Source organism: Kogia breviceps, chromosome 14, assembly GCF_026419965.1.
Source record: "Kogia breviceps isolate mKogBre1 chromosome 14, mKogBre1 haplotype 1, whole genome shotgun sequence".
In the NCBI taxonomy this organism is placed as follows: Eukaryota; Metazoa; Chordata; class Mammalia; order Artiodactyla; family Physeteridae; genus Kogia; species Kogia breviceps.
In genome coordinates, this window is record NC_081323.1 from 83537907 (window position 1) to 83777814 (window position 239908).

Consider the following 239908-nt stretch of genomic DNA (forward strand, 5'->3'; position numbering starts at 1 on the left):
GGCCTTCCGGGGACGGCCTCCTGCGGCACCGGTGGGTCACCGCGGCCGGGCTCGGCAGCAGCTCTCAGCAGCCGTCACTAGGTGTTCTTGTTGGGTAATGGAGTGGGTGTCCGCATCTGGGGGAAGGCATCCCTTTATTAACAAACTGATGTCTCATCTGGGCCAGGCCCTCGGCGGGGGCGGGGGGTAGACAGGTGGGCTGGGAAGACAGAAAAGTCGGCCAGACCCAGCACTGCCGTGAGGGAGCTTGCAGAGTGCCAGCTCGGGACGAGGATATTCTAGCGAGATAGCGTGGGGCCGGGGGCAGGGGGCCCCAAGCTCAAAGCTTCCGCCTGGGAACACAGGGTCAGGGTCATGCAACGGGAAGGGGGCTGCCATCAGAGCAGAGCCCCCCTGGGTCCCCTCACGTGCGGTGGGGCGGCCCCAGCAAGGGTGGGCTCTGGCTGGACACGGCCTGCAGGAAGCCCTGGGTGACATTCAGCCAGTTCCCCGCCTCGGCTGAGGGCTCAGGGGAAGGTTCGAGACGCTGGGCCCCCAAGTGGACGAAAATGTCCAGGACCCCAGGCCCGGGGCAGAAGCATGGTAGGTAGGGGTCCCCCCGCCCAGAGCCCTGAGCCCTCCCCACTTCACTCTCCGTCGAGCAAAGCTGGACCCAGGCCCAGCCCAGATGCAGCACTGCTGGGTAGAGGGTAGGGAGCCTCTGAGGGGCTCCCCTCGCTCTCCCGGCCCCCCATGGGGCTCCCGGGGGGCAGAGCCAGGCCTCCCTGCCTCGGGGCCTTGTGGTCGCCTTGGCTCCCGGGGGATCCCGTCGGACACCCCTGGGGCTGGGCCTGGCCGAAGCTGACCCGGCGCGGCCAGCCGCCGCCACCACAGGACACCAGAGCACAGCGGAGAGAGCATCTTTATTGTCAGGGGGTTACAGGCTTCCCGCCCCCCCCGACCGCCCCTCCGTGAAGACAGGCCTGCAGGAAGCCGCGTCCTGGCTCCCACACGGCCAGCCCTGCCTCAAGGGGGGCAGTCGAGGCCTCAAGGGCAGGGAGAGGTTACCAGGGCCCAGAGCGACCAGGCCACAGCCTCCCAGGTGCACCAAGGGCGGTGGGGACGAGTCGCTCCTGCCACGAGGGGAGACGCACCTGGGGCGGTGCCAGCACCTGCGAATGTCTGAGTTTGCGGCCGTCACTGAGACAGGGAGAGGGGAGCACCGGGGCCAGGCCAGGGCACGGGGGACCCGACACCGGAGAGGCCCCGAGCGCTGTGGCCTCGAGAGCTGCTCTGGGGCACCGGGGACCCGGGTGTCTGCTGCGGAGCCTGGCTGGGACCACAGCGCCGAGGGCGGGAGCATCTCTCCTCGGCAGGGCCTGGGAACCAGGCAGCAATCCCTCCTCCTCCCGGGGACATAGGACTTGCTGCGCCACGCAGCAGCGGCCAACTCTGCAGCTTCCCAGAGAGCCCGGGAGAGGGCAGGGCTGCAGGGCTGCAGGGCTGCAGGGCTGGCCCCTGGAGGGCGCCCATTTGCATTAAATCCTCCCTCCCCGCGCGGCTCCGCAGTGGGAGGCCCTGGCAGGGTGGGTGGGGTCAGAGAGGTTGGATGCAGCCGAGGGCACTGCCAATTCAGTTTCAGGGTCCTTGCACCCCAACGCTCCTCTCCCACGGTCTCCAAGTCCACGTGACTATTATGGGTTTATTCAAGGTCTCCCTGGCCTCCAGGAGCAGCTACAGGCCAAGCTGCTCCCAAACCCCGAGCCCAGGGAGGGGAGTCGAGGAAGGAGGCCCAGGGCCCCCGCTGTCTTGTGCTGGGCAGGGCCCTGCCCTCCTTCCCAGCTGGAGCCTCAGGAGCCACCCGGCCCGACACCCGCCCTGAGTTTCCCCGTGCAGAGGGGAAGCTGGCAGGGTAGAGAGAACGTGGGTTCGAACCCTGCCCCAGCCATCCATGGTCCGGGGGCCTTGGGCACGTGAGTTATCCTCTCCAAGCCTCTGTCCCCCCTGTAAAGTCGGGGTAACAAGCCTACCTCCTAAGGGTTAAATGAGACAATGTAGGGAAGCTCCTCGGACAGGCCCAAACGATGCAGGGACCCAGTAAATGATGAGTATTATGACTATTCTCACAGCCCACCTGGCCCACCGGACCCCGTCTCCAGCAGGAAGCGCGGATGAGGAGGGAAGGGGCCAGGGCAGGGCTCTGGCCTCTGGCCCCTGCCCCTGGAGCTGTCATCTGTCCCCAAGGCCCCCAGCCCCCAGGAGCCAGTCAGTGTCCCTGACGATAGTCCAGGCCTGGAGCCCGGTCCCACTCGGGTGTCCTCAGGTGCCAGTGGCAGCACAGGCCCCGGGGCTGGGTCTCTGGTGGAGTCGGGGCTTGTCCTGGAGCGCTGGCCTCTTACTTCCCGCCGCTGGCCCGGCCAGCGCTCCTCTGCCCAGGGTCGGGGCCAAGCAGGGCAGCCAGGGAGCCATCGGGTGGGGGGCCACCGCGCTTCATCTTGAGGTTGGCTCTCAGAGCGGCGTCCTGGCCGGAGCCCCCATCAGGGGAGGCCAGGGGATCTGGAAGGAGAGCAGGAGGGTGGGCTTGAGCAGGGCCTTGGGTGCAAGCAAAGCACCTTCACTTCCAGCCCCACCAGCTAACGGAAGCTCTGTGCCCAGTGAGGACACGACGAAGCAGCCGCCGGCTTCGACTCCTCCCGCATCCGTTCACTCGCTCATTCATCCGTTCATTCAGCCACGGTGCCCATTTCATTCATTCTCCTGCTTGCTCATCTATTCATTCACCAATTCACTCACTCATCCGTTCTTCAACAAAGGCTCACCAGGGCCAGGCTCCAGGCCGTGCAGAAGTGCCAGGGAGAGACATGGAAAGCCCACCCCATAAGGGAACAGAAGGCCCAGCAGAGCATAGTGGGGAGATAGGAAGGCGGCTTCAGGGAGGAAGTGGTCCTGGAGCAGCTCCTGAAGCAGGAACTGGCGCTCAGGAGGCCGAGGGCCCAGCCTGAGCAAAGGGCCTGGGGTGACCGGATGATGGCTCTGTGTCACCGGACACCAGGCCATGCTGGGGAGGGACTTGGGACCTGGATGTCGGTCACGGGCCAGCAGGGAGCCCCGGAGGCAGCACATGAGGGCAGAGCAGAGGGAGATTCGGACTCGGCGGCCACCTGTGGGCCTGCCTGTCCCCGGATCCTGGTCACTACGCACCGTGGATCCCGATCATGTGCTCCAGGATGAGGACCCTCTCAGCCAGGATCTTCAGCGCCTCCCGCAGCTGCTGCACCCCCTCGCCCTGGGCGGGGAGGAAGCAGCCGAGGTCAGGGCCGTCCCGCTTCAGTGTGCTGTCCCAGCCCTCCCCGCGCCCGCCACTTCCCTCCTATCACCAGCATCAGTACAACAGCCGTCACAGGGTGGACATCCTGGCGCCAGGGCTGGGGTTCGAGTTACTATTCACAGACACGGACCTTGACGCACAGAGAGGGTAACCAGAGTCCTGTGGCCACACAGCCCGGAAATGGCCGACCGGGGCTTCACACCCAGACCTGTCTGCCTCCAGCCTGGGCTCGTCCTGCCCCCATGGCTGCCCTGCTGCTTCCTCTGTGTGACCTTCTTTCCAGAAAATACTCTGCTGTGGGAAGAACACCTCGTACGGGCCCACGGGTTGGGGGTGCTTTGCCTGTTTCCTTCCTGGCTCTGCCCACCCGAGAGACTTCCAGGGTGGTCACCCGGGCGAGAAAAAGAGAAGGCAGAGCCGCGGCTTCTGGAATGCCAGCAGGAGGACGCGATGATGGCAAGTCTGCATTTCTGGGACCCAGCCTACACACGGGTGAAGGACCTCGTGTGTCGAGACACGTGAATGACCTGATTAATTGAGAAGACAGGTGACAAGGCCACTTGGAAATAAAAAGTGATGGTGGAGAGTCAAGGCCCCGCCCTGGAGTCAGCAGCCAATAGGCATCTTTGGCTGGTAGAACATGACAGCTCTGCCATGACATTCAGATTAGTTTAGCTTAAAACAAAAGAAAACCAAAAGCATGCTATTGAGTTACAAGAGAGAGGTCTTCCCACCATAGGCCGTGAAAAGCCGGGCTGTGGGTGGTGTCTGGGATGGGGGTGTCCCAGCGAGGAGCAGGTGGTCCAGGCCCCCTCTGTCAGGACCCGGCTAAGCCTCAGTCCCTGGGCCACAGGACGCACGCCGATGAGATGGGGCGGGGGAAGTCGTGGGTATCCTGTCTCCCATCACGAGTGACCCCCCCGCACCCACATCTTCCTTCCACTGCCTCCTGTGCCCAACACGGCTGCCCTGGTTCCAGCCTCTTCCCCCTTCTCCAGTCCCGCAAGGACCTCTGGAATGTCCCCTGGCCCCAGCTTGACCCCTCCAGCCCAGCCCGCCTCCCGCAGCTGTCCGCCTCCAACCTCTGCAGATACCCCCACCCCCGGCTTAGAACCTCCCTCAGCTCACTCAGTTAAGGGGCACTGTGTGCCCACTGAGCCGGCCAGCCCTCTGAGCCCTGACACTCCCACGGGACTCGTTCTCAGCTTGCAAGACCTCCCCTGCTGGCCCTACTGCCTCCGCCCCCTTTATCCATCACCCTGGCCCCCAGCCTCCTCTCGTGGTCCCAGAAGGCATGGCTGCCCACAGCCATGAACGCACTGCCATCTGTGCCCCCTCCCCGTCCCATCTTGCCCTGGCCCCTGTGCGCTCCCAAACTCACTCTTCCGTCGTCCTCTCCCACATCCGCACGCCCATGTACCCTTCAGTCCACCACAGTGACCTTGTGCACACCCGTGTGCCAGGCGCTGTCATGGGAGAGCCCCGCCCCTGGAGAGGGACCCCACGGCTTGAAGCCTCCTCAAAAGAAAGGTCTTTTCTGCAGGTCCGTGGTTCCTCCGGCCCTCTCCGGCAGGGTCTCCCCCGCCACTCAGGCCCCAGGCCGGTCACCCCATCTGTGCTACCCCATTGCAGCCAACTTCACCCAGTGCTGCGGTCGCTATTCACTCAGCTGTCTCCCCCGCTGGGCTGGGACCCCATTCACCCCGTGACTGATGCCCGGCTCAGGGCTGAGGGTGTCAATCCAGCTCGGTTGGGTACCCGCTCTCCTGCTGAGACACAGCCAAGGGGCAGGAGGGAAGCACGGGCCCAGGGGCACAGTTACCTCGGCGGTAGCTTTCTCCTCCTCTTCCCCCTTCCCGCCAGGCTCGCCCTGGGAAGAAAGTCATGCAGTCAGTGATGGGTGCGGGGTGGGGCGCTTCTCCACCCTCTCCAGCTTCTCCTCCTGGGCACCCCTGCACAGCCTGGCACAGGGTTGATTTTAGGGGCTTAATTGTTTCTGGGGAGGGAGGAGTCAGGTTTGGAACCCCACGAGCTCACGTGTTGGCCCTTCCAGGGATCAAGTCCCCTGCCTCTCAGGTCTCTGCTTCCCTGACTCTAAAATGGGGCCAGTAACATCAGCCTCACAATAACACCTAGGTGGCCACGTAACTCCTGTGTGACCTTGAGCAAGTTACTTTACCTCTCTGTGCCTCGATTTTCCCATCTCCAAAATGGAGGTAATAATAGCCTCATAGAGCTATTAGGAGAATTAAATAAATCAATCTCAATAATAAGCTTGGAGAAGGCATGGCTTTGGAGGCTAACACTCCTGCGTGTAAATCTTGGCTCTACCGTTGCCTAGCTGTGTGACCTTGGGCAAGTTGCTTAACCTCTCCGAGCCTTAGCTGCCAGTTCTGGCAAATAGGGAAAATAAAGCACTGTCTCATGGGGTCACTGTGAAGCTTAAACACGCTATGGATGAAGAGGGTTTCCACATAGAAGATGCTCAGCAAAGATCCACCCCTTTCCCCCCAGCCCCATGCCTCTGACATAAGACTTGGGCACGAAGGAGGTACCCACTTCCTCGGCCCTGGAGATAGGGGCTGAGACTCATGAATTCTTATTTCCAAGAGGGGAATTAGAGATCAGCTATCTATGTCTCTATTCCTAGAAGGTTCAGAGAAGGCAAGGGACTCAGCACAAGGCAAGGGTCACACAGCACATTAACCCAGGAGGCTGGGCTCCCTGGAAGGGACCTCCGGACTCTCATCCAAGCCTCGCAACGGGAGGCTATTTCAGTCCTCACTTCATACGCTCAGTGAGGGGGCTCCCACCTCCCAAAGTCACCCCTTCTCAACTTGGGCAGCTGGCACTGCACCCAGGTTGCCCGCTTCTCTCCCCCCGCCCCATCCTGGCAGGGCTGGATCCGGCCATGCCTGAGGAGGCTGGGGGGCTGAACTCAGCCAGGCCACCTGGGGCAGTCGCCCGCCCACCTGGCACCCTGGGCCTGCACCAGAGCCCATCGTCCTGGGGCTGGCCCGTCCACACACTCCCACACTTACGGGCGGCCCTGTCACGCCCCGCTCTCCAGCCAGGCCCTGCAGAAAATCAAACAAAGCAGATTAGGCTTTGCCTGCCCTTGACAACCTCTCAGTCCTCCGCTCGCCCTCCCCCTGCACTGGGCTCTGGAAATCTGAAAAATGGATGGGGGCAGGAGGATGGCGTAGAGGAAACAAGAAGGCCACAGCCGGGGGCCCCCCCGGTTCCTGGCGCCCCCGCTACTGGCCTGTGTATGACCCTGGGCCTCAGCTGTGCCCTCCGTCTCCTCCCCTGTGAAACGGGGCAATGCCAAGTATGGTTAACACTCGGAGAAGGGGACCGGATGGCAAAGCACACGTCCCCCCAGCACGCGAGAGAGGGGCCCTCAGAGAACGAGTGACAGCAGTGGTGTTGGTGAGGGTGCCCGCGTGGACCCCCCATCAGCGCTGATGCCCAGCCGGAAGGCTCCCCAGGGCCCCGGACCCGTGCATCCAGCCGTCCCCCAGCACCCTCCCCCGGCCAGCCGGGAGGTGCCCCCCCCCCCGACTTCTCCAAAGTGGAACTCCTGGTTCCCCCCCAGACCCGCCCCCACCCTGCAGTCTCCCCTCTCGGAAGCGGAAACGGCTCCACGGTCCCGCGGCTGCTCCCCCACACACCTTGGAGTTAACCTTCCCTTTCCCTCCCTCACCAAATTTATTCCATCAGCCAGACCTGTCAGGTTCACTTTCTAAGTATGTCTGTTCACTTTGCCATCTCCTCTGTGCTGCTGTGGCCTCCTCCCTGGTCTCCCTGCTCCACTGCCGCCTCCCCCGCCATCCATCCCTCCCGCAATAGCCAGAGGGACCTTGCAAAGCTGTAAATCAGGTCACGGACTCTCCCTCCCTGAACCTCGATGAGTCCCCTCTCCACTGTGACCCAAATCCGCACATCAGCCCTGCAGGTGAGGCCCTGCCCACTTCCCCACCTCAGCTCAGCCCACACTCTCCTCCGCTCGGTGTGCGCCAGGCGTTTCCCTGCTTCAACACCTCTGCACCGGCTCTTCCCTCTACCTGGACCGCTCTTGGCATCTCTGTAGGACTGTTCCTTCGGGGTTCCTTCGGGGTTCCTCGGGTCTCAGTCAGAATGTCACCCCCTCCGGTCGCCATAGGTCCTCTCCCAGTTATTCTCTATCACGTCTGCCTCCCGCACTAGACTAGCAGCTACCGGAGGGCAGGGAACCCCACGTCCTTGTTCTTGCGCCTCGTACGGTGTCTCAAGCAGTTGAGGCCCCAGGACATACATAGTTAATGAATAGCATTCATTAAGGGTCTCCGAAGAGCCTGGCATTCTCCACCTGTTTTCCCCATTATTTCTCACAACGAGCCTACCCAGAAGGGGGTTTTATCCCCATTTCACAGATGGGGAAACTGAGGCCCAGGGGCTCAGGGGCTTGTTCAGGGTCACCCAGCGGGAAGCGGGCAGAACCAGCCTTCAAACCCAGGGCTGTCCGTCCCACTCAGGAGAAAGTCGGGACCACGTGGTCCCCTGTTATTGTCCCTTCTCGCTCTTCTTTGACCCCTGTCTAGGGGACATCCCTCCCCACAGACCGCCGCTTCTCAGAGGCCTCGACTCCTTGGCAAGGATGGCGATGGAGACTGGGTCATCGGACTGGCCCCACCATCCACAAGGAAGCCACAGTCCAGCCCATCGGGTGGCCATTCTGACATTGTCAATACCGGGACGATAGAGCCTTGGAACCCAGCTCCATCCCTGCAGTGTAGGGGCCTGGCTGGGTCCTGGCAGTGGGTCCTAGAAGGGGGCTCTTCGACACCTGCTCAGTGGGGCCCTGGGGAGCCAGGGACAGGCTGGGCACTGCCTGGTGCCCCCGGCATCCCAGCCCTGGCTACAGACCCTCAGGTTTAAGGAAGGACCACTGTAAGGAAGAAGGGGCCAAGATGTCACCAACCTGACCACCCAACCTGACTCAGCGCCAGATCAGGTCTGAGGGCCTCCTGCCCCCGCCGCAGCCACCCCCACCCCCAGGCCCCACCTGCCAGCCTGGTCTGTACCACACCCACCCTGGCTCTGCCCTAGCCGTGCACCCCACTGGCCCTTCTCCTCCACGCCACAGCCTCCTGGTGTGAAAACACACGGGGGACAACAGAGAGAGACCAGGAGCCGTGGGACACTGGCTCTTTGACGTCTAGAACGTGTGCTCTACATGGCTGGCCTGTGGCCCCGGGCTCCGGCTGTGTCCTCGGCTGGCGTGGCTGGTGCCCTCCCTGTGTCTGGGGAATATGTGTCAAATGACTAAAGGGATGAATGAATGTGTGGGACTCCTGAGGTCCCAGCACCCACAGGGCCAAGGCCCGGATCCACCTCCCTTGCAGTGGGAGGTGGGGCACCTCTCAGCCACTCTACCCAACCCAGCCCTGAGTTCCAGGGACCTCAGAGCCCTTGGTCTGGACGAGGCCCAGGGAAGGGGCCGCAGGAAGCTTCATGCAGACATACCCAGCGGCCACCCTTGCTGCCTCCACGTCCAGGAACCTCCCCCACTCCTCCATGTGACCTCCCCCACAGGCCCCTGGGCCCCTGCAGCACAAGGCACACCCCCCTGGCAATTTATTTCTCTTTCACTCCCTGTGACAATCCACTAGGGAGGCCCTGCACACCCCGTCTTAGAAGCTGAGGAAGCCAGAGCCCAGAGAGGCTGCCTTTCTGCCCAAGGTCACACAGCTGGGAGGCAGAGCAAGCTGGGGTTCCGGGCTGCACAGTCAGGCGTCACAGTGCCTCACTCACAGGCAGTTCTCCTTGAGGGGGGGCCATGGGCTGGGGTGGTCGTTCTGTGATGCTGGTCCAGCTCCACCACACCCCCTGGACGACCTCTGGTGGCACCTGGGTCTCAGCTCATTTATGAACTAGGAGCCATGTTAGCACCTCCCTGGCATAGACAGAGTGGGCAGCAAAGGGTTGCTGCTGCTAACGAAGCCAGGACCCCACGCCTGCCTTCCCCTAGGGCCCGCCTGGACCCAGGTGGTACCGGCCAGGTGGGCTGGCTCCTTCCTGAGCAGCTGTGCTGGTAAGAAGCCTGGCTCCTCCTTTCCTGGAGAGACAATGCCCCCTCCCTTGCCAGAAATGGGAAAGACCTTACCTGGGATCCTGGAGCACCTGGAGGTCCAGGGGGACCGTGTGGTCCAGGGGGACCTGCCGGCAGAGTCACAGATGGTCACCTGGGGCCAGAGAAGCCCGCTGCCCCCATCAGCTCCAGAGAGGACCTTCCCACCCTCCCACCCCAGCCCCTGCCCTGGGTCTGTCTCCATGGGGGCAGCAAAGGAAGATGCGGTGAACGCATGGTGGGGGAGGGGGGCACCCGCTCCCTTGGCCTCCCCTGCCCACCGCTAGAGTGGAGAGCCCACCTCCAACCACTCTCCCTGCAGCCCTGACACCACAACCAGAGCCTCATCCACGGGGCCACCCCACAGCCCCTCCCCAGCCAGCTAGTTCCCCGGCAAATCTCGAGTCTCTCCCTCCTCGGGACCTCAGACCTGATGCCTCTGAGGCCATCCTTCTTGCCTGGGTTACTACAACTGCTGCCTGACCATCTGCCCTCCACGCACCTCCCCCCCAGAGTGACCTTTCAAATAGGTCCCTCTCAGCCCACCCTCCTCCACCTTCATCAGTCAGATACCCCCTTCTGGAAAGTTCCTCTGCATCCGTGCCTTTGCCAATGCTGTTGCTTCCTCCTGGAGCTTCTCCAACCCCTCCACACCCCAGCAAACTCTTTGCTACTAGTCTCAGGCTAAGCATCACCTCCTCCAGGAAGTCTTCCAGGAACCTACCCCGCCTCTTCTCTAGGCAAAGCCCTGACACAGACCAGCCGCTACCTCTGACCACTGTTGGTTTGCATGCCTGCCTGCCCCCCCCAACACGGGCCAGGGAGTGCCCAGGGGGTCAGGCCAGGCCTGACGGGTGCAGCGCAGGGAGTGGTGTTCCTGACTGAACTTCCCGAAAGCTTGGAAGAGTGAGGCCTCAGTCCCCAGTGGCCAGCATAGGTCTGTGCCTCTTGGGCTGCTAGGCTGTACCAATGTGCCCCCGGCATGCTCAGGGAGGACCCGCAGGAAAGTGTACCCCTGGTGGGGTGACGGTCTGGACTCATTCTAGCTAAAAGACAAACACCCTCCCAGCTCACTCCCAAATACCACCTTTTAAATGGGGCCACCCTGGCCCAGCTGCTCGCCCAGCCCTGCTTTCTCAGACCCCATGGGATTCACTGATAGTATGTGGGTACTGTTCGCCTTCTCCACTAGAATGTAAGTACCATGAGGGCGGGAACCTTTGTTTTGTTTATTTAAGTATCCCAGGAACTTAGAACTGAGCAGCTGAACAGTGCTCGGTGAATATTTCCTGAATTATGAGAGAGTGAATGAATGACAGAGAGTGAGTGCCCGGGTCTGGAGCCCTAATCAAGAGGCGCCCCACCCGCCGGCCCCCAGGGACTCTGTTGCTCCTTCTTTCATAGGTAGAACCTGTCAGAGGAGACGTCCACACACCTGGGTGCCAGCCCCGCCCCCCACTCCCCTCCTCCCCCAGCGAGGGCCCCATCCCGTCCCCTCCTCCAGGGCCCTGCTCTCTGCCTGCAGGCCCAGGGCCTCCTGTATCTTATGGGCACCTGCCCCACCAGCTCCCTGGGTCTCCTGCATGGCCCCCACACCGCCCATGCAGACCCATGCCTGCCCACACCCACAGCATCCCTGCTCTGGCTCACACGAGGGCAGCCTGGGGCTGCATCATGTGGGTGTCAGGGCTTGCTCTGGCAGAAACACTGTGGCCAGTCCCAGGGGAGCTGCCGCCCAGGAGCAAGAGGCCCCACCTCAAGCCACTGCTGGCTGGGGCAGACCCAGTGCCCTGCCAAGGCCATGACCCCCAAGTGGCCCCCTCAAGGCCCCTTGGTCCAGGCCAAGCCCAGGAGGGGTTACCAGTGGAGATCAGCCTATGTTGTTGCCCTCTGTGCTCACCTGGAGGGCCGGGGGGGCCCCGGGGCCCTGGGACGCCCGCCAGCACGGTGTCCACGGCGGCAGAGGCCAGCTGCGCGTCTGCATCTGCGGGAAGGGCGGAGCGGCCCGTGACCTGGGGTGCAGGGCCGGCGGGGCTGGTGGGCTAGAGCTGAGATCCCCCGGAGCCAGGATGGGCCTGCCCGGCCCCGCTGCGCTCACTGCGGCCCTGGTGAGCAGATGCCACTGCTCCCACGACTCAAGAGCAGCGCAGAGAGGCCAAACCGAGGGCAGGGGAAGCCCTGCGGGCTCCATTTAAAGCACAAACTCCTTCCTGAACACTCCAGGCCCTTGACTCTGGCCCCACCTTGCTTACCACCCAGGCTGGACGCTCTTCCAGGGTCCACCCCACATGCCCATCCTGACGTGCCTGACTAGCTTCACTCCTGTGGGGCCTCCTCCAGGAAGCCCTCCCTGCTCACCCCTCTGAGCTGCAGGGCCCTGGGCTGCCTCCACCAGGGCCCCAGAGCCGGGTGCAGTCTGTCTAATGGCCTGGGTCTCTCCAGGGTGAGCCCCGTGTGACTTCACCCTGCCCTATTCTCAGAGCCAGGACCAGACAGCCAGGCTTGGAAACGTCTGGATGGGGGTGGCTGCCTCTGCCTCTCCCTCCACTCATGAAAGCCTGGAGAGCCCTTCCATAGGCCTCACAGCGGGTGCCCTCCTACGGGTGCTCAGTCCTGGCCAGCCAGGTGCCCCCACTGGGGACCCCCCACTGTCCCCAAACGTCCACACCTGGGTCTTCCAGGAAAGCTGCCCTCTCTCAGGGACCCCAGGGGTGGGGAAGGAGGGTCCTGTCTGAGGAGGGCTCCCAGCACTAGACGTGGCAGGCGGGCAGTGCCAGGTGCAGGGCTTCGCGCCCAGGCCAGGGCAGGCTGCGGCTCTCCCGGCCCAGGGATGCCGGCTGCTGAGCCCTTAGACTCCCAAGGCACCTTACACGTCTCATCCATTCTTCCCACTAGGGGGCGCCACTGAGCCCACCGTGAGGGTGAGGCGGTTGCGTCGTCAGGGAGTTCACACTTTCTCCTGCCCCTGTACCCACTGAGGGCAGCCCAGGCCCCTCAGTCCCCTTGGGGGTGAGCCCCTCCCTCATGGCTGGGGGCTGTGTTTTTTCAGCCCCAGAGCAACTCCATCAGGATGTATTACCACCCCTCCTCCACGGATGGGGAAACTGAGGCTCAAGAGGGACACTGCGACTCGGGCGCAGGTCTTAACGCTCAGGGGCGGGCTACGCTGCCCGGGGCGTAGGGGCAGGAACACCAGCGCGGGGGGGCTTGGGTTTCTCCAACGGCTGACAAAGCGGCCCCTGGGATGTCACCCATTCCGAACTGGCAGTCGATCCTGCTTCTTAAAACCCTTCCCACTCCCCAGGGCCCTTAACCAAAACGCAGCCCGCCGTGGGCTGCCGGCCCCGCCCCCAGCCCCGTCCGCGGGCCTCCCTGGAACCGCCCTCCCCGCGCGCCGGGGCGGCCGTGTGTGTGCTCAGAGGCGCCCTCTGGCGCTAGACTGTGGCCTCTGCAGGCAGGAGGCTGTTTTGCTCGCGGCTGTACGAGGCGGGCGGGCAAAAACAAGAGTCCCACACGTCGTAGGTGATCCATCAACACCTGTCCAGTGGCCTACAGTGAGGGGATTTGTGGAGAGGACATGGGGTAACGGATAACCCGAGGCCAGGCCAGAGAGCGCAGTGACCCGTGGGGGTCAGACCCCGGGGCAGGAGCTGAGCGCGGGTTGCCGCCCCACCCCGCACCAGTCCACCCCAGGCGACCCCGCCCCCCACTTGGCAGAGCCAAGGCTCCCCTCACTGACAGTCCGCTTGCTTCACGGGGTCCTCCGGGGAGGGCTGGTCCCCCTGAAGACAGGCTCAGGCCCGCCCTCCCGCCCCGCCCCTCAGGCATGACACTCACTGTCCGTGTCTGTCGGCGGCTGCAGGGAGTAGAGGACGCCTTGGGGGCCGTTTGGAGGGAGGCCTGGGCTGCCTGCTGGGCCGGGGGGGCCGGGGGGGCCGGGGCGCCCCATCTCTCCAGGAAGCCCACGGGGCCCTGGAGGCCCCAAGAGGCCTGCAGTGGGGAGGAGAGGAGTCACAGGAGGGCCGGGCCTCGTGTCTGACGTAACAGAGACAAGAAGCAGACCCTGAAGGGGACGGGGCTGGCGAGGGCCGGTGGTGGCCTCCAGGCCCAGGGACACCCTGGAGGGCTCTTCCGGGAGCTAATAACATGACTTCCCCTTCCTAGCCCAGTGCACAGGGGCAGCTGGATGGGAGGTGAGGGGGCGAGACAGAGGCCTAAGGTGCTTGGGGTGAGGCTGCCGTAGGGGTGGCAGTGGGAAGAAGTGAGCCTGGAGCCCCCCAAGATGGCGGTCATTAGCCCCAGCAAGAAAGGGGGTGCCTGGGATGCGTCACCTGCTCAGACAGGGGAGGAACCCCAACCCCCTTCCCCCAGTGGACAGAGTCGGATTGGGGCGTGGGGGGGGTGTCCTTACCAGGAGGACCCGCTGGACCCTTCTCTCCTGCCTGGCCCCGGTCACCTTTGGAGCCTGGGGGACCTGCAGGCCCTGGTGGTCCCGTCTGTCCCGGGGGCCCTAGGGATAGAATGAAATGAGGCCTGAGGACACTGTGGGCTGAGCTGCACCCCGTGGTTCCAGGCTTGGCCGCCTGGGCTGTCCGGTCAGACCTGCCTCCAGGAATCCGGCCCAGCTGGCCTCCCACAACGGGACCATCATTAGTTCACATCAGTCATTACAGCTTGCAAACCATTTTTGTTCCCAGTCACTTCTATGATCTCAAGAGCTACTTGTGTCCCCACTTGACAGATGGGGAAACTGAGGCTCAGAAAGTTGTGGCCCTTTGCTCAAGGGAGCAGAGCCAGGCTGTAAATGAGTCAGAATCCTCTCTCCGTGTCCTGCTGTCTCCTTGCTCAGGCTCAGGAACCGGGCTTCTGGCAAAGAGCTTCCCAATGAGGCCTCCTTAGAGACCCCAGAAAGCCCTGAAGGACATGCCTGCCCAGCTTCAGGGTCTCCAGGCCCCAAGGGTGGGCAAGAGTAGATGGAGAGGCCAGAGTCCCCCTGTGTGGCCTGGGGACAGCCCCTTCTCTCCCTCTGGAAGCCCTGGGCCTGGGGAGGATGCTCAAAAATGCCTGCTGAACTGATGGAGGCCCTGGAGCTGCCGGTTTCCTGAGAGATTCCCACCTGCTCGCCAGGATTCCAGGGCTCACCCAGGTGTCAGCATTTGTAGGGTTTGTGCTCCACCTGGTGGCCATTCTTGGGAACTGCACGTCCCGGTAAGAAGAAAGGTGCCCCAGGAGACCCGGAGCCCCTCCCAGCTTCCTCCCTCCCCTCCAAGGGGTGTTGGGGCCTGGGTCCTCCAGGGGATGAGAAACGCCCCCTTCCCCCCAGCCCCCGCTCCCTCCTCAGTCCCAGAAGAAGTATCTGAAGATGAGCATGGGGCAGCCCTCTGGAAATGAGACTTCGGGGAGAGTGGCTAGAGAGGTGCGGGGGGCGGGGAGCGCCCCAAAGTGAGATGCCCCCTCATCGCTTCTCGGCCTTTTGACTAAGATCAAGTGAGATGCCTCCTCCTCTCATAGCAGGCCTAAGCTCACCCCTACACCCTCCCAGCCTCCAGAGACTGCAGAATATCTGATGCTTCCCTGGCCCCAGGGCTGGCCACTGGAGACAACTTTCCCACGGCTGTGGGTCTACAGGCAGGGAAGGGGATGGACCGTGTGCTCAGAGCTGAGTCTGGGCAGGGGTGCTAAGAAGATGGGGGCTCAACCTGGGGACAGGAGGAGGGAAGGCGTCACCTGCAAAGGGCTCCAGTGGGTCCGAGAATCACTGAGTCAAAATGGCTCTGGATCGCTGGGTGACCCCAGGGGTCACTTTCCTGAGCCTCAGTTCTCTCCTCTGTAACCTGAGCTTTACGAGCTTACTGGAATGATTAGCAATGATATCTGTACAGACTAGGGTGATATAAAAATATTTAATAACTGGCACAGCACAGATACTGACCAGTCAGACGAGATCTCAGCCTTAAACCCTTGAGTTCAGCCACACAGACAGTGCCAGCTCACCGCGCCCAGAGTAAAGCCCCAGAACTTCTCCTGGCACGTGGCAGGCATTCAACAATGCTGACTACCAGTATTACAGTTATTATTACTTTCTGCCGTCCCAGGGAGCAGAGCCCAAACCAATGTATAGAAACTGCAGAGAGAAAACATTTACCTCTGACTTCAAAGTGTGGTGGGAAGGGTGAAAACAACAGGTGAGTGGATGTCTTCCAACTCGGGTCAGAGGGTTCAGAGAGGATCCCCCAGAAGGGGTGCAGTCAGTAAGCTGCCCGCCCCTGGTGGTATGCAGGCAGGGGCTGCTGTAAAATTGAGCCAATCAAGGATCGAGCTGGGCTGGGGGCCTAAGTGCAGATGCTAAGGGGCAGCAGGGCAGTCAGTGAGGACAGTAGCTGGACAGTGAGGCAATAAGGAATGGTGAGGACTGCGGCAAACTGCAGAGCTTGAACGGGATCTGCAGGGGCAGCTGTGACTTAGCTGCAGCCAATTGTTTCTCTTTTTTTAATTTTTTTAAATATAATTTTTTGGCCACACCACACGGCACGTGGGATCTTGGTTCCCTCACCAGGGATCAAATCCATGCCCCTTGCATTGGAAGTGCAGAGTCTTAACCACTGGACCACCAGGGAAGTCCCAGCCAATTGTTTCTATTAAGAGACAGCCAACCCCAATGGCTAGATCTTCCATTTTTCTAAGAGAAGAGAGAAATCCTGGTTTTTATGTGAAATCCCCCCAGGTTGTAGACATTAGCTCAGTTTTTCAAAATGCCATGTGGGCATATGTGACCTCTTTGTGCAGGCCCTGAGAGGCCATGCCTCCCCTGTAGGCCTCACTCACCGGCCGGGCCCGTGGGCCTTCTCCTTTGGGGCCCGGGGTGGGCGAGAGGGAGGGCGTCAGGGAGGAAATCCTCGTTCCAGGGCGGTGGGGTGCTCTGGGGGGTCGGCAGGTCATTGTCCGGGCCCAAGGGCCTCTCTGCTGCTTCCAGAAGGAGAACCTGGGCCGGAGAAGGGCAGAAGGTCAGGCCCAGGCCAGGCGGGGGACACATGTGAATGGGAACGTGTGCCCCAGGAGACCAGCAGCTGCCCGCTGCTCTTGGGACCACCAGTCCCCTCGCTGGAATGTTCTCGCACCCCTGCCCCCCTCCCCTTCCCATTTCAGGAAGCCCTCCTGACCCTCGGGCTCAGGCAGGTCCCCTTTGGACACGTTCAGAGTCACCGTACTTTTCTCCTAGAGTGGCTGTCACCAGGATTAGACAGTGGCTGTTGGAATAATAACCACGGTCACCTCCACTTCACCGGCTCCTCTCAAGGGAGGGACTGGGCCCGCCTGTCCCCAACACTGCCTGGCTCAGGGCACAAACAACGCAGTCAGGGAATGTTTGAATGCTTGTGGATGAACGGATGGAAGGAAGGCGGGAGGGAGGACGGGGCAGAGGAAAAGAAAGGGAAGGGGAAGGAAAGGAAAGGAGAAAGAATAAATAAATGGTCCCAGCTGGATGCATGATATTTAGCAGGAGCTCCAGAGAAACAAAGGTGGCCATGGTCACTCAGGGCCAGCCTGGAAAGCAGCCTGTCCTCTCCCCTGGAGGAAAGCAGGGGTCAAAAACCGAAAGGACCCCGGGCCTCCGTGGGAGACTCTCCCTAATTCACGTGAACTGGGAGCCAGGAGGCCTCAGAGAGGCCCTGCTGTCCCCAAAGAGGCTAGCAGGGGGTGCTGCGTGCCCGGGGTCTGCACAGGGCAGGCAGGTAGATGCTAGCACACAGTAGACCCAGCCGCCCCAGCAGAGGGGGCCCTGGGGTTCCCGGGCCATATCAGATGGAGCCCGGCTTCCTGTCCCGACCTGCCAGACGGGAAGGAAGAAGTCCAGTGTCTCACGTCCCCTCCAGCTCTTAGAAACCCGAATCCGGCGTCCTGCTAGAGTCTCTGACTCAGTGTGTGAGATGAAAGTGTTCTGAGGACCGGGCTGAGGGTGGGCCTGGCTGGGCACACCCCCGCCGCCCCCCAGGACCCCCCTGGCCCCGACATCAGAATCACTGGCGTCTAATTTCGCAGGTGCTGCTGCCTGAAGGCATCCAAACTCCAGCCCCTTGGCCTATACCCCACCCGACACCCACCCCAACACGGGAGTCCATACTTCCCAGAGGGCCTAATGGGCCCCCAGGCCCCTTCCAGGGCCCCTCCGCCTGCCTGTGGCCATCGCTCGGCCGTCATGGCCTCAGGCTCTGCCACAGCCCTCTGCCTCCCCCGCCTCCGCCTGCCCCCTCCCTCTCCTGCAGCCCCCCCGTCCCCACAATCAACAGCCGTGCCGAGGAACTCCTGCAAAGCAACCCCCTAAAACCCGCCAGTATCTCCACACACTTAGTACACAGGCGCCCGCCTTGGCCTCCCCTGCGTCTCTTCCAGCCTCGCTCTGCTCCAGCTGCGCTGAACTCGCCCAGTGCCCCTCAAGCCCAAGACTGCCCACCTCCAAGCCCGAGCTCCTTCAGGGCCCTGCACCAGCCCTGCCCCCAACCCCGACCCCCGGAAGATTCTGAGATCCTCCTCCCTTTGTCTGTCGGACCCTCTGGGCAGAAGGGGGCCCTCCCCTCCCGTGTGTCCCCTCAGCTCCTGTACAATCACTTTGTGCCCACAGCCAGGGCAGCGGTGGGAGCAACGCCACCAGCCCCGCCCTCAGGAGTCGGGACCACCTGGGGAGGGGGCGCCCTCCTTGCTCTCGGTCCCCAGAGCCCAGCACAGGTTAAGTGCCATGTGATGGGGGAAGCTGAGACCCTGCTGCCAGCCAGGCTGGTGTGAATCCCTGCTCTCCGACTAGGTGACCACCGTGTGACCTTGTGCAGGCATCGTGACCTCTGTGGGCCTCAGTTTTCCCATCAGCAAAATGGGGGTGATAGCACTGACCCTGAAGGGCCACAGGAGATCGGGAGCGCTCAATACATGGGCACCCCGGTTGGTCCTGCTGATGCTGGGACGGTGGGGGTGTCACGGGAACAAACGGCTGCCTTCCCAGCGCCCAGGCCTGGCTGGGCTGAGGTTCTGTGGCTGTGCAGAAAGGGTCCCTCTGAGCGCCCCCTCCCACCAATTCTGCAGTGTCCCGGGGCCTGGGTGACAGAGTCTCTGAGGACTCTTGGGAACAAGATGGCACCCCTGCATCAGATCTCAGGTCCCCATCTGTGTTGGGTGGGTGGGTTCCTGACCCTTGAGGCTCCGGTGACCCCCAGGGCCCCTGTCTCTCAGCCCCTCTCCTTTCTGGTCCTCACAAGGGCTCACGAGGCAGGAAGGGCCACTGCAGCCCCATCACAGGTGAGGTGGAAATAGAGGCTCAGAGACTGCAAGTGACTTGCCCAAGGTCACCCAGCAAGTAGGCGGTGGGGCCAGGGCCCCATGTGGCGCCTCACCCACCTCCCCACAGCCGGGCCACAACCTTGGCCTCAGTGGAGCTTCCCGGAGGCACAGAGAAGGGGAGCAGCTGGCTCAGATCACACAGCAGCTCAGGGGCCCATCTCCTGAGCCCTGGAACCCCCTCTAGGAAAGGAGGGTTACAATTCCTGCCCCAACTACTCACTGTGCACTGGGAAGCTGACCAGCCACGGCCAAGTGGAGGAGCTGGGAGGTAGGGAAAGGAGACTTGTCTGTCGGTGCCTGTGATGTGGGACCCAGAGCCGTGGGTGTGAGGATGGAGGTGAGGAGAGCTGTCAGCACCTGGCGCCCCAGGGCTTGGGGTCGGGAGGGTGGGCGACGGCAGGAGCAGCTCCCTTGTTTCTGGCCTGGCTCCGGGGATGGTGGAATTGCCACCAGTCAAACAGGGGCACAGGAGAGGGCAGGTTTGGGGGTGAAGGTGATCAGTCCGGGGGGTGAGTTGAGATGCAGCGTCTCGGGGAACCCTTCAGATGGACATATTTAACAGGGAGTAGCCAGGAGCAGTAGGGGGTTTGGAGCAGCTTGGAAAGATCAAGGAGGGGCCACCCGGCCTGGGCTCCTGGGGTCAGGCCCAGCTCTCCTTTTGTGGCAGAGCTCCCAGGACTCCCAAGGAGACCCGCCACCTGCAGCCTTGCCCCTGCACCAGACACCAGGCTCACTTCTTCCTGGGGCACTTCCCAAGCAGACACCAAGGCCCACAGAGCCCACGGACCCGGGCAGAGCAGCCCTGGCCACTGTCAAGTTAGAATCAGCCCCCACCAGAGTCCAAGTCCTCCTGGCCTGGCCATGGCCAACCTCCCAGAGAAACTGACCCCATTCCTGCCGGGCAGGAGCACACCAAGGTGGGCAGCAGTGGGCGTGGGGACTTAGCCCAAGAAAACCAGACCTCGGCCAGCCTCGGAGGGCAGTGGCTCTGATGATGTCATGGCGGCCTGGCTGATTGGCCACGACGCCGCCCTCCTGCACTGGAGAGCAGTTGAGTTCCGAGGCTCCTGTGACCCTCACTCAGGGAAGTGCCCTCGGGCTGCCTCCCACTCAGTCTGGTCCTTGGAGTCAGAGTATAAACTGAGGGGCAGGAGAGGAAGGAAGGCAGGAAACTTTTTCTGCTGGCCTTCCACCCCACCATCGCCCAACAGCCATTCCAGCCTGTCCCAGGAAAAGAGGGTGGCAGGAATCTAGATGAGCTCCTAGGTCTGGGTCCTTTGGCAACTCGGGCACCGTGTGGAGTGTAAATGGAACAGTCCCTTGTGGCCGCCTGGCCTCCAACCTCCTTCTCTTCCCTGGCTCGAGAACCCCCTACTGTATGCCTGCGGGTGTGCCCCAGAGGAGGAATCATGACTGGCCAATTATTCATTTTCCCAGCTCCTTTGCAAATAGGAGGTGGGCATATAGCCCAGTGCTGGCCAATGACACATAATGAATCTGTTGGGGTGCTTTACTTCCCCCCGTACTTCCTGCCTTTGAACAAGGTATAAGGATGTGAGGCCTTGAGCTGCAGCAGCCACTTTGTAACCATGAGGCACTGACCATGAGACCAAAAGCCAATTCACTAAGGAGGTGGAGAGGAAGGCTGTGAAGAGTCTGGGTTCTTGAGCCACCAAACCAATCCTGAGACCACTAACTTCTGGACTTCCTATTGAACTGACAATAAATGGTAAGGAATAAGCTGCCAGTGGCTGGGTTTCTGTTACTTGCCACTGAACGCATGCCTTCTGATATGCCAAAACAGGCTTCTTGTCTGAAGAAGCAGAAGTTGCAGTTTCCAGGCCTCAGAGTTACTGCTCTCTTATGCCAGCTGCCTGGGTTCTGACTCCCCATCTGGGGTCTGCCTGCCTGGTTCTGCCTTCACCCACCTGACCCCAGCCCCTGACCCCAGCTCCATGTTCTCTCTGACCCCTGCGGGCTCACCTGACCTCAGCACAGCCCCTGAGGCTGCGGGGCTGTCCTGGCTGCTAGCCTGGCTTGTGTCCCCCTCCCTCTGCAGGCTGCCGCCTCTCAGGGCCCTCTGACCGGGCTGACGAAGCTCTCAGGGGCCCAGTTTCTCCAGGGGACACTTGGGCATAAAGCAGGCAGGTGGGCAGCTGGAAGGTGATCCAGATAAGACACAGGAGTTGAGACAGGAGTCTCCCACCCCCTACCTGGGGATCCAGAAGAAACGCAGTGGCAGCCACCTCTCTGCACACCCATCTCGAGCTACCTCTCCTGTTCCCCACCCAGGAGCCACCTGAGCTCACCCCTGTCCACCAGCCTCAGAATGACCCAGTGAGGGGCCGGGAAATGTCTCCTTCAATTTCCATTTTACAGGGCAGCAGACGGAGGCCCAGAGCTAGGAAGGGACCTGCCAAGGCAGAGCCATTACTGGGACAGCCCGACCCCCCCCAACCCCACCCCACCCCCGCCCCGTAATCCCCTGAGGTCTACAGAGGGGTCATGACCCTCACCCTCAGGGCCAGAGAGTAAGCCCCACCCCCAGCCCGCTGCCGTGGCCTTGGCCATGGTCGTGGTGCAGCCTCTCTAGGCAGACGGAGGTGTCAGGGTGGGAGGACCAGGGGAGGAATTGCTCATGGCAGGAGGGCATGAGAGAGGGCGGGGGACAGCTGGCACGGTGCCAGTCCTCCCCCAGAGCTGTGACTTTTAACACCCCGGTGTACTGGGCCTGGGCCAGACAGGTTGTCAGCCAATGCTTTGCCAAACCATGCGGAGGTTTCAGGTGCCTGGAAAATGTCCATCAGGCCAGCCAGCCTGGGGACCCCACCTTTTCTAAAGTCTCAGCTACCAGAAGTTCATCCCAGCATCTTCCCCAGCATCCCTCACACCTGGGACCCTCAGGTCCCAGGTCCCAGGCACCCCACTCCCTTCCCCAACCCTAGGAGACTGGCCTGACCCAGAGAAGGTTACCCCGGGCCACTGAAGCCCCAAACAGCACCCATCCCCCGGGACCAGCCTGCTCAGTGCTGCTGGGCTCCCTGGGGCTGATGCAAGCCCCTCCCCAACCAGCTCCCTAGGCCCATTATCCCCAGACCATCTGACCTTGGCCTCCAGCGTGGTCAGCCGGTCACTCATGTCACTGAGCCGGGTACAGTTCATGCATTCTGAAAGAGAAGAGGTGAGAGTGGAGTAGATCCTGGGGAGAGAGCAGTCCAGCCACAAGGATCGCCTCTGGTCAGGCAGGCAGGGAAATCTCTGAGCTGTTGCCAGCAAAACTCCTACCCATCCTTCAGAGCCTTATCCATAGCGCCCCCTCCTCCATGCAGTCTGCCTGACCTCTGACCCTCCTTGCTGGGCATCCACAGCACAGAGTACTGTCTGTTTACTCAGTGAATTGTCTGAATCAGCACCTGGGATGCCTTGTCAGTCTGTGGGTGCCATACGGGCAGGGTCTTTGTCTATTTTGTTTGTTCATGAATTTCAGTGCCTGGCACAAAATAGAGGCTCAAAAAATATCTGATAGTTGATGAATGGATAGTAAATGAGACACGCTCCCTGACTTTGAGAGCTGCAGTCTGGGGAAGGATACAGGCAAATAGACACAGGCTGGTAAGGGCTATAAGAACAGAACGCGCAAAAGAGCATCATGAGGGATGTCAAAGACCATCTGGGGTGGGCAGTGGTCCAGGAGGGTTTCCTGGAGGCAGTGGCATCTAAGGTGAGGCCTGAGGGACGCACGATGACTGGTCAGGTTCAGCAGAAGGAAGAATAAGGGCTGAGGCCCCAAGAACAGAACAGGGGAGCGTCTGCCAGCAGCCTGGCCTATCCGAGCACACCTGCGGGCCACCAAGGCTGGAGCAGTGGGCTGGGCCCTGACACAGGAGGCCTGGGGGGAAGATCTTGGCAGTATCCTGAGGCCAATGGGCTGCTGTTAGACGGGGTGAAAGCCAAGGTCAGATTTGCATTTTTAAAAGCTCACTCTGGCAGCGGAAGTGTCCCATGGGTGGGAGTGGGAGGGCCTGGGAGCGGGAAGGCCAATTAGGAGACCAGTCACTGTTAACCTCCCAGGCATACATCTCCCTGGGCTGTAATCATCTATTTATGTCTGTCTCCCCCAGAGACCCAGAGCTCTTTAATGAGGAAATAGATTGTTCAAAGCTGTTCTAAAGAGCTTTTATTGCTCTAGAAGTCAAGAGATGCTTAATTTCCTCCCTCAGTTCAAAGCCTGACCCTACAGGAACCCCATTCTGGTTAAACAGACACACGAGAGGTATTCGGGTAACTCGGCAGGTCCCCACTTGGTGTTCAGAAGCCCCTTGGCCACAGTGAGGCTCCCATCGCACCAGGGGGGTACCCGGCCCCCCATCATCGGCCTTGTATGTCCCCCAGCTTTGTCGCTGAATGCAAACCACCTTGTAAATGTCCCTATTTTAAAAGAATGACTGCTCTGTGAGAGATGTGAGGAGACCACCAGGATCTCAGGACCATGGGAATAGGTGATTCAGGCTGTGTCCTCCCCGGGGGCGCCCAGCCTTGAGGCCAGGGGTGCTGAGGGTCCCCACTCTCTGCTCAGCAGCCCTACCCGGCCTCACAAGGCACCAGCCCTACCTGGGTTTAGGTGGGCTGGCAGGGGTCCCCTCATCCTCGTCTCCCTCCCCATCTACCCTGGGCTGGGCCCAGTGAGTGGTTTATAAGCCTTTTTTAGGAACAGAACTCTTTCTCCCCCAATAAAACCTTGTCAGTAACCCTGATACATATTAAAGACTGAGGCGTAAACACTGAAACTTGAAAACAACCAGAAGAATGTATACAGTTGTCTGACTCGGGGACGGGGCAGGACTTCACAAAGGATCAGCGAGAAAGGAGGCGGTTTTCTGGTTAAACGTGGGGGATTGAACACACGTGTTTCCCTCTAGTTCCTCCCAGGAAAGGGATGGTAAAGGAAGAAAAAGGTACAAAGCAGAGAGATGGGCAGAGGAGACTTCGCAGGGAACGGCGGCCAGGGCCCGAGTCCCAGGCTCGCAGACACAGGAGGGCTTGGAGATCAGGGAAAGGCGAGGGTCGTCTCTGGGCTCAGCGACCCACCCAAGGGGAAAGGCCCACAGGCGCTGCTGATACCTGGGGAGGGGGAGCCCCCCCCACCCCCCCAACCGCCTGTACAACAGCCTCCAGTCAACATGGGCAAAACACACGAAAAGAGCCCCAGGGGGCTTTTAGCGCCTCCCTCCTAAATACAGATGGTCCAGGGTTCCTTTGCCTCTGAAAGAGGCCCTTCGTGGGAAAGACAGACATCAAAACAAACAGGGTCCCACGTGTCATTCCACCCACCCTACCCTCCACCTTCCACCTTACTTTCCACCCACCCACCTTCCCATTCATCCATCCCCCGCCCCTCCCTTCACACACCCACCCCCCACGCTACCCATCCCCGACCATCCCTTCAACCACCTGGAGGCACCATGGCTGCCCGTGAGCCCCTTGGTGACCCCGCGCGGATCCTGATGGGCGGGTGGCAGGGCAGCGTGAATGGGGTGCCTGCCCTCGCAGCAGAGGCCCAAGAGCATCTCGTGGGGGAACAGGCGCTGACTCTGGAGGAGGCCTGGCCTGGAGAACTTTCCTGTTTGAGCCTCAGCTGTCCCCTCCACACACAGGAGGGCACACCCCACCCCGGGGCCCAGCAGGAAGCGGGGGGGGGGGCGGGGGGGCAGGGTGGCCACGGGTGAGGTGTCACTCAGAGCCCCAGCCCCGCCCAGTGAACATTCCTGAGGCATTTCGGGGCTGTGAACACATTTCCAGGGTGTGAGGCAACAGACAGGACTCGCTGCAGGGGGGAAGGCCAGCAGAGGAAGGGCTGAGCCTTGGGCGCTCCCAGAAACCTGTTTCTGGAAAGTGCGCTAGGCCCGGACCTAGCTTGCTCTGGCACCGGGCGCCCTGCTTGGCCTGTGCGGAGCGGCTTGGCTGTCAGCGGGCACAGGGGGGTCCGGCTCCCCAGCCGCGGAGAGGCCCAGCCAGCGGGCAAGGGCAGGGCCGCCAGCTCAGCCCCCCTGTGCCACCTGCCCGGGCAGGCACTCTGGGACTGGGCGGGCTTTATGGTTTCCCCCCCTGGCATTCTGTCATCGACAGCAATTAAGTTATGCGTTTGACTTTCTCTAACCATTCCTCGGAGCGGTGGAAATACGGAGATGGGCCTGGTGGGGACAATCCTGGCTGTGTGGCTGGCCGAGGCCCTGCCGCCTGGCTCTGGACCGCTTCCCCCTCCCTGAGACGCAGACTCTAACCCTCTGGGATTCCGAGGATTCCCACGTTCCCAGCACGCAGAGGCCCGCGAGTGTTTCCTAGTTTTGGGGACACAGCGGCAGAACCTGTGTTGGTAAGTCTCTGCCCGTATATCAGAAGGGTGGGTGTGCCAGGCGAACTGGTGTGTGTGTGTGTGTGTGTGTGTGTGTGTAAGAGAGAGAGAAACTGACTGCTTGGCGTGCTCAGTAGAGAGAGCGCTATAGAGGCCACTAACTCACTGTGTGGCTCGCGAGGCCCTCTTTCTCTCTGCACCTCAGTTTCCCCATCTGTAAAAGGGGTTTGCGTGGCTCAGCTCCAGGGGCCTCGGGCTCCTGGGCTCTGCTCTTGCCCTCGCCGGTCGGCCGCCCTCTCTTTCTGTTCCTCCTCCCAGGGCACCCCACCTTGGTGCCTCCAGCTTCTCCCTACCTCACCCATCCCTTTCTTGCTTGGGCCACGGGAGCCTGACAGGCGCAGCCAGGGCACTTGGATGGTCCTGTCCCCAGAGGCCCAGCTCCCTCTGAGAGGTCTCTGAAATGGTCTGCAGGTACAGGGCACACGCAGGGTGGATGTCATGTGCAGTCAACCCGACGGCGCCCAGCTGGAAGAGACCCCTAAAATCCCCCGGGAGACCTTTGACCCTAGTCAAGACTCCTATAGGGGAAGAAAGTTCCAAGGAGGTCAATAGGGTAGGATACTGCGGGGACAGGGCTAGGGCAGGCCAGCTCGACTGGCCAGGGGTGCACACAGGGCACCACAGGCACAAGGGGGTCCTGAGTGATCTGTTTCCCTAATGTGACAAGAGCTATGGAGGGAAGCCCCCCACGCCCGCCAAAAGCCTGACTCTAGGGAATGAAAACTGGGGGTAAAGAGGGGGGTACAGGGGACTCTCCTTTCTCATGGTAAGCCTTGAAGAGCTACTGGCCTTTTTAAAACAATGTATATATTTAATATATGTAATATAATTTAAACTTTTAACTGGGTGAAAACTTGAAACGTGCTTATGATGCTGTGTGGAAAATATACAAAATTGTATCTGTTCATGAGCTGGCAGGAAACAAGCCAGCTGCAGGCTGGAGTTCCAGAGGTGGTGCCACCAAGACACGATCATTCCGATTTTTCCAGTCCTGGTGTTTCCAGTTCAGCCTGCAGCTCTTAAGTGCCCTCTGGTGCTCTGAGCCTAGCTCCGTGGGTAGCAGCGAGGACCTGGTAGGAATTTTGTAAAATACCTTCCCTGGGGGGCTTCCCTGGTGGTGCAGTGGCTAAGAATCCGCCTACCAATGCAGGGGACACGGGTTCAAGTCCTGGTCCGGGAAGATCCCACATGCCATGGAGCAACTAAGCCCATGAGCCACAACTACGGAGCCTGCGCTCTAGAGCCCGTGAGCCACAACTACTGAAGCCTGCGCACCTTGAGCCTGTGCTCCGCAACAAGAGAAGCCACCGCAATTAGAAGCCCGCGCACCGCGACGAAGAGTTGCCCGCGCTCGCCGCAACTAGAGAAAGCCTGCGCACAGCAACAAAGACCCAACGCGGCCAAAAATAATTCATTAATTAATTTTTTAAAAAACCCTTCCCTGGGCCTGGGAAGCCACCTTTCCAGGTGACTTGTAGAGAGCCGCTTGTCCAGGTACTTGCAGACAGATCGGATTTTTCTAAGACATATATCCCAGAAGGAAGAATGGAAAGGACAAGACCAGCCCAAAGATGGGGGCCCTACCTTGGGCCCCCCTGTGCCCCTCCACACATGCCAGAGCAACAGAGCCCATCGGGGGCCGGGAGCCTGCTGGTTGGATGGAGCTGTGGCTGCTTGCCAGGCCCAGCCGTGGGGCTAATGGACAGGACAGAATTATTAAATTCCATCTTTTTCTATATCACGGATCACAGAGAAAGCCAGATATTTCTTCAAGAACTTCTGCCAAGAGTTTTTATTGAAAAGTAATCTGAGTTTCCTCTTGGAGAGGGCAGCCTTGCATGGGTGTCATGGCTGTAGAAACACAAATGCCCAAAGGACCGGCAGTGCTGAAGCTGCTCATAGCACAGTGGTGGCTGGCCACCTCCACCCCCGACACCAGCAGTCCCTGGACTGCAGAGCTTTCCGGCAATGTTCAGAAACGCCCCGTGGGGAAAAGGGACAACACTGGTGAGTGAAAGCAATTCACTAATGTTCATCAGTCACCCACAGGGTGAGAGGCAGAAATACCCTGGCATGTGTCCCTCCCTTTATGAGTGAGGATGATGAGATTCAGAGAGGTTCAGCAATGCACTCTAGGTCACACAGCTTGTCGATCAAAGGCCAGGATCAGCACCCAGGCCTTCCATTCCCATAAGGCCATGGTGGGCTGGGCTAGGTGCCCTGGCTGGGGCAGCAACTCTCAACGTGATGTGAAAACAGTGCCTGGACCATGGCTGGACATGGGTGAAGTTTGTGATTTCTCCACCCCAGCATGGCCCTAAAGACTCTACTGACCTAACTAGCCAAGTCTGTCTTCCTCCCTCTCTTACCTCCACATCCAGCCCAGACAGAGTTCAAGATTGTTGGATCTTGTACCATGGCTGGATCGCACCCCAAAGCATCTTTGCCCCAATGAAATCTAAAGAGGAATTATTGGAATTATTAAGTTAATTTAGCAAGGTTGATGGAATACAAAGACAGTTTATAAAAATCAACCATATTCCGGGACTTCCCTGGTGGTCCAGCAGTTAAGACTCTGAGCTCCCAATGCAGGAGGCCTGGTTTCGATTCCTGGTCAGGGAACTCGGTCATGCACGATGCAGCTAAAGATCCCGCATGCCACAACTAAAAAGATCCTGCCTACAGCCACTAAGACCCAGCACAGCCAAACACATAAATAAATAAAATAAAAAGCTTGCCTTCAATTAAAAAGAAAATCAACCATATTTCTATATATTGACAATAACATCATTCACAAAAGCATCAAATTATCTGGGAATAAATCTACTGAAAACTATAAAACGTCATTGAGAGAAATTAAAGAAGATCTAAATAAATGGAAAGATATGTTCATGGATTGGAAGGCCTTATATTATAGATGTTAACTCTCTCCCACTTGATCTATAAATTCAATGCAGTCCCATTTAAATCTCAGAAGGCTTTGTGAATGTTGTGTGTGTGTGCGTGTAAATTTGCAAGTTGATTCTAAAATATATATGAAAATGCAAAGGTCCAAGAACAGCCAAGGCGATCTAGAACAAGTAGAACAAAAGTGAAAGACTTTTAGGACCAGAAATGAGACCTATTATAAAACTACAGTAATTAAGACACTGTATTATTGGTGCAAAGATAGACAGACAGACTCACACTTACACATTCACCTGGTTTATTAAAAAGGCACACATGAGTACAGGAGAGAAAGGATGGACTTATCAACAAATGGTGCTGGGTCAATTGGACATCCAAATTGAAAAGTAAAATAAAAGAATCTGACCCCTAACCCACACTACACATGAAAGTCGATTCCAGATGGATTGTAGATCTAAATGTTAAAAGAAAAACAATACAGCTTTTATTTTTGCAGCGCAGTATGGCTTTCAGGATCTTAGTTCCCCAGACCAGGGATCAAACCCACGCCCCGGCAGTGAAAGCTCCAAGTCCTAATCACTGGTTCACCAGGGAATTTCCAACAATAACGGTTTTAGAAAAAATAGGTAACTTACCTTCATGACCTCAGAACAGACAAAGGTTTCTTAGGACACAAAAAGCACTAACATTAAAGAAAACTTTGATAAAATGGATCACATTACATTTAAGAATTTCTTTTCATCAGAATACATCATTAAGAGAATGAAGAGGCCTAGAACCAAGTAGAAGAGGTCCTTGGAATACATAAAACCACAAAATAAGATGCCAAATGATCCACCTGTCAATGCAGGGGACATGGGTTCGAGCCCTGGTCCGGGAAGATCCCACATGCCGTGGAGCAACTAAGCCCGTGCACCACAACTACTGAGCTTGTGCTCTAGAGCCCACGAGCCACAACTACTGAAGCTCGTGCGCCTAGAGCCCGTGCTCCACAGCAAGAGAAGCCACTGCAATGAGAAGCCCGCGCACCATAATGAAGAGTAGCACCCGCTTGCAGCATCTAGAGAAAGCCCATGTGCAGCAACAAAGACCCAAGGCAGCCAAAAATAAATAAATAAATAAATTTATTTATTTATTTAAAAAATAAATTAAAAAAAATAAATACATCTTAGTGATGGTGAAGAAATTTTTTTTTAAAAGGGCTTCCCTGGTGGCGCAGTGGTTAAGAACCCGCTTGCCAACGCAGGGAACACGGGTTCGAGCCCTGGTCTGGGAAGATCCGACATGCTGCGGAGCAACTAAGCCCACGCGCCACAACTAGTGAGCCTGTGCTCTAGAGCCCTCGAGCCACAACTACTGAAGCCCGCGCGCCCTAGACCCCGAGCTCCGCAACAAGAGAAGCCACCGCGATGAGAAGCCCGCGCACCGCAAAGGGGAGTAGCCCCCGCTCACCACAACTAGAGAAAGCCCGCGTGCAGCAACGAAGACCCAACGCAGCCAAAAATAAATAAAAATATAATAAATTTTTTTTTAAAAAGATGCCAAATGGCCCACAGTCATAGGCGAACTTATTAGCCGTATCAGGAAATGCAAATTAAACCACACTCACAAGAATGGCTAAAATTAAAGACTAACAATGCAAGTATCAGAGAGAGTATGAGCCACTGGAACTCTACGAGAGCATCAGTGGAACATCCATGGAATAACCACATTTTTAAAATGTGGCAGTTTCTAATAGGGCTGAGTAGCAGCAATTCCATCTCTAGATACAAAAATGAATAAATCCTTTCACCAAAGATACGTGCAAGAATGAGCAGCGTCGCTCATAATAACCAAAAATTATAAATAATCCAAATTCCTATCGGTGGCCAACTGGGTAAATTGCATATTCACAAAATGGACTATTGACACAGTAAGAAGCACACGCAAACCACGTGCAGCCGCGTGGATGAACTTCACAAAGATGACAGACCCCCCCCCCCCACAAAAGAGCACACACTGTGTGAGTCCATTTATCGAAAGTTCCAGCACAGGCAGGACAGGTCAAAGGCAGTGGCCTGCGGGTTAGCGGTTACCTTGGGGAGGGCAGCTACCAGAAGAGGCAGGAGAAGGGCTTCTAAGATGATGAAAATATTCTCTTTCTTGAGCTGGACACGCGTACATAGGTGTGGTCAGTATATGTAAAACATGTCAGGCTGCTGTCCTGCTCATCCTAAACCACCTATCTGACACGTCACCCTCCAACGCTCCCCGATGCCCTGAGGACAACCCCCACCCCTGGGATGGGCTACTTGCCGTGCTCTGAGCACCTCCAACTCTTCTAGGCCTTTAGCATTTGTCTGTCTTGTCATCGCATCTAGAAATGGCTTGCAACCACCCCATTGATCAGCGAATTCCTAGTGAAGCACCACCTCCTCCAGGAAGCCTTCCTTGACCACTCTAGGCAGATTCAGGCACCCACCTTCCCACCAATTGCCATGCATCCTGTGTACACCTTGCTGACAGCACTCGGCGGCGTGGACGGGGAAACTCTTGTGTACCCCTCTTCCCTGTGGGGCCATGTCTCACCCATTCTCGTATTCTGAAAAATGGGGGCAGAATATTCCTCCATCATATGGGGCTGCAAAGATGCTCGTGTGTCCTCTTGAGAAGCAGCAGTGCCACCCTTGGGGAGGGGGGTGAGCAGATCTGGAAGGGGACCCCCAGCTCACTGTCCAGGTAGCCTGCCTTGGAGGACCTCAGGGGGTCCCGGGGGAGGGAAGGGACTGCTCTCCTCCCGCAGGGGGCCGTCTGTCCCAGGTGCACCCTGGCAGCTCTGTGCCGGGAGCTTCCTCACTGTACACGGCAAGCGCTGCAGCCCCCGAGCAGCTGTTTTCCATTTCCACCAAAGTCAGGAAAAGTGGAAGGGGTTTAAAGTAGAGATAAGCAAGATGTTTTGATGCTGAAGTTCATTATATTCTGGCTTGTGTCATGGTGGGAGGGGAGGAAGGGAGGAAACGTTCTCTTCCGATTTCACAAGAGCAGAGGGTCTGGCCCGTGTGTAGCCATGCAGGTCATAATAATGATCAAAAGAAGAAAAAGCAACTGGAGTTCACGGAGCACTCAATCTGCCAGACGCTAATGGAAGGGCGAGACCTTGACGCACCGCTTTTCGTGTAAATTTGTCTAATTCCTGCAACAACCCAACGAGGGAAGAACCATTATTATCTCTGTTTTACAGATGAGGCAACCCAGGCACAGAGAGGTTAGGTAACTTGCCCAGAGTCACACAGCTAGTAGGTGCCAGAGGCTGGATTCCAACCCAGGGAGCCAGGGGCTGCCATTGGCTCTTAGCCATCATCCTGGCCACCTCAGGAACTGGCCTGCTGAAAATGCCTGAAGTCCCCGGGGGCTCCTTGGAGCCCTGCCCTCAGTCGCCCCCACCCTGCTGTCCTCTGGAAGTCCTACCCCCAGGGTTGTGGGGTGGGGCTCCACAGCCTTTCCCCAGATGCCATCCTGGCCCCTCACCCCAGCTGAGGGCACCACGGCATTTCCTTTCTAAAACATTAGGGCCCTCGATTTCTGCGGGGAAAAGGCAGGAATTGAATACACGCAATTCTTTAAGAAATGAGACCCTTCTCCAAAGTGAGCAGAGTCCCGCTGCTATGTCGGGATGACATGGTTGGTCCCTTTGACCCCTTCCCCAGAAGGCAGCTGGGCCCTGTGGAGAAGACACCCAATCTGGCGGTGGCATGGGGTGGGGGCTGCGGGGCCAGAGGGGCTGGCATGCAGGGAGGGCCATCAGAGCAGCATCTGTGGCTCCAAGAGGGTCAGGGCCCTGCTGCTGGGGAGGGGGTGTGGGAAGGGGCATAGAGAGAGAGCAACCCACGGGCCACGCCCCTGTACCAGAGTGCAGACTTTAAAGGGCGCGTGGGAGTGAGCACGTGTGTATACACTCAGGTCTAAGGCAGGGCGTCTTCGTGGGAGTGTCTCTGCGCGTGGACATTCGTGTGTACATTGTGTGTGTGTCTCTGTCTGGTGCCATTTCTTTCTTTCTTCTTTTTGGCCGCACCACGTGGCATGCGGATCTTAGTTCCCAGACCAGGGATCGAACCCATGCCTCCTGCAGTGGAAGCGCAGAGTCTTAACCATTGGACCACCAGGGAAGTCCGTGTCTGGTCCTATTTCTGACACGTGGGCGGAAGCTCAGAAACATTCTCCATCTCCACGGGCCCCAGGGTTTACAAAGCCCTTTCGCATCTTTGACATCTCTTGGTACCTTTGTGGCCAGTGAGGCCCCACAACCCATGGTCCCAATTTATAGCTGTGTTAAGGGCAGCTCAGAGTGGGAGAGGACCTCCCCCGGTCACACAGAACTGCAGTAAAAACCCCAATGTGTTCTGGGGAAGGCCAGGAACCCTCCCACCCCACCTACACCCTGCATGGGGACCCAAATGAGCCAGAAGAGGCTGCAGGAGGAGGAGCTGTTAAATCCAGGGGGCTGGTCCCCTGCTCTGGCAGCATACGCCTTCTGACGGACCAGGAATGGGGTCAGCATTAGGAACCGTGCTGTGTGTCCTCAGGCAGAGTGCAGCCCTCTCTGGGCCTCAGCTTCCCATCAGTCAGATGCAGGGATGGACCGGATGCTCCCTTTCAGCCTTTTGTTCTCTGAGTCAGTAACCGTAACTGGAGCCAGAAAGCACATCAGCTGTGCACCCACCTTTCCCCTTCTCTCTCCTGTGGGAAAAGAAGCCAGGCTTTGCTTCCTGCAAGCAAATGGATCATATCACGGTGGCCCATTCCCTGGCTTCTGTGGTGAAATGTGATCCCCTGGGAAGCATCCTATTGGGCTGGAGAGGTCACTTGGTAGCTTCAGGTAATCCACAGCCCAGGTGAGGAGCAGAGGCCCTGGTTCCACCTTGGCTCACCTGCTCCCCGTCACTGGGCACTCAACTTTCCTCCACAATAAAATGGGACAACAGTCCCTGCCCTGCGTATTCATGAGGCCCAATCCAGACCTTTGCCATGGGCTTTGGTACTCGCGCACTCGCGCTTGCGCAGGAAGGATATGCAGGAAGGGACAAACTCTCCTGGGTCCGTGCTGGGCGGGGCAGTTAATTGGAAATCCAGAAGCCGTCAAGGAGGACAGCACAGCCGGAGAGAGCACAGCGTCCTCGGGACCCTCCAGGCAGCAAAGATCCAGCCTTCTGGCCAGCAAAGCCTTTGGTATTTGGACCATTTTGGAGAGAAACTCATCTAAGAAGTACCTGACTGCCCAGCTCCCAGAGTGGAGGGATACAGCACACCTGTGCTGACCACTCCCAGGGCACCCAAGTGTGGAGGGCGCTCTCCCCTGAAACGAATGTCTCCACTGCACCCCTCCTTCCGCCCTCACTAACCACCGGGATTCCTGAACCCGGGATTCTGGGTCCGGATTCATGCTCTCCCTGAGTCCTTTCTGTGTTGGTGATGACGCAGTAGCCAAAGCCGTACTTCCTGGGCATCTCTAACGCTCTCCGGGCGTCACCGTGTGCATTACGCATCCTCCTCATAGGTGTTTTGGTTCCTCTGTTACAGATGATGAAAAGGGAGACTCTGCGAGGTTATGAAGCTGCCCCAGGCCCCACAGGCAGGGGCAGGAACCAGATCAGAGATGCTCCAAAGCCAGTGCTCTTTCCTTAACCATTCCTGGCTTTTGATTGCTCTGGCCACATTGGAAACCTCCTAAGCAAGGGAGTTAGAGCTGTAGCGTCGGTGAGTGCACCCAAGAAAAGTGTGTGCGCTTTGGTGCCTGGACCTGGGGCCCCCTGAGGCTGCTCTATCCTTGTCATGGCTGTCTCTGGACAGGTGAGTTATAGCAGGTGATGGCAGGTTTGTTTGATAAAATGAATGACTTTCTCATCAGCACGGCTCCCAATGGGCTGTGGAGCGGCTTTTCTTCAGGCTGGTATGGCTGGGAGAAGTCTGTCCCCAGAAATCCACGGTGTGAGAATGGAACAGCCAGAACCCCGCAGGATAAAGGACTTCTTGGTCCTTGGTGCGGGCTGGAGTAGGGTCCCCACAGCTGGGGGGTGCTTGGATGAAGGTGGCTGTGGGACCATTTGCTCAGCGGAGCGATTTCCAGCCTTCCAGGAACATCCCTGAGGACTTAAAGGGAGTTTTATCACAACAGAAATAAGAGATCCAGTCTCTTCAGCCATTTGGGGGATCGAGAAACTGGGGGGAGGGTCAGCCCTGCATATGTTTTATCTTTCAGGGTTCAGTGATCCAGCTGCTTCTTTTGGTTGGATTTCTGAGGTTCGTGTTCTTAATCTGAAGTTATTGTTTGAAGTGCTCTTCCTCTTTTTTCCTCATCCAGAAAGAAATCATAAATATCTCCAGGGTCCCACAAAGCTGGCAGGCCGCCTTGCCTGGATCTGAAAGCTGACACCAGTCACAGCCCAGGGAGCTCTGGTTCCCGGTCCTCCTGGACATGTGGCGTCAGCACTGCCACCATCACTGTGTCAGTGGGAAAGAATCCCTTTTAACAAGGCTCCAAGCCCAAGGTCAAGGTTCAGGGGCCATAAAGCAAAGCTGGCTGACCGAGAGCCTCCAGAATACGGGAGGGGCTGCCTGACTCCGCTGGGTAGAGCGCCCACAGCCTTGGCCCCAGGCTGGGGCCTTGCCCTCCTGCAGCGCTGGTCCAGGCGCAGGAGAGGTGATGAGCTTTCTTGGGGAAACAGATGAGGTGCCCCAAAGACAGCAAGAAGGGGCCAGAGTCACTTTGGTCTTGGGGCTTTCAGAGGAAAATGGTGGCGGAATTCAAAGTCCCCAGGCAGGAGGTCTGGATGGGGCAGTGCATCAGAGGAAGCCCAGGCAAAGAGGCCTGAGCATCAGCTCTGACCGTTCCCTGCATGTACCTGTGCAGGCCCCTTCCCCTCTTGGGGTCTCTATCCCTCCAAAGGCAGGGGGAAGGCCCAAGGTAGCTTCAGCTTTTATTCAGGGGTCATCTGGGCCCCAGGAAAGGCCTTGGTCTCTTCATGGCACCATCTGCCTCTTGATGGTTGTTTAGGGGAGCTGGGACATGAGCGTGGGATGCCTCCTCTGACACCAGGTCTCCTGAGTTCTCTATAAGAGCTTGAATCTCAGTCTGCAGGACCATGGGCCTGACCTCATGTTGGAGAGGGCCCAGAGTGCGGTTATCAAATGCCCTTTTTTTTTTTTTTTTTTTTTTGGCTGTGCCCCACGGCATGCAGGATCTCAGTTCCCCAACCAGGGATCAAACCCGTGCCCTCTGCAATGGAAGCACAGAGTCTTAACCACCGGACCGCCACGGTAGTCCCATCAAATGCCTTTTTAAAAGGAAGAAGTCTTTTCCCTATACACAGTGGCTTCTGGGACCCCAAAGGGAACAAATCAAAGAGAGGCTGCTCCGAGTGCAGGGGGTGGGAGCCCGGCACGCCCAAATCAGCCACCATCTGTGCCCTGGGTTCAAGGTGGGCAAGAGGTAGACGGGTCTCGGTGTCCCCACCCCCGGTTCTCAGACACCCAAGGGAACAGCATGTGATGAGGCCCGTCCCACGTCCAGTGGGGGACGTCGCGCCCACACAGACAGGGAGCTGTCTGGACTCAGCTCCCCCGGGCAATGTCTGGGGCTTAGATTCTTCCGGGCCTGGCCTGCCCCCTCCCTCAGGGGCCACCATGCACTGGTCAGCTGCCCCTCCACCCTCCTAGCCAGGAGTGGGTCTGGCTGGAGCCCAGGGCCACGTGGCCTCCTGTCGAGACACGGAGGGAGGAGGAGTGGGCAGGTGACAAGACTCGTGACTCCCAGGGTCAAACCTGGACTGCATCCTTGCCAACAGGAGGAGGTTGTCATGGCAACTAAAGGACCACTTGAGATGGGGCCAGTCTCCTCATCAGGCACAGACCTTCACCGAGGATGGATTTTTCTGCTAATTGCCTGTAGTTTCCAGCCCCTGATCTGACTTTCTAGATCACAAGTCAGACACCATCTTACTCTTTCTTAGAGACACTTTCCCTCCGCCTACTGTCCCCATAGCTTAAAACACATTCGAACGACGGAAAGGCATTTGTGCAGGATTTACAGTGTTTGCCTAATAGCTCGAGGCTTAGTCATCTCTCTGGGCCCTGCCCCTCGACAACCTGTGTTACCTTGGGGAAGTTACTTAATTCTGAACTTCAGCTGCTTTGGCCCCAAAGATGAGGATAATCAAGACCACCTCCTAGGGCCCTGAACTGGTTAGAGAGAATGCGGGATCAGCACAGAGTGCGTGCAGAGAAAAGGCAGCTATTCTCTGTACTCATATTAGAAAGCAAATCTCCCATACAATTGTAAAGACCAGAAGGCTCTTAGGGTTATCTCACCGGGCCCTTTCTTTTAACAGATGAGAAAACAGATCTGGGGTGGTAAGTGGTTCATGGCCACAGTCACACATCTGAGGTGGTGGCCCACCCAGGGCTAAAACCCAGCTCTGGGTTTGTACCTTTTCACCTTCCCAGGGCAGGCACCTCATTACTCCCCCTTAGTCATTTACACCATAGTAAGAATGAGTCCAAAGCACTCTGCCATCCCTCTCTCCTGCCAGAAGAGCCTAAGAGCAAGATAATACAATCCCCATAATTAAGGAGGAGCAAGATGGTCCAGCCCGGAAAGGTACAATGTGGCCCAGGATCTGGAAATGCCAATCCTCCTTGCTCAGCGGTTCCAACTGCGTGCAGATTAGAGGTGGGGGACGAGAAACCTTCTGCTCAGGCATGGAGTGCGGTTACTGGGTCGGGGTTCTTATTGGCCACGTTTTCCCGCCTCCAGATCCCGGTCTGGAGCAGCGGGAGAAGTTTCTTTTCCATGAACAGGGCTCATGTCCACACTGGCCCTACCCCAGGCTCCTGGGAGCCCCGCTGGACTCACCAAGGGGCAGATAGGAGAAGGCTTGGGCCAGAAGCAGAGCCGTTGCAGGGGAGGTGAGGGGACACCCAGAGGCTGGCCTCGGTGTCTGATGCCTGCTCCCTGCTCACAGCTGGGCTGCAGTATGCGGGGAGGGAGAGCTCCACACTCCTCCCTTTAGCCTCTCTGAGCTTTAGGGATATGGGGGCGGGGTGGGGGGCAGGCGGGCCAGGGATTCCGGCCAATTCTAAGGAAGCGGTCTCGCAGAGCCCAAGGGCCTGGGCTGGAGGGGCAAAGAGTGGAGCGAGGAGGGGCTGGGATAGGACCCAAACAGCACCGCTTTGGGACCACTCACTGTCCCAGCCAGAGCCAAGTCCAAGGACGAAAGGAGTCTGGAATGAGCCTCCCTACTGGGAGTGCAGGGCACTTGGTGTCCTTTTCTTCCAACACCGCCCCCTCAGCCCAGTATCCAGGAGCCCCAGGAGGCAGCCGTCCAAGACTACAAAAGTCTGCCCATCTGGTGGGTGTGAAATGCTATCTCATTGTGGTCTGAATTTGCATTTTCCACACTGCTAATGAGGCTGAACATCTTTTCACAGGTTTTGGAGCCATTTCTCCCCAGCGCCTCCCCTCCAGCCGTGAAAGGCCTGTCCGTGTTCTTGACCCATTTATCTATTGGATTTTTCTGTCTTTTCCATATTGATTCACGTGAGTTCTTTCTGTATTTCTGATACCAACCCGTTGTCAATTTTACGCATTGCAAGTATCTCCTCCCGGCCTGTGGCTTGTGTTTTTGCCTTTGGTAAGGCTGCCTTTTGTCAGAGAGAAGTTTCCCAAACTACTTTTTTTTTTGCCACGCCGTGAGGCATGCGGGATGGTAGTTCCCCTGAACAGGGATTGAACCCGTGCCCCCTGCATTGGGATCTCGGAGCCTTAACCACTGGACCACCAGGGAAGTCCCCCCAAACTATTTGCTTTTCATTCCTTTAAAGGTATCAGCTGGAGTTGTGATAGTTACCTCCCTATCCCGTTCACAACTTTAAAGGGGCAATTCTAATGACTCACTCATACTAGCGTGATATTGACTGACTCGGTAGCTGAGTTCGACACGGACAGAAGTTCCTTCCTCTACCTTGTTTGCCAGGAGTTTCCATCATGAATAGGGGTTGAATTGTATCTCTTAAAACTGTTCGTGAGCTGAATCACATGAAACGATTTTCTAAATTCTCCTTGGTCACAATCTATTACTTTTTGTGCATGGCCAGATTTAAATAGCTAATATTTTCTTTCGGATTTTTCACTTGACTCATCTATAGCTCCAACCCAGAACCAACTTGGTGGTCCCAGAACTAGGGTAACTTTCAGTCCTGAACCTGTGGGAGGTTGAAGCCCAAGGCTTTGGTTTCTCAGGCTTAATTTGTCCCCTTCCGAAGTCCAGACAGACAAGCTTCCTCGTTACCGCAAGCCAGGGGTGAACTTTTCCTGTCTCCTCTTTCACTGCGTCTCAGCTATTGCACCCCGTAACACAGGAGCCCACCCTTTCCCCCTGTTTTGGCTCAGGTATAAAACTTGGTCCCAGATTCCCAGGACCCACTTCCCTGCCTACCACGGGCCATCGCAGCAACAGCGTCAGACCCTCTGCTTCCTTAGCTTACTGGGCACCGGAGCTGGAGGGGGCCACAGAGGCTGGATGGATCCTGCGGGCCCCCGCTTGGTCTCTGCCCTGGAGGGGAGACACAGAAGCACCGGCAACCTCTTCCCTGCTTTTTTTCAAGCTGAAGTTCTATGTAAAATGTAAAAGAAATGGTTCTTGAAAATGCTGATGAATGAGGCAAAAGGATACAATCTTTCTCCTAGTCAAGCAGCCGATCCAAGCACAGGGTAATAATACACAGTACTTAAGCGCTGGTAGAATCCACAGTCGTCTAACGTTAAGAGGTCACCTGGGCCTGGATTATGGAGAGATTCTCAGTGTGTGAGCTCTGCCCTGGGTTCACACCTTTATGAACAAGGGCTCCTGCTACTGGCCAGAGCCAATTCCCTTGGGCTCAAACTTCCTTATGTAGCATACACATATATTATAAATATATATATATATATGTGCATATATTCACACACACATATACACACATATATATATCTCTCCAAGGACTGATGTCCAAGCTCTGAATGAGCATGAGGCATCTGATGCTGGGATCACACACGCACGAACATGCACGCACATACACACACAGGCACACACGTGCACATATACTCACAACACGTGTGCAGATGCCCACACACATACACTATACAGCATGACACTCTCTGAAGTCTTCCTTTTTCTTTTTTTTTTTTTGGCTGAGACTTGTGGCTCGTGGAATCTTAGTTCCCAGGCCAGGGATTGAACCCAGGTCCCCGGCAGTGAAAGCACTGAGTCCTAACCACTGGACCTCCAGGGAAGTCCCCGAAGCCTTCCATATAGGACATTCCAGGTTGAGACTTGACTCAAAAGCCAAGAGTTGGGACACCCCTCCATCCAGCCCTGAGGCCTGTGGCATGTGAGGGTCTGGGGGAGCCAGGCAGAAACAGCAGCCAGCTCTGGGAGGCAGGCCTGAGGCTGTATGTGAAGGGGGAGGCCAGGTTTCAGCACCGATCAGCTCCCAGAGCATTCCCCACATGGCAATGACCCTGGAAAATTCCGGAACACAGAACTGGGCGCTCACAACTGCCCAACATTGGCAGAAATAGATAGTAAATGACCTCACAGATAGTCATTTGGCAAACACTGCCCAGGACCCTGGCACTGGCCCTGGCATTCAAGATTCAGGGAATGAGAACACAGACCCAGCCGTTGAAAGTTCCATGGCCCTGGGAGAGGCAACCTACGTACAGGACCATTATAACAGTGAGCCAAGGAAGCCAAGGGGGTGGAGCAGGGTAGTCAAGGAGGGCTTCCTGAGGGTGGCAGCCAGAATATAAAGAGTAAGTCGGAATTACTGGGAAGGGAAAGTGGTACTTAGGTAGTTTCCAAATCTAACTGGGTTCATAATTCCCCAGACTGATGCTGGGAATCCAAGGCTCCAGCTCAGGCGTGCCCAGGGCTCCACCAGCTGCCTATTGGTCCAAAGCAGCAGGATCTCTCACCGACAGTAGAACCTCTTTCCCAACAAGTGGGGCTGGTCTGCATCCCCAGGAGTCCATGATGGCTGTAACCAGAGTTGGTCCCTCAACGAACATTGAGGCTAAACTCCATCTTATCTAGATGGGAACAACGGCCCAGAGAGGGTAGGAATCTACCCAAGGAAGCCCAGCCAGTCAAGAGCATCGCTGGACCAGAGCCTGGGGCCCACACGCCAGCTCCAGAAGGGCTCAGGCCTCTGCAAGTTCTCCATCCTGCAGCTGTCCTCAGCCCCGTCGGGGTTCCCCAGGCTGTTACCAGCTCCCTTAAGGAAAGTCTCCAATTCTCTGGACCACGGGCTCCCCATCCCCTGTGGTGTCAAGTGCAAAGCCCTCAGCTTGCCCTTCAACACCCTCACAGAGTGGCTCTGGACACGCCCAGCCCGAATCCCCCACCTGTCACCTTCCCCACATCCTCCCTGGGCATCACGTTGCAGGGCCTGCAGTTCCCAGAACAGACCTTGCCCGTCTCTGGCTCCTGAACTTTGCTCATCACCTCTGTGACAGGGCCCTCCTTGACCCCACTGACAGATGCCTCGGTCAGGGCCGAGCAATGCACCTGGAAGGACTGGGGCCCTATGTTCGGAGGTTGGTGGTCTCGGGGGACTTTGAGGAAACCATTGCTCCTCGATGCTTCGGGCAGGGTTGGGCTGTGGCCATATTTAGCACCACTGTTTATGAGCCGACTGCAGCCCCACCCTAGGACAAGACATGGAGACTACGGTTTTGATCACAGGCTACAGAACCCAGACCAAGTGCAAATACAAGGAGGCACCAAAGCATCCTTCACTTTTTGAAAAAGGAGGAGGAAGAATTGTACCTTGAATAAAGATAAAAAATAGACTCAGCAGATGCAAACTATTATAGATATAGGATGGATAAACAACAAGGTCCTACTGTATAGCACAGGGAACTATAATGTCCTCTGATAAACCGTAACGGAAAAGAATATGAAAAAGAATGTGTGTGTGAATATATATATATATAATATATATATGACTGAATCACTTTGCTGTACAGCAGAAATTAACACAACATTATAAATCAACTATATTTCAATAAAATAAATTTTTTAAAATGAAATAGACTCAGAGACTCAAAGAAGAAATGGGAGTTAGACAAGATCACCCAAAAGAAGCCCGGGCTTGAACCCCACCTGCCCACCTCCCAGGACAATGCCCTTTCCTCCACCCACACTGCCCACCCCGCCCCAGGCCAGGGGGGCTGGAGCTGGGATCCTCAGATGGACAGTCAGCACTGCTGGACCAGCCGTCTGCAGGCCGCAGAGCCCCCGCAAGCCTGCAAGGGGACAGCACCTCCAAGCTTCGTGACCCGATGATAAGAAGACGTCTCGAGAAGCATCTCCATGGGAGAGGCTTCTGTCTCCACATCTGGCCAGGAAGGGCTGCCTCCAGCTCTGTGAGTTCTTGGGGGCCCAGCAGCAGAGCCCAGCTGGGGCTCTGGGCAGCTGCAAAAGCTCAGTAGCTGGAGCCCCTGTGGGTCCGCGAAGTGAGGGGGCACCAGTCTGCCCCATTCTGGGAAGTGCAGGAGACCGCGCAGCAGGCCGGCATCACATCGCCAAGGCCGTGAACCCGGAGGGTCTGGGGCTGGTGGGGGAGGAGGGAACGGCTGGTCAGGGGGGTCCACATCCCACACCCCATCCTCCAGCAGGCGGCCGAGGGCTCTGGGTCACTAAAGCTATTGGGGTTTAGGGAGAGGAAAAGGACCGCACACTGAGGCTGGAAACAGAGGAGCCCTCGGGAGAATACGTCTATTGGAAAGGCAGGGGGCTATTCCCCTAAACGTGTCACCCAGTCACACTCGGCAGGGTGCAGGATGCTCACTCAGCCTAGCAGGGCTCAGCAGCTGTGTCAAGGCCAGTGGGGGGCTCCAGGCAGGATGGGAACCCAGGATGCTTCTCCCTCCACCGTTCACACGTTCAACCTTCCATCGTCCGTTTATGCAACAGATGCTCTACTGTGTCCTGCCGCGGGTCAGGGGCTACGGCACATAGTAGCCAGTGGGTCCAGCCAGCTCCTTGACCTTGAGTCTGATGGAGGAGACATGGGGTCCGCCAGGCAGCTCCTGTGATGTCCCAGGTGCTGTCATAGTAGTAGTGATGGGTCATTGGAGAACACGGGGACATGATTTGTCAGCAGGGGCCCCCAGAGCGGGAGCAAGCAAGTGAAGATGGCAGGGACACTGGTTAGGGGAAAGGCCGGCCCGGGCAGGGGCCCAAGAGCACAGAGAGCCCAGCAGGTGCCGGGTCAGGGCAGCTAGAACACGGGCCCCGGTCTCATCGTGCTGGGCCTTGCACACCTGCTAAGGTGCCTGGCATTTATGCTCAGAGTGGCAGAAGCAGATGAACAATTTAAAAGAGAGAATAAAAGCAGCAGAGGCTTCACCATGAAGCTTAGGCTTCTGGAACCTTCCCTAGCAAGGGGTCCTTCAAGAGAGAAACTCTAGGCAATGTGTTCACACGTTCACAGGTTTTTGTAAAGTTCACCAAAGTAACAGTTTTCTATGTACTCATTTTTTTTTTTTTTTGCGGTACGTGGGCCTCTCACTGCTGTGGCCTCTCCCGTTGCGGAGCACAGGCTCCGGACGCGCAGGCTCAGCGGCCATGGCTCACGGGCCCAGCCGCTCCGCGGCATGTGGGATCGTCCCGGACCGGGGCACCAACCCGTGTCCCCTGCATCGGCAGGCGGACTCTCAACCACGGCGCCACCAGGGAAGCCCTCTATGTACTCTTTAATTTAAAAGCCCCTCAAATTGGAAAAGCTTCAGGGCCTGTGAACCTGGATCTGCCCCTGGATGATGAGATCAGATCTGGTTGTTAGAAGGTGCTCCCAGCATAAGATGTACGACACCAGGGGTGAGCCCCAGCGTGAGCGATGGGCCTTGGGTGATTAGGGATTGTCCGTGTAGGTTCATCCATTGTGACAAATCCACCTGTCTAGTGGGGGAGGCTGTGAATGGGTGGTGGCAGGGGATACAAGGGAACTCTGTGCTTCAGCCCAATTTTGCTGTGACCCTAAAACTGCTCTGAAAAAAATCAAGTCTTAAAAAAAACCAATGGCTGGGGAATTCCCTGGCGGTCCAGTGGGTAGGACGCTTCCACTGCGGGGGGCATGGGTTCCATCCCTGATCGGGGAACTCAGATCCAGCAAGCCGCACAATGTGGCCAAAAATAAATAAATTAATTAATTTTTAAAAATTGCTGTTGGAAGGTGCTGCCAGGCTGAGTGTGGGAGGTGGACGGGGTCCACTTTCTTAGAATAGGGTCTTGCCCACTTTTTCTGGACACACAGTAGGGTATTCTGGGAACACTTGCTGATGGAGTGAGACCTGCCCCCTTCCCTTTGGGAAAACTTTTCTCAGCCCTGCACTTAGGTGGGTTCCAAATGCTGAGGGCATTTCCTATAGACAAGCAAGATTCCCATCACTCGCTCAGCCCCATGTGGCCGGTGACCGTGACACCTCCCAGGCCCACATGGGACGGGGCAGCTGCAGGGAGCTGGTGACAGAGCCTGGCCTGGGAAGACCAATGACATCTAATATTCAGTCTGACATCATCTGGCTACAGTTCCCAGAGACTAAAATTAGGCCAAGGAAATTTAGGATGCTGCTTCAGATTTCCAAAAAAAACAGGGGTGGGGGCCAGAAAATGGATCATAAAAGAATTTTTGTGACTCAGTCCCAGCTAGGGAAAACAGACATGAGCTCCACTTATGGGAAGAGGTAGAGGAATCTTTTATCCATTCACTATAAAGGGAGACCCAAGCTCCCTGAGCTAGCCCACTCCCACTAGGGGTTTCCTGGTTTAGCCCCACTTCACCAGTGGACCCGAGAGATGCCAGGCCCTGTCCAGGGTCAGCTGGAAGCTGGCTGGGCTCCATCTTGAGCCCAACTCCTCCATACAGTGCTCTGCCCCCAAGGACAGAGTTCCTTTGGGTTCCTTCCCCAGTTATGAGGGATGGGGGTGGGGTCCCAAAAGTCCTGCGACTCCATCAGAACTTAGTGTGTTTACCCCCAAGGATCAGCTGAGAAAGGTCTGGGCCACTCTAGTGGGTGGGCAAGTGCCTGAGAATCTGTGGGGTTTTTGTGGCTCTTTTTGTTTGTTTTTCTATAAATCTATTTATTTTATTTATTTATCTTTGGCTGCGTTGAGTCTTCGTTGCTGCGCGCGGGCTTCCTCTAGTTGTGGCGAGCAGGGGCGCTCTTCGTTGCAGAGCACGGGCTCTAGGTGCGCGGGCTTCAGTAGTTGTGGCGCGCGGGTTTAGTCGCTCCACGGCACGTGGGATCTTCCTGGACCAGGGCTCAAACCCGCGTCCTCTGCCTTGGCAGGCGGATTCTTAACCACTGAGCCACCAGGGAAGTCCCAAGTGCCTGAGAATTTGAAAAGTGACCCTTATCCCATGTGAAATGAGACCCGGCAAGGATTAGGGGGGTCTCTCCTTGTTTTCCCACTGAAGCTGAAGGACTTTGGATGCAGGCTTCTTAATGAGAGATCAGGGAACCCTCAAAGGTTTTCAGTCTCTGAACCCTTGGAAACTGTAGGCAAGATAATCTGTCCTGGGCACGTTTTAGAAGAAACTGTCTGAAGTTTTGTCTAATTCTCAGAGTTGGGGATCCATGACCCCACTAAATGTTAAGACCATTGCCTTGATTGTCCAGTTCAATCTCTCCTCTTATAGATGAGGAAGGAGGGAAGATTGGTTGGAGATGCTGAAACACACACATGCAGGTCAAAAACAGGTAGAAAGATGGAGCGGAGGAAATATCAGGGCAGAAAATGGAGCCAGGGGTAAGTGAGGGGATGAAAAATGGAACTGGGAAAACCACCACAAGTGTCAACCGCTCGGTAGTATGGGCCTCTAGGCTTTCTAAAAGGTAAGACAGAGAATCACATCCCTAGAACAGAAACCACCAGCTGCTGGAGAAAACGGAACTTGCACTTCTGGCAAAGGTCTGAGGAGCTCCTTCAGGGGCCTCCCAAAAAGGAGGGTAAGTGGAAAGGTGACATCCCCAGTGCCTCCACAGCAGAAAGCCATATCGGCACATAAGGAGCCTCTCCCAGGACCTCCCAAGGCCTCTAAAAGCAAACCTGGGCAAGGCAGCCCCCTTACCTGTCCTGCGGGCCGTTCTACCGCCCTCACATGGCTATGGTGAGAATTACAGGCGCCAGCTGGCATGAATCCCCACCCCGCACCGAGCCAGGCCCAGAGCAGGCAGGAGCTGTATACAGACGTGAGTTTTCTTCCTCCAAATGAAAAGAACAGGGACTTCCCTGGTGGCACAGTGGTTAGGAATCCGCCTGCCAATGCAGGGAACATGGGTTCGAGCCCTGGTGTGGGAGGATCCCACATGCCGCAGAGCCACTAAGCCTGTGCGCCACAATTACTGAGCCTGCGCTCTAGAGCCCATGAGCCACAACTACTGAGTCTGCGTGCCACAACTACGAAGCCTGCGCCTAGAGCCTGTGTTCCGCAACAAGAGAAGCCGCCGCAGTGAGAAGCCCACGCACCACCACGAAGAGCAGCCCCCCGCTCGCCGCAACTGGAGAAAAGCCCGCGCGCAGCAACGAAAGACCCAACACGGCCATAAGTAAATAAATAAATACATTTCAAAAATGAAAAGAACAGGACAAGTGACCATCGAGAACGGTTGAAAGGTAGGGAAAAGCCAGGTGGGCAACTGTGAAGAATTTTCTGGCATCTTCAGGACTGCAGTGTTTCGAGAGCGCCCCCCAACAGAACCTGCTCACCCTGGCAGCGCAGCAGAAACTTGGTTCTGTTTGGGGGACTTCATTTCCAACTTACTGGGCAAATGCTTCCAGAGTTGCAGAATAAATAAACAGGGAGGCGGACGGGGAAACTAACATCCTCCACCCACACCCCCAAACAGCAGATTGAAAGTCTGACTCCAACACGGGGGCTATGGAAGACCGCAGAACCAGAAGATTTTCAGTAGCTCCACCAGCGGGAAAGAGAAATGTGCTCTCTGAAAACGCCAGAGAGGGGTCAGCAGTAAGTGGGGGTCAGGAAAGGGCTATACCCCTCCACACTGGCAGAGCCAACTCAGAGCTGGCCTGCCCACAGCAATTACAACTCAGAGCGTGGAGCCCTTGAGGCAGCCCCACAGCCTCAGTGCTGAGCAAGCCCAAGGATTCATTTCATTTCATAAACAAGGAAATGGAGGCTCAGAGAGCCTAAGGCCTTCCCCCCAGCACACACTGGGAAGTGGCAGAGCCAGGGAAAGAACCCAGGCCTTTAAAAAAGCCAGAGCCATAAGTCTTGGACAACTGATTTTCATCAAGGGTTCCAAGATCATTCAACGGGGAAAGAATAGTCTCTTCCACAAACGGTGCTAGAAACACTGGGTATCCACATGCAAAGAATGAAGTTAGACCCCCACCTCACACTATACACAAAAATTAACTTGCAATGGATCAATGACCTAAAAATAAAGCTGAAGCCATACAACTTTTAGAAGAAAACACAGGGTAAACCTTCATGACCTTGGATTTGGCAATCAATTCTTAGATATGACACCAAAAGCACAAGCAACAAACGAGAAAATAGATAAACTGGGCTTCATCAAAATTAACAATGTTTGTGCATCAAAGGCCATTATCAAGAAAGTGAAAAGACTACCTACAGAATGGGAAAAATATTTGCAAATCCTATATCTGAAAAGGGTCTAGTGTCCAAAATATCTTGCAACTCCACAACAAAAAGACAAACAACCCAATTTAAAAAAGAGCAAAGCACCTGAATAGATAGTTCTCCTAAGAAGATACACAAATGGGCAACAAGCACACAAAAAGATGCTCATCATTAGTTATTAGCAAAATACAAACCAAAACCACAATGAGCTACCACTTCACACCCTCTCTGATAGTTAATAATAAAAAAGTTTTGGAGGAATTCCCCAACCTCCAGTGGTTCAGACCCTCCGCTTTCATTGCCGAGGGCGTGGGTTCAATCCCTGGTCGGGGAACTAAGATCCCACAAGCCTAATGGTGTGGCAAAAAAGGGGGAAAAACAAAACAAAACAGAAAATAGCAAGTGAGTACGAGGATGCGGAGAAATTCGGAACCCATGTACATTGCTGCTGGGAATGAAAAATGGTCCAGTTGCTATGGAAAACAGTTTGCACGTTATTCATTAAGGTAAACAAAGAACTACCTTATGACTTAGTGCAACAGGGAAGAGCTAAATCAGACTCCATGTTCGATCTATTTCTCTGGCTTTAACTTTTGCTTTTCGTTGCTTTTGTTTTTGTAATCGTACAGAATGGCCTGCCTCAAGGAACCCTGCCCGCCTGTGAATGGCTGCAAGAAAAAAGAAACTAACACATCCCTTCACCAAGGCTGGTCATTCCAGGACATGTTTTGCAAGACTGATGGCTCTTTTACTTCCTCATCACCTCTCCCTCTCTGATCTGTAAAACAACCTGGCAACCAGACCCAGATAAGACGGTTTTTCAGAGACACTAGTTTGGTTTGCCGTCTTCTCGGTCTGCCAGATTTCCGAATAAAGTCGTATTCCTTGCCTCGGCACCTCGTCTCCGATTCACTGGCCTGTCGTCCGGCAAGCAGAGCGAGCTTAGACTCGGTAACAAATTTGGCTTGGCCCGCCAGGAGCCTTGCCGCCTAGCTGGTCCCGCTCAGGGAATGTTGGGGTGAGGCCCTAGCAGCTGCCAGGACCATTTGACCTGAGGATCTTCCCTTCCAGGTTCTCTTTTTCTCTCTACCTGATCCTGCCAGAATTTGTTGTCTCCAACCGGCTCTCCTGTGGACTTAACATTATGCTAATCATTGCTTTAATTTGTTCTTTGTTTCCAAATTGTTTGTGCTTTGCCTCCCCGCTGCACTATGCCTTTGTCAATGTTACTAGCTGCATTACTTATATCCTGTCTATTTTATAAGATTGTTGTCCCTTGCAGTGTAGGGCCTTAACTATACTTACACCCCTACTTCCCTATCGATACTTTTGAGCTTTGAGCTTTTTCGGCTGGCAATAAGATACTGGAATGTCCCCCCTGGGCAGAAACCGTTCAGAGCAAACAAGTATGGCGGGTGATAAGAATGATTAAGCCAGAGTTTAAAGGTCGCCCTAGCCAACCATAACTCATGTGACTCAACCCCCCACCACAAAAACACGAAAATGTAAAGTAGGCATCCGACAGCCAACCAATCAAGGAACTAGAGCCAAGTCCCCACTCCGGTCCGGAACAAACAAACCAATGAGAAAAAAACCCTTGATATATCCACACTTTGCATAATGAAAAATGAAAGCTATAAAATGTATGTGATTCCACTTGGGAGGGGTTTCTCTTCGGCCTCCTGCGTGAGGACCAAGGAACCCCGGTGCACCAGCTCCTAATAAACCTCTTGCGTGTTGCAGCGACTCTCGACTCTTGGCGGTTCTTGGGCGAGCTGGGATCCCTCGGAGACCGTTCAGGTCTAACAGCAGGACCCAGTGTGTAACCGGGCCTCCAACAAAACTTCTATGGCTAAACATCTTAAGGAAATATATCACTTTTATAGCATAAAATAATTGTAATAATGTGATTCTAGGTATGGGAAGAAGCCACGAGGGGAAATGTCTCCTGGATCATAATCAGACAGAGGATCCAGAGAATCTTTAATTATCAAAAGGGCCTAATCCGAAAATGAGCACCTGGAGGGGTATATCAAGGATTTTCACCTGACCTGGGCTGAGCCTCCCAGCACCGTGGGACAACATTTGATCGGGAAATGTCTCCCAAATATTGGTCAAACTCCTGACCAAGAGGAGAGGACCAGTCCTTGGCGATTGCAGCCCTCCAGTGTGAGCCGGTGAACCCCCGAGGAAACTCAGGAAGGAGAAGAATACCTGCCATCCACTCCCTATGGCGAGCCCTGAGGAAACTCAGGATGTGAAAATACAGGACACGGGCCCCAGAGAGCAGAGGTGCCTATCAAAGAAATGATTTCAGTGAGCCCAGACTCTGGCATCTTCCCATACATAGGAAAACACTTAATTCCTTAACTTGAGATGCGGCCTCCTGGGCTTGAAGTCCTCAAAATTCCTGATAACTCTCAACTTTTAGGTTGCGAATATTTTTAAGTCTACAGGTACAAAGGAGACACTTCCAAAGTGGAACGAAAGACAAATCTCAATATTTGGGACGCTGACACCCACCGATGGCAGACACTCCCAGAAAGATCCGTCTGACGGAGCTGTTAGAACGTTGTCACCCCTTTTCCCACAAGACTGTGGAATGGACATTGACAGGGGGGAATTGTCACAGGCAAGAGCTAAATCGGACTCCACTTTGGATCTTGTTTCTTTGACTTTAGCCTTTGCTTTTCGTTGCTTTTGTTATTATAATCATACATAATGGCCTGCCCTGTGAATGGCCGCAAGAAAAAAAGAAACTAACACATCCCCTCTGTGAGGCTGGTCATTCCAGGAGATGTTTTTGTTTGTTTGTTTGTGGTACGCGGGCCTCTCACCGTTGTGGCCTCTCCCGTTGCGGGGCACAGGCTCCAGACGCGCAGGCTCAGCGGCCACGGCTCACGGGCCCAGCCGCTCCGCGGCACGTGGGATCTTCCCGGACCGGGGCACGAACCCGTGTCCCCTGCATCGGCAGGCGGACTCTCAACCACTGCGCCACCAGGGAAGCCCCCAGGAGATGTTTTGCAAGACTGATGGCCCTTTTACTTATTACTTCCTCACCGCGTCTCCCTCTCTGACTCTATAAAGGAAGCTGGCATCCAGACCCAGATAAGATGGTTTATCTGAGGCACTAGCCTGCCGTCTTCTCGGTCTACCGGCTTTCTGAATAAAGTATTCCTTGCCTCAGCACCTTGTTTCCGACTCCCTGGCCTGTCGGTAACATTAGCAATTCTACCCTTAGACCTTAGGTACGTGCCAAGAACTGAAAACGGGTCCTCAAACAACCATGCGTACATAGAGGCTAACTGTTCATAACCGCGCTATTTCCAAAAGGTGGACATAGCCCAAATGCCCATCAATAGATGAATGGATAAACAAATTATGGAATAATATTCAGCCATGAAAAAGAATGAAGTACTGATACATGCTTACAATGTAGATGAACCTCCAAGACATGATGCCAAGTGAAAGAAGCCAGATACAAAAGGTCACACATTGTGTGATTCTATTTATATGAAATGTCAGAATAGAGAAATCCACAGAGACAGAATGTAGATGGGTGGTTGACAGAGGCAGGTGCGGGGTGGCGGGGGGAGGGGGCGGTGTGAGGTGGGGAATAACTGGTTAAGGGGTTTTACTTTGGAGTTATGGAAACATTTTGGAACCAGAGAGAGATGGTAGTTACACAGTATTGTGAATGTGCTAAATGCCAGTGAACTGTTCATTATAAAATGGTTAGTTTTATGTTATGTGAAATTTACCTCAATAAATTATTTTTAAAATAAATAAACCGAAAAATCTAGTAGAAACTATAGGATATGCTTCTCTAGGCTGGACAAGACCCCCCCCCCATCCCATCTCAGGCGCCTGATCCAGTAAGTTGTCTCCAACTGCCCCAAGGTGATTGAGCCAGAGTCCCCGGGGCTAAGCCACTCAAGGACACATCAGCCTGACCTCTTAAGCTTTGCCCTGGTGTACGGGCCCCACCCCAAGAATGACAGGCAAAGTCACGCCCCAGCGGGAAAGGATGTTGGTCTGAAAAAGCACTGCTGATGTAAATCCCTCAGTCCCAGACTCCCGTCTCCTTTCAGATAATTGCCAACCTCACTAGAGAGTTCCTGGCCCCCAGGCACTGCTTCTCTTTGGGACCCATTTACACAGCCTCTCTTATCAGCTGCCTGCACGCAAGCCCCAGGCAGATGGGATATTTGCAAGGTGAAGCTGTGGCTCAGACGGTGAGCGAGCCTCCAGGGCCACAGCCGGTGACAGATCTGGGATGTGAGCCCAAGCTTCTGAGCCCCAGGCTGCTGTGATGCCCAAAGTCTATTTCACTTCCTGTCTCCCAGCATGCAACCCCATGGCTCCCACAGAATGGTCATGATGCCAAGACAGACCCAGAGGGCAAAGCCCTGGGTCTACCGCCCTTCCCTCTGCACCTCCTTAGCATGTCCCTTTCTCAGTCCCTGGGGCTCCAGGCCCTGCCCCCCACTCCCTCCTCAGGGCAGAAGTCAGCAGCCTGCAGAACATCAGGCTTCCCCACCTCTCCCTCCACCCCTGGAATCAGTCAGACCTAGGCTCCAATCCTGGATCCACCCCTTACTAGTCGACAGGTCTTGAGCAAGTTACTTAACCTCCAGGGCCTCAGTGTTCTCTTCTGTAAAATGGGACTGAGATGGGAAAGGGGCAGGGCACAACCTTTAAAAGAATGACATAGCCCAAGGACACAGCATAAACTGATTAAAACCTACAAGGTCCAAGATGGCGGACAAGTTGACTTCCACTAGAACTTGAGCCTCATTATACGCTTGTTGCAACACATTCAGCATATGCTAAATGACACACCTGCAGGTGCCATGACAGTTCCAAGGCCGACCACAAAGGTCAAAGAGTGGGAAGTGGCCCAATTCCTGGAAATCCCCACCCCTTCCCCAAAATAGCTGGAATACTCCTACCACTCATTAGCCTATGAAATTACCCACCCCTATAAAAACTGACAACCCCATACCTTGGTGCTTCTCTTGCCTTCTGAGATGGCCCACACTCTGTCTATGGAGTGTGTATCTCCCAGAATAAAACTCCTTTCTCTTTATTACGGCTCGCTCCTGAATTCTTTCCTGTGCAAAGCCAAGAAGCCACACTCGGCGGCCGTCCCAGGGACTTGCCTTGCCTGAGACCTGGGACATGACCATCCTCTCTGGCCCCGCTTTTCTTTCCTACAACAGCACTATGGGTAGGGTTGTTTTTGTTCTTGTAAAAACTCATGAGGAAGGACACACGAGGTGCCCACCATAGTGGGCAGTTAACGTGCATTGTTACTATTCATTTTCCCCTTCAGCTTCCTTTTGTAAAAGGGCTTAGTTACTCCATAGACAATATCAACGAAGGAATATTTATTTTACCATTTTGAACTGAGATCCTACGTGATGGCTACTTCACTTACAACCAGTATGACACAGCAAAATGCTCGAAATGAGTTGAGGGGATTTTCAGGACAAGCTTTGGGAAGTTCCTATTCTGAGGCCAGCATTGGGCTGGGGCCTAAACATTCACACCCTAATAAAACCTCTTTCCTGCTGGCAAGGAGCTCACAGCCCAGGTACATCTAAGGGACAAGGGCTATGCCTGAGGGTCACCCAGGGGCTGGGGGGAGCCTGGAGGAGGAAGGGAGGGGACCTGCCTGGCCTTGGTCAGGAAAGGCTTTCTAAGTCCCGAAGTATGAGTAGCTGACTGAACAAAGGAGGCCAGAGTGGGGTGGGAGAGAGGCCGTTCTCAGCAGAAGGAATATATGCAAAGGACCGAGATGTGAGATGATGATGATGATAATAATAATATAATAAAAGATACTAATATAGCATTTCAATGCGCCAAGCCCTATTTTATTTTATTTATTATTTTTGGGGGCTGCACCACACAGCATGCAGGATCTTAGCTCGCAGACCAGGGACTGAACCTGTGCCCCATGCAGTGGAAGCACAGAGCCCTAACCACTGGACCACCTGGGAATTCCCCACTAAACCCTATTTTAAACATTTTACAAATATTAACTCATTTAATCCTCACAAAAACCCAGTGAGGAGGGTTTTATTCTCATCCCTATTCTACAGATGAGGAAACTTATTGGACCCAGAAGGTAAGGAACTTGACAGCCGGCAACAGCTGGGTGGTAGAGCTGGGATTCTGTCTCCCAAATCATCCTTAACCACCATGCGTTTGGAGCATAGACAGCTCAATATCCTTGGAGGGTAAGATGGGAGCGGTAAAAGGAGCTGGAGATATGAGGGCCCTCAGATGTCTGGATTCAGGCCACTGAGCATTCACAACCCTAGGGGGCGCCATCACTGCCCGGCCATCAGAGATCCATATATTTATTACAACCATTTTCCAGCAGATGGCAGTCAAGTGCCTTGAGGAAGAAGCACCTTTTCCTAATCTGCACAAAGACACTGTATGCACTAGTTGTAATGTTGTTGGGCTTATATCCAGAAGGGTCTCAAAGAGGGAAAGGGAACGTTTAATTTGCCTCTTGGACTGAAGGCTGCTGGGGCGGTCCAGGTGATAGGTGGGAGGGGTCTAACCAGGGGTCAGAGAAGAGAGGATGGGTTCAAAGGCTGTGAATCCACAGGACTTAGGGATCCCTGGAACTGGGGTTGCAAAGGAAAGGAAAGCATTGGGGCTTTGAGGTTTCTGGACTCAACAGGCGCTAGAGTAACACGCATCCCTAAGCAAGGAGAACCCGAAGTGGTTCTAGAGAGTGATGATGAGTTGGCTTTTGGACGTGTAGCGGGTGAGGGGACCTTTGGAATCTAAGAAGGACATCCAGAGGGTGGTTGGACGTAAAGGAATGGATCTCAGCGCACGACCCATCAATTCGAGATGCTAGCACTCTGGCTGGGAATCCCATCTGACCCAAACCATCCTGCAGAGCTATCACGGGAAACCTGGGAAGGAGTGGGATCTTTCTGTGGTCTCGGAGTAAGTCAAGGTGAAGCCAGGATATACTTCTATCCCACCCGAGTGGGACCCCAAGTCACTGTCCCCATCCCGTGCCAAGAAGATCCTTAAACATACTCTCTCCGTGGGGGCTGCAGAGCCCACTTACTAATAAGAAGGAGTCCGTGTTGCTGGGAACAAACGAAGCCCTGACACCCCAGAACACTGCAGCTGAACCAAAAAGAACAAAGAGATCCAGCGTCCCACAGCCTGGATGCAGCAGACACAGGCTGGCACCGAGGACCCACCTCCAACGTCTGGACCAGCCGCATGGCCCACCCAAGGTCTGGGGTCCTCTTCCCAGCTCCCTTGAGCTGGAGCCGCTGTCACTGTCCATGGGGGCTGGGTGGGCAGGTCTGGCCTGGGATGGGTTTGGTTTCTGCTAAGAGGCCCCCACCAGCTCTTTGATTAGCAGCCAAGACATGCTTCTTTCCAAGTCAAAAATAAAATAAAATAAAGCATGTTACAAAGTGACTCCCTCTCCTCGGCTCATTTTAATGTGGTTTTCGGCATCAGCTTATTAGAGAACATGTGTGTGCAATATGGCTGTCACAGCCGGGATCCCGGGAGGCCGCCGGGCCGCGTAATCAAGACGAGCAGGAAGCCAGACAAAGGCATGTCTTTGAGGATCAGGTAATTGGTGACTCTCAAGTACTTGTCCTCAAGGCTCTGAACGGGTTGGCTTTTACTGTGTCCTTTCCCTTTATAAAACCAAGGCTTTCTCGAGCCTGGTGGAGGGGGAGGGGGGAAGACAGAGTGGAAGAAATCAAGGGTTGTGGCTTGGGGGGCTGGGAGGACAGTCCCAGGTCTGGCTTCTCCTGTCTTAGGGTCCTCAGAAGTGGAACAAGGTGGGGAGGACAGAGCGCTCCAGCAGGCGATCAGAAGACCGAAGGTCTAGCCTGTAACGACGCTGTGTTATCCTGGGCAAACGTCTGTTCGGCTCTGGGCTGCTAGGCCTCGGTTTCCCCATCTATAAGAGAAGGTGTTTGACCTAGATGTCAAAAGGTGACTTCCATCTCTCACATTCTCTGGTTTCTCTCGGCTGGGGGAGGCGGGACGGTGGAGCGGGGCGGGTGGAGTGGCCCCAGTCCCAACTGGATCTTGTGGGGTCCTTGCAGTTAAGTAGAATCAGAAGGTGACTTAAGCGCGATCAAGCCCACCCCCGTGTGCCATGTGACCCTTCGCCTCAATGTCCCCCTGCCAACAAGAAGTCCACTGCCTCTCCGGGAACCTGCCAGGGGGTCATCTCTTCCCTCCCTGTCCCTTGGTCCCAGGTGTGCTTGCTGGCCCTTCTCCCCCACCCATGACCGCACTTTAGATGTCTGGGGAGCGGGGACAAGTCTCCTCTGAACCCTAGGCCCAACGTCCCACTCTGCAGCCTCCACCTGCAGGTCTGGTGTCCACCTGGGGCAGGCTCAGGCGGACAAGAGCCCCTTCTGCTAACAGCTCACTCCACCCCCCCCTCCACGGGAGCGTCCAGAGGGAGCAGGCAGAGGAGGGCAGGGCATCTCTTGAGCACCTGTGATGTGCCAGGCATGCTTCCCTCACGTTCTGTCATTCCCTCCTCGTGGGGACCCCCGTTTTACAGCCTTGCTCCTTGCACAAAGTCGCCTGCTTCGTGTGTAGCACTCAGAAGTATCAGGAGGCAGTGGAGCCCAGTGGTTAGGACCTGAGTCTAAAGATTGGCCTCACCTCTATTTAGCTGTGTGACTCCCGGCAGGTTGCTTAACCTCTCTGAGCCTCAGTTTCCTCATGAGCAAAATAGAGATAACAATAGGACCCGCTTCCTTGGGCTGTAGTGGGATCTAGTTTACGTAAAGCGCCTGGTACAGTGTCACACAGGGAGTGTCACGGTGCAGTGCTGAGGCACCACGTGTGGGGGACCAGCAGCCACCTCACAAAAGACTCCTTTCAGGGGCGGGGGGGGGCGGGGGCACAAAGGTTGCACTTGCTTCTTTGTGAAATGACAACTCTCTACGGATTCTAGAGCACTTCCAAGGATCGGAGGCACAGAGCCCTTGCTCCTTGGGCTGTCACACACCACCGGGGAGGCTCAGACCGTGAGCGTGAGCCCCAGTCACAGATCCTGCCCTTCCTATCTGTGCATCTTCCTTTTGTTCTACGGATGCCCGGTCCCAACTTACCAGAACCTCCGGGGGCCTGGTTCCAAGGGAGTTGCACTCGCCATGGATGTCAAAATGCAAAGCAAAGATTGCAGTTTGTGGTTTCCCGTGGTCACCCCAGTCCCCAGGCCATTTCAGAACGGCAGGGGAGGGACAATGCCACACAGGTGCTGTGTACAAACACGCACATGCGTGCACACCCGCGTGCACTCATGCACACACACGGGACTCACACGCACGGCCACATCCAGGCCCATCCACGCACGTGACTAGATACACAAGCACACGCACGCGCGTGCGCGCGCACACACTGTGGGCGGGGCTGACAGCGGCCCGAGTCCTCGCTGGAGTCAGAGAATCTGAACAATAATCTAGAGCCTAGGCTGTGACACTTGGTGGCAAGGGACTCTGGACAAGTCACTGAGTTCCTCTGAGCTTGGGGGCCTCGTGTGTGTAATAAAAAAGAACATCATAAAAACTCTCTCCACCCCGATGGCCTCCCGGGGCCTGGGAAAGAGGACCTATGAGGCAGCAGAGGGAGATGTTTTATGAATCACAGGCTCCAGCACACATATCAATGCTCAGCTTTGGTGTCGCCCGGGCAGACAGAAATGCTGGAGCCTTGGACATGAAGAGGAGCGTGGCGGAAACCCCCTGCATTGGGAATTGCATATGGGGGGACACAGCCTGGATCCCTAAATCCCGAAGCGTGAGGAGGGGTCTACCTTGAGGCAAAGAGGGGCACCGGCTCACGCGGGGCAGTAAACCCAGGGGGGCTGAGAAGTTGGGGTCCATAGGAGCCAGATGGACATGAGGGTTCAGGTCAAGGCCACCTCCCTTGTCCTGAGCCCGCTGCTGAGAGAAAGGGTCAGCTGGTGCCTTACACACACCCTCTTCCCAGAAGTCACTGTAAAGGCTGAACAACTGTAAAACAGGAAGGGGCAGACCCACAGTAGCCCAAACATGTTTCTATGACAGCTCCGGAGCTGTATTCAATAACCCAAAATAAGGCTGAAGCAAAGGACTGTCTACAGACGAGAACAACACCTGCCACACACACCCCTTTGCTCTCCAACCTGCCCAGTGCCCACGATTTCAGGCTGAAAGATGAAGGTCCCCACGTCTGGCCTCGAGGCTCCTTCTCTGGGCTCTGTGTTTCATCAGCACCTTTGCTGCTCCAAGTGGGGTCCACAGACCAGCAGCATCGCATCTCCCGGGAGCTTGTTAGAAATGCAGGCTCTCAGGCGAGGCCCCAGACCTGCCCAGCCCAAATCTGCATTTTACCGAGACCCCAGGTGATTCGTGAGCCATGAGATCGTTTGAGAAGCGCTGGCTCATGACTTATTTTCCAGCCACGGTCTCTGAGACACAAAGAACCAGGAACAGGGAGACAGGGAGGTGACAGCTGTGCCACCACCAGTGCCCTGCATCCTCAGGGCCACAGGGAGGAAAGCGTTGCAGGAACAAAGGAGAAGGGGAGCCCTGCAGAGTCTCTGCACCTAGGACCCTAGACCTGGGTCCTGCCATGAAGTCCCATCGCTGATGAGAGAAGAAATCATGAAAAAGGTGTGTGACAGGAGGGACCCGGTACATGTGGCCCAGGCTCGAGTCTTTGGGGGTGATGGGCAAACTGGGGCGGTTCTGAGGGAGCAGGCAGGCGGGGTCCTGGGGAGCCACAGAAGGTACTGGGCCAGTTCACCCTGGGGGGGAGGAGGTGGCCCGGGCCAGCAGATGAGCACTGGGAGCAACCAGAGGGAGTGTGCAGACACCACGCAGGGTCCCAGTCCCCCCCAGAGGAGATGCTCCCTGCAGAGAGCAGGGGCTTCCCCAGGAGGGAGGGAGGGAGGGAGGGGGGAGTGCCCACCCCTAGAAGTAGCCAGGAAGAGGGTGGACAGCCACTTGGTGGGCATGCCGAGGGGAGGATTGATCCCCCAAGGACGCGTGGGCTGAGGCGCCCATGGGCTGAGCCGCCCGCTGACGTGGGACCAGGGAAGGGGGTTCCTGGCCAAGCCACCCTCCCAGGTTGCAGCTGCCAGGCCCTGTTCACGGGTCCCTGAGGATGGTGGGGCTCCAGCCCAACTCCCACCCCAGCGCCGTCTCCTTCCCGGCAGCCACCAGTCCTTTAGAAGTCTCCACCTCCAGGTTTGAAGGAGTTTCAGAGTCGGGGCCAGTAGGTAATAGAATGCCCAATACCCCTTCCGAACCTCGGTTCCTCCATTTGAACAAAAAGGGGGTTGGACCAAATGACCTCTAAGGCTTTTCAGGGATAATCCATCCCACGTGTATTTTTCTGGAGAGCTGTTTGAACCAAGATTGCAGAGCCACAGCTCACACACAAGCATTTACGCACACACAGAGTCCTATACACACACATCTTACGTCCACACGCGTCCCAAGCACACACACACTATGCACACAGCCCAGGCTTGCATACGAGGTGCACGTACACACCAGGCTTAGGCACACACACCTAGAATCGGAGCACCAGTATAGACCAGGGTGTGTGCTGGGCACCGTGCGGACAAACCCAACGACCACCTTGCCAAAATGGAGCCTGTGGCTGAGCAGGGGATCGAGTCCTGAGCCAGAAACAACAGGCAGAGAGTGACAAGAGCTGAAAAGAGGGCAACTCCTAGAGACAGCCTGGCTTCCACCTGGAGAGACCCAGGTAGGCATCCTGGAGGAGGTGCCCAGGTGAATCTGGAAGAAAGAGTAGAAGGTTTCGGGGTGTGAAGAGATAGGCCGTCTCCAAGGGGTGTCACCTCTGAGCTCACAGCCCCTCCTGGCCTCACTCCACCACCGCCACCACCTCCAGACCCAACGGGGTGGTAGTGGAAGCTGGAGCAGGGCCAGCAGTGAGGACGTGTGCAGGTCTGCCGGCCAACAGCTCTCACGGCCACCGTCCCACTTCCTCCCTAACCCTGCAGGCTTATTTCAGTTGGCAGGTCCCTACATATTTAACGGCCTTGTTTAAATGATCAGGGCAATTTTCTTTTTAATAAGAATAAAAATAAAACACCTCCGGATATGAGGCCCAACTCCTGAGCCCTGCAGTGAGAATCTGGTTCTAATGAAGCGGACGGCCCCGCCCCAGAGGCCTGGCTTCATCCTGGAGCCGATGCTGCTGGACCAATGTGAGGAGATGGTTGGCTTTACACAAAGGACGTGAAAGATGAGTGCGACTTACGGAGGGTCGCCCTGGAAGTCTGTGAAATAGGATTTGCTGTCAAAAGACCCCCTTCCGGGCTTCCCTGGTGGCGCAGTGGTTGAGAGTCCGCCCGCCGATGCAGGGGACGCGGGTTCGTGCCCCGGTCCGGGAAGATCCCACATTCCGCGAAGCGGCTGGGCCCGTGAGCCATGGCCGCTGAGCCTGCGCGTCCGGAGCCTGTGCTCCGCAACGGGAGAGGCCACGACAGTGAGAGGCCCACATACCGCAAAAACAACAACAAAAAGACCCCCTTCCTCCCCAGATCAGGGGTCTCTGCATAAGGCCAGGTGCAGCATGCTCCTTGGGCCTCACCACGATCTGGAAGAGATGCCACCAGCCCACCAGGCCCGGTTCCATGCCCACTGGGCTACCTTTCTATGTGATTCCTGGGGCCTCCGGTACCCAAGCCCTGGGCATGTCAGCCAGTGGAAAGAGAGCCCCCAGCTGGGTATTTTTACACACCCTCCTAAACACACCTACTCCCAGCAGAGGCCTGAGATCCTCGGAGATTCAGGAGGAAAGGGAGTGGTTTGCAAGAACAGCCCTGCTCCTTCCAGCAAGGAGCAGATCAGCAGTTCAGCCTGTGTTAGCGTGTCGAGGTTGCCTTTGCCGCCATGGGCAGGGACATTTCCTGCACGTGAACTTTGGAAAAAGGCAGATCTCGTTCTGGCCCTTATGCCTGGATCAAGGCAGAAAAGCCCAGTGGGTAAACAAAGGCCTGGCAGTGACTAGCCACTTGCTGGCTGTGTAGCCTTTGCCAGGTCACCCAATCTCTCTGAGCCTCAGTTTTGTCATCTGTAAATGGGGATAACAATCGTAATAATATATGATAATTATATAATAAAATAATATATGATAATATAATATGATCATATATATTGTTATGTTATATAATTACACATATATTAATGTGATGATATGAAATAAAATAAAATAATATAATATAATATAGCCTGCTTCATGGCGTTGTTGGGAGGATTCAGTGAGAGAACATAACTGTGGTATTGTTAGTGGTATTGTTTCCACAATGAATCAGGAAGTTTCCAATAAAGCACTAAGCTGTCAAATACCAAAGTGAATTTAGAAACAAACCATCATGTAGGAAGTTCAAAGCAGGTGACAGAGAACCTCTTAGCTCGCTCCCATCAGAGCTATCCAAGAGTTGAGAGGATTTTTGAAGTTTTATTCGGACAGGATGGGGCGTGCTGAGGAACCCGAAAGTGCTGGCCTCTCACCTCAAGTCCGGTGAGCAGGCTTCAATGGGACAGCTGGTCCGGCCACTTGGAGAGCTTGAGGGGAGTTCCTTGTAATTACAGGACACTGAGGCTGTCAGGTGGCCCTGGCCCTGGAAATCTAGAGGGTGAGAGGCTGGCAGGCTGGCTGCTTTGGCGGCACCAACAGGAATGGTAGGATCAGCCTGCCTGGGCGTCATCTTAACTCCTGTCCATCGCGGGTGAACAGACCTCAACAGAAGTCAGAGGTGGCCTCTGGATTCCCGGCCGTTGAAAAGGGCAGAAGCCACTGCCAGAAGAGAGTGCATTTGCCCAGGTAATTGGGATGGGGGAGTGAGGGGGGCCCCTCCAAAAAGAAGGCAGCTCTAAGCATGGAAGCCCCACGCAGAGAAGCCATTTATGAGCATTACACAAGTAGCCACTCTCCTGCCCTTCTGGCCTCACCTCCACCCCACACCCCTGCTTCAACCCTGGAGAGGCCAGAAACAGTGCTGGGAGAGATGGGGGCGTAGCGGTGAGGCAGAGAAGGTAAGAATGCCCACTCTACTCTGAGTAGCTCAAGAGCCGGGGCAGAACTCCCACCTTGAATACATTTTAAAGGGAGTGTGGGAGACGATGATAAAGGTGCTTCCTGACCACGTCCACAAGTCCTGCTTCTCACACACCTTCTGGGATAAAGGCATCTGCCCCATGGAAGGGCATGTCCTTTGCTTGTTTTCCAGCATCCTTAGAGGGATGACCAACATTCCAGTGGAGAAAGATAATTAGCATGATAATTAATTAATTAATTAATTAATTAATAATAGTCAATTATGTGGCACTCATAGGTTGTGGGTGATACATGTCATGGGGAGAAATAAAGCAGAGAAAAGGAATGGGTAAAGTGGGGCTGGGGCCACCCTGCTTAGATAGCTTGATAGGAGAGTGTCCCAGCTGGAAGAAACCATAAGTGCAAAGGCCCTGGGGTGGCCGTGGGCTTCTGGTGTTGAGGTACAACCAGGGGGTCAGTGGGGCTGAGATGGAGGGGGCAAGGGGTGCTGAGAGGTGGGTGGGGGAGGCAGATGCCAGAAGTTGCCCTGTTCCGTGGCTGCCCCCCAGGGTGGGCAGAAGCCAAATTGGAGAAGGGATCTAAACAACTGAGAACAGATCACACAAGGGTGGGACTCTGGGAGGCGGACGTTTCCCGAAGCATTTCTGGGGCAAGAAGCAAGGGGCCTGGGGGGAGGCAGGAGACCCCAGTCTGTCCCCACCCAGTCTATGACTGAGACCCCAGCAAGCTCCATCACCACCATTGCTCAGCTGTAAACTGAGTCCTAACACCCACCTTGCAGGCTGGGAGGACGTGGAGACCACAGCTGGAGATGCAAGGTCTTAGGGTCAGCCAGTGGCCCTGCACCCATGCAGAGAGAGGGGCTGAGGGCCTCCCCTTCCCCAGCCCGACCTTGCCAGAGAGAAGCATACCTCTGCTCCCCCAATCTGGAAAGCATTGAGAGCCATGGCTCCATTTCAAGTGCAATTATTACAAACCCTTCAGGGAATGTGCGTTCCAAAATGAAATCTCTCTGTCAAAACTTTCATTAATGCGCTGTTGCTGTGCGCGGATCAGCTTACACCCATGCCTGCGAGCGTTCAATGGAGACCAGATTCTCGGGGGTGCCGCGTGCGGGGAGCCACTGCACGGCCTCTCTGTCTCCCCCGAGTTTGCAAACCCCAAAGGATCTGTCTCCAGTCTGTGTCTCCAAAAGACAATAAATAGCCTTCTCCTTGGGAACATGTCCACTGGGATTTCGCGAAAGCTGGTGACAAACATCTCAAGGAAAACACACTACTGTTCGCTAGTTTCCAAGAGCCCTTCCTGACCTCAAACCAGCGTCATGAAGGAACTCATGGGTGGGTAGCGTCTTGAGGACACCATGCACGTTGCAGATAGAGAAACGAGGCTTAGCGGCGTGGGACGCTGCCCGAGGCCCACCAGGGCGCTCAGAGCCAGCACGAGAACCCGGAGCTCCCAACCCCGTGCCGGGTTCTCACACCCGGATTTCCTCTCTCAGTCACTCTGATGTGACTTCATGGCCCCCGGGGCAGGATGCCCAGGGAAGCACCAAGCAACCTAGCACAGGAGGCAGCCTTGGGCTTCGTTTTCCTATAAGGCGAACTAAGGGCTTTAGTTTTGGGAAATTCCTGGACCAGAAGCCTCCTTCCACCAGTCCGCGTAGCTCTTCTCAAATGGACGTGCTGAGTGAGGGAAACAACAGAGCAGTGACCACCACTGTCCGTGAATTCCCTCCCTGATCTGGAATCCTCCTCCTGGAACTCCACAGACTTCTTTCTGAAATGTGGGTCTGAGTTCTCCTCCTTCCCCGCTCACCAGCCTTGAATGGCTCCCCGTTGCCGACAGGACCAAGTTCAAGTCCACCTGGCCAGGCGGCATCACCGTCTGCAGCCATGCACCCCACACACCCGTGCTCCAGAGCTTACAAAGAACCACTCATTTCTCGCTGAATCTGCCTCCATGTTTTTGCATCTGCTGTCCCCCCGCCAAGAGGGCTTTCCCGACCCATCTCACCTGGCCAATTCCTCCTCATCTTTCCAGGTCTGCCTCCTCGAGGAAGCCCTGCCCCGGGGGGAGCTGGCCACCCCGCCCCTGAGTGCCCACAGCCTGTGTCCTCCTCTGTTACGGTACATATGAGGTTGAGTCCAGTTTATCTGTCTCTACGTCTGTCCCCTTGCTGACTGGCACGAGCTCCTCTGGGACAAAGACTGGGTCTTATTTCCCTAATTTTCCACTTATTGCCTTACTTCTTGGGGCCATAGATCATTATAGGTTATAAGTTCAAGTCCCGCCCCTGGCACTTACGTGCTGGGTGAGTTCAGGCAAACTATTCAACTTCTCTCAGCCTTGAGAGATGAGTTTGCTCGGCTACAAAATGATGCCAGCCTCTCACGGTAGCTGCAGAGATGCAGTGAAGATTAAATGTCTTTAAAGGGCTGAGCCCAGTTCCTGGCGCACAAGGCGCTCAGCACAGGACAGACAAGATGAGGTGAACACAAAGTAGGATGAATTTCCTGCCGCCCTAGCCACAGGTCTCCGCTCCAAAGACCGGCAGTGCAGAGTGACAGCTCATCTCGCCCACCGGCAGCCATACGGGCAAGGTCCTACTTTGCTTCCTAAATGCTGCAGACCCATTTTGGTAACAAACTAGATCCAGAGGAAGTAAAAAAAATAAAAGAAATAAAGGCTAAGGATGATGCAAGTTTTCCAGGCTGCCAGACAGAGCATGCTGTGAGCCACAAGCATCCACCCCTTGGGGACATCTTGCTCTGATGAGGCCGTGCTACCTTTGGCGCCCGGCAGGTGCACGTTCCTCCCCCCGATGGAGGCCAATGGCTGAAGCCACTCTTTGCTCCGAAGACCTGATGGCTTCTGCTGGACGTGGCCCTAGCCACAGCCCCCTGGTCTAGGAGTCAGCTGCATTGAGACCCTGCTCCACTCCAGACGGTAGCAAATGATCTTGGCAAGTGTAATGTCAATTTTGCCCGCAGACATGGGGCTGCTACAGGCCAGGTCACATGGAGGAACGCTGAGCCACTTTCTGGTTTCTGCAGGGGGTCTTTGAAGGCTCCGGGCCCAGAGCGTCTGGATGGGGTGCACAGCACCCCGGGCCGTCCACAGTGCCTGGCTGTGCCCTTGCTCCAAATCCCATCGCCAGAAGTCCCCTGGAAACTTGGAGAGCTGGACAGCTTCTCTTGGGAAGAAAGGGAAATTGAGGCCACGTGCTTTGCAAAGCCCCGAACTGCCAGAGCTCGGATAACATTACAACACTGCGCTGTGTGCCAGTGACAGCTGGGGGTGATGGCTCCTCTTCCCAGGCAGCTCCCTGATAGCCTGACATTCTCAGCGGATAGTGTAATGCCTCTTTAAGATAACCCTCGAAGTCTTTTTTCTCTGGGCCAGAATAGTATCAGGTCAATTAATTTCTCCAACCGTGGCAGCTCCTTCAGGCTGCGCTCGCCAGGAGGAAGGTTTAGAAGCTGCGGGGAAGCTGGGGGGTGATGATTACAGCTCCCCTCCCCCAGAGATAAGATGAATCACAGCCAGTTTGGGGAAGCAAGTGACAAGCACTGATTCAGAGAGGGGGGTCTCACTTGCAACCTGTGGTGCTCCAGACAGCCGGTGTACGCTCCTCATCACAGAGCCGGGCTGAGCCAAGTCACGTTCACACCATTAAACCGGTACAGGTGGAGGGCCAGAGCCTGGGGAAGAGTGACGCCTGGCCCCCTGCCGTGCCTTCCTTCACTTAATTCACTCACTCACTCATTCAACAAACCTGCTGTTTGCTAGATTCAGCTTGTGTGCACGGTCCAAACCAGGCACGACTCCATGTCCTGGAAATGCAGACACTTCCGGACCTCAAAGAACCCTGACTCTGAGGCACAGTTTCTTACCCAGGGTCCAGGGCTAGAAATCAGGAGTGTATGAACTGTGATGAGAAATAGAATTATGTATATTTTTTTAAAAAATAAAATGTATTTATTTATTTATTTTTGGCTGCGTTGGGTCTTCGTTGCTGCGCGTGGGCTTTCTCTAGCTGCAACGAGCGGGGGCTAGCCTTTGTTGCGGTGCGCGGGCTTCTCATTGCAGTGGCTTCCCTTGTTGTGGAGCACGGGCTCTAGGCATGTGGGCTTCACTAGTTGCGGCACATGGGCTCAGTAGTTGTGGCTCAGGGCTCTAGAGCGCAGGCTCAGTAGTTGTGGTGCATGGGCTTAGTTGCTACACGGTATGTGGGATCTTCCCGGACCAGGGCTCGAACCCGTGTCCCCTGCATTGGCAGGTGGATTCTTAACCCCTGCACCACCAGGGAAGTTCCCTAGAATTACATCTTTATTTTCACCAACTTCTAACTGAAATTTGGCATTTCTTTCCATGGTGACCGTACTAACGACAACGTGAACGATGCGGAAGCAGAAGTACCTGTATCTTTGTTCCCTCCGGAACTCACAGAGTTCATGCTACAGTTCTTACAGCTATCTAGAAATATTACTTACGCTCAGCACTACTTTGATGTTCTGGGAGCCATTAGGCTCGCTATTAGATCTTCCTATTTGTGTGTTAGTATAGAAACGCATGGGTTATTCTACCTATAATTTGTATTTTTTAAAAGTTGGGTTTTTTTTCATTTTTTTTTTTTGCCAGGCAGCTTGTGGGATCTTAGTTCTCTGACTAGGGATCGAACCCGGGCCCTTGGCAGTGAAAGCGCAGGGTCCTAACCACTGGTCCGCCAGGGAATTCCCTAAAAAGATTTTTTGATAACTGTAGCTTGCAGTAATTTGTAATCCTGATCATTTCTTTTATGCATTTAAAAACATTATTCTGAGAAAAGACCTGCAGGCTTCTGCAGACAGCCAAAGGGGTTTGTGGCACCAAAAGTGAAAAGGGGCTTGCCGAGATGCCCAGCAGTGTTCACATAGTGTGGCCAGGACTCTGATGATGGAGCAGAGCTGCCATTGCAGGACCCCCAGGGAATCTGGGGCGCTTCACAGAGGAGGTGATTTCTGAGCTGGGTCTTTGCGGAAGAGCAGAGCCTGCTGGGCAAACAGGGAGGGGCTGGGGTGGGAGTCCTTGCCTAAGCTTGGATGGAGGAAGGCAGAAGCGTGGCCAGTTTGGAGGGGAGGGTTGAGGAGGGGTGGGGAGGGGTGGGGAGGGAGCGCAGGCACTGCGGGGGCAACCAGGGTGTGGCGAGGGCCAGGCTGGTCTGTCGCAGCTTCTTTCTCCCTAGTGCAGTGAGTGGGGCTCAGACAGCTCCGGGTTGGACCCCAGCTCTGGCCATTTACCCACTGGATGCCCCTCAAAGTGACTGTGCCTCTCCGAATTTGACTTTGCTCCCCCGTGGAAGGGGTAGGACAACGCCTGGCTTGTTTGGGCGTTAAATGCAACAGGGGCCATAGTTTGCCGACCATACCTGGCACCTGGCAGCGGTCCAAGAAATGGTGACAAATCGTTGTCATCATTATCCGTATTATTTGAACCACTACTTTGATCTACTGTTTTTGTTCTTAAGAAAAAGCAAAGAGGCTTTTCCCAGAAGGTCCCACTGTCTGGGCAAGAAGAGAGAGTAGGAAATGTCACTTCCAGCAAAGTTCAATTCTTACCCTCTTCTCTTAAATTCAGCACCTGTGCCGACCTGGATTCTGAGCCACTGGACTCTCCCTCAGGCATCCAGAGTCTCAGCCTCCAGGCCAGGACTGCCCCCTTAGCAGCCCCTCCAAACCCAGTGATCTTGCATCCTTTTACATCAAAGTGCTCTCACCCCAGAGGGGACAAGTGTCCCAAGTACAGGGCACCAAACACCTGCCATGCATTCGCACAACCTCCAGCGCCGTGCTGGCAAGTGGTTAACAACTGGTTCTCCGCAGGGTCGATCCTTTATTTGTAGTGTTTGCTGGTTTCCGTGGTGGAAATACAACCCCCCCTCCCCGTGGCTGATTTCAAGCTACCAAAATGACATCACTGAACACAAAGGTGGATGGTGATATGCAACGTCGGCTCTTGTGAGCAAGTAGGAGGCAGCTCCAGTGCACAGCTGACCAGACCTTGCAGGGAAAATCACGATCGTCCCCATTTTACAGATGAGGAAACTGAGGCTCAAAGAGCTTCCTTGGAAACTCTGAATTTATGTCTCTCTGCTTTACCATGAGGCCTCCCATAAAAGTGCATTATTTTCAGAACAACCCTGGAGAGCTGGCAGAAGGACAGATGGACAAAGAGAGGCTGTGGGGGATGCTGTGATTGCCGGCAGCCAGTTGCAAGGGAGCTCCACTATCCACAGACCCCTGGGAGGGGCCCAGCCTCGCACCCACACCGCACCCGCCCCACACCGCCATCGGTGCAGCCCTGGACTCAAGGTGACCTGCCGGCTCAGACAGCTGCGGAAGGGACCAAGCCTGCAATTTCCCCAGCGACAGATGCATTTTTTAAACTAAATGAACAGCCACCCAGCAGGCGGTATTTACATTTCCCCTGCAAACGCTGTTTTTTTTTTTTTTTTTTGCGGTACCCGGGCCTCTCACTGTTGTGGCCTCTCCCGTCGCAGAGCACAGGCTCCGGACGCGCAGGCTCAGCGGCCATGGCCCACGGGCGCAGCCGCTCCGCGGCATATGGGATCCTCCCGGACCGGGGCACGAACCCGTATCCCCTGCATCGGCAGGCGGACTGCCAACCACTGCGCCACCAGGGAAGCCCCTCCTGCAAACGCTTTTTATTGTTTTGGTTTTTTCTTTAACGACTCCCTTTCTTCTGAAGCAAACAAAAGCCCATTGTCTGAGCAGTTCCAGGCACCCTGGAATGTGGTTTGCTCCCCTGGGGCCCACTTGGGTCCCGCTGCCTCTGGACCCTCCGATGTCAGTGGGTGGACAGGGCTGGAGGCCCGGGACCCTTAGCCACTGTCCATCTGGCCACAGTGGGACCTTGGGCTAGTCACCTGACCCTCCCCTCCTGAGGCTCCGGAAGTTCATCTCCACACCTCACGGGGATGTCCCAAGGGTCAACAAGAGCAGACGTGATGGGCCCAGAGTAGGCGCTGGCACACAGGAAGCACTCAGAACCTGACCGGACCCAAGCTGGCCCCGGGGCCTCAGCAGTCACACAAGCAAGTTGGTGGGCGCCGTGGGTGCAGGAACCCGTCCAGCTCTGGCTGGCTGACTGTGTCATTGCTGTCATTTTCTCCCAGGGTGACAGGATGGAATATATCTGACGTTTCTTTCTCCAGCTCTGACAGCTGAGAAGACCCCAGGCCTTGCCCTTCCTACAGCTGGGTAAAGGCCCACACCCAGCCCTTCTCCCCACCCCCCTCCTCTCCCTTGTGACTTTCTCACCGGTCAGATCTGAGCTCCTCACAGGTTCCCAGTGAGGCTAAGGTACAAGGAATCCCCAGCCCTGCTGAGTGCCCACATATTCCAACCCCATGTGGGAATGTGACTTTGGCTGAGGAATTTCAGGGGTAAACCACTTCGCCCGCAGCTCCACAGACTATAATCTTGTTAAAGGACCAGTTCTAGGGCTTCCCTGGTGGCGCAGTGGTTAGAAATCCGCCTGCCAATGCAGGGGACACGGGTTCAAGCCCTGGTCCGGGAAGATCCCACATGCCGCGGAGCAACTAAGCCCACGTGCCACAACTACTGAGCCTGCGCTCTAGCGCCCACGAGCACAGCTACTGAGCCCGCGCACCACAACTACCGAAGCCCATGTGCCTAGAGCCCGTTGCCTCCGGGCAACAAGAGGAGACACCGCAGTGAGAAGCCCGCGGACCGCAACGAAGAGTAGCCCCCGCTCACCGCAACTAGAGAAAACCCGCGCGCTGCAACAAAGACCCAACACAGCCATAAATAAATAAATAAATTTTTAAAAATTTATTTATTTATTTATTTATTTTGCGGTACGCGGGTCTCTCACCGCTGCAGCCTCTCCCATTGCGGAGCACAGGCTCCGGACGTGCGGGCCCAGCGGCCATGGCTCACGGGCCCAGCCGCTCCGCGGCACGTTGGATCCTCCCGGACCGGGGCACGAACCCGCGTTTGTGGGAAGCCCAATTAATTAATTTTTTTTTTTTAAAAAAAGGACCAATTCTAACAAAAGGGGGAAAAAAAGCCATAGTTCTCTAACAAACATAAAATGAACATATGTCAAAGATTTTATTTAACGCATTAATTAAAGAGGGAACAAACCAGTAAGATGCTACAAGCAGTTCAAAGGAAAACTCTGAGAACCACAAGACCGTGTAGGCAAATAAGGAATGCTGGGATGAATTTACAAATAAATGCAAACCCGACCCATCCCTAGGGCAATAACCAACTGCATTTCACTGGACTCAATTAATTTATTGTAATATGGACAAGCGCTGTTCGCGTTACTCCTAGTTTGGTACAGCTTTACGGAGCTGTAAAATACCTCAAAGACAACGAGAGGTGGAGATAACCCAGAAGAATACATAGGTCAGGAGACACAGTCAACTTTTTTTCCCCTTTAAAAGTCTGCAATTTAATTGGGATGATGAAAAAGTTCTGGAGATGGATGCCGGGTGAACGAACACATACAACAATGTGAATGTACTTAATACCACTGCACTGTGCACTTAACACTAGTTAAAACGGTCATATTCGATCTTATGTATATTTTACCACCATTTTTTTTAAAGGCTTCCACCTGAAAGATACAGCAGTAGCCCCACCAGTGACATGGAGGGTTTGCTTCGTGGCCTCAGAGACCAGTGTTGCGAAGGGCTTTGACCTGCCCCCAGGGGCTCTTTTCAGAACCTCTCCATACCCAGCTTCAGGGGGGGAGGCATCCCTCACAGGGGGTGGAAAACTAAAGGGCTAGCACGTGGACGGGAGGCCTCAGGGCTGCAGGTGAACACGACCGACCCAGAGGAGGGAGGGGAGCCTTGGACTCCATCTCAAAGCGCCCAGGACACACCCCCAGGCCGGGCGGCTGGTCCCGAGCCCCTCCCCTTCTCGAGAAGGTGTCCCGGACGGCGGGGACAGAACACTGCACACCTGGTCGTAAGGGGAGAGGTTGAGGTCACATGGAGGGGACCCCCCCCCACCCTACCCCCCAGGGCCTGGCAGCAAGCAGAGGGGTGGGCGTGACTGGAGAGAGCTCCACGGGGTGGCGGCACTCAGGCTACAGCCCAGGCTGCCTGGTGAGGAAGGAGCTGCCCACCAGGGTGGAGGGAGCTGCTTCCTCCTCAGCCTCCCTCATATCAACTGCCCTGGGGGCAGGAAGGCTCCAGAGATCTGCCTGGGCTGTGCACCCCTGGAGTGTGTGTGGTCCCGAGGCACAGGGCACAGAAGAGACCCCTGTGTCTCCCCCACCCTCGGGGCCTGAAGGGAGAGAGTTCCCCGGAACCCATGCTCCTAGAGACTCTTCCTCTAATTCAAACGAAGGTACCCTGCGCGGGGAAGGGACCTGGCGGAGCTGGGGGCAGGCTGGGCATGGCATTGGACACACTCTGCACTCAGGACCCAAATCCGCGGGCTTCTCCGGAGCTCGCACATGTCCACAGCACTTCTGATGTGTCTCTCGGGCTCAGTGATGGCTCTGGGCAAAGAATGCCAGCCTCAGCAGGGGGCAGTGACCGTGCTAGGGTCAACCGTGAGCCAGAGGGCTCAGGTCACCAAGCTCAGCCTCGGGTCCAGGGCTGGTGGCTCCCAGGGCAGTGTTCGTGCTCACATGGCCTTGCCCTCCTCTGGGAGACACCTCCCTGGGGCTTCGTCCCTCCTGGACGCCCAGGGTCCAAGTTCTCTTCCCCAAGGGCTCACAAACCGTGGTCCAGTGTCTGTGACCAGCCCCCCAGGGGCTCTGCTGGTCTCTTGGTTTTTCCAACATCTTGCGCCTCCCCCTCCTGGCTCTGCATCCTCTCAGCTTCCTTTGTCTCCACCAGCGCCCTCTGGCCTCCTCTCCCACGCCTGCCTGGAATTCCCTTAATTGGGAGCTGTCGGCCTGGGCTCCCTCCCTTTCCAGCCCCTGGACTGTGCTTGGGTTCCTGGTGCCTGTCTGATGACCAGGGGGGCAAACAGAGAACTCCGGCCTCCCTGGAGATTGCCCAAAGGCTTTAGAATTAATAGTACAGAGTCTGATTCCAAAATAGCATAAATTACATCCTGGAATCCATTACGTTCTGATCTGTTAGGCAGGAGGAAACGTGGTCTGTAGCAAAATAAAAGACATCCTGGAACCCATTATGGAGGCCGATAGAAGACAAAGGCAGCAAAAAAAAGGACATTATGGGATCGAGGTGCCTAATAAACGACGTGTTGGCATCCCCCTTCCCCGGGATGTGGATTAACAACAGATGTACTACACTAATGTCGATTTGTATGCTAATCTAAAACAACTGCGTGGCCTTTGCAGACAGGGTCCTCTTCCCCGCAGCTGCTGGGGACAGAGGCTGCGGCTAGCTGGAGGAGCACGGGTCTGGCTCCAGCCCTTGCCCGCAGAGCCGTCTTGGAGACCCCCATCTCAGGCTCAGAGCCCCAGCCCGCTCTCTTCTCAAGGTCTCTGCTGAGCCTGGTGTGTGAACCCCAAGACCCAGGGTGAACCCCAAGACTGGTATAAGGTAGACACAGGCAGACTTGGGCTCTGGAGGAGCCTCGGAATCAAGAATTCAGCTGGGTCCTCTGTGGGGTTTGATTCCTGACCAAACCTTTCCCAAGGTTCAGGCATGCCGGAAGGGGAAGACAGATCCCAGAATCCCAGAGAATCTCAGACGCGCTGGGATCGCTTTGCCCCCCAACACCACCATCCAGGATGGGAGTCGGAGGCTAAGAGAGAGAAGCAGCCATCCCAGAGTCACACGAATGTGGCGGCCAGGCCTGGACCCACCCCAAGCCTCCCCGTCCACTCCCCGACAGCCCAGGCAATACAGGTTTGTAACAACCTGCTCTCAAGGATGTCAGAACAGTCAGTTCTGTCCCACCAAAGAGCCTTTCCTGAGGCCTCTTCAGGGTCAGGCCCTGTCCTGGACACTGAGATAAATTCGATGAAGACCCCAGCTTCCTGACCAAAGCAGACATGCAAACGAAGGCAGCCACAGGTCAGGGGACAGAGGCTGAGAGCATGAGGACCTTTCTGGTCCAGGAGCTCCCAAGTGTATGTCCCAGGGGATCCTGGGGGGGCCCCTGCAAGCACAGCAGCCTATGGCACAAAGGATCCAAACTCACACTTACCACACAGCATTCACGCCTGACTTTGGAATGTGTCTACAACGACGCATGTGTCTGGCACGGCATGACCAGCCCCTGAAGCCAAGGGGTGAACCCCTCACACAGGCAAATTGGAAGGCTGGTCAGGCTCCCCTGCTGCTGGGGCTTCAGGGAGAGGCAGCATCACCTCTCAATGCCAACATGTCCAGTGCTGACCTCTGGGCTCCTCTCACCTCCCTGCGTGTCTCCGGCCCTTTTTGTCCCCTGGCAGAAGTAGATAACATGGAGTCAGGAGGTAGAATCCAAATTTTGGCTCTACCACTAATTAGAAGTGGCATCTCACATGAGTACCTTAACCTCTCCAGCTCCTGTTTCCTCATATGCAAAGCTACCTTGAAGCACTGTTGAGAGTTGAGAAAGTAGGACACATGCCTAGCACAGTGCTGGACACTTAGAAGGCGTCTGAGAAAAGTTCCTATCTTTCCATCCTGCCTGTGGCAGAGACAGATGTAATCACCCCAAACCCCATTATCTTCATTATATTTCCTCGACTCCTTAGAGTTGAGCAGGGCCACAGGACTAGTTTGGGATAATAAGTTATGAGAGATTGAGACAGTGAAAAGTCCATGCACAGCTTTCCAGTTCCCCACCTATATTGTACAGGGTGCAGGTGCAAGATGGTGGAACTTCTGTCAACCTAGAGCCCTAAGGAGCTCTGACATGCTGGGTCCTCTGCTGCCCTGCACTGACATGCAGCTTGAGCAAGAAAGTAATTTTTTGTTGGATCAACTTCCCTTAAAATCATGGGGCTGTTTGTTACCATCCTGACTGTTACAACATCCTATGTCATGGGGTTATTATATGGATGATATGAAATAATATATATTATTGTAATTAGCATACCATGTGAACCCTAACTTTTAGTTTTATTGCTTTTCCCCCATCTCCCTCTGAGAATAAATATGGTACAATTAAAGATCACAATCTGCATTGGGAGAAAATTAGCTATTTTATTTTCAAAGGTCTCCAGCTAGTCTACCCACAAATACCAATAAAAAGAAAAAACACATATGATATCAATGTAACAGTAATCATTATTGCTAGCATTTATTGAGTACTTACCCTGTGGCTAGATTGATTATGTAAATCCTTACTTGATCCTGATAACTCTTTGTAGAAGGCAACATTATTCCTACCTTCTAAGTGGAGAAACTGAGATGGAAGGAGATTAGAGACCTCGGATTCTAACAAGATGGTGTATGGGAAAATCAGAAAAACGCCTTTCTACAAACACTTAGAAATGTTGGATTAAAATAAAAAGAAATGCTGGACAAAATACAGCAAAGATTATTTTAAATGCATAGCTGACTTCCCAAGAAAGAAAGGAGGTATTTACAAGGATAAAGAGGAAACTGAAAACAGAGTAGCTACTATATGAACAGATTGTCTAACTGACCTTGGGGAAGGAGTGAGAAGGTTATCACCAGGGTAACCTGGCTGCTTCAGTGTGGGGTTTCCACACCCATGTGCTCTGAGTGTCCATGAAGGGAGGAAGGGGAGCACCCCCCCCCCATAGAAGATGTTCTAGAAGACTATTTGCCAGTCAGCACAGGGAGGGAATAATGAAGCTCCTCTCTTTTGCCTAGATTTAAACAGAAAATCTCCCCTGATGCAGCCAACCTCAGGCCTGTGCCTTGTGTGGATCTCGGGTTTGAATTAATATTATAAACCCAGAAGAATTTACCCAGAAACCCACAAACCAAGAAATTAACATAAAAATCTATTCCTAGTCAGTGATACTCTGAAGTACCTTATAAAACTTTGTGGGAGAATGGTGCCACAATCCTGGCTACAAGGGATCCTTACAAAGAAAATAAGCAGTGACAAAGAAGAGCTCACCATAAAATAAAATTACAGAAGAAACAAGGAAAACAGCTACCATAAGTGAGAGAGCAAAGAAGACACCCAGGAAGAGTAAACCCCAACAACAGGAGAAAATAAAATTCCAATAAGAAAGAAAATATGAAATATATATAAAGTAAGGATGTAGAGTGCTAAAAGAAAGAAGTTGGAAATTGGATAGCAATAAAAAAGAACTAAATATAATCTATAAAAATTAAAAATATAATCATTAAAAATGAAAATGAAATGGACAGGTTAAAAGGCACATTGGACACTGCTGAGGAGAAGACTGATAAAATAAAAGTTATATCTGAGGAAATTTTGCCCAAAGTGCAAAAGTGAAACATAAAGAAACAGAAAGAATGAGTGGTTAAGGGACATGGAAGACGAAATGGGGATCCTATCTGCCTAAAAGGAATTTCAGAAGCAACGAATAGAGAAAATGGTAAAGAGGCAAAAATCTGGAGAGATAATGGCGTGGACTTTTCTGGAATTTATTTTAAAATATATGGATTGTCATATATCAAGGATTCAAAGACTGCAGTGAGTCCCAAATAGGTAAGTAAACCGATCCAAACGTAGACAAGTCACAGTGAACCTGCAGAACACCAAAGGCAGACAAAAACTTACAATCAACCAAAAAAAAAAAAAGATGAACTATCTCCAAAGACATCTTCAGTAGACCACTCAACAGCAACAACAGAGGCCAGAAGATAATGGTACAGTATCTCCAAAGTGCAGGGGGGAAAGTAACTGTCAACATAGAATTTTATACCCAACTAAACTATCATTCAAGAGTCAGGGCTACATACAAACATTTTTGAACAAACAAAAACAGAAAGAAGCTGAAACTCAGAGGTACTAGGGGAATGCAGATCTTTAAATTGATATACATTTTTTCATCTAACAGAGTACAAAAATTTCACATCTGACAACACCAAATATTGGCAAGGATATAGAGTAATGGGGAACTTTTGTACACTGCTGGTGGACTGGAAATTGGAACGACGAGATTGGAGAGCAATTTGACACTATCTAAAAGAGTTAAAGATCAGCATTCTCAGTCTGGGCAAGCCTTTGCTTATGTGCAGAAGGACCTGAGGGCATTCTCTGTAGTCTTGCTTGTATTTGTGAAAAAATGGAAGCAATACGTCTTTTAGTGGGAGAATGATAAATAAATTCATGCAGTGGAGTAGTATAGTATATTCATGCAGTGGAATACTAGAAATCAAAATTGATGAAGTAGGGGTAACAAAGTCATTATGAATAAAGCTCACAAATATCTTAAGTGAAAAAGCGAACTGCAAAAGAATGCATTCAGCAGAACATCACGTATGCAAATTTTAAAACACATAGTCATATATATTTTTATAGCTATAAATATACATAATAATAGTATAGAAATTTGCCTGAGAAGGGCACACACCAACTTGAGGTTAGTGTTTTGTCTGGAAAGGAAAAATAGAAAAGGCATGGAGGGTGGGGTTTCAGCTGTACTTGGCTTTAGCCATACCTGTTAACATTTTATGTCTTTAAGACACTGTTCTGAATTATTTCAAAGTTTAAAAAGAAAAAGAAAAAACTGCTCTGAAGCAAATATGAGATGATGCTGAAGACCGCTGTTTAATCTCAGTGGTGGGTACCTAACTATCTTATGGGGTGTTTTATATACTTTTTAATTAGTTTGTAATAGTTCTTATGTACATTTTTTAAATTAAGAGTTTAACTTGGGCTTCCCTGGTGGCACAGTGGTTGAGAATCTGCCTGCCAATGCAGGGGACACAGGTTTGAGCCCTGGTCTGGGAAGGTCCCACATGCCGCGGAGCATCTAGGCCCGTGAGCCACACTATTGAGCCTGTGCGTCTGGAGCATGTGCTCCGCAACAAGAGAGGCCGCGACAGTGAGAGGCCCGCGCACCGCGATGAAGAATGGCCCCCACTCACCGCAACTAGAGAAAGCCCTCGCACAGAAACAAAGACCCAACACAGCCAAAAATAAATAAATTTTTAAAAAATACAATTTGCTTAAAAAAAGAGTTTAACTTGACCATTTGTATGGTAAGAGGTACTAAGGGTTACTGAGCTAAGTTGCCCTGTGTGGTGACATGTCTCCACAAAGGGACGTGCCATTTTCCTTGGCTCACCTGTTTTCAGCAGAGATGTCAGATACGCATTTATCAACACTCTCCTGAAACCCCACTAAAGTGACAGGAAGAGTTTTGGGGGTTTGGGTTTTTTAAAGATATAAATTGACAAGGATAAAGAAAATAGGAGGGGCTTCCCTGGTGGCACAGTAATTAAAAGAGTCCGCCTGCCAATGCATGGGATACGGGTTCAAGCCCCAGTCCGGGAAGATTCCACATGCCGGGGAGCAACTAAGCCCGTGCGCCACAACTACTCAGCCTGCGCTCTGGAACCCGCGAGCCACAACTACTGAGCCCGTGTGCTGCAACTACCAAAGCCCGTGTGCCTAGAGCCCATGCTCCGCAACAAGAGAGGCCACGGCAGTGGGAGGCCTGCGTACCACGGTGAAGAGTAGCCCCCACTCGCCGCAACTAGAGAAAGCCTGCACCCAGCAATGAAGACCCAACACAGCCAAAAATAAAAATAAATAAATGAAATTTATTTTTTTTAAAAAAGAAAAGAAAATAGGACAGGAGTCAACTGCAGCAAATGTGAAAAGTGCAAAACAAATGGACAGATGGGAGCTGCCCTTGCTGACTCAAGGGTGTTGAGTCCTGAGTCAGCAGTTGGACAGGCTGAGAAAAGCTCATTTCCCTCCCCGAGAGGGCAGCGGATCAGGTACTCAGAAAAGTGAAGCTATATGGAGGTGCTAAAAATAGGACAGGTGCAAAGTCTCAAGGAGGAAGAAGTTTCTAGGTCCTCATGCCCACTCAGGCATAAAACTGGAGACTTACTCTCTGGAGAGAAAAAAACAGAATCTCGTGATGGAAGGATACCAGGTGTGATGGAGGGTGAGGGAGCCATACAGAAAGCCTGAGGGTTAAGTGCAAGTTTACAGGCTGAGGGTCAGAACCTCCCCTTCAGCCCTCCTCCCCATCTCAGCTCCCAGTATGCAAGTGGCCAGACGGACACCCTCCAAGTTCAAGATTAGACATATTATCTCAGGGGAATCTAACCAGCCCACGAGAACATCACTGAGGGTTTACTACACACTCACCACACATCTGCACACACCACACACATATAAACCTCACACACTAATGCACACATGTGCACAGACATTACACACACTATAATTCACTACACATATATACCACATAGACACAAATATCTTACAATCCCCTCGCCAAAATACACACCCCTCACCTGCTCACACGTATCACAAGCACCCACCATGCATAGATAGCACACCCACCCCTCACACACGCATGCACTTGCACCAGTGTTATGCATACACGGACAATATGTATAGACACCATACACATCTAGGCACACGCACACATTATAAATAGGACACAGGACACAGATGCACAGGATATATGCAAACAGCCCTGGTCCATGAGTCCACCTTGTGATCCAGTGGCCTGGACATCCAACCTGGCCCTCGGTCTCTGAATGAGGCCTCTGGAGACCTATCCTGATGCCAGAACAACCAGCCAGCCACCTGCTTCTCTTCATGCTTCCCAGGCCTTCTCCCCGAGCCCGGGAAAGCAGAGCCAGCTGCAGCCACAGCGTGACCCTGTATGTAATTATTCATTCATCCATTCATTTCCTCCTTAGTGAGTGTGGAGCAGTTCAAAGGCAAGACCAGGCTTCTGGTCCAGGATCAATCACTTACTAACCATGTGGCCTTCATCTACCCACTTAACCACTTGGCCTTATCTTTCTCATCTGTAAAATAGGAACACGGCAACGCCTGCCTGTTCCATGGGGTTACTGGGAAGGTAAAAGGAAATTGTGTCCTAGGGCCAGGTGCAAGGCAGCGCCTGCTTCTTTGGGGCCAGGCGCTGGACCAGTTGAGTGCTCCCAGGAGCTGGGCAGTGAGCTGGGCACTTCCAGAAGCCTCTAGAACCTCCTAAGACCCCTGCAGGGTAAGCCTTATCTTTCCCATTTCATTGCTGGGGAAAGTGAGGCTCTAGGCAATCATTTGCTTGTCCAAAACTTCATACCTAAGAAATACTGGGGTCAGATTTGACTGTAGACCGAGAGGCTCCAAACCCCATTTTTCCTCCTTTGGGGGGCGTCCTTGCAGAACAAAAAGCAGCAGAGAAAGACCCAAGCCCCAGGCAGCTCATAGAGTAGTTGGGAAGATGGACATGTAGGCAATTGAGAGAAACAGGAGGAGGAGGGGGGGGGGAAGAAAGAGGGGGGAAGGGGCAGGAGGAGAAAACCCCAAGACTGGGAGAGAAGCGCTGAATGAGAGGCCCAGGCAATAAATAACTGTTCAAAGCCGAGTGAGGCACAGGGATTCTGGAACATTCCAACCCCAAGTCAGGAAATGCAGCCTCTCCTGAGGGGCAGTCCAGGCAATGCTTGGCCACAAAGAACATTGAGGAGGTTCTTATGGGAACAGGGGACCCAGGGCCAAATGCACCCCCTCCGCAGAGTCTGAGGGTCCCAGGGAGGCCCCTCCGCCCCCTGAAACACTTCAGCTGGAAGGAGTGAGGGTTTGCGCCACAGATTCCAGTGTTTATGGGCTCCTCAGATATGTGGGCACTTCCGAAATGTGATTTGATGGTGAAACAGTTGGCTGAGGGACAGGCTGTCCTCATCCCAGATGCTCTGTGGTCCCCTGGGGGTCATTTTCCATGTTCAGTCACATTTTCATGTGGTGAACATGACCCTGGTCCACATGTACAGGGATCGCAGAGTCCGTAACCTTAGCGCGTGCAGTGTACCACTGTCTGGCATCGATGCCTTCCATGACTGAATGGGTCCACCTCCACTGCAAAGGCACAAGTGCCCCGCAAAGCTAGCCACCCCGTTCAAAAGCTTGGCCATTCCTCTGCCACATGCATGACTGCAGCGGAGCCCTCATGCTGTCAGGTACACAACGTCTGGGAACAGGCCCCTCCCTGTATTGTGCCCCATGGCTTCTGGCACCATGGAATGTCATTGCCAGACACCAGGGCCTCCCCTGTCTCAAACCTAGGGCCCGAGGTGGGCCTCCTCAGCATCCTCAGTATCGTCAATCCCAGCTACAAAGGCCTTCGTGTCTGCGGTATTATAAAATGTATATATTCGATCTCTGTCCCCAGTTCCTGGCACCAAGCTCCTAAAACCCTTGGAATTTCCAGAGTGAAGGGAGCATCTTTTGATACCCATAAGGAGCCCCTTTCAACCACACCTGAGTTCATACTAATGAGGTGACTCCTGTTGGATCCCTAGATAACTTTAGGCTGGGGGCTGGTAGCCACCGACCACGTGATTAGGGGGTTGGAAATTTCGGCCCCAGCCCCGACCTCTGGGGAGGGGAGAGGGGCTGGAGGTTGAATTCAATCACCAATTGCCAATGATTAAATCAATCGTGCCTATGTAATGGAACTTCCATAAAGATCCTAGATGGTGGGGTTTGGAGAGCTGGGTGGATGAACACACAGAGGTGCTGGGAGGGTGGTAGACACAGAGAGGGCCCGGAAGCTCAGCACCCTTCCCCCCACCCCTCACCCTGTGCATCTGTTCCATTTGGCTGTTCCAGAGTTGTATCCTTTATGATAAAACTGCAATGGTAAGTCTAGTGCTTTCCTGAGTTCTCTGAGTCATTCCAGTGAATTATCACACTTGAGGGGGTGTCGTGGGAACCTACAGCTTTCTAGTCAGCAGGGTGGCACAAGTGCAGATAGTCTGGGGACCTCATCTGGGGGCATCTGAAGTGGGGGGCAGTCTTGTGAGACTGAGCCCTTAACTTGTGGGCTATCCACCAACTCCAGGTAGCCGGTATCAGAACTGAACTGGAGTGTTGAACCCCCAGTTGTGGTCAGGGAGTTGGAGGATTGGTGTTGGAACAATGTATTTGGTGTCAGAAAGAAAAACAAAAACACAACAGCGTCCATCTGTGCCACAAAGATATACCCTAAATTGCTACCAGCATAACTTGCAGTCTTTTTCACAGAAGGAGACCCCAGGACTTCCGGGCCAGGCCCCCTCACGTCAGCACTTTACAGCCTCCCAAGCTGTTCCTCTGTCTTGCTACATTTCTCATCACCAAAGCCACAGGAGGTAAGTCTTACATGCAAAGAGGCATTCTTTCTGCTCCACAAGCGTGTCCACTGCTTTTCTCTACCAGGCCCTCGAGGACTGGTAGGGGGAAACATTCTTGCAGGAAGCTTCTCTCTTCCGCCCCCATTTTACAGATAAGGAAACTGAGGCCCTGAGAGGCTGGGACTTGCCCAAGGTCCACCCAGCTCAGCAGGGCAGAGCTCCAGCTACCAGGTCTCCGGAAACCAGTGCCGGTCACTTCCTGCTCTGGAGGAAGCCGCCACCTGGGACCAGAGTTTCCATGAGTCCCAAGGGCCTTGCTCCAAAGGCAGTGCCTGCCACCCACAGATGCCAGAGAGGAAGTGAAAAGGGAAGAAAGCGCCTTTCCTCCTCCTCCTCCTCCAAGAACAGTCTTTCCCAGCATATGTTGGAGTCACAGAAATCTCTCGTTAAAGTTTTACAGTCTAACCACTGAACATGCGACTTTGTCTCCATAATTTATACCTGACCTGGGTGTCTAGACATGACATCATGGTAAGGTATGCCTCGTTCTGTGGGAAGTTTACAATAACCAGAGCTCAGCATCATTGTTACAACAGCCTTGCTCCTGCTGAGGGGAGCCCAGAACTGCAGGCTTGCAGACCTCAAAGCTACACCCCTCCCCAGCAGAACGACCGTTTCCAGGGGAGAAACGGATGCGCAGGTGACTTACAAAGGTCACCTGGCCAGGAATAGTCACAACTTCTGGCCTCGCACCCCAAGCTCTGTCCACACCACCTGCCACCTCCCAGGTTCCATTCCCAGGATCCTTGGTGTTGATCAGCTGCCTTGAAGGGGAATTTGGTTGGACCCCAGCCCCTGGCTGTAAATTTCCACTCCCCAAAGGAGAACAGCACCTCGGCAGGTGAGATCACTCACCTGGCCTTCAGCCTAGGACACCCAGCACCTCCAGCAGGACCAGGGACCCCTGATGCCCTCTCCCTGTTGGGGCTGCTCAGAGTCACTGGCAGCTGAATGAACCCCACTTCTGTGGCCCCTAGTGCCTGGGAAACTGTGGGCCTAATTCTCATGCTGCACTCAGCCCCCAGTCCTGTTCAAAAACAGCAGAGACTGAATCAATCTTTCTCTCTCTCTCTCTCTCTCTCCCTCTCTCTCTCACACACACACAAGCACGCGCGCACACACGTGCACGTACAAGAACAGAGATTTTAAGGTCCATTTCAGCCCTAAGCACCCGTATTTGGAAGGGAAAGACCCCGTAATCTGACAATGTATATTTCTGGTACCTAGCACTGGGCATCGTGTCTAGCACTGGGCAAGTTGGGAGAACAATAATAGTAACAAGAATCACTTATTAAGGGCCTCCTGTGCCCATCAGGTACTTTTTATTCATCTCATTTGATGTGCAAGAGAATTAATAATTCTGCAAGACACGTATCACTGTGCCCACTTTACAGATGAGGAAACTGAGGTTCAGAGAGAGGAAGTGACTTGCCTACAGAGTGATTGTGTGGAGCCAGGATTTCAGCCCTTGGTCTGGGTTGAAGCCTGTGGCCTTTCCACTGTCCAAGCGCATGAGGGATACAGAATATTTCTGCAGGGATAGACTGATTGCTCCACGGTGCTGGGCACGTGAATTGTGCTGGGAGCCACGCCTAGATCCGCTGTCTGGGAGCTCTAACTGGGAAATAGCCACCACGGGCAAAGCAGGACCATAGGAAGGGGGAGGGTGGCCAACCCTTCCTTTCCTCCCAGACGGGTGGAAAGCCATTGCCCGGTGGTGCCCAGGGTGCCCTCACTCTGGGCCAGCTGGCCTGGCCCACTCCACACGCCAGGGGATCGTGCATGGGTCCTCAGGGAGGGGAGACTTTGTTCGCCACTCTGCTTGTCCTGTTTGTAAAATGACCACACTCTGTCCGTGGGTTTCCGGTTACATGGGAAGGGGCCTGATGCCTCCTGTCACCGCAAGGCGCTTCCTGATGTCTGCGTGGGCTGGAGTTCTCCCCTCCCCTCCCCCAGCCCAGGACCCAGGGGCTGCAATTCTGTTAAAATGGTGCAGAGAGAACCTTCCTGGTCTCCCAGTGGACCCCAGGCAGGCCTCGGTCGGTCACGTGGCATTGGAAGAAAAATAGTTAAAGGGAGCCCATAAAGCAAATCAGACTGAAGCTCCGCCCACTGGTCCTGGTATAGTTCACCCACCACGGTCCCCAGGGGCAGGAGAACCAGACAGGGCAGCAAGGATGGAGGCCACGGTAGCCTGTGTGATCTGGAAAAGGATTGGGGAAACTGAGTCTGCTCAGCAAGAGAGAGGGAGAGACACTGCATGATGGGAAACCGTAAATATGAAGTAGGGCTTACACGTAGACACAGGCTCGGGGTGGGATTCAGATGAGATGTTAAAGAAGCTGCCTCTCTGAGCCCATCCACCTAGGACGTGAGGACCCAGGTACCAAAGAGTAAGATGGAGGGAGGGATAGAGGGATGGATAGGTATGTCACCAAGCAAATATCGGGGGTGGGCCCCCATGATGGGATTAGTGCCTTTACAAGAAGAGACACCAGAGAGCTCTCTCCCTCTCCCTGCGTCCCCACCATGTGGGGACAGAGCGAGAAGGTGGCCAGGAAGAGAGCTTTCACTGAGAACCGAATCTGCCAGTATCTTGATCTTGGACTGCATAGCTTCCAGAACTATGCAAAACAAATGTCTGTGGTTTAAGCACCCCAGTCTATGGTATTCTGTTACAACAGCCCGAGCTAAGACAAGCAGATCCAAAGAGCCTGTCCTTGAGTTCATGAGAATACTGACTGTACTGTCACCTCATACAGGTAAAGTGGGTCAAGCTTCCCCGAGGGGCACTTGGGCAGCCCAGAGGGTGGCTCTCTATCCTTCCTTGGGGGAGGACAGCCCAGCCACCCTCACAGAACAGTGCGTGATGGGGCTGCGCTGTGCTCCCTCCGGGGACCCTGGACGCAGCCTGCGGAGGTTGGAAGAGTGAGCTCGGCGACATCAGGCAGGACTCCAGCATCCCCACCACCTCCTGCCATGACTCCAACGTGGCTGGTGAGGATTATGGTCAGGCGCCAAGAGCGCAGGCTTGCGTAGCTCTGGCACGTGCTCTGCACACACAGCTGATTCTGTGGTTCCAGGAGACCCAGCTCCCACCAGCCCCTCCTCACCAGGAAGGCCCTGCCGTGCTCTCAACTTCCCATCCTGAGAGCTGGACCCGCTCTGCCCAAGACTAGGATCAACTGTAAGAAAACGTCCTGTCCAAGCCTTCAGAAGGGCTGGACTGCCACCCACCTCCATCCTCTTTGTAGAAAAGACGGAGCTGAGGGTCAGGATAGCAGCAGGCTTTAGCAGAGGAAGCCTAGTCCAATGAGCCCACATGTGCTTTGTCAATCATGGCCTGTCCTCGCCATCGAAGAGGTTAGGGCCACTCTTCTGGGGAAGGAGAGAGTGGTTCACAGCCGTGCCACTCTTTAAGATCAGGGGTCACGGCGCGACACCCTCCCTGTAAGCCCCTCCACAGCTCAGGCATGGGGCTCACGGTTTGCTTTGCTCATCCTGTGGACGCCGCTGTTCTCCAGTCTTCAGCATACCCCGGTTCTAGGACTGTCGTGGTGGGTCCAGACCTCCCCTCACCCTCCCGTGTGCAACCTGGGCTGGAGACTTGGAGGTCCCCAGTTAGAGTATGGGGACCTGCTGATGGCACTGCAGTCCTGGAGGTCCCAGGAGGAGACGCAGAAATACTCAGAAGATGGAGCTGTCGGGTCGAAGGTGTTCCCTGGGTGGCGCCCAGACAGCGCCATCCACCGTAACAGGCCAAGGCTTCTGCCAAAGCACAGGCGGGCCCCAAACAGTCACCCCTAGACCCTGAGGGTGGGGCTGGGGTGGACCAACAGCCTCTGCCAGACACTGGCTCTGCCCAGCCTGGACAGCATCGCACGTATAAGCTTATGGCTGATGACCATTGGCCAAGGCCCTTCCCCTCTCCCGGCCACAGGCGTGGGTGTGATGTGCTCACTGCCTGGGACCCCAGCCTCATTTGGAAGGTTCTGGAAATGCTTCCCTGCAGCAGGCCAACCCAGTCCTCTCCAGTGCATTGGCCCTGGCAACTACTGCAGCCACCCAAAGCCAAAGTGTATGACCTTGAGCCCCGGCATGTGGACTTGGCCCCAGAAAGCACCCTAACGAGAAGCAGGAGGAGGAGGAAGAAAACCAACCCCTTGATCTGCTGAATTAGTGTAACTACTCCTCTCTTTATGTTTCTCCTTCTTTTCCTAATGCCACGCCACCCCAGCCCAACTTCTCCCTGCCAACATGCAGGCTGTGTTCCAGAGTCCTCCACTCCCTTCCTGAGCGTTCTGGAAAGAAGCCCGCTGGCATCTAGCAGGTCACTTAGGGGACGAACGTGTTCTCCCTGGAGCCTCAGATGTTAATGGAGGGACCCAGTTTCCCCCACAAAGGCTGCCTCGGCCCAGCCACTCAGCGGGCAGAACACACATCTGCTGCCCTTTGCCTAGCCCCCACTTCTCGCCCATGCACAGCTCCCCGGCATCTCACCCCATACCAGGTCTATGTGGTCCAGCCCCCAGTCTCTGGACTGGCCGATACTCGCCTCTCAAAGAGGAGGTTGACTAGAGCAAGAGAGCCTGACTGTCCCAGGCTCTGCCCACCTCAGCAGAGGCCCCCATCTCCCTCCCTGTGTTCAGCACATCAGAGGGAGTGACAGGAGAGCCTTGTCTCATGCCTGGAGCCTCTGCCCCGGAGAGATGCCAGATTCCTGTGGCCAACGGGAAATGTCTAGGTTTCCCCGGAGGACGTGTAACCCTGGCCAGGAGAGTCTCAGAAAATTCACGAGCTTAGCAATCATCTCCCTTGGCATCACTGCGGCCCCTGCCATGCCCTGAGAGATGCCCGTGGATGCAGAAGCAGCAGCCTTGGGGAGGGCTCAGAGCCCTCTGGACGTGCAGACAGCCCAGCAGTTGAGCAATGCGCCAACGACCTGGGCCAGCCCCCGTGCAAGCGCTTTCCAGAAAAAGAAAAGGCAGGTGACATCTGTGGATATTTACAGCCCCACACAGCATGACGGGAGGTGCCGAAAGATGCTTGCCTGACGACAAAACCCATTTCGATGGCTGGAACCACTCCAGGCTGGGATGGAGTATCAAAGGGCCCGGAATCTCATCAGTGAGGCCACACTGTCTGTTGAAGTGGAGAAGAAGAGCAGATGCTGAATGGAGCAGACTCTCAGCTCCTCCACCTCAGGTCAGGGCTGGAAGTCTACCAAAGATGCCGGGAAAGAGGCAGGTGTTATAAGCGGTTGAATGGTCAGCGCCCTAGTGGTCCTCCCAGCTCAGCCAGCCAGAGAGCGGGCGGTGGTGATGGTACTTTCTTCTTCCCATCACTCAGTCTCCAGCTCCCCTATGGGCTCCAGCAGGGTCTCACATAAATAATATCAACAGTTCTCTAAGCCTCAGTTACTCGTCTCTACGATGGGGAGAATCATCCAACCCCCATCTGAACCTCATATCTCACACCCATGAAAACGGCCTTTGTAATCATTCATTCATTCAAGAAAGGTATCGCATTCCAGCTCCTGGCCAGTGACTGGTCACTCAGCGAAAAGACTCTCTGAGTGATAAGTGGAGCAGAGGTTTTACCTTGCAGGTTGCAGAAGACCCTGGAAGCAAGGAAGCCAAGTCGGGGAAGGCAGGGAAGGCAATTCTTCCAAGAAGCTTGGCCAAGAAAGGAAGCCCGAGATGGGATGGTGGGTAAAGGGTGATGCAGATTCAATAAGATCGTTTTCGTAAAGATGGGAGATGCTTTATGTGCTGACGGCAAGAAACCAGTGAGTGAGAAAGACGGAACCTACAGGAGCTAAGGGACGCCCAGAGGAGTGCAGACCTGAGAAAGGGAGCTGAGTTGGACCCAGAGGGTAAGGTCTTGAGCTGGAGGAAGATGGCCCCCGCCCCAATCCCAACCTCAGGTGTTCCCACAACACCTCTAACAAGTCTTTAGCAAAGCCTTTTTTTGACCAGATTATCTGCTCACCCTCCATCCCTGGCACCCAGCAACACATTCACAACCCCCATCTGGGAGCTCCTGAGGTCTCCTTTTCATCAATGTGACCCAAGCATCTTGCACAATGCGTGGAACCTCCAGGCTAATTTGAATACATGGTTCTACTGGCTTGTCCCACCCTTTAATGGCAGCTATGGCAGCAAGTCTTGGAAACATCACCAGATTCACTGAACATAATTTCCCTAAAATGCTGAGCTCTGCAGATTGGCCAGGAGGCTACAACCTCCTCCCAAGAGAACTCCTTCTGGCTTTGAACCCTCAGCCATTCAAAACACAAACACACTCATATACAGAGCTCAAGCCAGGGGTGAAATGTCAGCATCATCTTGGACTCAAATCAATCAGTTCAGTGCTTGGATGCACTGGCTGAGCCACCTCGCCCCAGGCCTGCCCTTGTCCATATGGAGGCCCAGAGGATTCATTTCCTGTCCTGGCCAGGACTCCAGCTCACACACACACACAGACTCACACAGACACACGCACACACACACACACCACACACACAGAGGAAACATCCCCTAGTTGAATGAAACTTTATCATCTCCTGATGAGTTTGAGGCAAAGCTCCTCCACGACACCAAAGCAACATGAGATCTGGCTTTTTAAACACCAGGGACCAGGCCACAGCAGGTACTGCATAAAGGAGCCAGCTGAGAGTCCAGCTGACCTGTCCTTTGTGCTGGAGCAAATTTGAGTGGGATTTCCCAAGACCTTAAAGGTCGCAGGTAACTAAGAGTAAGGATCATTTAATCAGGAGCAAGAGAATCAGGTTCCAATTCTGCATCAGCCACTTCTCATGAACTTGGCCAAGTTTCTGGTTCACAGGTGTCTGTCTTCTTCATGTGTCCTCACATGGCAGAAGGGGTGAGGGAGCCCTCTTGGGTCTCTTTTACAAGGTCACTAATCCCATTCATAAGGGCTCCACCCTCATGACCTAATTACCTCCCAAAGACCCCTAATATACCTATATTTTGAGGAATAGGTTACAACATATGAATTTGGGGGGGGTAGGGGGGACACAGACAGTATATAGCAGCATCTATACTGTGGAAATACAGAATAACATGACTGAAAGCCCTTTTGAAAGTATAAAATACCATTTCAGAGGTGAGGAATACTGACGTGATTATATGATGTTGGTAAAGGTGTTGGTGTCACTTCTGCTGCCAGCCAGTTGAACTCACTGGAGGGACACCTACTGGTGGAATGTGACTTAAGGAACACTTTTAAAATTAGTTCTAGTGATGAAGTAACGGTACTGTATCCCATGCTTAATGCTGACTCCTTTGATCAGCACTGGCAAAAATCATGTTCCAGATTCAGAGTCAGTCAACAGCCTTTACAGACCCTAAGTGCCAGGCACTGTGTCAGGTACCACAATGGGAAATTATCCCTAGAATTTCTCAATCTGTCCACAGCAGTGTAATCAGCAACCTTTCTAGGGGCTAATTTGGCAGTAGGATTCAAAAACCTTGATGTGGTGTGTATGCTCCTTGACCCAATAATTCTGCTTAGGAATTTATCCTAAGGAAATCATTTAAGGTGTGGACAAAGATGTAACTAAAAAGATGGTTGCAAAGTTCCAGTGTCAGTAAGGATAGAGTAGCTCGTGTCAGACTAATTCCACTTTAGATAAAAATAACAAACTCTAGATAAAAAAATTTTAAAAACTATTTGAAGGCACCAGAGAGCAACAAAAAGCCAGCAGAAACTGGTGGGAATTCAACCCCTGCAAAAAGGGAATAGCACCGAGTGAATTCTACATTACATAGCTTTTCCCCCAAGGGCACACCCCAATTCAAGCAGTGCAGGGTGGCCAAAACTCAAATCAAAAACTGCAGTTGTTTAGTCTTAAGGCTGCCAGAGGACCTGGAAACTGGGGGAATAAATCTCATTAGGGAGGAACAACATAGAGCAGAGAGCCTCAAACTCTGTGTACAAACTACCCGGAAATCCTTGGCTGATCCCTGAACTGTGCATGTGTAGTGGAGATTCCAATGAGCTCAGCAGAAAACAACAGTGGGAAGGCTACAAAAGCTGAGCTGATGTATCAGCTGCTACCCAATAAAAGGAAGGTGATTTAGAGCTCGAGTCTCTCCAAGTTAAGGGGTTTAGTTAACACCTAACTAAGCGTGCCTTTGAAACCAGAGAAAGGCTACACGTTAGGTGAAAAAGCTATATCACACGTCTAAGAGATTTACATATCCACCCCAATAAAGTATAAAAACCAAGACTTCACAAATGTATAGTGATTTAACTGGTTGCTACAACAAAAATGAACACTCTCCCAAGAAACCAGAATCTCTACAAAATATCATTCAAAGGGTCCAGTATACAAGCAAAAGTTGTTAACATGGAAGGTAGGTGGGAAGGAAGAAAGGAAGAAAGAGGGAAAGAGAGAAAGAGGAAGGAAGGGAGGAAGGGAGGAAGAAAGGGGGAAATGCTACCCAAGTCGAGAGAAAAGTGTCAATACAAACAAACCATAAGATGACCCAGATGTTGGAAATAGAAGACAAGGACCTAAAAGCAGCTATTACATATACATTCTTGGATAAAAAATAAATTATATGCAGAAATCTTAGCAGGGAAATATAAACAAAACAAAAAACCACACATATACACATACACAGAAATTCTAGAATTTAAAAGAATAATATCTGAAATGAAAATTTCACTGGATGGTTTAACAGAAGATTGTAAAAGTCAGAAGAAATAGTCAATGAATTTGAAGACAGATCAACAGAAATTATCTGATCTGAAGAACAGAGGGGAAAAATGATCCTCAATGACAGTATCAAGCAATCTAACATGTATGCAAATGGAATCTCAAGAGAAGCGGAGAGAATGGGGCAGAAAAATATAATTGAAGAAATAATGGACAAAATTTTCCGAATCTGGTCAAAAATTTTGACTTATAGATCCAAGATGCTCAAACAACCCCAAGCAGGATTTCTAAAATCCCGCTTGGTAACATCATAGTCAAACTGCTGAAAGGCAAGGATAAAAAAAAAAAATCTTAAAACAACCAGAGGAGAAAAGGAAACAATCTTAGTGTGGAAACAATATGATGACAGCAGATTCTCACCTGAAATAATGGATGCAAAAAGACAATAGAATGACCAAACTTTAAAATAACTGAAAGAAAAAAAAAAAAAATCAATCCACAATTATAAACTCAATAAAAAAATTTTTAAATTAATGGAAAATGAAGTACTGTAGATAATGTGTAGAAACTGGAGCCCTTGTACATTGCTGACGGAAATGTGAAATGGTGCAGCCACTATGAAAACAGTTTTGCAGTCTCTCAGCCAGTTAAACAGAAAATTACCACATGATTCAGAAATCCCAATCCTAAGTATATACCAAAAAGAATCGAAAACAGTTGTTCAAACAAAAACCTGTACATGAATGTGCATAGCGGCACTAATCACAATAGCCAAAAGGTGGAAACAACCTAAATGTCCATCAACTGATGAATGAATAAACAAAAGTAGTGCATCCATATAGTGGAATACTATTCATTATTCAGATATATGCCACTACTTGAATGAAGCTTCAAAACATTATGTCAAGGGCTTCCCTGGTGGCACAGTGGTTAAGGATCTGCCTGCCAATGCAGGGGACATGGGTTTGATCCCTGGCCCAGGAAGATCCCACATGCCACAGATCAACTAAGCCCATGCACCACAACTACTGAGCCTGTGCTCTAGAGCCCACGAGCAACAACTACTGAGCCCGCGTGCCACAACTACTGACCCTGCGTGCCACAACTACTGAAGCCCATGTGCCTAGAGCCCATGCTCTGCAACAAGAGAAGCCATGACTATGAGAAGCCTGCACACCACAACAAAGACCCAACACAGCCAAAAGTAAAAACAAAAAAACCCCATATTATGTTAAGTAAAAGAAGCCAGACACAAAGGCCACATATTGTATGATTCCATTTACATGAAATATCAAGAATAGGCAAATCAATAGAGACAGAAAGCAGATTTGTGGTTGCCAAGGGCTAAGGGAAGGAGAGAATGAGAAATAATTGCTTAATGGGTGTAGGGTTTCCCTTTGGGGTGATAAAAAATTCTGGAACTAGATAGCGTGATGGTTGCAAAACATTGTGAATGTATTTAATGACACTGAATTATACACTTTAAAATGGCTGAAATGGTAAATTTTATGTTATGTGTATTTTATGATATATATATATAATATAGATAGATGATAGATAGATAGATAGATAGATAGATAGATAGATAGATAGATAGATAGATAGATAGATAGTAAGGCAAAATAGTTACTAAAAATTTTTTTTAAGTTGAGAGAATTCACTACAAGCAGATCTGTACTGCAAGCAATGCTGAAAGTACTTCTTGGGGTTGAGGAAAAAGGATTCTGGATGAAGACTGAGAGTTCCAGGAAGAAATAAAGATCACTGGAAATGATAACTATGGAGTACAGAGAAGACTACTTTTCCTTCCTTTTCCTTCTCTTCACTTCTTAAATAGTAATCTGACTGTTTAATGCAAAAAAGTATAATATTGAATTGTAAAGTTTATAACATATTCATATTTAAAGCATATGAGGGACTTCTCAGGTGGCACAGTGGTTAAGAATCTGCCTGCCAATGCAGGGCACACGGGTTCAAGCCCTGGTCTGGGAAGATCCCACATGCCACGGAGCAACTAAACCCATGAGCCACAACTACTGAAGCCCACGTGCCCTAGAGCCTGCATGCTACATCTACTGAGCCCACATGCTGCAACTACTAAAGCCCGTGTGCTTAGAGCCCATGCTCTGCAACAAGAGAAACCACCCAACAAGAAGCCTGGGCACTGCAACGAAGAGTAGCCTCCAATCGCTGCAACTGAGAAAGCCCATGCACAGCAATGAAGACCCAATGTACCCCTAAATAAATAAATAAATAAATAAATCTTTAAAACAAACAAATAAATAAATAATAAAGCATATGACAACAATAGCACAAAGGACGGTGGGGTAGATAAATGAACTGTTAAAATTGTACTGTTAAAATTTTCTTTCATTTTACATGGAATAATCCCATATTTACTCTAAGTTTACTATGATAAGTTAAGGATACAGATTTTAATCCTTAGAAGGAGTACTAATACATGATACAGAGAAGTATAACTAAAAACCCAATAAAGGAAAATATGTAACTTCTGCTTCTGGTCATGATAGACTAAGTCATACTGAACTTGCCCTCCCACCATAAACAACTAGAAAATGGGATGAAATTTATGAAACAAATGTTCACAGACATTGAACAATATGAGCACTGATTCCTGAGAGAAGGAAAACAAACAGGTAATTCCTGAAAGCACTTTCTGTACTGGAGCACATGAGGGTGACACTACGTAGAACATGGCAATCTCTCTGAATTGAAGAGTAAGAAATCAGAGTACAGGGAGGCTGAGGCAAATTTGGTGAGAGGAATACCAGAGAAAAGAGAATTATGTAGAAAATTATTCATTCATAGGGTCAAAACTTATTGAACTGTATACTTCTGGTGTGTGTAAATTAAATACATGTAATGAGTTGTATGCAAATTACACTTCAATAAAGTTAATTTAAAATGTGTAAATAATTATTAAAATAAGAAATAGAAAACATGTGTGGCCCCATATAGAAGAAAGAGAATGAATTTGTTATCAAAAACTTCCCCACAAAGAAAACTACAGGTCCAGATGGTTTCACTGTGAACTCAAAGTTCAATTAAACTCTTAAGGCAGAAGCAATATGATCTTTAAAAAAAGTTTTCAGAAAATAGAGGAGGAAAAATGCCCAAGTCTTTTTATGAGAACAGCTAAGTCCTCATAACTAAAAACTGATAGACATTAGAAGGAAAGAAAATTACAGATAAATAACAAATATGGAAATATAAAATAGAATAATGTATCCAAAAGAAGTTTATCCCAGTAATAATAAGGTTATTCCCAGGAACAAAAAGTTAGTTTAGTTTTCCAAATCAATGCAATGTGCCACATTAACCTAATAAAGGATAAAAATATAATCATCTCAATATAGATGCAGAAAAAGCATTTGATAAGATTCAGCACCTATTCCTGATAAATACTCTCAACAAACTTAGAAGTGACTGTCCTCATCTGATAAATGGCATATATAAAAATCTGCTGCTAATCACATACTTAATAACTAATTGTGAAATATTGAGAACTTCTCCCCTATGATAAGGAACAAAGCAAGTATATCTGTTCTCACCACTTCTATTAAACATTTTACTAGAAGTTCTAGCCAGTCCAATAAGGCAAGAAAAAGAAATAAAAGGCAAAATATTTGAAAGGAAAAAGCAAAAATGTTTTTTGTTTTGTTTTGTTTTTTGCGGTACGCGGGCCTCTTACTGTTGTGGCCTCTCCCATTGCAGAGCCCAGGCTCCAGATGTGCAGGCTCAGCGACCATGGCTCACGGGCCCAGCCGCTCCACGGCATGTGGGATCTTCCCGGGCCGGGGCACAAACCCGCGTCCCCTGCATCAGCAGGCGGACTCACAACCACTGCGCCACCAGGGAAGCCCAGCAAAAATGTTTTTATTCACAGAGGACATGATAGTTTATTGAGAAAATCCAAACAAATCAATAAATAAGCTGCTAGAACTAATAAATGGATTTGGCATGGTTTTCAGACCAAGGTCAATATTCAAAAATCAAATATATTGGGCTTTCCTGGTGGCGCAGTGGTTGAGAGTCCACCTGCCGATACAGGGGACACAGGTTTGTGCCCCAGTCCGGGAGGATCCCGCATGCCACGGAGTGGCTGGGCCCGTGGGCTGTGGCCGCTGGGCCTGTGCGTCTGGAGCCTGTGCTCCACAATGGGAGAGGCCACAATGGTGAGAGGCCTGCGTACAGCAAAAAAAAAAAAATCAAATATATTTCTATATAGTAACAGCAAAATGATTATAATATGAAAAATTTTAAAGTAATCCCATTTTTTAGAAGCACTAAAAATATGAAATACTTAGAAATACATTTAATAAAAGACAAGCAAGCCCTCCACTGTGAAAACTACAAAATATTGCTGAGAAAAATTAAAGACTTATATGAATGGAGAGCTATACCATGATCATGAATCAGAAGATTCACTATTAAGACCTCCATTCTCCCCAAACTGGTCTGCAAATTCATCACAAACCTAATCCCAATTCCAATAGACTTTTTTTTTGGTAGACATTGATAAAAGGATTGTAAAATTTTTATGGAAATGCAAAAGAACTAGAGTGGTCAAAACAGTCTTAAAAAAGAAGAAATTACAGTTACATACCATTCCCTTCTTACTGGAACAGCTAAATTTAAAAAGACTAATAACATCAAATCTTAGCAAGAATGTGGAACAATTGGGACACTTTGCTTGTGAGAGTATAGAATGTTAACATCTCTTTGGAAAACAATTTGGCTGTTTCTTATTAAAATTAAACAACTCAGTTAAAAACAGGCAAAAGTCTTGAAAAGACACTTCACAAAAGTATATATACAAATGGCTAGTAAGCAAATCAGTTAGGCATACGAAAAGATGCTCGGGCTTCCCTGGTGGCACAGTGGTTGAGAGTATGCCTGCCAATGCAGGGGACACGGGTTCATGCCCCGGTTCAGGAAGATCCCACATGCCGTGGAGCCACGGCCACTGAGCCTGTGTGTCTGGAGCCTGTGCTCCGCAATGGGAGAGGCCACAGCAGTGAGAGGCCCGTGTACCGCAAAAAAAAAAAAAAAAAAAAAAAAAAAAAATCACAATGAGAAAGCATTTAATACCCACTAGAATGGCTAAAATTAAAGGCTGACAACGCCAAATGTTGACAAGGACATGGAGCAATTAGAACATACTTTGCTAATAGGAGTGTAACATGGTAAAACCACTTTAGAAAACAGTCTGGCTCTTTCTTATAAAGTTAAACATACACCACAACCGAGCAATTCCACTCCTAGGGATTTACCCAAGGGAAGTAAAAACATACATATTGATAGAAAGACATATACAAGAATGTTCACAGAAGCTTTATTCTTAAAGGCTAAAACTAGAAATATCTCAAACATCTATTCACAGGAGAATGGGTGAATCAAATTGTGGTTATTTATACAATGGAACAATACTTAGTAACAAAAATAAACTACTGATACACATGTAACAACATGAATAAATCTCAAAAACATGCTAAGTGAAAGAAACTATACACAAAAGAGTATATACTGTATGGTTCCATTTACATGAGGTTCAAGAACAGGTAAAACTGATCTGTGATGATAGAAATCAGAACAGAGGTTGCTAAGTGGGGGAACTTTCTGGGAGGTGATGGAAACATGTATGCATTTATCAAAACACATCAAATTGTACACTTAGAATTGGTGTACTCTGTATATGTAAATTTTACCTCAGTTAAAAAAAAAGATGTTTACAGCAATTTTTAAAATGGAAACAACTTAAATTATCTTCTAGTGGGGGATAGTTAGTAAAGTGTATACCCAAACTCCACACCACTGAAAATGATATGAGAGAAAGCAACCTATGGACAAGGAGAGATGTTCATGACAAGTTATGTGAAAAAGAAAGTTATCAAACAGCATGTAGAGTACAACAGACATGTAGGCACAGAAAAAGGTCTGGAGGCTTTTCACCAAAGTGAGACTGGAGGTTACCTTAAGAGGTATAATTCTGGATGTTTTCACTTTTTCTACACGGAACACGTACTTGCTTTTGTAATAAGAAAAAAAATATTTCTAGATAGATGTTATAGATCCATAGATACAGTTAATTTTCCTTATTCATGGTAGTTACATTGCATAAAGTCCCCAGAACTCTGAATTAGTGAATACTGAACCATCACTCATGGAGGAAATACAGGATTTGGTTCCTGTGAGCGTCTGGTCACAACATTTTCGTCAGCTAATCAATACATAACTTTGTTTTATGTGGGCTTTTATCTAAAGACATCTGATTGAATAAATATTGTAGATTCACTAACATTGAACTCACAGCCAACAGCACTATAACTCATGCCGAACAAAGCTTACTTAATGCATGTACTTTCTCAGGAAGGCACATCATAGTCTTTTTGCACTTAAGAACACTGGACAGCACTATGCTTGGGGACATTTTAGACAAGGGAATTGTCACCAGAAAAAGGGGGCGGCACAAAAATGCGAAAAACACGGCACTAAACAGACCATGAAAAGGACACTTGTTTGCATGAGAACTGGAACAAGGAAGCAACCTCAGCTGTTGTTCAACCTCAGCTGGTAACACACACGTTAGGTGACTCAAACTTTCTGTCACTCTGCACATAGCTGTGAATGACCACAAAAGTGGCCATTGATTTGGGGGAGGTAACAGATAAATTTTAGCAAGTAGGCCAAATTCACAAACATAGAATCCTCAAATAATTAGGATCAACTGTATATAGACTTATCTACGGAGGAAAGTATCCCCAAGCCCCGGGCCAGCACTCCTGGGGTGTCCAGGGAGGAAAGGGAGGGGGAGACCCAGCAGCGGGGAAGCAGGCCCAGAGACAGGTCACCTGGGAGGCAGGAGCCACCTACCCCCAGGCAGTCCCAGCCCCAAGTCGTAAGACCAGAGACCTGACAACTTGGAAGGAAAGCCAGACACAGCAGAGAAAGTTGCTTCTCCTGGGGAATCTCATCTGAACCAAAGCAAAACCACAGAGGAGGGCACCTCTGACCCGCTGGCTTTCCAGAGAGGCCAGACTGGGAACCGAGTGGGAGTTCATGGTCCAGACCCCTCCACAACCATCTCAGGAATGTGTCTGAAGTCACGGACACCGCCTTGATTTTGTCTTCTGTCATTACTGTTTCATGTTTGGGAATGCAAAGTCTTTACCGGGGCTTCCAGGAGCCGGTCCCGACCTCAGCCCAGGGCCTCACGCTCCCAGGAATTCCCCAGTCCCGCAGGGTTCCCAGGAGCCTCGTGCTCAGAGCTGGGAAGGGCCTGCTCAGCCCTGACACTGCCTGAAAGAGACAAGCCTCATCCCATGCCCTAAGATGAACACGCATCCCTCATCGAAGTGGGCGAATCTGGAAGGTTCCTCCGCCAGGGAGGGGCTGGCAGGGACTCTGAGGCTGACAGTGTCTGGAGTGGTGCTGACACCTCTTAATAATTAGCTCAGGACGCCCAGACGTTTCTGGGGAGTGCACTGATAATTCATATCCCTGTGGTCTACCAGATCAGAGCTTTCTTCTGGAGGTGAGGTGCCAAGCGCTCAAGGGTGGGAGCCTTTGGGGGCATGTGACCAGCTCACAGTTACATCTCCTCTCCCCGGAAGGGTGGGCCCCCAGCCCTGCTTGAATCTACTCCTGTCCCCATGGGCAGAACCTCCCTGAGGACAAGGATTGCCCCCCACACAGGCCAGGTCTGCTGCTCGCCAAATGCCACGCACTGTCGATTCGGTCTGCAAGAATTACCCACAACATGGACGCGGGCAAAAAGGTGATGGCCTAACCTTTTGATGTCACGCTACAGCATTCTCTAAGGAGCCCACCCAAGGGCCATGGGACATCCTGGGGGAAGCTCACCTTGTTTACTCGCCATTCACTGTGGATTACAGCCCAGGTTCTGCAAAGCTGGATGTTAACTTGTACAAAACTGGGGATGTGTAAACGATTTCTGCTCAGTAGAGAGGATAGCCGCAAAGGTTTTGCTTTTATTGTCCTGTAGGATCTAACTAATAAAATCCTGTAGTGATTTTATTTCAGGTTCTTATTTCATATATATTTAAAATATATCATAGTTCCTATATTTTCATATGTATGAAATATATGCATTATGTATGTGTATATTCATATATATATATGTGTACACACACACACACACACACACACACACACACACACACCATTAAAGGATTAACCTAACCCAAAGAGAGGTCTGGCCTTTGCACTTGGCTCCTGGGAGGTATCTCTAAGCTCTTGAAATGTCCTATCTGATAAGAGGGTCTGGGAGCCTTGGGCCAGATATTCTATGCCAACACTGTGATTTCTGGGGGCATCCCTTGTGCCAGCTCAACCACCAGAGGGGCTAGAAACAGCTCAGCCATGCAGGAAGCCACCATGTATACACAACCGAGTCCCACTAAGAGCTCTGGGTCAGGGCAGCAACCTAAGCGTGGTCTTGGGGCCCCCCATCTGCATATTTATCCGTTTCCCTAATCTCTTTCGAATCAGCTTTGCCATGTTGCTGGTTCCACAACCCATGAGTTCAATACAACGCACGCTCACAAGCCACTTGTGTGAGAATTATGACTTACACATTTTGAGACTTACACTTCATCTCGTGGTTCATTCATTCCTCTAATGAAGAGAATATGAAGAGAGATGAAAAACATATACGCTCCAGCACTGCAGTGTTTCCAAGAGAGGAAGGAAGAGGCCCCATTTGGGTGGGGCTCAGTTACCCCTAGAGGAACTGGACCGCCCTGCAGGGTGGCGAGGGGCGGGGGGGAGGGGCCGACGTGAAGACACATGATTATAGTTGGCCAAGGCGATGACGAGGTGGGAGTGGGGGCCTCGGAGGCTCCGGAGCTGAAAGAAGGAGCCAGGAGCCTTCCTAAGGCTTAGGGAGGGCTTCTAAAGTTGAGGTCTTGATGGCAAGCCAATACTTCATCGGGTGCAGCCAACAGTATTTATTTTATTGGTCACTGAAAAGCGCTGAGTCAGTTACTTAAGGGTAAATCAGTCACTGCCCTCGAAAGGCCCGTCTCCCCAGCCCCTCGCAGAATCCAGAGGACAGGTCTGCTCTACTCTGTTGGAGGGACCAGAGGTCTCTCCCACAGCCATGGTCCAAATCCTGGTTCTGAGGGCCTCCGACCTCAACAAGGGACCCAGTGTGAGCCATGGTCATTCAACGCATAAAGCACAAAGTCCTGCCACGCACGCCTTCACCTGGGGGAGCCAGGCCTCCCCTCAGCCCCTCACACCTGGGGTCCCTTCTGTTTCTCCCCAAAGAAAGGCCCAGGCAGTCCTGTGCCCCCCAAGTATGGGCCAGCCCCTGAAGCTGTCCACCTCCCTTCCCAGAATCAGGCTCACAAACCAGCAAAGGAGGAACCACTGGACTCTTCCACATCCCAACCCCTTCCTGCAGCTCAGCTTTGGGCCACAGGCTCACTGAAGCATCTGCACCATGATTATTACTGCTCTTCCTGTTCTTAGGCTATTGCTGGTAATGCAAAGACTTGTAGGCAGTTTACAATAAAAGCATACACATATAGAGTACTTATATTTTAAATATACATATAACTAACATCAGTAAGTTAGGTAATAAAAAAAGATGAGAGAGGATCATTTTGTCAGAAAGTCGAGGTTGAGGAGAACTACGTTTCCAAATTCAAAACTGACCCCTGAGCCTTGGGACTGCCCAGCTCTTCTGGAAAACCAGGTGGGCTGCAAACCTGTTTGTCAGGCAGGACCCACTGTCCCTGGATGCGAGGCCGGCAGGGATGGGCTCTGTCGCTCTCTCTGAATCCCACCTGAGCGCTGCTCTCTGGGCCCATCAAGCTCCAGAGCCAGACTGAGCCTGGCTCCGGAGCTCAGAAGGAAGCCTCCGCCTCTGGGTCCTGACCTCCCTCCTCCCTCTGGGCACCTGCCCAGCAACAGGGCCAGGGCAGCAGGGTGAGGCCTTCCTGCTGCTGCCGCCCACCAGGTCCATCTGCCTTATCCTACAACCCGCGTGGCTTCAAGGCTCCTGGCTCCTCATCTGCATTTGCTCAGAGCCCAGATATTCAGCTCTGCCTGCCCCGGCTCTGGGGTAAGTCAGAGCCAGCGCAGAAGAAACAGGCTGTACACTGAATCTCCTCCTCAGGCCAGGGCTTACGATTCTCCTTCATGCCTGGCCCAAGCAGTGCACACGGGACCCCACCTCTGTGCCCACAGGCAGGGTGCCGGGCTCTCCCCAGTTTGGCCAGTCCCGAGCATTTGGTTCAGAGATGCTTAGGCAAAAGAAGGAAGGAATGTGGAAGAAAGGAGAGCTGCTCGCAGAAGGAGGGCAGGGGAGGGAGGAGTATCCGTAGACTCTGAAGCTCAGCCCGGCCAGCAACCCCTCCTCTTGCCCCCTGCCCCCCGCAGACTCACCCTCGTCACAGTTGCTCCCGGTAAAGCCAGGGCAGCACCTCCACTCCAGCGCCGTCACTGTGCGGTAGGACACTCTATACGTGGGTCTGATCAGAGTCCTGTAACTAACACAAGGGCAGAGTCAGGAGAGTGTGAGCACCTACCCGCCCACACCAGATCCCACTCCTGCTGGGATCTCCCACCCAGCCTAGGGCTCTAGGAGCCCCCGAGGCAGTAGAGCCCATCATCCTAGCTCTGTGCCCACAGGCTATGCGGCCCTGGGCCAGTGACCACCCCTCTCTGTGTTGGGTGCATTGTAAAGTTCCTTCCAGCTCTGCCTTCCCACAAATCTCCAAGGGTGGCCCCCTAAGGTGGGGAAATGACTGCTACGGACTGAATTGTGTCTCCCAGAAATCATATGTTGAAGCCCTAACCCCCACAATGTGACTGTACTTAAGCATAGGCTCTGAAGAGGTAATTAGGTTAAATGAGGTCAGAGGGGTGGGGCCCTAATCCAATAAGATTGGTGGCCTTTTAAGAAGAGGAGGACAGACAGAGATCTCTCTCTGTGTACATGCACACACTGAACAAAGGCCATGTGAGGACACAGAGAGTGGCTGGCTGAGAAAATAAATTTCTGTGTTGCAGCCATCTGGTCCATGATATTTTGTTAAGGCAGCCCAAGATAATGAATAAGGAAAAGAAAAATATCATTAGAACCTGTACAGCTTCCAACCACCCACAAGTCACTTAACTCCAACCTTTTTCCCAATCATTATTTCTTTTGGTTGATTCATCCAATGAATATATATATGTATTTTTTTTGGCCGCGCCCGTGGCATGTTGGATTTTAGTTCCCTAACCAGGGACTGAACCCCTGCCCCCTGCGGTAGAAGCATGGAGTCTTAACCACTGGACTGCCAGGGAAGTCCCCAATGAATATTTATTGAGTATCAACTACAGGCAATACTGTGGTCACAGATTATTAAAACAGAGTCCCATCCTTGAGAAAATCCCAGCCTGATAGATGAGAGAGAGAGAGACACTCCAGTGAAAACTTGCAATTCAGTAGTGGGGTCCTTGCAGCAACGAAATGCTCCTGCAAACTGCTGTGGGATTCCACGGTAAATTTTCACACAATTTTGAAATTTTTCTTGAAAATAAGTGTGATACTATTTTGTGAAACTCCAAGAATAGTGAATATAAAATATATAACCAAACCACACTGAGGTATCACCTCACACCTGTTAGAATGGCTGTTATCAAAAAGACAAGAAATAAGTGTTGTTGAGGATATGGAGAAGAGGGAAGCTTCACGCACTGTTGATGGGAATGTAAATTAGAAACCATGGAAAACAGTACAGTAGTTGCTAAAAAGAGTTAGAACTAGAACTACCATAACATCCACTTCTGGGTGTTTATCCAAAGGAAATGAAAACACTAACTCAAAAAGATATCTGAACCCCCATGTGCACTGCAGCATTATTTGCAATAGCCAAGATATGGAAGCAACCAAAGTAGCCATCAATGGGTGAGTGGATAAAGAAAATGTGGCACACGGACACACACACACACACACACACACACACACACACACTAATATTATTCAGCATAAAAAAGAATGAAATCTTGCCATTTTTGACGACATGGAAAGACCTTGGACAAATACTGTATGACCTCCCTTATAGGTGGAATCTACAAACAAAAAAATAAAAACAAACCAAGCTCATAGATACAGAGAACACACTGGTGGTTGCCAGAAGCTGGGAGACGGTGGATAGGGAGCAGTGCAAAATGGGTGAAGGCGGTCAAAAGGCACAAACTTCCAGTTATAATAAGTCATGGGATGTAATGTACAGCATGGCAACTCTAGTTAATAATACTGTATTGCATATTTGAAAATCGCTGAGAGTAGATCTTAAAAGTTCTCATTACAAGAAAAAAAAAATTTGTAACTACTTGTGGTGACAGATGTTAACTGGACTTATTTGTGGTGATCATTTAACAACATAAACAAATATCCAATCACTATGTTGCACACCTGAAACTAATTCAATGTTATCTATCACCTACACCTCAATGAACACACACACACAAACACAAAAACATATGACTGATGTTCACAAGGGGCAAAAACTCGGCTTTATTATTCAATTTACATGCATCATTATAACTTGGCTGCTTGATAAAGTCTGCGCAACTTCCTCTTGAAAGCAAAACTGCATGACTTCACAGAATTTGCATCTGCTGACACCAAGCAACTTAATCGTGAATGGGAAAATTATGAATTAATTGGTGGCAGCAGGCGTGACGTTTTGAGATGCACTGTTGACAGGAAAATACATAAGTCAGGTTTTGAATTTCAGAAATACTGCACTAAATCTGAAGAATCCTGCTACACTAATTTTTCTTTCAAAAAAAAAAAAAAAAATCCTCTCAGTCATGTTTCGTAAACATTCCGGCAAACCAGCTTCCCTCTGGAGCTCTAAGTGGGAAGGGGGGCGGCAGGGGCTGGAACTTTCGAGTGAGGAGCCAGAAGTCTGCATGGAGAAGTGCCCAAGAGCAAATGCAGGCCTTTGGACTCTCAGATCCACGGCAGGAAGCAGCTGGCATAGGCCACCGGGGAGGGGGAGGGGGGGGGTGGAGGACCAATCATTGTCACCACTCCTTATAGCAGGAGCCTGGCGGGACATAAGTGGGTAGGCAAGCCTGGGTCCAAGGAGTCCACATCGACTGTCTGTATGATAAACACACACTCACACGGTTTCTCACTCACATGTACACTCACATGCTCACACAGACACACACACAGACACACACACAGACACACACACGCACACACGCTCACACCCTCTTCCTGCTGCAAATTTCCCAGCCAGGAACTGCCCCAGCTGGGAAAGGGAAGACGCTTTAATTTCAATTAAAAAAGTCAGTTTTAAAATTAACTCTTGAAAGAAGATTGTTGCTCTGGCTGAGAGGGACCAGAAAAGCTATGGAATTCTCCCCATAACCACTGCCCCAGGGAGGAGATGGAGCCCCGGGCTGTGGGGTCATAAGCTGAGAGTTTAGGGCCCTGCCCCCGACTCACGATGTGAATTGCACACGTTCCTTAACTTCCCTGAGCCCACTTCCAGGTCTGCATGCTGAGGACTGGGATGCTGGGTATGAGGCCCCCTGGGAGAGCACGTGTGAGAGAAGAAAGGGGTGTGTAGCTGCTGGGCTTGTGAAACACAGACCCGACCCCTTTCTTCCTGGTCAGCACCTTTCGCCTGTCCCCACTGTGGTCAGGAGACAGTCTGAGCTGTTTAGCCGCGGGGCCCAGCCCTTCTCAGCTGCCACAGCTGCCCTCAGGGCCCCTGTGCCATAGGCTGCCCCTCGGCCTGCAGCCCATGAGCCCTCCAAAGGCACCAGGCACTCCTCACTTCGTGCCCTGAGTGATGATGGTGCTAAAATAATAAGAGCTCTAGTAAGAGCTTTGCGCACTTACCATGTATCAGGCACCGTTCTGAGGGCTTTACATTGGCTGACTCATCACAACCCTGACAGGTGGATGCTATTCCTAGTTTACAGATGAGGAAACCGAGGCACTGAGAGCTTCAGCAACTTTATCAAGGCCACACTGCTAGAAGGTGGTGGAACTTGGTTCTAAACCCAGGCAGAATTAGCAGAACCTAGTAACACTAATTTGTGTTCGTTCAGTACAGGGGAACATTGTTCCTCCCTGCATCTGCACAAGGTACTGATCTCAGGCCCCTGAACCAGAGGGAGAGCTCATCGCCCAGAGAAGGTCTCTTTCTGCCCCCACCTTCTGAGGGCCACGGGCTGGCCTGTCCCACTGCGGAACCAGAAGCATCCTGGTGGCCTGCGAAGTCCAGGAGCAGGGCGAGCCAGTAGGTGGCGCTGCTTCCACAGCCCAGCAGGCCAGGGCTCAGACCCTCAGATCTCCCCTGAATACCCAGCCAGGGCAGGTGCAAGTGTTCATGGGCTGTCCGCATCGTCTCACCTTCCATGAACTCCCAGCCCTTCCCCTGGGCTCCAGTCTGCAAACCCACTGATCTTTCTAAAATGCAGATCCGCTTTTGTGACTGCCCTCTCTCAAAACCTTCCATGGCTCCCATAGACTTAAGACCACACTCTTTAGGTCAGCAAATAAGGCCCTGCCTACCTTTCTCCCCTCCACTCCTCCCACCACAGCACAAACAAGCAGCTCTTCCTGCCTCTGGGCCTTTGCACATACATGCAGCCTCCTCTGCCTACTCAACCCTCCTTCTTTACTCTGCTGAGAAAAATCCCCAAGAGCCTTCAGGGTGCGACTCCACATCGCCTTCTCTGTGAAGCACCCTCAGCCGCGGCCAGATCTGACAGGCTCCCTCCTCAGTACCCCCAACACCCTGTACACAGCTTGGTTTTGCGTGTGGGGTGCCTGCCATGTGCCAGGCACCGGGGATACAAGAATGAAGGAGGCAGCGTGAGATCCACTCTGCCAGAGCTGGTGGCACTAATCCTGTATCACACACAGGAATATGTGGCCATGCGCCGAGGTCAGTGCCGGTGTGGGGGGGAAGCGCTGAGTTCACTCCTCACATTGTAATGGATTTGTTTCCTCTTTTTAAGTTAAAATGTAATTTACATGCAGTAAAACACAGATGGTCCCCCACTTATGATGGCTTGACTTACAATTTTTTGGATTTCACGATGGTGCCAAAGTGATAGGCATTCAGTAGAGGCCATACTTGGAATTTTGAATTGTGATCTTTTCCCCAGGCTAGCCATATGGGGTACGGTACTCTCTGGTGATGATGGGAAGCTCCCAGTCAGCCCTGCGATCACAAGGGTAAACAACCAATACTCAACAGGGTACTGTGTTGCCAGCACTTTTTTCGATACCACGTTTCGCGTTTTCCCGTCCCATCGTGTCTACAAAATGCCCATCTGTGTCTCCTGCTTCTGGTGAGAAGACGAAGAGGAGGGCAATTACTCTTGAGATGAAACTCAAGGTAACTGCCCAGCATGAAGGAGGTAAGCCAGTAACAGCCGTCGCAGTTGACTTAGGACTTTGGCAATCGATGATCTTGACCATCTTAAAGGATAAGAAGCAAATGAGTGATGCAGTGAAATCATCAGCATTGGTTAAATTCACTGTCATCATGAAGAAAAGGGCTGGGCTGACGGATGACATGGAAAAAAAAAAAAAAAACTTGTCTGGGAATTTCCTGGTGGTCCAGTGATTAGGACTCCGTGCTTTCACTGCTGAGGGTGCGGGTTCAGTCCCTTGTGGGGGGACTAAGATCCCGCAAGCCGCACGGTGCAGCCAAATCAATAAATAAATAAGAAAAAAAGAAAAAAAACCTTGTTACGTGGATGGAAGACCAGGTACAAAAGTTCACACCACTTAGCCTACTGACCATCCGGGCTAAGGCAAGAAGTCTTCCCATACACTAAAAAAGTGTGTCGATGATTCTACAAATAATGCAAAGGTTTATACCAAGTTATGGCCGGTTCCAATGCTTCAAAAGGCAGCATAATTCTCATAATGTGAAAGTCAGTGGTGAGGCAGCAAGTGCCAATACTGAAGGTGCCAAAGTTTTTAAGGAAGAGCTGCAGAGGATAATTGTGGATGAGAAATATTTGCCAGAACAAATATTGAATGTCGATGAAATGAGCTTGTTCTGGAAGTGCATGCCAGAGCATACATACATTCATCAAGAGTCCAAGACAATGCCAGGATTCAAGGCATTCGAACACCGTGTAAGGCTGCTTTGGGGTAGAGATGTTGCAGGGTTCGAATGAAAGTTTTTCCTAATCTACCACTCGGAGAGCCCTAGAGCATTCAAATAATGCAATTCTCGTTTGTTATCACCATCACAAGAAAGCCTGGATGACATAAGCATTGTTTGAAGGCTGGCTTTTGAAGTGTTTCATCCCTCAGACAAGAGAATACTGAAGGCAAAAGAACATCCCATTCAAGAGTTTACTGATCTTAGACAACACTCCAGGGCATCCACAGCATACCAGCGACATGCATCTTGATGTCAAGGTTGTGTAGTTGGCACTGAACACAACTGCACTCATTCGACCCATGGACCAAGGCGCCACAGCTACGTTCAAAGCACACTCTTTACACCAACTGTCTGTGCAGGCTGTTGAAGAGATGGGATCTGGCCGAATACTCTGAGAGTTCTGGAAAGCTTTTAACGTTCTAAATGCTACCCAGACATCGCTGCCTCGTGGGAAGGAGTCACATGGCAGTGCATGAACGGCATTTAGAAGAAAGTTTTAAAGACATGCGTGAACACGTTCAAAGGCTTTAACTAAGATTCTGCTGTGGATGAAATAGTCCCAAGATATTAGTGCTTGGGAAACAGCTAGAATTGGACATTGACGAAGAGGATGTTCGTGAGATTGTTGGTACTGAAGCTGAAGAACTTTCCACTGAGGAGCTGATCGAACTGGAGGAAGAAAGAAGGAAGGAAAGAGGAAGAAGTTATGCCTGAGGCACCAGGAAAGTTCACAGCAAAGAAACTGGCAGAGACGTTTGCTGCTATCAGCAGTGGTGTAAGGATGTTAGAAGAAATGGACGTCAGTTATGAGACATTAGCAAGAGCTGACAGGCAGATACAGGACGTTCTTGCTTGCTCTAGAGAAATATAAAATGGAAAGAAGAAACAAACCGGACAGTCCGAACTTGATATCTCCCCGAAGAACACTATGCCTGCTAGACCATCAACAAGTGCCAACGCCCCAGTGCCTTCTCCCAGCCATTCTCCAGCCTTATCAGAAGAGAGAGAAAGTGACGACCTTGTCGCTGTAGCATTCCCATCATCCAGCAATTAATCTTAGTTCAATGCTTCAAACATTCTTCAGGCCCAACGTGCCTTCAGCTGTGTACGATAACGGTGGGTACCCTTCCATGCTGTCCTTCACTTTTAGGACAGTATTCAATAAATTATATGAGATAGCCAACACTTTATTATTAAGCAGGGTTTGTATTAGATGAGTTTGCCCAACCGTAGGCTAATGGAAGTGTTCTCAGCATGTTTAAGGCAGGCTAGGCTAAGCTACAATGTTCAGCAGGTGTATTTAATGCATTTTCGACTTGCAATGGATTTATGGCGAATGTAACCCCATCATTAAGTCGAGGAAGATCTGTAGATAAATCTAGTGTTTAGCTCAATGAACCCTTACCTAGTCAATATGTTTACACCAACATTCCCATTGCTCCAAAGTCCTTTTGTGCGCCTTCCAAATTGATTACCCAGCCCCCAGACATAACCATTCTTCTAACTTCTCTTGCCAGATACTAGTTTTGCCTGTTCTAGAATTCTGTATAAATGGAATCTTACAGCATGCACTCATTTGTGTCTGCCTTCTTTCACTCACCCATCATGTCTGTGAGGTTCATCTATGCTGTTAAGTGTAGCACTCCTTTCTATCTTTTTATTGCTAAATAATATTCCATTATGTAAATATACCACAATGTGTCTATTCTCCAGTTCACGGACATTTGGGTTATTTCCAGTTTTGAGCTTTGATGAATAAAGACGCTATGAGTGTTTTCGTACAAGTCTTCGTGGACAGTTTTTCACTTCTAGGGTATATTTTCACTCTTTATTTCTAGGGTCTATACCTAGAAATAAAATTGATGGGCTGAGCTTCCCTGGTGGCACAGTGGTTGAGAGTCCGCCTGCCGATGCAGGGGACACGGGTTCGTGCCCCGGTCCGGGAAGATCCCACGTGCCGCGGAGCGGCTGGGCCCGTGAGCCATGGCCGCTGAGCCTGCGCGTCCAGAGCCTGTGCTCCGCAACGGGAGAGGCCACAACAGTGAGAGGCCCGCATACCACAAAAAAAAAAAAAAAAAAAAAATTGATGGGCCATAGGATGGTTATATGTTTAACTTTAGTAGATGCTACAAACACTTGTCCCAAACCTATCTGGATGAACCAAGTTCACATGCCCAGCAGCAGTGTATGAGTTCCAGTTGCTCTATAACCTCGCCAACATTTGATATTGTCAATCATCTTCATTTTAGTCTTTCTAGGGTGTATGCAGTACTCTTTCATTATAGTTTTAACTTGCAATTCCTATTGACTAAAGTTGAACCCCTTTTCATGTTTGCCAATTAGATATCCCCTTTTGTGAAGTGCCTGTTCAAGTCTTTTGCCCACTTTTAAATTGGGTTTTGGTTCTTCCTTATTGATTTGTAAGATATATGAGAGACCTTTGTCAGATATATGTATTGTGAATGTTTTCTCCCAATATGTGGCTTGCCTTTTCATTTTCTTAAAGGTGTATTTTTTTTAATTAACTTGGAAGTATTTTTGATACCAGTTTTTTTAAAAAAATATTTATGTATGTATGTATATATTTCTTTATTTTCACCAGGTCTTAGTTGCAGCAGGCAGGTTTCTTAGTTGTGGCATACAAACTCTAGGTTGCAGCATACATGTGGGATCTAGTTTCCTGACCAGGGATTGAACCCGGGCCCCCTGCATTGGGAGTGTGGAGTCTTATCCACTGTGCCACCAGGGAAGTCCTTTAAAGGTGGATTTTTAATGATCAGGTTGTAAATTTTGATCAAGTTCAATTTATCATTTTTAAAATTTTACTATCTGCTGGGTAGAAGTCAAGGTTCATTGTTCTCCATTTGGATATCCACTTGCTACAGCACAATTGAAAAGACCTTCTTTGGGCCTAAATATTTCCACTAAAATTAAATTATTTACTGCCTTGTTGAAAATCAAATGATTGTTCAAATATGAGTCTATTTCTTCACTCTCTGTTCTATTCCATTGATCTGTTGGTCCATCCTTGCACCAAAACCACACTGTCTTAATTAATATAGCCTAATAGTAAGTCTTGAAATACAGTAATGTAAGTCCTCCAATCTTGTTCTCCTTTAAGGTTGTCTTGGACACCTAGGTCCTTTGCATTCCCATTGACTTTTTTAATTGGCTTATCAATTTCTGCAAAAAAAAAAAGCCCACTATAACTTTGATAAGGTTATATGGAATCTATAGATCAATTTGTAGAGAACTGACATCTTAATAATTTGAGTCTTCTTATCCATACACATGGCATAACTTTCCATTTATTTCAGTCTTCTTTAATTTTTCTCAGCAGTGGGCCATCTTTTGTTAAATTTACCCCTAGGTATTTGTATTAGTCTGCTCAGGCTGCCATATCAAAATATCGTAGACTGGATGGTTTAAAACACCCCCACCAACACTTGATCCCAATACATCTCTGTCCACCTGTGAGCCATTGAACAAGTCCTGCCTCTCTGAACCCCCTGTGAAGTCTGGGCTGAGATGCAAAAACATACAGATCCCTTGCTACCCTGAAATTCTCCAGATACAATGTGGAGTCTCCCATCTGGTGTCTCACTAGCCCTGGTTGTTGTTTTTTTCCGAGACAGACCAATTCTAGGGACTTCTGTGTATTTATTCCCTCTGAGGGCAGATCCTGGGACTTCCCTCACGGTCACTCGGCAAATTTAGGGACATATATTCTCCAGGGGGTTGTTATTCACTCAACAAATATCCATGGAAACCTTGACCCTACCCCTCTCTGCTGCCTCACATCGACGAGTCCAGGGAGATCACTCACCAAGTAGATCCTACCTGCCCACTGCTCTCCCCAACCCCGCACTAGTCCAGCCCCCCTCATCACCCTCCCAGACAGCAGCAATGGCCCCTGACTGGTGCCCAAGCTTCCAGCCTATACACAGCAGCTGACTCCAGTGATGTTTGCAAAGCACACATCTCCTCCATGCACCCTTCCTGGCTTCTCTTCAATCTGAGGACAGAAACCAAATCCTTAGTATGACCACGTAGACTTCTAACTACCGTTCACCTCGCTTGCCCCGCTGCTTGCCGCCCCCCTCCAGGCTACTCAGAACTCCAGCAGCAATCGGCTTTTGAGTTTCTGAACCCCCAGAGCTCCTTCCTATATCAGGGCTTGTCATCCACTGTTCCTCTGCCCACGACGTCCACTAACTCCAATGCAGCCTCCAGTGTCGCCTCCTCTGAGAAGCCCTCCTTGATCAGCCCACCCATCGCTTCCACCCACCCCACTGCAGGCTGAGTCCCTTCCATTTACACTGTCATAGTACCCTGACTTCTGAACACTTATCACCCTTACAAGTGTATAAGGGTGATTGCACCTGTGTGATCATTTGTCTGATGTCTGTCTCCTCCACTAACCCAGGCCTAGTTCAGGGTTTGGCACACCGTACATGCTCAATAAAGACTGGTGGAATGAATAAACAAATGGCTGAATAATTTGTACCAGATGGAGTCCCAGGCCAGGAACTGTAACGCTAACCAAGACGGGGTGGCTCCCTGGAGGAGCTCAGGATGACATCCATGGAAACTGATGGATGCAGGGAGAGGGAGCAGGGCATGGCCACTTCCATCCACCAGGAGGGGCCGGCAAAGACTTTGAGGGAGCTCCGCTGAGCTAAAAAGGTGAGGAGGCAACCAGCACCAGGAGAGCCAGGAAATTTGGGTGAAGTTTGGTGCATTTGGGGGGCAGAGTGCTTGGACAGGCAGACAGGGCATTCAGGGCGGCCGTGAAAGCCTGTAGTGCAGGCAAGGAGTCTGGACTGCGTCCGTGGAGACTGGCCACGCTCTCCAGCATCCAGGGATGCTCCCGATTGGTACCATATTTCTGAGCCTGCACGAGATTCTATTAATTTATACATGTATATATACGTGTATTATTTACCATCTTTGCATGTATAAAAAAATCAGTAGAGCTTAATTTCTCTCTTATTTTGTAGATTAAAAAATAAACAGAAGACTTGATACAGTTTTTCCACCCCTCGACAGACAGCCTTGTGTACCCACGGGGAGACCACCATTTTCCTGGCCATGGGGAAGCCACCCAGGCACTGTGGCTCAGAGGAACATCATGCTCAGATCTGCTTTTCAAGAAAGACCCCACCTGTGTTGGCATGGCAGCCAGATTGGACAGGAGAGATGGGAGGTGAGGAAGTGAGTCAGGAGGCTGCTGGCCGAGACAGAGGGGCCAGCAGGGATGAACGGCCGCACTTGGTGGAGGGGAAACGGAGGCCAAAGAGGGGGTCAGATTCCAGGTGATAAAGCAGCAGAGGTTTGATTGAACCAGACCTCCTGATGGGAGCCCCATGTTCTCTCCCGCTCAACAACACATCGAAGCTGCCCCCCAACCCCTCCCAGGAGTCAGAGGAGGTCCTTGCCCTCTGCAGCGCCGCCGGGACCCTCCCAGTAAGCACAGCGGTCATGAGGTGCTCTGAGAGTCCTGGCCGCAGTCCTGCAGCCACTCAGTGACTGTCCTAGATAGGGTGCAGATGAGTCCTGTGTGTCCCCAAAGGTGGCCCTGGGTGCACAAGGTCATGTGAGAGGGAATATGAAGAAAGAGCTCCAGGAGGGGTGAGGTGCCCGTCACTGGAGGCGTGTAAGCCCAGGCCATGGCTCTCTGGCCTCCAAAGGCCATGTCCCCACAGCATCATGAGGTCCTTCAGTGGGTGCCAGGACAGGGCCATCGTCCGGGCATTGCCCGCTGGGAACGACTCTGCCAGGGCAGAGACCTCATCGGGTGGAGGAGGCGGGGGGCTCCCCCTCCCTCACTGGGCAAGGCAGCTTGCAGGCCCCGTCTCCTGCCCCAGCCCCACTTCCTCAGCAGGGACCACCACGAGGAGGACCAGACTGGGAGGTACCGAGACAGACTGGAGACTCAACAGGAAACGGGAGTGGGGGTTTCAGAAAGGGAGGCAGGAGATTATTAATCTCTTGATTAATAGCAGCGGGCCGGCGGGGAGGGGGATGGGCGGTCCCACCGCAGTCCTGCGGCAGCCGGCAGGGTCCGCCAGGCTCTGGTCTCCCCACAGTCCCAGCTAGTCGTTCCCAAGTGCGGACGGAAGGGACAGCAGGCCCAGAGGGCAGTGTCCCCCGCCCAGGCCGGCGCTCCCACTCAAGCCCAAGACCACGGTCCGGTCGGGGGGGAGGTGGACACATCGTGGGCTTCTCGAACCACACAGGCTGACCGAGGAGGGGCAGGAAAGCAGGCCACGTTTTAAGAAAGCACTAAGTCCAGGACATCATGTGGCTTTGAGGGCCGCAGGCAACCCAACCAGAGCGGGGAGGCGGCCTGGCAGGGGGCCGTCTGGCGGAGGCAGATGAAGTTCCGGCAAACCCCTCGGCTCAGCACATCTGGAAAAGGTTGGCTCTAATGCCATCAAAGAGCTCGGAGAGGCCAGGGAGAGAGCCGAGGGCAGGAGAGCCAGGCCGAGGAAAACTTAACCCCCGAGGCCCTGGGGCTCCTCCTTCCAAATCTGTCTGGCCCTGGGGCCCACCCCCTGCAGCAGCTGACCGGGGGGCTCGGGAGGGCAGGAGGGCAGCGACGAAAACGTGCGACATCCCGCTGCAGTGAACCAGGCACAGCCAGGGCTGTGATTTCCACCCCAGAGCAAGACGGGGGCGTTGATCCCCATTTCCCATAAAGGGAAACTGAGGCACGGGGGGGCAGCACCCCTAATCCTCTCCACTGGTTCTGAAGGCCCCTCACAGGGAAGTGTCCCGGTCCAGCCCCTCACTACAAGCCAAGAGGAGAAGCCAGCAGGGAAGGGACGCCCACCCCCCCTCCCCCACCCCGGCCAGGGCCCCCTGCCTGGCTGTTCCCTCTCCCCGACCTGCACCCCCTCCCCTGGCGAAATCCCCTCATCCCCCAGATCTCAGCTCAAATGCTCCCCAGGGAAACTCCAGAACCAGGTATTATAGCAGGGACACCCTCCTCCCCGGCATAGCTGTGAGTCTTTGATTGACATGTCCCTCCCTCCACACGCCCCACACGCCCCCCCCCCCGAACTCTGAGAGGGAGGGGCCATGATCTTTTTGCACACTAGTGCCTGGCGCTTAAGTGCTCATTCAGTACCAAACAAACAGCTAAACAGACCAAACGCATGATCTGAGAAACCCGAGTCAGGGCTGCAGGTCCTGAGACCAGACCCAGCCCGGCAGGACCCCGCTCCACACCAGCTTGGACTGACTGGGCACCGGGCACCATCCTCCGGGGCTCATGTTTGTATGTGAACATTAGTTTTGGGTGTCACCCTCACCTACATACACACAGACACACACACACACTACAAAAACCCAATATAAAAAAAGCATGGAATGGGAAAATCCAAATGGGACACAGTTGTATTACAATTTTTTTTTCATTTAACAAGAGGATGGATACGTTTCTTTAATGAACATTTGTTAAGCAGCTTAATGTGCCCAGGCTCTGGGATAAGGACACTGTGGTCCTGCCTTTGAGGTGTTCACGGGTGGGTGGAAAGAGTCAGCCCTGAAATCAGACCGTCTGGGTGTCACATGGTTGGACCCACATGGGTGATGGGTGCCCCCCACCCCGGTGTTCTCTCCTAGTGCTGTCCTGACAAGGCCCTCCCCCTCCCTTCCGGGTCCACCCCCCACTCCTCTCACACCCCCTAACTCCCCCCAACCCCTCACCCCCCCACCTCCCCCCACCGGCACCCACCCCCACCCCCGGGCAGCTTTGCTCCTACAGCCATCCTCTGCCTGCCTTCACCAGCCGCCTCCCCTCTCTCCCAGGTCATTGCTGGCAGTTTACAAACATGCAACTGTGTCTCCTATCTTAAAAACAAACAAAAAAAACCCCACCTCCCTGGACTTCTTACTCCCCTCCAGCTACCAAGCCCCATTTAAAAAAACTTTTTTATTGGAGTATAGTCGCTTTACAATATTGTGTTAGTTTCTACTCTACAGCAAAGTGAATCAGCAATACGTATACATATATCCCCTCTTTCCCATTTCTTCTTTTTTTAATATTTATTTATTTGGCTGTGCTGCATCTTAGTTGTGGCAGGCAGGATCTTCATTGCTGCATGTGGGCTCTTCCTTGCGGCATGCAGGATCTTTTTTTTTTTTTTTTTAGTTGCAGCATGAGGAATCTTTTAGTTGTGGCATGTGGGGTCTTCAGTTGCGGCATATGGGTTCCAGTTCCCTGACCAGGGATCGAAGCCAGGGCCCCTGCGTTGGGAGTGCGGAGCCCTAGCCACTGGACCACCAGGGTAGCCCCCCATACCCCATTTCTTGCTTCCTTCACAGCAAAACTTCTTGAAAGAGTTTTCTATCCTTTGGATCTTCATTTCCTCACCTCTCATTTTTCTCCTCCACCCGTGCCACCTCAGCCTCCATCCTCACCACTCCCCCAAACTGCAGTTGCCAGGTCCCCAGTGATTCCACATTGCCAAATCCAATGGTCACGCCTCAGCCCTCATCCCGTTGGCCACCCAGAAGCATTGAAAGACTCACACTCTCCCTCCCCAAAGTCTCATCCCAGAACACTGGGTTTTCTTGATGCTCCTTCTGACCTGGCTGCTTCTTCTCATCTCCTCAGCCCTAATCTCAGAGGCTGGGGTACCCAGACTGTTCCAGGATCAGCACCTCTTCTCCATCTAGTCATCCCCAAGTTCACCTCCAGTCCCATAGCTTTAAATACCATCAAAATGCTTATGATTCTCAATCATCAAGTTTCCCCAATTCTAACATGCACATACTGTTAACACTTAAACATCTCTGACATTGGGATTCATGTAACAGTTGATGGTGCACTATAGCTTAATTAGCAACATTCTTAGTGATCATAAGACAATGCACTTCTTCCAAACCAATGGCATCTGAGAATCCATGAAATTCAATATGGCCCCAGGGGCTTCCTGGAACTCCAAACTTTTGAAATCAACCTCTTGCTTGATACCCCTCTCCACGTGGATGCCCCACAGGCATCTCCCATTTCACTTGGCCAGAGCAGAGCTGCTGTTTTCCACCTCCTAGGGGTGACCTCCTGTCAGTGTCCCCAACTCAATGAATGGCATGCCCAGCCAACCAGCCACTCACGCCAGAAGTTTAGGGTTATTCCAAATTGCTCCCGCCCATAAGTAATCAGACACTCCTGTCATCTCAGTTTCCAGAACACCTCCTGAATCTACTCACTTCTCTCCACTTCCCCAGCTATCACCCGCCATCATCTTGAGCCTGTGTCCATTTTTTCCCTCGGCAGCCAGTGATCGTTTCGAAAGCTAAATCAGCCCATCTCAGGAACCTCCAAAAAGCAGAGAAAAAATAAACCCAAAGCAAGCACAAGGAAAGACATAGTATACATAAGAGCAGGAATCAATGAAATTGAAAAGATAAAAACAATAGAGAAAAATCAATGAAACCAAAAGCTGGTTCTCTGAAAAGATTTTTTTTTTAAATGATAAACCTCGGGCTTCCCTGGTGGCGCAGTGGTTGAGAGTCCGCCTGCCGATGCAGGGGACATGGGTTCGTGCCCCGGTCTGGGAGGGTCCCGCATGCCGCGGAGCGGCTGGGCCCGTGAGCCGTGGCCGCTGAGCCTGCGCATCCGGAGCCTGTGCTCCGCAATGGGGGAGGCCACAGCAGTGAGAGGTCCGCGTACCGGGAAAAAAAAAAAGAAAGAAAGATAAACCTCTAGCAAGACTGACAAAGAAAAAAGGAGAGAAGACACAGATTATCAATATCAGGAATGACATTGGGAAGATCATGATACACATAAATTTAAGAACTCAGAGGAAAGGGACCAATTCATCAAAAAACACAAATTATCCCAACTCACTCAATATGAAATAGATCATTTGAATAGCCCTATAACTATTAAGGAAATTGAATTTGTAGCTGAAAAACTCTCCCTAAAGAAATCTCCAGCCCCAGATGTTCACTGGAGAATTCTACCAAATGTTTAAGATGAATTAATACCAATTCTATATAATCTCTTCCAGAATATAAAAGAGGAGGGAGCACTTCCTAACTTATTTTATGAAACCTTGATACCAACGTCAGACAAAGACAGTACAAAACCAGAAAACTACAGACCAATATCCATCATGAATATAGACACAAAAATCCTTAACAAAATATTAGCAAACAGAATTCAGTATTACATTAAAAGAATTATATACTATGGCCAAGTGGAGTTTATTCCAGGGATGCAATGTTGGTTCAATATTGCAAAGTTAGTCAATGTAATCACCATATTCACAAGCTAAAGAAATCACATGACCATGTTAATCAATGCAAAAAAAAATTTGGGACCAAATTCAGTGCCCATGATAAAAACTCCGAGAAAAATAATAATAGAATTTCCTCAACTTGATAAAGAACATGTACAAAAACTTTACAGTTAATATTATAGTTGATGGTGAAATGCTTTCCCCCTATAACCGGGAACAAAGCATTCTCTCCACTCATTTATAAGTTCTGGAAGTTCTAGTCAGTGAAAGTTTGAGAAAAGGAAATAACAGACATACAGGTTGGAAAGAAGGAATCAAGACTGTCTCTATTTACAGATGACTTGATTGTCTTTGGAGAAAATCTCAAGGAATATACCCCAAAACTCCCAGAACTAATACATGGATTCAGCAAGGTCATAGGATCCAAGATAAACATACAAAAATCAACTGTGTTTCTATATACTAGCAATGAACTTGTGGACGTCAAAATGAAAAATACAATTTTACCAACTGTACCAAAAAAACCTATTCACAATCACTCCCCCCCAAAAAAAATAAAGAATAGAACTTGTATGCCAAAAACTATAAGAAATCAATGAAGAAAGATGAAAGAAATCAAAAAATATCTAAATAAATGAAAAAAAATCTAAATAAATGAAATCCATAGTTCTGGATTGGAAGTCAATGTAATAAAGATATCAATTTTCCCCAAGTGGATATACAGGTTTAATGCAATTCCTGTTAAAATCTCATGAAGATTTTTGGTAGATATAGACAAAATTAGTCTAAAGTTTATATGAAAAGACATAGGAACTATAGTAGCTAAAACGATTTCAAAAGAGATGAATAAAGTGGGAAAAATCAGTCTACCCGATTCCAAGACTTGCAGAGCTACAGCAATCGAGACCGTGTGGTACTGGCAGAACTACAGACACACATATCAATGGAACAGAAAAGAGAAACTCAGAAAGAGACCAACACAATTGTGCCCAAATGATTTTTGACAAACATGCCAAAGCAATTCAATGAAGGAAGGATGTTTTCAACAAATGGTACTGGTGTAGCTGGGATATCCATAGACCAATAAAATGAACCTCTCCCTAAATCACACACCTCATGCAAAAACCAACCCAACATGGATCACGGACTCAGGTGTCGAATATAAAACTTAAAACTTTTAGAAAAAATAAATAGGAGAAAATGGTCTTAGACTTGACACCAAAAGCATGATCCATAAAATGAAAAACTGATCCACTGGACTTCATTGAAATTAAAAACCTTTTACTCTGCAAAAGAGTGTTTAGAAAATGAAAAGGCAAGCCACTGAGAGGGAGAAAATATTTGCAAACCACGTATCTGACAATGGGCTAGTATCTAGAAACTATAAAAACATCTCAAACCTCCACAGTAAAAAAAAAAAAAAAAAAAAAAAAAAAATCCAATTAGAAAATGGGCAAAAGACATGAAGAGACATTTCACAAAAGAAGATATCTGGATGACAAATAAGCACATGAAAAGAGGTTCAACATTATTAGCCCCTAGGGAAATGCAAATTAAAACCACAATTAAACAGACTACCCAGAATGGCTAAACTAAAATATTGTGACAACACCAAATGCTGGCAGGGATGCATGAAACTGGATCACTCAGACTTTGCTGGTGGGAATGTAAAATGGTACAGCCACTCAGGAAACAGTTTGGCAGTTTCTTTAAAAACTAAACATGCAAGTACCATATGACCCAACAATTACACTGCTGGGCGTTTACCCAAAGAAATAAAAACTGATGTTCACACAAAAACTTGAATGTTTATAGCAGCTTTATTCAATATAGCCCCAAACTGGAAACGACCTAGTTGTTTTTAAATGTCTTTTAACAGACACATGGTTAAACTAACTGTGGCACATCCATACTACGGAATACTACTCAGCTATAAAAAGGAAGGAATTCTTGACACACCCAACAGCCTGGATGAACCTCCAGAGAATTATGAATAAAAAGACCCATTCCTGAAAAGTTATATACTGTATGATTCCATTCTTTTTTTTTTGCGGTACGCGGGCCTCTCACTGTTGTGGCCTCTCCCGTTGCGGAGCACAGGCTCCGGACGCGCAGGCTCAGCGGCCATGGCTCACGGGCCCAGCCGCTCCGCGACACGTGGGATCTTCCCGGACCGGGGCATGAACCCGCGCCCCCTGCATCGGCAGGCGGACTCTCAACCACTGCGCCACCAGGGAAGCCCTCCATTCTTGAAATAACAAAATTACAGAAATGGAGAACAGATTAGTGGTAATGGTGGTTTCCAGGGGCTGGAGGGAAGAGAGAATGGGGAGTTATTGTTTAATGGGTATAGAGTTTCAGTTTTACAAGATGCAAAGAATTATGGAGATGGGTGGTGGTGACGGCTGCACAACAATATAGACGTACTTAATACTGCTGGACTGTACACTTAAAAATGGTTAAGATGGTGGGACTTCCCTGGCAGTCCAGTGGTTAAGACTCCACGCTTCCACTGCAGGGGGCGTGGGCTCGATCCCTGATTGGGGAACTAAGATGCCGCATGCCACGTAGCGCGGCCAAAAGAAAAAAAAAAAAACGGTTAAGATGGCAAACTTTGATTTATGTGTATTTTAACACAATTAAATTATGTCTTACAACTGCTTATGAATTTACAATGACCTTGAAATAAAAAGTTTAATTTTTTTAAAAAACCTAAATCAAGACATTTATCATCAGTATTTAAAACCTTCAATGACGTCCCAGTACTCTTACAATAAATTCCAAACTGAGGCTTGTTGAGATCAGTCTCTGCCTCTGCATCCTCCTCACCTGCTCTGCTTCTGGACACGGACCTTTCTCTCTGTTCCTTCATCTGGGACCTCGCTGCCTCAGGGCCTTTGCACCAACTATCTCCACCCCATCTTCACACAAAGGCTCTTTCTCACCATTCATGACTCAGCATCAATGTCATCTCTTCAAAGAATCTCTCTCCCAAGTCCTCTAAAGTAGCCCGGATTTATACTCAGTCATTACCCTATTTTAATTTCCTGAACTCGTTAGGAGGGAATTTTTTTTCTTGTTTTCATATTTATGTGAATAGAAACTCCATCAGAGAGAGGATTTGGTCTTATTCACCACCATATTCCCCCCCGGGCACAAAGTAGGCCCTTAATAAATATTTGTTGAGACGCTTGAGTGGATGAACAAACACAAAGAGGGCTACGTGGAGCTCCTGGGGGAGTGGGTGGGGGCACAGGGAGGGACTGGGGACACATGCCAGTCCTCTAGTGCATTCCAAATCGGCTTCAGTGTGCCCAGATTCTGTTACACTCATGTTTTCATAACCACACCCTCCCTTCCCCCACCTGCACAGTTTTGTCATAAAAATGTCATCGGGGTGTAATGAGATAATGTGCCGACTTCCTAGCGCTCAGCAAAGAGAGGCGCCAATTATGGTCCCGCCGATCCCCAAATCTCATTCTGCAGAATTGCAGAAACCCCTTCTCCCTGTGGTGGCCCCAGCCCAGCCTTCACACTGAGCAGTACGGGCAGCAGGAGGTTGCAGGGGCAGGGGTCCCAACCACTCGGCGGCAGACCGGCTCTGTGTCCCCTCATGAGTCACTTGATATTTATAGCTCTTCTCTGGGAGTCGTAGCCAACGTATCAAGAGCATGTCACCAGCAAGACACTGGCCGACACATGCCATCGTCCCAGCACTGAATCTCCCCGATAACTTCACACAACGCATCCTTTTTACAAATGAAACAAGTGAGACCCCGATCCCCACCCCTCCTCTTCCTACCCTCAGCTCCATCCCACACTTGGCGTGTGGACCCCGCCTGCGTGTGCCAGCTCCATCCATGCTCCCCACGCCCACAAATAGCCACCCCTCACCCTCCTCTTCAGGCTTGGGGTGCACCCACCACAGGCACCGTCCCCCAGATTCAAGGAAGAGGCCAGGGCAGGCCTGGAAGCCACTCAGGGCTGTTTGGCCGGGTAGCCACAGAATGGTCTGGAAGCGAGGCATAGGCTTCAGATGGACACATCCCCCTGGCCTCATGGACTCCTGCCCCATGAGGATGGGGATGGCTGAAGGAGGGCCAGAGTGGCCTCCCTAAAGCGTCCCCTCTGCCTGGGTACAAGGGCCCTGGGACCCAGGTACTCTCTTCTGCGGGGTAGGGGAGGGGGTGCAGGTAGGCCCCCATCATGCCTGAGTCCGGCTCCATCTCCTACGGCTCCGCAGGTGGTAGAGCGTGGCCAGCCTGCTCCTCCGAGAAAACCCAGAGCTCTGAGCCAGCAGGACGCTTCCCAGGCACAAATGTGTTGGGCGGGGGGCTTCACCCCCAGCTCATGCTCCTTTCGGCCTCCTCCCTCCTGCTTTGGGCTCTCGCTGCCCAAGGTGCTACCATCAAAGGAGAAAGCAGCCCCTCAGCCAGTTGTCTTGGCAGGAGGGGTGGGGAGATAATCCTATTTAACTGAAGGCTCCTGGACTAGATGCTGCAGAATCGAAGGGAAGGACCAGCTAAGCCCCACCTCCTCAGCTGAGTGCATTGGGCCTGTGGTCCCACCACCCCTGCTTCATGTGCCCCACCATCTGTCATCGCCCAGCCCCATGCAGGGGTCTGGAGCCCCGGAGCCCCTCCCATCGTGGCCACCAGCTGTTCTGTTCCTTTGCTGCGAGGCCCTGCCTCAGCTCAGATGTCACCTCGTCCCAAGAGCCTTCCCAAGCCCCCTGTCAGGACGAAGTGCCTGGCTTACCTTGGGCCCCAGCCACCATTCAAACCATGCTTCCTCGCTCCTGGGGAGTCACCTCTTTGAAGAGAGACAGATAGTCATGCGCTCTCTTTTGGCCAGGGCCCGGCATGGAGCCGGCCTCCAGGCAAACATGAATGAATGAATGAATGAATGAATGAGTGAGTGAACGAACAAGACATTCCAGGCCTCCTGGGAAGGGATATCCGGGGACAGCGGTTTTCCAAGCACCCCAAATCATGTTACCTATTTCTAGGCAAAGCTAAGCACACCTCTAGGAGAGTGAGGAGGCCATTGCTCATCCGAGCGGGAACACGGCACCGCCTGTGCCCCAGGGGAAGGTCCCAGTATCTCCTGGACTCCAAGGAGGGGACGCCCGTGGACAGCCGTGTCCAGGTGGCTGGGCAGGCCCACCAGCATCCATTTATTAAGTTCGACTCCAGATCGAGCTCACGGCGAGTGAATGGAGTCGGGGGAGAGGGACGGACTAGGATCCAGTCCCAGACTCAGCACCCAAATTGGGGAGAAGGGAGGAGGCGGCCAGCAAACAGCCAGGGATGAAGGCAGCGCTCCTGACTGGACCACAGGCTCCAGATACACAGGTCAGAGAGCATCCCCTCCCCTCCCCAGGCGGCGCCCAATCACATGCCACCCAGAGCCCCTGGGCTCTCACTTCCTGGCCCCACCCACCGAGTAGCCCTTCCCACCAGCAGGCTCACTGCCCGAGGTAACAGCCAGGTTAAACCCAGACATTCCAACCCTTCTCTACCAGGGCTCAGACACGCTCTCCTGACAACTAGACCGGGGCCTCACGTCCTCCCTTCTGGTCACACTGTCACAGCCACATGAGGGAATTGGGATGGAGCCCCGTTTCCGAACACAGCCAGAAGAAGACAGGACGTTTAGGGTTCTACAAGCTTCCTTGTCATGCTTATTCTTTTCTGGTCGGACTGCCCACAATTCTACACAGGACCTGGTGAAGCCTGGTCCAGGAGTCTGCAGTTAAAGGTGAACTCCCCTGAGGTGTGTCACACCTCTGGTGAAGGGATCCAGATGAGGGAAACCCTTCCTTATAGGGTGGGAGCACCCCAGCCAGTGGGGGAGTGGGGGACAGGAAGCATAAAGGAGAGGGATGTGGGCAAAACTTTACCAAGTTCGTGATAACCTTCTCCAGGCAGACACAAAACACCCAGAGGATCTCAGGGTAAACAGCAGACACCCCCTGCCCTCGAGGGACAGACTCCAGCAAGAGGAGAGATGGCCAGGCAGACAATTAACTAAAACAAGTCCAGCTGTGCTCTAGGAGAGGACAAATAAGATTCTGGGGGAGTATAACTGAAGGACTTATCACTTCTGCCTGGGAGGGTGCAGCTGGACCCCCAAGGCAAAGAAGGAATTCACTGGCCAAGGGAAAATAACAGTTAACAAATAACTGTCATTAGCATGTCCCAAAACACATCACACACACAGCATGAACTGGCACTTTCTCTCCTGGAATCCTAACAACCGCCCTACAAGACAGGCATTGTCTCCGTTTTAGAAATAAGGCTCAGAGAGGGCAAGTAACTTGCTCAAAGTCACACAGCTGGTCTTTTTGACTCTGAAGCCCACCTTACTGTATATCCCCCAACCCCCATAACAGGCTATAAGGATGGCAAGGAGGCGTGAGATGCATAGAACAAAGTAAACAAAATGCCACAGAGACAAAGAGAGTGCAGGTGAATTCTTCCCAGGACCAAAAGGAAAACTCCTCCAAGAGTCAGAAATGAAGAAGGAAATAAGGGAGGAGAAAAGCAGGGTGGGGGGAGCCTGGGTGTCTTTAGTATGCGACGGTGAGAATAGCCTCTTCCTTTTCCAGTGCAATGTGGACAAATATCTGTTCAAACACGATCACATCGTCTTAGATGACACATTTGGGGGACATTGTGCACAAGCTAAACTATATCAGCCCCAACCCAAACACTCACGGGGATCTTGACAAATTTGCACCAGCTCTCGTGAGAATGAGTCGCCCTCCCTCTTCCTCTTTCTTGTGTCGTCAGCACCAGAAATCTAGATACTGATGTGACGTGATAAGGTGTTAGCAAAGGCTACTGCAGCAATTAGATTGTAATATATAAATGTATCGACTTGTACAACTCAAACTTACACAATATTGTGTGTCAATTATGTCTCATTTTTTTTTTTTTTAAAAAGAAAAAAGGTAAGAAATCTAGGATCTGTTCATGTCCTAGAGATCAAAGGGATGGTGAGATGCAGGATGAAATGGAGAACTGGGAGAGGCCATCTGCCACCGATCACACCACAGTCACGCACCATCTTGCTTTCTGTGCAAAATTTCTGTGTGAACGCAAACAAAAGCATCCAAAACGTTTCCAGAAATGAAGGGAACCAAGGATTGAAATACGGCAAGACACAGCTGAGTAGCCAGGATTATAAACAAGAGACTACAGCACAAGGTGGCTATGGGGGTTCAGCTGGGGTTTGCCACCCTAACCTCAGAATAAGAAATGCAAGCTCAGAGCACGCCCAGGCCCGAACTACCTGCTGGGAGCTGCCTTGGGGGTGGTTTTCCTGGGATCTGCTTCTTTACTTGTTTTTTTAAATTTTATTGAAGTATAGTGGATTTACAATGTTGTGTTAATTTCTGGTGTATAGCAAAATGAATCAGTTATACATATATATATTCTTTTTCATATTCTTCTCCATTATGGTTTGTCACAGGACATTGAATGTGGTTCCCTGTGCTATGCAGTAGGACCTTGTTGTTTATCTATCCTATATGTAACAGTTTGCCTCTGCTAATCCCAAACTCCCATTCCTGCCCTCCCCTACTCCCCTTCCCCGTTGGCAACCACGAGTCTGTTCTCTATATCTGTGAGTCTGTTTTTGTTCTTAGCTGAGCCGTGGCCCGGCCTCAGGCTGCATTCCCAGAGCACTTCTTACAAGCCAGGGTACAGGACTTCCCCCACTGAACTTCCAACCAACCATCCTCCAACAACCTCTTAAGGAGCACTCCCATTTCAGAGGTGGGGAAACCCAGGCTAAGAGGACAAAGCCGGGCCAATGAAACATCAGGGGAATCAGCTGAAGGCTCTGGAAAAGACAATCCTCTCTGATAGGAAAAAGTGGTGCCAAATCCCCTTTCCTCCTTTTTCGGGACACTGTTATATGAGACGTGATGCCTGGAGCTGCTGCCGCCCTTCTATAATCTTGAGGAGCCATGTGGCAGACACGCAGGGGCTGGCAGAGAGGAAGATAAAGGAGGCCGAGATCTTGAGCGTATCATCGGCCCAAACGGAAGTACCTCTTCCAGACTGTTGTGAGATTAATAGGCTCCTGTTATCGAAGCCTCTTTCAGCAATGTCATCTATTGTTTTCAGCCCAAGGTATTGTGAGATACAGGAAAACATGCATAAGACACAGTCTCTGCCTCAAAGGGCTCCCCGGGTCCTCCCGAGCTCCTCCCACCCTGAGGCTCTGCTCTGGAGAATCAGCCCAGCACACAGACTTTTGCAGCATGCAGACTCTTAAGAAAACTGTAAAAGTACGCTTTAAAAAATTAGCCTAAGAAACAATAATCTCACTGAGACAGGGCCATACAGTCTGGAGCTTTGTCTTTACTTTTTGGCCGCACCACGCGGCATGTGGGATCTTAAGTCCCGGACCAGGGATCGAACCCATGCCCCCTGCCCCTGAGCTGGAAGTGCGGAGTCTTAACCACTGGACCACCAGGGCAGCCCCTGGAGCTCTTTCTTCCCTCGGAAAACTCCCCTCACAGGATGCCCCAGCTCAGGAAAGGTCTCCCTGCGGGTCTGGGCCCCACTCGGTCTCCACACAGCACCAGGGGCAGACATAACTGTGCACTTGTTACTGTGCTGCTCTGACCAGTGTTCCCCTCCCCAGCCCCGCGGCCATCTCCCCAAGTCAGGAACTGGTCTGTGTTCTCACCCGCACTCTCCTGGGAGCCTCGGGGCCTGTATACAGGAGGAGGTCTACAGATGTTCATTGGGGGGAAAAGGGAGCTGGGCCTTGAAACCTCAGGAGCATCCCAGAGGGGCCTGCTTGATGGGCCAGCATCAAACCCAGCCCAGTCCCTGCGACTCTCCTTGTGACCTTGGGCAAGTCATTTTGCCTCTCTGAGCCTCCATCTCCTCGTCACAAGTTTGCAGACCAGTTTAGAAGACAAGAACTTTGCTCCATAAAGATCTGTGCTCACGGCTCACCGCTACGCACTCGCTGTGCACGATTTCAAAGCGTTCTGACAACCCTGATCTCGTTTCACCCTCCCGACATAGAACCATCCGTTCGGTAAGGCTTTTTCAAGGTTTCTTGAGCCCCTGAACGCTAGGCACTGGGGGTACAGAAGGGAGTAAGACAGCCCCCACCCTCCCCCAGCCCCCAGGCTAGAGGGCCAGGCAGACGATGACCAGGCTGACACAGGATGAACATTGTGGGTCGGAGAGTGACAAATGCTAAGAATAAGATTAAGCGGGATACGTCTTCCCTGGTGGTGCGGTGGTTGAGAATCCGCCTGCCAATGCAGGGGACGCAGGTTCGAGCCCTGGTCCGGGAAGAGTCCCCCATGCCCTGGAGCCTGTGCTCTAGAGCCCGCGTGCCACAACTGCTGAGCCCACGTGCCACAACTACTAGGTCCGTGCGCCTGGAGCCCGGGCTCTGCCGCGGGAGAAGCTCCCGCAATGAGAGGCCCGTGCCCCACAACGAGGAGTGGCCCCCACTCGCCGCAGCTAGGGGAAGCCCATGTGCAGCAACAAAGACTCAACGCAGCTAGAAATAAATAAAATAAATAATTTTTTTAAAAAAAGATTAAGTGGGATAAAGGCTGGAGAATTATGGGGGCTGAGGTAAGACAGACGCTGGAGCAGAGAACTGAATCACGTAGGAGATCCAGCTTTTCCAGTTTCTCGGGGTGAAAGCAGTCGAGGGAAAAGGACAAGCAAATGTGAAGCTCCGAGGAGGGACGCAGCCTCCAGGCCAGCAAGGTCCATGTGACGGGAGCCCAAGGAGCGAGACAGCCCATGAAAGGCCACGGGGTCAGGAAGAGAACAGGGTCCGCGTCACATGAGATCTTGGTTGGCCGCAGAGAGAGGTGTGGACTTTTAGGTGAAATGGAAGCTTCTGGAAGATTTGGAGTAGGCCCGTGCCATGATCTGCCAGAAGGAACTGGAGGGGGACAGGAGGGACGTGGGGACACAAGTGAGGTGGCTGCTACCGAAACAATGCATCGTATGTGAAACCAGCAGAATCGGGACCTGAAAGCAGCATGCACGTGACACCCCAGGTCACCAGGGAGCAACCCGCCACCCTCCTGCCCAGCCAGCAGCCCGAGACCACAAAAGGGGTCCGCCCCAGTTCTAACTCAGATGTGTGTTACTGGTGAGGAAGAAAAGTGGGGTAACCCCTGCTTCCCTAACAAATAACAATAACAGAAGTAGGAATGACAGTTACATCAGAAATACAGAATTCCTTGAAAGAATGGGAATTAAGTTTTCCTTAACAGAGCTCCTGCTGGCTACGTTTTGAAGGCAGAGGGAAGGCTCGTGACAAATGCACGTCTGCTCTGATTGAACGCTCTGCTCTCAGCTCCTGATGCCAAGGAGAGGGAGAGGCCTCCCTGAAAGGCCTGTAAATACCCACCCCAAAGACAAGACCCTGATGCTTCTGAAACATCATTCCTGTAATTTCTTAAGTCAGAAAGCAAAAGACAGTCGTGAAAATTAATGATCATTTAACATTTTTTCAGTTGAGGTCAGTAATTCAGTACTTAGCTCGTTTGGCTTTTCTTAACGGTGCCTTATTGTATTTAGAAAATATAAAAACCTCAAGCTGTAATTTTGACATTAAGAAAGCCAGCCCACTGTTCCCTTCCTTCCAAGGTTTTTCAGTAAAGGGAATCCTGACAGTTCATTCTCTAAACCCAAATACAATACAATGGCGCGCGTGTGTGTGTGTGTGTGTGTGTGTGTGTGTGCGCACGCACATGCGTACGTGCTCTTTTTTGCTTCCACCTTGGGAGCTGACCGGGGTGGGGGGGGGGGCACCCAACACGTGGGACTGTGGCTAAAGTCGAGGCATAAACTCTTCGTGTGCCTCAACTCCAAAGACAATATGAGTTTGCTGAAGTCAAATCCCATGTCTTGTAAAGAGCCACTTCCAAGCTTGGCTCCCCACTTGCAAAAAGCGAGACTGGTGGGGTCAGAATTGTGAGACAGGCATAGCCTTGCTTCTCAGTGGCCTGAATTCTGGGACCAACCAGCAGCTTCGCGGTTTGAAGGGCAGGGCGGCCACTCCAACACTGAGCAGGGTCCACACTGTCAGGTCCACTTATAGACCAGACTCCAAAGACCCTTCTCAGAAGATGCTCCCAGGGTCAGGAGGTGGTGACCTGGTCATCTGACGCTCCCTGATGATGAGAAAGGCAGGAGGTTCTTGGAATTCAGCTCCTGGGAGATGAGGGAGGGAGGGAGGGAAAGGGGTGGGGGTGTCTCTGTGCCCTCCGCTGAAAAGGAAAGGGGGTCAGCATCTTTTCTTCATTATGGATCCATTGGCCATCCCTCTAGCACAGCATTTAAAATCAGTCCTTTAGGGACTTCCCTGATGGCACAGTGATTAACAATCCGCCTGCCAATGTAGCAGACACAGGTTCAATCCCTGGTCCAGGAAGATCCCACACGCTGTGGAGCAACTAACTCTGTGCGCCACAACTACTGAGCCCGTGCGCCTAGAGCCCGCGCTCCGCAACGAGAGAAGCCACCGCAATGAGGGGCCTGCACACTGCAAGGAAGAGTAGCCCCCACTCGCCACAACTAGAGAAAGCCCGCGCACAGCAACGAAGACCCAACGCAGCCAAAAATAAAACATAAATAAATAAATAAATTTAAAATAAAATAAAATAAAAGCAGTCCTTTGCCTTCAATTTTTAATGGACGTATCCATATACTTAGCCATTCCTCCTGCAGAATGAGTATATAAAAACACTTGTGTACCATGCGGACCCCAACTTAAGAACCTCTACTACTAAAAAATGATGAAAATAGAAAATCACTATTTGGCCAACACCATAATAATAATCATGGCAAGCAAGAATCACCAGTGGATGCTAAATTTACTGGGTGAAAGTAGGATGAGGAACAGGACGTTTGTCTAGACTCAGATATCTCCCCACAAGATATTTATAAATGAAAAAGGGAGAAATAATTACACAACAGTGGAGAAACCTGGCAGACACCACCTTAATCAAGTGATCAAAGTTAACATCACCAGTATTGATTGATGTACCTCTTAATATGATGCCCTGAGAAAGGTACAACATGCCTTTTACAGTCTCCTTGCCAAAAATGCATAACCTCCATCAAATAACTGGCCCGTACTTTCACAAGTGTTAAGGTTGTGAAAGACAAAGTAAGACTAAGAAATGGCCCCAGATTAGAGGAGACTAAGGAGATATGACAACTTAAATGAAAAATGGGGAAAAAAAGCAGAAAAATGATATTAGTGGGACAGTTGGTAAAATTTGAATAAGGTCTTAGTTAATAGTATTGCATTGTTGTTAATTTCTTGGCTTGGATAATTGTATGGTTATAGAAGATATTAATCTTTTTTTAAGATTTTTGTTTTTTGATGTGGACCATTTGTAAAGTCTTTATTGAATTTGTTACAATATTGCTTCCGTTTTATGTTTTGGTTTTTTGGCCGCAAGGCATGTGGGATCTTAGCTCCCCAACCGGGGATCGAACCCGCACCCCCTGCATTGGAAGGCGAAGTCCCAACCACTGGACTGCCAGGGAAGTCCCAGAAGATATTAATCTTAGGAGTATGCTATAGTCTCAATATTTGTGTCACCCCACTAAATCCATATGTTAAAACCTAACCCCAGTGTAATGATATTTGGAGGTGGGGACTTTGGGAGGTGATTAGGTCATGAGGGTGGAGCCCTCATGAATGGGATTAGTGCCCTTATAAAAGAGACCCCAGGGAACTCCCTCATCTCCTCTGCCATGTGAAGATACATTGAGAAGAGGGCTGTCTGTGAACCAAGAAAAGAGCTCTCTCCAGCCAATGAATCTGCCAGCACCTTGATCTTGGACTTCTCAGCCTCCAGAACTGTGAGAAATAAATTTTTGTTGTTTAAGCCACCCAGTCTATGGTGGTTTGATATAGCAGCCCAAACGGACTAAGACAGGGAAGCTGGGTGAAAGGAAAAGTTATGCAAAAACTCTGTTTACTATTTTTTGCAACACTTACATAAATCTAAAATTGTTCCCCAAAAAAGTTTGAAAAAATAAATAAAAACACTTGTAGGGACTTCCTTGGTGGTCCAGTGGTTAAGACTCCGCACTCCCAATGCAGGGGGTCCGGGTTCAATCCCTGGTCAGGGAACTAGATCCCACATGCATGCTGCAACTGAGGAGCCCACAAGCTGCAACTAAGGAGCCTGCAACAACTAAGAACTAGCGCAACCAAATAAATAAATAAATATTTTTTTAAAAAACACTTGTAAAAGCATTAAAATATATATAATGATGAAAGTGAAGCATGGTCTGGAATGGCTAAACTAGGAAACCACTTAAATATCCATCAATTGAGGACATGGAAAATAAATGATGATGTTTTTCTACAGTGGACTATTACACAGCTGTTAAAAATGAGGTGGCTCTACGGGAATATATTTCAAAATATTTTTCTGGGAGAAAAGCAAGTTGTAGAACAAAATAACATCATTTAGTATTTGTTTAAGAAAATACATTTATAATCAGGGACCATAGAGAAGAGGCTGGTGGTTGCCAAGGGTGGTTGTGAGGGTATTGGGAGCTTGGAATTCGCAGATACAAACTGGTATATATCGAATGGATAAACAACAAGGTCCTACTGTAGAGCACAGGGAACTATATTCAATATCCTGTGATAAACCATAATGGAAAAGAATATGAAAAGAATGTATATATATGTATAACTGAGTCACTTTGCTGTACAGCAGTAATTAACACAACATTGTAATTCAACTATACTTCAATGAAACATAAATTAAAAAAAGAAAAAGAAAATATATTTACATATATACGTATAAGTGGAGAAAAAAGTCTGGAATGACATATTAATAATGGGATTATGGAGGTGGCATTGGGAGAGGAAAGAATGCTCATTTTTTACCTTATTCAGTTATTACCGAATGTTTGAACTTTTTCTGCAGTGAGTATGTATCACTATCTTCATAATAAAAACAAACAATAATAATTCTGGCCCAGGACCAGACTCTCTGCCACATTTGTGGGTCCCACTAATTCATGCTGCAGGCTGATTCTGGTGTCAGCTCCACGGTGAGCCCTATAGGGGACAGCACTGTGTGGGCACAGGCCCTGACTGATGGGCTCATTCTCCATCTCTGGTGATGAAAACATATCTAACTCATGATGACCCTCTGATGGTTAATTTTCTGTGTCAACTTGGTTGAGTGACAGTCCCCAGATATTTGGTCAAATGCAGATGGATGTTGCCATGAAAGTATTTCTTTAGATGAGATTAACATCAGGCGGTAAACTCTGAGTAAAGCAGATTACCCTCCATAATGTGGTGGGCCTCACCCAATCAGGTGAAGGCTTTCAGAAAAAGACTGACTTCCCCTGAGGAAGAGTAAATTCTGTCAGCTGATTGCATTCTGATTCCTTCTGCAACATCAGTTCTTCTCTGGGTCTCGGGCCCATTAGCCTATCCTGCAGCTTTTGGATGCGCCAACCTCTACCACCACATGAGCCAATTCCTTAAAAATCTCTCCATCTCCTGTATATATAGCCAACACACACACACACACACACACACACACACACACACACACACTTACACACTTATTCTATTGGTTCTGTTTCTCTGGAGAACCTTGCCTAATACACACCTCATGCAGTAAGTCCTTTCAGCAGAGGGCACAAAGTGCTCTCTTAATACAGAAGGGAAAGGGATTTGGAGTTTGAGGAGGGTGGTCCCAGGCAGAGATGAGGAAGGGTCTTTGAGGCAGAAACACAGGGCTGGAGAGGTGTGGGGGTGAGGGCGTAAGGGAAGCCAGTCCCTGGAGCTGGAGCAGGGCGTGGAGGGGGAGAGGACAATGAGGCACTGCAAGGTGGGGTCTCAGAGACCCAGAAAGTCTGGTCAGTCATTCAGAGCTCCCCCTGTGAATGCCCAGGACCTGCTGAGGGCTGGGAGAGGAAGGCACTGGTGAGAGGAGCAAGACTGTGAAAGGGGCCGGGCTTGAGGTGGGCGGGGCTGTGGGGCGGGCCTATGAGGGGCGGGGCTTGAGAGGCGGGGCTTGTGGGGGTGGCGTGTGAGGGGGCCTCACCTGGCCCTTCTGCTCATCAGATACCCACTGGATTGTGAGGACTTTTCCGCGTGGGGAGCATGTCCCTTTCATCTTTGCGTACGCACACCCCCCATGCCCCGTACACGAAAGGGGCTCCGTAAATGCGTGTCCGACTCTGTTTCCGAGAGTCAACCCCCCTATCCCAGCAGCTGTGCGAGGGTTGGATTCATCCAAGGGAACAGAAAGGCAAGGCAGAGCTGGTCAGCCCCACGGCCTTTACCTCACGAGGTTGGCGCAGGGCCCGGGCCACCGGCAGCTCTGGTACACGCGCTGGACCACTGTCTCTGAGCCGTTCTGCACCTGGCAGGACACCGTCCGTGTCACCGTGTGATGGCACCAGTGCCTGTGGGGAGAGCAACAGTCAGGTCAGTCCTGCCTGTTCCTGAGGTGCCGACTGTGGATCAAAAGGCCGTGCGGGCCGAGGAGGGGCCCCTCCACAGGCTGGAGGGACGGTGCTCCTGGGTAAGGGGCCCACTGAGACCCTGCGTACCGGTCTCGGGGGAAGGGAGAGTGCCCACACCCCCTAGCCATCAAGCCCCAGCATCGTGTCAGTCTTCAAACGCTCGGAGCGAAACCAGTGATAAAGGCTGTCCCCCTGCCAGGAAATCCCGCTCTGGAGGGGAAGACGGTTGGTGCGATGAAGAGAACACACGGGAACACTGGGTCAGAGGAGCAACCACAGCACGAGCACAGGGAGCTCTGGGAACCCAGCAGGGCCCCGACCCAGGTCCTAAGAAAGGCCAATCAGCTGAGAACTGAAAGGTCAGAGTCCGCAGACCCAAAGTGTGGGGGCGGGGCAGTTCACAGAGGACAGAGCGGGGTGAGCGAGGGCACGTTGGCGAGACGGACTGCAGCTGCCCAGGGACCAGCGTGCAACTAGGCGTGGCCTGAAGCCTGGAGGAAGGGGAGTAGCCAGGAGAAAGGAAGAGGCGGGGAACCTGCCGGAGGTGGGTCTTATGACACTGGTGGGGAGCCGCTGAAGGACTGGGGGGTGGGCGCGGTGGGGAATGACTCAGATGGGTCTGATTTTAGAAAAGCCCCTCTGGTGCAGTGTGTAAGAGCTGAGGAGGCCTGAGCTGGGGCCTGCGGCGGGGAAGGGGGGACATGTGCAAACAATATGGTGATTGGATCAAGATGGCAGACACCTCCCCCTCCCATCTCCAGATCCTAGATATTGAAAATCTAAAAATAAGTCCCCACTGTGACATCGGCAACATGGTGGGAGAGGAGGTCCCTTACTCAATACCCTTCAGTAACAATAATTTGGCAGCCATTCCCGAACAAAAATGCCTTTGTGGGAGCTTTGGGATTTTTGCAAACTTATCTGATAAGGATTGATATCCAAAATATATAAGGAACTCATAAAACTCAATAGCAAAAAAACAGTAATAATAATCCAATAAAAATGGCCCCAAAATCTGAATAGACATTTTTCCAAAGAATACATGTAGATGGCTGACAGGTGTATGAAAAGGCGCTCAACATCACTAATCATCAGGTAAATGCAAATCAAAATAAGATATCACCTCACACTTGTTAGGATGGCTATTATCAAAAAGACACGAGACAACAAGAGTTGTTGAAGGTGTGGAGAAAAGGGGACCCTGGTACAGTGTTGGTAGGAATGTAAATTGGTGCAGTCATTATGGTAGGTTCCTCAAAAAATTAAAAATAGAACTACCATATGATCCAGGAATCTCAATTCTGGGTATCTATCCAAAGGAAACAAAATCAGTATCCCAAAGAGATATCTGCACCTCCACGTTCATTGCAGCACTATTCACAACGGCCAAGATGGAAACAACCTAAGTGTCCATCTACAGATAAATGGATAAAGAAAATGTAATGTATATGTACAATGGAATACAATTATTCAACCATAAAAAAGAAGGTAATCCTACCATTTGTGACACATGGATGAACCTCGAGGACATTATGCTCAGTGAGTAAGTCAGACAGAGAAAGACACATCTGTATGATCTCACTTATAAGTGGAGTCTGAAAATATCAAACTCACAGAACCAGAGAGTAGAATAGCGGTTGCCAGAGGAGGGGGAATGGGAGAGATGGGGAGATGTTGGTCAAAGGATGCAAACTTCCAGTTATAAGACGAATAAGTTCTGGGGATCTAATGTACAGATTAGATCTGTACATAGTGATTATGGTTCCTAATACCATATTGTATACTTGAAATTTGCTAAGAGAATAGATCTTAAGTGTTCTTACCACACACATAAAAAAGGTAGCTATGTGAGATGACAGATGTGTTAATAATCCATGGTAATCATTTCACGATGTATATGCAGTTAGATTATCATGTTTTAAACCAAAAAAATCAAGTTGTACAACTTGAATAAACACTTTTAAAATTTGTCAATCGGAGCTCAATAAAGCAGAAAATACAAATAAAATAAAAATAAGTCCCTAACAGCATTGGAAAACAAAAAGCAGTGGGCCAGATATTTTGAGGAATCCTTGAGAGACTAAAAGCACATGGGAATAAATTGAAGGAGGAAGCACAGTCTAAAACACACAGGGAAGATTGGGGCTTAAAGTGGGTGCAACATAGGAGCAGCAGAGGTGACCGTCAAAGGACCATGGGGTAGAAGGAGCCAGACAGGTAGGACCAGGATCCCTATCCCTGCTGGTGTCAAGAATCAGGCATTGAACTCACTTGTTCTGTGGCAGGTGTGGTCAGAATGGGTGCCTCAAAGGCTGATGACCTCCAGAAGAAACAGGGACCCTCTCAAGGTTAGACAACAGAATTCTTGCACATTCTTTATCCTATACCACCAACCCTCCAAGAGGCAAAGCAGCAGTGAACAGAGAAACAGAGACAAGCTAATGGAAAACCCCAAATGCCAAGAATTTCAAATTATTTAAGAAAAAAGGCCAATACCCTGGAAGAAAGGCACTGACTCAACAGATAATAAATCACACTTCAAGAAAAAACAATTAATGAAGCAAATAATGGAGACAGTTTTTTCAAGCACAATTAAAGTCCTTAAAGAGATAGATTTTTTTCACTCATAAGAAATATTATGAAATCAAAAAATTAGATATGTTAGAAATGAAATGTATGACTGTGAAAATAAAAAGGCTCGACAGATGGGCTGAAAACACAGAAAAGACAAAGCTAAGGAATGAGCTGTGAACTTTCCAAGGATATAGTGGTGCAAAGGGACATAGAGATGGAAAATGTGTGAGAAAAGGTGAGGTACCTGGAGGACAGACCAAATTCCAGCATACAACTATTCGTAGCCCTGGAAGGGGAGATCAGAGAGAGCACAGGGAAGTATAGACCTAAAGCGATAATAAAGAATATTTCCCAGAGCTGAAGAAAGACATGAATTCTTTTGTGTGTGTGTGAATAATGTTTATTTTTTATTTTTTAATTGAGATATAGTTGATTTACAATGTTTCAGGTATATAGCAAAGTGATTCAGTTATATATACATATTCTTTTTCAGATTCTTTTCCATTATAGGTTATTACAAGATACTGAGTATAGTTCCCTGTGCTATACAGTAGGTCCTTGTTGTTTATCTATTTTATATATAGTAGTGTGTATCTATTAATCCCAGATTCCTAATGTATCCCTCCCCCCACCTTTCCCCTTTGGCAACCATAAGTTTGTTTTCTATGTCTGTCAGTCTATTTCTGTTTTGTAAATAAGTTCATTTGTATCATGTTTTTAGATTCCACACATAAGCGATATCCTATGATATTTGTAAAAGACATGAATTCTTAATTCAAAAGGGCCCACAGAGTGCTAAGCAAGATGAACAAAGACAGATGTTGCGGTGAAATTTCAGAACACTCAGAATGAAGAGAAAATATTAAACACTGAAGAAAGAAAAGAAAAAAACAAATCACCTACAATAAACTGAAATTAGATTTCTTATGAGCAATATCAGAATCAAGAATATAGTGACACAACTGCTTCAAAGTTTTGAGGGGAAATATTTAGAACCCAGAATTCTATACCTGAACAAACTCTTCTTCAAAGGTGAAAGCAAAATAAAGACATTTTCAGATGCACAAGAACTCAGAAAGTTTACCAGTCACCTTTTCTGAAAGAATTACTAGAGGATGTATTCCAACAAACTAACGGACATAGGAGAGTATAGGACGAGTATATTAAATATGAGGAGCAGTTACAAACAAAGAAACAATAATAAGATTTAAAAACAGCCTAGATCTAAAATCCAAGGTGATCTAAATATGGACAATGGCAAAGAGGGGGCAGAAGAAACTAATATTTGCTGAGATTTTTGTCTTGTTTAAGGAAAGGATATAGGAACTGTGCAACTTTAGGTGCAGTAGATAAATATGCAATTAAATTTTTAAATTAAAAAAAATTTTTAAATATTAAGATAAATACTGGAAAGTGTAGGAAGAGGACAAAAAACTGACAAACCATGAAAGGAAGAAGTAAAACAAAGAAGATTTGATTAACCCAACAGAATGCTAGAAAAGCAAGAAAGTAGCAACAGAAAACACAATAATTAGAAGACAATGAAATTAGAAAGGAGAAGAAAGGAATTTTAAAAGATGGAAGCAGAAATTAACGAAATAGGGCTTCCCTGGTGGTGCAACGGTTAAGAATCCACCCCTCAAAGCAGGGGACAGGGGTTCGCTCCCTGGTCGGGGAAGATCCCACATGCCGTGGAGCAACTAAGCCCGTGCACCACAACTACTGAGCCTGTGCTCTAGAGCCCTCAAGCCACAACTACTGAGCCCACGTGCTGCAACTACTGAAGCCCATGCACCTAGAGCCCATGCTCCGCAACAGGAGAAGCCACCACAATGAGAAGCCCACGCGCCACAACCAAGAGTAGCCCCCGCTCGCCACAACTAGAGAAAGCCCGCGTGCAGCAACGAAGACCCAATGCAGCCAAAAATAAATAAATTTTTTTAAAAAGAAATTAATGAAATAGATTACTTTCAAAAGTGAATCAACAAAATCAAACAGGTCTAAAAAAAATCAAATAGACAAAACCTAGACAATTTTTAGTGAGAAACAAACAAAAGACATAAGAAGACATTAAGAACAAGAAAACAATCCCTATAGAGATTAGAAATTGTAAATAAATATTATGTCTGATCTTACATCAACATTTTTCAAAATCTTGACAATTGGACAACTGTCTAGGAGAATATATTGGTACAGTCAAAAATACCATGAAAGAACATGAAAGAGTAATCAAAAGTTGATCCCTCTCCGCAAAGGCATCAGAAGACCTGGTTCTGCCACCAGTCTGCTGTGTGACTTGAGCAAAGTGATGTTCCCTCTCTGAGCCTCAGTTAAATAAAAAAATTCTCCCTCTGAAGGTTATTGTGAGGACTAAATGAGCACTACCTACCCCAAGGTGTCATGACTGATTAGCTGGCTACTGAAACCCCACAATGTTCATACAAGTGTAAGGATCGTCCTTCCTATTTTGCAGATGGGAAAAGAAGTACTGAGAGATGAAACCTCACTGCCCATGGCTCAAATCAGAGGCCGAGCTGGGAAGGGAATCCAGCCTTCCTGCCCAGGCGGCCGGTAGGGACGCACCTGTACAATACAAACCACTGCCTCTGCTAGTTACTCAGGGAAACTGGGCCTGGCCCCTCCTCCATCTCTACCAGGGAGCATCAGCTCCACCTCGGGCACTCAGCAAGAGTCTCTTCGGGATGAACTGCTGTCCGATCCAAGGACAGTGCTCTACCCTGAGATGTGCCCCTGGCGATCTGGAACAGACAGGGTCCAGCCACCTCTGGGTCAGAGCTTTCTATAGGGAAATGAGCTGTGAATTGGAAACCATTTTCAAATGCCTTAATTCATCATCTCCAGACATTTGATCTTTTAATGGGCTGGCAATGGCTTCCCAAAATTAAAACCTGGCCAAAAACAATGAAGAAGGCAGGCAGAGACAAGGAAAGAGGGCTCCGGGCCTTTTCAGATGGAATTCTAAACCCCATTCATCTCCAGGCACCCGCAGTTCCAGGGAATCTCGGTGGCAGCCACTCTGCTCCGATACGGGGTCCCCCCTTAGGATCCCCATCTCCTGACTATCATATCTATGTCTCCTGTTTGGTGGGTGTCATCACACCACCGCCCACCCCCACCCCCACCCCTGACCATGGTGGGTGCACAGTGATGGGTGAACAAGGCTGTAAGGGCTACAGGATGACTCCGCCCAGAGACAGGCTTGGCAGGAGAAGTACATCCCTTCTGTGACCCTACTGGAAGGACTGGCCCAGGGGCAGAGATTTGGGGAGTTGCAGGGCTGGTCTTCAAACTGCCCAAGAAGTAAGGGTGGCCTCAGCAGCCTTCATCAGGATGGGGGGGGGCAGCACTGGCTTTATTTGGCGGCATCATCTCAGCGACATCCCTTCGTCACCTCTCCCTCACCCTCCTCAGCTGAGCTCTCGTGGAGGGTCCAGGACGGGAAACTCACTCCCAGCCTTGGGGACGGATCTGCTCCCCTCCAGGTCCGTCTTATGAGGAGAGGCCCGCTCCCTGATGGGGAAGAGCAACTGACTGAGCCCTGCTCCACCTGGCCCGGGGGGCTGCTCCTACAGCAGCTTTTGCCACGCTACGTGTCTGGCTCTGTGGCTTGGCCAAGCCGTGAAATCCTTAATTTAGAGTCCTTTGGGAAAACAAGTGCTAAGTGCTTTCAGGAAATCATGTCATGATGGAATGGAGGGGGTCTTCAGGACACCGCCAGCCCATACCCACCTCTGAACATAACTAACCAACCGTCTATTTCACCCGGGGGATGCCCCCACATCAGCCCTTCTCCCCTTAACCCCAGGACCCCCTCCCGCACCGGCCCACGAGCCCCAGGTCTATCTGAGCTTTGCTTTGGGACCTGGTCTCACCTTCCCCTCCACTCCCAGGACCCTGAGCCTGAACCAAGCCCGAGGGCTTTGACAGTGATCTCCCTCCCCACGAGGACCACCCAGTCTGCCTCCATGTCACTGTCCCATGCTCTGCTCCACCCCAGTGCGGCATCAGCTCAGTGCTTCCTCTTGAACCCCAACATATGTGCCCCACTTGCACGGACACACATCCTCACAGCCCGTGGAACACCTCAGGACACACCATTTCAATGCATCCACTACGGACAACATCGCGATCCAACCCCTTCTCGCTCCATCTTGGTGACCAGCACCACTAAGTCCCAGAACCCCCAGGGGCAAATCGCCACAGAACCCACATTTTCCCTCCCTTACTCTCTACAGCTGATCAGCCCCCACGGCAGGCAAGTCCTGCCTACATCCTAGCCCTGGTCCCGCAGTCCTGATTCCCACAGCCACGGCCCTGCTGGTCGGCCAGCATCCGCCCTGTTTCCCTGCAGTCTCCTCTAGGTGCCACCAGAGGGCGCGCCCTAAACCACGAATCTGGCCCTGTCACCTGGCCTCTGGAAACCCTTTCCCAGCTCCCCATCCTCCACGGTTCCCACCCACCTCCCTGTTGTCACCTCCCACCACCCTCCGTCTTGCCATTTACGCTGTCACTTTGTCCTCCCTGGTATGCCATCCCGCCTTCTTTCGCTCGGCCAACTCTTACCCTACTCGTCTCCATTCAGGCTCTGTCCCCTCCTAGAAGCCCTCCCTGACTCCCTGCTCCACAGGGCCCCCCGCGTGCCTTTATCTTACCCCTCATCACACCTGACGCCCACAAGCTCCGGAGGACAGCAGGCTCAGGGCAGGCCCCATAAAGGTGTGCTCATCTGATGCCAAGCCCCGCACCCCAGAGGGACCTTTCCCCCATCCACATTCACTCACTCTCTTACCAAAAACCGCTTCTCGGGCTCAGCACCGTGGGGTTTGCTCCTGTGGCTGCAGCCACCCACCTCAAGGTTGGGGGTGTCCTGTGTCAGGCCCCTTTCCACCTGGCCCTCACTGTTCTATTACCTGACCACACCTGCCTGACCCCTACGGAGGCCAATTCCAGGGGGGCTGCCTGCCAGCTCGGCTCAGGAAACTCTGTGAGAAATGAGGTTTGCACCCTAAAGGCCATGGCCAAGTGGATAGGCAATTCGGTTGAGGCTGAGGCCACACCCATGACAAAGCGCCCCCAGGGCCTGGGCTGGTTGCCTGAGCGATGCGGGCAGAGCAGCCGGATGCCAGCCCCTTCCAGGGACAGGAGGAGCAAGTCTGGCGCAAACAGAACCAGCCTGCCAGGATCCTTACCATACAGAGACCCTCTCCTGTGGGCAGAGTCCGGCCCAGCACCCCAAGACCCGTTTCATGGCTGGCAGAGCAGTTTCACACAGTTATAGGCTGAATTGTGTCCCCCTCGCACACAAATTCATACACTGAAGCCCTAACCCCAGTTACCTCAAAATCTGACTGTATTTGGAGAGAGGGTCTTTAAAGAGATAATTACATTAAAGTGAGGGCCTTAGGGTGGGTTTGTTTTTTTGTTTTTTTGCAGTACGCGGGCCTCTCTCACTGTTGTGTCCTCTCCCGTTGCGGAGCACAGGCTCCGGACGCACAGGCTCAGCGGCCACGGCTCACGGGCCCAGCCGCTCCGCGGCACGTGGGATCTTCCCGGACCGGGACACGAACCCGCATCCCCTGCATCGGCAGGCGGACTCTCAACCACTGCGCCACCAGGGAAGCCCTTTCGGGTGGGTTTGAATCCAATAGGACTGGTGTCATAAGAAGAGGAAGTTTGGCTTCGAATGTGAACACAGGGACGAGGTGGCTCTCTGGGAGGCCTCAGGCAGGAGAAAGCACCCTTGTCAGCACCTTTGCTCTTGGACTTCCAGCCTCCAGAACTTTAAGGAAATTAACTTCCGTTGTTTCAGCTGCCCCCTGTGTGGTACTTTGTTATGGCTGCCCTCGTCAACTCACACGCATACGTGACCTTGTTTAACCTTCTCAACAAGTCTCAGGTAGGAATTCTACAAAGAAGGAACCCCAGACTGCAGGGGAGACTCGAGGTCACACAGTGATAAACGATCAGTTGAGGTTCTTTTCTCTTTTTTTTTTTTTTTGAATTGAAGTATAACCGACCTACAGCACTATGTTAGTTCCAGGTGTACAACATGGTGGTTCAATATTTCCATACATCACAAAATGATCACCACGAGAAGTCTAGTTACCGCCTGTCACCGTATAAAGTTTTTACGATATCATTGACTATATCCCCCATACTGTACATTTTATCCCTGAGATTCGTTTATCTTGTAGCTGGACGTTTATACCTTTTATCTTAGGTCTTGAAGATCAGCCTTCTAATTCCAAACCCCAGGCTGTATCCACCTTGCCAGTGCGGACAGCAGAGAGCTAGACAGCAAATACAGCATCCCCTGGCAGGCCCTTACGAGCTGGTTCCCTCAGGGGACCAGCTCACATGCAAAACAGCAAGCAGAGGGGACAGCTCCCACCCTCATGCGTGAAACCATTGGGACAACTGTTGAAGGCAGTTCAGGCCACAGCAGGGCTCGTAGGGTGGGCTCCAAGCCGGTCCTGGTCCTGTCCCCTGACCCCTCCTCCCTGCGGTTACCTAAATCAGACCTCCATTCAGCCTCACACAATCCTGGGTGGTCAGAACTGCTGTTATGCCAGTTTTCCTGGTAAGGAAACAGTGGCACATCCAAGGCCACCCAACAAGTCAACAGACAACCCAGATTCGAGCCCGGCCCTTAGCCACCTGGCTACCCTGCCGAATTGACTTAGAGCTCACCCTGAGTGCGTGGGTCTTGGCATACAGTGGTGTGTCCACCTGGGGCCGTGCTGCCAGCAGAGGGCCACGCCGCTGACCATGATGAAGTCAGCGGGGCTGCTGAGAGAAACCGCGGAAGACAGGGAGCTGGCAGACGCAGGGCCTGGGTCTTGGGAGGGGGTCAGGATCCAAGCTAGATCTCCCCAGCCCAGAGCAAGGAGCCAAATCTAACAAGGTGAAACACGACCGGGCAAATGTGGAGTCCTGCACTGCAGCCCCAAAAGCCAGCGGACAAGCCCCAGATGGGGCGCAGTGGTTCTCGCCGACAGTAAGTTCACCGTGAGTCAGAGGTGTGTGCAGCCTGCAGAAGGCAAAGGCCGTCTCAGGCCGTCTTAATAGCAGGATAACATCGAGAACATCCCTGCTCCCCTCTGCACTGGCCCACATACGGTGGACCCTGGGCTGTGTCACCCAGATGCCCCTCAATGAAGGGTCTTTAGACCTCAGCTGCCCAGAACCACCTTGCCCAAGGGCCGCCTCTTCCTGGGGCCCCGTCCAGTGTCTGGTCCCTGCACAAGATGAAAGCCTGAGTCATATGGACCTCAGGACAACTCGAAGGGCCATTGTAGGTGCAGGGCCCCTGGGAGGTCAATGGTAGTTGTCACTGGGTCCACATCAAAGCTCAACTTCTCCTTCTAATTCCTGCTTCTGGCCCTCCCTTCCACGGGCATCAATCTTAAGAGGCGCCCCCCCATACACGTCCTCCCTCTTGGACCGCATCTCAGGATCTGCTTCCTGGAGACTCCACCTGGTGTCTGCCGTGAGCCCCAACAGGAAAAGGAACAAACCGAGAGCCAGTGCGCTGGGAGGAGAGGGCTGCGACCGCCGTCCTCTGAGCAGGAGACGCCAGGGCTGGGAGGAGGGCAAGGTTGGCCTGCAGAGCAGTGTGTCCATGGGAGGAGGACACGTCAGAAGCCCAAGAGCTGGTGACGTGGAGGGGAAGGCCCCGTGCCCCTCGGGTCCACATCCGCCCCCTCCAGCAGCGGAGGCCTGTCGACAATGGAGCGTTCAGATATCCTGAGCAGAAATAAGCTGGGGGCCGTGGTCGCGGGAGGCAGCTCTGGGAGGCCAGCTCTCCCCGCCGCCAAGATAAGTGCAGGGGAGGTAGACAACACTTGCTCGTGGGCCCGCAGAGGGCCCGGACTCGGGTCAGAACGCGACATCCCCCAGAAGGCAGGCTTCCCCTCAGGCTGGGGAGGTAGCTGTTTCTGGAGGGTGGGCCATGGGTGCAATGAGCTGCCCGCACGTGTGTAGTGGGCGCCCCGTCCTGGGAGGGCAACGGTGAGCAAAGGCAGGACACCACTCGGTGGATGGAGGCTGAAGATACACAACTGACCCTCAGAGAGCATGGAGGCTCACCCTATTGGAAAAGAGGAGGTAAGACATGGAAGATTTGGGGGGTTGTTTGCGCTGTGCGGCTTCCGGGATCTTAGTTCCCCGACTAAGGATCGAACCCAGGCCGCCGGAGTGAAAGCGCTGAGTCCTAACCACTGGACGGCTAGGGAATTCCCAAGACTCGGAAGATTTTTAAATGAGAGGGGAACCCGGTCAGTGGGGCTCCAGGAGGACCCTGTGGTGTCAGGGGGGAGGGCAGAGGCTGAGCCCATTTGGGATAAAAAGGGCACAGACCACGAAGGGACCGGCCGAGGCCCTGCGGAAGCCCCCTGAAACGGTCTTTACCACCCGGATCCGAACGGGGCCAACCCACGGACCACGACGCGGTGTCTCCCAACAAAGTAAGTGTCTCTACGGCTGACGTTGCTCTCCATCTCTCATCTCTCATCCACCTAAACCACCGTCCGGAGTTAGGGTTTTGTTTATGTAAGGATAACTGAGTGTATGTTACACTAAGGCCTGATGGGTTTTCAGGGCACAAAAACCAGTAGGAGTGTTTGGATAAGCAGATCAATTTGCCTGCATCTCTTCACAGTCGTTTTTACTGGAACGGTCCTTTTCAAGGCAACGCCGCCGGGGAGGAATTTAAGTACATTTAAGGTCACTGACTTTCAGAGGTAAAGGATGTTGATCCGAAAGCCCCGCGGCAACTGACCAAACGTTTCTGTAAAAAACGAGGGCGATGGCACAGACTCCAGGTCCTCAGGCCTCCCCGGCCCTGAGAGGAGGCTGGAAAGAGCCCTGCACAGAACATCAGCTACTTAGGGGTTGAATTTCCCATTCAGAGGAGGGCAGCTAAGGGAGTATATGATGTGGCTGAACAGACCATGTGGTTTTGAGCATTTTGCCACAAGCTGTGAGAAGATGGGGCCAGATGCGTTGCATGGGGTCAGCGTTGCTGCCCACGTTTAGGGGGACCACGTGCTGAGATGCTCTCTGGCTAAGCAGACCCCATGACCAGCACTTTTCACGAGAACCCCTGAACCTGGCACATCGTAAGTGCTCAGTAAACGTTACCCGTAGTCCTGCTTTAGCGTCCAACTTCCTTCAAGTGGATGGGGTCACCTTCCTTACTCAGCATCACCTGGAAACCTGTTACACATGCATATTCCCGGGGCCCGTCCTCACAGAATCTGAGTCAGTAGGTGGTTTTGAGAGATGGTGCACTTGAGAAAGACCACGAAGGAGCGTGTCTTTGAGAAAGACACTGCTAGAGCCTGTCCTGATCTTGGACACAAGAAAGCTCTGCTTTCTGCAGAGGTTACTCACTGACCAAATACATCCTGGTGCCCCAGTGGACACGGAGGACCATTGGCAGGTCCAGAACAAATGCACAGCACCTTGCTGACTCATTGCGGGGATGAGTGACGTTTACTGAGCACTTAGGTTGATTGTACTTCATAATGGAAAAATAATCATGATCCTGAACTAGCTCTATCTTTTCTGGGACAAAGGAAGACTTTGCTCTTTACCCAATGGTATCTGCATTTTTTTTCTCCACTAGATGAGGGACAGTTTCAGAGACTATATCTGGGTCTGTAGGGGTCAGACTGCTCTGGCTCGACCAGCTCCTTGGTTTGGGGTTTTAGGATCCTTGGGATGTAAATGTTTCACTTCCATAAACATCAGCATAGCATGTACCCCAAGACTCCACCGTTGACTGCCAGCCAAGGCGCTGGCTCTGCATGGCGGGGCCAAGGGGGCATCACTCGCCGATTTGCACAGATGTCCATGGAGCCCCTGCCTCACGCAAGGCACCTGACTAGCTGCGTGACCTCACACGCTATGGGGTGTGGAAAGTGCCCAGGATGTGGGTGGGTCAGGAGAGCCGGGCTCCAGTCCTGGTTTTGCTCTGCCTAGCTGAACGGGCACCTGAGCCTCTGTGACCTCCTCTATAAAATGGTAATAATAACATGCAGCCTGGAATCCACAAAAATAAATGAATGTGTAAGCAGTTTGTCACTTGTAAAGGAAAATCAGTGGTAGTGACCGCCATGGTTACTGCTGCCAAAAGGTACGGCCAAAGGCCATACAGCGGACTGCTGGGCAGGGAGGTGCAAACTACTGGAACATTCTCCTGAGGGCCCAGCAGCCCCTTGGAACTCAGAACGCCCATCTCTGAGAATCTCTGCTGCAACATTCAGGGGAAGGAACGGTGCCCCGTGAGGGAGGGGACACATGGAAAGGCCACCACTCCTAAGCTCCCACCGCTGCAGATGTGCTGGAAAATCCTCCTGCTTGGTGAAGCAGTCGGAATGTTGTTTAGGTGTATTTTCCAGACAGCATCTTGCTATGGGCTTGGATGGAGGATTACGAAAGCTTTGTACCACAGGAGGTTTTGCAAAGATCATCTTGTCCCAAGCCCTTCTCTTTACAGGTGAGAAAAGAAGGGAAGGACCCAAGGTGGATGGCAAGCTGGTAGCAGAGTCAGGGACGAAAGCCAGGACTCCTGTTTTTAATTTTCTCCCCTCCTTCTGCAATCAGCGGGGAGAGTGGTTCCCAGTGTTCACTTGAGGAAAAAAAAACTGATAAGAATCTGAGGAATGTGACGGCTGAAAGGGACTGACTGTGGAATTTGGCATTTGATACCCGCCGAGGATCACACACAATTACGACCAAGGGAGTCTCCTGTGAGCAGAACACCTTCTGGACCTGCATCCCTATCCAAAGGAAAGGGGTTCCGGCTCTAAACACCAGGCCCAGCTGGGTGGCCCATGACACCCCAGAAACCCACAGCTGTCGGAGTCTCTAAGGAATGCCTCAATTCCCCTGCAAAGGGCAAAATCCAGGAGAATGAATGCAGTGTTCCGAATTACATCCTGCTGTTCGTGAAGTTTGCCTTTTCTTCGGGATCACCACTTCTCAAATCTGCCTTTGCTTCCTACCTCTTAGAGGTATCTTGCTATCAGCACTACTCACTGATGGCCCATTAACCCCTCCGGCAGGTAGCCAGGAAACATGGGTAGACACCAGTGGATCCTGCCCTTTCCATGTGAGATCAGCCAGTGGGTTCCAGGAGTCTTCCTCACAAGAGCTTCCAGAGCTCTGGATTGGGGGATCCAGCTGCAGGAATTGCTGTGTGACTATGTACAGGCCCCATCCCTCTCTGGGCCTCTGCCTCCTCATCAGCAGCAGATGGAACTCACAAGGCAGCATCAGAGCTGGGGGACTATCACAGAGGCCATCAGCCCCACCTCGGCAGAAGGGCCCGAGCAACACGGCCTCTTGCCCAGAGGCCAGAACAGTTGGGAAACTAGACTGGCTGAGCAAGGTACCACGTCCTCCAGCCGTCCAGGGCCAGGCTTCTACCACCCACAGGACTGGCGGCGTCAGGGAAAGCCGTAGCCCTACATCCTTTCCAGGCAGGTAGTTCTGCAAACACCCTGGGTCTCCAGAATCATCCTGCAGCCAGAGGCTTGGAGTGAATTTCCAGCAGAGCAGAGCCACCCGTGTGGGTCACGTCAGGCACAGAAGTGAGACATTGTCCACCTACCCCGTCGAACTGCGGCTTCCAGAGCAAAGACGCTCTGAGCTCCTGATGGTGGTTCTAAGCCATTCGGTCCGTTACCTTTTTTTTTTTTTTTTTTAATATAAATTTATTTATTTATTTTTGCTGCATTGGGTCTTCATTGCTGCGCGCGGGTTTTCTCTGGTTGCGGCGAGCGGGGGCTACTCTTTGTTGCAGTGCATGGGATTCTCATTCTGGTGGCTTCTCTTGTGGCGGAGCATGGGCTCTAGGGTGTGCAGGCTTCGGTAGTTGTGGCACTCAGGCTCAGTAGTTGTGGCTCGCGGGCTCTAAAGTGCAGGCTCAGTAGTTGTGGCGCACGGGCTTATTTGCTCCGCGGCATGTGGGATCTTCCCGGACCAGGGCTCCGACCCGTGTCCCCCTGCACTGGCAGGCGGATTCTTAACCACTGCGCCACCAGGGAAGTCCCCATCCATTAACTTTTATGAAGCCCTCTGTAGGCACCAGCCCCTGACATGGTCAGTGGCTGACAGAGCAGGAGGGAGACCTGCGATCTGGGGGAAGGACACAGACGATGCGAAGGACCACAGAAATAGGAGGCAGGTGATGAGAACAGGCCAGGACCTGTGATGCTGGGGGACCCCTGAGGAGGAGATGCCTGGCTCTGCCAGGGAGGGATGGTGAGGTCAAAGCGCCCCGGCCCTGCCCCACTGCCCAGGGACTCTGATCCCCCAGAGCCGCGACCTGCCTGGGCAGGGCCCTCCCTGCCGGTGGCAGCTCAGTCTTCCCTGGTCCCCCAGCAAGATGCTCTGCTGTCCTCCCCTCCCCTCCTCTCCTTTCCCCCCACCTGCAGGCCGCCCACCTCCCAATCCACTGAGAACGCTGAGCCCACAGGTGCGCACGCCCTTGGCTTCTTCCCCAGCCTCCTCCAGGCTCACCAGGGCTGAGTCCTCTCCCTCCCACTCACCTGGAAGCAGGTGGCCCCTCCGCCTCTCAGCTCACCTGCGATCAGGAGGCCATGTCGGGTGCCCCCCCACCTCCCAACCCCTGTATATTTCATGCTTTCACGTCCCTTCTCCACTGGATCTTACTCCAGCGACCTGCGTGTTCCGGGCTCTCGCACCAGATCCTGGTCCCCATGCCCTGGGTTCGTCCTTCTCTCTCCTCCTCTTCTTCGGGGTCGCAGTTCTCAAAAGAGGAGTCCACACGCCCGCGTCTCAGTCCCTGGCTCCCAAATCTCCCCTCCTGACTCTCTGAACCCTGTCAACTCCTCCTCTTCCTCCTCCCTCTCTGAGCCTCATCTAGATGTCGGGGTCCCGCAGATCCCATGAACCCTCCCCCGTCTCCCTCTATGCCCGCCCGGAGGGAGCTCGTCCACTCCAGACTTCTACCGGGAAGGCCCCCGGTCACCTTCTCCAGGACGTCCGGGCACTGCACCCTCCCCAGGCTCAGATGCAAACCCAGCATCACACCAAACCGACTTCCCTTCCCCACACCTCGGCCCTTCGTTCAGCACACAGCACCATTCCCCAGCACCTCGGCCCCCTCGCCCGCACCGGGGCTTTATGCTACCTCCTCAGCACCCGCTGGGCTGCTGCATCACCCTCTCACTCCTGCTGCCACTGGTCCAGGCCTCCCAGGTCCCCCCCAGGATGCACACAGTCCTGGGCGGAGGGGAAGGACCCCCAGCCTCCAGCATCGGCCTGACTCCGAGCCGGGGCCGAGGAACCGAGGAACGTTCGGGAGGAGGACGGTCATTTGCAAAAGCTCGAAAGCGCTAGAATTGCCAGAGAAGCGGTGTGTGGCTGGAGTGGCCTCGGGGTTCCAGCCTAGGCCTGAGGCCGGGGGAGCCCTCCGAACAGCGTGTAAGCGAGGGCAGGACGTGAACACAGCTAAGTTCCAGGAGGTTTTCTCCAGAGCCCCTGTGTGCTTGACCCCAGGGCTGAGACCCCACCCGAAGGCTGCAGCCTCCAGAGAAGCCTGGTCCAATGTAATTCCTCAGCCCCGCTTTGTTCTCCGCTGTGACTGAGGGCAGATGCCCCCCTGATCGGGCAGCCCACCTTCCCCTCGCCTTTCCCCTCTCGTCTGGCGGCTTTGCCCAAGTCCTCCAGGCACCACAGGGCCGGCCACAAGAAAGACACAAAATCACCGGAGAAGAATTGCCCCTCTCCCCTGGCATCTGGCGTCGAGACACGCTTTCAAGTTCTTGGTTTGTTTCTGCAGTGCCGTTGTCCCTCCAGTCCCGCCGATGAAAGGGCTTTCCTCCCAGGAACGCCGCAGACAGGTGGTTCGCACAGGGCAGCTCAGGAGGGACCTTCCATCTATACCCCATCCATCCCAGGAGCGCGGCCACCAGGACCAGGCCGGCTAATGCACTCCTGTTTGTGCGTTTTGCCATGGGATCAAGGCAGAAAATGAAATGCATCACAAGCTGCAGGATGCTGTGAACCAGGCCTCCCAACGGTCGTTCACGCAAGAAAAAGCTGAAAACTAATGACTTGCAGTTTTCCTGCTAGAAAGCCTTCTTTTAATCAGGGCTGTGGTGGGACTGCTGAGCTTTTGGTTAGAATTCCTCTGGATAAGGGTTTCTCCCCTCCAGAAGAGACCTCACAACAGTGAGGCCTGGAAACCCGCTTTTTTTTTTTTTTTTTTCCTAAACCTTTTTATTGAGGTATGACCGACATACAAAAAGCTGTACATATTTAATGGATACAACTTGATGAATTCGGAGGTAAGTATACGCTAGGGAAGTGATCACTATAATCTATGCCACAAACATATCCATTACCTCCAAAAGTTTCCTCCTGCCCTATTTATTATCATTATTATTATTACTATTATTTTGTGGTAAGAATGCTTAACACAAGATCTACCCTCTTGGCAAATTTTTAAACACACATTGTTAACTATACAGCATTTCTAGAACTTTCTCATCTTTGTAGCCTTGGACTAGTACCTCCCCATTGCCCCTCCTCCCACCATCCCACTCTTTGCTTCTGTAAATTTGACGATTTTAGGTCCCTCCTATAAGCGGTCTCATGCAGCATTTGTCCCTCCGCATCTAGCCTATCTCATTTAGTATTCTGTCTTCCAGTTCCATCCATGTTGTCACAAATTGCAGGATTTTCTTCTTTTTAAAGGCTGAATAATATTCCACTGCACATCAGGACCACGTGTTCTTTGTCCATTCATCCGCGGATGGGCAGAAACCCGCTTTAGGTGACAGAAAGTTCCAGCAACAGCCCAGAAGAGCGGAAGGTCTCCTGCTTTCTGATCTCCAGAGCCTTGGAGTCAGGACGTGGGTGCTGTGACCATCCTCCAGATGAAAAGACTGTGGTTCCGCGTGGGGACCTGGTGTGTTGGTGTGCTAGGGCTGCTGTAACAAATTACCATCAACTTCGCAATGTAAAATGATATATATTTATTATCTTACAGCTCTGGAGGCCGGAAGTCCAAAATCAGCCTCACTGAGCTGGAGTCAAGGTGTCGGCGGGGCTCACATCGCTGGGGCTGGTTCCCTCTGGAGGCTCTAGGGGAGAATCTGTCCCGAGTCTTTTCCAGCTTCTGGAGGCTGCCTGCAGTTCTTGGCTCAAGGTCCTTCCCTCACATCACTCTGACCTGTTAATTCCGTCGTCACATCTGCCCTCCTGCCTCCCTCTTCGAAGGGCACTGTGATTAGCCTGGGCTCCCCTGGAATCTAGAAACATCTTTCACCTCAGCAGCTTTCATTTAGTCACATCTGCAAAGTCGCTTTTTTTTTTTTTTTTTTTTTTTTGGTTTTTTTTGTGGTACACGGACCTCTCACCGTTGTGGCCTCTCCCGCTGCGGAGCACAGGCTCCGGACGCGCAGGCTCAGCGGCCATGGCTCACGGGCCCAGCCGCTCCGCGGCACGTGGGATCCTCCCGGACCGGGGCACGAACCCGCGTCCCCTGCATCGGCAGGCGGACTCTCAACCGCTGCGCCACCAGGGAAGCCCTGCAAAGTCGCTTTTATCGCGTATCGCGTGAGGTCACATACTCACAGGCTCTGGGGAGTAGAGTGTGGACATCTTTGGGGGCTTTTATTCCACCTCCTACACAGCGGTGGCCCCAGGCCACAAAGCTGAGCGGTGGCCACACCAAGCCTGTGGCCGGAGGTGCAGTTCAGACAAGCGGGAACTGGGTCACAGACCTTGGCCACCTCTCCGGGGTTCCCAGATGTGACCATAAGCCTGGTTTTGGGAAACTTGGTCCCTAGTTAACACAGAAGGCGTGCGGTACAAAACAACTGATACGAAAAGAAAGGAACTGTTGGAAGGTGCCTACAGACAGGACGCAGGGGTGGGTGCGGATGGCTCACGAGGGCCAGACCCGCTGCCCTCGGGGCACCTCTGCTCCTGCTGTTTCCACCAATCTGGAGAACCCTCCCGCCTCGGCACCCACCTCCCACATCCCAGCTCTGCTGTGAAGGCCAGGGTGACTTCTCCCTCCCTGGGCCTCAGTTTCCCTACCTAGAAAATGGGGATAATACCAGCACCTAACCTGTGGGGTCATTGTGAGGAATGAGTCAATACACGTAACACAGGAAGAGGACCGCCTGGCACAGGAGAAGCACGAATGAAGTGTTTGCCATTGGAATTAGGCATCGAGGATGTTCCAGGGACTTCCGTGAGCAGGACAGACGCTGTCTCTGAGCTCTAAGGCCTCTAGAACTGGGTCCAAATGCAGAGATCGCTCCCTCCCCCAGAGAGCCTTGGAGAAGAGGAAGACTCTCTTTTCCGCCTGAAGTCTCCTGGGTGCAGCTGTCACTCAACCAGATCTGTGCCGACACACACCCAGGTTACACAGGAACTGGGGGGTGGGTCATGGCCCCTGCCCGGGATGAATTCACAGCCCAGACACAGTCAGGCCTTCAGGAAGGTAAACAACAACGAGAATCCCCAGCAGGCCCCAGCACTTCCAGCAAAAAGGGGGTGACCCGCTCCCCCCCACACACGTTCCCACGTGTGCAAGCACACTCCCCTCTTGTGCTGGAACCGGACCCCCGGCGAGGCAAACAAGCCTCTTTTCTTCGCCATCTGCTCCGGCTCTGCAGGCTGGGGCCCTCCCCACCCCCCTTCCCTTCCGCTTCCCCGTCCCCCAGGCATCCGCCAGGCAGCGCTGACCTCGCACAGAAGGCTTTGGTTAGCAGGTCAGGCTGGAGAGGCAGGGTGGGGGCAAAGGGCACAGGCCAAAGAGGAGACCTACAGAGGGGGGATGCTCTTCGGAGGGAATCCTGGAGCCACAGGAGAGGAGAGAGGGGAGCGGAGCTCTGGGGGTGTGGGGGAGGCCCCGGCTGGCCAGGCCCTTTCCCAGCCCTCCACCCAAGCCCTCTGCAGCGGGCCCTCAGCTTCCCAGCCCCAGAGAAGCAGTTCCCAATTCCTAAGGCCTCACCAGATATTTACATTGAGGCTGCCTCAAGGAATTTTCTGGAAAACTCCTTCTCCGCCCGCTCCCACTTCAAAGGAAAAAGCGAGACCCCTAAAGCTGGTGGCCCCTGTGGCTTCTTTAAAGTGGCTTCTGGAAAGCTGGTCTGGTGGGGACGAAGCACAGAAGAGGACTTTGTTCCAGGACCCCTCGGAATTATAGACCTGCCCCTGAGGAGAGGTGAGGCCAGTGCCTCAGTTTCCCAGAAGACGGTGGGTCAGGCGTTCACTTGTGTGTTCACTTATCTGTCCCTTGCTTTTGTCCCTGCTTGTTTGCATCTGTGACTGAGCTGAAGTTTGGGTCTTTGCTCCCAGGGGGTGTCTGACCCATATGAGCCCCTGGACCATGCAAAGTTGACTTTGCCTCAGTCAACTCCATAGTTCCCGGTACTCATAGGCCCACCTGCAGTGTTTGAGTGTGAATTCCCTACAGGCAATTTTCTCTGTGGCCTTTGGAGAAAGGCTCTGGTTCTTATCTTCCCCAGACTGTCCCTCCTCCCCTCCCCCATCCAAGGCCCGTATCTTGTGCACAAAATCCTTCCTGGTTCAGCACAGCTAATGATGCTGGTTAAAATATCAAAAATACATATTACTGAGTGCATGGCTAAGTTGGAGAGAAAGGAAAGGAATTTGTAAGAGGCCAGAAACTAATAAAAAGTATGAATTCAGAGGGATAAGCTCGCATTGCTGGGTTTATGGATCCCTGGCAGTCTAGCCTGAGGATGATGGGAAGTCAGTGGGAGACCCTGGTGTAAAGCCCCGTGGACAAGGCAGGCAGGAGAAATACTTAAATGTCTCAGCCTTGGCTCTTGGGTAGAACACCTAACCTTAAGCCTCGTAAACATGCCACCTTTTCTCAGAAAGCTACTGGAGGATGTGTTCCATCACAATGAGGGAGCAAACCAAAAAGAGTGGATATGAACTGTAGGAAAAAGGGGGCCCAATACAGGGAGGAAGCTTGGGGCAAAGGAAATCCCCAGGCTGTTGGTGAAAAGCAATCCCAAAATTGTAGGTTTCTACCTGCCCAGATTGCAGCAGATGAGAGGTTCAAAGAGCAATTGCTGGAAGAAGATGCAAGTAATGGAATATCTCATGAAGTGTCAGAAGGAAATCTGCACAACTGGGAGAGAGTTTGGAGGTGCATTAATAAAAACACAGAAAAGCTAAGTGAACAAAAACAAGAAGGGTCAAAAATGTGTTCAGGAAAAGCCATCCTAGTACACTGCATGGCTCAGCTATCACCTGGCATAGAATGTAAGACCTGAGTATTGTGCTAACTCGAATTGTGACATAAAGTGTCTTGGGGAAATGGGGGCACGGGAAATGTGTGTGAAGGGGAGGGCAGCGTGTGGAAGATGCTCCACTCTCATCTTTCATAGTGGAAAACTGATACCTAATGCCTGAAACAGAAAAATAAAGCTGTAGCAATGTAACTACATATCTTAGAGATGTGGGTGCAAGTACTAAAAATATGAAAAGTTAAAAGAGTTGGAGTGGTGGTCTCCGGACAACATGAGAAAGGAAGTGGATGATGAAGTGCTGTTGTTTTTCATTTTAAGCCTTGTAGGACTGTTTGGTTCTTGAAACTATGTACATATGCAACTTTCATAAAAGTTTACAAATGAAATTAAAAGTTAAAACACGTGATCCAAGATGGATAACACCAAGGTGCTTTAAAGGCTTTTCTTGTTTAATCTTCTCCTCCGGGACTTCCCTGGGTTGCACAGTGGTTAAGAATCCACCTGCCAATGCAGGGGTCACAGATTCGAGCCCTGGTTCGGGAAGATCCCACATGCCACAGAACAACTAAGCCCGTGCGCCACAACTACTGAGCCCGTGTGCCACAACTACTGAGCCTACGTGCCTAGAACCGTTGCTCTGCAACAAGAGAAGCCACCGCAATGAGAAGCCGGCGCACCGCAATGAAGAGTAGCCCCCACTCGCCGCAACTAGAGAAAAGCCCCCGGGCAGCAACCAAGACCCAACGCAGCCCAAAATAAAATTAATTAATTAATTTTTAAAATAATAATAATTCCTAATGTGATAAAGTCTATTATAAATCTTCTCCTCCACTTTTGGGGTAGATATGATGGTTGTCCCCACTTTACAGATGAGGAAATCGAGGCTTGTGGAGAAGAAATGGTTTCTCCTAGGTCACACAGCTGGCAGGTGGTAGAGGCAGGACTCAAACTACGAGTCAGATCCTTGGCCACCAAATTATACTACCCTCAGAAACAAACCCCCGGGCGAGATCACGTCCCCTGTGCTACATTATGCCTCAGCCTCCACAGGCCTTGAAAGAGGGTGGTGGTGAATTGTGACTGGTGAGATATTCTCCGGAAGGTTTTACCATTTGCCATTTTACCAGTTTACCGTTTGCCGAGCTGTACTCATCTCTCTGCACACTGGTGACATAGCATGAGCCCCTGACTTTATATGACGGCAAGGCTCTGACGGGCATCCTATCTGGTGGCCCACCTTACTCCACTCCAATCCTTCCAGACCTCCAGAGGCTCCTCATGGCCCCCAGGACGAACCATGCTCACCTCCATCCTTGCTTCTGTCACTTGTTCTCAGAACCCAGGGCCCCACCATGCCGGGCCCCCTCCCACCCTCTTGCTGGGCCTTTGCTCAATCCTCGTCCTCAGTCTTCCCCATCTCTGCCTCTTCTTCCTCCAGAGGCTCCTCAAATGTCACCCCCTTTGGGACTCCTCCCCAGCTGTCCCGGGTACCACGTTGCTCCTGCCTGTTTCCTTGTATCCCTTTGTCCAGACTTTTGTGACTCCAGACCTCCTGTGATAATTGTTCATTTAGTCTCCTCTATTGGACCTTGAAGACAGTGACCTTCTCTGAACCATTTCTGCACACTCAGCAACTGTTTAACAGTCCCTGCCAGTCCCTGGGCATCTGGAATATCTACATAATGACTGAAGACCGCTTCATGGAGGCTTCCAGGAGAATGTGTTAAAAGGCAGGACCCAAGATTATACATATATATATATATATATATATATATATATATATATATATATGCAAGCACACATCAAAGACCAAAGGAAATATGCCTCGCAAAAATGGAATTATTGGGAAAGGACAGTCTTTTCAACAAAATGTGTTGGGAAAATTGTACACATGTAATAGAATGATGTTGTAATAGAATGACATTGAACCCTTACCTTACACCATTTACAAAAATTTACTCAAAATGGATCAAAGACTTAAATGTAAGTCCTAAAAGAGTAAAACTCCTAGGGCAAAACAGAAAAGAAAATGTAGGGCCGAAGCTTCTTGACACTGGATTTGGCAATGATTTCTTGGATATGACATGAAAAGCACAGGCAACAAAAGAAAATATAGATAACTTGGACTATATCAACCTTTAAAACTTTTATGCATCAAAGAACACAGTCAACAGAGTGAAAAGGCAACCCACACAATGGGAGAAAATATTTGCAAATCACATATCTGATGAGGGGTTAATATCCAGAATATATAAAGTACACTGCTAATTCAACAATAACAACTACAAAAACCTGATTCAAAATTGGGCAAAGGACTTAAATAGACATTTCTCTACAGATGATGAACAAATGGCCAATAAGCACGTGAAAAGATGCTAAACATCACTAATCATTGGAGAAATACAAATCAAAACGACCGCTTCACACCCGTTAGGATGACTACTATCCAAAAAAATTTACAAAATAACAAGTGTTGGTAAGGAAGTGGAGAAATCGGAACCCATGTGCACTGTTAGTGGGAACATAAAATTGTGCAGCCACCATGGGAAACAGTATGATAGTTCCTCAAAAAAGTTAAAAATAGAACTACCACATGACCCAGCAATTCCACTTCTAGGTATCTAGCCAAAAGAATTGAGAGCAGAGCCTCAGAGAAATGTGTACACCCATGTCCTTATCAGCATTATTTACAATAGCCAGAAGGTGGAAGAAACCATCAACCGACGAATGGATAAACAAAATGTGGTCCACCCATACGATGGAATATTATTCAGCCTTAAAAATGGAGGAAATGTTGACACATGCTAGAGCATGGATGAGCCTTGAGGACATTATGCTGAGTGAAATACGCTAGTTACAAAAGGACCAACACTGTACGATTCTACTTATACAAGGTACCTCGAGTCGTCAAAACCATAGAGAGAGAAAGTAGAAAGGCAGTTGCCAGGGGCTGGCAGGGAGGAGGAAATGGGGGGTTAGCGTCTAACGGTTGCACAGTTTCTGCTTTGCAAGATGAAAAGGGTCTGGAGATGATAGTGGTGACGGTTGCACAGCCGTGTGAATACACTTAATGCCAGTGAACTGTTCATATAAAAGTGATTAAGGCGGTAACTTTTAAGTTGTGTGTATTCTATCACAATAAAAAGAATTAAAAACTTTAAACCGACAAAAATGGAATTATAAATGATTTCCTTCTTTCCACTTTTCCGTATTTCCCGGATGATCTATGATAAATACAATCAGGGGGAAAATAAACCTTTTTCTGAAAGAAGATGTCAGGCCCCTTTCACCTAAACATCTGTGCTGGCCACCGGGGCCCCAACCCCTGCTGCTGCCAGGCCTGCTGGGCCGAGAGCTTCCATCAGCTTTCTCTACCTGACACCAACATTTGGTTTCCATTCCCAACGCTTCACATAATTCTTGGAGATCAGCTCCTGCCGGTTTCGGGTCCAGCGGAAAGAAAGCGGCCCTTGGGAGGGTCAGCTTGCATCCCGTCGGGGTGCATTTGGCTGGGCCCGCACTGAGCTGTCTTGCCCAGACGCCCCCCAGCCCCCAGAGCCCATCCATCCTGCCGGCTACCCACCCACTGTCAGTGGGGCAGGCGAATTTCCTGGTGCACGGTAACCCAAGCCCCTCTCTGCTCCCCACGGGCAAGGCCGGGCTCTGTTATTAATCTTGGGGCAGATCCTATGTCCGAAGCTGAGACAGCTGTCCCCGCGTGCAGCTGCCCAGGGCCAGCAGGCAGGCAACTTCCAGCCCTCCCGCCTCCCTGCCAACGGCCAGCCAGGGAATTGCACTTTCCTTCCAAACTCCTTGCTCGTGCAATGCCTGGACCCTCACACTGTGTCATGGCCCAGCGGGGCCCTGTTCACTCCCTGGTTCATTCCAGGTTAGAATGCAACTCCAGGATCCTGAGCGACTTGGACTTCTTGGCCTAGAAAGCAACTGTGGTGTCCCAGTTGGGCTGCCGTTGAATCAATAAGGGATTGTTTGAGCCCACGCTCCAGGCTCAGCCCCGGGTTACCTGCTGGGGCAGACAAAGCCATCTAGGATTGGGCTCCTGACCCCAAGGGGCTCGAAGCCCAGCTGCAGAACAAGCACATGAAACAAGAATAAAGCAAGCCAGGACAGGACCTGGGGAAAGCTGCCCGTGGCAGCCACATGGCCAGGTGCTGTGGCAGCCACATGGCCAGGTGCTCCGCCATCCAGAAGGCAAAACAACCCACCCCAGGGGCCACTGTGCACTCTAGATTCCAAGTAGAACACACAGCCCCGATTCAAATAGCTCATTGAGTGCTCCCACAGGAACTGGCTAGGATTAGCCCCATCTCACAGATGTGTAAACTGATGCAGGGTAACAGGAACTTGCCCACAGCTAGACGAGGGGCCAAGCTTCTGATGTCAATTTGCCTGACTCCAAAGTTCTGAGTGTTAGGTCTGTGCTTTTTGGGACCACCCACCGCAGCCCAACTTCGCTGAACCTTTATAAACTGACCTGCCTACCTACTCACAGATGGCACAGGCCCACCCAGCATGAACCTACTTGGCTTTATCACCTATTTCTGGCTCCATATGGGCAGATTCCAGGGATATGGAGATAACCAAGGCAGACAACCCCAGGCCCCCCGAAGCTTCCCTGTTAGGATGTGCCAAGATCCCAGGCAATGATGACTTTGGCCCTCTGTATTCTCTGGGACACAGCTGTGACTCAGTCTTAGCTGTCCCTGTGATTTCCCCACCAGTGGGTGCAGAGGACCGGAGTTGGCCCACACGGCCAGCCCCAGTCCACACGCAGCAACTGGACAGCTAACGCGTGGACTAAAATACAGCTGGCATCTGTCTACAGAAGAGAGTCATGCTAGTCTGAAACACTGCTCTCTCACCTTAGGAATGCTTTGGGCCACCTGTGGTTTTCAGGGAACCCCATCTACCTGAGCACCAGTGTGGAAGGACATAGGTTCATGTTCTTGGCTCTGCTAAACAAGATGGCCCTTGGTTTTCATTTTAACTGCATTTCCCGGCATAAGACCAGCTGGGTGGGGGGAGGGAGGAATTCACATGCTCCGCACTCCCAGCCCAGCATCTGCCTCCCCACCCGCTTCAAACAGATGCTGGCTTTGTTAGAGAAAAAGAGATAGACCAAACAGAAGCTGACAGCTCATGGTCTAGGACCGGGGCTGCTTTCAGGAAGAATAAGTCGTCACTGACGGGGAAGGAGAGGGCAGATGCGTGATAATGGCAGAAATAATTTAGCCTCATCGGAATGATTGGCCCTACAAGGAGTCTAGAAACCGCAGTCTATTATTAGGCTATTTGTTTAATAAAGGGGGGATGAAAGGGAGGGAAAGGTGGGTGAATCCTGGGTCCTCGGACTCCAAAAATACCCTATCAATAAACCAAGAAGTGAGGCAAATATACCATCATCTTCTAACCACGTCCAGGACCCACACATTGTCTGCCTCTCTTCAGAGTAAACAAGGAGGAAAGAGGGAGCAGAGAAGGTGCATCGGGGGAGACCAAGCCACAGCCCACTTTCCTCCCTCTCTCCATGACGCGGCGTGAGGGTCCAGGCATTGCACGGGCAAGATGGCGAGCCCTCTGCCTCACCATCCTCTGCAAGAAAGATGAAGCCTCGTTCTTCCAACTCAGCCAAGTTGTTGACTTACACAGTGACCAACACACACACACACACACACACACACACACATGGGCGCGCGTGCGCGCACACACACACACACATTGTAAGACTATAGGATTCTCTACTTCAAAAACCCTACAGAACCACCTGAAAAACCATTAAAATATTTTTTAATGTCTTATGGTAGCAGAACATAAAATCAACGTACCCCAAATCAACAGCTTTCCTATTTGCCAGACATCAACACTTAAAAGTGTCAGGGAACAAAAAGAACTCATTCGCGATAGCAATAAAAACTACTAAATGCCTAAGAATAAATCTAACAAGCTCTGGATAAATGGAGCAGAAAGACGGAAAAACACACAGTATTATAAACATTGAATTCTATTAATCCATTAAGTCATCACAGCCTAGATCAAAATCCCAACAGCATGTTTTATAGAACAAGAAAAGATGATTCTAAAATTCACCCAAGATCTTTCAATTGTGTTTGCTGCTGCTGCCACCGCGCCGCTGTCGCTCTGCAACGCCAGCGCTGCCTCTAGCTCGCGGAGCTCCAGCGGAAGGAGAAGTGGGGTAAGTCAGGGGGTCTCTTTACCATGGCTCGTACAAAGCACACTGCCCGCAAAGCGACCGGTGGTAAAGCACCGAGGAAGCAACGGGCTACAAAAGCCGCTCGCAAGACTGCGCCCTCTACTGGAGGGGTGAAGAAACCTCCTCGTTACAGGCCTGGGTACCGTGGCGCTCCGTGAAATTGGACGTGACCAGAAGTCCACTGAACTTCTGATTTGCAAACTTCCCTTCCAGCGCCTGGTGCGGGAAATTGCTCAGGACTTCAAAACAGATCTGCGCTTCCAGAGTGCAGCTATTGGTGCTTTGCAGGAGGCAAGTGAGGCCTAGCTGGTTGGCCTTTTTGAAGACCCCAACCTGAGTCCTATCCATGCCAAACGTGTAACAATTATGCCAGAAGACATCCAGCTATAGCGCGCCGCGTACGTGGAGAAGGTGTTTAAGAATCGACTATGATGGGAAACATTTCATTCTTTAAAAAAAAAAGAAAGAAAAAAAAATTCTCTTCCTGTTATTGGTAGTTCTGAACGTTAGATTTTTTTTCCCCCCCATGGGGTCAAAAGGTACCTAAGTATATGATTGCATGTGGAAAAATAGGGGACAGAAATCAGGTATTGGCAGTTTTTCCATTTTCATTTGTGTGTGAATTTTTAATATAAGTGCAGGGACATAAAGCATTAAGGCAGGTCAAAATGTTTCAGTGAACAAGTTTCAGCAGTTCAACTTTATAACAATTATAAATAAATCTGTAAATTTTTCTGGACAATGCCAGCACTTGGATTTTTAAAAAAATTTTTTTAAAACAAGTCAATTTCTTATTGACTGCAACTAAATGGTGTTTGTAGCATTTTTATCATACAATAGACTCCATCCATTCACTATATTTTTCTAAATGAGTTGTCCTATATGCAAGTACATGTTTTTAATGTTGTCTGTCTTCTGTGCTCTTCCTGTAAGTTTGCTATTAAAATACATCAGGGCTTCCCTGGTGGCGCAGTGGTTGAGAATCCGCCTGCCGATGCAGGAAACACGGGTTCGTGCCCTGGTCCGGGAAGATCCCACATGCCGCGGAGCAACTAAGCCCATGAGCCATGGCCGCTAGGCCTGCGTGTCTGGAGCCTGTGCTCCGCAACGGGAGAGGCCACAACAGTGAGAGGCCCGCGTACCGCAAAAAAAAAAAAAAAAAAAAAAAAAAAAAAAAAAACATCAAACTTAAAATAAATAAATAAATAAAATTTTAAAAATAAAATAAAATTCACCCAAAAGAAAAAGTGTACAAATGCTAAGAATATTTTGATAAAGATGAACAGCAAAGAGGAATTGCTCTATCAACTAACAAAACAAAGAGTAAGGATACAGTAATGAAAATAGTGTAGTTTTGGCACCAGATCAGATTAAGGGTTCAGAAAAAGGGCTGTGTACATAGGGAAGTTTAGTATGTGATAAAAGTGGCATTTCAAATTATTGGGAATAGATGGATTATTCAGTAGAAGTGTGAGGGGAGGTTTGTGGGGGAAAAAAAACAAAAGTTAAATCCCTACCTCACAGCCTCTGTAAAAACTTCAGTGGGAAGGCCATGCCCTTATCATGACTCTTTACACAAGGCTGAGTCTTAAGAGGTTTTTGAGGCTCAAAGCCACTTTCAGTCTTAATACTGTTTGAAATCTAAGCTCAATCCAACTCTTCAAGGCCCCAAATCTTTCCCTTTTCATTTCCATTTGTGCTGTAGGCTAAATAATGCCCCATCCTAATCCCAGGAACCCGTGAATATGTTATCTCACATGGTAAAAAGGACTTTGCAGGTGTGATTAAACTAAGGATCTTGAGGTGGGGAGCTGATCTTGGATTATTATCCATGTGGGCCCAACCTAATCACAAGGGTCTTATAAAATGGAGGCAGGAGGATCAGAGTCAGAGAGAGAGGTTGGAGGAGGCCCTTTGAAGATGGAGGAAGGAGCTATAAGTCAAGGAGTGCCAGCAGCCTCTAGAAGCTGGAAAAAGCAAGGAAATGGATTCTTCCCTGGACCCTCCAGAAGGACCAATCCTGCGAATCCCTTTTATCCCAGTGAGACCCACTTCAGACTTTTAACCTTGAGAACTGTAAGACAATAAATTTGTGCGGTTTTAATCCACAAAGTTTATGGCCATTTGTTACAGCAGCAGTAGGAAACTAACACAGCTTGCAAAGTGGTTAGTCCTTTCCTGGATACTCTCTGTGGTCCCGGGACTCTGCAAGAACCAAGAGATACAGCACCAAACAAGATCCCTGCCCTCGGAGAATTTACAGTCTTAGCATAGACAACTATTAACTCATTATCAATCAATTAATTATAGGATTGACTTACAGTTATCATGAACTTCTAAGTATGAGAGTAAGCTCTGAGGGCATTTAACAAAAGGGCCTTACCTTACCTTGTGGAGGGGGGGCCAGCAAAAGGTTCCCTGAAGATGTGATGTTTAAGCGGATCTCTAAGCTTTGAGCAGGAACTAGCTAGGCCAAGAAAAAGCAAAAACTGATCAAGGCAGTGCAAAGGCCCCGAGGCAGGAAGCAGCTTGAGATGAAAAGGTAGCCAGTGATAAGCAGAGCATCCAGAGAGACAAGAAGCAGGCTAGACGGGGTTGGACTGGGCTCTCTCCAAGCCCCTGATATAGGGGTCTCTCCCGTCAGTTCAGCTGCCTCTCCAAGAAGGTGCGTATTCAGAGCTCTTGCATGAAGATTTTCAGGATCTGAGCTAATTGTCATCGTCAGCCAGGGGACAAAAGAAAGAAAGAGCCTGGCAAACCCTGTAGAGGCCCAGGATCCCATGACCCCAGAAATAGAGGGTGTCCGGGCAGGTTGAGATCTCTCAGAAGGGAGAATCAGCCGTCTGGCCAAGTCAATCAGGGAGGGGCAGGAAGAGGTAAGTGCTGATTCCCCAGATAAGCCCTTGCAGGAATGACAAAAATGTCAGATGCCAGAGGCAACTGGTGGGGGTGCAGACAGCTGGAGCCAAATCAGAAGGAAACTGCCACCTTCTCCCCAAAGGCCCTGGCGCCTCCGGGGGCCGGCAGGGCCGGCGGGGTCAGCGGGCCACCTGTAGCAGGGCCAGATTCCGGAAGGTACTCTCTGGGGAAGAGGGAAGCCTGAGCCTTTCACAAAGGCTCCAAGCGGAGAAGCCCCTCTGCCGGGCCTCCTGAGTGCTAGGAACTGGGAGACTTCTCAGCAAATGTCACACAGTCCCTGACCTTCCAGAATGTGGAAGGGGGAGGGGACCAGACCCTTTCAAAGACATAAAATGTTTCGGCTGCTAGTGGACTCGGTCTAGAGGGAGCTGCAAAGGTGGGGCCCTCGGCCAGTGAGCAGGCTGCATTGAGTAATAATGAGCCTGCATATTTAATAAACACATTTCCTCATTTGATCTCGGCCCAATCCTATTAGTTTCAGGTTACTTGTGAGGCGCTGAGTCAATGAAGGGAAGGGCTGGCCTGGCTGTGGGTCCCCCGGTCCCTTCTCCCCCATCCTGGGGCCACACAGGGTCCCCTCAGCTGTCACACTCCCGGGACACAAAGCTCCTCAGAACTCCTCAGCCTCTGACTCGCCACGGGCATCTCAGGACCCCAGACCCTCCAACCTGCGCCCCAGTCATACTTTGAGGGCGACCCTCTGTGCTCACCCACCGCCCCACCCCACCCAGTGGTGGAAGCTCCGCTGGGAGAAAGGACCAGCCCCCATCCCTCACCCTTGGCCTTGAAAACCTGAGCGGGCTCTCAGGGATTGCAAAACCCTGACAGGACCCTCCCTTCCGTGTTTCTCTGGCTCCTCCACAGCAACAGGGTGGGCAACCGCAGGGCCAGGTTGCAAGTGACCCCAGCCAGAGGTCCTTTGCAAAAGGCAGAGGGCACCATAACTGCCGAGGCATTTGACCTTGACCCACTAGGCCAGCGTTTCCCAGAGCACCGCGTCTGGAGCACCAAGCAAACAACACGCTCCCCAGGAAAGGATCCAGTGGTCCCAGATGTCTGCAAAAGTCCTCTTTGCCCCAAGCTTTGCAAGGTCCGTCGTCACAATGCCCACTCGGGGAAAGCCTTTTTCATTTCATGGGGCTACATAGAGTGTCAACTAGATACTGTTCTAAGCCCTTTATGAATATTAAGTCGTTGAAGCCCCAGAACAACCTGAGGAAGTAAACCCATGCCCATTTGACATATGAGGAGACTGAGGCACAGAGAGGTCAGGTGATTTGGACAGGGCCACCCAGAGGGGGTTCAGACACAGACCTCCTGGCTCCAGGGCCTGCTCTTCACACCCTGCCTCTTTCTTAAGGAAACTCTTGAGCTCGGTTCGCGAGCATTTCCCAGGATGCTTCTCGTAACTTCCATTAACACCTGACGGAACAAGCTTGGCAACATCGTTACAGGCAGCAGGGGAGCTGGCAAAGGTCAGCAGTCAGCTGGCCAGCTCTGACCTTCCCGCCCATCACTCTAGGGGCGGCTGGGGGCGGGGCAGACAGAGGCCCAGGAGGTGGGAGCCCCCCGCCTCTTGCCCAAGTGTTACAGAATTAACCTGGACCGGGTCCAGCTTCTTTCAAGGTGGTCTTGTCCAGGCCACCAAAGAAACATCTAGACCCTGGTTTCAGGGAGGCGGGAAAAGGAAGCCCAGGCAAGGAAGCTGGGGACCCCTGACTCTTCAGAGAGGAGAAGAGCGTGCCGTGTATCTCCTTCCGTAGGATCTGCTTCAGGATTCCTGAAAACCCTCTAACAGTTCGTTATTGTTACTCTATTCCCCTGCTCCAGGCAGAGCTGGTCTGGGTCCAGCTTGCACACTCTCGAAGCGGCAGTGAAGTGTCGGACCAGTTCAAGCCAAGAGAAGCCTGCAGCCGTGTTCTTATTGCCATAGGAATTGTTTCTCTGGGAATGGATTTTAAAATAACAGAGAAGCTGAGGGGGGAGAGGACAGCCAGAGGAAGGGTGAGGAGATTCAGAAAACCCTGGGGCCTTAAGCAAAGGCCTCACCAGATATTTACATCGAGCCCATTCCATGTGATTTTCCACCCAATCCTACTTCAAAGGAAGAAGCAGGACCCCCTAAAGCGGGTGGCCTCTGTGGCTCCCCTAAATGTGGCTTCCAGAGCTGGCCTGGTGGGGGGTAGAGCACAGAGAAGGACCTCACTCCAGGACCTCTTAGAAGGACAGCCTGCACGGGGGCAGAGGCCACCCCCTCGGCTTCCCAGAGGACAGAGGTCAAGGCACTTGTTCTCTCACTTGCTCAAAAAGCAACCACGGAACACCTGATACGTGCAAGCCTGCGCTAGATGTTAAAAATACAAGTATTGTACAAAAACACAAGGTGCGTGAACACCACGCTTTGTTGCCTTTTCAAAGCTGAGAAAACACTGGGGAGTCTTTGCAAGGTTCCAGGAAGCAGAACAGCCAGCTTCTGGCATCCCACAGGCACCGGGAAAGTCCAGGAGCCCGAGGCTGCAACCTGTGCCGGCCTGTCCGTGGTCCAGCAAGTGGCCAGATGCTGCCAACTGCACAGACTCTGAGCGCTCGTCACTCGGCGGCTGCATCCCCACTGGCCCAGCCCTGTTTCAGGGTTCCTGACACTGCCTGTTAGCTGCCTCCCTCCTCCCGCCCCATCTCCTCCACACCAGTAACACTGACACAGGACCCGCTGTGACCAAGCCTTGACCCAAAGCCCGAGCTCCTTAGGGCTGGAAGCAAAGGGGCTTCACCCTCAGGCTCCGAAGGCCCCACGCGTCCCACACTCGCAGGCCTTGGTCCAGCCACTCTGAACCCAACTGCACAAACCATACATGTCAGGCACCGTCACACCTCCCAGCCCTTACACAGCTGTCCTGTCTGCCTGAAATGCCCCCCGCCAAGTCACTGCAGAGAACACCCCCCCTCACCCTACAAGACCCACTTCAAACATGATTCCTCTAGAAAGGCCTTGGCATGTAGCCTTTGTCCACCAGGCCAGCGTTTCCCAAGGTATGGAGTCTGGAACGCCATCCCAACAAAAGGATTCCACAGCCTCATATGTTTTTTGCAAAACCCCCCCCTTCTTGGCAATCTTTGCAAGGTTAGCACACTATACGCCACAAGCACGAACAGAATGTTTAGTACATATTTCTCTAAGCAATTTATTAATTTTAACTCATCTAAGCCTAGAATAACCTTATGAAGTAGATCATCCCCATTTTACAGAGGAGAAAACCGAGGCACAAAGACACTCCAAACTCCCACGCACCTAACTCCCCTAAACAGGTACTTGTTCATACGTCCCTTGCCTACCTGGCCCACTTTGCACACATTTGTGTCACAGCAAATTCCACACTTGCTCCTGGGTCTTCCCCAACCAGCCTCTGAGCTCATCAAGGGCAGAGGCTGAGTCTGAATCAGCAATCATCTCACTACCCCCAGCACCAAGCATGCAGTAGGCGCTTGTAGTAACTTCCTGAATGTAAGGCTCCAGGAAACCTGGATCCAGTGGCAGGGAAAAGGCCCACAGGTGGTGGGGGTGGGGGGTGGAAAGCGGATAATTCACCCCTCTGGAGTTTACAGAGAACCCCTCCCATTCAGGGCTCAGGGCAGAACACCCCTTCCCCCATGGTTCAGCCCCCAGCTTCAGCCTACAACCGACCGACTGTGGGATTGGAAAAGGCTGGGTGGTTAAACGCCCGGCCTGGATAAGCTCACATGTCCAAGAGGCAGGGGTGGATGGTGGGCAGTCCAGGCTCAGGGCACAAGCCCAGCTCATGCACTCATGTCCCAGATGGGCCCGTCAGGGCCATGCTAGGGAGGAAACAGGTAGGAGAAATGATTCCATCTGCGGGGAAGGAGAGCAGGAAGTGAGTTCTGGGTACAAAAACCACAAGCAATCACAGATACAGGAGGCGCAGGGAGCCGCCCACAGAGGCGGGAGCAGAGCAGTCCAGGAAGACTTCCTGAAGGAGGGTGTGTGTGACTGCTCCCAGAAGAGGGTGGAGCCGAGGTATGGGGTGGGGAGGGGACAGGCCAAGCACCTCAGCTCAGCAGAAAGAACAAGAAAGAGGTTTCGGAGTCAGAGTCTAGAGAACCAGACAGGGGAACTGGGGTGATGGGGCCAGAAGACCCCTGAATTCCCCCAGGGCACGGGGTCTCCCACGGCAGGTCTTAAGCCAGAGGGGCTGTGGAATCAATTTTCTGAGTCTTGGCAAGCACTTTTTTATGACCTAGATAGAGCACCATAAAAAAGAAAGTATCACATATGGTAGTAGTAAGCATGATTTTGTGAAACTTATTTCAGGGGTATGTGTGTGTGTGTGTGTGTGTGTGTGTGTGTGTGTACGTGCGTGCGCATGGACTCAGGCACCATATAAAAGGTATTTCCTACTACGGGTCATGATGAAAGAATCAAAAACTTCTGTTCTCCACGCAGTGCTTCCTAAACCTGGTAGCATCCCCCCCCCCAAAAAAAAACCCGCTTGGGGAGGCCATTAAATACAGCTCTCCAGGACCTAGACTTCCTGAGTCATGTGTGGGTCTGGATACCCAATTCTTTAATCACCCCAGTTCATCGTGAGGAGCCAGTCAGCGACCTGCTGTATCTAAGACCAGCTAAATCATCTGTGGGACTCATGGCAAACTGAAGTTAAGGGACCCCTCATTCAAAAAGCTGGGTCATTAAAGATAGTAAAATACAAAGTGTTTTCCTCTCTTCTGGGGTCTCTGTCTCTCTCGACCTGTCATTTGTTTAGTGTTTCATGTGTGCTCCCTCGTGCACAGGGATCCCTGGGGGGCAAGTGCAGACCCTCCCTGCAACTCCACGGTGTGCAAGTGCGCGTGCCACCCTTCCCACCAGCCAGCGGGCGGAAGCACAGCGCCCCGGTCCGGAGCAGGGAAGTCAAGCCAGGCATATCCCCTTCCCAGGGGCCCACCATGTACGACGGATGGGCAACGCTTCAGGGTATTGCAATCTCTCCCCAGGACACACTAGGATCGGTGTGGTCAGAGGCTCTCCCCTGCTGAGTCACCTTTTTTTTTTTTTTTTTTTTTTTGCAGTACGCGGGCCTCTCACTGTTGTGGCCTCTCCCGTTGCGGAGCACAGGCTCCGGACGCGCAGGCTCAGCGGCCACGGCTCACGGGCCCAGCCGCTCCGCGGCACGTGGGATCTTCCCGGACCGGGGCACGAACCCGCGTCCCCTGCATCGGCAGGCGGGCTCCCAACCACTGCGCCACCGGGGAAGCCCTGAGTCACCCTTTGAGCACACGCTTGCACTGCCAGCCCAGGGCGGGGACTGCAGCCGCCACGTCCCACTCCAGGGTGGCACGGGGTGCAGGCACCCAATCCCAACCCCCTCTGAGCCCACACCCAGGCTCCAGCCAGAGGCAGAGGGTGGCAGCGGGCACTGGGCAGGGGTGGAGAGGGGGAGGACCTGGGGTGCCAGAGGGACAGGGAGTGAGTAGCAGAGACCCCACCCCAGGGAGGCGGTAGGAGGTGGTGAGAGGTGGGTCACGGTCAAAGCTGAGGATCCATTTCCTGGTGCCCCACGGCCCCGTCAGACGTCACTTACAAAGCACACATTCAAGAATAAGAGTATCGAGAATTTGGAGATGGTGAGCGCAAAGCATTAAACTCCAAGCACGGACCCTGCTGAGCACTGCGCCTGCGCCCTGGCCTCTGCACTGGTCCAAGGGCCCTGCCTGGGAGGCCGGGGGTGGGGACGGGGAGGCTGGACCAGGAAGAACGGGGAGGAAATAGCACGGCCCAGCGCTGTCACCCCAGTAGGATCAGACCCTTTGCGAAACTGACTCCCAGAGAATTTCTCAGCGGAAAACCATAAGCAGTGGCACGTTCTGACATCCGTCCCATCCTTTCTTAGAATAGTCTGAAAATGGGTAAATACCCTAGCGTCCGGCCAGAATACAGCTGTGCTTCTAAAAGATCAGAAGCAAGTCCCTGTGCGCCGCCCTGAAGCCTCCTTCCCCAAAGCTCCCCGCCGCCTCTGAGAGGGGTCTTTACATCCACGGAGAGTATGTGACCCCCCCGTAGGACCCACGTCTGCTCTGGATTCAGGGCCTCGGTGGGTCCTTGGTGGATGCGATCTGGTTCACGCCACACAACCGGCAGAGCCCAACTCTATTCTGGGCCCTGGGCTGGGTCGCAAACAGGCGGGTGATGTCCCACCTGGCACGCACAGTCTAACGGGGGACATGGCAGGGAGGACACGGGGAGGGAACATCTGGACACAGCTTAGCTCTGTCACCACGACGCAGCCTTTTTTGACGGTGGACATCTGGGGAAAGGCTGTCCAACTTTTGAGGATTCAGGGTACACGTGTCTTTGCTCCATCCCCAAGACTCACTCCACATCCCCTCAGAACTGCCTTAAACCTGGGCGAGAGGAGCCCCATCCTGGGCACTGAGGTTTCAAGGACCCCAATCTGGCCCCTCTCCAGCCACACCCCCACCCCACAGGGCGAGGAGACCAGGGCGCCAAGGGGACGTGACCCTCCAGAGACCACAGCCCCCCTTATGGAGCAAAGGTGGGTACCCAGGGGCCTGAAACTCCCTCCCCAAACTCAAGCAGGAGGTATGGCCAAGTGGCAGTTGTCAGGGTAAGGAGAGGGGGTTCTGGGCTGGACTAGAGTGTCCACCGGGTGTGGGTGAGGCCTGACCAGGGCGAGGTATCTGGCGGGACAAGGAGGGAAGGGGAAGGTGGCTCTTCCTGCACCGCCAAGTTCCCACACAAAATTCATGGAGGCAAGACTTCTAAACCTGAGCCTCGACCCCCACCCCCAGGTCATGAGGAGGGTGTGTTTGTCAAGGTCAATGACAGAATTCATTTTATTGAATTATATCTTTTAAATATTTAGACATACAATGTGTGGGCTTCCCTCTGTACCCTTGCCCCAGAGCCCTCAAATGTGAGGAGTGGGTCGGGCTGGCAGGTGGTATAGGCCAGGGGAGGCCGCTCTCATCCCCACAAGGCTATTTTGATCCAGCATCACTGAAATGTCATCTTCAAATGTATCCCAAGAAAAACCTGCTGATGGGAATACAAAGTGGTGTAACTTCTGTGGCGGGAAATTTGACACAATCTGGCAGGATTACACGTGCGTTTACCTTTTCACTCAGAAAATCCGCTTTAAAAAAATGCATCCTGAAGATTCATTTGCAAAAATATGAAACGAGTAACTCACAAGGCTGTTTATTAGGGCATTACACGTGACACAAAAGGTTAGAACAACACAATGTCTATCAGCAGGGGACCTGCTGAAAAAACTACAGTCATTGGCACCACCGAGAACTACAGAGCTACAAAAATGAATACAGGAGGGAATTCCCTGGAGGTCCAGTTTTAGGACTCAGCGCTTTCCCTTCAGGGGCCCGGGTTGGATCCCTGGTCGGGAACTAAGATCTCACAAGCCGCAGGGCGTGGCCAAAAAAATAAAAATAAAAAATGAATGCAGGAGACGAACATTCTGGTGATGGCTGCACAACGCTCTGAGTGCATTTAATACCACCAAACTGTACACTTAAAGATGGTTAAGATGGTAAGCTTTATGTGTATTTTAACCACAAATTTTTAAATCGTGAAAAACAAAATGAAGGCAGAAGCTATCTATGCCCTGCTCTAGAGCAATCTCCACAGTACAATGTGAAACCAAAAAAGCCAAGTGCAGAACAGTATAACTGGTACACCACCTCTGCCTAAGAAAAAAAGGAAGGGATAAACAACAAGGTTCTACTGTAGAGCACAGGGAACTATATTCAATATCCTGTGATGAACCACCATGGAAAAGAATATTAAAAAGAATTATGTATATGTATACATATATATGAATCACTTTGCTGTACAGCAGAAATTAACACGTTGTAAATCAACTAAACGCAAACAACTTTTTTTTAAAAAAGAAGGAAGACAAAGTCACACAGTTCCATTTGCAAAATGAAACAATGGAAAGATAAATCAAAAATGAATTCAAAACATGATTCCCTACACATAGTAGATAAGCGGGAAATTATTTACGCAAGTATTCCAGTAATTAAATGAAACAGAAATGTCAGAATTAGAATGGGAGCGTTTTGTAACCCTTAATGAAATAATGACCTAGGCAGTGATCACCAACGCCTGATAGCATCACAAGAGGAGAGATGACAAGATCTTGTGTGATTCCTGATATGATTCTTAATGGATGAATGCTACACAACCATAGAGGTAATTTTGCCCAAACACATAATAATAATAAGGAGGAGGAGAAGGAACCAAAATCCAATCGAGCCTCCCTATCCAATTTCCAATTTCCTGGACACACTGAGGACAGGGGAACACGTTGACAGGCACCATGAGGATATAATCAAACAAATCCTGAACAAGGAAAATGCTATCAAAGCCTAGTTTCTTCAAAATAAATTGCAAAGTAAAGGGAGCAAAGAAGGAGGGACCCTATAGGCAGTGGTATTCTGGTGAAGGTTTGACACCCAGCTCTCCAGGAAAAAAATGTCATGCTCTCCCACAATAGTCAGCTCAGGCTTTCATAACAAAACGCCAGAGACTGGGTGACTTAGGCACCAGACATTGATTTCTCAGATCTGGAGGCTGGGAAGTCCAAGATCAAGGCCGATGTAGTTCCTGGTGAGGACCATCGTTTGGGCTTGCACACAGCAGAGTTCTCTCTGTGTCTTCAAGGGAAGGAGAGAGAGAGAAAGAGAGAGAAGGCGCTCTGGTCTCTCTTCCTCTTCTTATAAGGACACAAATCCCATCATGGGGACCCCACCTTCATGATTTCATCTAAACCTTCATCTTCATAATTACCGCCCAAAGGCCCCACCTCTAAAGACCATCACATTGAGAGTCAGGGCTTCAACATATGAATTGCGGGATGGAGGGAACACAAACACGATCTACTGGACCAACTATAAAGCGTTCTTGTCCTCCTCCCCCACCACCATCAAAAAAAAAAAAAAAAAAAAGATCCTAAATCTAATCAAACATTTACACCTAATCTCTGACATAGAAGAGATACAGGGCATAGAGGATCCAATTATTGACACCACTGGGAAGCAGTCAGCCAAATCTAGAACCTGGGATTCTACAGGACAACTGGCCTTCTTCACCAAGTCAATGGCAGGGGGAAAAGCTTTCTTTTATTAGTTTTTTAAAAGTACTTATTTGTCTGGCTGCACCGGGTCTTAGCCGCGGCACACAGGATCTTTAGTTGCAGCATGTGGGATCTAGTTCCCTGACCAGGGATCGAACCCAGGCCCCCTAGCATTGGGAGTGCAGAGTCTTAACCACTGGACCACCAGGGAGGTCCCTGAAAATGCTTTCTTTTAAAGGAGAGGATTCTCCCACAATGAAAAAGACTAAAGAGACACAACAACCAATAAGTGGACAGGAAGTTGAAGGTCAAAAAGCAGTGAAGATGGCTGGGCCGTGGGGAGCCTTCCCCCTGCCACCACTTGCCAGAGCAGAGAATTCCAAAGCGTCCAAGAATTCCTCATTTGAACTTGGCTTTCCAGGTCACTGTGAAGGTATTACTCATCAAGGTTAGAGGATAGGACCTACTTATTTAACCAGCCGTTAGCTTGATTCATAACCTGTAGATATTCAGCCCTGTACTGCGTGGTCTCTCTTTGTTCTCACGCCTCGGGTCCTGTACAGAAGGAACAGGTTTATGGAGTGCGTGCCACTCCTCCGGGCAGAAGTATAAAGCACCTCTGTCCCTCATCCCCTGTCCCACGAACACGCCCTCTGGGTGTATTCATTCCTTCCTCTGCTTAAAATCCAGGCAGGTCCCACCACTCTTCTGGTTTCTCTTAGAAGAACATTCCCACTCCAAGAATTAATATTAACTTTTATCCAAATTAAAACCTCTCCATCAACAGCTGGGAGATGTGCACCCCAGATGGGGTGCAGGGCCCCCTTTCTGGTCCTCACTCCTCGTGCCCGATGACTCGCTGCTATGTTGGACCCTTTAGGGTTGGATACAGAGCTGAGGAGCAGACAGCAGACAAGACTTCTAAACACCATGTGTGAAAGGGAGGGAGGGAATGATCAGGGGAGGGAGGCGGGGAGAAGAGTGAGATATACATCCATTAAAGAGTTTCACCAACGTGCTGTCCTTATACTGGGAAGTTCTTCGGGGAAGAACAGGGCTGGGCAGCTGGGAGGCTCCATCCTCGTGCAACCCTGCCGGTCAATTAATGTTTACATTTCCCTTTAGCTTTTATTTGGCGCCCAAACAGCACTGTGGATGACAAAATTCATGACTGGTCCAAACACGGGGCTGCAAGATTCTACTGGAAAGGAATTGGGGTCCTCTTCTTTTTGCCAAAATCGCTTCATCAGAGGGGCCCACCCTGGGCTTGTGATGGAGGTGACCAGAGCAGAGCATCCCTGGGCAAAGCAAGATGCCCCCAGCACGTGTTAGACACAGACACCCAGCCCAGGAAGGTAGCTACAGGTACACACACATACACACACACAGACACACATAGAAAAGAGAACACAAACTGCCAACAGGCGCAATAACCATGAAATAAGACTACTTGTCAAGAAACAGCCCTATAGCCCTGCCCATCAGCTGAAACCAAGCCACTGTAAACACATGTATGGAGCCAAGCAGAGGCCAAAGCTGTGAAGAGTCCTGTGCCAAACGCCGTCCCCAAGGCTTCTGCTTCTGGAGAGCATAAGACGCAGGAACATGCGACACCAGGCCAGCTCCAGCCCATAACTCGCCCAGACCCGAATCAGGTGCCTGCAGTGCCTACACAGGGCTTTGCATGGAAGGGTTCAGTTATGGTCCGGAACACCCATCTCAAGCATCTGGAACCCGCCCCAAGTCCTTAACACGCCCCAATATCCTCTTCAGAAATCCATTTTCCACAAATTCATCCAGATCCTCCCTGAACCTAATTATACCTTCTCCCTGCTCCCAGCCTGGTAGAAAGAGTTCTGGAAGACTACATTTGTTTGCGCCTCTTTTTATTTGTGCTAAAACTATCCCTTCCAAGTGTCTCTGGAGGTCCCCAAGTTCCAGCCCACCAAACGCCAGAACCCCCGTCCCCATTCACTGGCTCCCTTCATGGACTTCCCCTCTGGCCCCTCTCTGCTTGCAGAGTCCAGGCTGCAGGAGCCTTCCCTACCCCCACCCCCACTCCCAGCTCCCAACACACACACACTTTTGAATTACAAAAGTAATACATGAATGTACCCTCCTTGTAAAATATGCAAACAAGACAGCGAGCAGACAGAGGGAAAAAATGGAAGTCCTCTTTTACTCTCTCCCCTAGTCCAGCCCCAGATCTCTCCCTATAGGTAACTGCCAAAAACGGTTTCTTACCAACTTTTTTTCTGGATGGATAGATAGATAGATAGATAGATAGATAGATAGATAGATAGATAGATAGATAGGTATCTAGATATAGATCGAATTTTTTTCATAAGTGAGATCATGCTATACATATCATTCTGCGATTTGAGAAGCTTAGTTTTTAAAATATGCTCCTATGGAAGTGTGCAGAGTCCACACTACTGTGGGTGTTTGGAGAATAATAATACTAATAGGAGCCTTGGAGAAGTACTTCCAAACAAAGTGAAGGAAATAAAATTGCATGCAAAATTTTCCTGAAGCACTTTAAATGCTCTTCTGAGAACCGCCTTATCCAGCCATTAAGTGTACCGCTCTTCTCAACACAAAATATCCCTGTCTCCTTGATACAAGACGTTGCCAGAATTCATCTTGGTAGCCCTCCTTGGCTTGGTAAACACCATGGAGGACAGAAGAACTGGGACCTGTCTCTTGCCTTGCTCCATAAACGATAAGCAGAGTGGTGCCATAGAAAGCACCGGATTTGGAGAAAGAAGACAAGAGGTGAGCCCTGAGTTGCCACCGAATTTGGGGACCTCTCTCTGAGCCTCAGTTTCCTCCATTAAAGGAAAGATAATACTCTAATAGCTAACCCTGGGGTGGTTTTAGGATCAAAAGAGATGGATGCTACCAATGCATGTTGTGTGTTCTAGAAGGCTATTACAGCCGTGTGAGTCGTAATCACTATTAAATGGGAAAAGCTAAATTCGAATGAGTTACGCAGACGAGGGATTTGGCAACTCTTACTTGAGTACTTAACGCGTTTTCTGCGGGAATTCAACCACGGATTGAGAAGTTGCTGCCCTAACCGTCCTGGGGTGGCCAGGGCGCCACCTGCCGGCGGAGGAGGAGGCCGCGGGTGGGTCCGGGCACCGCGGGCTCCGTGACCCTGCTCCCTCTCCGACCCCACCGCGGACTCATGCGATCGGAGCCGGCACCACGTTCCCAGGTGGCTGGGGAGCCGCAGCCGAGGCTCCTCCGCGGGCCCAGCCCCAAAGACCGGACGGAATCGCCCCTCCGGTGTCCCTGGCGGCCGGCGTGAGAGTAGGGGGCCCGGATGCAAGGCCTTGGCATCGCGGGAACCTGCTCCCCAACACAAAGCCGCGGCCGCGCAGGTGAGCTCGGCGGAGCCACGTGAGCCGGTAAACGTCCAGGAACTGAGCCACCGAGCCCCAGCCAGCCACGGTCACCCCTGCGCGCGCCCCCGCCGCAGGTCTGAGCCACCTCCACCCGGATTCGGGAGCCGAAGGGGCGAAGGTTGGGAGAGCAAGGAAAGGAAGAGGGGGTGGGCGCGGCCAGAGACCACCGCAGTCCCAGCCCCGCACCTTCAGTCTCTCCGCCCCGAGACCCCAGCCCCCACTGTCTGTGCCCCGATCATCCCGTGTCCCCAGCCCCCCAGTCCTCCGACCGCCCCACGCCCCCAGCCCCCAATCCCACCTTCCCAAGCCCCAAACCCCGCCCCCGCGCCCCCAGCCCCTGGCCGCCCCGAGACCCGGCAGCCCGCGCCCCCAACCCCCAATCCCAAGATCCCAAGCCTCAAACCCCACCTCCCCGCGCCCCCAGCCCCGAGCTGCCGCGCGCCCCCAGGTCCCGCCGCCCCCAGCTACTCACCGGCGGCTCCCGTAGCCGCTGCCGGGAGAGCCGGAGCCCTGCTCAGGATAGCCGTGCTGCTGCAGGGCTGCGGCCGGGAAGGGGTAGAGGAAGCCGGTGGCCAGCGCCGACCCGCAGAGGCAGCAGCACGCCCAGGGCAGAAGCAGAGCCAGCTTCATCTTGCGCGGCCGCCCGCGGGGACCCGGAGTCCCGGGCGGGAGGACAGTCGGGAGCGCACCGACGGACGGACCGAACCCGCGGCCCCCGCCGGGAGCCGAGCGAGCGCGCCGGTGAGCGAGCGGGGCCCAGGTCCGAGCTGGAAATGTCTGGGGGGCGCCCACGCCTCTCAGGGCCGCCTTTTCAAATTCGGCGAGGTGGGCTCTGCGCCGTCAAAGGGGGCGTGGGGCTTTCTCATTAACCCTCGGCGGTCCGGGGCCGAGGAGGCGGCACTGGCGGCAGAGCTGGGGGCTCCTCCTCCGCAGGGGGTCCGGGGAGCCGCGCGCCCCGAAAGCCAGATCTTGTGCCTGGGTCCCCAAACCCACGCTCTTTAGAACCTTCCCAACCAAACCCTCTTCGGGTCGCAAGTGCTTACGGAGCCCCCACTGTGTGCCTGGCAAGTTCACCTGGGCAACGTTGTTTAATTCCTACCGCACTGCTCTCTATATAAGGTGCTGCCGTTCCCATTTCTCAGAGGTACAAACTGAGGCTCCAAAAAGTTAAGCAGAAAAAAATGCACACTCCTGTCCAAGGCTCTTTTGACCAAGCCATTGCACACCCAGACTTCCCCGGAATTCTATCCCCCTTTCACCTCCAGCCTCTACCTTGCCAGCTGTCTCTCTAAGCTGAGACGCATCTGGGAAGGAAGGAAGCATTTGATGTGGGGTGAGAAGTTGTCCCTAGACTCACAGATTCATGAGGCATCGCATCTGGGAAGGAGCTGGGGGAAGATGTAATACAATCCCACCTTTTACAGATGGGAAGGCTGGGTCTCAGATCGCACACTGAGCCCAAGGCCAGCCTGGCCCCAAGCTGGTCTTTTCTGGACCGCAGGATCCCCATAGGGCTTGTACCCGGCACAAAGCAGGGGGGACCTGAAATCCACCCTGTGCCCCACTCCCCCAGGGAGAAAGCCTTTTTCTAATTCGCCCCAGAGCAACCAAGGGTTGGCAGAGGTCCTGAGGCCAGCTCTGTCCCTGCTAACCGTGGGGAGCTCTTAGTCCGTAAAATACCAGTAGGACTGGAGAGAAGCCATCAAGTATGGAAGTGCTCCGTGGACTGCAACCCATTTTGTAAAAGAACTGTGGGATTGTTGTTAAAGGAAGAACCGGAAGATGCTGTTGAAAATGTGAAGGGAAAGGGCCGCTCCCAGGGCTTTTGTCCTCTTGTTTACATATCCCAACATGTATCCATATGTACATTTCCCCTATGTACCCTCTTGAGTACAAATACCAAGAGATCATCTCCAACCCCCTTTATCCTCTCCCCAAACCACCCATTCAATTCCCTCAAATCCTACCTGGGCCTTTTCTTTTTTTTGGCCACTAGGCATGCAGAATCTTAGTGGGATCTTAGTTCCCCCACCAGGCATTGAACCCTTGCCCCCTGCAGTGGAAGGGTGGAGTCTTAACCACTGGACTGCGGTCCCCTGCCTGGGCCTTTTAAATGGAACTTCCACACTTCCCAAGTCCAGAGTCTCCATCTAGGAATCGGGATGAACAGTCCATCTCAGAGTGGACAGCCCCCTAATGGGAAACGTCACTTGCACCTAGGACAACTTCCTTCATCTCGCCCTCCATCCTTTTCTCAAGGCCTAAAAGATTTGGAGAATTTGGGTTATCAGGGGATTTTCAGTGCCTCCCCCAAAAGGAATCTGAACTGTGTTCCTTGGGCTGTTTTCCAGCACCCAATAAATGATGAGGTCATCCTCCCCCCCACCCCCCACCAGGAATTTGTAAGCATCTGTCTTCCTCCTTTCCCTCCTTTACTTGCATAGTGAGATCTTAAAGACCAGAGGAATTCTGTGTTGCTGTAAATTGGCTTTATGCTGTAGACATTGCAGTAAGAGAACAAGAATTTAGTTTTTATCTTAAATTCATTTTTCCAGTGTCATGCGCTGCACCCGAGCTAGAGGGACCAAGGACAGGAAAGGATACCACTATTCCGTCACTGCAGGATTCTTTTAGGATGAAAAGCTTTAGGAGAAGAATTACTACATCCCAGAAACTTCAGGACTAAGGCAGGTCTAGTTTGGTCCTCTGTTTCACTTCTAGGACAAAAAGTTCATTCTTGGCCTGTGAACATGTATTGAGAAGCTTCTGCGTGTCCAGCATTTCCTGGTGCAGTGAACGCTCCTAGAGAAGCAAATAACATGGTCCTCACCCTCAGGATGCTTACACTATTCTTTAGGAAGCGTTAAAATGGGCTTTTTTTTTTTCCTTCAAAAGCCAGCAGGGGGACTTCCCTCGTGATCCAGCGGTTAAGAATCCGCCTTCCAGTGCAGGGGACGCGGGTTCAATCCCTGGCCGGGGAACTAAGATCCCGCATGCTGCGGGGCAACTAAGCCTGCACGCCACAACCAGAGAGCCCACGCGCCCCAACTACTGAGCCCTTGTGCTCTGGAGCCCCTGCCACAACTAGAGAGAAGCCTGCGTGCCGCAACGAAAGATCCTGTGTGCCACAACCAAGACCCGACGCAGCCAAAAATAAATAAAATTCTTAAAAAGCCAGCAGGCAGTCTGCAGAAACACTCTGCAAACAAGAGGAGGTTCCATTTAGAGGGCAAGGGATTAAAAAGACAAAGATGCAGAAAATCAAGAAATGTGATATCACACACACCACCCAGATGCAGAAGCCCCAGGTCTGCTCCTGGTGCCCCTGCTGACTTGCTGGGTGACCTGGAGTAAACCCCTTCCCTCTCCGGTCCTCCCCAGACTTCATTTGTAAAATGAAGAGTGGACTGGCTTGTCTCTGAAGACCTTTCCAGTTCTGGCCTAAAATTCACTTTCCCTTCATCCTCCACTCCTATCACCAAGGCAGCTGTGGATAAACCCAACCCTAGCAAGCCATCACTGTTGTAGGCAAGATTTCCAGCGGCAGCAGCCCTGTAAGGGGGGCCATGGGAGCCGAGAAGAATGGAGAAGGATTCCTCCCTCGCCCCCAGAGGACATCAGGTAGTAGAGTCCAAGTCCAACCGGTACCAGCTGTGTGACCTTGGACAAGTTACCTAACCTCTCTGAGCTTCTTCATCCGTAAAATTAGAATAATAACTGTACCTAATGTATGGGTTTGCTAAAAGAATTCAATGACTTATTCACACAAAGTGCTTGGAATCATGTGCCTGACGCATTGTAATGCTCAATAAATGTTAATGATTATTGTTTGCAGAGCTTTGGTGAAGGATAAAACTGAAGAATGGCTCCCTTTTCAAAGCCCCAAGTGGGCTCATACGCAGGAGTGCTTGGAGCTTTCTCAGGAGACTCTGGAGCCCCGGGATAAACCTGGTACATCTTTCTCTGTGGTCGACAATTTAAAATGAAACTTTATTTTAAAACAAATACGGGAATAGTATTGAATAGAATGCACCATGTGCATTATTTTTCAAGATAAAACATACTTGTGGGTGGCGGCAAAAGCAGGAAAGTTTGAGCAGCCCCTAACTGAAGGGCGTACTGGTGCCCTCAGAAGGTCCAGTGCCTCCTCAAACGTCAGCCACCCCGGCTGGCCCCTGATCCAAACTCCACACAAGTACTGGTCTCTGTGTTTCTATACTGTGCCCGCGGCACTCACCAAATACATGCTAAAGCCCCAGAAGAGACAGAGGCCACTGTTCCCAAGAGCCCAAGAAATCAAGCATTTGAAGCCTTGGAGTTGGGACCGGGGTCGTAGTTCTGGCTCCCCTCCTCCTCTCTTCCTCGGTGATCTTCAGGCACCATACAGTGTGCCCCCACCCCCAAACCTCGCTAAAATGGAAACTGGACAAATGAGGGTCAGCAGGTCACCACTGAGCCCTTACCTCCTCGGCCTCTCGCCACAGCTCTGACACAGACAATCAGAGTTCTCTGAATCTCCCCATTTTTCATACAAGGAGATGAGAGAAGTGATCTGTCTGCGGTCTTGCGCTCTCTCCCCCATCTGTGAGTTCAAAAGCACCTTAGAAACGGGGTTGTTTGTACAAAGAGGGATCAGATTTCTTGGTGGAGGTAGACAAACCCCCCAACACACACACACTAGAGAAGGGGGCTCCTCCGCGACTACGTTTCCAGGCCCTTCTGATAAGAAAATATCAGTCAGCGTCCTCTTGAGCAGACAAAAAGCAGATCTTCGCTTCTGCTGAAGTCAGCAGAGAGACCAACTGAACGGAGAAGTAAATACTCATCAAGCTGAAGCCAAGGTAAATATTGACCTTCTGGCATGATAAACCCTCCTGTTAATCTAAAACAGAAATCTCCCCCTCCCCCCTGAGTACCCTTATAGGACGCGGATCCTGCAATTCTCCCAGAAGTTCAGGGAAGCAATAGTAGGGACAGCCTGGTTTTCATACTGATCTCTCTAGCAGCCCATCCTCCCAGCTGTTCCAGATCCCAGGCCAGCACAGGAATGGGCTGGATTGACTCAACCAACATAGCAGGACAGTTGCAACAAAGGGCCTTCTTTGTTTTGCTCCAAGCTTTCTGTACTTGGCCAGGGGCAAAATATGAGCAGAATGTGGATATAATGGAAGATGCTGACTCTGAATTTTCTTCTTTACCTGGACACCCGCAAAATTCCACCCAACGCTATAAAAGGGAACACTTCCTTGCTCATCAGACCTGTTTCCCTAAACTTTGGCAGTGAAATAGACGTTCAGAAGACAGCAAATTAAGACAAATACTTCATGCATCTAGGTCTTTTTTTGCATTAACATTCATGTATGGCTTTAGCAAGTCGACTGTCTCTGTCTTCTCTTGTAAGAAATAAAGCAATGATGACACAGACAGACACACACACACAAAGTAGACAGCAAATTAGATGGCTACCGCCATAGCCCATGGTCTTAACATAAATTTGGAAGGGAAAATGAAGTATGAAAAGCAAAACCTAAAAAACGCTAAAAACATGGAGTCTGCCCAACTGCCAATGCCAAAAGCCCAACTCAAACGTGGTGATAAGAAGTTTGACTGCTGACTAATGCAGCCACAGCTAAACAAATGCTTCCCTAAGAACTTAATGAGATTACTGGGAAAAATGAAGAAAGGGGATGTCTTTGTCTGGCTGGCTGCTATAAGAGAATCCCATAGACGAGGGGGCTTAAAAACAACAGAAATGTATTTCTCACACTTCAGGAGACTGGAAGTCCCAGATCAAGGCACCAGCAGATTCGTAGCCAGGTGAGGACTTGCTTCCTCATTCACAGAGAGCTGTTTTCTCACTGTGTCCTCACATGGTAGAAGGCACAAGGGAGCTCTCTGGGGTCTCTTTTATAAGGGCACTAATCTCACTCAGGAGGGCTCCACCCTCATGACCTAATCACCTCCCAATAACCCCACCTCCTAATACCAAAACCTTGGAGGTTGGGATCTCAACATATGCATCTGGGGGGAACACAAACGTTCAGTCCATTACCGCTATAAAATAAAGAAGAGGCAACACCCAGGGAGTGCTGGCTTAACAAGCTCTATCCTCGCACAGGCATGAAGATGTAGGGGGTTTAGACACATTGAACCCATGTCAATGACATCCCTCCCTAGCTGCCCCTAGCTGGATGTCTGTGGTGGGGGGTCGGCTCAGGGCTCCCCACCCTGGTTCTCCAGACCCCCTCCACTGCCCACTTCTGCAGTTCAGCACTTGGGGGTCCTACGTGAGAGCTTGTTGGTAAAACAAACCAACTGTGAGTGAAAAGGAGAGCCATCAGGGCAGGTAGGTAACAAGAGAGACGTTGGGCTTAGAAAAGGAAAGGGGGAAAAAAAACATGCAGGAAAAAAAAAATAAACTTGTTCTCTGAGCCACAGGGATGAATTGGGGGCCAATGGATGGACGATGTCAGCTGAATATAAGGAAGAACTTTGAAACAGGTTGTCCACAGTTGGATTTAGCTGCATGGTGGGTACAAGGGGTGATTTCCCCATCACTAGAGGGATCCAGCCAGAGAGTGGGGTAGCACCTAGTAGAAACATTATAATTAAGCAGAAAGCACTAGCTATGGCCCTGAGACCATGATTCTTGAACCTCAGAGGCAAGAAAGGGATTTAATTAACTAGAATTTTCCCTGAACAGGCATGAATAAGTATGGTAGACATTACCAGTGCTGACCAACATCTGGATCTCCTGTCCTCTCTGGGCGCAAAGGAGACCTCCCTTATTAGCCTCTCTTGCAGTTAGGCAAGGTCATGTGACTAGCTCTGGCCAGTGAGCTCTGAGCAGAAGGGAGCTGTGCCACGTCCAGGACAAAGAGGAAAGAAAGAGTATGAGTGCTCTCCAAGCCCTCTCTGTCCCTGCCACAGCAGATGTTCTCCAGGCTGGGCCTTTGTCAGCCTGGATCCCTGAGTGCAGAAGACACTCCCCACCACCAACCCTCTAACTAGCACTGAACATCCTTTGTTTTGTTCAGCCATTGGGATGTTAGGGTCAAGTTGTTACAGCATCACCCAGGCTTTCCTGACTAATACACTGAGGACGTATGTGTGGTTTGGTGCCTTGGTGCAAAGGGGCCTTTTGTCCTGCAGGAGCTGTTACAAAATGACCGCATGAGGGTAAGGTTGGACCTTCTGGTGCCTGTCCATCTGCATTTTTGCAGGACCCAGGTCGCACTTTCCCAGCTGTGTCCTTTATTGTCACTAAGTCCTAATCCATGACAACCAAACTTCATAGGTGAGGGTCGACGCTGGCCCTGGTGGTGGCCGGCCAGGTTAGGCATCACTTTCACCCTTAGTTGGACTTACAGGATCCTTAAGAAGGATGTAAATAAAGAGGCATTGCCCCTGATGCCGTATGATCCAAAGTCAGCAGCTCCGAGGAACGAGTGGGGGCTGAAGGTCTGGTTCAGGGACATCCATGCAGAGTCGAGAGAGGCCTTGAAACAAGAGGAAGGATATAGACCAAGCTGAGAGGCCGGGAGGGCGCTGTGAGTGGCAGCCTGGCAAAGGAGTGAAGGTGGATCATGTGCTGTGGTGGAAGGGCTGGGAGTGGAGGGGCTGGGGTGGAGGGGAAGGGGCATGCTCCGCTCAACACACCTGTGCACACACCAGGTACACGCACGTGTGTGCAGGCACAAACCCCTCCTAGAGCTGGAGAGAGGCCATTGCCCAAAGGCAGCTGTCCAGGTGAGCGAGGGCTCCGGCCCCCCACACCTTTCTCTCCCCACCCCTGACTCTAGGAAGCATCTTCAACTCAGCTCCCCGCTGGAAGCCCAGGGCTCATGAGAAAACCCAGGAGGAGGAGTCGTTTGTGGGACTTTGGGGATCCCCCAGGCTAAGGGTGGCAATAGGGGACCAAGGTCTTCTCATAAGCAGGTCTAAAGTCAGAGGGCTGAATGTGGTGAGGATTGCAGATCCGAGAGCAAAAATCAAAGGTGTGCGTGAAAGCTGGACCCTGGGAATCGCCGACAGGGTGGCGCTTCATGATGCTCAGTCCTGTTGCTCTGAATAACCGAATCCTCTGAGCGCCACAGGCTGCTGCCACCTGCTGCCCCTCGGACCGCTGCATCCTCTTCTCCTGGAGGCCCCCAAACTCGGCACGTTAAAACTGAACTCGCCTCGCTAGGGCCACTGCCAGCCCACGCTTGTGCGAATTAGGGAAAGGTGCCCCCTGTTTTCTGGGTGGACCTAGCCCCTGTCAGGCTCAGCCCTCAGAGCCCAGGCTGGATGTCAGCTCCCACCTGTCCATCTGGAGAAGCAGCAGGACACCTGCTCACCAGCCCTGTGGGCCGCCCCCCCCGCCCATGTCTCTTCCACCTGGAATCCGTATCACAGTGTTACTGAACCCCCCGCCACCCAAAGTGAGATCTACTCCCCCTGCCCCAATAGCTGATGGGGTCTCCAAGTCCCACCTATTCTAGATAACTCTTAAATTCACTCCCTGCACACCCCCACCCCTGCCAGCTCTCACGGCCACCACCATTGCCCTTGTTCTGCCTGGCCTTTGTCGGGTCCTCTATGAGCTTTTAGAATAACTTCCTAAGAAGTCCCCTGGCCTCCTCTCTCCCCTCCCTCTGCCCTTTCTTCTGCCTGGCTGCCAGAAAGCTCCTTCCAGAACACTCTGTGATGCCCTCGCTCTTGCTGAAAGACACATCTGCTGCCGCCCCATCATCACAGTGAAAATACTCACTTCCTTGATTGGGCACTCACATCCTCTGCCACCTGTTCCCGTCCTGCCTTCCTTGTCTGTCTTGCTGCCACACCACCCCCACTTCCACCTACCCCCCACCCCCACCCCACGCTCCAGCCACAGAGCAACACTTGCATTCCCTCAACAGGCCGAGATCTTTCCCAGGGCCACGGCTTTGCACAGATTGCTCTCTCCATCTGGCATGTTTTTGGCATAGACTGAATGATTGTGTTCCCTCCAAATTCATATGTTGAAATCCTAACCCTTAATGTGATGGGGCCTTTGGGAGATGATTAGGTCATGAGGGTGGAGCCCTAATGAATAGGATTAGTGCCGTTATAAAAGACCCCACAGAGCTCCCTCCCCTCTTTGGCCATGTGAGGACACAGCAAGGTGATGACCCTCTATAAACCAGGAATCAGGCCCTCACCAGACACCACATCTGCTGACACCTTGATCTTGGACTTCCCAACCTCCAGAACCGTAAGAATTATCATCCCCCCAGTTCATGGTACTATAGCAGCCCGAATGAACTAAGACACTTCCATCCTCACTCAGACTCCTCCTGGTGAGCCTTCTTCAGGATGCAGCTCTTCACCAAATCCCCCCAACTAGGATTGATACCCATCCTGTGCTCCCAAAGGTCTTTCCACAACCTTCTTAGTCCACACCCACTTCCACTTGCCTTGGTTACTTCTTAACATGTTTGCCGTCTCCCCTACCACACATCACACACTCTAAGAACAAGGGTAGTTTCCCACCCATCTCCGTCTCCCTGGGCCTAACAGCATCACACTCAGTCCAAGCTAAATAAATATTAGCTGGATATCTGAGTAAATCAATGAACCACTTGGTTCATTTTCCCAAGCCCCCAGGAAGAGGAGGGCCGGTGTGCAAAGGTGCCCTCCGAGGGGTGGCGTCTGGAGGACATTCGTTAAAGTTGGGAACCTGAGCAACACAGTTGTTTACTCTGTATTCTTCCTTCTTTGCATGTGACAAAGAAAAAGAGAGAAGCACAAATGAAAATGTCAGGTGGGTCCTACAGATGACCAGACCAAAGAAGGAACTTGCCATTCATTTCAAGAGAGACTGGTATCTACCCCACTCACATCTCTATCCAAGATTGAGTTTATCCTATCTTAAGAAAGGATTGTCAGGTGCAATCTTCAAACCAGAAGTCTCCAGATATTATCGCCCTGTAAATACTAGCCCACCAACATCTTATAAGGATTTACCATGTTGGTCTTTGTTGCACATAATCTAAAACACCTTCCCAGTGCTTCTCGGAAGGCATCTTTTGCTGAAAAGCAGAGAGGAAGGCAGACGATGTTCCCTAAGGGTGGTTTTGCACTGATACCAAGACCCAAAACAAAGAGAATGAAAAGGTTGTTCCATTTGATAAAACCTCACTACAGGGACTTCCCTGGTGGCGCAGTGGTTAAGAATCCGCCTGCCAATGCAGGAAACATGGGTTCGAGCCCTGGTCCGGGAGGATCCCACATGCCGCAGAGCAGCTGGGCCCGTGAGCCACAGCTACTGGGCCTGCGCTCTGGATCCTGCGAGCCACAACTACTGAAGCGCACGTGCCACCACTACTGAAGCCCACATGCCTAGAGCCGGTGCTCCACAACAGAAGAGACCACAGCAATGAGAAGCCCGCGCACCGCAATGAGAAGTGGCCCCCACTCTCCACAACTAGAGAAAGCCCGCACGCAGCAGCGAAGACCCAACACAGCAAAAAGTTAATTAATTAATTAAAAAAAAAAAAAAAAAAGAATCCGCCTGCCAGTGCAGGGGACACGGGTTCGATCCCTGGTCCAGGAAGATCCCACATGCCACAGAGCAACTAAGCTCCTGAGCTACATCTACTGAGCCTGCGTGCCACACCTACTGAAGCCCACGCCCCTGGAGCCCATGCTTCGCAACAAGAGAAGACACCGCAATGAGAAGCCCGTGCACCACGACCAAGAGTAGCCCCTGCTCGCCGCAACTAGAGAAAGCCGGCACACAGCAACAAAGCCCCAACACAGCCAAAAACAACTAAACAAATAAATAAATTTATTTTTTTAAAAACTCACTTCAATTTACTATCATGAAGTATCTGTTGGAAGTCGAGACAAGTTCTAAATAAGCCCTTCATTGAGAAACCAGGACAAAAGGGGAGGGGGTGAGAAAGCAGCCAGAGTAGAACTCTGATTATAGGGTCATTAATTAAGACTATGACAGTCCATGGAATTGCCTTTGATTGGAAAAATAGATGACTGCAGAATTAAAGGCTTTGGGGGAAAACCTTTTCATGCTTAAGGGGAGCCAAAACTTACTTCAAGGATTTTAAAATTAAGGCACTATTAACGGTAAGGCGTTGGTTGTGACCAGAAGACCCTGTCAATTTAATCAAAATCTTACGGGGAGGAGGGGGGACAAAGTAAGTGACCCGTTTTGTTTCAAAGCCCTGTACAACGGTCTGATTCCACACACAGGCTTTTATTAGGCTGGCCTGGACACCCTCACAGAGCCACCCAGAGGGACCCCGCCATGGGGTCTTGGGGAGAAGCAGCCCCCAAGTCCAGCGTGCACCTCTCGGTGCTATCCAGAGGCTGCTACCCACCTGGTGTGAGGGTGGGGCTCAGGGTGCAGCACCAGCCCGGTCCCGCCCCGAATCTCTCCCTGGTGTCCCCGCTGCCATCTCCTGGCCCTCCAGCAAGCATCCAGGCCCAACAGAACCCCAGCTCAGACACTTACTACCGGGTGCTTTGGGCAACTTTCTTAACCTCCCTGAACTTCAGTTTCCTTCTCTCTGTGAGGTGGAAAGAATATTCTCACCCAGGGTCACTAGGAAAATCCAGACCTATATACATTCATACCGACAATATTTGAAAAGAACCGGGCCTATGGAAGCTCCATGTGTATGGGTTCTCTTCCTCACTTCCTCTCTCCAACCTTTCCCTAAGTGACCTTCAGAAAAGATGGTTCCAGAATGCAGATCATATCATTGCCCTCCAGGACTTTGCAGAGGGTGCCTAGGAGTTCCCCGACCAGGGATCGAACCCACCTCCCCTGCATTGGAAGGCGGATTCTTTACCACTGGACCACCAGGGAAGGCCCTAGTTCAAAATTTTAAAAGGAATGTAAAATAGGGGCTTCCTGGTGGCACAGTGGTTAAGAATCCGCCTGCCAATGCAGGGGACATGGGTTCGAGCCCTGGTCCGGGAAGATCCCACATGCCGCAGAGCATGTGTGCCACAACTACTGAAGCCCGCACACCTAGAGCCCGTGCTCCGCAACAAGAGAAGCCACTGCAATGAGAAGCCCACACACCGCAACGAAGAGTAGCCCCCGCTCGCCGCAACTAGGAAAAAACCATGTGCAGCAACGAAGACCCAATGCAGCCAAAAATAAATAAATAAAATTAATTAATTTTTAAAAAAGAATGTAAAATATCTCACTATTAACTTCTATATTGATTCTATGTTGAGATCATATTTTTGAGATACTGGGCTAAATAAAAGTGTTAAAATGAACTCTTCGTATTTCTCTTAAATGTTTTTTTTTCTTTTTTCTCTTTTCTCTCCCTTAAATGTTTTTAATGTGGCTACTAAAAACTCAAAATCACGTCTAAATCTTACATCCTATTTCTATTGGGTGGTACTGGATTAGCGGGACCGTGGAGGGGGAGGGGGTGCCTACAGTGACTCTGGGTATCTGCTCAGGAGACTGAGGGATGATTAGGGTGATAGTGGGTACCCCACACAGCCCCCGCTTCCTGGATGCAGGTTTGGTCCTAAGCGCCTTAATCCACATGCTCTTTTCATTCCTCCCAAGAGTCTAATGAGGCGGATGCCAATGTTATCTCCATTTTACAGATGGGAAAACTAAGACACAGAGAGGTCACAGGCGGAGCAGGGATGTGGACCCAGGCAGTCTGACTCCAGGGTCCAGGCTCTTAGTCACAACCGATATTGCACTTCTAGAAGTCTCATGAACCGAGGCTGGGAACAGGGGAGCAGGCTGGCAGGGTGCGAGAAAAAAGGAATTCATTTGGGGATGCGTTGAATGTGGATATGCCTCTAGGATATCCAAGAAGGATATTTCACTGGAAAGACAGGCCTGGAACTCAGCGGGTAAATCCATGCTGATTTGGAAACTCCAAATCACTGCACAGATCATAATGAGAGAAACAGCCAGGATAAGTCTTCACACAGTCTGTCCTGAGCCCCTTCCTTCCGCCCTCACCCCCTAATGGCCCACCTCCGACATATACAGGATCATCGATTTGCTGATGCATTTGACAAATATTTATTGAGTGCCTATGACATGCCAGGCCCTTAAGTGGAACCTCCGGTCATTATGTGCTTCATAAGATGATGCAATAACATAGCATCATCCACGAAGAATCCCCGTCTCAGAAAGATGTGGAACCTCAATCTCATGAAGCCTCTACGTTTAACCATGAATTCATTGGAAATACGGGAGACAGAGGAACATGTTAAACAACACCCGAGGGAAGCAACCAGCCAAGTCCAAATGCAGGACGTTCACCAGGCCAGCTGACCTGGTTTCTCCCAAACACAAAGAGCATGAAGGAAAAAAAAAAATAAGGTGATTAAATTAGATCAAAATTTAGATTAAAGGGACTTCACCAAATGCTATGGTATCCTGGATTGGATCCTGGGACAGAAAAAAAGATATTAGTGGGAAAAAAAACTGATGAAATCTGAATTAACTCTGAAATTTAGTTATTAGTAATGTATTCATGTTAATTTCTTACTTTTGACAAATGCACCAGGATTGCCTAAGATATCAACATTAAGGAAAACTGTGTGAAAGGTATACAGGAACTCTTGTACCAGCTTGGTAACTTCTTTATAAATCTAAAATTATTCCAAAATAAAAAGGTGGGTTTTTTTTTTAAAGAGAGAGAGGCTTTAAAAGTATAAGAGCCAAATACAGTGGATGGCCCTTGTTTGGATCCTGGTTTGAATAAATCCATCGTAAAAACGTCTTTACGACAATCGGGGAAATTTGAATATGGACTGAATATTAGATGATATTTCTCAGGAATCGTTGTTCATTTTATTAGGTGTGATAATGACATGGTGGTTATGTTTTTTAAAAAGCCCCTATCTGTTAAACACATGTATATACCAGTGAAATGACATGATGTCTGGGATTTACTCTAAAATACTCCAGAAAAAAAAAGTGGTGATGGTAGATAAAATGGGGTCGAAAATGGTTGATAATTGTTAAAGCAAATGATGCGTATATATTTAAGTTGTCCATATTGACAAGTTAAGAAGAGGAAGGAAGCCAGGAGGAGGGGGGTGGAGGGAGAGGGGGAGGGGAAAGAAGAGGAGGAGGAGGTCTGTTAATGGGTTTAGAGGCGTCCCTGTGAGATGGAACAGTCTGGTTATCAGCTTGTTTGTTTCCCTGATCAAGACTCACTGCCACTCCCAATGCAGGGGGCCCGGGTTCGATCCCTGGTCAGGGAATTAGATCCCACATGCATGCCACAACTAAGAGTTCGCATGCCACAACTAAGGAGCAGGTGAGCCGCAACTAAGGAGCCTGCCTGCCACAACTAAGGCTCGACGCAACCAAATAAACAAATAAATATATATTTTTTAAAGTCTGCTCTTAAAAAAAAAAAAAAAAAAAGACTCATTGCCAAGCCACCAAGTGACCCACATCCCACCCTAATGATGGTACCAGCAAGGTAGCGGGACAGGGTAGCAGCAGGGAGTTGGGTCCTGGCTTCACACAGCCTTCATTCAAATCCTGGATGGCCTCAAACAGTCCCTGTACCTTGGTTCTACCTTCTATAAAATAGAAATGAAGGTAATAATAGTACCTACCTATGAGGTTGTTGAGAATTTTAAAGGAGTGGATAGGTGCAAAGTGCTTCAGGTTGGGTGTGGCACCCAGTAAGGACTCAGCACACATTAGCTGATTTCATTACCATTAACACGCGTTCCCCAGCCACTATAACCCGGTGACCATCGTGTTCCTGTCTCCTGTTCCCCAGCCTCTCCTGGACTTTGCAACGTATCCCATGTGAATGCTAAGAACTGCCTCAAGTTGTCTGGCTAGAACTGTGCCTTTTCGTTTTCACATGCTTCTAATCAGAAACAATTTGATGAATGCCCTGCACCATTTTGAGAGTCTTCAGATGGGTCAGAGAGATCTCTTTTCAAGTAAGAATTTGCCAAACTCTCTGGTCTTTCCTTATAACTAGCTGATGACAGAAGCGATGTGATGGTGATCCTTGATGATTCATTTGCCTGGGGCAGAGGGGACCTCGTGTCCTGTGGCACCAGGCTCTCCCGCCGTCTGTGTAGGAGTGAGCATGCCTTTGATTTATGATCTGCTCTGCTGTCCTGCAGCCCAGCGTCCTGTCCAGCCTTTGCAAGACAGCTGTGCCGTGAGCTGAACGACGTTGAAAGGAATCCTCTGCTGACCCGTCCTCATCCGAGCACACTGGCTCTTTGCAGGGCAGGTATGTAACTAGTCAGTTTACATGTGACAGCGTTACACAACACAGTCAAGCCTCTTTCTGGCTCCTCTTGTGGTTCTAATCTGTAGTAATCTTCAGAGCCTTTCTCAGCAATTTTTCATGCCTATGGAGGAAGACCATTCCACGAAACAACGTTACCCTGGAGTTGGGCCAGGTTTGCACAGTTCTGAAAATCTGATGGTGATGGAGCCCTTCCCAGGTACCAGGAAGTGAGCTGAGCGCCTGGGGAGGGTTAGCACATTTGTCCTCAAAACAGTCCTGCAAAGCAGGTGCTATTATGGCCATTTTACAGGCAAGGATACCAAGGCACAAAGCAGTTAAGTAACTGGTCCAAGGTCACCCATCTGGGAAGTTATGGAGCCCAGCTTTGAACTCAGCCCGTCCGGCTGCAGAGCCCAAACTCCTTGCAGCACTGCTTTGCACAGCAACTCACCCAACAGGGACAGCCAGGGACTACAAAGTTCCTGTCTGATTTGTTGGGATGTTTTTCCGATGGCTACTGAACTGATTGGATCAAACCATTTTGTTGTTGATGATGGTAATGAGGCTGTTTGGTTGGTTGGTTTGGTTGGTTGGTTGGTTGGTTGCTTGGTTTCCCTGCCTGAATTAATTCTGGCTCTGATGTGTCAAGCATCGTCATGTACATTATCTCATTTTATCTTCCCAATTATCCCATGACATGCAGAGCACTATTCCTATCTGACAGAGGCGCAAACAAAGACTTAGGCTTAACCAAAGTCACATTACTAGCGTTTAGACAGAGCGCACAAAACTGAGTTGCCGGTGGCCGTGGGAGAGGGTCTTCGGCTCATAGACTAGAGAACACAATCCTGACCTCCAAACTTCCACCAAGAGATTCAAAGAGAAAAGCTGGAGGCGAAACAGAGCAGGGCTCCCCCAAGGCACCAATGGGAGGACAGCTACAGGAAACCTGCCTTCTTTTCCTCATGTTTCCTGACTTGCAGTCACCAGGACATGAGGAAAACAATCTTCCCTTCCAAAACTTGCTATGAAGATTGATTAGATACCAGAGGCAAAGTGCTCTGAAGGACAGTGATGGAGGAAACACCCTGTGTTTGTGTTTGGCTTGATTACCAAGGGACTTCAGACAGCGCTTAAGGCCACTGAATGGATCTGCTCTGGTGGCTGGGCTGCTTTGTGCGAGAAAGGAATTGTTTCCCAAAACATGTCTCCTGGAAGGGCTGCCAAAATCACCAGGCTCTGCTCCACACACAGGCAAGTCTTCCTTCAGCCTGGCCATCACGCGAGGAAAAGGAAACTCACACAGTCAGTTCCACCACGGGCTGGTCCATGAAATGTTGACACATGCTTAGACATCAAAGTGTGCCTTTGGAGGAAACAATTACCAAATGTTTTAGAACATGACTCCAATATGTAAATTTTATTGGGAGGGAAGAAGAAGATGAGATCAGTGGATGAGACACAGTATCAAACCACAGAATCAGGATGGAAGGAGCATCTCAGGACACTTAGCCCAACCACATCCAGGGTCTATTCCTCCTCTCCCAGCCAAGGAGTCAACAGCTTGTATCTGAACACCTTACCCACTGGGCAGGTGGTATATGAATTACTAGCTGATGATAAAAGTAAGAGAAGAAACACATCATAGAAGTTAGCCGATGTTTTCAACATAAATATTCCTATCCCAAGCCATAGGCATCGCTAGTTTGGGAACTTTGAAAGCTGATTTTATAATATACTCTGTGGATGACACTGAAGGAAAACAGGGGCTGTTATACATTGCTGGTGGAAATGACACAATCTAGGTACAGGTCAAATTAGCTCTATTTATCCAAATCAAAAAGTGCACATATCCCTGGTAATCCAGTGGTTAAGACTCCATGCTTCCACTGCAGGGGTCACAGGTTTGATCCCAGTCGGGGAACTAAGATCCCACATGCCATGGGGTATGGCAAAAAAAAAAAAAAAAAAAAAGTGCATATACCCTTTGACCCACGTCTGGGAATTTATCCTACATATACACCAGCGCATGTCAGAAATGAGATACACATAGCGTTTGTTGTTCATTGCAGCACAGTTTGCAATGGTATCATGCTGGAAACCACCAAGTGTACATCAAAACAGATCAGGTTAATTAGAGTATGGTACATCTACATGGCAGAATACTGTGCAGCCGTAGAAAAGCAGACAAAAGCTCTCACTATACTGATATGGAAAGATCTCCAGGCTCTACTGCTAAGTGAAGAATAGAAAAGTGTGGAGGAGGATATATAGAGCGTGATGCCTTTTGCGCAATAAGGGGAGAAAGAAGGCCATATACTAATATTTGCTTATATGGGGAAACAATGCAAGGTGCGTGAGAAATCAAGAAAAGTGGTTCTATATTTGGGAAAGGGGTTGCAGAGTGGGGGGAATGGGAACAGGTGGGAGAGAGACTTCCTCCGGATTTTTCTTTTTCTAATTTTTATTTTTAACCATGTGAATTTGTTACCTATTTAAACACACAAATAAACATAAATAAAACAAAGTTTAGCCTTAAGTTTTTTGGAAGACAGTTAGTGAGCACATGGTAGAGTCCCATTTAAGCCAAGGTCTCCTGAGCTTTCTCTTCTCCATCCCCCTCCATAATCCAGCCTTCCAGCTCAGGGATCCACCCCTGCTATGGGACCCTCCATTCCCTCCCCACAGGGAGAGGAGACCTTGCTCTTCTCTCCCTTCCCGGGTCTTGCATCTCCAGGGCCTCAAACTTTGTCCACAGGCTACTGAAGCACTGCCAAGGCCAAGCGGAGGACTGCGCCCTGGTTCCCAGGCTGAGGGAGGCTATTCTGGGCAGGGGGTTTCCTACTTCAGTTTCTCTATCAACCAGCATTGCAGCTAATTTCCTTCCTGATTATTTAAGAAGCAAGCACAACTCTCCAAGTCAAATAGCAATTGTTTCAGGAGTCAACGTGATCTAGTCTCACAGGAGGAAGAAATGTTCCTCCTGTCTCTTGGGAAATGATGACCTGGCATGATCCCGCTAGGGCGCCTTGGATGCTCCTCCAGCCTGGCCTGGAGGGCAGCTGCTGCCGCGAGGAAACAGCTGTTCCCAGCTCCTCTTCCCCGCGTAGGGTGCCACGCGGTACCCCCCAACGAGGGTCTTCCTGACCCCAGCTCTCCCACCTCTAAAAGAGGGACTGAAAGAGCTTTTCTGCACTCCATCACACAATAATTACATCTCCAAATACAACCTATTAACAAAAGGTTTACCTGATTATGGATATAAAATAAAAAATAGTGATTCAACTGTATTGAGAGGATGGGGAGACAACAGGTGGAGGTGGTAACAAGAAAGCTAATACTGGGACTTCCCTGGCGGTCCAGCGGTCAAGACTCCGCGCTTCCACTGCAGGGGACACGCGTTCAATCCTCGGTCAGGCAACTAAGATCCCACGTGCCACATGGTGTGACCAAATAAAAACATATATATTTTAAAAAAAGAAAGCTAATACTTCACATATTATCATAACAGAAAAGTCAATCAATACACTATGTCTAAAACTGATATATTGAGAAAAAAGCAGTGTAAGCATAGATTTTGTATTATAGAGGTAACTACCAAAAGAAGTGGGTGGAAGTGGTTGTCTGGGTGCCGGGTAGGGGGACGGTGTGGGGAATGCGGTGAGAGGTGAATTCTCAGTATTTTTCATTACAGATTTTAAAAAACACGTACGGATATTCCTTTCATACATGGTTTTAGCTTAAAAATTAAATGTAAGTAAAAGAGAAAAAAAGGTTTAAATATACAGTATGAAAGCAACGAGTAAATCCTTCAACCCATCCATACCAAGTGGCAAAAACAGTCTATAAAAATAATGACCTTTATTGAAAGTCAAAAGGTACACTTTGTAATATGTTAACTACTATTAAGTTATGGGCTTTTGATATTTTTTAAATTTTTTTTAAACATCTTTATTGGAGTATAACTGTTTTACAATAGTGTGTTAGTTTTTCCTTTGCAACAAAGTGAATCAGTTATACATATACATATGTTCCCATATCTCTTCCCTCTTGCGTCACCCTCTCTCCCACCCTCCCTATCCCACCCCTCTAGGTAGTCACAAAGCACAGAGGTGATCTCCCTGTGCTATGCGGCAGCTTCCCACTAGCTATCTAATTTACTTTTGGTAGTGTGTGTATGTCCCTGCCATTCTCTCACATCGTCACAGCTTACCCTTCCCCCTCCCCATATCCTCAAGTCCATGCTCTAGTAGGTCTGTGTTTTATTCCAGTCCTACCAGTACTCTCTTCATGACATTTTTTTTCTTAGATTCCATATATATGTGTTAGCATACGGTATTTGTTTTTCTCCCTCTGACTTACTTCACTCTGTATGACAGACTCCAGGTCTATCCACCTCAATACAAATAACTCAGTTTCATTTCTTTTTATGGCTGAGTAATATTCCATTGTATATATGTGCCACATCTTCTTTATCCATTCATCTGTTGTTGGACACTTAGGTTGCTTCCATGTCCTGGCTATCGTAAATAGAGCTGCAATGAACATTTTGGTACATGACTCTTTTTGAATTATGGTTTCCTCAGGGTATGTGCCCAGTAGTGGGATTGCTGGGTCGTATGGTAGTTCTATTTGTAGTTTTTTAAGGAACCTCCATACTGTTCTCCATAGCGGCTGTATCAATTTACATTCCCACCAGCAGTGCAAGAGGGTTCCCTTTTCTCCACACCGTCTCCAGCATTTATTGTTTCTAGAGTTTTTGATGATGGCCAGTCTGACTGGTGTGAGATGATATCTCATTGTAGTCTTGATTTGCATTTCTCTAATGATTAATGATGTTGAGCATTCTTTCATGTGTTTGTTAGCAATCTGTATATCTTCTTTGGAGAAATGTCTATTTAGTTCTTCTGCCCATTTTTGGATTGGGTTGTTTGTTTTTTTGTTATTGAGCTGCATGAGTTGCTTATAAATTTTGGAGATTAATCCTTTGTCAGTTGCTTCATTTGCAAATATTTTCTCCCATTCTGAGGGTTGTCTTTTGGTCTTGTTTATGGTATCCTTTGCTGTGCAAAAGCTTTTAAGTTTCATTAGGTCCCATTTGTTTATTTTTGTTTTTATTTCCATTTCTCTAGAAGATGGGTCAAAAAGGATCTTGCTGTGATTTATGTCATAGAGTGTTCTGCCTATGTTTTCCTCTAAGAGTTTGATAGTGTCTGGCCTTACATTTAGGTCTTTAACCCATTTTGAGTTTATTTTTGTGTGTGGTGTTAGGGAGTGTTCTAATTTCATACTTTTACATGTAGCTGTCCAGTTTTCCCAGCACCACTTATTGAAGAGGCTGTCTTTTCTCCACTGTATATCCTTCCCTCCTTTATCAGAGATAAGGTGACCATATGTGTGTGGGTTTATCTCTGGGCTTTCTATCCTGTTCCATTGATCTATATTTCTGTTTTTGTGCCAGTACCATACTGTCTTGATTACTGTAGCCTTGTAGTATAGTCTGAAGTCAGGGAGCCTGATTCCTCCAGCTCCATTTTTCGTTCTCAAGATTGCTTTGGCAGGCTTCCCTGGTGGCATAGAGGTTAAGAGTCCACCTGCCAATGCAGGAGACACGGGTTCGTGCCCCGGTCCGGGAGGATCCCACATGCCGCGGAGCGGCTGGGCCCGTGAGCCATGGCCACTGAGCCTGTGTGTCCGGAGCCTGTGCTCTACAACAGGAGAGGCCACAGCAGTGAGAGGCCCGCGTACCGAAAAAAAAAAAAAAAAAAAAGATTGCTTTGGCTATTCGGGGTCTTTTGTGTTTCCATACAAATTGTGAAATTTTTTGTTCTAGTTCTGTAAAAAATGCCAGTGGTAATTTGATAGGGATAGCATTGAATCTGCAGATTGCTTTGGGTAGTAGAGTCATTTTCACAATGTTGATTCTTCCAATCCAAGAACATGGTATATTTCTCCACCTATTTGTATCAGCTTTAATTTCTTTCATCAGTGTCTTATAGTTTTCTGCATACAAGTCTTTTGTCTCCTTACGTAGGTTTATTCCTAGATATTTTATTCTTTTTGTGGAGATGGTAAATGGGAGTGTTTTCTTAATTTCACTCTCAGATTTTTCAAGTGATGGGCTTTTGAATGAACCATGTGCTTCTGATGCTTCAACATCCAGGGCATTGCTGACTCTGGAGAGACCACCCCTTCCCGGACTAGCTAATTCCTAGAGACTGTAGACCACAGGCTCGCCTCTGAGCGTGCTTTTCATATGCAAACCAACCAATCCGGAGCCCACATCCCAACCACCTCCTTTCTCTCAAACTCTGGACCACTATCCCCCTGCCCTAATCACCTGAGGGCCAGGTGCCCGGCAACCAGGGACAGCCCCTACATCCCAGAGCCCCCTGGAATTATTCAAACCAGCCAATCCTAATCCTGCTGACCCTGCCTTACCCTCTGCTTCCTACAGAAACCACAGTAAAGGCTCCTGCCCACAATTTTCTCTTGCTCCCTCTGTCTTTTCACTGACCCTGGTGCTTCCCCATGTGGTCCCCCACGGGGTGACGTGCACCCTCCTCTCAGGAATTGTGAGAACAAACTGTCTTTCCAATTGCAACCATCTCCTGATCTGTTGGCCTCACCAGACCTGAATAATAAAGATGACGTTTCAAAACAGCTTCATATGAAGGTGGCATTCTTTCAAAAAAGAAGGCTCTAGAATCACCTTGGTTAAATTTCAGATTAAAGTCTGGCCCTGGAAGAGACAATGCATCAAATCTGAAACTGCATCAGGAAAGTAAATCTTGCCATGGCTACATAAATGTTGCACACTCCATAACAGAAACCTTCTAAGCAACCCGCAGGTGTATCACAGTGTTTCCCAGGCATCGTCAGCTACAGTTTCACATGCCTACATGATCTAACTTGCTCCTAAACAAAATCTCAGTGTGGGAGGTGAGTTAATGAAGACTTCTTTAGGTAATGATTGTGGCTGGAAGTTGCAGCTGCCCGTTAACTGGACAGTAGCCTTCATTTCAAGGAAACAGAATTTGGAGCAAAGTAAGTCGAGAAAGCAGGAAATTAGCTAAGTTCAGCAAGAGTGAAAAAACTCTCTATGAAGAAATTTCAACAGGAATATGTCATGTGTTAGTCAAGGTATTAACTTCTTTGCAATAAGTTAAACATATAAATGCTCCCTCCTCCAAAAGGATGGGGGGAGGGGTACAGCAAAGGTAGATTAGTGCTCAAAAGATACAAGCAGTATAGTGGGAAAACTCTTGTGCTCAAGGGCATGGAAAGAGTGCATCAAAAACATCACAAGTGTTATAAAGATCTGAGAGTGTTACAAGTGATGGTAGTTGCCAGATACCAACCACCTAATGTACCAGCAACTGGGCTGGATTGCTTGTACGTCTTATCTCATTCAATCCTCCTAAAAACCCTACAGAATTGGTCTAGGAATGCCATTTCGCTGGGTGAGACACTAAGGTTCGGTGTTATCTATCGCTACATGACAAATTACCCCCAAACTTAGCACCCTAAAGCAACAATAAACATTTATTATCTCAGTTTCTGTGGGTCAAGAGTTTGGGAGTAGCTTAGCTGGGTGGTTTGGGCTCAGAATCTCTCACAAGGTTGTAGGTAAGATGTTGACAGAGTTGCAAGTCATCTGAAGGCTTGACTGGACCAGGAGGACCCACCCAGGATGGGTCACTCACATGGCCAGCAGGTTGCTGCCAGCTGGTAGGCAGGAGGCTTCAGTTTCTCACCCCATGGGGCTCTCCACAGGGTAGCTTGTGTCCTTAAGACATGGCAGCTGGCCTGCCCCAGAACGATTAATCAAAGAGAGTGGAAGACAGAAGTTACACTGTCTTTCTATGAGCCAGCCTCAGAAGTCACATATCCCTCACCACCCTGTTGGTTACACAGGTCAGCCCTATTCAGTGCAAGAGGGACTACACAAGAGCGTGAAAACCAAGAAGAGAGAGTCATGAGGCCATCTTGAATGCTGGCTCCCAGTGAGCCCAAGAATATAAGTAATCTTCCATGGAACACTCAGCTACTTTCAAATCCTGGCTTACTCCAAAATCAGTGCTCTTTCCACCACACAACTGCCTCCCCAAAGCCTGCATGCAGGACACTGCCAAATGAAGACAAAAGGTCCTAGTTATGCCACATCCCTGTTTCATTGTTTTTGCCAAAAGTTTTATCTTCAACCCCCTGGGAATTTTTTTTTTTTTTACATTGAAAGCATAGCTCAGGCTTTCTAATGGGAATTGATAAAAAAATAATTTTATCTTATTGACCTTTCCCTAAACCAAACTTGCTGAAACTTATCCTTGGCTAGAGCTTTTTAAAAGACAATAATAAAAATAAGGGGTGCCTGCATTAATAGAAGACACAATACTTCCAGGTTACAATCCATTTTGTGATCATTCCTATCTTGGAGAGCTCGTCCGAATATGTTCAGATCTCTATGTTGTAGGAGGAGGCGATTGAAGGGCATTTTTATTCCCTTGAATAACAGGAAATCCATCATTTAGTAATAAATAATCCATCTTTAGTAATAAAAACTGCATGTGTAAGAATTGGGACCAGGGAAGGTCAAGTCAAATTAAAGATTTTATGATAGGGCGGTTATATTAAATCTTTTCGACAATTTATAGAAAGGATTTGAAATATGTCAAATGTTTTTCTTCACGTTTTTTCAAGTGAGAGGTTTTATTGCATCAAGTCACAGAATCAGGAGAAAAATTACTCTTAGGTCATCCAGGTCTGGTCCCTGCCAAAGTCATACCCCTCCCTTCAGGACCAAAGGCTGGGTATTAAGCCATCTGAAGTCAACCTCTTCTAATTAAAATGAAAGTCATAAAGCAAAGTATTTCAGTAATCTACTATAATAATAATCCCAAATTTATATAGTAACTATATCCAAGAAATGTAAAGCAATTCACAATTTTTATTTCTCTCACCTGGAAACAAAAACTAAAGCCCCCAAGGCAAGTATAAGGGAACTTTCATTAACTTACATATTTATAGAATAAATGAATGTGCATGTGTATGTGTGTCTGCATGCATGTGTGGGGAGAGAGGGAGTCGGAACTGAAATTTATTGAGCACCTACTGTGCACCAGGCTTTGAACTGGGTCCAGCGGACCCAAACATGAATAAGACTCTTCAAAGAAGTCACGGGTTGTTAAAGGATGTAGCCTCTCCCAGTGAGGCTCAGGAAACACAGGGGCTCAGGAAGCCCTGACTCTGGACCCCAGACAGCTGGTGCAGACTGAGAAGCAAAGCCATTTCTGTGCACAGAGGAGACACAGCATCTTTTCACACAGAAAGGAGAACCACTGCAAAGCCTCATGGTTCCTGCCTCCTCCCTGACATCAATTTAGAGTATGGACTCATCACATCCCTTTTAGTAATAGCTCCAGTTGTGAATTAAAATGAGATTATATTTGGAAAAGCACAAGGTGAAAAGCACAATACAGGTTGGTCTCCCCATCTAGACTTGAGCTCCATATCTTGAGCAAGATGGTAAGATAGTAAATGCATAGGAGTCTACGCATTTTTCAAAACTCAAAGAAGACTTAAAATAGGTATACTCTATTATATGTAAATTATAACTAAATAATGTTAATTTCTTTAAAAAGGACAGACTCAACCAGAAAAGCACATGCTCTTCCCGCTTCTTCTTTCCTTAATTGCAGGCATGATGCCTGGAGGCACAGCAGCCATCTTGTGACTATGCAGTAACAAGCATGAGGATAAAGACTAAACCTTAGGACAGCAGAGAAAAAAAGGTGTGAAGAACCTGGTGCATGAGGCCATTTTTGTGCTGCTGTACCATCTCTAGACCGTCAACCTTCACACTAGAATACAGTTTTGTTATTTCAGTCAAATTAATTCACACCCAAAATACAAAGCTCCTCCATCCAGATTATCTCCACTCCATCTTCAATGTGCATCAACTGAGAAGGCATCCCTCTTCTTCTTCCAGAACCCCAATCTAAGGATTCAAGCACATAATCTTCAAAGGTGCATTGTGAAAACAGGGGGCTGCCCAAATGCCAGGGGATACAAGTTCTCTGAAGACTCATGTCTCCCTTGACCCGAGATGAGTAAACAGCACGCTCTTCAAGAAATTCTCCCTCTCTCCCTCTTCAACTTCATGACTCTTTGATAACTTCCAGGTGATGTCCTTAAGTTCTACAGAAAGGGACTAGACTCTGGGAGACACTCAACACCTACTGTCAGCCTTTAAAGCCTCAGCCAAAATTGGATAGAGTCACCCTTTTAACAACCTGTTACAGATCTCTATGTATTTAGAGCCTTGTAGAACGGGGATTTATAGGCTGTACGGAGAAAAATAGTGAACGATGCACCCCAGGTTGTAATCATAGCCTCTCCATTGGGAGTTTACTCACTGTCTGTCTCTTCACTAGAATGAAAACTTCAAGCAGTAAAGAGGGAAAGGGAGAGGTCAAGGGTGAGGTAAGGGAGCCAAACAAAAAAAGAAAAAGGAGGTCGCACCAAAAGAAAGCAAACGCATGATCATATTTAGCCATTTTTACAAAGCTATATGTATGTGTGGTCACGTGTTTAAAGATAGTACGTGAAAAGTATTTTTAAAAAATGATCAATGACCTCCACCACATCTGATGGTTGATTCTTTGCCTTCCTTGACTTCTCTGGACCTCTTGGAAGCATCTGACAAAATGGATCACTCCCTGTCTTGCAACACCATTTTGACTTGGCTTGCATGATGCCATACTCTCCTAGTTTCCTTCCTGCCTCTCTGGACGTTCCTTTTCAGCTTTCTTTGCTAGATTCTCCTCTAAACAGCAGAGTGTCCCAGGGCGCTATCTGTCTACACTCATCTTCTCTGCCAACACTTACCCCCTATGTGTTCTCACCTAGTCCATGGCTTTCATGGCATTCCACAGGCTGACTGATATCTTGTCCAGATTTATAGCTCTAGTCCTCACCTCACCCATCAGGTACAGAATCTTATATCCCATTTCTCCCTCAACAACTAGCAGGCTTCTCAAAACTAACATAACCAAAATAGAACTCTTAATGTCCCACCACAAACCCTGCCCTGGTCTTCCCAAGTCTGGAAATGGCAAACATTCATGTCAATGAATAATGACATTCATAAGTCAATGTCCTGGGACTCATCCTTAACTCCTCTTTCCCTGACATCTAATCCATCAACAACTCCTGCTACCTCCACCTTCAAAATGTGTCCCAGATCCAACATCCACTGCTGCCCTAGCCAAACCACCATCATCCTTCTCTTAAGCTCCCTGAATACACTCCCAATTGCCATGTGTGCATCCACGCTTGTTCCCTTTGTTCCACACGGCAGCCAGTGATCACTTTTTTTTTTAATTAATTAACTAATTTATGGCTGTGTTGGGTCTTCGTTTCTGTGCGAGGGCTTTCTCTAGTTGTGGCAAGCGGGGGCCACTCTTCATCGCGGTGCCCAGGCCTCACTATCGCGGCCTCTCTTGTTGCGGAGCACAGGCTCCAGACGCGCAGGCTCAGTAGTTGTGGCTCACGGGCCCAGTTGCTCCGCGGCATGTGGGATCCTCCCAGACCAGGGCTCAAACCCGTGTCCCCTGCATCGGCAGGCGGACTCTCAACCACTGCGCCACCAGGGAAGCCCCCAGTGATCACTTTTAAACATAAGTCAGATCGTGTCAATCCACTGCTCAGAATCTTACATGATGACTTTTTTGGCTGGTCAGTTTCCCAGCCAGTATCAACTCCCCATCCCCACCCCCACTCCCACTCTGGGCCCTATTTCTTGGGAAAAGAAGTGTGCAAAGCTACAATCTATATTTCCCAGGTTCCTTTGCAGTTATGGAAGCTACGTGACACGGTTCTAACCAATGAGACAGAAGGAGAGATCACTGGATAGGGATTCTAAGGAAGCCATTGTTTTCCCGAGAAAAGGGAGTCTGTAGTACTCTATCTTTTGACATTTGCTCTTCTTTGTTCCTGCCTAGAAAGCAAATACACAAAGGTGGAGCAGCCAAAAGACGTCAGGAAAGTAAGGAGAAGGCAGCTGCATCAGCCCTTGTACGCCCATCCTTGGATTCCTTGTTAGGTGAGAAAATAATCAATCCCTTATTTGGTTAAGTTGCTGTGGTGGAGTGTCTATGACACACAGCCAAATACAATCCTGGCACAGGCTTCCAGTCGCCCTTAGAATGGGTCCCCAAAGTCTTACACAACCCCTCCAAAAGCATCTCCTACCACTCTCCTCCTTACTCTTCCTGCACCGGTGTCACAGGCCCTCTGGGCTATTTTTGGAACATACCACGTTTATTTCCACCTCAGTGTCTTTGCCCTTGCTGTCTGCTGCATTGCTCATGCCCTAGATCTCTCACATGCTTTATTTGCGTCCTCTCTTTACTCAGTTTTCTCTTTTAATGTCACCTCTGCACCAAGTTGGTGCCTTGACTACTCCATCCAAAACTGGCTCCTTCACACTCTTTAACTCTTTAGTGATTTATTTTTATTCATAGCGTTTACCCATATGTAAAATTGTCTCTACCTGAGAGTACTTTTTAAATTAAATTGTTTACTTAATATCCATCTACTCCACTGGAATAAAAGCTTCAAGAGGTACTGGTACAGGGCTTCCCTGGTGGCGCAGTGGTTGAGAATCCGCCTGCCAATGCAGGGGACACGGGTTCGTGCCCCGGTCCGGGAAGATTCCACATGCCGCGGAGCGGCTGGGCCCGTGAGCCATGGCCACTGAGCCTGTGCTTCCGGAGCCTGTGCTCCGCAACGGGAGAGGCCACAACAGCGTGAGGCCCGCATACCGGAAAAAAAAAAAAAAAAAAAAAAAAGAGGTACTGGTACATCCCCAGTACCTAGAAGAACACACAGCAGGCATTCAAAAGAGATTTATTCAATCAATCAGTTAAGGACATCTTGAACTTAAGGCAGACTCTTCCTTACAGTTCACCTTGGTTTTTTTTGGCTGTGTTGGGTCTTCGTTGCTGCGCGCGGGCTTTCTCTAGTTGCGGCGAGCGGGGGCTACTCTTCGTTGCGCTGCACGGGCTTCTCATTGCGGTGGCTTCTCTTGTTGCGGAGCACGGGCTCTAGGCGAGCCGGCTTCAGTAGTTGTGGCTCGCGGGCTCTAGAGCGCAGGCTCAGTAATTGTGGCGCACGGGCTAAGCTGCTCCGCGGCATGTGGGACCTTCCCAGACCAGGGAACGAACCTGTGTCCCCTGCACTGGCAGGCGGATTCTTAACCACTGAGCCACCAGGGAACTCCCAGTTCACCTTGTATTGCAAAAAATGCAGTTTGGTATTGTATTTATTTTGGTTTTGTTGTTGTTCTTGTTGTAGTTGTTATACTAGCACTTTGGGGGGACTAGCGTACTTTGTATTGGCACCCTTAGCATACTATTTCATGGCCTCACCCAAATTTCTGGACCAGCTCCGCCTCCATAATTTAAAACTGACCTAGTGACTGAGTCTAACAGCAATGCGTTCAGACACCTGCACTGCCCGTGACCAAGGCCGGGGCATTATCATCCTTTTGGTTTCTCCCAGATTATCCAAATGACGGTGAGTGGTGAACCACAGAGACTCATTTTCTCCCTGACCTTTTCTAGACTGGGCCAGGGATATGATAAATCCGTTCTCAATGTGGACAGTATCATGCCAGAGTGATATAGGCGTCAGATGCCTGGTTCCCACCCCACCTCACCAGCTACTTGGCCCGTTTGAGCTCTCTGGGTTACGGGGAGGAATAAAGGAGATTTGGGACCCCGCGAGCTCTGCGGGCTTTCCCGCTCACAAGCGAATCTGGATCCGGGTTTTTTACTTCCCTCTTACCCTCTTGCTTTGCCTTGCCGCCCACCCCCAACCCGAAACCCACGCCGCCCACCAGGCAGCCGGCAGACCACCCCAGAGCCCCTCGGGAGCCCGGTCCCCCCCAATCCGGGCAGAAACCCGCCCACTCCCGTCGACCCCCGCGGCCGCTCCCGTCTCCATGGGAACGAAGGCAGCCAACCGGCGCGGCGGCTTCCGCTCCGCCCTGACGGCGGCGAGGACTCTGACAGCGCCTGGGGCTCTGGCGGGTCTGCGGGCTGGGGGTCGCGATGCTGAAGGCCAAGATCCTCTTCGTGGGGCCCTGCGAGGTGAGGCCTGGGCCGGCGGGGCGGTAAGCGGGACCCGGGCGGGCGTGGGGCCCAGGAGCCGGGAGCCCAGTCCCACCGCGCCCATCGTGGTGTGCGCCCCTGGCTTCACCGTGAACTCGGTGTTCCCAGACCTCGACCCGGTGGTACTAAGGCCCGAAGGCCCAAGGTAGTGAGTGGCGTTATGGAATTAGAGCCTAGATCTCACGACTGTCCTTTGCGCCTGTGGCTCTCCCTAATGAGATGTCTGTGGAACAAGAAAACCAGGAGGAAAGACTGAACCATTACCTGGTCTTGGAACAATTAGCTTTTCTTGTGGGTGGTGATGGCGGGGGATTAAATCTACCTGTGTACTTCACACCGCACACAAGAATAAAATTCTTCGGACTAAAAAGCTAAATGTGTAAAAGAACAACTGTGGAAGTAGTAAATGAATATACTCTCCAACTTAAACACCCATCAGAATTGCCTGGTGGTCAGTTGCACAACTCGCTGGTCCTATCCCAGAGTTTTGATTCAGTAGGTCTGGGAGGGACCTGAGAATTTGCATTTTGCTGATGCTGGTCGTCCAGGGACCACTTTCTGGGAACCACTGTAGTAGATGAATATATGGAAAGTTATGTTTTTAATCTTGTGACAGGGAAGGTCTTAAACACAACACAAAAATGAAGAAGCCTTAAAAGAAATGACAGCAAAGTTAAAGCCAGGGGAAAGTATTAGCAAAATGCATGACAAAGAAAGGATTCATAGGTAGAACATACAGGAAAGTTTAAGAATCAATAAAGAAAAGAGAAGCAACTCAAGATAATGTAGCAAAGTCTGTGCGCAAGAAATACAACTGACCAATAAGTATGAAAAGATGCTCAGTGACACAGTCGAGAACACAGAACAAACAGATGGCACTTATTTGCTCATCAGTTTGGATGAGAAGAGTTTAGAATATTGATAGCATGCAGTGTTAGAATGCTTTCAGGGAAAGGAGTATTCTGGGGTTGCAATTTTAAATGTGCACAGCTTTTAGCGTGGCAATTACATTTCTCAAAAGCTACTGTAGCTAAAGACTCCTCCACGTTCCCCATGAGTCCTACACAATATTGAACAGATGGAAACACCCTCGGTGCCCATCAATGAGCAAATGTCTGAATAAACTAAGGTACATTCTTACTTTGTGCAGCAGTGAAACAAAATCAGGCAAATCCATGTAAACTGACACAGAGAACTCGCCAAGATGTAAACTGTTAAACAGGCAAGTAACAACAATATGCTCGGAATTACGAAAAGCAAAACAAACATAGATATCTTTTTTAAATGGAAATTCTCAAACATATACAAGGGGAGAGAGAACAATGAACCCTAGTATCCATTACCTAGCTTCAGCAACAAAATTATTTCTGCATACATACACATCTCCCTCTCCCTTACTACTCTTCTAATTTACTGGCCTTCCTAGTCCGTAAATGTGCCACGTCCATTCCTACCTGGTGCCTTTGACTTAGCTATTCCCTCTGCTTGTAAGCAGGTAAAGTCACCCAGCAGCAGAGCCAGCACTGAAATCTGTGCTCCCCGCAACCCAGAGCAGGCTGTGCCCACCCAACCAGAGAGAGCCCTCTGCCCTGGTGATCTCAGGGTGGCCGTGGCCTCTACTGCATCCCACCTGGGTCCAAGCTGGCTATTGGAGGGCCTTCTTGTGGTTTACTTTTCTGCTCTTCAGCAACGATCTTTCACTGTCTTCATTTTCACAGAGTGGAAAAACCGTTTTGGCCAACTTCCTGACAGAATCTTCTGACATCACTGAACACAACCCAACCCAAGGAGTGAGGTGAGCCCTGACCAATCCGTGTCCCACGGAGTCCCTGACCATCACCCGCCCCTGACTTTGGCGCTGGTGGCATCCCCAAAGTATAATGTTTCCTAAGGAGAGGTGCGGCTCTTGTTTTTATGTTTAGGATCCTGGAATTTGAGAACCCACACGTTACCGGCAACGACAAAAGCACGGGGTGTGAATTTGAGCTCTGGGACTGTGGTGGCGATCCAAAGTACGTTTCCTTTAGAGCATTTGCTCCATCAAATGCTTCAAAAGTCAGCTGCCTGCCAGGCACCTTGGACTTGGGCCCAACGAGCGCCCTTCCTAGCATGTGTTAGGGGCTCCATCAATTACTGGTGACATGCATTGCTCTTGAAACTTTCGTGACCGGGTTATAATATAGTGAGAGGTCATCCATCCATGGTTAATACTTAGACATTATTTTCAAAGTCCACAGTTAGAAACCAGAACCATTGCTTATACGTGGAGTCTAAAAAAAATGGTACGAGTGAACTTATTTATAAAACAGAAATAGAGTCCCAGATGTAAAAAACAACCTTACGGTTACCAGGGGGGAAAGTGGCGGGGAGCTGATAAATTGGGAGATTGGGATTGGCATATACACACTACTATGTATAAAATAGATAACTAACAAGGACCTACCATATTAGCACAGGGGACTCAATACTCTATAATGACGTATATGGGAAAAGAATCTAAAAAAGAGTGGATATGTGTATATGTATAAGTGAATCGCTTTGCTGTATAGCGGAAACTAACACAACAGTGTAAATCGACTCTACGCCAATAAAAATTAAAAACAAAACAAATGCAGACACCAGAGCCACCTACCCTTCACGCGGCGTCCTTTTCTGCCACGCAGGTTCGAGGCTTGCTGGCCAGCCCTGATGAAGGACTCTCACGGGGTGGCGATCGTCTTCAATGCTGACATCCCCAGCCACCTGAAGGAAATTGAGATGTGGTATTCCTGCTTCGTCCAGCAGCAGTTTTTACAGGATACTCAATGTCTGTTAATTGCACACCACAAACCAGGCTCTGGAAGTGACAAAGGAAACCTGGCTTTGGGTAAGAAGCCTGCACTTCTCCTTTCTGCTGTAGTCTGAAATGCTCTGGGCATTTGTATATTGCCCTGTGTCTTGGCAATGAGCAGCCCTGTGCACTTAAAGAGCATCTGCTGTGTCCTAGACATTTGTTTTTCTTACCGTGTAAATCAGAACTGCTGGGTTGGAAGTTCTGTTGTACCATCCAGGCCAGGATGCACACACTTTAAAAGTAGGCAGACACTAAAAGGGGAAAAAAAAAACCCTGGTTTTAGCCACTCATCGGTGCTATTAGGGACACTCTTTCCTGACTTGCCTTTAAGCTCCAATTTGCATGTGACACACACCATTACAGAGGCGTCAAAGTGATCATCAAAAACAACTCAAAATTCAGAAATGCCTTCCTCTGGTGTAAGAACAAAGAGGGCCTGGAAGTGGCTTGGAGAGCTGTGATCCTGTTGCCAGGTGGCAGTGTGATGAAACCTTTCTCTGTTAAATTGTGTCACGCAAGGCACAACTTTATTTTTGGACTCGGGAAAGTTAAACAAATTGGCTTCTGTACAGCTCAGGTCTTGGGACTTCCCTGGTGGTCCAGCGGTTAAGACTCCTCGCTCCCAATGCAGGGGGCCCACGTTCGACCCCTGGTCAGGGAACTAGATCCCGCGTGCCACAACTAAGACCCGGCTCAGCCAAATCAATAAATAAATACTTTTTAAAAATAAAATATAAAATACTCAGGTCCTTTGGAGCTAGAAACAGCCTCTCACTAAAAGTTCATGCCTAATTACATTACTTTCCTTTTTAAGCGCCCCCCTTGAACAAGCTGAAGCTGGTGCACTCAAATCTTGAGGATGACCCAGAAGATATCAGAATGGAGTTCATAAAGTATTTAAGAAGCATAGTCAACTCAGTGTCTGAGAGCAGAGACCGGGAGGAGATGTCAATTATTACCTAACCGGCCTTCACCTAGACGCTTCCGCATCCCAAATGAAGTCGATTTCAGTGCAGATCTGAAATCCATCCACCGACTAAGGTTCTCATCTCCCTTTGGCTGTAGAAGACATTTTCCTTGTTTGGCCAAAGGTAACAGTCAGCTGGGGAGTTGACTCATACCATCTATTCTCTGTCCTCAGTTCAGCGGAGAAACTCCTGTTATTGAATTCTGATTCCTTTGCCCCAGATCTCTCCAGAGAGCTGGAAGACTGAGATGGTTTTTTTTCCCCTTCACATTATGTCATACTATAAAAGCTGTGGAATTGTAACTGTCATAGCCCAGTGATACCAACAGTAGTTTAATCCACGTACATTGGTTTAAATGTGATTTTCATTCCTTAATCTGTACAATTGGCCTAGGATATTTTTGAAAAATATTAGCATTTAACCTCTCCAAGATTTTATTTTTATTTAGATGTCCTTGATATCTGGACACATATCACACATATCACACTGGAAGGTGGAATACATATACATCTTCTAAAAACATTTTTTATTATCTCAGGGGAATTTAATTCTTACATATTATTTCATGTAATATAGGGAAAAACAATGTTATGTTGTCATAACAACCATTTGTAAAAATAGTCAAAAGAATTAATGCTCAGGCTAAGCAAATATGGTGAGTTTATAGCTTATTGTACAAGTGAGTTTGTTTTAGTGATCTTATGAATTATTGTTCTTTCATAATTTGTACTTTTTGAATTTTTTAATACAGCCAACCTGAAAATACATTAAGTCGATCAAAAGTTAGATGTAGGGACTTCCCTGGTGCCGCAGTGGCTAAGATTCCACCTGCCAACTCAGGGGACATGGGTTCCATCCCTGGTCCGGAAGATCCCACATGCCACAGAGCAGCTAAGCCCGTGAGCCACAACTACTGAGCCTGCGTGCCCCAACTGCTGAAGCCAGTGCGCATAGAGCCCCTGCTCCGCAACAAGAGAAGCCACCACAATGAGACGCCTGTGTACTGCAACGAAGAGTAGCCCCTGCTCACTGCAACTAGAGAAAGAAAAAAAAAAAAAAAATTAGATGTAGGTCTTTTCAACTGAGAGTGGAAGAAAAGTAGAGACACAAGAGATGAAAAAGATGCTTGGCTGAGTTTCACTCTTACAATGAAGAGGGCTGAAATGCAGCTGTGTGGGCGGTCTGCTGGGAGAGTGGTGTTGGCTGATAATGACAGTTCCCTGGTAAATTTATTTATTTATTTTTAAATTTTTTAAATTTATTTATTTTTTGCGGTACACGGGCCTCTCACTGCTGTGGCCTCTCCCGTTGCGGAGCACAGGCTCTGGACATGCAGGCTCAGCGGCCACGGCTCACGGGCCTAGCCGCTCCGCGGCATGTGGGATCCTCCCAGACCGGGACACAAACTCGTGTCCCCTGCACCAGCAGGTGGACTCTCAACCATTGCGCCACCAGGGAAGCCCTTAAATTTTATTTTTATTTATTTATTTTTGGCTGCGTTAGGTCTTTGTTGCTGTGCACGGGCTTTCTCTAGTTGCGGCGAGCAGGGGCTACTCTTCATTGTGGTGCACGGGCTTCTCACTGTGGTGACTTCTCTTGTTGTGGAGCACGGCTTCTAGGTGCACTGGCTTCAGTAGTTGCAGCACACAGGCTCAGTAGTTGTGGCTGACGGGCTCTAGAGCGCAGGCTCAGTAGTTGTAGCACACAGGCTTAGTTGCTCCGTGGCATGTGGGATCTTCCCGGACCAGGGATTGAACCCGTGTCCCCTGCATTGGCAGGCGGATTCTTAACCACTGCTACCAGAGAAGTCCCCCTGGTAAATTTAGATTGAACTACAGTCACCTCTTAGTAAACTGCCTGGATTATCCGTGAGCACATTTTAGGCCCAGGTTAATTTCCTTCTGCCTGACCTGCTCTCAGTTGGAACTTTTTCAAGGAACACAAGATTACCTTAATGCAAACTGTAGTAAATCTTCTTTATGTAACACCTGCAATAATAATAATTGATCTTGAGACTACAGCTCCAAAACAGAGATTATTTTTATCTGATTTTTAATGATTATCCAAGAGCTCAATAGAAAAATTACCAGAGTACAACCCTCGTGAGCCCTTGAATCGAGAAAAATGTTTTAAAATTTAAGAGGCCACAAGTGCACAGGTTACAAGAGAACATTTAGTGAAGAAGTCTCCCTGTCTTCCCTGTCCCCAAACCCCGTTCCCCTCTCCAGAAGCCCCCCTTACCTTCCGTATTCTGTCAGGAGAAGTCTGTGCTTTATTAATGGAAACAGTAGCAAACTATTCACACTTTTTTACAACTTACTTTTTTCACTTTTTTTATTTGGAGGATTTGTGTAACTACAGAGCTGCCTTTTTCTTTTTTACAGCTGCATAATATTCCACTCAATCATTTACTTGGGAATTTTATATTACATTTACTAACAATTTATGTTGAAATATTATATTTTTATTGATGGACATTTTAATGGCATTGAAAACCATGATTTGGGACATAAGTATGTTGAATGTGGAATTTTAGGGAAGTGGTTTCAACCGTCAGCGCTTTTGAGGGAAGGATAAGACGGCTGGTCTTAGAATCCTCGTTCTGATTTACAGTGTCACAGAACCATTTTCTAAGTGCACAATGATTTTTGCTGTGTGTGCTGGCATATGGTTAAAATTCCTTTCTCTGAATCACAGATGTGACAAGGCACATGAAAGGCACAGAAGCATGAAACAGCCCAGACGTGTGGGAAACTCGGTAGTGGATTGTCACTCAAGGATGTGTGGAGGAGGGGAGTGGAGGTGGGTGGGTGTGTGTGTGGGTGAGGAGAGAAGACCAGGGGTCACATGGTGAAGGGCTTCTTACACCCGGCCAAGGTGTCAGGGTTTGAGCTGCCACTGAAGGATGCTCACTGCAGGTTGATGTGGTCGGATCTCCATGGTAGAAAAGCCCCTCTGACCGCAGCGTGAGGGCTGGATCGGAAGAAGGACGAGTGTAGAGGTGGCTGCTGTCATTCCTTGGTTTGTGGCTCCATCACTCCAGTCTTCAAGGCCAGCATCTTCAAATCTCTCTCTGCTCCATCTTCACATTACCTCTGCCTCTGTGCATCCAACTCAAATCTCCCTCTACCTCATTCTTGTAAGGATACTTATAATTGCATTTAGGGCCCAGGATAATCTCCCCATCTAAAGATCCTTAATTTAGTCACATCTGCAAAGACGCTTTTTCCAAGCAAAGTGTCATTTACAGGACGTGCACGTTACAGGGAGTGGGGTCTGATGTCTTTGTGGGCCATTATTCAGCTACCACAGATGCTGTTCACTGAGGCATTAATGGAAGAGGAGGAGCAGGTTTCGGCGGAGTGGCAAATGACTAGTTCAAGGTCACTCAGCAAGTTAGGGACAGGGACAGAACTGGATCCCATGCCCCCACTCTTTCCACTGTCTTGTGTAACTGGGCAGATGAGTTTACAAGTGGACCTGGCTAAGAGTCTCACTCTTTGAGACTGAACCTAGTAAAGCAATAACAACCACAGAAACAACAGCAGGGCAAATAACCATTTTTGGAGCTAAACCACCCAGAAAATGGTTTGCAAGTATGTTGCAGATAGATCTAGCATCATATTTCTTGAAACCAGTCGAATGACCAAGTAGTATTCTGAAGCTCTGTTGTAAAGAAAATTACAACTTATATTGTAACCTGAATGTCCATATCTCAAAATTGTTCAGGAAAGCTCCTGGAGATCATTATACCTTTGCTGGAACACCAGAAGACCCTTACGTCCAAAGTGTAGGCTAAGTTGCTGTAACAACAGAAGGAGCTTTGCTGGTAACTGAGAACATATAAGAGTTAATAAAAGAGCAGTGCTGCTGATACCCATTGAAAAGGTAACTGCATTGGTGCCGCTTAAGAAAATCATTCTGAACTGTGGCCCTTCTAGATCTTGACTTCAGCCTTCCCCACCTGATTCCTGAGAAAGACATGAATATCCTGGCCTTGGCTGATGCTTTCTCAACAAACGTACTCTTTCCTCAGGCAAGAAATGAAGGATTCTACATTTTAAAAACCAAAACCAAAGAAATTAAATAAATGAGGAAGATGGAAACTCTGCTTTTGAATGTTAAGAAGAGATTACATATTTTTGACTGTGACTTCTAAACTGCTTTATCAGTTAAATAATTCTCTATGATCTGGGCCATTCTTCCTACCGAAGTTAAAAGCTAATGGAAATGTTGTGTCTGCCAGGTATTCCCACTTCAGAAGGAAAGTTTCTTGGTGTTTTGATGTGAGCAACACCTCATCTGTCTTCTTACACCGTACAGTTCATTCCTATCTAGGTTTTCTGATAGCCTTTAAAAGTATGCCTCCTTTCTCTAAAGCCTCAGGCAGATTCACTCCACACTTAGAGCTCTTTGGATCAAGTATAATTATAGATCTTAGACTTTGAAAGTGTTGTGTAAAAAAAAAAAAAAAAAATCTTTTAAGATTGTTTATAATCCTACCGGAGTTTTGTGATAAGTAATTCATACAAGAACCATCGTGTTTTTGTTTTTTGCTTTAATTTTTTGTGTGACTTTACAAGACCTGGAAAACACCTAGGTGTGAATTAACCAGATCATGTAATGAAATATTTTGTTCGGAGAAATAAAATCCTAATTTTATCAAAGTATGAGGAACTTGGTTTCTACTGATAGAAACCTATTTCAAGTACTTTTCAAGAATATTTTGCAAATCCAGCTACACTTGGAATGTATTACCCTTTTGTGGGGGCAACTGTTAAAAGCAAGAAGTTGTGCTCTGCATTTTTATAAAATGGTGACAATGGCTTTAAGATATCAATCACAAATGAGATGAACAATCTAAAGAGAATGGTTCTTACAATATGAGGAGACTAGTGGGAGACAGTAGGTGAGAGGTCAAATATACATGCCAGCCGGTTAACATGGACTTGGTTCTATTAGCTGAGTAAGAGCCCTAAGAGAGCAGGGACAATTACTTTGGTGGCCGTGAGGAGAATAAATTTAAGGGAGTGTCTGAAATCAGCACTGACGTTTGGCACGAAGAGAAAGGGAGAGATTCTGTAAGTATTGGGGAGGTAAACATTGTGTTTGAGTGGAAAAGAAGGGAGAAGCAGAGAGGATTCAATCCCGTATCCTTACTGTAGGTGCTCGAGGTAGTGGCTGTTAATCAGTGACTACATTTCCCATAGTCCTTAGGGCAGCGCCATCTGCACTTCCCAGGGGGCTGTGCGATGCTCACGCTGGCCCTGAGCGTTGGTGAAAACAAATAGGAGGGAGTGTAGTCTTTATGTTACTTTATAAACAAATTTCCCACCCTCATTCTCTCTTCTATCCCTCTTCTCTGTCTCCAACTCCTCTGTCCACGGGCTTCAGGGGCCCAAATACCCCGGGACTGGTCTTGGCAACAACTCGACGTTACCTTTTCTGTGCCCCGCGGGAGCGTGCCCGGAGGCTCCGGGAAAATGTAGTTCAGCCTCCCGGCAGCCCAGACCCAACCAAAGGGCTGTGCTTCCTCGGGCCCCAGAATCAAGGGCTGGGTGGCGGGCGCGCGTGGCCGGCCCCGTTTGGAAGCCGTGGGGGTAGAGGCTGTTCTGCATACAGCCACCCGGAGGCCCAGGCCACGGACAGTCTCAGAGCCGGCTATCCCGGCCCGTCTCCGCGGTAACCGGCTGGCTGCAGAGGGCTGTGGGAAGTGTAGTTGGGCGGGGCCGGCCCGTGCGCAAGGTCTCTGCCTTTAGAGCTCGCTGCTGCGGTCAGAGCGATTTTCCGGCGTCCGGGTGAGCTTCTCCCGGTTTATCTCGACCTCCGAGCACTTCAACAGGTGGGCAGCCGCCCAGAAAGTTAGGGTGTGGGCCCGGCCTGCCCCCACCGGCCCCTGTCGGTAGGGTAAAGGCGAGGGTTCCCTGGGAGTAAGTTTGACTGCGGTTCGCGTAGACACACAGTGGATCCTAGTGATGAGACGGGGATCCGAGTGAATCAGAGTGGAGCCTTTAGAGAGCATCTAGTCCAATCCTCTTCTGTTAGAGAAGCGGTACTTCTGGTACTGAAGCCCAGAGCGAGGCAGTGATTTGCCCCAGGTCTGCTCACGCCTTTATTTCCAGCACAAAACACAGTGCCTGGCACAGAACTGGCGCTCAAGCATTGTGTCATTCCGTTCTAAGGACAAACTGTTGAAATACTTCAACAAATTACTAGATTTTTTTAAAAAAATTTTTTAAGAGGGAAGTGGACCTGAAGAGACTAATCAACCAAATGCAACCTGTAGACCTTATTTGGATGATTCTAACAACCAACTGTGAAATGTTTTAAAATCAGGAAAATGTGAACATGGACGATATTAAGGAATTAACTGTTTAAAATTTTTAGTTGTGATAATGATATTGGGGTTATGCTTTAAAAAGGAAAAGAGTTTTAGAGACACATTGCCGATTTTATGGGTGAAATGATGTCTGAGATTTGCATGAAAAATATCCATTGTGGTGGGAGGGGGGAGAGCAGATGAAAGGAGATTGGCTGGGCGTCTACTGGAGGTGGAGATGGGTACAGGAGATCACTAAACTATTCTGTTATCATACATATTCCCCCCAAACGTCAAGTGTAATTTAATTATCTGCTAGAGATACATACTGAGTTACCTATCAGAAAAAAAGATATACTGTCTGAGATTTACTTTAAAATACTCAACAGACACATACACACACAAAATGTGGTGAGGTGTGGTGGAAACAGGAATGGCAGTAAATGAATAGCTATAGAGGTTAGGTGATGGGAACATGAGAGTTCGTTGTATTATTATAGTCTCTTTAGTGGGATTGAAAATTTCTATAATGAAGGGGGTTTATTTGATTTTTAAAAAAACATTTTATGTATTTCAGAACGTTTCTGAAATCAAGCTCATGAGGAGTTTCTTTGAAATGTAACCCTCCCACAGCACAAGTGAGCCTCCTTGGGAACTTCTCCAGCCAAGAATGACCCTAGCAATGGTGGGGGCTGTGTCCTTGGCCCTCCGGATCCAATCCCTTAGACCAGCATCAGGGAACTTCCCAGAGGGGAGGCCGAGGAGCTGCCCTGCCCCAGAGAAGAGTTTCAAGCAGGAGAGAGAAGAGAGAAGTTGGGAAGGTGACCAGAGTGACCAGAAGTGCCGGCCAGGTGAGCTACTTGTCCCCAGCCCGAAAAGTTGTCCAGGCAGAGACCCCCATGGGTGGAACACGCGTGGCTGCAGTTGCTGAGCAGACCCAGCCCTCATTACAAGTCAGAGACCACGCAGAAGAGAACCCTCCAGTGTGAGCGTGTGGAATACACTTCCAGGTCACCCAGAACCTGGTGGTTGGGGCCACTGCGAGACCAGGTCAGGGGGGTGCTACTCCGATGGGAGAAAGGCAGAGGGGCAGGGCCCCCGAGGCTGGGTGCGTGTGAAGAAGGATGCAGCTAGAGAGAAATGGCCAGGAGGGCAGCCTCCAGGAAGACTGCTCCCCAGCACGGACCTTCTCAGCGTGGCTCGTGCTCCGCAGGTGTGAAATGTCCAGGGCTGCCCGGGCAGCAGCTCCTCACCAAGCCACTCAGCTCTCAACACTGGCCACCTGGCCTCCACTTCAGTACCCCCTTGGGGCACTTTTCTGTCACTTCTCTTTTAAAAAATAATAATAATACATTTTTTTCCTCTTATCAACAAAAGTAATACATGAGCAAGTTTTAAAATACGTAGAAACGCGATGAAAAATTTAGTCACCTATTCCAGAGCCTATACCACAATCACTGGTAACACTGAGTGTCTTTCTAGCATTTGCTTTCTAAGCATCTATGTACATTTTCTCCACTGTTCAGGCTTCTCAAAAAACAAACAAAAAACCAGGTGGGAACCTCCTGGGGTCCACAGCTCCTTGCAGCCCCAGCTTCATTTCGTTGGGCTTCCCCAGCCCGGCGAGAACCTAGAGTCCGGCCTGTTCGAGAACACGGGTGCAGTACCTCTTTTGGCCACAAGAGGGGGGTGCCTGCCCACGCACGTCCACCCCAAAGCTCTTGTGGGGACCTTCAGGTGTGCCCTTCACGCACCAGAGGTTTCCTCCTTGGGATCAGGCCAGCCGCACTCGGCCCTAGCTTTATTGCTCACGCGGCTCACTGCACCTGCTGGAAACCTCCTTGGTTCGTGAGGAAAAAGGACAGAACTCACACGCTCACTCTGACCACATCTGCCCTCGTTAGACGAATCCTTGGACAACTCTCCTGGCAGTTGCAGCCCTGGGCTTCCGAGGCATAAACTGCAGACCGCTCAGGGCCTGCCCGCGATTAACATCCTTCACGGCTCCAGTCTGGGCTCCTCCTGAGGGCCCTGGGTGACCTGGTCCCTCCTCGCCTCCCTCCGTGTCTCGCACTGGTTTCCTCACTACGTGACACTGGCCCTCTTCCGGCTCCGGCTCCTCCCTTTCTATCTACACAGCCCTGCCGGCGCGGTTCTCTCTGGAAGGCGCTTCCCAGCACACACCAGGCTGATGCTTATTCTTCCAGCTCTTACCTGACGTGTCAGCCCTTCCCAGAAGTCAGCCTTGGCGGTACAGGTCGAGGTTAGGGTTCTCCTCTGGCTCCCCCTTCAAAACGCATAGCCTCCTGGATCGCCCGCCTCCTTCTAGAATAGAAGTCTGTCTTCCTCACTCACATCCCCAGCACTGAAGCACAGCGCCTGGTCCTCTGCAGGGCTCGGTCGAGATTCGCCTGGTGGACAAAGGGAAGGAGTGAATGAACGAGTGTGCCTTTCCCTGCCCCCTCAAGTCGAGTCTACCAAAGCCAGTCCCCTTCTCCCCTTCCATGCCCTTTCCTCCCGCTTCACCAGGGGCCTTCCACTGTCCCCGGGGCCTCTGGCAACATCGCCCAGGGAGTGGTGGCACTAAAGGGCCCATTCCCTCCCTGTGGTGATGGGAAGATATTGGGATCAGGAGTGAGACAGACCTAGACCAGCTGTGCCACTTGCTAGCTGTGCACGCACCTAATTTTCTTCATTTACAAAGTGGAGACCATGGATGTCATGCACACAGGGGCCTCAGAGACAGCACACGCTAGCCTGTCACGTGGGAGGCAGTCATCAGATCAGAGTTCTTCCTCCCTCCCTCCCTCCCCTGCGCTCTCTCCAAAGCCCCCCTCTGAAACCAGGGACACAGACACCCCTCCAGTCTCAAAGGTGCTCCTGGTTTCCCGATTCGCCTCTCTTTTCCCCAGGGTGGCCCGAGCCACTTGTGGCTGACACCTCCCTTTCCCCTGTCCTTTATCCCAACACAAACAATGTGTCGGCTACAGAGTAGAGGAGACACTTGAAAGATATTCGTTGAATGAATGAATGAATGAAGGGACAGGTCACAGCAGCATCCCTTGCGGCGTGTTCGCAAGTTGTCAGATGTAATGGTGGTCATCACCCTCTTGGTGGGCAGATGGCCTGCTGCCCCCTGGGCGGCACCAGTGACAGGTGGGCACGTGGCAGACACAAGGCCAGGGCTTTACTGAGGGGAGAGGAAGGAGGAGGGACCGTGAAGAAACATCGACATCGAGGCCCTGTGGAAAAGGAAACTGCTGAGAGCTCCGGAGCCTGGCTTCTTCTCCCCTGCACAGCACTAGGTCCCTGGGCAAGTGGACCCCACGGGCTGCAAGCGAGCGACCGTGTCCCCAGAGCAGACTCTCTCCCAAGGGGTGTCTGCGTCCCTTCCAGCCCAAGTCTGTTATTCCATTACAGGTGCTAAAAGTGCAAGTTCCAACAAAATCGTTTTCTAAATTTGCCCTTTCATCATGGTTTCCTCTTCCGTGACCATTTGATACGACGTGTGCTCTGAGGCCCCTCTGACAGTCCTCCTGGGGCCCCGCATGGTCTCCGTGTTTCCTGAGGCCAGAGAACCCCCAAGAGCCCCCTCATTTATGGCGAGCCTCTGCCCTCTCTCCAGTTGGAACCCTCGGGTGACGAATGAGGGCTGATCTCTCTTGAAATGATCACCACCCCTGATTGATTACATGAATGAATCTGCAGAAGGGCTTGGCCATTGTTGGGTGAGGGTTGTGTTTGCTCGGCGCATGCTCAGGAGGGCATAGGCTTTCTCCCGTGTGATGGGCTCCAGGCTGAGCTCTTTGTTCGCGCTGTCTTTGCTTCCCGTGCGCCCAGCCCTCCCGCTGTGACTTCTCAACTGTGATAGCGGCTGCCTCGCTCAGAGGATTTTCCTACATTGGTGCTGTTCATAGGGAATCTCTCTAGTATGAATTACGAGATGAATGGAAATTTCCCCTTATTCAGAATATCCAAAGATTTCCTCTGCCGAGTGAATTCTTTGATCTTCTGCCAGAATCCGCTCCAAGTGCTTGGCCACGTGTGTCATGCCGGTGGAGCGAGGTTTGGGCTTAGAGTCTGTGGTTTTCCCAAATGATACCTTCGGCATAAAGGCTCCAGATCCCGGCCTCTGAGGAGCAGCGGTCCCCCAGGGGGGCCCCCCGCCCGCCATGCTGCTTTGGCAGAAAGGCTGAGCACAGGTGCTGACAGCATGTCCTTGGCCCTGGCCTCACGCTGTGATGACACCATAGGAAATGAGAGTGTCACAGGCCCCCACGTCGGCCACACGAAGCTCTGTGCCTGCACAAACCCTCTAGCCTCTGGCTGTTGTGATTACAGCAGCGAGAAGAGGAACCACTGGCTGAATCCTCTGTTTCACAAGGGGGTGATGAGGGAACCATGTTCTGAGCGCCGTGGTCACGGCTCACGTGCAGCCTCCCGAGGAACGCAGCCGCCACCACCATCCCTCCGAATGCTGCCCACCCTTCCCGCCCGGCCCAAAGCCCACCTCTTTCATGAAGCCTTCCTGGGACCCTGCAGGCCTGCGCTGTGCTCACCAGATCCACTGCCCCTGAGCCCCGTCTAGCACTCCGGAAATGCTCTGGTCCTTCGTGACCTTCTCATGCCTTTTTCTTCTCGGACAGACAGAAAGCTCTTCAAGGAAGAACCGCATCTTGTCCTCTGTATTCTCCACGGCAGCTCTGAGCACCAAGGGACTCGGACGGCTTGGGGACTGGCGACTGTGTGCAGCTGTGGACACTGCAGTGGACGCAGAGAGATGGATTTGTGGTTCAGGGCCGTCTCAGATGGAGACGCGCTTACCCCTGACTGAAGACGTAGCCTGCCTTCTCTGGGATGGTTGTCGGCCATTCTCCTCCAGGTCACACAGGAGGAAGGTCAACTTGTCCTTATTGCTTCCCCCCGACCCGGAAGCCAGATTAGCCCTGATGTCCATAAGGTGGCAGATGCTTGGTCCCCATTGCCTCGGCTCTGCCTGGGAGGCATTGCTGGCTGCCATGCGTTGCGCTAACCTTGGGAGTGACCTTGAGAGGGGGAGGCAGGGAACAAAGAAGAAATCAGGATGTCGGAGAGCTCGCCGGTGTCCTGATTAAGGACGGCTGGCTCAGGGTCTGCCCTCAACCTGAAGTTGGAGCTGTTTGAGAACAAGGCGTGTGTCGGAAGCACCTCTGTATTCACAGTGCCTCGCTTAACACCTGGCACTGAGTGCTCCTGTAGTTACCAGCATGGAGGTAACCAGGAGAATGGATGTTAACGACTGTACTGAAGTATCCCACCTGTGCCACCCCTGCCACGAGTACATCATCCTTTCATATACGGCGAAGTTCCAGGTCCCAAGCACAAAATGCAGGAACATCCTTGTCTTTTGTTAGCTGCAAAATCTCTTTCCTCCCTACCAAAAAAGGGACGGATTCTGTGTATATATATCCAGGGATTAATATAGCCGTGGCGCTCTCTTCTAAGTTTCTTTAAAAGCTAGTAAGTTGGAAATGTGCGTGGTGGGTTGATAAGAGTTCGTCCCTAGCGCTGGCACTGCCCATAGGAACTGCATCTCCTAGAAAGTGAAGGCTGCTTCTAAACAGCTGAACCTTGAACCTGGTGAAGATGTGAGCAGGTTGTTGGGCAGTAAGGAGAGAAAGGGGGGGCCCTTGCCGGCTGCCTCTCTGCCGGCTTACCCGAGGCTCACGAGCGCGCGCGCGCCGCTGCCTCCGGGCAGGAGGACAGCTCCTCACTGGGTTTTCGTGCTCCTGACTTGGAAGTGTACAGCTGGAACGTCATTTACACTGGATCTCCAGGACACCCTCTCAAATCACTCCTCTAAGGACTATCCCGAGACCAAATCGAGTAGGAAATGATAGAAACAGGGGGAGGAGGTTGAAATGACTCAGCAAGGTAAGGCTACTGGGAGAGCAGGCGACTGGAGGGACAGGGACTCTAAGCTCGGAGAGGCCAGGGGACTGTAACTCCTGGGGAGCTGGCGAAGGCTGTTCCAAAGGCTTCTAGGAGCTCAGGAAACCAGAAGGAGCGCTGTACAGCGCTTTATGGTATGTAAAGGAGCCCCCAGCGCCACTCCCCACCACGAGGGGCCCCAGCGGAGCTCCCCATCAGAGCCGCCACGCCAGATCTTCCGAAGGGCGCCGGCAAGCGGACTCCCCCTGCAGGGGCTCAGCCCCACTCACCGGGCACGTGGGAGGCTCTGACTGCAGCAGTAACTCGCGTGCATTTAGTGCTTCACGTGCAGCATCTCATTTACTCCTCCCAACAACCCTTGAAATGGGACACTTCTGTCCTCAGATTCCAGATGAAGAAACTGCCCCCTGGAGAGGTGACATAACTTGCCCAAGGTCATGCAACTAAGAAGGAAAGGAGCAAAGGTTCAAATCCAGGTCTGCCCATTATCCATGCTCTTGAAAGTTCTCGTCTTCCCACCGTGGGCTTTTTAATTCCCTTTGCTGGAATCACCGGTCCCTTTTCTGCCCCTGGTACATGGTCATCTTGAATTAGTCCTGCTTCTCCAGTCGGTCTCTGCTGTGGCCTGTCAAAGCCACAAAGGGGTTTCTAAGATACAAGTCCAGTAAAGTACCAAATGCTTCCAAGCCCTATTAAAGCCATGTTCATGAGAATGCCCGGCTTCCTGCGAGCAGTCACTGGAATTTCTGTGGTAGGGGTTTGGGGAGATTCCAGGGGGCGGCAGACTCAAGGATCTGTGATTTGTGCTCTCAATTCTGTAAGTCAGGTAACAGAGCGAAGCAGGAACATCTTCTTTCTGCTCCACCGTGTCTGGACCTTAAATAGGGTGACGCGAACATCTGGGTTCGGCTGGGCAGGTTCAACTGCGGCCATAAGTCAAGGGCCTTGGTTCTGTCTGCCGGCCGGGTTCCTCTCCTCCTCTCCACATGGCGTCCGCTAAAAGGGGGCTGAAATGTCCAAAAATGGCTTTTTCCCTCCTGTGCCTGGTACCTCCGTGTTCCGCCTTGTGGCATCTCTCTGTGTAGAGTGGCCTGATCTTCTTACCTTGTTTCCCTGGGCTCCAGGAACCCACTGTCTCGGCTCTTCTCCACTCCATTACACCTGCCCCCACCCCACACACACACACAGCCCCTCCAGTGGGGAGTGGCCTCATTCAGCCCCCCGCCAGGTGGCTGTGTTGTATCACATGACCCCCTCTCTGTCACCCTCCCCACACCACACACACAGCCAGGTCAGGGGACCAGGATCTCTATAGGCTGGCCAACAATTTTTGAAGTTACCCGACTCAAAAATGTAAAGGAAGCCAGTCAGGCCAGGCAGTTTCCCCTTTTAGGAAATTTGAACCCCCAAATCAGACCGTCTAGGCAGCAGTGTGTGACACGATGTCATGAGGGCAAGTAGGGCCATGTGCTGGCCAGAATTACACTGAGGAGGCAAACTGGAGACTGAAGAAAAGCAAAACAAGCTGTGACAGGGAGAAAACGCATTTAGAGTTGGGGGGAAGAATGAGCCTCTTGTGGAAGAAGATAAAGGAGGGAAGAGCTGGAGCAGAGCTGGGACTCCATGAAAAAGGCAGAGAGAGGAGCTGCCCGGGCTCACCAGGCCAGCCTTGCCCCCCCCCACCCCGCCCAGCCATGTGTTGCACTGCAGCAAGCTCGTAACTTCTTCCCTTTGCTGTCTGTTGGCTTAGAAGTGGGCACATGACTTAGTTCTGCCAACAAAACTTACAAGGAAATGGCTGGGGGACCTTCTGGGAAGATTTTGCTTTCTGGTTAAAGAAGAGAGGGTGAAGAGGCCTGTCCCGTCTCCCTGCTTTGAACAGGGATGTCTGAGACGTGATACTGGGAGCTGTAGCAGCCATCTCGAGACCAGGAGGCAACAAAACCAAGGGAAAAAGCCAACATACCAAGGTTGGCCGAGTAGACAGACAAAAAAAGCCTGGGTCCTTGATGATACCGTTGAGTCACTATACCTATCCTGGAACCACCTACTTCCAGTCTTATGGATCACTAAATTGAATGTCTTTATTTTCTAAGCAGATTTCTGCCATTTGCAGCCTTTGGCATTCTTAACCAGTACAGCACTCCTCTGAACCTCTCTGTCATCAATTCCTCAGAGCCCCATGGCTCTTGGTGTAGCTCCAAATGGAAAATCAGCCCAAGTTTAAACATTGGAAATCTTACTTGTATGGTAGGAAATGCAAGTCAAGATTGGTCACAGCCTACACAGGCAAGCAACTTTAGCACTTAGTTCCGACTCCCAGGGCCTACAGGGCACCGACAAGGAAGGAAAGAGTCAGGAAAGTTCAGGCGTATGAGCATGTCTTCTAAAATGGGGGTCATCTTCTAAAATGGGGCTTAATGATGAAGTTTAGAACAAATCAGTGGGATAGGGGTGGGGGGGGTATGAATCTCTGGGGTGCAGAGCCTGAGCACGGGCCAGAAGGCCATGGAAGGAGCAGCAAGTTGGAACAGGCAAGTGGTGGGTTGGGTTGGATGAATTCTAGAGAAGGAGGCCAGTCTCACGGAGCAGGATTTTATGAGCCCCACGTACTAGCTGGAAGAAATGTATGGCAGCTAGAACTGCACCAGTTACTCTCCAGCCAGCCTTAGTGACATTGCATATCCTCTTAGGAATAAGGTTGCCATGAGTTGTGGCCACTCCCCACTTTCTCCATTCTTTGTCCCTTCTCCACCTGTCCCTTTTTTCTCAACCTTTTCTTCCTGTCTTCTCTGTGCAAAGCCAGGAGCCAGAAATGCACACGACCTGAATCTCTTCTCCCTCAACTGGGGAATGGATATCGTGGTGAGCGAGGATGTCTTCTCGGAGACTCAGAATCCTAGGCTGGGGGTAAGGAGTTAGGTTGGGAGGAGAGAACACCGTCGGTGGATAAGAACTAGGTGAAGCTTTCTTCTGATCCAGCTTCCGTCAAGCAATGTGGTTTTCGTGTTGCTTCAGCACGAGAAAATGTGCCTGCCCCTTCCCTCATGAAATGAGAAGTTGAACTCAGGAACTGCAGCCCTTCCTCTTTAAATGTCTAGCTTTAGATACAGAACAAAGAGAAATTGGCATCCTCCTAACGTAGCCTTCAAGTACAAATGATTCCATTCCATTCAGAACTTGAGAAAAATCACCACCCCCTTTTCCCATCACAAAACAGTCTTCAGCAGTAAAGAGATGTGGCCCGTAGAAGTTCCTCGAGTTAATGGGGCCCGAACACGGATATGTTGCAGTCATAGTAGAATTTGTAACCTCCAGATCCCGCCAGTAAGCCTCGCCCCCTCGACGCAGTCTTTACACGCCCTACATGATTTATGGAGTCCTGACCCCGAAGGCCCAAGCCAGGCCGACCCTGCTGTTTACCTATTGCATTACTTCATTCAGCAGAAATGTACTGAATACCTACTACAATTAGAAGTTCAGCTTATAAAAGCAAGCTTATAAGCTTATCTTCCTTACCTTCCTTAAGGAAGATAAGTCATTAGAGACCAAAAAAATTCTATGAGATAATCAGGGACAGAAATGAAAGTGGAAGGAGCAAAAAGTTTAAACCCCTTCTTAATGCAATTGATGCTTTAATGCGATACTAAATAAACCCTGAATCTCCCCCACCCCACCGCGGCAAAGTTTCCCCATATATCACACTGAGGATTCTCTGAAATCCAATAAGGAAAAGAACTGAAGGCTTTTCCTCAGTCTCCACAATCAAGGTTTTTCTCCAGAATGAATTAGCCTGATTACGGACTAAACGCTCTCCCACAATCTTTAAAACGAGCGTGTTTGTTTCCTGTGAATCCTCCAAGGACGAGAAAGGGCGGCGCCATCCCCAGATGATGCTCCTGGTTGGTTGTATTCCCAGGCTTCTCTCCAGCGTGAATCATCCGACTGACGTTCAGCATATACTCCACGCTTCCCCTAGACAGCTTCCCACATTCACACGCGCCCGCTTCCCGTCCCGAATGAATTAGCTGACATTGTCTAAGGCTAGAACTCCGGCTGAAGGCTCTTCCTCATCCATTCTGCTCCCAGGGCTCCTATCTGCTCTGAAATCCCAGATGTCTAATTAGCTCTGAGCACTGTCTAAAAGCATTTTCACAGCCGTTACGTGAAGATGGTTTTTCTCCAGTGTGAATTCTCTGACGTTGAATGAGCTGTACTTTTCCTGAAAGCCCTCACATTTCTCGCATCTGCAGCGTTTCTACTGCATGCAAATTAGCTGATGCCGTGTGGTGTCGGAATGCTGCCAGACGCCTCCTGCAAACAGGGATTCTCTCCAAGATGAATGTTAGAATGTTCGGTAGGCTCGGAGCCCTGGGAAAAGCGGCCTCTGTCCATCATAAAGATGTCCTCTCCAACATGCGTACTGGAAGACCGAATAAATTCTGAATCCTGTTCTAAGAGTTGGCCACGCCTATCTTATTTGTGGGTTTTCTCCCTTCCAAAACTCATGTGTATCGAATTGCAGATTTTCCCATACCCATCCCGTTCATGGGACGGGGTCCCTAGTGGTTCTCTAGGATGTCTCTGTATTTACAGACCTCTCGAAACTCAGACCTGGTCAGTATCCCACAGGTACCTTTTCAATGCATCCGCCTATGAATCTACGGCTGCAGAAAGTTCCCGTTCAGCCCAGATTGTTGTTCTTGGTCCCAGGCTCGCCATATGAAATTACAAAAAAATGTAAATTTCAACTGTTGTCTCTTAAGATAAAATTTCTTGGACTGAGAATGAAAGATTTGGGGAAACTGACGATAAGAGTGCCTTTGGGCAAATATATAAAGCGATGCGTGTGACAGACTGCTGGTTTCTGATATTCTCTTTTTCTTTCTTAACCCGATTTTGGCCACAGTGAGAAGGTACCCATTAAAAATGCTCACCTTCTCCAGTGACTGGGAAGGAGCACGTGGGCAGTTGCAAGGAGGTGGTTCCCACTGTTTCTTGATCTGGGTGTGGGTCAGATGGGTGTGTTCACTTTGTGAAAATCCCTAAGTGGTATACTTTTTACTTTGAAAAGTTTTTTAAAAATCACTTCCCCAACCTCCCAGGCAGCCCCAGGACAGTTCTAGCAGATGAGATGGGATCAGAATTGGGCTTCCAAGAAAACTTGTGACAGGGAGCGAACTCTGGAGCAGAAACCTCTGGCCTTTCCCCTACCTGCCCCCTTCTTTCTGCTGGATCCTGGTTGTGATGCCTGGAGGTGCAGCAGCCATCCTGTGAGCACATGCAGGAGGGCCACATGCAAACGAAGGCAGTGAGCCTAAGGAAGGTAGGTGCCCAGTCCTGGTGGCCTTAAATTTCTCATCTTCGGACTTTTCATTGTTTTCATTCTAGTGGAAGAGAAATGATTTACATTTGATTGTGAGTAAGGTTAGGCATCTTTTCCTATGTTTTCTGCCTCTTGTTTTATTTTCTGTTTGTCTTTCCCTTTCTCCCTTTGCAAAACGTCTGTACTCATTGAAAATGTTAGCCCTTTGAGTGTCAAATGTGTTACGGATAGCCTTCCAAATGTGGCGTTTGTTTTTTGAGTTTGTGTGTGTGTGTGTGTGTGTGTGCGTGCGTGTGCGTGTGTGTGTCTTTAAACCAGAGGTTATTGCAGTTTTATTTTTTATTTTTATTTTTTTAATTTTTTTTTTTTTTTTTTTTTTTGCGGTATGCGGGCCTCTCACTGTTGTGGCCTCTCCCGTTGCGGAGCACAGGCTCCGGACGCGCAGGCCTAGCGGCCATGGCTCACGGGCTTAGTTGCTCCGGGGCATGTGGGATCTTCCTGGACCAGGGCACGAACCCGTGTCTCCTGCATCGGCAGGCAGATTCTCAACCACTGCGCCACCAGGGAAGCCCGTAATACATTTTAATCCAGTACATTTTATTTTTTATTTTTCATTTTTGGCTGCACTGGGTCTCTGTTGCTGCACCCGGGCTTTTCTCTAGTTGAGGCGAGCGGGGGCTACTCTTTGCTGCGGTGCACTGGCTTCTCTTTGCAGTGGCCTCCCTTGTTGAGGAGCGCCGGCTCTAGAGCACAGGCTCAGTAGTTGTGGCGCACGGACTTAGTTGTTCCGTGGCATGTGGGATCTTCCCGGACCAGGGCTCGAACCCGTGTCCCCTGCATTGGCAGGCGGATTCTTAACCACTGCGCCACCAGGGAAGTCCCATGCATTTTTATTTTATGGCTTCTGAATTTTGCATGATTTTTATACTTTTCCCATTCCAGACCTGTTAAGATGCTAACTCTTTTTAATAGTACCTTTATGGTTTCATTTTATTATGTTTAAATCTTGGATCCAAGTGGAATTCAATACAATGTAAAGAATTCGGTCAAGATCCAGGTTTCTCCCTCCCATCACCTCGCAACACTGTCTAGGGAATAACTATCTTTTCCCAGCTATTTTGAAATGCTGCCTTTATCGTGTGTTAAATTCCATTCGAATTTGGGTCTTTTCTTGAATCTCTGTTTATCGGTCTGTACCTCAACCAATACATCATTATCTTAATTATTTTACTTTATAAGTTGTTTCAATATCTGATAAGGTTACTTCCCTCATTGCTCTTCTTTTTCAAAATGCTCATGGGTGAAAATAAGGTGGGTAAGTTGGAGCTGGTGAGTGTCAGAGATGGAACACTGTCCTCGAGAGACTTAATGTGGCCAGTCGTGTGTACGACCAAGACATTCGATCAAATGGAAAAGGATGAAAGGAGAAAAATGTCACATCCTCACAAAATATTCTGTTTATTATGACGTCAGCGATTGCACAAAGGTTCTTTAACACAGGTAGCATTTTAACAATATCCTTTTTTTAACAATATCCTTATTGTTTTTAACAATATCCTTATTTTAAGCACTTATCCTTTTCCTATACAATGTATTCCTGGAACTGTTTTGTAAAAAAAGTCATATTTTCTCTTAATAACTCTTCATATCCAGAAACTCAGCATCAAACAGGTTATGGTTCTAATAAATAGGTCATGAAAGCCCAAACAGAAAACTTCAGATGGTCTTTAGTAATATAAAAGGGTAGCATTATGTTTCCAGTCCTATTACATGGCCACGTGTGTACTCAAGATGATTCTTCTACAGGCCTCAATGTACTGTGAAGTCTACATAAAGCACAGACCATTCTATGTAGTCTAAAAACAGCCCCGTCTATGACAAAAGGACAAATATAACATTAACAATTGTGCTTCCCTTTTTGGAATTCCGGAGAGTCACGAGGAAATTATATGTAAGATCCAAGACTCTTCTTAAAATAAGCTTTCCAAAGAAAACTGAAATGGCTCTGTTTCTTCTGATAACTTTCCTTGAGACAAACAGAAGCATTAAGAATAATTCCACCGGTCTTATGGCCGCATATGGTTTTAGGCTTTTCCTAAAAATGGCTATTATAGTATTTAAAGACTTCCTTAGGACATTAATTTTAGTGCCCACAAGTATTAAGAGAACTAGTCTCTCAAATCATGCCTTTTTTTCCCATCTTTTCTGTGTAAATGCTTGATATTGGTGTAATGAATATTAAAATGAAATGTTTGGAAAAATATGGACCCAGTAAAATTTTTTTTTTTTTTGGCTGCGTTGGGTCTTCATTGCTGTGTGTGGGCTTTCTCTAGTTGTGGCGAGCAGGGGCTACTCTTCGTTGCAGTGTGTGGGCTTCTCATTGCAGTGGCTTCTTTTGTTGTGGAGCATGGGCTCTAGGCACGCAGCCTTCAGTAGTTGCAGCACGCGACTCAGTAGTTGTGGCGCAAGGGCTTAGTTGGTCCGCGGCATGTGGGATCTTCCCGGACCAGAGATCGAACATGTGTCCCCTGCATTAGCAGGTGGATTCTTAACCACTGCACCATCAGGGAAGTGCAGACCCAGTAAAAATTAATGCCTCTAATAAGTCAGAATTTGTAAGTGGAAAACAAGATGATGTAAGTGTAAAAAAATATATTATAATGGCTGTACACAGTGACTTCCTTCCAAAAAGCAATATGGAAATAGGAGGGAGGGAGGACTTCACAGTGGAGAAGCCTGACAAACACTGCCTCAGCCAGATGATGGTCGATCACCAGTGATGAGACATGTTGATAGTAGGTACCCTTGATATGATGTGATGGCAGCAGAACTTCGCCTCTGCCTGTGGTCTTTATCCCCCAAACCCATAACCCCAGTCTCATCATGAGAAAAACGTCAGACAGATCCCAGTTGAGGGACGTTCTACAAAATGCCTGAGTGTCCTCAAACTGTCAAGGTCATCAAAAACAAGGAAAGTCAGAAACTGTCATATCCAAGAAGAGTGTGAAAAACATGACAAAATGTAATGTTGTATTCTGGATGGCATCTGAGAACACTGGGTAAAAACTAAGGAAATCTAGATAAAGTAGGAACTTTAATAATATATTAGTATTGGTTCATGAATATGACAAATGCACCATAAAATGTTAGTGACAGGAGAAACTAGGTATGGGGTATATGGGAATTCTCTATCCTTGCCGCTTTTCTGTAAACCTAAAACTATTCTAAAATTAAAAGTTTATTTAAAAATAACCTAAAAGTATTCAAAGAGGTCAATGATGGTTACAGACAAGATGACACAGACGCAGTTTCCTCTATCCTTCCCACTAAGTACAGCTAAAACCCTGGACATAATGCATAATGTTATAGGAAGAGTCTGAAAGGTAGAGAGAAGAAGGCGGCTATCTAGGAAACTTGAAACTCAAGGGATGACACCGCAATGAGTTACCAGATTTTCTTTTTGCTCCCTACATATCCTGGATTAGCACAGAAGCTGGCAACGCAGAAAAGCCAATATGTGCAGAAAAAGAAAGAAAAAGCAAGCCCCAATCAAAGCCTGCTCTCTCTAACTAAAGCACCAGGAAAGGAGCAGCCTATCAAGACAAACTTATTTTGACAGTATGCACCCTACTCCAGACCACCGCCATGGGAAACACCCCACCCTGGCTCAGAACAAATAGAGACGGAGTGTGAGTCTAGACCCCCCCGCTCTCACTTGGTACTGATGGGGTGCTCCTCCCCCTCCCCACTGTGTTATCAGAGGGGAGCCTAAGCTTTCATCTCTGCCCTGTGATAATGAGGCAGCATCCACTTTGCTTCACCAGTATGGCGTCAGCAGAGCCCGCTAAGATAGAAGATTTAAATAAGATTCAGAGTCTTGTGATACCCCAATTGTCCAGGATACAACAGAAAGTCACTCGGAATACCAAGAATCAGAAAAAAGTCTTTGAAATAGCTATGTTATTTCTTAAAAGAAACAATGTTTTACCTGTAGGTTTCAAAATTTGTGGGACACAGCTAAAGCAGCAGCCTGAGAGGGAAGTTGGTAACACTAAATGTTCACAGGAAGATCTCAACTCAATAATTTAAGCGACCACCACAAGAAATGAGAAAAAGAAAAGTAAAATAAGGGGACTTCCCTGGCGGTCCAGTGGTTAGGACTCTACACGTCCACTGCAGGGGGCACGGGTTTGATCCCTGGTCGGGGAACTAAGATCCTGCAAGCTGCACTATGTGGGAAAGAAAGAAAGGAAAGGAGGGAGGGAGGAAAGAAAGAAGGAAGGAAGAGAGGGAGCGAGGGAGGGAGGAAGAGGAGGGGAGGGGAGGGGAGGGGAGGGGAGGGCAGGGGAGGGAAGGGGAGGGGAGGGCAGGGCAGGGGAGGGCAGGGGAGGGGAGGGCAGGGCAGGGGAGGGGAGGGGAGGGCAGGGCAGGGGTGGGGAGGGGAGGGCAAAGAAAAATAAGCCTGAAACAAACAGAAGGAAGGAAATAATGAAGAGCCAAAATCAATGAAGTGAAAAAGATAAAAACAACAGAAAGGCATTTAAACAAACAAAACAGGTTCTTAAAAAAAAAAAAACTGGTTCTTTCAAAGACCAATAAACCTCTAGTAAGACTGATAAAAGAAGAGGAAGACACAAATTGCCAATATCAAGAATAAAACACTGAATGGCTGTGAACTGGTGAATGTAGGACGAGAAAGCAGGCATGTGAGGGTCCAGGGAGGAAACCTCACACGAACTCTATTCCAGGTTGCGTGACGTTTCTAAGTTCTTAAGCCCAGGCCTGCCTACCAGGGAACTGGAAAGTCCGCATCAGAAGAGGCTGGTGGTGAGAATGACGTCCCACACCCAATGTTCACCTCCGATCTGCCAAAAGAAGTGGCTGAACACGTAGCCAGAGAAGCGGCAGGTTGGGGCATACAAGACGGTGCCAAGTTAATGGCCCCACGAGGATGCACACGCCACGCCACGCAGCGCCATGGTGATAATGCCTGCGGGGTAGTAGCGGAAAGTCTGTGTTAGGTCCCACCTATCCCCCTTCTAGCAATTTCAGAGGAATTAGCCCAGTTTCTTCCAGACCCAGGGCCTCCAGCAAAACATTCTCCCCAGTCTGTGGTCCAGAAAACCTACAATAAAATATACGCATCATCGCTAAAGCTCCTTAGGTCTTAGGTCTACCCCTTAAGTCTGCCCCTCACCTTGGATAAAAGAGAAGATCCACAAGCCTTTTCTGAACAAACTACCTACTTAGTTCTACCCCTTGAGAGAAATTCCTGATAATTCACATCACCTCACCAGTGCCAAGGCCAGGAAACCAATGTCCCACATTTCTGGGCACCCACGCCAAGCACAGCACAGAGCAGACCAAAGTATGGAGGAAAGCGGAAGACATCTGTATGGGCACTTTTCCAGCCATTGTCACCCTGGTCAATCATCATCTCATCTAAGTTGTGCTGAACCGGGTCATTTCCAAAGCACACACGTGAGAATCACAGCCACAAACCCACCAGTAAAGACATAAGCACCATGGAGCTGATGCTGGAAAACCAATAGATTTCCAACGTTTGGGGAAAAAAAAAAACCACCACCAGCATCACCACAACAGCTGTTACTCCAACACTCCACTGAAGCCTCAGACCAGCACATGCTGTAAGTGTGGGCGAGGCAGTGACCCAGCCAGGCTGTTGGGTTTGACATCGCACGCCGAGACACTGGCAAATGTAATTCGGTATCCGTGGAATTCTAAGTGGAAGTCCAAGAGGTCCAAAGCCCTATCTTGTGGTTGTGCGGCAGGAAGCCACTCCCCTCCATGTAGCCCACAGAGCCATGGATTGTCAAGTCATTCACCACAAATTCAAAGCAATACAGCCTTGATGGCCTGGCACAGCTGTGCCACCTCAAAGAGCCGGTCAGGAGTCAGACAAGGTCTCCTGAGGCATAGGCTTAAAGTAGGGTTGCTTAACCTTGGCCTGCTGACACTGGGCTGCATAATTCCCTGTTGTGGAAGGCTGTCTTGTGCATGATAGGATATTTAGCAGCATTCCTGGCCTCTTCCCACTAAATGCCAGTAACCACCCCCAGTGTGACAGTCAAGAATGTCTCCAGGGGCTTCCCTGGTGGCGCAGTGGTTGAGAGTCCGCCTGCCGATGCAGGGGACATGGGTTCGAGCCCCGGTCCGGGATGATCCCACATGCCGCGGAGCAGCTAAGCCCGTGCGCCACAACTACTCAGCCTGTGCTCTAGAGCCCGTGAGCCACAACTACTGGAGCCCACACACCTAGAGTCCGTGCTCCGCAAGAGAAGCCACCACAATGAGAAGCCCGCGCACTGCAATGAAGACTAGCCCCCGCTCCCCACGACTAGAGATAACCCGCGCGCAGCAACAAAGACCCAACACAGCCAAATAAAATAAAATAATTAAAAAAAAAAAAAAAAAAAAGAATGTCTCCAGACGTTGCCCAATGTCTCTTGGGGGACAAAATTTCCTCCTGCTGAGAACCACTGGGTTAGACTTTATTATGCTGGAGTCTCCAAAAGAGCAAGTATGATGTGACCTAGAGAAAGGAGAGAGGCCAGGAATAAGAAGGTCTGGAGAAGAATAAGCAAAAGATCTCTAAGATAGGATTTGCTTTAAAAAAACAAAACAGGGGGCTTCCCTGGTGGCGCAGTGGTTGAGAATCCGCCTGCCGATGCAGGGGACGCGGGTTCGTGCCCCGGTCCGGGAAGATCCCACATGCCGCGGAGCGGCTGGGCCCGTGAGCCGTGGCCGCTGAGCCTGCGCGTCCGGAGCCTGCGCTCCGCAACGGGAGAGGCCACAGCGGTGAGAGGCCCGCGTACCGCAAAAAAATAAATAAGTAAATAAACAAAACAAAAACAAGCATGACATGGAAGGTTAGGTGGAGAATAAAACAGCCAGTTAAGAAAGAGCTGAGAGACAGGTATAGAATGAAACAGAACTACGTAGGAGTGATATCTGGGACCTTATTATCAGCAGAGAAGCTTGGAGTCAGGAACCCTGGGCTCTAATATCAGCTCTGCAATTCCCTATACATGCGGTCTTCCTGCAGAAACAGACTCAGAGACACAGAGAACAAACTGGCAGTTGTCAGAGGAGAGGAGTTTAGAGGGTTGGGCAAAATAGGTGACAGAGATTAAGAGATACCGACTTCCAGTTTTCTTTCTTTTTTCTTTTTTTTTTTTTTTTTTTTTGCGGCACGCGGGCCTCTCACCGCTGTGGCCTCTCCCGTTGTGCAGCACAGGCTCCGGACGCGCAGGCTCAGCGGCCACGGCTCACGGGCCCAGCCGCTCCGCGGCACGTGGGATCCTCCCGGACCGGGGCACGAACCCGCGTCCCCTGCATCGGCAGGCGGACTCTCAACCACTGCGCCACCAGGGAAGTCCGGAATCCAACATTCTTAAAGGGAGTTGGTCACATACCTGCCATGTGACCAAGCATGGCCCCAAACCAGGCACCAGGGGCACATCGTGAATCATTACATTTACTTTAAACATGCTGACAGCCTAGTTCTTCTCAACCCACTACTTGGGGCATATAGAATAACATCTACCCATTGCTGTGTGAACATTCCAGAAATGTAGTTCTCAGAGTTTCACCAAGGGTCATCACCATGGATATAGAGACAAGTGAGAAATGAGTGAAACAGACCTGCTGCATTCAGCAGACACAGATAGTTTCACTGGAGGATTCTACCCATATTTAAAGAAATACTAACACCAATTATACACAATCTCCAGAAAATAGAAGAAGGAGCACCTTCTACCTTATATTATGAGGCCAGTATTACCATGACAGCAAAACCAAAGACTAGAGACTTATATTCCCCATAAACACAGATGTAAAATCTTCAACAAAATACTAGCAGATTGAATCCAGTGCTATATAAAAACAATTTTACATCACAACCAATGTAGGGTGAATTCCCAAAATGCAAGGTTGGTTCAATATTCAAAAACCATGCAACTAGAGGTTATTATACTAATTGAAGTAAGTCATAAAGAGAAAGACAAAAACCATATGGTATCATATATATGTGGAATCTAAAATATGACACAAATGAACCTATCTATGAAACAGAAACAGAATCACGGACGTAGAGAACAGACTGGAGCTTGCCAAGGGGGAGGGGGTTGGGAGAGGGATGGAGTGGGAGGTTGGGGTTAGCAGATGGAAGCTTTTATATACAGAATGGATAAACAACAAGGTCTTACTGTAGAGCACAGAGAATTATATTCAATATCCTATGATAAACCATAATGGAAAAGAATATTTTAAAAAGAATGTATATATATGTATAACTGAATCACTTTGCTGTACAGCAGAAATTAACACAACATTGGAAATCAACTCTACCTTAATTTTAAAAATTTTAAATGTAATCCACCATATTAACAGGTTAAAGAAGAAAAGCCATACGATCATATCAACTGATATAGAAAAGCGTTTGACAAAATTCAACACCCATTTGTGATAAAAAAAAACTCTCAGCTAACTTGGAATAGAAGGGAACTTCTTCAACCCAGTAAGGAACACCCTACTAAAAACCTACAGTGAACATTATACTTAGTGGTGAAAGGCTGTTCCTCAGGGAGGCTAGGTTTGGTTTACTATCTCACCGGAATCTTTTCCCTGTGCCAGAAGAACACAGGTTTACATCTGGTCTAACCTTACCCTGAATCCAAAAATGTGTTGGGTTAGGGATAGTTGGCTTTTTCTTATCTCTCACCTTAGATGTCCCTTGGACTTTCACTTCTGTCCCTCTCAAGCCATGAGGTAAGCAAAACTATAATTCAATTTCAGAACAGTTCCCTGCTGAGTTAGTAAATACCTTCAGGGCAAAAGCAGTTTTAAGAGTTCATTCACACACTATAAAAGCAAAGGCAACAAAAGCAAAAATAAACAAGTAAGACTACATCAAAGTAAAACGCTTCTGCACAGCAAAGGAAATCATCAACAAAATGAAAAGGCAACCTGTGGAATGGAAGAAAATATTTGCAAGTCATATATCTGATAAGGGGTTAATACTCAAAATATACAAAGTACTCATACAACTCAACTGCAAAACACAAACAAATAATCTGATCAAAAAATGGGCAAAGGACCTGAACAGACATTTTTCCAAACAAGACAACAAATGGCCAATGGGTACTTGAAAAAGTTCTCAGCATCACTAATCCTCAGGAAAATGCAGATCAAAACCACAAGGAGATATCACCTGATACCTCTTAGAATAGCTATTATCAAAAAGGCAGAGACAAGAAGCGTGGGCAAGGATGTGGAGAAAAGGGAACCCTTGTGCACTGTTTTTGGGAACGTAAATTAGTGCAGCCACTATGGAAAACAGTACGGCGGTTCCTCAGAAATTTAAAAATAAAACCACCGTATGATCTAGCAATTCCACTTCTGGGTCTTTATCTGAAAAATGAAAAAGAAAACACTAACTCAAAAAGATACCTGCACCTCCATGTTCATTGCAGCATTATTTACAACAGCCAAGATTTGGAATAACCATACGTGGCGATGGATGTTAACTATTAGCTAGCCTTACCGTGGTCATCATTTCACAATATTATATACACATATATAGGATCATTGTGTTGTACACCTGCAACTAATATCATGTTATATGTCAATTATATCTCAACTTAAAAAAAAAAAATTATTTACCACCTCTGAGTCTGTCTTCTAAACCATGACCTGGTAATATTTTGCTATCTTTGTTAGGTCTTCAGTGTTTTCAAGATGCTTTATTAGATTTCAGCTAGCATTTTAGCTGCCCTCAGTGGGAAGGTTGGCCTTTATAAACTAGGAAGCGGAAATGTCCACAGCATACGAACACCTTTTTCACTCTGTTTAAGGCGACCTTCTCCACCTGGAGAGCATATCCTTTATGACCCAGCCAGAACTTTCTCACGTCTTCTAAGAAGAGTTCCCAAAGCACTGCACACACTGCGCCGTTACAGGCTTTGTGTTTCTCTGTTGTTGGTATGAGTCTCGAGAAGTATGGTCTGTGTCTTCTTCATTCATAAAACATCAGGCACTGAGTTTGGTCGAGGACATGTAAACACGAACTTTATAGTCCCTGACCTCAAAGAAGTCACAGCTTTTAAAGGAGAAACAGAGAGATTGATAATTATACATGATGGGAGCTGGGAGAGGTGGGAGCAGAAGAGGCTGCAGAAATCCACAGGAGAGACGCCTCACTGAGACCAAGAGGGTCTCGGAGGAGATGCTTGAGCTGAATCTTGAAAGACGTCTATGAGTTAATGGGCTAAAGAGGGAATTAGCCCTCAGCAAAGGGAGCTATCCGTGCAAAGGTCCAGAAGTATGAGAGATCCTGGTGTAAGGAGAACCAGTTATGAGAGGTGAGACAGGACCAAGAAAATCTTAAACTGAGGAGTGTCAGGAACTGGTCTGCTGTTGAGAAGATTCTTCTGGTAGCAGGGAGCAGACAGCCCGTGCGGTGCAGAGGGGAGTGACCCAAGACAAAGAGCAAGTCGATAGCAGAAGTGCTGCTGAAGTTATTAATTATCTCTGTCCTGTATGTCAGTCTCTCCTCTGCTGGCACTTTCCCCACTGGTACTTGACCATGTGCAGGTCTCTTTCAATTAATTATTAATGATAATAATCAACTAACTATAATAAATATATATATAAAACTGTACCCACGTGTCCTCCTCTATCTGCCACCTGGCTCGTTTCTCCAAATGACTTCCTCCATTCCCTCTAACTGAACTGCCACAGCACTTCTCTTTTTGCTAAATCCAAGCAATCTTTTTCTTACTTGACTTTTCAGCAGCCTGTGATAATATGGACCCTTCCCTTCTTAAAACTCTCTTTCCTTGGCTTAGGCATACATATTCCTGGTTCTCCTCCCATCTCTTGGGCTACTCTTTGTGTGTGTGTGTGTGTGTGTGTGTGTGTGTGTGTGTGTGTGTGTGTGTGTGTGTACGCGGGCCTCTCACTGTTGTGGCCTCTCCCGTTGCGGAGCACAGGCTCCGGACGCGCAGGCGCAGCGGCCATGGCTCACGGGCCCAGCTGCTCCGCGGCGTGTGGGACCCTCCCGGACCGGGGCACAAACCCGCGTCCCCTGCATCGGCAGGCGGACTCTCAACCACTGCGCCACCAGGGAAGCCCCATCTTGGGCTACTCTTCAATCTTCACTTAACTGGGTTTCCGACTATTTCCCTAAGCTCACCTCCTTCTCACTCTCCAGTCCAAGGGAGCAACTGCTTTCTCCCCATCCTGATGCTGATGCCGCCTGGATCCCCACACCCTGCACAGCACATCCTCCTGATGTTTAAGCCCATCATCCCCAGCATGTGGGTGCCTACTCTTCTTCCACCACACATCCTACCCCCTCGCTCTCTGCAGCCGCTCTACTTAGCAGACCTGGCGATCCTACCATCAAATATCTCTGGCATCGATTCTCCACCCTCCCTGCTTAATCCATACCCTCCCTAAATCACTCTCACAGGATCAATGCATCACCCCATCTTTCCCTCAATATCATTCTCCCTTGTGCTGCCAGGGTGATTTTGTTAAGACATAAATCCGATCACGCTAGTCTCCTGCTTAGAACGTTCAACAGCTCCCTATTGCGCACAGGATGAAGGCCCGGCTCCTTTAAGTTAGCACACAGGCCCCGCATCATCTGGACCCTGCTGCCTCTCTAGCCTCATCCCTCATCCCCTGCCATTCCCTGATAACAGTCCTTTATGGAAACCCTTTATGATTTATTGAGCACCTTTTTTTTTTCAGGTAGTGTGCATTATTTCATTTGATCCTCAAAACCACAGTACGAAATGGTTATTATTATTTCCATCTTAAAGATGAGAAAAATGAGGCTAAGAGATGTTGAGAAACTCGCTCGAGGTCATTCAGCTATGAGGTACTGGACCCGGATCCAACTGGGAGCAGGACTCCAAAGTCGTATTCTTAGCTTTCACCCTAAACTGTGCTTGATCCATTTCTATGCCTGGCCAGCTACTCCTCAGCTTTCAGAACTCAGCTCTGCCATCACCTCTTCAAAACTCGGCTTTCCATTTCTTGCATTCAAGACCCCTCCCCTCTGTGCTCTCATCAGCAGCAAAACTGAGAACACTCTACCCATCACATTGTAATCATTGCTTTACCGTTTTCCCTCACTAAACAATGACTGTGTGTTGAGAAGGGTCTGGGTTTGTCCTTATCTTTGTAGGTCTCGCACTTGACATCATACCAGGCACGTAGTGGGTCCTAAATAAAGTTTCTGTTTGGTTTTGTTTTTGTTTTTGCCCGCGTTGGGTCTCCGTTGCTGTGCGCAGGCTTTCTCTAATTGCGGTGAGCGGGGGCTACTCTTTGTTGCGGTACGCGGGCTTCTCACTGTAGTAGCTTCTTTTGTTGCGGAGCACGGGCTCTAGGCGCGTGGGCTTCCGTAGTTGTGGCACGCGGGCTCAGGAGTTGTGGCTCACGAGCTTAGTTGCTCCACGGCATGTGGGATCTTCCCGGACCAGGGCTCGAACCCGTGTCCCCTACATTGGCAGGCGGGTTCTTAACCACTGCGCCACCAGGGAAGCCCCCTGAATAAAGTTTTACTGTATGGAATTCCCGGCTCTGCTACTTGCTAGCTTGTGGAAACGTAGCAAAGTTATTTCACCTCTTTGTGCCTCGGTGTTCTCACCTGAGCTTGTGTCTTTATCTGGAAAATCGGTATAATAAGAGCCACCATGGAGAGTCGCTGGAAGGATGAAGGGAGAATTTATCTGCAGGCCAGTGCACAGTAAGTGCTCAGAAAGTGATGCCTGTTATTCGGCTGTAATATCCACTTTCATGAAGGTGGGCTTCTCTACCCCACCCTTAGGGCTAAACAACTTTATTAACATTTCATGCGAATCAGCTGGGACTGGGCTCCTGGCCCACCAGCACTGCCAGGGTGCAGGGTGTGTGGTCAGAGCAAAGACCCCTCCCCACACCCAGAGCTCCCGGCAGGGCTGTCAGGGCAGCTAAGCAACGGGATGCTGGATGCTGAGAGCTGAGGGGAAGTGGGGTGACCCAGGTCTGGCCAGAGTAGCGGAGGAAAGTGCATTGGGGCTCACAGGTCTCCAAGTCTAGCCCCTCCCTGAGCACAAGAACTGCCACCCCGCGTGCTTCAGAAAGGGCACTGAACGAAGCCAACCTCTGCGCGCCTCCCTCCAGCCCCTCCAGACTCACCGAGCGCGGGAGCTCCCCACCCCGTCCCCCGCAAATCACTGCAGCGGAACACCAAGTCGGGTTATCGGAATGGTGAGGGGCCACAGACCCCTGGCGATCACAGGAGGTGTGCAAAGACCTCTGTTTCAGTGCCTTTTGGAGTTCAGCTCCAGTATCTGCAAAACTCTCTCTGCATTCCACACTCAGAGTGAATATGGCAGAAGCCATCGGAGAGGCCAGGAGTGCACAAGGCTTGCCTGGGAATCAGGTCCAGAAAGCTCTGGAACAGAAAGAACCCAAGGGAGGATTGCATTGTGCGCTTACCAAGGCTTCGTAAAGAATACTTTTGTGTAATTAGAAAAAGAAACGAGTTTTCTCATGCAAAATGACTTTTGCATGTTGTATTAGTTTGCCAGGGCTGCCCTAACAAAGTACCGCCAAGTGGGAAGGGTTCCCGGTTCTGGAGGCTGGAAGCCCAAGATCAAGGTGTTGCAGGGCTAGTTCCTTCCGAGGCCCCTCTCCTTGACCATGGCCGTGGCCATCTTCTCGCTGTGTCCTCACACTTCCGCTCTGTGTGTCCGTGTCCTAATTTCCTCATCTTCTGAGGACACCAGTCATATTGGCTCATGGCCTCATCGTAACTTAACTACCTCTTTAAAGATCCTATCTCCAAACACAGTCATCCTGGGAGACTGGAGGTTAGGATTTCAACACATGAATTTGGGGGCTCACAATTTGGCCCATAAAGCTCAGGCAATTCCACATTGAACAAAAAGCTTCTAAGCACACACAGATTTATCTAAACTGCAAAATTCTTTGGGCTTTTCCACTGCTTTCATCTTCTCTCAGCTGTTAAACCAGTAAAAGTCCCAATGTTTTAAAAATACCTTCACAATTTTGACATTTAGGAAGGTTCAATGCCTTAGCTGGCTCTCAGATTTGCCCAGCTTGATATGATCTCATTTTTTTCGGAGGAAGCAGCCTCTGTTCAGCTTTTAGTCACAGCTGGCCTTCTGGAACATCCTTTCTAGCATCTGAACACTTCCAAGTGGTGGGAGGGGATGTTTTTGAGACTGGAACATTTTGAGTAATCTAGCTCACGCAGACATTCTTCTGCAAGAATGACCGACCTACCTAACTTTTTACCAGAAACAGATGATTGTGCGTCAGAATTACTTTGTTAAAAAGCTGATCTACCACATATCAAAAGAAATATTAGTGCAGAGGAAAACTGCGGTGGACCGAGAACCAGGAGACCTAGGAGCTCTGAGAACGTTACTTCACCTCTTCAATCTTGTTTTTTTCACTTAAAACACGAGGGGCTGGATTAAAGGTCTTCAGCTCATTCCTGCTATAAAATTCTAAACGTTAGATATAAAACAAACATGCTGCTTTCATCACACCAGCATCCTCCCAATTCACCCTAAAACTACAGATTAAATTCTGACCTTCGGCAGAGTTACCCAGCTACTCCTCATCTCAAATACTCCTTAGCAATGCAGAGGTGTAGCCCACGGGAGCGGCCAGGTTTATAGGGTACAACCATGACCACGCTGCAGTGATTTAGAGCCAGCAGCCACAATTCTGTCATGAGGACTCCCCGGTTAACCAAAACAGATTCTTCTCACTTGGCCCTCATGCTTTCTCAGTGTCTTAAGGGGCCCTGCCCCATGACTTACAAAGGTCCTTGCTTTCCTATATTTTATTAGCGTTAGGATCTTTTGAAAACTATGAGCCCACTCCTCTCCCACAAATGTATTTGCATATATCTGTATACATTTTTTCCCACGTACAATTTTGTGGAGTTCACGAACTCTTTCAAAGCCCAAGTGTAGATACTGTCACCGGTCCCCAGGTCAAGGACCCTGGGTGTCTGCTGGACTATTAGGGAGCAAAGAGGACGGTATGTTCAGTGACCAACTTCATTCTACTCTTATAAAAACAGAGCTCAGTTCAAAACAGATAACAAACTATTCTAACTATTAGAAGCATGGCTATTTCTTTGTCAAGCAATTTATGAAATTTTTAAAAAATATTCTGGTTTTTAAACTACTGTGCTTGTGTTTTATTTTTATTTATTATTTATTTGGCCAAGTGGCCTGCAGGATCTTAGTTCCAGGACCAGGAATCAAACCCAGGCCTCGGCAGTGAAAGCACTGAATCCTAACCACGGGACCGCCCAGGAACTCCTTGTACTTGTGTTTTTTTTTTTTTTTTTTTTTTGGTATGCGGGCCTCTCACTGTTGTGGCCTCTCCCGTTGCGGAGCACAGGCTCCGGACGCACAGGCTCAGCGGCCATGGCTCACGGGCTTAGTTGCTCCGCGGCATGTGGGATCTTCCCGGACCAGGGCACGAACCCATGTCTCCTGCATCGGCAGGCAGATTCTCAACCATTGCGCCACCAGGGAAGCCCTGTACTTGTGTTTTAAAAGGTGTTTTACAAATGAAATTTCACTTAACAAGAATACTGATTGTGGCTATTTAGCTCAGGGTATGAATAATTCCTGCAGTTCTTGGCAGATTATGGTCAGAAATCTTTTACCTACCCCTGCACGGCAATAAATATTTTTGCTTTCTT

General features: G+C 50.6%; 2 protein-coding genes and 1 pseudogene across 3 annotated transcripts; 2 read left to right on the forward strand and 1 right to left on the reverse strand.

Annotated features, from left to right (window-relative positions):
• Positions 1–882: 882 nt before the first annotated feature.
• Positions 883–173976, reverse strand: COL26A1 (collagen type XXVI alpha 1 chain). 2 transcript variants are annotated; one of them, XM_059038704.2, is made up of 13 exons: positions 173819–173976; positions 130608–130730; positions 99255–99352; positions 21855–21916; positions 16245–16401; positions 13831–13929; positions 13257–13409; positions 11320–11403; positions 9456–9508; positions 6349–6384; positions 5130–5177; positions 3181–3265; positions 883–2535 (listed from the first exon to the last, which is right to left on the reverse strand). In XM_059038704.2, exons 1-13 carry the CDS (start codon positions 173974–173976, stop codon positions 2375–2377), a joined length of 1317 nt encoding a protein of 438 aa, XP_058894687.1. In that variant the 3' UTR covers positions 883–2374. The 2 variants fall into 2 exon arrangements, with proteins under 2 accessions (XP_058894687.1, XP_058894686.1); XM_059038703.2 differs by having other exon boundaries at positions 99255–99358.
• On the forward strand, positions 157898–158282 carry LOC131741670 (histone H3.3A-like; annotated as a pseudogene).
• A 28639-nt stretch (positions 173977–202615) lies between the features above and the next one.
• On the forward strand, positions 202616–209049 carry IFT22 (intraflagellar transport 22). The gene is made up of 5 exons (XM_059038714.2): positions 202616–202744; positions 204484–204560; positions 204688–204777; positions 205429–205631; positions 206413–209049. The coding sequence occupies exons 1-5, from the start codon at positions 202706–202708 to the stop codon at positions 206559–206561; spliced, it is 558 nt and encodes a 185-aa protein (XP_058894697.1). The 5' UTR covers positions 202616–202705; the 3' UTR covers positions 206562–209049.
• The last annotated feature ends 30859 nt before the right edge of the window (positions 209050–239908 follow it).

Excerpts from the sequence above, each read along its gene's own strand:
- IFT22 (XM_059038714.2), top strand. The coding sequence starts at position 202,706 with ATGCTGAAGGCCAAGATCCTCTTCGTGGGGCCCTGCGAG. Across the intron at positions 204,561-204,687 it reads AACCCAACCCAAGGAGTGAG|GATCCTGGAATTTGAGAACC; the intron begins GTGAGCCCTGAC and ends TTTTATGTTTAG. Across the intron at positions 204,778-205,428 it reads GACTGTGGTGGCGATCCAAA|GTTCGAGGCTTGCTGGCCAG; the intron begins GTACGTTTCCTT and ends TCTGCCACGCAG.
- COL26A1 (XM_059038703.2), bottom strand. The coding sequence starts at position 173,976 with ATGAAGCTGGCTCTGCTTCTGCCCTGGGCGTGCTGCTGCCTCTGCGGG. Across the intron at positions 99,359-130,607 it reads CCCTGCGCCAACCTCGTGAG|TTACAGGACTCTGATCAGAC; the intron begins GTAAAGGCCGTG and ends CCCTTGTGTTAG. Across the intron at positions 6,385-9,455 it reads CAGGTGCTCCAGGATCCCAG|GGCCTGGCTGGAGAGCGGGG; the intron begins GTAAGGTCTTTC and ends GATTTTCTGCAG.